The 243,793-nt window shown below is 38.7% G+C and overlaps 1 long non-coding RNA gene across 1 annotated transcript; it reads right to left on the bottom strand.

Moving 5' to 3' along the window:
- Nucleotides 1-2,447: 2,447 nt before the first annotated feature.
- Nucleotides 2,448-134,013, bottom strand: LOC116763802. The gene is made up of 3 exons (XR_004352622.1): nt 133,911-134,013; nt 21,942-22,070; nt 2,448-2,543 (listed from the first exon to the last, which is right to left on the bottom strand). It is a non-coding gene; the product is annotated as an uncharacterized LOC116763802 (long non-coding RNA).
- Between the last annotated feature and the right edge of the window lie 109,780 nt (nt 134,014-243,793).

The following is a 243,793-nucleotide window of genomic DNA, read 5'->3' as shown; positions in this document are numbered from 1 at the left end:
GTGTAGTTCCTTCTGGTCGGGAACTAGAACTAACTTTTTGACCTCTTTCCTTTCTTAATTATGTCATAAAGGAAAACCATAAAATTATTTCTAAAAGAAAAATACGTTAAGAGGTCAAAACTAAGCTTACTTCGTAGAAAACCTGTTAATTGTAGAAAATTTGGAAAATATAGATCTAGAAATAAAGGGAATAAAATTCACCCATGATCACTTAACCTAGAGATAAATGCTGTCATTTAATTTAGTGTGTGAACTAATGACCTTTTTCTTCCTAACGTTGTATATGCTATCCTACAAAGCATTATGATATTAAACGTAACTGTTAAAAATCTATTGTTTTGGGACTTCCCTGGTGGCGCAGTGGTTAAGAATCCGCCTGCCAATGCAGGGGACACGGGTTCAAGCCCTGGTCTGGGAAGATCCCATATGCTGTGGAGCAACTAAGCCCGTGTACCACAACTACTGAGCCTGCGCTCTAGAGCCCACGAGCCACAGCTATTGAGCCTGCGTGTCACAACTACTGCAGCCCACGTGCCTGGAGCCTGTGCTCCAGAACAAAAAGAAGCCACTGCAATGAGAAGCCCACACACCGCAACAAAGAGTAGCCCCCACTTGTTGCAACTAGAGAAAGCTTGTGCACAGCAATGAAGACACAACACAGCCAATAAATAAATAAATTTAAAAAAAAAAAAAAAAAAAAATCTATTGTTTTCCTCATTTAATATATTGTGATCATTTTTAATATGTGCATAATATTCTTTATCATGTATAAATATAACATCATATATTCAGTTAATCCCATAGGGATGGACATTAAAGCTATTTCCATTTTTTATAATAGTACATATCACTGGGATAATAATCTTTATATACATTTGTATTTCCTTAGGAAAAATCCTAGAAGAGAAATTGAAGGTCAGTGGATATTTTAAGATACTCAGTTAGTGTGTTTGCAAATGTCCTTCTGGAAACGTGGTGCCAATTTGTATTTTCACCATTATGAGCCAACACGGGTGTAGTTCCTTTTTGTATGCTTTGCCAGTTTTACAGGTTACAGGTAGTATATCATTGTTTTTCTAATTTGTATTCCTCTGGCACTTTCTTTTGAACGTCTCAGATTTCCTTTAAGGACCTTTCCAACAGGCTTAGATTCTGATGGAAGCAATAAAAGATAAGAATGTGTAGCAGCCAAAGGAACATGCAGTGGGAGACACTGGCATTTAAGACATTTGAGACTTGAGGGAACAATGACCTTGAATGCTTTTATAGAGCCTCAGGACACTTAGTGGGAAAGATTCACAGCCAAGAAAATCAGAGAGGAACTGTGCCTGGGGATACAGGTTGGGATAATTCTTAAATTTGATTATTCAACTCTAATAACTAAAACCCCACTGTGGTCAGAAAGACTAAACACAAGAATTCTGGTGATTTTTGCTTCTAAGCTGCCTCACAATAAGGCAAGATTGTAGCAGTGGGGAAAGCGATGACCTTTGAGAAGTCTTTCTGCACCTTGAGACTCAGATTTTATAACTGGTTTGTACACCCAGGTATAATCGTGTCATCTTGTGGTGTGCATAGCTGGGTGTGCATGTCTTCACAGATCTCATCCCTCCTTATTTTAACTGAGTGTGAAAGAGACAGGAGCCCGTGCTAGGAAAGACAGGGACAATTAAGAAATAGCTCTGCTTTGGGGAAGCAAGTTAATTTACTGAACCACTGATTTACACTGAAAAACAATTTGCCCAAAACAATTTGCCAAATGCCCAATTTGCAAAATTTGGGGGAATGTTTAAAAAGTTTTAGTTTCATCATCGTCCTGTGCTTTCCCTTGCCCCGTCTCAGAGGTCTGCCCAGGCTCCTTTGTTAGAGAGGCAGGGTCCAGTTCAGAGGCAGGAGCGAGGAGAGGCAGAGGTAGCGGCAGGAACTATACTAAAACTTATAAACAAAACCCTCATGAGTCAGGAAATTGGTCATTCATGAAGTTAATTTTAGTAAACTGGCTTTCAACAAATTGGCCCAGAGCCCTGCTTTAACACCTTCTTCTGGAAATAACTCCTTTTCCTTCTCCAGTCCAAAGCGGTACTTCACCTAGACCTTCAGATTGTACCATTCCCAAGTAAAACACCAACACTCACCACTTGCTATGGGACTTAAAGATTTAACTGTTAGCTGCCTAAATGTTAACGTGGAATCCTAGAGGATCTTTAATAATATTTAATAATACATTCAAAGTCCACAAGATCATGGTGATTTGGAAATAACTTCTCTCACCTATTCCAACCTGCCCTCTAGCTCCATCCATGGTCATAGGGCATTCATGAGCCCCATTTTTGGATAGAGAACACCCCCAATCTTCGACCTGCATACCCTTTCCTGCAGCCCCTTTACAGCCTTTCAAAAACAAATGAGTAAATAGCAATCACGGCTGTCTCCACTTACCTCTGCCCCTGGGTGAGTTACTAGGTGTTTGATCCACTGCTGGACAGAGGCCTTTGAAAGCTGGGAGATTGGCAAAGAGGGCGGGTCCCTCGAAGTGATCTGGCCTATAGAGCAGAGACAAAGGAATAAGCAGATATTTTGCACTAAGACGAGCTTCCTGCCAGTTTTCTCATGAATTTTCCCTAAAATAGAAGTGCATCTACTTTTCAGCCTGATTACATTTTAAAAGCCCTCTTCTACCATCATAGCCTTGATAGATGCTAGACTCTACGGAAGAGTAAAGATGACAGGGATGGTGAGAAGGGTGAATCTCAGATAAAAGCTGTCCCCACACACGTTGGGGCATAGCAAATATTGGTTACGCCCACATTTTTGCAGTGCAACATTATGGTCTCCGTATGGGAAATGTAAAGTTGGTTAAAGTTACAGTGTTCAGAGGCATAAAAATATATGTGTAAAAACTTCAATAAAAAGTGTTATGTGTAGGGTGCCAAAATGGTCATGAACTTGATTGGGATGCCAAGGATGTTGGCAGACGTGGCAGAAGAAGCAAGTGAGTTGCGTGCCAAAATGATTAAGGAAGATGGAAGAGTGAACTGAAAAAGTGTCAAGGGTGCATTAATGTATGGACTGAAGTGTAAAAGAGGAGACATAATTGACTAATGGATGCAGGACACTTTCATCTGTCATGTTGGAAATCTAGCAGGTGCCTATTTAAAGTCAACCCTATAGCATTCTAGAGCTGGGGATAATTTATCTGCAGGTTCAAACCAGATTTGCTCTGGACCAAGCATGAAAACATAGTAAATATGTAGCCTTTTATAGAATCTTATCGCTCTAGATACAGGTATAGGTAGATATTTGTGAATTGAGGCAGATAATAACATAATAAATAGAGAGTAAACTATTTGTGTTCTTTTTTCTTTTTTGATCCTCATTCTGTCCAACAGAAGGACCAATTTCACACTTTACAAAAGGCAGTGTCACCTCAGATCTATGAACCATTTTATTTCAAACACAACTTACTATGACAATTCTGTCTACTGCTTGGTTGGGAAAAGGCCTTTCCATATCTCACTCACTGCAGAACAATCCGATTTTCTTGTAATATCCATCTGGTCTTTATATCTATCTCTTAAAATCTTAGGGCTGTTAGAATCAGATCAGAAATAATCCATGTAGAATGGAGCTGAGATTCATGCCACTGACAACTAGAAAGAGAGAGAGAGAGAAGCTAATAGCATCACAGGGACAGAATGGACTCCCTTACAGACCTCTGGAAGTCTAGCACCTTATGTTTCCTGAACCATTCATTGCAAGGCTAACTCTGAGGTCCTGGAAGGCAGTCACCTTCAGCCTGAGCAGCAGGGCTCCTGACCGTCTCTGATATAGGCCACGTGGCTAGTCTCTCTGTGGAATCACCAGAATAGCTGGATTGGTTACACTCTGTCATTTCAGAACACCCACCTCAACCCTCACCCTGTTTATTTGTTGACACTAGGGATTCTTTTTTAATTATTATTATTTAAATTTTTTATTCAATTTATTTAAACTGAAAAAAAAAATTCACCCATTTGCCTCACTTCCCAACCTTCACTTTTGGCAACCACCAGTCTGTTCTCTGTACCTATTATGACCTTTGGTGTCTTTGCGTTTTTTTGTTTCTTTACTGTTTTAGATTCTACACATAAGAGAGATCATACAGTATTTGCCTTCGTCTGACTTATTTCACTTAGCATAATATAATACACTCTAGGTCCATCCATGTTGCCGCAAATGGCAAGATTTTTTAATGGTTGAATAATATTCCACTGTGTATATATATTTATATATATATATATATATATATATATATATAGCCCATATCTTCTTTATCCACTCATTTATCAATGAACACTCAGGTAGCTTCCATGTCTTGGAAGCAATGAACATGGGGGCATATATATCTTTTTCAGTTAGTGTTGTCATTTTCTTTAGGTAAATACCGAAAAGTGGAATTCGTGGATCTTATTGGAGTTCTATATATTTTTAATTTTTTGAAGATTCTCACTAATGTTTTCCATAGTGGTTGCACTAGTATGCGTTCCCACCAATAGTGCACAAGGGTTTCTTCTTCTCTACACCCTCTCCAACACTTGTCATTTCTTGTCTTTTTGATAACAGCCATTCTAACAGGTGTGAGGTGATATCCCATGGTGGTTTTGATTTGTATTTCTCTGATGATTAGTTATGTTGAGAATCCTTTTATGTACCTATTGGCCATCTGTATGTCTTCTTTGGACAAATGTCTATTCAGATCTTCTGCCCATTTTTTTAATCAGATTGTTTGGCGTTTTTTTGCTATTGAACTGTGTAAGATTTTTTTGTTTTGTTTTGTTTTTTAATATATTTGGGATATTAGTCCTAAATAGATATATGATTCACAATAATTTTCTCCCATTCATTAGTTGCCTTTTCATTTTGTTAATGGTTTCCTTTACTGTGCAGAAGCTCTATAGTTTGATGTACTTCCACTTGTTTATTTTTGCTTTTGTTGTTTTTGCTTTTGGTGTTAGATTCAAAAAATCATCACCAAGACCTGTGTCTAAGAGTTTACAACCTATGTTTTCTTCTAGAAGTTTTATGGTTTCAGGTCTTATGTTAAAGTCTTTAATCCATTTTGAGTAAATTTTTCTGTATGGTATAAAATACTGGTTCAGTTTCATTCTATTGCATGGGACTGTCCATTCTTCCCAACACCATTTATTGAAGAGACTGTCCTTTCCCCACTGTATATTCTTGTAATTTGTCATAAAATAATTGACCATATATGCATGGATTTATTTCTGGTCTCTCTATTCTGTTCCACTGATCTATGTGTCTGTTTTTATGCCAATACAATACTGTTTATAGTTACTATAGCTTTATAATATAGTTTGAAATCAGGGAGTGTGATGCCACCAGTTTTGCTCATCTTTCTCAAGACTGCCTTGGCTATTCAGGATCTTCTGTGGTTCCATAAAATTTTTAGGATTGTTTGTTCTAATTCTGTGAAAAACGCCATTGGAATTTTGATAGGAATTGCATTGAATCTGTAGATTTCCTTGGTTAGTATGGACATTTCAACAATATTAATTCTTCTAATCCATGAGCATGGAATCCTTCCATTTATTTGTGTCTTCTTCAATTTCTTTCATAAATGTTTTGTACTTTTCAATATACAGGTCTTTTATCTCTTTGGTTAAAGTTATTCTTAGGTATTTTATCTTTTTAATGCAATTGTAAATGGGATTGCTTTCTTAACTTTTCTGATAGTTTGTAATTGGTGTATAGAAACACAACAGATTTTTGTCTATTGATTTTGTATCCTATAACTTTACTGAATTTGCTTATTAATTCTAATAGTTTATTGATGGAGTCTTTAGAGTTTGCTATATATAATATCATGTCATCTGCAAATAGTGACAGTTTAACTTCTTCCTTTCCAATTTAGATGATTTTTCTTTTTCTTGCCTAATTGCTCTGGCTAGGGTTTCCAATACTATGTTGAATAAAAGTGGTGGGAGTAGACATCCTTGTCTTGTTCCTGATCTTAGAGGAAAAGCTTTCAGATTTTCACCATTGAGTATAATGTTAGCTATGGGCTTGTCATATATGGCTTTTATTATGTTGAGGTATGCTCTCTCTATACTCATTTTGTTGAGAGTTTTTATCATAGATATTGAATTTTGTCAAAAGCTTTTTCTGCATCTTTTCAGATGATCATATATTTTTATCCTTCATTTTGTTAATGTGGTGTGTCACACTGACTGATTTGTGGATGTTGAACTATCCTTGCATCCCCAGAATAAATCTCACTTGGTCATGTTGTATGATCCTTTTACTGTATTGTTGAATTCTCTTTGTTAACATTTTGTTGAGGAATTTTACATCTACGTTCATCAGGAATATTGAACCGTAATTTTCTTTTTATGTGGTATCTTTGTCTGGTTGGTATCAGGGTAACGCTGGCCTCGTAAAATGAGTTTGGAAGTTCTCCTTCCTATTTTATTTTTTGGAAGAGTTTGAGAAGAATTGTTATTAATTCTTCTTTGAATGTTTGGTAGAACTCACCAGTGAAGCCATTCTGTCCTGGACTTTTGTTTGTTAGGAGGTTTGTTTGTTTTTTAATTTTTAATTTTATTTTTGGCTGCGTTGGGTGTTCATTGCTGTGTGTGGGCTTTCTCTAGTTGCAGCAAGCAGGGGCTACTCTTCGTTGCAGTGTGCGGGCTTCTCATTGAGGTGGCTTCTCTTGTTGCAGGGCATGGGCTCTAGGCACATGGGCTCAGTAGTTGTGGCATGCAGACCCTAGAGCATGCAGGCTTCAGCAGTTGTGGTGCATGGGCTCAGTAGCTGTGGCTTGCAGGCTGTAGAGCACAGGCTCAGTAGCTGTGGCACATGGGCTTAGTTGCTCCGGGGCATGTGGGATCTTCATGGACCAGGGATCAAACCTGTGTCTCCTGCATTGGCAAGTAGATTCTTAACCACTGTGCCACCAGGGAAGTCCCTGTTGGGAGGTTTTTAATTACTGACTCAATCTCCTTACTAGTCATCATTCTGTTCAGATTTTCTATTTCATCATTATTCAGTCTTGGTAGCTTGTAGATTTCTAGGAAATTATCCATTTCTTCTAGGTTGTTTAATTTGTTGGAGTATAATTGTTCATAGCAGTCTCTTATGATCCTCTGTATTTTTCTGTGGTATCAGTTGTAATATCTTAATAACTCCTCTTTCATTTCTGATTTCTCAGGAATTATTTTTTTTAATAAATCTTTTTATTCTGGTTAGAAATAAAGCTTAAAAATGGTTGGGAATGGTGACATGTTGCTTTAAGCTCACACTTAGCTCTAGAGGTGGGTAACAGAACTTTGTCTAGGAGCAGACTTCCATACAGGAAAAACAGCTCATTTGAGGGAGGAGGAGAAGCTAGAGGTATCAAACACATTCAGCACTTGGACCAGGGCCTTTATAGTCTATGGCCAAACACCTTATACTTTCTAGGAATTCAATATAAGTATTAAACCCAAAACTACTAAAACTGGAATTATTTAACATTAATAATTTGACTCTTTAAATTTTTGGTGTGTGAAGGATTGCATCAGTCTGTATCTGCAAATCAAGTGTTTTTCTTTCAAATCAGGTGCCAATGTTTCCCATGGCACATGCCAGCCCTCCAGCAAGTTATGAGTTATGTGTCGAAACAAGAAGGATCATCTCATTATAGAATTATGGCATCATTGAGTAGGAAGGGAGCTTCAAGTTCCGCTAGTGCAGCCTCCAAGCTGATACAGGAATTCTCTTTACAACATCCCTATCAGGTGGCCATCAAGTGTCAACCTGTGTATTCATCCAGACCTGGGCTGTCCAAAACCTCGAGAAAAGCTATTATGCTCTCAATAGCCTCAATTGGAGGAAAAGTTTTTGTTATTTTGAATCAAAATATACCTTTGTATAACTTTGATTGCTTCCCCTCTAGCGACTCAGAAAACAGTGTGCTCCCTTCGACATCATTGCCAAGTCAGTCATAAAATAAAAAGAACGCTGGAGTAAGTTTCCAGAGTCCCAGATTTGCTCCTTAGCTTTGCTGCAAATCAAATGTGAAACCTGTGTTTAAATTCAATTACCCTTTTACTCTTGATTTATTTTTTTTCCTTCTTGATAAGTTTCTTTTTAAAAGATCTGTATCTGTACATTTCAAGTGGAAAAATTTTTTAGCAAATTAAAATATTTTATTTAAAATTGAGAGATAGGTTTAAATTTTACTTTTGTATTACGAAAATTTTCAAACATGTACACGACTTGATTTGTAATAGAATAATGAATGCCCTTGTAATCAATACCCAGCTGTAAATATACCAAGTTGTGATCAATGTTATTTCATCTTTATCCTCACCCAGTTTCCCTCTTTCCTGGATTTGTAACGAAGCAAATCCCAGGTATCATATAAAACTATCCATAATGATTCACAGTTTCTCTAAAATATAAGGACTGTGACTTTGTAACAACAAATAATTCCTAAATATCTTAAACTATACAGGCATTGCTCACATTTCTCCAACATGTGCATCCTCTCTCTCTCTCTCTCTCTCTCTGTCTCTCTCTCTCTGTCTCTCTCTTTCTGCTTGTTTGAATCAGGATGCAAATGAGAGCCTATCATTGCAACTGGTTAAGTCTCTTTTAATCTACAGATTCCCCTGTCCATCTAACTTTTATTTTTTCCTTAGAATTTTATTTCTTAAATAAAATAGGTTATATGTCATTAGTGTACAAATGACAGCATTGTGAATTTGTGCTCTTATATTTGTTTCTTTTTTTTCACCAGTGTATCTTTTTAGTAATGTAGAAGTGGAGTTTCTGGGTCAAAGGGTAAATGCATATGTAACTTAACAGAATATTGTCAAATATTGCAGTATTGCAAAATAGTGTCTCCATAGGTCTCATACCACTTTGCATTCCCACCATTCCTGAAAGGCATTAGTGATTTTGGAGGCTGCTAAAGCTCTAAAATTATAGAAAAAGTATTTGATGAGACCTCCCATGTTTCCATGAGTCTTCTCCTTTCCAGGCTAAATTTATTCTAGTTCTTGCACATTTGATAAATAGACCTGATGTGTCCTCAGCCATTAATAAAATTCTTAAACAGAAGTGGCTTAAGACACCTTGACAAGTACCAAGACACTTCCTTCCAGGATGACATTGGCTGGGCAACTTGAACTCATCAAAATGCCCATCTATCATTTCTCCACTCCGCTTTTATGAGATTGTATCCAATGCACAAAAAATTAAAATTCACTTGTTATCTGTGTCTTTCCCCTCAAAATGTAGTATATGAACTAAGACAGTGATCTCAGATTCCTTGAGCTTGTATCTTGTCTCCATCAACTGTGCTCCACTGGATCAGTTATTTAAACCTCTCTGCCTCTGTTTTATTGTTTGCTATATGGGGTTTTTTAAAGTACCTGTTGTGATGATTACAAAAGATAATACACGTAAGGGATTTAAAACAGCATCCAGCAAGTTGTAAGTCTTCCCAAAATGTTGGTTCTTAAAGAAAAGCTACTGGGCTTCCCCGGTGGTGCAGTGGTTGAGAGTCCCCCTGCCGATGCAGGGGACACGGGTTCGTGCCCCGGTCCAGGAAGATCCCACATGCCGCGGAGCGGCTGGGCCCGTGAGCCACGGCCGCTGAGCCTGCGCGTCCGGAGCCTGTGCTCCACAACGGGAGAGGCCACAACAGTGAGAGGCCCGTGTACGAAAAAAAAAAAAAAAAAAAAAAAAGAAAAGCTACTAATCTGATAACAAGGTCCAAAAAAATTACATAATTTAGCAAGAATTACTGTTATTGAATGTGCCCTGGAGGATTTTTCCTGGAATTTACACATGCTTATCTCTAGTCTCTGAAAACCATCTCTAGTCTCTGGAAATTTTATCAGTTAGGGTTAAGTTCACTGCATAAGAGATACTCCAAAATAACATAATCAAATAGAAGTGTGGTTTTTTTCCTGAAATAGAAGAAATCTAGAGGTAAACAGCTCAGAGTTAGGTATGATGGCTTCATGGAGCCATCAAGAATCCAGGTTTCAGCCTTTCTTCTTCACTATTCTGAGCATATAAGTTAGACTCTAAAAGGGCTTCATTACAGGATGGCAGTAGACAGAACAGCAAAGAGACAAAAGGACCACTCTTCCCAGCTAAGTGATCTCAGTCAACCCGGAAGTCACATTAATACCAGATCTTATATTTCACACTAGCACATTAATAACTGGCTGTTATAATTCATTGGTCAGAATATAGTCACATGGCCCTAGCAAGCTGTAAGACAGGCTGAGACGTGTATGCTTTTTTTTTGGCCGTGCCATGCATTATGAGGGATCTTAGTTCCCCAACCAAGGATCAAACCCATGCCCCCTGCAGTGGAAGTGTTGAGACTTAACCACTGGACCACCAGGGAAGTCCTCGTGTATGCCTTTCATGGGATGTATTACCCCCAGATGAAATCAGAGTTCCATTACCAAGGAAGAAAAGGAGACTAGCTGTTGGGGTGATCAACTAGGTGTCTCTGTCACAATATTTTTGCATCTTTTGATACCTCTCTTATTCTCCATGTTTCATTATGATTATCCACAGTGATGACGGGATCACATCAGCACCTTATTATAAGAACCTGGGATAAACCTTCTCCAAACTGCAGAACCAATGAAAGAAATGTGGTGACCCTAGCATTACAATAGGTGCTAAAGTTATGAAGATGAATAAAGTAGGGACACACTTCAGTCTTTTTGGAAAACACTTCCCCTTATAGGTCTGTAAAAATTGGTCTTCTTTATGCCCTGGTCCTTCCTTTTTCTAATCAAAATCCTTCTAAAAGTAGACAGTAAGCCTTCTCCTGCTGCACTAGTTTCTTTTGAGCAGTCTTTACTTTTTAAAGCCTCCAGTCATGGAACTGTACCTATTTTTCTCTGATAATTAAAAATCTGTATACTATATTATTCTCTATATTTTCCTCTTAGTTTATTTTGAACACTAAGATGACAGGATTACTTTTTCCCACATTCTTCACCATTTCACTTTATCTTGCGTTTCTTCCCAGTCACTCAAACTTAAGCCCATGATGGTAATTTTCTTTTTCTTTTTTCTGCCTGCTGAAAGTTGAGCCTCGTGACAAAGTCAGTTAACAATTCCTCAGAAGACCTGTGTTCATCAGAAAGAATCTTTCTCCCAATATTAAGATGATCACATTTTAAAATTCAGCCTTGAACATGGTTCTGTCACACCATCTACACTTATAAACAACAGGGGAAAAACCACCACCGTGTGCATGGGGTAAAGAAATCAGACCAGGTGATCATTATGTGATAACGTATGAACAATAGATGGTATAATGAACCAAAAATGAGCTCGGCAAAACTCCCAGTTACTTTCCATCAAATAATTTCTATGATCTGCTTTGCCTGTGAAAAGTAGAACGAACACATTATCCCACATTTACCTGGGGGTGGAGTTGCTGGCACAAATCCAAAGACTGGAACAGTAACTCTGTGCTTGGCTTTACACCTTTCCAAGGTCTTTGCCCTCTAGAGTGTATGTGTCTGTGGGAAGGAGCCCAAAAGCCTGATTATGCTTCATAGACTGGACCCGCATGTCCCTGAGTTTCCCAGCAAACATGCCTGGGAGCCCCTCTGAGAGCTGTAGAAGTTCAGCTCCTGGGAAGAGCAGATGAGTTCCTGGTTTCCAGTTAGATGGTGTGGAATGAGTACACAGACAAACTGCATGAGAACAGGTGGTGTATTTCCTGGCTACATTACCCTGTGCCATCCTGAGGCGGACCAGGGGAAGGAGCTGACCTTCAGAGGTCCAAGCTTGGCATGAGGCACAGTCAATATATGGGAGAGAAATCACACAGTTACAAAAGGGAAACCTGGGGCTTGTTCCTCACTCCACATCCTGCCCTCTACTGCACAGTGGGGCATGGCACCTGCTCAGCTTGGACCAGTCATCAGGCACTCTAAAGAGTTACAGCATGTGTCCCTAAATCTTCTGAAAATGAATCTATGTGTGAAACGAAATAACACAGCACCGGTCATGGCGAGCACAGAAGAACCATGACTGGAGTTTCATGAGTATTCTGGTCTGGATATCAGAAACACAAAATTGCCTACAACACCCCCCAGAAGGAAGGATCATTTTTTTCTCTGCCTCACTCTGGAGCTGGGACATCTCAGCTCATCTTCTCTAGCCCCTGCACTAGGATTTGTACCATCAGCTCCCGTGGCTCTCAGACCTTCAGACTCAGACCAAATTACACCACTGGTATAAGCCTAGGTATTGGCTTACAGATAGATAGAAGATCATGGGACTTCTTAACCTCCGTAATCATGTGAGCCAGTTCCTCATAAGAAATTAATTAATTAATTAATATATATTAAAGAGAACTAGCCCTCCCCCACTTACTGTCCATATGACCTCGGCAATTCACCTGATCTCTCTGAGCCTTAGTTTCCTCACTGATAAAATAAAGAAGTCAGATGATCTCAAAGCTTTTCCCACCTTTCAAACCTATGAGTTCTGAATGCTAAGGTCCTTGAACTCTCCCAAGTTCTTTACAGCCACCCCTATAACTCCTTGCAAACAAATATTAGCACAATTATAACCATTAGCGTTTCTATAATTTACATGCAATTCAAGTAAGCCAAGCACACTGGGCTTGGTGCCACTTACTGTAACCTATTGTCACCTATTACAGTTATCTCTGTCCATAAAGTTTCTGCCTTTCTCTCTAAAATCGACAACACCATGTATTTCAGAGCCACAGGGTAACAACCTGGATTTGAGAATGGAAGTGTACTGGAAGTCAACCAAGCAAGACCTGGATACTAGTTCAGCTCTGAAATTGTCTAAGGGCCTTTGGTTTCATCACTTAGGTCTTGTGTGCTTCATTCTTACCAGCTGAAAGTGGACATAACAAAACCTTCACTACCTACCTCATAGGATTGCTGTGAAGTGCTGAATCCTAGAAGCTGACCCACCAGACCAGACCTACACTCAATCACCTTCCACCAGGCACCACTGCCATAAGTTCACCCCAGACCAGAAAATCCCTTCATTCTTGTTAGGGAGGGCTGACATTACTGAAGGGTTAGAAATCCTATTCTTATCCCAGCTTACCTTTGCAGCTTAATCTCTTGCTGACTCTTAAGACACACTCTCTAGCCTATATATCTAGGAGATATAGATATATATATATATATATATATATATATAGCCTAACCTAGCACATAGTAGAAATTGCAAATTAGTAGTTTTATTATAACAGTGATCATGTTTAGCATTTTCACACCTTTGTTTATGTCATTTCTCCTCCTGAGTATCTTTTTCTTCAAAGCATAATTATAAACTTCTGTAGAAAAAAGTGAATGTTCTGACCTCTCGTGTTTACATATCTCTGATAAGCAGTTTCCAAACCTATGTTTATTGTGGTAAGTTTTGCACGTGATATTTTTTTTTACTATGCATATGCTCCTGGAGGTCACCAGACTGTGTCTGATATATTTTTAAATAGAGTCCCAATGCCAGCTAGCCTACAACACTTCTCATAGAGAAGTCAATAAATACTGAATACATAATTAATAAAGAGTTAATGAAAACAGACCCGTGAGCCCAGAAATCATTTCTTGGCTGTGTAGCTTGCTTGATTTTGCCTTGCCATTTGGCTTAAGAAGGGCAGAAAGGGTATTTTCAGACTTGCCTAAAGTGGGAGTCGCTATGTACCTGATGTCATTAAACCCGTGGCCCTGTCTGCCCCAGAGTCCGTTCCATTTCTGAGCATGTCTGTTGGGCTGAAAGCAAAAATCTTTATAATAGGACTAGACATTTTAATAGCCCCTGGGGAAATAAAAGCACTTCTTGAAGGTTATTTTTTTCTGAATAAAAGTAGTCTATGCATAGAACAGCTAGAAAATATGTAGTCATTACAAAAAAATATATTATTCTGTGCCCCTGAAATCATAATACTGCTAAGTGATGTTTATTGGATTTTCATCATATGCTGCATCATCAGAGGCACTGTCTCACTGAAGCTTCACGATAACTGTATTGTAGAAATCATTACTATTTGCATTTTACAAATAAGGAACTCGTGATAGAGAGATGGCAAGTCAGTTGTTCAAGGTTACACAACTACTTGGTCACGACCAGAGCTCTCTACCCGGACATAAACATTTGAAGAATTTCAAAACAAGATGACTTCCCTATTCTGAGACTCTTAACCTTTGGTCTCCAAGGTATCAGAATATGAAAATGGATAGGAGCTTTCATGGTCACGGTGCAGCCTCCATTCAATTAGCCTTGAACTTAGACGCTTCTCTTTCTCTCTTCCTCTCTGTGTCTCTCTCTCTCTTTGATTTTCTTTGGAAAAAAAAACTGAAAGTAAACTTGGTCTCCAATGGTTTTCATCAGTGGTCGCTACAGGGCTTTCCCAATGCTCAGGAAAAACAGGTCCTTGTGACCTTTTGCCAGGGATTCTCTGTGCATGACTCAGGCATCAGCAGCAGTCAAAGCCCAAGCACAAGGATGCCTATTGGCAGGTTGCACTGCCCCAGGGGGGAGCGGGGGCTCCTGGCTTGCCTGTACCTCTCTGCCAAATGCTTGAGGTGCAAGGTCCTTCATAGCACTTTCCTCCTCCAATATAGGCACCAAGAAGCCCGTCAGTAGAGCCTCCCACCCAATAAAGGAAGTTGAGAGGCAGCAGCTAATCAAGCCAGGTGCCGGAGAGCAGAGAGGGAGAGAGGACTGAGGTGGGAGAGGGAGCACGTAGGGTGCTACAGGGAGCTGGCCCCTTCTCCCCATTTGTAGTGCACTCTGTTATGAACAGGACGTACAGATGGGAATTCCTGTCAATGAAAAGGTCACACACATGGCACAGCAAACCTAACTAGACGCTGAATCTTCCGCAAAAGGACCTCAGTGTGACTGAGTGACCTTTAAACCATCACACCATGACAAACTGCTCCAATCTGGTTCAATCACCTAGCTTTCCCTAACGAGTGGAAAGTTGAATGCACTGTGTCTATTCTCCAAACAGCCCTGCAGGATCACTTACGTTACAACTGTTTCTTTTCTACTTTTACCTGACAGCTTCATCTGTTACTTAGCCATAAGTGATGCAGACTTTTGTGCATTTCATGCATTTTATAGATATTGGCATCGTTGGGCATTGTTTTGTTTGTGTATGCCTCTCTCCAGCATTTTTTTTCACTCCCTTTCTTAGGCTGATATTTCTTTCTTCTAATAACACAGGTGAGACACACAATATTGATCTGACTGCAACACAGAACCCTCCTGAAATACTGAGAGCCGATGACCTCGTACTGCACCATACAGTAAAAGTTAGGATAGCCTTAGCAAAAGGAGTCAGTCAACTGTTTTATAAGACAGGAAACTATAAAAAGAGTGTTCTTCAGATTCTTCTCTCACTATAATCCATTCAGGTCATATTTTATTGGGGCTTATTACTAAGTTAGAGAATGATAAGTGTGGAAACCGTGGAAACGTCTTATGGCCAAATTGATGTTGCTTCGAAACCCTAGTGACTCACGCTGCAGAACACTACACATTATCCATTAAGGTGCCTTTCTCGGACTTTTGTAGCAGGGCCTTTTACAAGCTCATTCTAGGTTCAAGTTCAGCCACAAGCTCACTGGGAGAGTGGGTGTGATCTCTGCTGTAAAAGGTACTGCAAGTCACTAGATTTTTTTCAGAATTAAGGAAAAGACACCACAAACTGCACATTATCCTTCATCGACTTTATTCAATTAAATACCTTGAGTTATAAGATATATTTAAATGTTCCTAAATGTTTAAGACATTTACAGTACTCTCTTTCTCTCTCTCTTTTAAACCCAATGATTCGCCTCCACTTTTTTAAACTTCAAATAAGAATATGCCTTGTCAATGTCATTATACCCATGAACATGTTAGATTTCATTATTCTACATATGAAAAAGAATAAATAAATTCCAGTGGGTCATTAAATTTTGTAAGTTCCCCAAACCTATAACAGATAAAGTCACACCCTACTTCAAAGAGTGTAAACAAAGCAAGTTAAAACAAGGATTCCCCGTTTATGTATAGTCCTGAAGGTTAAATCTATATCTTATCTAATTTATGAAATCAAAATAGAGCATTAAATAAACAAACTTTCAGGTTGTTGACATATAAATGATAGTTTTATAATTCTGATTATTATTTTTTGTCAGAATCAATGATGGAGGATTTTTGCAATATAAGTGAATAAGAGTAGGGATTTTCAAAATAAAGCATTAAATATTTATTGGCTGTGTACAAAGTACTTCTTAGTCAGGTGATGCCATCTTGCAGAGAGCTGAATATTTTCCAGGTTTGCTGGCAATATGTTTTAGAGAAGGGGAGAGAAAACAGCAGATCTCTGACTTTTCTTGGGACTAGACTCAACAGATTTTTAAACCAGGTACATTCAGCTACTTAGGTACATGGAAACTGCTCTCAAGCTTTACTGAATTGCTGGTTCATACACAGGAACTAAATTAGGTCTATAATTTCAGATGCCCTTTTTTAATGACTCATTTTTCTGTCAATAAAATTGACAACAGAGACCAGTACAGTTCCTTTGCCCACCTCTGAGCTGCCCTGTTGAGTCATGTGACACAGTCCAATGTTGCCAGATATAGGCTGTCACTTTCTACTGGCGTTTTCATGGAAATAAGATTAGAAAAATGGAGCCTGCACATGCCCAGGGAGGCTTTCAGCGGACATGAGGGATGGCATCAATCATTCACCAGAAGGTCTGAGATTTTCATTGATAGTGCAGACCGTATATGTGTAACTAAAGATGAAGTATGTTCTTTTCCTGGTAAAAGTCATCTCCTTTTGTGGGGGCTTCTTTACTGACGTCAGAACCCCCTAAAAGATTCAAATAGCTTATCTTCCTTCCCTTCCTGAGACTAGAGAAGAATTTCTAAGATGAAATAGGGAAGTTAGGTTTAACTATGAGTTGAAGTCACATAAAGAATTTGCAAAATGTGCTCATCACAGGGGAAAAACTCTAATGATCCTTTTTTTTTTTTTTTTTTTGGCGGTACGCGGGCCTCTCACTGTTGTGGCCTCTCCCGTTGCGGAGCACAGGCTCCAGACACACAGGCTCAGCGGCCATGGCTCACGGGCCTAGCCACTCCGCGGCATGTGGGATCTTCCCAGACCGGGGCATGAACCCGTGTCCCCTGCATCGGCAGGCAGACTCTCAACCACTGCGCCATCAGGGAAGCCCTAATGATCCTTTTATAATCATTTTCAAAGGAAAAAAATGGATAACCCTCAGCTTTATTCTGACATTTTCCCCCATTGATGCCAATCATTTATTGGCTAATGTAACCAGATAGACTGTACTCATGAATATTTTGACACTTAAAGACAAATAACAAAGGAACAAATGTATAAGCTTGCCAAAGAACATAGGGACATGCTGAATAAAAGTCACCTTGGTGTTAATACACGCCTCCACTTTAAGAAAAGTGAAGAGGCCCAGAGAAAACTATGAGAGTTGAAGTGTAAATGTGACAATTTATATAAGATGTAAATTATTAATACATTTTAAGCTTTGTTAAAATTTTTAATTAATGTAATTAAAATATAGAAGAATACTTTTAGAAATGATGCTGGTTGTTCAAGAAAAGAAATAAAATAAGAAAAATAAAATACTGAGATAACATTTTGCCTGAGTAAATTGGCAATGATTTTTTTTTTTACTTTAAATATAAGCATGGGAACACTGGCAATTCTCATTCTTTGTTGTTATGTATGTAAATTGCTAGAAATCCTATAAAGAACAATTTAGCTATATCCATCAAAATTACAGATGCACCCTACTGTTTTACCCAGAAAGTTCCAATTTTAGGAATTAATTCTACTGATATACTCCCACGCATGCAAAATGTCTTTGTGCAAAGATATTAATTGAAGTCCTGCTGGAAATAAAAATAACAAAAATTGGAAGCAACTGAAATGTGCATCAGTAGAGGGTAATTAAATATATATCTTTAACTTATAAATATGGACAATGAAATGTTATATGGCATCTAAGACAGATAAGGCAGACGATTATGTAAAAGTTCACATGGTACAAATATAATTACATAACCAAAATGCAGACTAATGTGTAATACATAATTCTATTTGTGCATATATGCTTATCAGTGCATAGATTAACCCTAGAGGTATACATAAGAAACCAACAAAAGTGGCTATATGGGAATAAAAATGGGGAAACTTCTAAATTTATATCATGCACAAGTGTTACCAAGAGGGAGGATAAAAAAGAACAGAAAAGGAAAGAAAAAAAGAAAAAAGATAATAAAATAACTCAAGAGAGAAAGAAATAACAAAATTAATTCTCTGTGTACAATTTAACATGGCTAATAAAGTGCTTACTACGTGAAAAGCAATAGGTCTAATTTGGTAATTATTCTCTCCATTTTTATAGGATTTTAGAGTTTGAAAGCCTTTTCCCAGAGTTGATGCCAAGAGATCTATATTGCAAAACTTGGACCCATGCTGACTCATTGCCTAATAGTAAGGAGTCATTTTTATCTTTTTATACTTTTATATCTGACTCTTTGTACAATGATTATAAGACTTTTACCTTCTTTTCAAATCAAATGTAATGCCAAAAAATAAATCACAGAACTGAAAATTTTTTTAGCAAACATGCACCACAGTTCTAAAAATTGTTTCCTTAGGACCCTTAGAGAAGGAGTAGAATATTTTCATGTTAATCCTTTCATTTCAAAGAATTATTTTCCTAAACCATTTCTTTGTCTTGTATTTTCTCTGATTTTCATCCACAAATTTTAGCTACTTCTGTTCTCACTTGAGTTTTTGTTGACAGACTTCAAAAATAGCATTTATTGGGATTCCCTGGTGGCGCAGTGGTTGAGAGTCCGCCTGCCGATGCAGGGGACACGGGTTCGTGCCCCGGTCCGGGAAGATCCCACATGCCGCAGAGCGGCTGGGCCCGTGGGCCATGGCCGCTGAGCCTGCGTGTCCGGAGCCTGTGCTCCGCAACGGGAGAGGCCACAACAGTGAGAGGCCTGCGTACCGCAAAAAAAAATATATAGCATTTATTTAGCTCCTTTTGCCAGTGCAGTGAGTTACTTAACTTTTTAACCATGCACAGTCTAATCCATGTAACTACAGTGTGCCTGCCTAGCCACTCCTTGGGTTCCCTGGAGATACTCTGTCTCCTTATAATCTCACCCTATTTTCCTTTCAGATTCCCACCAAGCCAGGTTCTCATTCAGACTGTTAGTTCTGCTAAGGCTAGGAGCGTTGTCAGCTCTAATTAGATTCTATTCCTCACTACAAGCCTATTGTGGAATGTGCTTCCATAATAAAATTTAGTCTGAAATAGACTGTGTGCTAAAGGTCAAGCTAAGATAGCCTTTGGCTTCCCCCTAGATTCTAAATTGATTTTCTAGTTCATGAATCTCCTCTTTTATATTTGTTTGCTGGATGGCACGACCTTAGTGGAAAAGAGTTCTGATAATCCACCCATTTAGCGCCATTGTTTCTGGTGGCTTTACTTGGGATGGGCTGGATTCTGGGAGTCTAAAATCCTTGCTGCCCTAAAATCAGGTAATCAAGGTCATTGTGTCTCGTTGTCAGAGCCTCCTCTGATACCTTTTCCCTTAATCATCTATGCAGACCCTTTCCCTTTGGTTAACATAGAGTTCTACTCTTGGGTTTGTCATTGACACATGTCTGTAACACTGGCATCACAGGGGAATGGGGCAGCTCTTCAGAATATTGATTTGCAAGAGAAAACTAGGATCCCAGTGAGTTCTCGGAGATTATAGTAGAAGTGACTCTCAATTAACAGGCTTTTAAGTACCTATTATGTAGACTCAAATAGCATATAGTGTAGTTGGGGAGATGAGTCATGGACTCATGATTAGGCTAGGGAAAGCAGTAAATGCCATGTGCCAAATAAATGGTACATAAATTAAAGTATCATGGGAGCCCATAATCAGATAGCAACCACCTCCAGCTGGGATAAGCTTGGAAGACTTTTTGGACAATTTCGATTGAGTTTTCAAAGATAGGAAGGATTTAGGCCATTGAAGTGAAGAGATACTACTGAAGGAGGAAAAGGCATAAATCAAAAACAAAGTATAAAATAGGTTTGGGATGCACTGAGCACACACATTGGCTGGAATGGAGGTGTCTCGCGTACGGAGGTCAGAAGGCTTGTCATACTCAGAGACCTCTTCTTTAGGAAACTGCCCAGCCCACAGCCTTCTGCTCAGGGAAGAAGCCCCAGCACCACGCCCTGCACCCCTGCCCCCGCCTTTATGTTTTAATTGCATGGATGGGCAATCACTGGTGAAACTGGACTTGGGCAAGTGACTCAGAAGCAGCCAAATCAATTAGCACAGTGATGTCCTGAAATGATAGCCTCTGTCCAGAAGAGATGAGAGTGCTTAGCTGAGTTATTTATACCAGCTGCCTTTGGATTTTTTTTTTTTTTTTTTTTGTCGGTACGCGGGCCTCTCACTGCTGTGGCCTCTCCCGTCGTGGAGCACAGGCTCCGGATGCGCAGGCTCAGCAGCCATGGCTCACGGGCCCAGCCACTCTGCGGCATGGGGGACCCTCCCGGACCGGGGCACGAACCCGCGTTCCCTGCATCGGAAGGCGGACTCCCAACCACTGTGCCACCAGGGAAGCCCTACGTTTGGAATTTGAAGACTGATCATATGACAGCAAAGGGAAACAAAGATGACATGACAGAGGGACCATACAGGATGATGACCCTTCATCCATTCTTCTTATATCTTTTTTTTTTTACATGTTTTAAATTGAGATATAGTTGATGTACACTCTCCTTATATCTTGAGTTTCTCTTTGCATCTACAAGGAGTATCCCAGGGCATCCATATTTGAGATGGGGAGGTTAAGGATTATGGGGCAAGGCCCTGGCCTTAACCATGGCCTTGGAATTTGCAGAAAGATCCATAATGCCTCAATTCCCCCACCCCTATGGCTGAAGAAAATGTGAAAGTGGGCTAACATGAGGGGAAGACGGAGGTAGGATGGAAGCCTTGCTGTCTTTCAACATATGAAGCTTCTTTCCAAGTTTACAAATTGCAGGATTTAATCTGTTCATAAATAGTATTACCTGGAGGTAGACATATCTCCATTTTCATTCAGAGAGAGAGTACAACCCCCAAATCTGGAACCTGAGTGCTTGGAATTGAACCCCACCTTCCCCAGTATCAGCTATATAACCTAGGGCAAGTTATTTTGTTTCTCTGTACCTCAGTTTCCACATCTGAAAACAATAAGGAGGAGGATAATAATCATATCTGCCTTATAAGGTTGTTATAAGAATTAAATAAAGTACATGGCACACAGCAGGAGCTATATAAACACTGTTATATAAACTTAGCATATTTTTATTTCCAAAGATTCTATGTAAGTTCAGTGGGTATTGTATGTCCCCCAGTGTAGGCCGCTATGGACTTAGGTAAAACACTTAGGATCATTTTCATAATGAATAAATGATATGATGGTATAAAGAGTCCTGTTTGGGTACCATCCTAGCATAATATAACAAAAAGATAAATTAAAAAACAGGGTTCTAGAATTTCTTTCTTCCCACAATACTGAGCAGCAGGGAGAGAAAACTATGGGACTTTGTGTGGAGAATAGGAGGCCCATACAGGGACACAGTTCCAGGTCATCACAGCACCCACTGCATCTTCTCTGTGTGCCCATACCTAAGGTTGTGCCATGCAGCATGTTTGAACTGAAGGAGAACATTGCAGGGGACTCCATGCTTTCTTTGCAAGGAGAATACAAGGGCCAGCAATACAGAGATTACATCAATGAGGCATTTTTAAAATCACTTGCTATTTGAAATTCTCTGAAACAAAACAAGAAGAAAAAAACAACAGCAATACCTAAAATGCACGCCTCAGCAAACTGACAATCACTGCCCTGGTACTGACTGTCCGGGTAATGGGAGACGGCAACGGGACGCTTGGAGCCCTGCAGCTCTGAGGTGGAGAGAAGGTTCTTTCACAGCAACTCTGGAGAGAAAGAGAATGAGAGAGCAGAAGACAGTGATCAGCAGATTTCCGATGATGGCTGCGAGAGACAAGATCTCAAATGCACCGGATTTTAATGCCAATCTGCTTTCCAGTCTCATCTAACACACTTGAGTCTCACATAGGTCTGTCTTTCTTTTCAGGCTCCCAGGGGGAATCGTTTCTGCCTTTAGATCCCTTTTAGCCTTCTTTTGTTCCCACACACCTAAGGTCTAGCAAAAGCCTTACTTCTTGAGCATTTGTCCCAGGTGTGCTCTCAAAACATCCATTGTCTCGATCTTAACATCGCAGATCAAAGCAAGATCTTTATTTCCTTGAATCTGCTCTATTTTAAAAACCTCCTTCCTCTTCTGGTTTCAATTGTCCACAGTCTATTCAAAACACTTGAAAAGACTTCATCTTCCCAAGCATCACTTTATCACAATATTGCCTTTTCTTAGAATCCTATAGTTGCTCTTTATTGCTTCCTGAATCCCATTAATATCAAAGACTAGGGGCTTCATTGCCTTCCAACTGCTGGACCTCCCATCCTCTCACATTTTATTCCAACCCTGACTGCCATGTTTTCTATTACTTTCCCATTCTGCTGCCAGCAGAGAGTTTTTTATCCTCCCTCTCATTCCTCATCACACATGTGACATCTTCCCTTTGAACACAACTGTCCTACTCTTTGCCCAACCATGTCTTGAAAAATCTTCAGTATGATGGCTTTCACTCAAAACTTATAGCTTTCCCAAACAGTAAATAATTTTTCTTCTTTCTTCCTCAATTCCTGAGAATTCCACCATTGTAAACACAGAGGAGGATGAAGACCATGATGGTTAACTTTGATGAAAAAAATAATAACAGCTTGTATATGGCTAGAATTTCGCAGTTTGCATAGCAATTTCACACAATCTTATATTGTTGCTGTTCCTGTTATTATTACTTAGTTAGCAGAAACGATGTCCAAAACTCTTTTCTTCCTCACATCTCTCTATATTTCACACAGTGCTTCATATACATGGAGTAAAAGAAAGCTAGAAGGATAGACTGAGTTTTCATTGCATAGTTTTAGAAAATAATTTCCCCATGATTCCTTCTGTTTTCTCGCTTTGCAAGCTGGGATGATAAATAATTTGCCACTCTCTTCCCTCTACCAGGGGAGCTTTGAGGATTAAGGGCAGAATTATGAAAATGATTCATCTTACAAAGTGACCAAGAGAAGAAGTGGAATTCAAGAGAATCATGGCCCAAAGGGTCACGATTTGGGAATCATGCCCCACCCGGCATATTCCTTCTGCCTCTTTCCTATATCCATTCCAGCTTTAAGAGTATGAAGTAGGCACAGCAAAGAAAAGCTATCCCAGAACTCTTGAGCTTTTATCCTAAAAATCAAGACACACACTGGCCACGAGTTAAGCTGGCCAGTAGATTTAGCAGAAATATATATTTCTGCCATAGTATCTAATTTTGGCATAGTATATAATTAACTGTGCACATAATTCAGACCCCTGAGGCAACTTCCAAATAAATGTTCGTCATTTCCACAGGCATTAACACCTATTACTTTGCGGAGAAAAGCTCCAAGAAAAGATAATCTTGGTTTTGCATCGCTAAATCAGCACTCTGAAATAAAATATTTGCTCTATTTCGGTATTTATTGAGAAATGTTTATATTCTGGGTATCTTTTTTTCTAAACTACTGATTTCTTCCTCTTAATTTTGCCAAGTATTTAACATGCAACACCGTGGGATGCCCCTTTTGGAGAACAGAACAACCTTGCAGAGCAGTCAATTAGTGCCACTCGGGGTATTTTTACAGCACTCTACCTTTTTTGTGCTTTATGCTTTTTCAGAAGCTACTTTTTATTTTAGGGCAATGAAACTAGACCCAAGGTATATTTAGACAACCATAATGAGGGTTTATCACAACTGGGGGAAAGTGAAGAAATGTAGTAGAGGAAAAAGGAGAGAAAAGGTAACCAACACAAAACGAGCACAGACACGGCACCTGATGTGATGCTAGGTATTTTACTTTAGTTATTTACACGGTTAACATTTTATTTTGAAATTTCTGAAAGAACAGTCCAATAAATACATATAATCTTCACTTATATTCATTGATTGCTAACATTTTGCCCGATTTGCATGCCATATCTGCACTATATATATATATATATATATATAGAGAGAGAGAGAGAGAGAGAGAGAGAAAGATATATATGTATATATAGGACATATATATGTTTTATATAATACATATATATGTAGAGAGACATATATTTATGAGAGAGAGAGAAACACATGTACACATACACATATTACCTGTGTGCATATATATGGCACATTTTAAAGTAAGTTGTACATAACACTTCACCTCTAAATACTTCAGCATGCATCTCTCAAAAAACAAGGATGCTCTTCCACAAAATCTCTGTATCATTATCACACTCTTTGGCCATATTAAGTTTGATCTCTTGGATATGTGTCAATTGTAAGATCACTTGTAATTTCTCAATTGTAAAGATACATTTTTCCTTACAATTCAAATGTAATATGGGGGGGAGGGCAGTGCTACTTTGAGAATATCACTTTCTTCAACAATGTTTCATCTGTTTTAAGCATCAACTGATGACCCTGAATTATAAAAATATGATTCCAATTTTACCAATGAAGAAACCAGGTTTTACCTTCTTTATATTAACTAGCTAACATGTAGCTGAGCCAGCCTTCAGACCTACCCAGGACTATAGATTCATAATCAGCTGCCCTCTGGGGTCATGCTGCCTCGTTAAGATCTTGGTATAATTGGCCCCAATTCCTATAACACAATTCAGAGAAAACGCATTGCCTTTTTTAAGATTCCTGTAACTTCTTCCGGGACTTTCACTGTCAGGGATACTCCAGCCTCCTGGCCCTGATGAATCGGAGCTTCCTGTTCCATGCTAACCCAAAGGCTGAGCCCAGTTTTAGTTTCTTTCCTTGATTTCTATATTAAAAGAGCTTCTGAGTGGGTAGTAGACTTTCGTGAAGAGATGTTAAAGGAAAAGATTTACTTTGCCTCTTCACCAAAAATCTAGAACTGAATATTAGACATTTCTATTCTAAAAGTCATTTGTCTCGTCTCCATGTCCCTAGCCTCACCCACCCCAGCTTCTCAGTATTCTTCTTGATGTGAACACAAAGATTAACTTCCTCTCATATTTTTATGGAGAATAATTCAGCACTCCCCAAGCCTTATAGTAAACTCCACTGTTCCTGCTTCCCTATGCGTATCCAGACTCAAAGATTTAAATTACACCTGATCAAAATGTGATCGAGCATTGAGCTTCCAATTCTTTCTCAGTCATCCTGAGGGGGACTGGAAGAGGTAGAAGGAGTGGAATTCTTGTTACACGATATCTTAGGAAAATCAACCAATTAGCCTAAGGCCTTAAAATAAAGTCAGAGCCTAGTTTATATGCCTTTGAGTTTCCATGGAGATAAAACATTAACTGGAATGGGCCACTGTGAGGATGGTAAGAGGCTGACAGTCTCAGTAAAAATGATACAAGTGTTGGGTTTCAGATTTACGGTAACTGGTTTGGGGCTATACATGGAGTTACTCTTTCCCACAGAAGAAAGTGGCCCTTACATGCATAAAAAGAATAAGAGAAAGGGGAATTTTCATAGAGATATAAAAGAGTAAATATAGATACTTGGGAAGCAATACCCAGCTAAATGAGTTATCTTCTGCCTTTCAAAGAATCAAGACAGGATCTTGTAAGAAGAGAGAAGCACCAAATGTCCCCAAGCCAGACGGAAACCTCCACCATGTCCTGTTAACATATGAGAAAAGAAAGATATTCAAGATGGTAGGAGAATTAGCAATAGTCGTCTTAATTTTGTAAATATTTTTAGAATGCTTTATGAGATTAATTTTTGTTTGTTTGCTTGTTTAACCACGAAGACTATAATACAGGAAAAAATACCAGAACTTTAGGCAACTTCTATGCATGTTTTAAACTTTGTACACACATCTATGGAGACTTTTGTGGGTGTTAAATATGAATACATTTTATTCAAATGATATTGCCAAAGTGTTCCCCCAAACAGGACCTGTTCCCAAAACAACCAACTTTCCCAAAGCGCCATTTACTCCAGCCTTTTCTTTTATACTGTCCAACCTTGGGTCATCAGTCTGTGAAGCATCCAGTTCATTTCACATACAACCTTTTACTGCTTTGACCTTGAGAGCACAATGTCAATGTCTATATTCTGTTTTGGAGTGGAAGAGACTACAAAAGATTTTGCAATAGGTTACCCCATCAGCTTGTCACAGGAGAACAAACACAACTTGCGGCAAGGGACAAGGTCCCTGGTTCTATCTGCACAGCTCTGAGAGATGCCACTTTGCGATGACGTCGCTTTGCTTCCCTGCAGCCTGTCCATACCCACTATCCACCTCCTCTCCCCTCCCAGTTCTCATATCTCTTTTTTGTCAACCATTGGCTGCTTCCTAGCTTTTTTTTTTTTTTTTTGTGGTACGCGGGCCTCTCACTGTTGTGGCCTCTTCGGTTGCGGAGCACAGGCTCCGGACGTGCAGGCTCAGCGGCCATGGCTCACGGGCCCAGCCGCTCCGCGGCACGTGGGATCTTCCCGGACCGGGGCACAAACCCGTGTCCCCTGCATCGGCAGGCGCACTCTCAACCATTGAGCCACCAGGGAAGCCCTGCTTCCTAGCTTTGAAAGAGTTTTCTGCTCTGCGGTCAGGCCTGTGCCAGAGTTAATAAAAGTTTCACCACTGCTGTGCCCCTCTGTTCACACCATCTCAGGAGAAATAACTCAGACAACAACTGTTCTGAAGAGGAAAATAAGAAAAGCCAAAGAGAATTAAACTAAACGTAAGGCACTTGTCTTTTGAAGATCTCCTCTCCTTTGCCAGGATCAGGATGAACTATTTCTTCCCACAGCACCCCTCCTCTTCTAATCATTGTTATCATCTCCTGTGGACAGACCTGCTTCGTTGTTTTCTATGTCTAGCTTCCAGAAACCATGTGGACTACAAAGAAATGGCAGAAAGAGCGTAGTGACAAAGTCCAGTCTCATCCAGAGGGATGACTCTGAAAGACTGAGGAGAAGATGTAAGAAAAGTGTCAGGAGTTTTTCTGAAGAGGAACTTCAGAAAAGGAAGTAAGAATAGGCAAAGGTGGCATAAAGCTGGGGAGATGCTGTTTGCTGCTGTTAACAAATTGAAATGGTTCCAGGAGTCACACGCAAGACATTTTTTGGTTCTTAAGGAAGGTTCTATTTTTTTTCTAGGAGTAGAAAATAAAAAAAATTATAAAAATTTTTCAAAAAAGTTCAAAGGAATCCATTAGCCTGATAAAAAGATCCAACCTCTTTTATACATTTAATTATCAAATTATAATTGCCCTGAAATAATAAACAGTAGTTCACAATTTTTTAATGCTTGGTATGAGCTAGGCATTATTTAAGTGACTTGTTTGGATTACTCCCATTTTATAGACGAGGAAACTAAAACTTAAACAAAACAATTTGCTCAAGTTTCCAAACTTGCATAATTAGTAAGTGGTGAACCTGTACAAACTACCGCAACTACTCAGGACTCCATACTTTGAAGCGGGATTAGCCAATACAGGAAAATGCCAAAAGGAAGATTCAGGACCATGGAGGATCAAGAGTTACACAGTCTTAATATTACCTATGGCTCTACCAGATCCTCCAAAATCAACTTCCGGTAAATTTCATCATAACTACTTTTAGGCAAATCAAATAAAAATGTCCAAAAAAAAAGACATCGAGGGCTTCCCTGGTGGCGCAGTGGTTGAGAGTCCGCCTGCTGTTGCAGGGAACGTGGGTTCATGCCCCGGTCCTGGAAGATCCCACATACCATGGAGCGGCTGGGCCAGTGAGTCATGGCCGCTGAGCCTGCACGTCCGGAGCCTGTGCCCCGCAACGGGAGAGGCCACAACAGTGAGAGGCCCGCGTACCGCAAAAACAAAACAAAACAAAACAACATCGAGAAAGGGAAGGAGAGTTTTACCAGTCCTAGGAAGCCAGAAGGCTAGCCAGCTATTCTCCCATAGCTGTGAATGCACTTGACCAAAAGAGATTCATCTGCGAGGTGGAAGAGGGGTGGACAGAGGGGCCAGGGGTAGCAGGAATAACTAAAGGTTGTTTGCTAGAGAGAGAGCACTGCAGACTTGCCAGATGGTGAAAATGCTTACTTTGAGGAGGTCCCATTTGAATGAGGTAAAAAGAGAAGTAGGAGCTCTAAGGACAGCAAAGCAAAGCTGCCTCTGTCTCCCTAGAGGAAAGGACATAGGGAACCCCTTGGTGCTGCCCATAGGTAGCAAAGAGTCTGCCATTATAACTGGAGCATTTCAGTAGAAATGCATATGGGCTCTTAAATGTTTCCAGATCCCTGCTTCATTTAAGCCTTCTAGGGTAAGTAAACACCAGCAACACTTTCCAGTCAAACTGGCAAACATTCTACCTTTCTGTTTGTTGACAGTCAACAGTTTGTCTTCGATATATCTGATGGATCAGTGTTGAGAAATGGGACCTTGGAGAATCAAGGCCTTTCGCCTTGCATTAATTCCTCTGCCTGGTCAATAAGAGAAATAACAGTGCACTGCTCAGAACCCTGCTGCAGATAAATTAGATAATGTCTATAGAGGATAATGAAGATTAAAATGGTGCATGTACCATTGTCATGAATAATGAACACATTAGCTATACATTGTTATCCCAAACATACATTTTGAAGCTTATCGACTACGAAACCGGTGACATTTTAGTAGATGTTGGTTCAACTTAAAAGGAGGCCGTTTTGAAAAATGATCGACTAGATTCAAATAAGACTTTTAAATAATTTTCATATTTCTATTAACTGTTCATTTAGGATCACATTGTACATGGTCACTCATTATCACTAGGCCATTCTAAGCTTTTCACAAAAGGATTTCAAATAGTACTAGGTTTTTTTTTTTTCCAACCCAGACAGTAATGACCCTTTTTTTTTTTTTTAACATCTTTATTGGAGTATAATTGCTTTACAATGGTGTGTTAGCTCCTGCTTTATAACAAAGTGAATCAGTTATACATATACATATTTTCCCATATCTCGTCCCTCTTGCATGTCCCTCCCTCCCACCCTCCCTATCCCACCCCCAATCTGATCTCCCTGTGCTATGCGGCTGCTTCCCACTAGCTATCTACCTTACGTTTGGTAGTGTATATATGTCCATGCCACTCTCTCGCTTTGTCACAGCTTACCCTTCCCCCTCCCCATATCCTCAAGTCCATGCTCTAGTAGGTCTGTGTCTTTATTCCTGTCTTACCCCTAGGTTCTTCACGACTTTTTTTTTTTCTTAGATTCCATATATATGTGTTAGCATATGGTATTTGTTTTTCTCTTTCTGACTTACTTCACTCTGTATGACAGACTCTAGGTCCAACCACCTCACTACAAATAACTCAATTTTGTTTCTTTTTATGGCTGAGTAATATTCCATTGTATATATGTGCCACTTCTTCTTTATCCATTCATCTGTTGATGGACACTTAGGTTGCTTCCATGTCCTGACTATTGTAAATAGAGCTGCAATGAACATTGTGGTACATGACTCTTTTTGAATTATGGTTTTCTCAGGGTCTATGCCCAGTAGTGGGATTGCTGGGTCATATGGTAGTTCTATTTGTAGTTTTTTAAGGCACCTCCATACTGTTCTCCATAGTGGCTGTATCAATTTACATTCCCACCAACAGTGCAAGAGTGTTTGTTCCCTTTTTTCCACACCCCCTCCAGCATTTATTGCTGGTAGATTTTTTGATGATGGCCATTCTGACCAGTGTGAGGTGATATCTCACTGTAGTTTTGATTTGCATTTCTCTAAAGATTAATGATGTTGAGCATTCTTTCATGTGTTTGTTGGCAATCTGTATATCTTCTTTGGAGAAATGTCTATTTAGGTCTTCGGCCCATTTTTGGATTGGGTTGTTTGTTTTTTTCTTATTGAGCTGCATGAGCTGCTTCTATGCTTTGGAGATTAATCCTTTGTCAGTTGCTTCATTTGCAAATATTTTCTCCCATTCTGAGGGTTGTCTTTTGGTCTTGTTTATGGTTTCCTTTGTTGTGCAAAAGCTTTTAAGTTTCATTAGGTCCCATTTGTTTATTTTTGTTTTTATTTCCATTTCTCTAGGAGGTATGACCCTTTCTTCTTAAAAATTTTTTCAGAAAATTGGAAAGCATATTAAGAAAAAGATAAATAAACCCTATCTATGAAGTTCTACCCACTCTTTGGACCTTGTAAGTCCTCCTACCACTGCCATTTACCCAGCCACTGGCATGACTCACCTGATGTGCTTCTCCCAAGTAAGCCTCACCAGCTGCTTGCCCCTCCATTTAACTGCCTAACCTACCCCAATTTAAATGCCTGGATCCATGATGAATCTCTTAAATTTTGCTTTGTGGTTATGTGATCAATCAGTCAATCTATGCTAGTGAATTCTAGAGTAACTAATACATAAGTAACAGCTTGCAATTTTTACCTGGGACCTCATCACATGATGGTTGTTCCTAAATCTCTGTGTACATAACAGAGGTTGCTGGAGATGTAACTGCCTCGGTATGTACTGACCCTGTGACCCGCTCAGTCCTCACTACTCCAGAGCATCCTCCGCGCTCACCTCCCTTCAGGCCTCTTCAGCTCTTTATTTATTGTGCGAACTGTAAATCTGTTGTGGCATGTCCCTTGGCACTTTCACTGGACGAGCTTCTTGACTAGAACAAATTTTAAACTAATGTCCTCTCTCTGGCTGCTAGTTGGGAATTTTATCATTCTGAGAGACAGAGCCACAGAGAGAGAGCCAGAAACAGAAGCTCCAGTGACTCATTTCTGAACAAAATCCTAAAATAAGCAAGCTTTCCAAATGTGCATAAAATTTCAACTGCATCTGTACGTCCTGCTTATCTCTGGTACAAGGAAGCTTATTTAAATTGCCTCCAGAACTTGCCCCTACCCTCCAATAATATGGACAGTGCCAGTGCAGGGTGGCAGGGCAGGGGTCCTTGCAGAGAAGGAGAGAGAATGTTTCGGAGGGCAAACTGGAGAATCCACCCCTTAGGCCCGGCTGCTGACCACTTGCAAATGCAGGGCTGAGTCTGGGGCATCAGAGGGGAAGGTGGGGGAATTAGGTGGCAATTAGTTACATGGGATTCATGGTGGAGCAAAAATCTTTTCCTAAAGAAAGTCTTTAGATGAAAAGGATAATTTTGGGAAGGAAGTTTTTTCATCCACAGTGTTAAACGAGCTTATTTAAGCAGAAATTCTTAACCTGGGCTCTATGGAACCCCTAAAAGTTCCTGAGGGTATTCTGCAATTCGATGCAGAATGATGTGCTATGTGTATTGCATGAGAATAATTCAAGACTACAACTCTGAAATATTTTCAGCCTCAAAGAATAATTCATGACCTCAAAACATTTATAAAACTGAATTATAAACTGTAAACGTAAAAGACCCAAAGAGAGACATTCTGAATTACTGCATGGAAATATTGTACCTAGGCAGTGATTTATTCAGGTATGGTAAATGATGACCAAAGTAAGTGAAAGATACTATTTACTTATCATTATTATTTTTTATATCACCTTTTTGTATGCACAAACCCAGTGAAAGTGGGATGCTTCATGGAGGACAGAGAGAAAACAACAGGATTAACAGTGCTCTGAGATCCAGGGATTCATGTAAACCTTCTAAGCTTCTTATTTCAACTCTAAGATAAGAATTCGATCTGATGACATTTCAAGTGAACTTTCCACTCTAAACTTCTATAGCAAAGCCTTTATCCATGCTATAATTTAAATATTTGTTCTCAAAGGTACAGTCAATACAAAACAAAATTTTAAAACAAAAACAAATACACGAGGAAAAATACGTAAATTTTGTGTTCTTTTAAAACCTCTCCCAAAATTAAGACACTTCCTTGTCAGAAACCACACTGGAATATCTACAGAATTTGTCCAAAAGCACAACTTTCTTATGATTTGGTGACAGTCATTGAAAAAAGAATTGTAGTTTGCGGGACTGCCTAATTTGTTGATAACTAAACACTAGCAGTTATTCTTAAACTTCAGCCTGCATCAGATTCACCTCAAGGGCTGATTGAAATAGATTTCTGGGTACCACCCCCAAAATTTCTGGTTCACTGTGTGGGTGTGGAGCCTGAGAACTCGCCTTTCTAACATGTTCCTGGATGATGCTGAAGCTCTTGCACCAAGAACGACAGTCTACCCTGCACTACCTGCCACCCTGCACAAACCTCCACCCTGCACAACCCTCCACCCTGAACTACCCTCCACCCTGCACAGCCCTCCATGCTGTACTACCTCTGCAACAGAAGGCTGTCTGAGCCAAGGAACATCCCATTTGATTGTCATAGAGGAAACAGACATGTCTTGTTTTTTATCTCTGAGAGCAGATATATAACGTTTAGAAATTCCTAACTCTCTCATGAAACCTTGCTCCCGACATCCACATATAGACTCATTCTCTGGTAACTCAGTAAGTTTCATTGACTTATCTGACTTCTGGGTGGCAGCAGCTCTAATCTCTCAGATTTCCCCAAAGAGAAAAAAAGAGCCATGTGCACATTTAAAAGAAAGGAAGAATGGAAGGAAGGAAGGAAGGAAGGAAGGAAGGAAGGAAGGAAGGAAGGGGAGAGAGAGAAAGAAAGAAAGAGAGAGAGAGAGAGAGAGAAGAGAGAGAGAGAAAGGGAGAGAGAGAGAAAGAAAGAAAGAAAGAGAGAAAGAGAGGAAGGAAGGGAGGGAGGGAGGGAGGGAGGGAGGGAGGGAGGGAGGAAGGAAGGAAGGAAGGAAGGAAGGAAAGACAGGGTTAATACCACTCACTGAGCCTTAGGCCTTGACCAGGTAATTGGATGCCTTGTCTTAGGAGGCATGAAATGAGTAGAGTCCATGCCTCCAGGGAATACTGAGAAGTAGACAACACATGCTTGGGTCATATCTGTGCCACTTATTCATTACAACTCATTTAAAATAAACTGGGATTTTTTTGGTTGTTGTCCTGAGCTTGAACTTAATATTTTCTTAATGTCTGTTATCTACTTCTGCCGAAAGTGCTACTTCTTCCAGGGAGGAACCGGAAGTACAGCAGATGAGCAAGGGAGACTAAAGACCGGACAGAGCCCGGGTCCTGCTACATTTTTGCTATGTGACCTTTCTGAGCTCCCATTTCCTGGTGGGTAAAGTGGGAACTACTTATATTGCCACGAGTCTTGGGAGAAAAATGTGCATTTTCTTTTCCTTTCAGTTCCCTATAGGTAGATCTTCATTCACCATGTGCTTCATCACCCACTTTCAAAGGTCCCAATACACATCAGAACTATTTGGATGACACTAACGCATAATATGTCAACTTTCAGAGATTATATAAACTCCACTATCTTACATATCTGTAAGTGACAACCATGATAATTTATATTCTTAGACACAATGCTAAAAGTCTTAATAAAACACCTGCTAAATTTTCAATCCGTAAGTATGGCAATATCACCTACCCAATTACCCTGTCGAGCCTACGATGTGTAAGGCATTAGGCTAGGCCCTATGGTGCAGGGGTCCCCTGACCAAGACCGTCAGCATCACCTGGGAACTCATTAAAAAGGTGGATTCTTGGGTCGCACGCTACAACTACTGAATCAAAAACTCTGGAACGGGGCCCAGCAATCTGTGTTTTAACAAGCCCTCCAAGTAATTTTGATGTTTGCTAAAGTTTGAGAATCACTGCCATAGGAGATTCAAGAAAGTATCAAACAATCTGATTGTAATGCATGCGAGATTAGACAAGAGTTCAAACAGCAACCACACAGAGCAGTACGTAGCAGCTGTGTGAGTGTGACAGAGCTTGGGAGTTCCATGGAGGGACAGGGCACTTCACATTGGAGCATTAACAGAGGCTTCACGGAGAGGGCGTAGTAGAGTGAGGACTAAAGAATTTTAAAATGCAGAGCGATGCGGAAGGCAAGACAAACTGCAGAAGCAGCCTGAAAAAAGCTTTGGAGGGAGGTTAATGATTAATTCAGAGAAGCTCTTGTGATGAACCAGGCGAAGCAAAAAGTTGCTACATTATGGAGAATTTGGAACACTGTGCTAGAAATGTACTCCCAAAGCAGTGGGAAACCACTGCAGGTTTTTGAGGAGGAAAGTTACTCAAGCTGACCTGTGTTTCAGAAAAAAAGCTCTGGGAGTGAGGTGAGGGATTTGGCATAGAAGAGTTTAGAGGCAGAGAATGATGTGTTATAGCCCTTTCGTGAGGGACTCTGAATTCTAATTTAAGATCCCCAATGTTGTTTAAAAACCACTGCATTAGAATAAAGACTGTTTTGTTTAAATGAGAAATGCTGTCATCTGATCACATTTTGATCCATACCATGCATTGTTTCATAGCTCTAACTCATTCGATTAATTTAATAAATGCTCATTTGAATGCTTTTTCTGTACTACAAAACAAATGAAATTCAGTAGTATGGTGTTTCTTTTCCCAAACCTTCTTGTTAAGCAAAAGGATGCTTTCAAGTCAGGGATCTTGTGCTTGTGCATCATCCTAGCTTCCTCTTTTCTGGGAAGATGACACAGCCTTCCTTGTTTATCAGCACATCCAGCATGTCTGTCGGTCCCTTCCACTTTTCACAAGATGGGTCCTGTTCAGAACTTCCCTACTGGGTACAGCAATCGTGTCTCTCAGGAAGTTCAGTCCATACATCACTGGCAGGTCAACCATGACCTCGCCTCTTCTTTGCTAAAACTGACCCGCTCCAACTCCCAGAAGTCATCCTTCAGCAGGGAAATATCTATGTGACTTGGTAGAACCAATCAACTTAGTGGAACTTGACGGATGGGTAGGACTTGGTGGGCATAGGGGAGGGAACACAGGTGTTTGAAACACGCTGGAAATTGCATTTTTTGTTTGTTTGTTTTTTAACCTGACTTCTTGTAAGCCGTAATGTTCAGTGTTTAGGTACTGATGACCCTGTTTTTAAATCTCAGCCAAACTACTTATTGTGAGATCTCCTGGGTTTCTTGTTTTCTCTCAGTTTATTCATATTCAAAATGGAGAAAATCCTTGGAGTTGTAGTGAGATATGATGGTTAGCACAGGAACTATTATTATCATTTTTTAATTGTTGCAAGCAAATTGAAGTTTGAGAAAAAGTATCACTTGATCATTAAATTAGTTAATAGTAGAGAAGACACACATCAGCTGTTATAATTCAGTGATGCATATTTTATTCTAGATATTTAAAAGGAGAATAGGGTGTATTTTGTTCAGGTAATACAAAGGAGAAAGGTTTTAAGTTTCTAGTCAAGGAGCTGAGGCACAGAATTCTTCTTAAACAGCAATATACACTAACTTTAGTTTTTATTGCTTATGTTTCTAGTATAGGGAATATAACACACCAAATTATGCAGAAAGTAGATTTTAGTTTACTCCTGTAAAATGAATGAGAAGCATAATTTGGCTCTAAAAATAAAGTTTTAAAATTGCTTTCAAATTAAATTTTACTCTGGAATCAGAGTACTTTAACCAACACTGGTTAAAGTTGTCACTGGGCTGCGGTGACAACTATTCCATTTCACATTGAAAGAGTTAGAGCATCAAAAGAGAAGGAAGTAGCTTGAATTCACATATCAAATGAGTGAAATCTCACAGAAGAACTAAAACTGATTCTTGAGGCAGAGGGAGAGATGATAGGCAGAGCACAGAGGATTCTGAGGGCAGTGAAAATACTCTATATGATATTATAATGATGGATACATGCCATTCTACATTTGTCCAAACCCACAGAAGGTACAGCACCAAGAGTGAACCCTAAGGGTAAACTATGGACTTTAGATAATTATGATGTGTCAATATATTTTTATCCTTGTTAAAAAATTGTACTATTCTGGTGAATGCTTTTGATAATGGAGGAGGCTATGCATGTGTGAGGGGCGAGGGTATCTGGAAAATCTCTGTACCTTCTTCTCAGTTTTATTGCAAACCTAAAACTGCTCTCAAAAAATAAAATTTGAAAAGAAACTGACTCTCTCTTTCCTTAGGATGGAGCTCGGGCTGACTGGGCCATAGGGATCCCTGAGGGTGGAGCAGAGACTTCCAGGAAATTCAATCACAGAAGGGAAAAGAGCAGAGAATTCTACAGGAAGTCAAAGCCTGTTGAAATAACCAAGATGAGGTTTTAGAATTATTCACTGAAGTGTAAGAATATGAATGCTCATACTAATCAGTAAGTTCCAACACAGTGTATTTCCAGCACATGGTGGGATAGGAAAGGATGAGAACCACAGAGAAGTACTCACTGTGAACTCAAAAGTGTACAAAACCACAAATCTATGGTATAAAACCCCCCTCTACTGTATAAAACATAATGGATCACAGCAGAATATCAAAGACATTTAAAAGATCTAGAGTGGGGCTTCCCTGGTGGCGCAGTGGTTGAGAGTCCGCCTGCCGATGCAGGGGACACGGGTTCGTGCCCCGGTCCGGGAGGATCCCACGTGCCGCGGAGCGGCTGGGCCCGTGAGCCATGGCCGCTGAGCCTGCGCGTCCGGAGCCTGTGCTCCGCAACGGGAGAGGCCACAACAGTGAGAGGCCCGCGTACCGCAAAAAAAAAAAAAAAAAAAAAAAAAAGATCTAGAGTGATTCCAGGCCCTTGAGACTAGACAACAACCCGATATGAACTCATATTAGACTAAAACATGTCTCATTAGAAGCAGGGGTGACCTATCATGGAATCAGAGAAAAGGGAGTCAATATTTAAAGCAAATACTGAAAAGTCAAGAGTGGGATTGGAGACCATAATACTTGAGGAGCATGAATACATATGGCTGTGTAACATTCACGACAATCATCAGTGGTGAGGTAAAAACTGAGAAGACCTACAGCTAGATTGATCAAAGGTTGAGATTCAGCTGGGCAGGTAAAATGGGAGGACAGGCAGGAAAGGACATTAAAAGAAAGTGACTAAAGTGATTTACAACGGGGGTCTAAGTTGGATGAGAGAGCAGTGAAAGTAGGAGGAGTTGATGGACAAAAAGCCAGGAATCGTGGAGGGACTCAAGAGTGATGATGCTGGAAAAACAGAACCCTATGGTTTTTTTTTTTTTTTTTTTTTTTTTTTGCGGTACGCGGACCTCTCACTGTTGTGGCCTCTCCCGTTGCGGAGCACAGGCTCCGGACGCGCAGGCTCAGCGGCCATGGCTCACGGGCCCAGCCACTCTGCAGCATGTGGGATCCTCCCGGACCGGGGCACAAACCCGTGTCCCCTGCACCGGCAGGCAGACTTCCAACCACTGTGCCACCAGGGAAGCCCAGAACCCTATGGTTTGAGAAGCATAGGGCCCTGTGATCGGAGAAGGGTCTTGCTGAGTATGGGATCATAAGAATGAGGCATTGAACTGAGGAAAGTTGAAAGTTATTGGATCTGGAAAGATGAAAAATTCAAGAGGCCAGGGTGTTGCATGAGGAATCCAAGTGAACCGGAAAAGTAACCCACGATGGAGTATAAGGCTGTAAGCTAGGTGCTTCCAAGAATGAGAGGGAGACCGAGGAATTTGGTAAAGGAGGTAAGGAGAGATGCGGATTTAGTTGGATGTTCCAAGTCGCCAAAGAGCAAGGATTTTTACATGATAGAGAAGGACTCATGCCTGAAAGTAGGCTTGAGAATGAGGAGTACGCTACCCAAGTTACTGGAGCCGGGGAATTGGGCCACCTCCATTTGGGGGAAACAAGGTCCTTAGGGAGAGTCAAACACCAGCTAAGGCAAGGTTGTGCAGGGAATGTTCAGTGAAGGGGCTGAGGGCAAGGGGAATTGTGGATATAGGATAAGAGTGGACACAGAAGAAAAGTGGGAGAGGGAGAGGAGAAGAGAAAAGTTGGGTATGTAATAGGAAGAAAAGCACAGAAGTGTTTGGGGATAAAAAGATGGGAGAAGACAGAGGAAAAGGAGCTTACACTTTGGATAGTCACAGAAGTAGCAGGGGCAGGAGGCAATTTTTACATCCAATCCCCAGTGAACGGAGGAGATACTGTCAAGGAGGGATGGGGAAAGCCTCCAGGGAAGGAGTAAATCATGACCTGTGTTGATAGGACTTTTAGGGAATTGGAGAGGTTGGGCTAGCTTTGTCCCAGGAGAGACATAAAAGGTGGGGTGGAGTGGGGAGAGTTAAAGTGGGGCAAGATACTTTTGCTACTGTCTGCCCTTAAATAACCCTGAGCGCAAAGACAAGGTAGCTGAATGCCTCCATCAAAGAAAGCTTAACCCCCTCTCCGTTTCCTCCTGGGTTTCACTACGCTCAGAACATTTCCTCATAGGAGTACACTACGAGCCACTTGGGTATAAAACAATACAGATCACAGAGCAGTGCAAGCAGCAAAAGAAGGAGGGAGTCTTACAATATGTCCACAATGGTGTAAATGTTTTAAAGTTGAGCTACCAGGGGGTCAGTGTATTGAATCCAGGGGGAAAAAAGTATAGTATGTTGTTGTAGCTCCCCATAAACCTACAAAGCAGCACCTCTTTGTGTAGTCTGCATTCCTTGGAAAAGATAGTGGTTCTTTTCTTATGTGCTTCTGTTCCTCTCCTTAAAGCAATATCTTACAAACTGCAGACTTTCTGAGAAGAGATAAGAGGATTTGGGATTGTCCCAAATGCAGTCTGTGCACACTCTTATCTGCTCTTATCTGCTCAGATTATCTGGCCTTCATTAACTATTAAATGCTAACCTTTCCTATTCAACAAGAGGAGACTAATTTTCACAGCCTGATGAGAGAGATGTGGAGGTCCCTCAAGACCACGTCTTTCACATTTCCGCCTTCTGGAAGATACGCCCCCAAAAACTTTATTAAACACTACTAACCATTCTCATGACTGTATCTGCCATTCTCTTAACCTGGAGCGAGTTAGCAAATTTGATGTTCTCTGCATCTGGAGCAATTGTGTCTACAGTGCTCAGGGAAGAGGGTGGAAATGGTCCTTGTAGCTACTCTGGCCCTTTGGCCGGCCCGGTTTGGCAAAGCCCTTCTGGATAACTCTCACTTTGCCCTGGGGGTGGCCGGGTGTCCTGAGCTGTGACTCAGTCCATTTTCTTTGGCATTTCACTTCTTTTCAGTTGTGTGTTTTCCTCTCCTAAGTCTTTGAACATGTAACATTTACAATTCCTGAAGCAAAATTAGATGACATCATCCGGAGAGTTAGATCTTTAGAAAAGTGTCAGTAAAGTGTTCCTTTACTTTCTAGTAATCTGCTTATAATTTTAATTTTTGCAGATTAAATTCTGAGACCCAGGGCTGACTTAATAATTTGTTGTCCCTTCAGACCGATGGTTTAAAAATATTTGTTCAATATGTACTAAGGAGAGGAGTTAGATGTGCTGTGGGGTGAGGCTGATTAGCAGGGGTGCTCCAGCTGTGCTGAGCTGATCTGAGTAATTCAGTCCTCATCCCAGATGAGCTTAACACTCCACAAATGTCTCCTTGCCCTTACCTGACCCACCATCCTCAGAATCAGGTTAGAGACTTTTTTATTGTAACCTGAGCATGACTCTTGGAAGTCTTTATTTTCATCCCCAGAGTCTTATCAAAGTAATTCTTGCAACTCCTTTCCCCTAGAGGAATTCTGGTAAATATGATTCCTTCTTATTCCCATTGATGTCTCTGCACCCAGTGACCTTTACCTCTCTTCATATATGGATGAGCTGCCTCATCCTTGGACTCAGCCTAGCTAATAACTAAGGTCCCAAAATATACATAAATGTACAACTTTGATGCTATGGCAGTGATAGAATAACAAGGGAATACTGTTATATGTGACAAAGTTATGGCCAAGATTGGAAACCAAACTAACAGAGATTTTAATAATTTTTTAAACTTTCTTTGTCATTTAATTTTTTAATGCTTAATTCCAATTTTGGAGGAATTCTGAAAATTTGCCAGACAATTAACTGAGAGGGATGTTTTTGACAAAGTGTATTTTGATTTCAGCAAAACACTGGGCAAAATTTTTGCTGTATTGTTAGATGAGATGGTTAAGGCTAGGTATAAACAAAAATATAATATATGGGTAATGTTTTTAATTTTTATTTTGGAAAATTTCATGCATATGCAAAAAATACAAGATGGTAGAAAAAGCCACTAAGTACCTGTCACTTAACTTAAACCATTTTCATCCCATAACTAATTTTGTTTCATCAGTTCCAGAACCTTCCCCACTATCACCAAGATGAAAAAACACCTCAAAAAGCTGAGAAAATAGATTAACCAAATAAGTCAGATAGAGAAAGACAAATATATATCAATTACTTGTGGAATCTAAAGAAGTGATACAAATGAACTTATTTACAAAACAGAAACAGACTCACAGACATAGAAAACAATCTTACGGTTACCAAAGGGGAAGAGGGAGAAGGATAAATTAGGAGCATTGGATTAACAGATACACACTACTATATATAAAATAGATAAACAACAAGGACCTACTGTACAGCACAGGGAACTATATTCAATATCTTGTAATAACCTATAATGGAAAAGAATCTGAAAAAGAGTTTATATATATATATATCTAAATCACTTTGCTGTACACCTGAAACTAACACAGCGTTGTAAATCAACTATATTTCAATTAAAAAATTTTTTTAAAGCTGAGAAAATACATTTGATATTAACAAGATAAAATACTATCAGTGTAAACAGAAATTTCTCCTTTGAGAATTTTTAAATGTGTGTCATTTAATTTAATTGATTTTAATTTTAAGGATAAAGAAAAAGTTTTAAAGAAATTTGGGAGAAAAAGCTCTGAGTGGGATAGCTCAATATAAACCAATTCCTTGAGAAAACTGCTAAACAAGTGGACACCATCTAAGCTAAGACAAAAAGTGGTTTCCAGATCAACTAGATGATCATGAACTCTTGTCTTATGGGCCCCCACTGAGATACTGTCTTTAACTCTGAACACCACATGTTAAGAAAGATAATGTACAAGCAAACCACATCCTGGGAGAGCTACAGAAAAGGTATCCAAAAGTCATAGGGGGAGCAGGTAAAGAAACTAGGCATGTGTCATTTGAATTAAAAATAATTAAGAAGTTAAAAGACAAGAAAATTGCCTTCAGTCACTGAATCATTGTCTGTGGAAAAAGGACTAGTTTTGCCCATTTAAAGATATGCTGAGTATCTTGTGACACTTTGCAGGCTTCTGTTGCTTTCATATGGTGACAAATTTTAGACTCTTTCATGTCTTTTACTTCAGTATAAGCTTAATACCAGGCATACTAAATACCATCTTTCAGATGCTTACCGTTCTCCAAATGACGAACAGATCAAATCTAAATGTGAAAAGTTCAGTCAGTATTGGGCACGGGAATGAAAAATTTAAACATCCCTAGCAACTGATGTCATAGGATTCTGCTAAGGTGGGATGAGAATCATTTTTAATAAGAATAAAAAAGAATAGATCCTGGAGACATTGCTCCACAAGTCAAACTTTCCAGAAAAGGACAGGCTATCAAGGAAGGGAGAAGGGAAGTGTGGTTCTTAACCACCACATTATCATGTCCAGAGCCTCGCACAGAGCTTGACAGATGTGTTCCATAAATGCTGGTTGAACTGACATGCACAGGGCCATACGCTGCATAAGGGAAAGATGCTGAGAAGACCCCGTAAAAGAAGACCCCCTGCTATTTTACTCCCATCCTCTCCAACGTCTGCAAGTGTCTGGGAGTTCAACTTTGGAACTCATCCCTTCACCTTTTGAATATGATCACAATCAAAATGCAAGTGCTTCTGGAACAAGTCATCACCCAGGCACAAAGTGGTCGCACAGTATGTAAGAAGGATGGGCTCAGAGTCTGCCCAGTTTGGGTTTAATTCCCACCTCTGCCCCTTAGCAGTTGTGTGGCACTGGACAAATCTCTTAATTTCTTTGCACTTCTTTTTTTATATGCAAAAAGCTGGATTTTTAAAAGGATTAACAATAAGCAGTGTTTAACTGTCACACATGCTCAAGTAAAGGCAGCTGATATTAGTACTATCTCTTATCTGAAAATTTTGAGAGAGAAAGAAAAGAAAGACCCTGAGGAAAGCAGGACCCAGGGAGGGGGCAGGAAGGCAGGACAACCAGAAGAGGAGGGAAAAGAAGCCCCTTCAGTTTGGGGCTGGGGCCAACAAGAGCCTTTGTGGAGGTCCCACCCCTGAGGCAGGTCACTCCACTTCCCTCCCGTGTTACCCGAGTCATTTCGTTATATGGCCACCCCTGCCCCCCCAAATTGCTTCCCTTCTCCATACACACCACTTGGTATAACCACACTTGTGGCAGAACCTCCCATGCTAAAATTGTGTATATACCTTTAAATCAGTACTGATTCTTTAAATAATGAGGGTTTCTTCCTGTGAGATATAAGGGAGTCAATGAGATAAGAGAACCAAAAAAAAAAAAAAAAAGTCAAAGAAAGAAGCCAAGACAGAACAGGACATATTTAACATCTATCACTTTTTAGAACAGAAAGTATAAAATGTGATTTCTAGATCTTACTGTGAGGTGAAACCAGATTCTTCAGGACAACTGAATGGTTTTCAAGCAGTCAGTGAATTAACTTCAGAAATTGTAACTATTCTTTTGGAAACAGAAGGAAAAAAAAACTTTAAAGGACAGCAAGAGGGGTATAAAATGTTCCAAACACTTTTCTATTATTGCTGTTAAATATCGAAATGGGGAATCAAAAAGGTTATCAAATCTCAGAAAGACTTCAGACTAGAATTGACTCTCACCTGTGTGGGTGTGGGCTGGAACTTGGTCAGCAGAGGAGTTCCCAGGTCCCCCTGATGACCAGCCTGGTGACACTCTGAGGGTAGTGAAACCAGTGATCTTCAAGCGCTTTCCAAAGAGTAATGAGACTCATAATGAGAAAAAAATGACCTCATCTATGTTTAAGCAGCTCCGATTTGCTTTGTCCCACTCACTGTGGGCAAGCTGATCTGGGGTCCTCCTGGGGCGGGAAAACAAGAGCTGTGTAATGGGCCGTCCACAGGGGGCTGCACCAACACCAGGCGAGCAGCCTACTTCAACACTACCCTGGTTGGATTGCTCCAGCTGTGGGCGAAAGAAATCCCTCCTAGGAGGCAGGGCAGGCTGTAGGCAGTGCCGGTGTGGTGACTGTGCTGCCTGTTCCCGATGCCAAATGGCTGGTGGTGTGAGCGCTGCGTCTCCTACCCTGCGGGCAAGGGGAGTACTCAGCCCACGTGATAACGCTGTAGCATCTCTGCTCTGAGCATGCGCTGTTGGGCTGGGATGCGTTTCCTCTGTACATTGACCATCAATCTAATGCTCAAACCATCTGATATGGCTGGACAAAGGTCAATTCCTCTGTACTCTGGCAGGCGCACAGTTACTTTATTTTCCTCATTCCTCCCGTTCAAGAACTCTGCAAGAACCCAGGTGGAGCATCACCGGATTGGTAACTGAAGTTACGGGTCCATATGCTGTTATAATATTCGATTTTATTTATAAGGTCTAATTTAAATACGAAAATGTGGACTATCAGATGAGGTCACATATTAATATTTTATTCCTTGGATTTATGACAAGAATATAGTCTGTAGGGAAAAGTACCAATTATTTTTTACAAAAAAAAAAATCCTGAGGTATTTCTAGGCTCTGTCCCTAATAACACTCTTTCTTTCTGAGCCTGCCACAGTTCCTCCTCCCTAACCTCCAAAAGAGACCCATCTGATCAGCTACTGGGTTTAGCGGGTAAAAATATCTAGCCCAGGGCTAGGCTGGGTTCCCACCTAAATCCACCAATTACCGGCTCTGGCACATTGGGCAATCTCCTGGTGTGCTGGATTTTTCACTGTCAAACAGGATTTCTATCAGTGTTGTGGAAAAAGAACCTAACCTAGCACTTGGAAATCTATTTCTTGGCCTGCCAGGCATAGGTCTGTCTGGCTCTTTGCTTTTTGCTGCGCACATTTGCAAACCTTGCTCTCTTTTCTCCAAGTTTCAACAGAAGTGTCATGTTCTCATGAGGCCTTCCCTGGCAACCTTCTGTAAATTGTAACACTCCCCCCCTCAGCGTTCTCTCTCCTCTTCTCTGCTTTATTTATCTCCTTAGTTCTTCTCGTCCTCTAACAAACAGAATGTTTCACTTACTTATTGTCTATAATCCTGACTAGAATGGAAGCCCTTTGAAGGTAGGGAGCTTTGTCAGTTCTTGCCTGGTTTGATCGCTTGCATTATCCATAGTGCAGACAACACACATAGCACTTTATAGTATTTGCTGAATGAGTGAATGAAAGGGTACCTGTAAGCTAGTCTTACTATTAGTGTCCTTTTTTCACTCATTGCCAAAAGCTCTGATGCGGCTACTTGTGTAATAGCTACAAAACACTTTCTTCTCCTGCTGAGTGATGAGAGGGTATTAGTTAACCATGCTCATGTAATGTTTGGCAGAAACTCCATTTTACCATGGACTCTCACACTCCCGGGAATGAGAACCTATGTCCTTGGTCATGTCTGCAGCAGGAAGAAGTCAGTTCACCTTTTTGTGCATATCGAGATACAACAAGTAGGAGCAGGCATTGTGTATATGTATGCATCTCAGGCAACTGATCCAGTAGAGCATTAATACTGCTTATAGAAGTATGCATGTAGCTAGGCTACGAGGCTGTGATGCCAGTTAACTGAGAGAAAGTAAAAGGCTTGATCAACTGAGCTTTGAATGTGGGCAGACTGCGAACAATGTGATTGGATTACATTGTGCAAAATCGTGGCTGCAGCAACAGCTGGTCACAGGACGGTGTCATGTATAAAACACTGTGAGTCCTGGAGTCCGTTATCAGCTTTGTCACTGATTGTCATAACTTTTGAGACGTTTGCCTGAGCTGGAGTCAGTAGTGAATGCATCTCTACTGATTCATCACAGCGCCCATCTCCATGAACACGGTGCCTTCCCTAAGGTGTATCCTGGCACACTGGACCATGACACTGTGTATGTAGTGGACACATTATGATTTGGATGAACAACTTGGAAAGGTAGGAAGAAAATCTTTACTCCAAGCAATATTGGCTTGGCATTTAAAAAATGTTTGTTGTAGAGATAATTTGGGAAATGTAGTGGTAGGGCTCTCCACGAGATGGCACTCATCGTCTTCCTTACCTTTTATTTAGTTTTGGACATATTCTTACAGAACAGGTATGTATATATGTGTGTGTGTACATATGCACATATATGCATGAATATGTGTATATATACATACATGCACACATTTATTCACATATGCATATATGTGTGTATTTATCTAACGTTTTGTAATTTACCTAGATCATTCACATTCTTGAAAAAAGTGTCATTTACTCTGGCCCCTTGGGGCCACTGGGACAGGGCACTTGTTGGCGGGTATAGAGAGGAAATCACTGCCTTTGTCCTCTTTATTTCCACTCCATGCTCTGCTTATGCCAAAGGATGAAAATGCAAAGCTGGCTTTGAGCCTAGGAATCTATGAACAGCAGGCAAGGATGAAGCACAAAACCATCTAGACAGAATAAACAAGAATGTAATGAGATAAGCTATTTATAGAGAGGCTACTATTAGGTTGTTAGGGGACTGAGCAGGCTGGTAATTTAAAAGCTGGACACTTTTTAGAAAAAACATTGAGGTTCCCTTCCCCACAGGAAGAACCTTGTTCCTGTTAGCATCTGAGGCCCAAGAGGAACTGTCTTTTCCTTTGTTGGTAAGTTCCAATATGAATTAAAATAAGACTCTTTTTACTTGATGTTCTCCTACTAACCACTGCAGTCCTGTGCTCTAGTTAGAATACTCCACCAGCAACAGACTGCACTGTGGATTTTGAGGTCAGAGACTCACAGTTACAGTCAGCGGGAGAATTAACTAGGGCTTAGGATTGTTATGAAAGAATTCTGTTTTCATTACATTAGCACTACGAGGGGGAAAAGATCAGGAATTCAGAATCTATAGAAAAGGTATCAAATCATCTCTGGGGGAAATACAAGTTTCTCAGCAACAGTGACATCAACACACATCAGCACACTGGAAATTCAACTCAAATTGACCTTGTGAGCACTCAAACCAAGTGGCCACTTGGGAGACAGAGGTGGAAAAGGCACTTATACCACTGTCTCATGCCACCTGCCTTAAATAATGCAGCCAGTCCCTTCTGCCTTTTCAGGAGCCTCTTCCCCACTAGGAGGAAGTTCTGCCCTTTCTAGTTACATGCATTACTTTTCCTCTGTGTAAATCCCTAACATCATGGCTTATATTTGTAAAACGCTTTGTTAATTTCAAAATACTTTGAAATCTAAGAATCTTCTTCATGCTTTTCAACCACAATGGTATGGAGATCAATACGTTCATCCTAATTTTACAGATAAGAATCCTGAATAGGGGAGGTGACTTGTCTAAGGTCACAAACTAGACAGAATCAAGGTCTAAAATGGGAAGAACTTGGTCCCCAGACCCACAGCCCACTCTGCCCTTTTGCCTGATCATGTAAAAAGCCTGAAATTGACACATCATAAGAACTAAAGGCTCCATTTTCTTCCCTTGCACATGCAGGAGTAGTGTAAATTAAAGCTGTCTTCCCAGTGCATATTTTACACGTGATGCTTTCCAGCCTTAAATATTATCTGCTATAACCTCCTCGAGGATAGAGCCATGACCTCAGAGAAAAGATACAGTATATTAAGTTTCTCCTAGTCCTAAAACTGGATTTTCATTAAGGCCACTGCCTGATTCTTTTTTAGTACTGCCTCAGGCATACTGGAGTGAGCTTATTTTCCTGGTTAGCAAGGACATCATTCAAAAGACAATTTGAATGTGGTCATTTAGGAGGTTTTTTTTTTCCAAAGCTACTGTTTGGATAACCTGCAGGGAAATCTTTAAAATACCCTGAAAATAAATGCCATTCCTAATCTGGCAGACACACAACACATATATATAGAACAGCAGATAATTCTGAGTGCATGTGTGTGCCTTTGTGTGTGTGTCTGTGTATGTCTGGAGGAAGAGGTGAAGGGTCCTTTGGGAAATAGCCTAGAAACTCTTATTAATTCATAAGCCAGTAAGTCAATTACCTATTTTCCATCCCTTCTGCAGTAGATTTAAGGAGTCTGAGGATATAGAGACAGACCAAGAAAAAAATCTAGAAGTCTGGTATAAATACTATTCAAAGAAACCTCTGAATTTGCCTTCTTCAAGTATTTGGTTCTGAGACACCCAGAAATGCTTGAGACATGTCAGACCATCAAGACATGGCTAACTCGACTCCATCAAGTTGCTTTCCACTTGCTGTGTGGGCAACCAAAATGTCACTGTGCGCACACACGTGTGCGTAGATATACAAAAGCCTCTCTCCCATTCTCATTCTGTGCACGTTTTCTCTGTCACATGCATGTTTAAGAGTATTTTTCTATTTGCATTTTTGTTGCTTCTTCTTTTTGAAAGGCCAATGGAAAAGGATGTAAAGGCAGCAGATTGCATAAAAAATCAATTTCACCAAATTGGCTTCAGTTTCCGTGTACGTGTACTTACGTGCATGCACACACAAACACACACGCATATTTACACACGTGAACTTCTTCCATCCCCCCTGTAGTAATCTAAATAATTAATAGCTGCTTTCTCTTAGGTCCTGTGAAAGAAGCATTCTTAGGCATTAGAATCGCCACCATTCTTCTGCCAAAATGCAACGAATTCCTCTTCAAAGCTGTGACCTTGTTGATTTTGCTCACTGCCAAATTTCACATCATGAAGAAAAAAAGCTTGATATTAAGAGTGATTAAATTTCAGGGAGAGCTGACAGAATGGTGTTCTTCAAAACTAAACTCTGCCAGTTTTGATGTCTCTAATTTATCCCAACAACCGTTTAGGTCTAAATGCCTCAATTTTTTTTTTTTTTTTTGCGGTACGCAGGCCTCTCACTGTTGTGGCCTCTCCCGTTGTGGAGCACAGGCTCCGGACGCGCAGGCTCAGCGGCCATGGCTCACGGGCCAGCCGCTCCGCGGCATGTGGGATCTTCCCGGACCGGGGCACGAACCCGCGTCCCCTGCATCGGCAGGCGGACTCCCAACCACTGCGCCACCAGGGAAGCCCTCTAAATGCCTCAATTTTAATCACATTAACAGTATATTACAAAGAGACTGAACACCCAAAGAACTCCAGTTGCAAAATGAACTTGGCTCTTCCACATCCTCTCTGTTTGTAATGGTCAAACAGCTGCTAGCAAAGGTCATTTGCTGGAGCCAACCCTTTGGTAACTTCTCTCTGACTCCCTCTGCTTAGCCAGAGGCCTGGACCTGGGCATTTGTCCAGATACCAGAGGGGAAGTAAACACACCTACCACCCACCCAAGCAATAGCAAATGTACTGAGCTCCTAGTGTCGGCACTTAGCTCATCTCGAGTACTCACATTTTTCTTGCATTTGACTGGTGCTACAGACAATTAGCTGTATGAACTTAACCGACATCAATTCATACCAAGCCAGAGCCCAGGTCTGAATGGCATCATGCTCTAACCAGAGAGGCAACAGCAGTGCCCCCAAGAAACTGTGTGCTCCGGCTGCCCCTCCTGGGTCCGGCGAGATGTTAATGTATTAGGCCGTCGATGGGGTCAATGTGGAGATTTGTTCACACCGAGCCTGAGCCCTTGCCACTGTGCCAATTCCTTCGGTACTGTACTCGCATAAAGCTTCAGGAAAGCGGAATATTTAACGCAGATATTTTATTTGAAGCCAAGTGCTTCCGTTCTCCAGGGTCTACTTTCTGTCACCAGCCTACATCCTAGGAAACAGAAGAAACATTGTTTGGCCCTGCACAAGGTATTTTAGAAATAAAGCAATGTCTGTCTGTAGGGGGAGGTGAATGCTGAAACTAAATAGCTACAGTGGTCTGCGGAGCAAACATAAATAAATGTACAGACTCTTTAAGACCTTAGCACAGAGAATACAGTCATGAGCTGTTCTGACAAGTCCAAAAAACGTCTCTGTCTCTCCTCTTTCCTATGATTTGGCACCTCCTTTACCCCATATTGATTTGGTCCTCATTTCCCTTGCAACAAAATTTGCCTTCTTATAAACATATCATATGATATTCTTTCCACAATGACTATTTCTAGCACATCCTCCTTCCTCCTAAATGATTTACAACTTTTTCTTTCCTACACTTTATTATTCCTCCTGAAAAACCAAAATCAAAAACAAAAATTTGACCAGCACAGCATAGAATATTGAATTTTCCCAGTTATCCAGGGAATGAAGACGAAGATGGTCATGGAGTTCTGTGCGGACGGCCACCTCTACAAGATGAATACTCCCAGAGCTCCTTTCAGCTTGAAGTCCTCATCTGTAAGTCTGTCTCATAACTGGATTGTTAATAACTGTTCCTCCCACATTTCCAGGTCCCTGTGGGTTGACGGGCTCCTTCCTACTGCTTCCAGTGAGTTTTCCCACATGATCAGCTACAGCTGAAAGCCAGGCGACTTCGAAGGGGAGATGCTGAATTCAGGCAACAGAATTGGGAGGAAGAAGGCCCATATCATTCTTGACACTTAAATCACACTTTATTTTTTAACATTGAAATTCTATCCAACGTTTCCTGGCTAGGCATTCCGTTCCATTTCAAGTGCTAAGCTCTTTCTCAAAGATAAATTCTAGATCACCTTATTCTCATCATCTTCACAAGGGTAAATGTTTCTGGTTGTAAAAGGGGCCATTTGAATAAAACATGTGTCTCCTTAGGTAAAACATATGTCCTCCCTATGGACTACATAGCAGGGTGCTATGTCCTTCTTCTGCTTTTTTCTCTCCTCTGGAGGAGTCATATTCTTTTGTTGGAAACCATGATTTTTTGAGAAATTAAAGCTGATTGAACTGTTTTCTCCTGATTATTAAGTGATCAGTACCCCAGATTTTCTGATTTTTTTTTCATTCACCACTATATAAATGAAATAACTTTCCTATAGTTTCAGAGTGCACACTCACTGAATGTGTTTAAATCAACCTTCACGTTGAGAAATCTCTCATTCCATCTCTGATGGAAGTGCTACGGTATTTCCATCAGAGCAGAGCAGTCCACCAACACCATGATGAACTCTTTGTCCTCTAGTTAGAAAAGACTGCTGACATTTGCACAGCATTCTACCTTTATCAAGGGCTTTCACACCCATGCCGGCATTTACAAGTTTGATATTATTAATATTTATACTTTATGGATGAGGACACCAAACATTCCCAAGTAGACACCTACTGATTGCTCAAGTCACATGACTTTACATTCAAGTAGACCTTGCTCTAGCTTGGGATACATACAGACCCCATTCGAAACTGGTAGATATGTCCATACTTTCTTAGTTGGAGTGCCCTGAGAGAGGAGTCCTAATGGATGAGAAGCAGCAACAGCACAATCTGCCTTCACAACTGGCCAAGCATACACGTGCGCTTAGAAGTAAGTTTTGATTAAATGGTGCTATAATGATTGGCCCCCAAATCTCTAACATTTATGATGATGAATCCTACACTGTGGTACACTAGTCTTTAAATTTTAAATTGAATTTGGGTAAAAGCAGTTACCATTCTTATTAAATTATTTTTGACAAAAACATTTTATAAACAAACAAGCATCTAAATAAATACTTGTTTTAACTTCTAATTTATGAATCATTTAAGAAATGCACACAATTCATGGCAATTTTTCCCCCTCTAGATGACTTTTATCTATACTTTTACATCTTCAAGAAAATTTTCAATAATTTATAACCACATTTTATAAAGTTGCTTTGCTGCTAGAGCCAACATAAATGTGTATGTGATTTATCGTCACAATATTTTATTTCTTTCTTTACCCATATGAGGTCTGGTTTCCCAAGAGGACTGTTCTACCATAAGTGGATAGTCTGATAATTCTATTGAAGTATACAAAAATATTAATATTTTTTCTAAAATAAGAGGACTGTTCTACCATAAGTGGATAGTCTGATAATTCTATTGAAGTATACAAAAATATTAATATTTTTTCTAAAAAAAATATTTTTTCTAAATAAAAAACAGTCCAAGAGGACTGTTCTACCATAAGTGGATAGTCTGATAATTCTATTGAAGTATACAAAAATATTAATATTTTTTCTAAAATAAAAAATAAATGTATTGAAGGCAGTTTTCAATGTACAGTTTGTTAGAGGTACACACAAGTGGTTTGTTCTCATCCTGAGAGGAGACCCAAAATATGGCCACCTGACTTGAAAAATAAATAAAAACTCCCACTGCTCTAAGGGGCCCCAATGCAGAAAGAAGTTTATACTCAATGCATTCAGCTAATCAACAGCATATCATTGATAGAAACATTCTTTGTATAGAGCCATCAAAATAATCCCATCGGCACAGAGTTGTGGGCATTAGAGCATCACCTGGATGAGCCACAGAAAGATGGCACCCCACACAGACCAGGGAGAGAAGGATGGCCGGGGCAGAACTGCAAAGAAAGTGGGGTGCGGCCTAAGCATTGCTCACTTCCCTCCCCTGCCACCCCTCCCATGAATACGCAGGGGTCCTGCATCCACATGCCGCCCATGCCCACCTCCTAAACATCATCCCGTTTCTGCTCTGATTCTCCTCTCTCCTTTAGATGGTAGTCCTGGAGGCAACTGCAGGCAATTTTCTGGCTCCTTAGAAAACAGTCTATGCGATGAAGCCCTCCAAGGGGTTCCTGATTGATCATGGGGTCAACTGATTCTTTGCCCCTGATCACAGATTCCCCATGAAATGCAGCGCTTTAGCCCAAAGTCTTAGCCCAAAGTGCTGACAGGGGTAGAGAGAGTTTTTGACTGATAACCTTGGTAGCTGTGGTGTAGCAAGAAAGCTCTAAAAGAATCTGGAGGTCTGGGTTCAAGACCTAGCTTACCATCAAGCAACTTTCCTCACTTTAGATCTAAAAGTCACTTGACCTGCCTGTGCCTTCATGTTTCCAGCTAAGAAATGAAGATTTAAAGGTTGTTTTGTGAGACAAAAAAGCAGACTGTCCATTATCTAGATTATTGCCAGTATTACAGGAGTTTAAAATCATTTTTGCAGCTCTCGTACATTTATTGTGCATGCCATAAATCAGCCACACTAGTATTGCTTTCATATATCAATGATATCAAATGTCCAAAGCAAATCAGAATAAATTAATTTTCACCTTTTTTTCTATTTCTTTCAAAAACAAAGATTCATATATAACTACTACTGTCAAATGTATGTTTTGCCCTTACAGTTTGGTCCTTGTTAAAGGACTAGGAAAATGCAGATGCATGCGAAGAGGAGCTTCTGTGTCCTGTGTCTCCCCACCCGCGCTGGTAGCCAGGGGCGGATGCAATGCACGGTGGATGCGGCAAAGCTTGCGCGCCAGGCAGCGGAGATTCCCCTGCGAGCTCTGCTGGCTCCCAGGCCTGTTTCTTCCCCAGCTGTGCAGTTCAAAACTGCTGACTCATGTTCTTGCTCCAAGCCTAATGACCATGAACACACTCTGATTTTCTTCTTCAGGCACATTTTCTTGGTAACCAGGCGGATGATGTGCTAATGCAAATTGGCAGACTTGAACTGAAACTACAAAAACTGGATCTGCCACGTGGAAGAACAAAGGACAAAAGAGACTTCAAGGCTGCCCTTTTGCATTGGGTTTCCATTTCTGTTGCAATGGCACACAGTAAGTGCTCAACAAAGATGGGGTATTGAGGCCTGTGGTGACCACTGGGATTTTAAAACATGATGAGCAGTCATTCTTTTTATTTAAAATAAATTTCCTTTGAGTCCTTTTAGTAACCTTGCTTTCAGAGACTCTCTGCTCATTTTTCTTTTTGTGTGGAGTAGCTCTGGGTCAGCAGCCTCTACTGAATTCAGTGAGGTAGAAAATTCAAAATTCGCCTTTTCTCAAAATCCATCTTGGCCACAACCTGGCCGCATCTTGCTTCTGAGTCATCCAGCAAAGGTTCATTGGAGGTCACCCTAGTTCCGTGGACTGATTTGGAGCTTTAATGTATAGCTGTTGAAATAAGGTTTAATCTCTTCTTGTCAGCTGGCTGTATGATACAATAATATTGTCCTGTGTTGCTACACAAGTGATTAAAGCACAAGAGCACAGCAAGTCCTGCTTTACTACAGCCGTCTCACAGGAAAGCACAGAAGATGCTGCAGAAAGAACGAGCCTCCTGCAACATACAGATATTCCCAGAAAGACAATTCCGAATCCAGCTTATTAGTGCCTGAGTTTTCATTGCACTGCTGAGTAGAATGCCAGGGCTGTGGGCTCCTGCTTTATTAAGGCTCTCTTCTATCTGACTGAGACTCACTTATTTTCTGACCATGGACTTGGAATTTACTGTAAAGTGAGTGAACTGATGTGAACCAATCGAAATTCTGCAAGCAAATTCAGCTCAGATTTGCAGTTGTTGTTTCTATTCTGAAATGAGCTTTTTCTTTATTATCCAGGAACTTGTCAGTTTGGTGAGTCAGGGTGAGTCTATTTTAACATGTTAAAATTAGTAATAAATAGTAAATAAATCACCTTAGGTAATTTCATGCCGAAAGCCAAACCTCCCGCTGATGAAAAGATGTTTGGTTTCAACTGGAAAGGTCACGTCTCCGTTACTCTGCTAAGCTGATTTTAAAAGTGATGTGGCGATAAGCATAGAAGAGGGTGGAGAAATTCCTTACAAAGCAAAATGAAGATGAGGACTTTTTCATCACAAAGGAGTAAGATTCAAAGCAAAGTCCTACAAAAGAGGTCATTTTAAGATACAGAGAATTAAAGGCTGGCTAAATGGGTTTAAGTTTTTTATTAACAGCTTATAAATGGTTGTTTTCTTAATCAGTTAAGCACCTAGAACAATCTTGAGGTGGTTATTACTACTCTATAATGAAAATACTAGAAATGAGAATTTTATTTTCTCTTCTGTACTGTAGAATGCCAAATCTTAATGTCATCCAAACTAAATGCCAACTTTATCTTTTGAAGTGATTCAGAGCCAACCGTCTAGCCATAAACCTATACTGTTTATAAGGATGGTCGTCAGATTAGTCCCAGAGCTCTCACTGGATAAAGATCCAGGAGGAAGCAGCCACAATCGCTCCCAGTCCCCAGGGCTGTCACTCAGTGGCACTGCGGGCAGTATCTGAAGGCCAATCACCATGAACCTGGAGTGTTCTGAGCACCATCCACAAGGAGTGTCCAGAGTGAAAGCGTCCAGACTGGAAGTTGAAAGGAGGAAGTTGTATTAGAGTTACCATCTCCACTATACAGATGAAAAAAGTGAGCAAATCGGTACCTCCTCCACATTCCAACAACCAGCTGAACTAGAATCCATCTTTTCTGCCCTTGTGCCTTAAGTTGGACATCCATCAGACCATGCCACTTCTTTTGGGGAAGGGAAAAGAAGAGATAGAAAACTGGATAAACAAGCACAAAAGCTGAATTTTGAGGTTAAAGAGAAAGCCAAGTTGACACAATAGGAGTAATTTTCCAATGATCTGTTGTTTGAAGATTGAGGAGTTCTTCCAGGGAAGAACCAAGAAATGAATTCCATTTAAAAAGTAATGTTTGACTCAGAGCAAGGATATTGAACAAAATTCTGAAAAGTTGATCCCGACATGTATTTCCTTCTTCTGGGTTAGGAAAGGAATTAAATTCCTTATTCTTCCCCACTAAATGAAAGGCTAATTCAGTCCTTCACAAGTGTGTTCTCATATCCCAAGTGGTTGAACAGCAACAGCTGATTAACATGGAAATGGTCAAACACCATGTGTTTCATAAAACAAAAAAATGACTAATAAAAGAAAAATGTCTTGGATTGAGATTTTGCTTGCTTTCAGACAGAATATGTGAGAAAAGAAAGAATAATAAAGGCCAAGATTAGGAAAAGATGGCAACAAGAGAGGACAGGGCAGACCTAGCCTTGGCCTAGGAGCACTGACCTCTCTGATCTTGCCCTTGACAATGGTCACCTTGAGATTCTCTGTGCCCAAGTCCAGTGAATATATTGTTCCCTGAAAGCTCTTGTTCCCATTAGAGTATTGGAGCTGTGGCCCAGCTCCATTCAGGAACCCCCAACCCAAGCCCAAGTTTTAAAAAAATGTAGAAATGTAACAACTGAAACTGCCCACTAGGTAAGGGTTACTAAAATTAACTCTGGGCAACTGACCAAGATGTGGGAAAGAGCAAGTACTTATTGAGCATTTTATTGAGCAAGTACTATATGTCAGTTATCATACCAGAAACTCTACCTGTTTTCTCACTGAATGTTAAGAAGCATGTAAGATCTGGAACTATCCCCATTTTACTAGAAACTGAGAATCAGGGAGGTTCAGTTCCTTCCTCAAGATCATACAGTTATAAGTGAAATGACTGGGATTCATTTCCAGGTGGGTTTTAATTTCCAACGAATAAAGACACAAGTAGAATTTCAGCACATATAGTACTGTATGCAAATATTTCAAAATGCATGATGACTAACTAACATCTTTGTTATGAAATTGTAATGGATTATCACAGGACAGAACTTAATAAGGCAAAATTTTCCATTAACATATCTGTAATTTTAAGTACAGTGAAATATCGACAAGTAATTATTCATGAGCAGAGTCAGAGAAGAGGAACACATCAGAATCACTTGAACAACCTGTTCAAGCATGTCTCCCATGCCTCTCCCCTCCCCAGCCCACTTCACTTCTCTTGGTCAATGTTATTGGGATAATGTGTTCTTATTTCTTAGAAATGCTGGGACAAGAAAGATGTGACACCACTTTGTAAATGTCCACACAAGCAAATGTTTCTATGCTTCTTCGTTATCCTTTATACTTCAAGTAAAGAAATTTCTAGATGAACACATTCTCAAGTTTTTTAGGTCATTATATGTTTTGGTAGTTAATTCATATCACATACAATTTTACATGTAACCAATATTCTCACAAAATATGAATATTTACATCTCTCATTTGCTTCACTGACATAGTCTGCATGTACACATATACTAACAGCATCACTGATGTCCTGATTAGATCAAAAATAGAGAAAATTAGTTCAACAGAAAATATCAAAATTCCTAAAGACAGTACAGGAAGTGATTTCAATGGATCTGGCTACTATCATCATCTATTCACTAATTTATTCATCTATTTACTACCAAGTACCTGCAACATGCCAAGTGGTTGGCTTTTACCAGCTAAAGTAGAATTTACCCCCTTATTGAGATAATAATTATTTACTTATGTTGGAGAAACCTCTTTCAGAACAAGGATGCACTAAATGATACTGAAGATGTTCTGAAATATTAGAGTAACTGTTGTTTTACTCTTGAGTGACTCTGTTTATTGGAAATAAAGCATTCATGCTTTTCAGGTGACACTTTCCAGATGTCAGCAATTAGTAATAATTATTAATAATTATTTAAGTCACTATCACTTATCTTGCTATGTAGGCTGAAATTTGAATGATATTGGGTTGTTTAAACTCTAATGAAAACATGGACCAAGCGTAAATGGCCCTTATGTTTGGAGTCTAAATGGGCCCTTTAGACTCCAAACACCTTAATGGTGCTTTTTTGGGAAATTCATAGTAAAACTCATCTGTAGGTGAATCTATACCAGTAGCCTGCACTACCCAACCCAGGACACCAGAAGAATGAGAAGGCACCTGGGAATGGGAATCTTAAGGCCTGCATCCAAATCTCAGTTTGCAAGTTTTGGAACCATAAAGAAGTCACTCATCTCTCTAAGTTACAGCTACTTCATCTGTAGAGAAAACAATGGCTTTGCCCATATCATTGGGATATTATAAAGATCAAATAATCTAGGGTTTGTGAAAATGTTGCAGAAACAGTAAAATGATATATTAATATAAAATATTAATTTTGTGAAAATGCTTTAGGAACATTAAAATGAAATATTAATATAAAGTATTAGTTTTGCTATTAGACCTTAAAATTTTATTTTTGATTTTATAATCATATTTAGGTTTATTTAATATAATCTACTTGCTCATTATAAACAATCTACAAGATTCAGAGAGGAAGTAATCTTGTATAAAGGCAAGAACTCAAGGCTGGAATTGTCTGAAATTGAATCTCAGTTAGAGAATTTATTGGCCAAGATCCCTTGGCCATGTTGCTTCTCTGAACCTGTTACTTCATCCATAAAGCATACATAACAATACCTACTTATGTTAAAGGATAGAATGCAAAGCATGTGGTTCAGTTGCTTACAACATAGATTCAATTAATGAGAATTACTTGTAATACTACAAAGTTATAATAGTCTTTGTTCTCTTCACTAACCATAGTTATGAATGCCCATATGACTCAAGGATTGTATCATATTCTTCTAGTTTTGTGGTCTCTTTATTTTGCTTTTCTCATCCCCTTCCAGAAGCAGAGGATTTGCAACTACCGTAACTGTTAGGTGATTAACAAGTTAGTGTTACAGTTATTTTTTGTGCTAGAGTTTATATGCCACTGAGATACCTGAACAGTGAGTCTGGTTTGAAAGATAAAGCAAGGAGAGGGTCACGCATGGTGGGAGACATGTTCTTGTCAAGGTGACTCTTATCAAGGTTACAGCCTTACTTTTTTGTATTTTCTTTTTCTTGAAATGAGTATTTTGAAAATATTATCCCACCTGGAAGAATCTGGTAATTAGTAAAAGGAAGGCCTGTCTGAGAAATAAAATGCTGCTGCAAAGAATCTGACTTAGTATCATGACTTTTAATCATTTTTAATATAGAATTTTATAGCTCATCAAGGGGTAAGCCAGTCTATCATAAGAAGTTGTCTTTTTGTTCATTTTAGAAATGTCCCTGCTGTTATTGTGTGTATGCTTTTGAAAACTCAACACAGTTTAAATGAAAGAGGGCTGATGCTCTGTTCTCTTCCTCCTCCTCCTGTCCAAGTTCATTGTCTTTTCCCTAAAAGTCCCTCTCACAGTTTTACCAATTCCTTCCTGCAACCCATATTAATGAGTGTCATAGCTTAGAACAATCATATTTTCATATTAAATTTATAGTTCAGCTAATGTGATGGGATGATCTGCATGCCAGAATCTCTTAGTTTCTTGTCCTTTCCTTTACACAACTGCAGACTGGAACCAAATGCTCAGTCAAATATCTTTCTTATGTAACTAACTGGAGGTGAGTGTTTTCCGGTTGCTCTTTTCTCTTTCACCATTATTCTCTGTCTCCCTCTGTATTTATAGAACCAGCTTTAATTATAATTTACCAGGGTGCTGAGGGCACATCAGTGATTCTCCAGATGGCTCAAACCAACCCGTGAGAGTACATTTCATTTCACATTTGATCTTAGAATAGCCAAAATGTTCCTAGCAAGCACTGACTAAGCAGTTGACCTGTCTATTTGCAGTTAGTTTCCATTTACCTGCCTTCTGATCACAAATACTAATATTCCTTGATATTATGGGCCTCCTACACATCTCTCTATATTTTCCCCTTTTAGGCTTTCCTTTATGCTTAAGCTGTGGATCAACAGGAGGGAAGCCTTCAGTTTAATATATATATACATATTTCATTATTTAAACAAGCTTTTCTTTCCAACATATGTTACAGCTTCTGTAATGAAGGTCTTAAACTTAATGTCAAAGAGTGCTGGGTATTTATTCTAAAAGCATTTCTGAGAAAGTGAAAAGCATATCTATAAACAAATGAAGAAAAAAGAAAGATGGGGAAGAGAAAGGTATTATGTTTTACATGTTCTTCCATTTCCTCTGAACAAATTCCCTGCTGAAGTGTTTAAAATAGTTATATAATACCAATTAGACTACTATAACCAAGAACTCATCCCATCAGTACAGATTCTGCATTTCTTTAATTCCAAAATAATAGCAAATAAGTGCTCCAGAATGATCCTAAGAAAATAAGGCAGTGATGGTAAAGTGTTTATTAGAAATGGTAATTTGTGTATATATACATATATGTGTACATATATATTATATATATATTATATGTATACATTGTAGGGAGCAGTACAGGATAAAAGATTCTCATCCCATTGCCTTTTCTGGTCTAAAACCAACTAAATAAAACAGAATAATATATTATTATAGGTGAAAATATTCTTTCTAAGTTTATTTGAACTCTCAAAATTTTTTTATTAGGCCAAATTAGAACTATGGAAATGGAAATACTATGACAATTCTAACAGAATTTAAGAATGTTAGGATGTTTATGTTCATTTGTAAGTAAACATAAAAGTTTTAGTTTTCAATACTATTCTGAGTATTCATGGTAATTCTACTCTACCATTTACTCACTTAGTTTTTCACCTGACTGCCTCCTGTGTCCAGCACTATGAATGTGTCTTGGGGGTAGGAGTAGGTAAGAGGAAAATTAAAGGAATGTTGAGAAAATTTCAGACAGAGAGTATCAAATGAATGGGGAGATGAAGCAACCTGCTTCATATGGTGATTATCTTAGTTACTTCCTGGCATAAGAAGAGGGTCACAGTTGATGTAGATGGGGAAACAGAATGTAGATGGCTTTCTATGCCATACTCCGGAACTTGGATTTTTGTCCCTTTTCGGTAGGTAAATGGGAAAAATGATATAATTTGAGTGGGTGAGTATCATCACATATTATTGAATTTCCTTAGATATTCACAATAGCTGCAGTGTGAAGGGTGTCATGAGAGGGTGTGAAACTACAGACAAATACATATTAGGAGACCATAGCCATAGTCAAAGATGAGAAGGGCCTGAATTAAGACTAGAAATGTAGTAATTTAAAAAGGTATAATTTACAAGACTTAGAGATGATTAAATACCAGAATTGAAAGAAAGATACAAGTCTAGGGTGACTCGGCTTTTTGGCTTGAACAGCTTGGTGAATTTCCAAAATGAGGACTGCAGGAGGAAAAGTAGGTTTGTGGAAGATGATGAGGTCATTTTGGGACATGTTGTGAAACACGTCTCAGAGGCAGATAGTTGAGACTCATAAGTCTTAAGCTCAGGAAGGAGAAGCCTAAGATGGATAAAAAGATTTGTTTGTCAGATCTGAGAGTCATCAGCATAGGTGACTATTGAAACCCAGAGAGTTAGAGCTTGCCCAGAGAGCCTCACTGGATGAAAAGGTCCCAATAGCAGAGCCCTGGAGAACACAAATACTTAAACCATTATTAGAAGAAGAGAAATTAAAAAAGAAAGATTTTTTAAATAGGAAAGAGGACTACGAGAAGAGAGTCATGATTCAGAAGGGAAGGGAAAAAACAATTTCAAAATTAAATAAGATGAGGACTGAATGATAACACTGTCTTTGCCCATAATTATGTCATTGGTAACTTTGCCAGAGCTAATTAGTATAGTAGATTGCAGAGGCTATGACCAGTAAAATTTAATATGCACCAATTTTATCAATAGATCAAGTCATCACTTCTAAAAATTATACAGAAATAAGTTATTCAAAAGAATAGTTCATTTAAAAATGAAAAAGTGTTTGCATATGCAACATTAAAAATTGATTTAGAAATTACATTTTCTAGAAGAAAATTCCTTCACTTTAAAAAAAATTCTGATTAATTATATTTGGGGAATATGAAGCCCCACCTTTGGCCATCATGGATCAACTGATGCAGGACTAGTTCTCCTGCTGTACACAACTAGAAAGCTAAACAAAATATATAAAATAATGTTTTCAGACATTGGACAGTAGGCAACGTAAGGCAGTGTCTCTAAGGGAAGGAAAACAAGAAAAAGGTAAGTCCTGTGATGACCTAGGCTTTCTGGCAATGGCAGAGGCAGAGGCAGCAAGACGAATCCTAATCAGAGAAGATTTGTAGAAGTTGAGGTGTTTGGAGTGGCAGGACAGAATAATGGAGAGAAGGGAGTACACATAGCACGAGCTCGAGAAAACTGCACAGGGCTATCCTTGAGACTTTGGTGTACTACAAAATTGTCCATGCCTTGGGACACTTTGCAAGGTTACAAGATAACTACCAGGGAACTATAAAGTCAACAACTATTGGAGCTTGCACAGAACTGGACTACATTTAAGTTTCAACCAATCAGAGTGAAGAGAGTTCAATGCATACTCTGAATATTCAGTAGAGATCAGAGAAAGGCCATGACAGACGATAAGGCCTAACCTCACCGGACAGTAAAAGATGCTCTAGACCAGCCCAAACTAAGCTTAAAAACAAACATTGAAAAGATCTAGCCAATTCCCAAGTAAGTAGATTTCTGACCAAAACAAACTCAATACTCTTTAAAGGAAGACAATAAAATCCAGAGTGTCAACAATTAAACATTCAAAATGTCCAGCATCTGATTAAAAAACTACTAGATATGCAAAGAAGCAGGGAAACATGACCCATAACTATAAGAAAAATCAATTAATAGAAATAGGCCCAGAAATTACTGAGGTAATGGGATCAGTAGACAAGGTCTTCAACGGTTTTATAAATGCATTCAAGGATTTAAAGGAGGAACAAAATGAGAAGAGAAATTGAAACTATTAAAACAATCAAATGGAATTTCTTGCATTGAAAAACCCAGTAAGTGAAATTGAAAATTCACTGGATAAACTTAAAATCAGATTAGATACTGCAGAAGATCACTGAACTTAAAAGCAGAACAATAGTTAGACTTTAAATAGAAACACATTGAGATTTATACCAATAACTTTGATACTTTAGACGAAATGAAATTCCTTGAGAAACCTAAACTGCCAAAGCTGACATAAGAAAATCCAAATTGTTCTGTCGATTAAAAAAATTAAAGAAATTGAAACCTCAATTTAAAACCTTCTCACAAAAACAGAAAAATGTAGGTATGGATGGCTTCACAAAATTTTACCCAATCGTACATATGTTTTTTAAGAAAATAGAATAGGCAACACTTCTCAACAATTACAAGACAGTAAGAATCATTTCAACACAGACTTACACCAGTTCTTAAGAAGAGGAGATCTTGGGAATTCCCTGGTGGTCCAGTGGTTAGGACTCTGTGCTTCCACTGTAGGGGGCACGGGTTGATCCCTGGTCAGGAACTAAGATCCTGCATGCTCCGTGGTGTGGCAGGGGTGGGGTGCAGGGGTGGAGGAAGAAGATATCTTTTCTGGATATTATGATGAGGAATAGCGCTATAGAGAACCTGAGAGTTAAACCTATATTTAAAGGATTTCAATAGGTGGGGAAAGAGTCATTCTAACTTGGGGGAATGACATAATATGATATGAAGCAAGGAAGCATATGTGCGTGGAACAGTTAGTACAATATGACGATATCATCTGGGTTCATTTCAGAGACTTTTAGGGCTGGGCTTAAAACATAGATGATGTCATAACCATGGACCAACTTCAGTTCCAAGTGAGAGAGTTTGGATTTTATTCCATAAGTATTTGCTAAGTCAATGAAAGTTTCTGAGCATGAGAGTGGCACAGTCAAATAGAAAGTCTGAAATCTTGATCTCATAAAAGCTATTTGGACTGGAGGGAAGAAAGTTCAGTGACAGAGAAAATAGAAGAAATCCTGCAATGGCTTGGTATGGTTCTTTGGGAGTGGAAAGAAAGACACAGTGCCCAGAGGAACCTCAGGGTAGATTCAATGGACAGTAGCCACAAAACTAATCACATTTTCTAAATATTAAGATTAAAAATATATAAGCTACTGCAGACTATACTTTCTAAGCTCAGACAGAACCTCAAATGGGGTGGAATTTTACTAGTAAAACCTTACCTATATGAGAAGATAAATATTATTTCCATTTATGTTATGTTCTTGGTCTTAGAAATATAAGTTCCATTTATGCCAAGCTTCATGAAAATTATATTTTAGGGAAGAGTCATGAAGCTCTCTCCCACAATGTTTAAACATGAAGCTAGTTTCAAGTAAATTTATAATGGGAAGCAACTGACTTATATACACTGTACGTTCACCAGATTTTAATTGATTCTAGGGAGTCTGATGATTTGAAAATGATCAAGGCTGATTAAGTCAGATATATTTGATGTCATCCCTAGTTTTATTTTTTTTGCTCTCAACATGGAATATGACTAATGCATTTTTCTCTCCTCAATTAACCAAAGTTCATGTACACAAATCTCTGAGGTAGCTTCTAATCCCCTGTGTTTCTCTAGTGAATGTTGTCTAGGACAAAGGCAGACAAGAATTTGATATGTTGTCATTTAGCAGCAGTAAATAAACCACAGTAGAGAAAGCAGCAATTAACATTGTGAATCTGCTAATACCACAAGTGATATAAAAGAAGTTTTATGACAATCAGTCTGGAGAAAAACTCGCTATTTCCATGTTAGTTTTCTTCAAACAAAAATCAAAACAAACAAAAAGTGCTTAATAAATAAATCGTTAAGACATGCAGGACTTTTTGAATATTTTAAGAGTTTGTTCGTTTGGCTGTATATAGAGAACATTCACTCGCCCATTTGTCCGTTTATTCACCAAGCATATGTTGAACATTGCTCTCTCTTGGACACTGCAGTGGTTTGAAGTGAGTGAGATCCAGAGTCCGCCACAAAGGGAAGAACAACATGTACTCATATGACTCCAAAAAATTACTATAGGCAATACTACAAGCAAAAGCTTCCCTTAAAACATTTCTCTTTGCTTGCAAACAATGATTCTCAAACATCGTGGAAACGAAAGACTGCAGAAAATCCTAAAGTTTCTGTTTTACTATTCATATCAAGCCTTATAAATTTTAAATATTTTCCCTGCCTGGTGCAAACGTCCTCTCCTTAAGAATTAAAATTGCACAAAGCTAGTGAGCATTTACTGTCTGACAGATAAGATTGTGGTAAGACCTGCCCCTTCCCTGGAAAAACTCACAGTTAATTGTTGGACACCTCCTATTTGCATTGGAGCCCTTGGAAGCCAAGTGGGGAGGGTTATGAAAGTACCAGATGCTTAGCCTGAGGCAGGAGAGGGAATGGCCAATGGACATCCCACAAGGAGTTCTCAGTGCGGAGAGGGAGGTAGACATGTCACACAGGATTATACATCACACGGCACGTGTTCTAAGAGAGATGTGTGCGGGAGTCAAAGAAGGTTCATAGGAAGACTGAATGACTTTACCGGGGTGGGGAGTGAGGTCAGAGAAAAGATATGTCTGAGGAGACAGCGCCTAAAGAACAGGTGGATCACCAGGCAGCAAAGGGGTTATAGTTGATTTCCAAAGTGTTCAAAAGGGTAAAATGCTCCAAGCATTTTAAATAAGGAATAAAACATTTTATTTTACTATTAAAGATAAAATATTTCAAGAAATTATCCAAATAACAGACTCTTTTCTGCCATGAGTTTGAATTGATAACAGACCACCCACAAGGCACCAAGAGTAATGAGAAACGGGGGGAGAGGACCTCTCTGCAGGAGAGAGCAATTAATGAGCTCCTGTCAGGCAGTACTGTTTTTTGCTTACATCTTTTCATTGAGTTTTCAAAACAACGCTGTCTGGTATTTTGCCCATTTACAGATGAGAAAACAGAGAACATATCTGTCATCAGTAAGAGGTAAATCTAAAATCTGAATCCAGAGAAGTTTGTTTCCAAAGTTCATGCTCTTTATTAGAGGGCACCGTTTGCTTCATTCACCCTGACCTTTTCACTCGAACCTCTTCAGGAAATACAGATATGAAAGTTCCATCAAGGACCTAAAAGAGCTTCCTGTACCAATGCCCAGCAAACCCTTGCTCAGTGTTAGACAGTGGAACATTGGGAGAAAAGAGTCATGAGATTACCAAGTCTCTCTTCCCCCTGCATTCTCTTGGTCTTGGTAAGAGTTGGAGCAAGGTGTTCCTTTTGCTGCTGTATGTCTTCAGCTCTGGAGATCTGGATAAGGATCAGAGAACCAGGGAGGACAAAGGAAAAGGGGCTACTTAGGACTCGGGTATGCATAAGGCTTTAAGAGAAAGGGGAAAAGATCCTGGGGTTTCTATATTGCCCAACTGAGTTCTCTAGGGCAGAAGGTAAAGAAAGTCTCAAAGCAAATGCCCCAGGTAGGAGAAAGTCTGAATTTACTGGTATTAGCACCTAAGCACAACTGTAGTTGGCTGGATAAAGCACAGGTCTCATAGAGCTGAGGGTTCCATGGTGTACATCATCAGAGGTAGGGACTGTTGCAGCAGCAGAGACACATGCAGCCAGTCTTCCCAATCCTTCCTAGCATCCTAAAGAGAACTAGAATAATGGAAAGTTCAGGTCTTTGGAAAGGAGACCTACCCAGCTGGAACATCAGAAGGGAGAAGGAAAAGTGTGCATCGGAACCAGTACTGAGCAGAGATCCAAAGAAGTGGTAAATGTCAAGGAAATTCATGAGAGTGATGCCCATCTGCCCATCCCTAGTTAAGGGTAGATTGCTTTCATTCCCTCTGATCTGGGCTCTTACTCTCCTTTCTCCAGCATTCTCCTCCCTCTCCTCTTAACCAGGACCAGGATTCTGCTCTGAAGTCTTCAACAGCTTCTTTTTGCTTACACAATGAGCCAGGCTCTACAATGTGGCACATTCAGTATGCTCTACAGTGCGGCACAACTTCTTTTTCCTGACGGGTCTTCTACTCTTACTACAGGAACTCTCCACCACATTAAATTTCTATGTATCCCATTCCTAAACAATTTTTCTCCTATCCCACCCTCATGTTTTTTCTCTCTGTATTACCTCTATGCAAATGCCTCTCTTTTATTTCCCACTCTCTTTTTCTCTCTGAACCTTATTCACGGTATGGAGCACACAAAAGTTGTCCCATGGAACCTGCAGTGGGGTTACACATTATGTCTTATCTCCTGTATATTTTGTAAACTCTCGAAGGCCAATAAAATATCCATATAACCCATTATTCCAGGGCATAATTCCTTGTACATAGTAGGCAGTTAATATGTAACTCATAAACGAAAATATTAGAAAGAAATAATGACTAGATTAACTAAGTGAGCTGAAAGGGTCATTTGCCAGCATCTAGCCCAATGCCTTCCTTTTAGCGATGAGAAACTGAATCCCAAGGAAGTTAATGATCTCGATCTGCACAATAACTAGTTGAGCCACAGCCAGGACCAAGAGTAATAGCTACCCTCATTTGATTACCTACCATGTATCAGACTCAGCTATAAGACTTTACCTGTTTTGACTTTTTCAAACTTTTAACAATAATATGAGGTACTTAATAGCTCATTTGATAGGAAAATAGAGTCACACAAACACTGAGTAATACATGCCAATCAAATAGCTTTGTAAATAGCAGAATAAAGATTTGACCACACAGACTTATTCCATAGTACTGGTATTTAACCATGACTCCACTCAATTGAACCTCTGTTAATCTAGCCCCCATTCTTCTATGCCATTCCATCTCCATTTGTTAGCTCAGTAGGGCATAAAGATATTGCCTGACCCAGGTTCTTGCTATAAAAGGAAAGGCTTGGAAAAATCACACCCATATAGGCATTCACTGGTATCACTGATAAAGCTAATTAAAACATGAGGTTGGACGAGGGGTAAGAGTAATCTTCCTCCCCACAGATACACCAGAAATACATCTACACGTGGAACAACTCCTACAGAACACCTACTGAACGCTGGCAGAAGACCTCAGACCTCCCCAAAGGCAAGATACTCCCCACGTACCTGGGTAGGGCAAAAGAAAAAGAATAAACAGAGACAAAAGGATAGGGACGGGACCTGCACCAGTGGGAGTGAACTGTGAAGGAGGAAAGGTTTCCACACACTAGGAAGCCCCGTTGCAGGCAGGGACTGTGGGTGGCAGAGGGGGAAAGCTTCGGAGCCCCGGAGAAGAGCACAGCAACAGGGGTGCAGAGGGCAAAGCGGAGAGATTCCCGCACAGAGGATCAGGGCCGACCGGCACTCACCAGCCCGAGAGGCTTGTCTGCTACCCCGCCGGGGCGGGCAGGGCTGGGAGCTGACGCTCGGGCTTCGGGCTTCGGTAGGATCCCAGGGGGAGGACTGGGGTTGGAGGCATGAACACAGCCTGAAGGGGTTAGTGCACCACGGCTAGCCAAGCGGGAATCCAGGAAAAGGTCTGGACCTGCCGAAGAGGCAAGCGACTTTCTCTTCCCTCTTTGTTTCCTGGTGCGTGAGGAGAGAGGTTTAAGAGCGCTGCATAAAGGAGCTCCAGAGACAGGAGCGAGCAGCGGCTAAAAGCGCGGACCCCAGAGACGGGCATGAGACGCTAAGGCTGCTGCTGCCGCCACCAAGGGGCCTGTGTGCGAGCACAGGTCACTATCCACACCCCGTTTCCGGGGAGCCTGTGCAGCCCGCCACTTCCAGGTTCCCGGGATGCAGGGACAACTTCCCCAGGAGAGTGCACGGCGGGCCTCAGGCTGGTGCAACGTCACGCCAGCCTCTGCCGCCACAGGCCCGCCCCGCACTCCGTACCCCTCCCTCCCCCCGGCCTGAGTGAGCCAGAGCCCCCGAATCACCTGTTCCTTTAACCCCGTCCTGTCTGAGCGAAGAACAGACGCCCTCCGCCGAACTACACACAGAGGCGGGGCCAAATCCAAACCTGAGCCCCGGGAGCTGTGCGAACAAAGAAGAGAAAGGGAAATCCCTCCCAGCAGCCTCAGAAGCAGCGGATTACAGCTCCACAATCAACTTGATGTACCCTGCATCTGTGGAATACATGAATAGACAAGGAATCATCCCAAATTAAGGAGGTGGACTTTGAGAGCAAGATTTATGATTTTATCGCCTTTTCCTCTTTTTGTGAGTGTACATGTATGCTTCTGTAGCAGAGTTTGTCTGTATAGCTTTGTTTCCACCATTTTTCCTAGGGTTCTATCTGTCCATTTTTTTGTTTTTCTTTTTCTTTTCTTTAAAAAAATTTTTTTCTTAATAATTATTTTTTTATTTTAATAACTTTATTTTATTTTACCTTCTTTCTTTCTTTCTTTCCTTCGCTCCTTCCTTCTTTCATTTCTTCCTCCCTCCCTCCCTCCTATCTATTTTTTCTTTCCTTCCTTCCTTCTTTCTTTCTTTCTTTTTCTTTCATTTTCTCACATTTATTCTGAGCCGTGTGGATGAAAGGCTCTTGGTGCTACAGCCAGGAGTCAGTGCTGTGCCTCTGAGGTGAGAGAGCCAACTTCAGTCCACTGGTCCACAAGAGACCTCACAGCTCCACATAATATCAAACGGTGAAAATCTCCCAGAGATCTCTATCTCAACACCAGCACCCAGCTTCACTCAACGACCAGCAAGCTACAGTGCTGGACACCCTATGCCAAACAACTAGCAAGACAGGAACACAACCCCACCCATTAGCAGGGAGGCTACCTAAAATAATAATAAGTCCACAGACGCCCCAAAACACACCACCAGACGTGGACATGCCCACCAGAAAGACAAGATCCAGCCTCAACCACCAGAACACAGGCACTAGTTCCCTCCACCAGGAAGGCTACACAACCCACTGAACCAACTTTAGCCACTGGGGACAGACACCAAAAACAACGGTAACTACGAACCTGCAACCTGCAAAAACGAGACCCCAAACACAGTAAGATAAGCAAAATGAGAAGACAGAAAAACACACAGCAGATGAAGGAGCAAGATAAAAACCCACCAGACCTAACAAATGAAGAGGAAATGGGCAGTCTACCGGAAAAAGAATTCACAATAATGATAGTAAAGATGATCCAAAATCTTGGAAATAGAATAGACAAAATGCAAGAAACATTTAACAACGACCTGGAAGAACTGAAGATGAAACAAACAATGATGGACAACACAATAAATGAAATTAAAAATACTCTAGATGGGATCAGTAGCAGAGTAACAGAGGCAGAAGAACGGATAAGTGACCTGGAAGATAAACTAGTGGAAATAACTACGGCAGAGCAGAATAAAGAAAACAGAATGAAAAGAACTTAGGACAGTCTCAGAGAACTCTGGGACAACATTAAACGTACCAACATTCGAATTATAGGGGTCCCAGAAGAAGAAGAGAAAAAGAAAGGAACTGAGAAAATATTTGAAGAGATTATAGTTGAAAACTTCCCTAATATGGGAAAGGAAATAGTTAATCAAGTCCAGGAAGCACAGAGAGTCCCATACAGGATGAATCCAAGGAGAAACACGCCAAGACACATATTACTCAAACTGTCAAAAATTAAATACAAAGAAAACATATTAAAAGCAGCAAGGGAAAAACAACAAATAACACACAAGGGAATCCCCATAAGGTTAACTGGTGATCTTTCAGCAGAAACTCTGCAAGCCAGAAGGGACTGGCAGAACATATTTAAAGTGATGCAGGAGAAAAACCTGCAACCAAGATTACTCTACCAAGCAAGGATCTCATTCAGATTTGATGGAGAAATTAAAACCTTCACAGAAAGCAAAAGCTGAGAGAGCTCAGCACCACCAAACCAGCTTTACAACAAATGCTAAAGGAACTTCTCTGGGCAAGAAACACAAGAGGAGGAAAAGACCTACAATAACGAACCCAAAACAATTAAGAAAATGGGAATAGGGACATACATATCGATAATTACCTTAAATGTAAATGGATCAAATGCTCCCACCAAAAGACACAGACTGGATGAAAGGATACAAAAACAAGACCCATATATATGCTGTCTACAAGAGACCCACTTCAGACCTAGAGACACATACAGACTGAAAGTAAGGGGATGGAAAAAGATATTCCATGCAAATGGAAACCAAAAGTAAGCTGGAGTAGCAATTCTTATATCAGGCAAAATAGACTTTAAAATAAAGACTATTATAAGAGACAAAGAAGGACACTACATATGATCAAGGGATCGATCCAAGAAGATATAACAATTGGAAATATTCATCCACCCAACACAGGAGTACCTCAATACATAAGGCAAATACTAACAGCCATAAAACGGGAAATTGACAGTAACACATTCATAGTAGGGGACTTTAACACCCCACTTTCACCAATGAACAGATCATCCAAAATGAAAATAAATAAGGAAACACAAGCTTTAAATGATACATTAGACAAGATGGACTTAATTGATATTTATAGGACATTCCATCCAAAAACAACAGAATACACATTTTTCTCATGTGCTCATGGAACATTCTCCAGGATAGATCATATCTTGGATCACAAATCAAGCCTTGGTAAATTTAAGAAAATTGAAATTGTATCAAGTATCTTTTCCGATCACAACACTATGAGACTAGATATCAATAACAGGAAAAGATCTGTAAAAAATACAAACACATGGAGGCTATACAACACACTACTTAATAACGAAGTGATCACTGAACAAATCAAAGAGGAAATCAAAAAATACCTAGAAACAAATGACAATGGAGACACGACGACCAAAAACCTATGGGATGCAGCAAAAGCAGTTCTAAGAGGGAAGTTTATAGCAATACAATCCTATCTTAAGAAACAGGAAACATCTCTAATGAACAACCTAACCTTGCACTTAAGGCAATTAGAGAAAGAAGAACAAAAAGAACCCCAAAGTTAGCAGAAGGAAAGAAATCATAAACATCAGATCAGAAATAAATGAAAAAGAAATGAAGGAAACGATAGCAAAGATCAACAAAACTAACAGCTGGCTCTTTGAGAAAATAAACAAAATTGATAAACCATTAGCCAGACTCATCAAGAAGAAAAGGGAGAAGACTCAAATCAATAGAATTAGAAACGAAAAAGGAAAAGTCACAACTGAGACTGCAGAAATAAAAAATATCATGAGAGATTACTACAAGCAACTCTATGCCAAAGAAATGGACAACCTGGAAGAAATGGACAAATTCTTAGAAATGCACAACTTGCCAAGACTGAATCAGGAAGAAACAGAAAATATGATCAGACCAATCAAAAGCACTGAAATTGAAACTGTGATAAAAATCTTCCAACAAACAAAAGCCCAGGACCAGATGGCTTCACAGACGAACTCTATCAAACATTTAGAGAAGAGCTAAAACCTATCCTTCTAAAACTCTTCCAAAACGTAACAGAGGGAGGAACACTCCCAAACTCATTCTACGAGGCCACCATCACCCTGATACCAAAATCAGACAAGGATTTCACAAAGAAAGAAAACTACAGGCCAATATCACTGATGAACATAGATGCATAAATCCTCAACAAAATACTAGCAAACAGAATCCAACAGCACAATAAAAGGATCATACACCATGATCAAGTGGGGTTTATTCCAGGAATGCAAGGATTCTTTAATATACGCAAATCAATCAACGTGGTACACCATATTAACAAATTGAAGGAGAAAAACCATATGATCATCTCAATAGATGCAGAGAGAGCTTTCAACAAAATTCAACACCCATTTATGATAAAAACCCTGCAGAAAGTAGGCATAGAGGGAAATTTCCTCAACATAATAAAGGCCATACATGACAAACCCACAGCCAACATCGTCCTCAATGGTGAAAAACTGAAAGCATTTCCACTAAGATCAGGAACAAGACAAGGTTGCCCACTCTCACCACTCTTATTCAACATAGTTTTGGAAGTTTTAGCCACAGCAATCAGAGAACAAAAGGAAATAAAAGGAATCCAAACCGGAAAAGAAGAAGTAAAGCTGTCACTGTTTGCAGATGACATGATACTATACATAGAGAATCCTAAAGATGCTACCAGAAAACTACTAGAGCTAATCAATGAATTTGGTAAAGTAGCAGGATACAAAATTAATGCACAGAAATCTCTGGCATTCCTACACACTAATGATGAAAAATCTGAAAGTGAAATCAAGAAAATACTCCCACTTACGACTGCAACAAAAAGAATAAAATATCTAGGAATAAACCTACCTAAGGAGACAAAAGACCTGTATGCAGAAAATTATAAGACACTGATGAAAGAAATTAAAGATGATACAAATAGAAGGAGAGATATACCATGTTCTTGGATTGGAAGAATCAACATTGTGAAAATGACTCTGCTACCCAAAGCAACCTATACATTCGATGCAATCCCTATCAAACTACCACTGGCATTTTTCACAGAACTAGAAGAAAAGCTTTCACAATTTGTATGGAAACACAAAAGACCCCGAATAGCCAAAGCAATCTTAAGAACGAAAAATGGAGCTGGAGGAATCCGGCTCCCTGACTTCAGACTATACTACAAAGCTACAGTAATCAAGACAGTATGGTAATGGCACAAAAACAGAAAGATCAATGGAACAGGATAGAAAGCTCAGAGATAAACCCACGTACATACGGTCACCTTATCTTTGATAAAGGAGGCAGGAATGTACACTGGAGAAAGGACAGCCTCTTCAATAAGTGGTGCTGGGAAAACTGGACAGGTACATGTAAAAGTATGAGATTAAATCACTCCCTAACACCATACACAAAAATAAGCTCAAAATGGATTAAAGACCAGAAACGATCAAACTATCAAACTCTTAGAGGAAAACATAGGCAGAACACTCTGTGACATAAATCACAGCATGATCCTTTTTGACCCACCTCCTAGAGAAATGGAAATAAAAACAAAAATAAACAAATGGGACCTAATGAAGCTTCAAAGCTTTTGCACAGCAAAGGAAACCATAAACAAGACCAAAAGACAACCCTCAGAATGGGAGAAAATATTTGCAAATGAAGCAACTGACAAAGGATTAATCTCCAAAATTTATTAGCAGCTCATGCAGCTTAATAACAAAAAAACAAACAACCCAATCCAAAAATGGGCCGAAGACCTAAATAGACATTTCTCCAAAGAAGATATACAGACTGCCAACAAACACATGAAAGAATGCTCAACATCATTAATCATTAGAGAAATGCAAATCAAAACTACAATGAGATATCATCTCACACCAGTCAAAATGGCGATCATCAGAAAATCTAGAAACAATAAATGCTGGAGAGGGTGTGGAGAAAGGGAACACTCTTGCACTGCTGGTGGGAATGTGAATTGGTACAGCCACTATGGAGAACAGTATGGAGGTTCCTTAAAAACTACAAATAGAACTACCATACGACCCAGCAATCCCACTACTGGGCATATACCCCAAGAAAACCATAACTCAAAAAGAGTCATGTACCAAAATGTTCATTGCAGCTCTATTTACAATAGCCTGGAGATGGAAACAACCTAAGTGTCCATCATCTGCTGAATGGATAAAGAAGATGTGGCACATATATACAATTGAATATTACTCAGCCATAAAAAGAAACGAAATTGAGCTATTTGTAATGAGGTAGATGGACCTAGAGTCTGTCATACAGAGTGAAGTAAGTCAGAAAGAGAAAGACAAATACTGTATGCTAACACATATATATGGAATTTAAGAAAAAAAAATGTCATGAAGAACCTAGGGGTAAGACAGGAATAAAGACACAGACCTACTAGAGCATGGACTTGAGGATATGGGGAGGGGGAAGGGTAAGCTGTGACAAAGCGAGAGAGTGGCATGGACATATATACACTACCAAACGTAAGGTAGATAGCTAGTGGGAAGCAGCCGCATAGCACAGGGAGATCAGCTCGGTGCTTTGTGACCGCCTGGAGGGGTGGGATAAGGAGGGTGGGAGGGAGACACAAGAGGGAAGACATATGGGAACATATGTATATGTATAACTGATTCACTTTGTTATAAAGCAGAAACTAACATACCATTGTAAAGCAGTTATACTCAAATAAAGATGTAAAAACAAACAAAAAAACAGGAGGTTAGTTCAATCTAACAAGTAATGTGATTCCAGGTGAGAAATGAAGAATAGACCTTACTTAACAAATTCAGTCTTTTAGTCTCTGCTATTTAGTCTTCCTCACAGTAGGTAATACACAGATGCATCCTTTGCCAGGACATGACCTGTGCTATTTTATTGTTATCTACATGAAAGGGAAAACAAATTATACTATATTGGTAGTGCCTGTGGAGGTGTTGGGGGTTATGTTTTTGTTGTTGATGATAATGGTGGTGGTAACAATATCTCAATTCCAATTTTTTTTCTGTGTATGAGTATGGTTATTTTCTAGAGCTTCAGAAACTAAAGCCCGTCTCAAGCAAGACAATTTTGAATTGTTTTATGCTTAGTCTTCCCTGCTAATTAGATTGCAGTTTATAATTTATTATAGTGTTCCTTTTTCTCATTTACTGTATTTTTGTGTGAGCCATTTCCATATTAGAATTTTGCAACTTTCTCAAGGAAATATAAACCTTGCCTTTCTGTTAATTATAAGAGCAACTGTGACCACAAGATAATTCCGGAAAGGCAATTATGCAGTGTTTCAATTTCCTCCAGATTTGTACACTTGTAGTTAAAATCCACAAGTCTTGGAGGTTATCCTATCCAGACCCCAACTCATTGGGAAAATCCTCTTCACAGCATCTTCTTTAGATGGCAGCCTCTGCTATCCCAGTGCAGCTCAAGAGATTCTCTAAAAATACAAACTTGCTCCTGTTTCTCCACTTACAGCCCTTCTGTGTTTTCCCGTCCACCATCCTTAACCTGGCTTACCTCTTCATGCTTGGACCCTTTCCACCCTCCAGCTGCATCCTGCACCACCTCAGGTCTTAGCAATCAACACACCACCATGCTGTAATTTTTGCAATTGAAAATCTAGGGAAAAAAATTCAATACTTCTTCCTCATGACCATCCCTCAAATATTTAACTGCAGCTATTGGGTATTACCAAGTTTTCTATTTTCCAGGTTAATTTCTCTGAGTCTGGCCATTCTTCAATCATTATGACCTAATTTGTCCATGTCATATGATTGCAGAGTCATTATATAAATTATCCTCAGAAACTGATAGAAAGTACAGGAGGTTCCTCAGACTTTCTCTTTCTTTTTCTTTTTTAAGTTTTCTAACAGGGAAAATGTCTGTTCTGGGGTCATATATGTGATTTCAAGGCTTAATACACTTTCAAAAAGAATTATAAGAATATTTTTGGATGAAAAAGAGCTAACATGGATTCACCAAGAATATGTAAATCTGATTAAACTGAATCCAATATTTTGATATGGTCTGTTCTGTTCAGAGAACAATGAACTTTTACTTTCCTTATTCTGGGCACTAAGCTTTATTTATTCAAAACTAAATTTCATAAGCCTTTTCATCATCCACATCCACTCAATTTGCACTGGCCAATTAAAATCTTACATTAATTTTCATTACTTTAAAGTTCCCCAAATTCGTACTTTGCATTTATTGTTTTAAACATAGATGTGGTAATATATATTCATTTCTGTTGCATCACATCTCATTAATTTTAACTCATTATTTTACCCTATTGAGGTGTTCATCTTTTGAAATCCCATGTTTATATCATTCAAAATTTGAATGAGTTGGCTGTCTTTGCCATCATTCAAGTTATGGATAAAAAAGGTAAAAAACATATACTTAGCAGGTACCTGGAAACCTTGGGCCCAGGAGCCAATTCTTGCTAGGGACACAGGCCCGGGCAGCCATGGGAAGCTAAGGATACAGCATTACATTTAGTCTTCATGCCTCCATAGGCTCCTCTTGGCTGTGACAATTTTGCATACTTTCCTCACTTTTGATGACCTGGACGATGTTGAGGAGTACTGCCCTGCTCTACAGCCTCATAGTCTTCAGCTTCAGTTGGCAGAAAGGAAAAGAGACAGTGGAGCAGCCACTTCAGATTCATAAAAACCACAGCTTAGAGCTGTGTGGGTGACAGGGTCTTGGTGCTCTGGCCGGCTGTCAGACCAGAGCCTGTGAGGTGGGAGACCCAAGTTCGGGACATTGGTCCACCAGAGACCTCCCAGCCCTACATAATATCAATCTGCGAGAGCTCTCCCAGAGACCTCCATATCAACCCTAACACCCAGCTCCACACAACGACCAGCAAGCTCCAGTGCTGGACACCCTATGCCAAACAATTAGCAAGACAGGAACACAACACCACCCATTAGCAGAGAGGCTGCCTAAAATCAAAATAAGTCCACAGACACCCCAAAACACACCACCGGACGTGGTCCTGCCCACCAGAAAGACAAGATCCATGCTCATCCACCAGAACACAGGCACCAGTCCCCTCTGCCAGAAAGCCTGCACAACCTACTGAACCAACCTCACCTACTGGGGGCAGACACCAAAAACAACGGGAGCTACAAACCTGCAGCCTGTGAAAAGGAGACCCCAAACACAGTAAGTTAAGCAAAATAAGAAGACAGAGAAATATGCAGCAGATGAAGGAGCAAAGTAAAAACCCATAAGAACAAACAAATGAAGAGGATTTAGGCAGTCTACCTGAAAAAGAACTCAGAGTAATGAGAGTAAAGATGATCTAAAATCTTGGAAATAGAATACAGAAAATGCAAGAAACATTTAACAAGGAACTAGAAGAACTAAAGAGCAAACAAACAAGGTTGAACAACACAATAAATGAAATCTAAATTTCGCTAAAAGGAATCAATAGCAGAATAACTGAGGCTGAAGAATGAATAAGTGACCTGGCAGATAAAAGAGTGGAAATAACTACCACAGAGCAAAATAAAGAAAAAAGAATAAAAAGAATCGAGAACAGTCTCAGAGACCTCTGGGACATTAAACACACGAACATTTGAATTATAGGGGTCCCAGAAGAAGAGGAGAAAAAGAAATGGACTAAGAAAATATTTGAAGAGATTGTAGTTGAAAACGTCCCTAATATGGGAAAGGAAACAGTCAATCAAGTCCAGGAAGTGCAGAGAGTCCCATACAGGATAAATCCAAGGAGAAACACTCCAAGAAATATATTAATCAAAGGATAAAAATTAAATACAAAGAAAAAATATTAAAAGCAGCAAGGGAGAGCAACAAATAATATACAAGGGAATCCCCATAAGGTTAACAGCTGATCTTTCTGCAGAAATTCTGCAAGCCAGAAGGGAGCAGCAGGACATATTTAAAGTGATGAAAGGGAAAAAACTGAAACCAAGATTACTCTACCCACCAAGGACCTCATTCAGATGCAATGGAGAAATGAAAACATTTACAGACAAGCAAACGCTACGAGAATTCAGCATCACCAAACCAGCTTTACAACAAATGCTAAAGGAACTTCTCTAGGCAGGAAACATAAGAGAAGGAAAAACCTACAATAACAAACAAAAAACAATTAAGAAAATGGGAATAGGAACATACATATCGATAATCACCTTAAATGTAAATGGATTAAAAACTCCAACCAAAAGCACAGACTGGCTGAACGGATACAAAAACAAGACCTGTATATATACTGTCTATAAGAGACCCACTTCAGACATAGGGACACATACAGACTGAAAATGAGGGGATGGAAAAAGATATTCCATGCAAATGGAAATCAAAAGAAAGCTAGAGTGGCAATTCTCATAACAGACAAAATAGACTTTAAAATAAAGACTCTTACAAGAGACAAGGACACTACATAATGATCAACGGATCAATCCAAGAAGAAGATAAAACAATTGTAAATATTTATGCACCCAACATAGGAGCACCTCACTACATAAGGCAAATGCTAAAAAGAGGAAATCAACAGTAACACAATTAGAGTAGGGAACTTCAACACCCCACTTTCACCAATGGACAGATCATCCGAAATGAAAATAAATAAGGAAACACAAGCTTTACACGACACATTAAACAATATAAACTTAACTGATATTTATAGGACATTCCATCCAAAAACAAAAGAATACACTTTCTTCTCAAGTGCTCATGGAACATTCTCCAGGATAGATCATATCTTGGGTCACAAATCAAGTCTTGGTAAATTTAAGAAAACTGAAATTGGATCAAGTATCTTTTCCGACCACAACACTATGAGACTAGATATCAATTACAGGAAAAAAGCTGTAAAAACTACAAACAAATGTAGGGTAAACAATACACTAGTTAATAACCAACAGATCACAGAAGAAATCAAAGAGGAAATCAAAAAATACCTGGAAACAAATGACAATGAAAACATGACGACCCAAAACCTATGGGATGCAGCAAAAGCAGTTCTAAGAGGGAAGCTTATAGCAATGCAATCCTACCTCAAGAAACAAGAAACATCTCAAATAAATAACCTAATTTTACACCTAAAGCTATTAGAGAAAGAAGAACAAAAACCCCCAAAAGTTAGCAGAAGGAAAGAAATCATAAAGATCAGATCAGAAATAAATGAAAAAGAAATGAAGGAAACAATAGCAAAGATCAATAAAACTAAAAGCTGGTTCTTTGCAAAGATAAACAAAATTGATAAACCATTAGCCAGACTCATCAAGAAGAAAAGGGAGAAGACTCAAATCAACAGAATTAGAAACGAAAACAGAGAAGTAACAACTGACACTGCAGAAATACAAAGGATCATGAGAGATTACTACAAGCAACTACATGTCAATACAATGGACAACCTGGGAGAAATGGAAAACTTCTTACAAAGCACAACCTTCTGAGACTGAACCAAGATGAAGTAGAAAATATAAACAGACCAATCACAAGCACTGACACTGAAACTGTGATTAAAAATCTTCCAATAAACAAAAGCCCAGGACCACATGGATTCACAGGCGAATTCTATCAAACATTTAGAGAAGAGCTAACACCTATCCTTCTCAAACTCTTCCAAAATGTAACAGAGGGAGGAACACTCCCAAAATCATTCTACGAGGCCACCATCACCCTGATACCAAAGCCAGACAAAGATGTCACAAGAAAAGAAAACTACAGACCAATATCACTGATGAACACAGATGCAAATATCCTCAACAAAATACTAGCAAACAGAATCCAACAGCACATTAAAAGGATCACACACCATGATCAAGTGGGGTTTGTCCCAGGAATGCAAGGATTCTTCAGTATACTCAAATCAATCAACGTGATACACCATATTAACAAATTGAAGGAGAAAAACCATATGATCATCTCAATAGATGCAGAGAAAGCTTTGGACAAAATTCAACACCCATTTATGATAAAAACCCTGCAGGAAGTAGGCATAGAGGGAAATTTCCTCAACATAATAAAGGCCATACATGACAAACCCACAGCCAACATCGTCCTCAATGGTGAAAAACTGAAAGCATTTCCACTAAGATCAGGAACAAGACAAGGTTGCCCACTCTCACCACTCTTATTCAACATAGTTTTGGAAGTTTTAGCCACAGCAATCAGAGAACAAAAGGAAATAAAAGGAATCCAAACTGGAAAAGAAGAAGTAAAGCTGTCACTGTTTGCAGATGACATGATACTACAGAGAATCCTAAAGATGCTACCAAAAAACTACTAGAGCTAATCAATGAATTTGGTAAAGTAGCAGGATACAAATTTAATGTACAGAAATCTCTTGCATTCCTATACGCTAGTGATGAAAAATCTGAAAGAGAATTTAAGGACACACCCCCATTTACCATTGCAACAAAAAGAATAAAACACCTAAGAATAAACCTACCTAAGGAGACAAAAGACCTGTATGCAAAAAACTATAAGACACTGACGAAAGAAATTAAAGATGATACAAACAGATAGAGAGATATACCATGTTCTTGGATTGGAAGAATCAACATTGCGTAAATGACCATACTACCCAAAGCAATCTACAGATTCAATGTGATCCCTATCAAACTACCAATGCATTTTCCACAGAACTAGAACAAAAATTTCACAATTTGCATGGAAACACAAAAAACTCCGAATAGCCAAAGCAATCTTGAGAAAGAAAAATGAAGTTGGAGGAATCAGGCTCTCTGACTTCAGACTATACTACAAAGCTACAGTAATCAAGACAGTATGGTACTGGCACAAAAACAGAACTATAGATGAATGGAACAGGATAGAAAGCCCAGAGATATACCCATGCACATATGATCACCTTATCTTTGATAAAGGAAGCAAGAATATACAGTGGAGAAAAGACAGCCTCTTCAAAAAATGGTGCTGGGATAACTGGACAGCTACATGTAAAAGAATGAAATTAGAACACTCCCTAACACCATACACAAACATAAACTCAAAATGGATTAAATACCTAAATGTAATGCCATACCCTATAAAACTCTTAGAGGAAAACATAGGCAGAACACTCTATGACGTAAATCACAGCAAGATCCTTTTTGACCCACCTCCTGGCGAAATGGAAATAAAAACAAAAATAAGCAAATGGGGCCTAATGAAACTTAAAAGCTTTTGTACAGCAAAGGAAACCATAAACTAGGTGAAAAGGCAACCCTCAGAATGGGAGAAAATATTTGCAAACGAAGCAACTGACAAAGGATTAATCTCCAAAATATACAAGTAGCTCATGCAGCTCAATATCAAAAAAACAAACAACCCAATCCAAAAATGGGCCGAAGACCTAAATAGACATTTCTCCAAAGAAGATATACATATTGCCAACAAACACATGAAAGGATGTTCAACATCACTCATCAGTAGAGAAATGCAAATCAAATTACAGTGAGGTATCAACTCACATGGGTCAGAATGGTCATCATCAAAAAATCTACAAATAATAAATGCTGGAGGGGGTGTGGAGAAAAGGGAACACTCCTACACTGTTGGTGGAAATGTACATTGATATAGCCACTATGGAGAACAGTATGGAGGTTCCTTAAAAAACTAAAAATAGAACTACCATATGACCCAGTAATTCCACTACTGAGCATATACCCTGAGAAAACCATAATTCAAAAAGAGTCATGTACCAAAATGTTCATTGCAGCTCTATTTACAATAGCCAGGACATGGAAGCAACCTAAGTGTCCGTCAACAGATGAATGGATAAAGAAGATGTGGCACATATATACAACTGAATATTACTCAGCCATAAAATGAAGCGAAATTGAGTTATTTGTCATGAGGTGGATGTACCCAGAGTCTGTCATGCAGAGTGAAGTAAGTCAGAAAGAGAAAAACAAATACCACATGCTAACACATATATATGAAATCTAAAACAAAACGAAATGGTTCTGAAGAACCTAGGGGCAGGACAGGAATAAAGCAGCAGGCATAGAGAATGGACTTAAGGATACGGGGAGCGGGAAGGGTAAGCTGGGACGAAGTGAGACAGTGGCATTAACATATATACACTACTAAATGTATAACAGCTAGTGGGAGGCTGCACATAGCACAGGGAGATCAGCTCAGTGCTTTGTGACCACCTAGAGGGGTGGGATAGGGAGGGTGGGAGGGAGGCGCGAGAGGGAGGGGATACGGCGTTATAAATATACGTATAGCTGATTAGCTTTGTTATACAGCAGAAACTAACATAATAATGTAAAGCAATTATACTCCAATAAAGATGTTAAGAAAACAACACCACATAGTTTGAGGGCAGCTGATATATATTTAAAGTCACATTTCATTATCTCATTCATGAAGAAATTTAGAGGCTGTAACAAATATTCTGTAGTCAAGAGTATCAAATCACTTTACATATTCTTGGTGAATCCATGTTAGCTCTTTGTGATCCAAAAATATCCTTATAATCCTTTTTGAAAGTGTAATAAGCATTGAAATCACATATATAACCCCAGAACAGACATTTTCCCTGTTAGAAAAGTTAAAAAAGAGAAAGGAAGAAAAAGTCTGAGGAACCTCCTCTACTTTCTATCAGTCTTTGAAGATAATTTATATAATGACTCTGCAATCACATCAGCAACTTCTTCATTATGAGAGAAATATGATGTAATCATCTCCTTACCCAGATTGTTATTTGATATTTTTCTTAACCACAGTGACTCTGGTCTTCCTAATGTGAAAATTATTCCTCTTAATAGAGAAGATGGAAGTAAAACAGGAATTAGATATCTAAAGTCTAAATTGGTTCTAATGTAAGTTTACCCATATTTTCTCAAATCACACTAAATGAGAGTTGAAGAATGCTCAAAATTATTGTTCAAAAAAACCATTATTTTTCTAAGTCAGTCCCCTCCAGCAGAATTTCAGCAAGCCATACCCTGTCTTCCATCAGCTCCAAATTCCCCCAAACTCATTAAAGAAGGCCCTATGAGTTTTCCATGAGCTTCTGAATGTGTGGATGGATGAATTCCTTGATTTTGAGTGGGCAAGGGTGATCCTTTGCCAGGGCCATTCCTGCTTTCATGTCGTTCCTTCTCCTCTGTTGCCCCTATTCATGATGCCCCAGTCCCTGCGTGCCCCCCCAAAGCCTTCTGCTCCCCTGCCATGGGCTGCGGGTTCACAGCCCAGGTCACCATGCTTTCTCCTGCTCCTGATACGGGCTACTCTAATGTCACTTGCTGCTTCCTTGCCTTGTCTCCTTGACACAAACAAGTCACTTTGCTCAAGTGGAGGAACGCCTTTCACTCACAACAAGCTGTGCGTGAGTGTGCTGTGACTTCCTCCTCTTTCTGAGGTTCTAACATAAATCTCTGCAAGTGAAGGTGATGACAATCTGAGTAGTATACACCCAGGCATACTCCAAACTCTCCCTCCCTTCTGACAAAGACTCTTTTTTTTTTTTTTTTGGCAGCACTCTGCCGGATCTAAACTCTCTACTGCATTGGGCCCAGGATGATCCAAGATAATCTCTCTACTGCATTGGGCCCAGGATGATCCAAGATAATCTCCCTACCTAAAGGCCACCTGGTTACCAAACTTAATTCTATCTGCAACTTTAATTCCCTTGCCACGTAACTTACGAGGCCACTCCACCTGCTATCCAGTGGACCACATCTATCCATAGGAAATACCCATGCCTTGCTTGCTCTGACAAACAGAGTGCTGGCTGATACCTGTGCAGACACATTAATGCACTACCACAGGCCATTTCAGCTTTCTTGGACATGACCAGGAAGTAAGCTCTATTAACATTCAACTTGAAGGAATACATTTCTGAGTGGTCCTCTCCACAGCACCCAACTTGGAGTGCTATTATATCTCTCCTTCTTCCTCTTGGAAATAATGACCTTGTAGATGGTCTCTCCAATCTCTGACCCTTTCTTATGATCCCTGGCCATGGCTGGTGAGTCCAAGTCACAAAACCATTTCTGTAACATTTTCTGTGTAAATCCTGCATAAGGAGATCTATCTTAAGGCTGTTTCAGTATTTAAAATTTATTTTATTGGCACCTTGGTAGAAATTTTATTTTTAATACCCTGTTACATGGTCTCTTCAACTGTTTAGTATTATAAATGATACTGCAGTGGATGTTCTTGTACTTACATAATTTCATAAATATTCAAGATGTTAGATATGTCTAAGAAGTGGAATTAATGGCTAAAGGGTCCTCATTTTGACTTTTAATGGATATTGCTAAATTGATGTTTATATTGCTTTATATTCCTACATACAGATATATACTAATTTACACTTCTAGAAGCAGACAATTGAGGGAGACTGTTTTTCCACACTACTACCAACAGGACATGATGTATACCTTTCATGCTTTGTCTATTGCATTGATGATAAATTTTTTTTATTGCATTTCTCTTCTGATTAGAAATGGATATGCTATGATCGTGAGCTATTTGCAATCATAGGTGTTTCCTACGTGTTTTTATGTTTTAGAATGTAGAACGTTCTGAATCCAAGTAGCATGAAGCCAAAGTGTGGGTGCGACTAATATTGAGAATCTTCCCGAGGGAAAGAATTAGGGATGTGAGGCAACAAGATTCAGTAACCAGAGCCGTGAAGCCCCAGACTCTGTTGACACTTCCTGATCCTTAGAGATTCTACTTTGACCATGTACAGCTTGAAGAGTGATAGTCGTGAAGCTCTCATGACTTTAGTGCTGTCTCTTTCTCTCTTAGTGGAGGATACAGAAGCAGAGGCTCCATTCAAGACATGTAGAAGTCTCTCTTTGATTGGGGCTCAATTTGATAAAGGGAGAGTTAATATTACACAATCCTGAATTAAGAAGGAATATTCTTAAGAATGCTGACATATAAGCAATGCTTAAAATGTGCAGAGACTCCTAATTACAAGTTTGTTATATTTAAGTGTCCAAAATGGATGAGAAAGATATACTAAAATAATAGTTTAGCCTGTTTTCAATCTAAAAACATTAAGGAGTCTATAAATATCAAACTAATATTGACGCCTTCATACAAAACCTTAAAGTTTGTGTTCTTTCTCGAGTTGGATAAAATGACTATATAATGCTCTCTGTTATTTCAGATGAACATTGACATTCAGTGCCCTTTCGTGTGGGATCGTACACAATTCAAGTTCTATATTGAGCATATAATTTATGTCCAATGACATGCTCTCTTGAACTGGTGAAGGAAAAAGAAAAGACATCTTCAATTCCTCCCCTGTGAAAAATATAGGGCTAGGAAATGAGAATGCAGACTTCAGGTATTTTGATCTATTTAGAGAATCCTCAGTTCTGAATAATCCAATGAAGTTTTGTGACAGTATTTAATGGTGATTAAATGTTGGATCGAGAAATAGCCCAAAGATAGAATAATTTACCATGTTTGAATAAAACTTTTATTTTAAAGGCTCTTCCCCAACCAGCATAACCACTTTGCTCAGATGATCTTTCCCACCCTCTTATTGGATTAGCACTGCCTTCAAAATAGTACAGGTCACAGGTCGTCCTCACTTTGACTGGTAGCGCAGGGCCATAGAAATGACCATGCAAGCTGAGACTACACAAAGTGATCCTAATAATCGGTGGGAAAAATTACAATTGTTCCATGACTTTTAAAAATGTTTGTCAAAACTGTAAAAACTCTCTTACCATAGTTCATAAATGTATAGGGAAATGTAAAAGAGAATAAAAGTAATATTTACTTAGTACATTGTAATTTAAAATATCAGAAACCTTGACGTTGTTAAGATCACCTTCACTAAGTTTTCACTAAGTTCCTCTGGCTGCCCATCCTTAGTTGCTCAAACGGGCCAGTGTAAACATTCCCCACATCCAGCTATTTCTTCTATAGCTCCATTTATGTTCATTCAATATGCTATCCCTTGTCTCTCTGTAGCATTTTCATCTTTCTGTTCATTATCCATTTGTGTAAAATGTCATGTGGGTCTATCACTGGGACATAAGGAAGCAGCACAACTACAGGCTTTGCTGTCTGTTATGTGAACTGAATAACAGATGTGCAGTGATCAATCTGACAAATTTTGAAAGAAGTGATATGATTGGTTACTGATCTTGACAGGCATCTGTTATTGACATAGTGATTGTGGACTGAAGAGCAAGCAGGAAGTTTGCACTGATGTACTTGCTCAGTTAACATGCCATGGTAACTGAACTTCATGTACAAGGGAACTGTGCAAAGCAAGGACTGACTTGAAATGTTGTATTTATTTCTTTATTCCTAAGGTCTGTCTTTTGTTAGCAATCAAAAAGCTCCTTTTTCTAAGTGTAGTTTAAGAAAATGGCAGGAAAAAAGTGAACAAAATACTAAGATCTGATGAAAGATCATTCCTATGTACATCTCTACATTTTACTTTATCAGATGACTTATGTAATATTGACTATGCCAGGCATTTTCTAAAAGCTTTACAAACATCATCCCTTTCAGCCATCTGAACAATAATGAGGTAGTTACTATTATTTTCCTTCTCTTAAAAATGAGAAAAAAAGAAGATAAGTGATATGCCTAAGACTACACAGCTTGTCAACGGCAGAGCAAGATTCAAACCTAAGCAGTCTGGCTTTGGAGGCTGTGTTTTCAACCACTGAACAATGCTGCCTCGTGTCATCAGCCTATGTTGCTAATTCTGCAAAGTAACACATTATCAGGTCATTGCTCTTCCCAGTAGAGTTAGGCCTTTCTCATTTATTGTTGTAGTTTATGACTATAAATACAAAATTCAGTACATAAAGCTGACATTATTTACAACAGAGATTACTAAGGCTCCACAGAGCTTAGGGGAGACATTGTGCCATTTTTTTTTTTTAGAGGAGCCATGAGTGCAAAGGGAATGATTTGGAAGAAAGGGGATGTAGCTGGTGACATCTCAGGAATCAACTAGATCAGAAGGTCAGAAGGTTGAAGTTCTGATCATGAATTTCTACATGATGGTAGGAAGAAACACCAGGGATCATGGAATGAATAAATTACTTAATCCATTTCTACCCAGATTACAAGGGTCACCTTAGGGAAATATTCAAGCCAACTTTACTGAAATTTAAATGGCATAGATTTTACTTTGCTTAGCAAACAACCATCCACCTCTCCAACCACTAAGCCTGAAAATTATAAAAGTAAATTTTAATGAACCTGACAAACATTGAGAAGAAAAATAACTCTATAAAGTAAGCACAACTGATACAGCACTGCAAGTTCAAAAATATTATCCCACTTCTCTTGTTTAATGTCTGTTTGGAGAATACTAGTAATCAGATAACTTAATCTGCTTCATTGGCATTGTGGTTAAAGATTAAAGTGGCTGTTTATTTTTAAATCTTTTTGTGTTTCATTGCCACTTCCTGAATGTCTGCTTGGTGCCTAGCAACTGCCAACCATCCAATTTTCAGTGCTATCCTTTTCTCTCTTTGGCAAATAAAAAGAAAAAACCAAAAGCTTATGCAGGTTGTTACTAAAAATAACTTATTTCATAAAACAATATAAATGACCTAGAATAAGCCATTCATGAATACAAGGTCACGGTAAAAAGCACAAGTACAGTAGAAGGTCTATGTCTCATGGACTTTTTCTTTCCAGTTTCCAAGTCCAGTTCCACTAGCTGTGAGAATATTTTTATTATCTATACAATAGATCTTCAGGTCCTGAGTGATTTCACCTAAAAGGAGGAAGAAAGGAGAGGATCCATATTGAAGAAAAATTAGCAAACTTGTGTGCAGGTATGGGGGAGCACAGTGAAAAGCATATGAACTGGAGAGAAGAGACAGGCTTATGTCCCAGGCAAGGGAACTAATCACTGAAGACAGCAGTTTCCCTTAAGAAGAGAGAATCGAGCTATATGATCTCTAAATTCACTTTAGGCTCAAAATTTGAGTAATACTACAAGAGTACTTTAATTATTTCAAGGTCATCCAATAAATTGTAACATTCATTAGTTCACGCCACTCAGTGCTGAAACGCCTCCATTGGCTTTCCACCTCTCTTAGAATAAAATCCAAATTCTTTACCATGGCCTAGAGTCCTGAGTGATCTCTCTCGCCCCAACCTCTTCTCCATTCACACCACCATCTGTTCACATGCCTGGTTCAGTTTCTCACACTTGCTAAGCTTATGTCTGTCACAAGACTTTTGCCCTTCCTTTTCCTTAAACATCCTATGATCCACATCCAAGCTTATCAAGACTGCCACCTCCTTGTCCTTCAGATCTAAGCCCAAATGTTACCTTCTCCTTTTCATAGTGGCTTTCCTTGTTCAGCTGACCTAAAGGAGATTTCTTCCCCAGTTAATCTCTATCATCTACCTTGTTTTAGCTTTCTCTATAGTACTTAACACAACTTTCAATTATCTTATTCATTCGCTTGCTCTTTACTTTCTCTGTACAAGAGCATAAACTATGGGAGCACAGGGATCTTACCCATCTTATTGTCCCATGTATCCGCTGGAACAGTGCCTCGCAAAGAGCAGGCACTAAGTAAGTATTTTGAGAATAAATTAATGATCATATACAATTTACTGATGCACCACCAATGCCAAAGCACAATGCTAAATATGCTCTTTTTTTAAAAAAAAAAAAGTGAAAGCAGGTTTATTTAGAGAAGTACACATTCCATAGATAGAATCAGTCCATCTCCGAAGGCAAGAGTGGCCTCCAGGTGCAGGGGTGGTTAGTATTTATGGGCTGGGTAATTTCATAGGCTAATAAGTGGGAGGATTATTCCAACTATTTGGGGGAAGGGGCGGGGATTTCCAGCAATTGGGCCACTGCCACTTTTTGGCCTTTTATGGTCGGCCTTGGAACTGCCATGGAGCCTGTGGGTGTGTCATTTAGCATGTGCTAATGTAGTACAATGAGTGTATAATGAGGCTCAATATGTTCTTAGTGTAAAAGAGTGACCTTGATCACCTTCTTATAAAGGTGTCAGCATGAATTATTATGTGTTCTGTATTTATACAGAATGAATTTATTAATCATTAATTAATTAATATTATTTATTAATAATGAACTATTTGTTAATAAATATTATTTATAATTATTAATAAAATGTTTATTAATAAATGTGATATTTATTAATAATTAATTAATAAACTCCCATAGTTTATGCTCTTGTACAGAAGAAAGTAGATAAAGAGCAAGTGAATGAATAAGATCATTGCAAGTTGTGTTAAGTACTATATAGTTAAAAAAAGGTAGATTTATTAATTATTTATTATGTGTTCTGTATTTATTTAAAGTAGCACTAAACTACAGTGCTAGTTTCCTAGCACTGCTATAACAAACTACCATAAATGTGTTGGGTTAAAACACCACAGTTATTACGTTATAGGTCTGGGGGTCAGAAGTCTAACATGAGTCTCATGGGGCTGAAATCAAGGTATTGGCAGGGCTGCATCCATTCTGAAGATTCTAAAGAATAATCTATTACCTTGCCCTTTCCAGCTTGCAGAGGCTGCCTGCATTCCTTGACTCATGGCCCCTTCCAGCTTCAAAGCCATCAATGGCCAGCTAAGTCTTTACCATGCTAATTCACTCTGACACTGATTCTCCTGCCTCCTTTTTTCACTTACAGGGAACCCTGCGATTCTATTAGGCCTACTTGGATAATTCCAGAATAATTCATCTAAAAATCCTTAAGTTAATCACACCTGCAAAGTCCCTTCTGCCACATAACGTGATATATTTACAGGTTCCTGGAATTAGGACATTGACATCTTTGGGGGGCTATTATTCTGCCTGCCACCTTGTCATTTGGCCTGAATCTGGAAACAAATCACCCTTGTCTTTGGTAATCCTGTGGAAACCTCTTATCTTTCAAACATGTGCTACATGGTTGCATTCTGGAGAGGAATTCCCCATAAATAATTGTATCTCTCATTTTCCCACCTCTGGGTGTGTGGCCTGAGGGAGTAACACTAACTTTGCACAAATTGAGCAAAGGGTTTAGACTGCTATCTCCTATGCATATAAACAGCCTAAAAATTAGCTGACTTAGCAGATGATGACATCTCTGGGCAGGCTAAAAATCCATTTCTGTTGCTGGCAGAAGGTAATTATAAGAAGAGAAAACACATTCCATTCTTATCACCAAAATAAGAAAGACAACACCACTGTATATTGTAAGAAGACAAAATTCAGTGAGAGTCAAGCAAATTGCATCATTATTAGAAGGATCTACCCTAAGCCTGGGAGATGGGGAGAGAGGAGCAGGACAATGGACTCCAGAATCGGCGCTGACGAAGGCGATTCTCCTCATTTGCCTAGGATAAGTCAGCCTGTACAATTAAGCAAACCCAGGGGCCTAACACATTAACTTGCCATTGATATATTCTCTCTGCCTTGGCACAGCTAGTGTTTCTGGCATTATTTATGAAGGCAGTCTTGCTATATTTGCACAGCATGTGGCACTGTTCATAGCAGGCTACTGATTATTGTCAATGAAAAATGCCCCAGAAGCTCCTAACCCTTTGTGCTTATGCCTAATAACTAAACCAGCAATAGCTGCTTCTCTGTGTTCTGATTAAAATTACAGCACAGCCGGGCTTCCCTGGTGGCACAGTGGTTGAGAGTCCGCCTGCCAATGCAGGGGACATGGGTTCGTGCCCCGGTCCGGGAAGATCCCACATGCTGCGGAGCGGCTGGGCCCGTGAACCACGGTCGCTGAGCCTGCGCATCCAGAGCCTGTGCTCCGCAACGGGAGAGGCCACAGCAGTGAGAGGCCTGCGTACCGGAAAAAAAAAAAAAAAAAAAAAAATTACAGCACAGCCACAAATAAACTACCAGCGGCAGGATCCTTTTGGCATCAGTGACCACCACTGCCAAGTTACAAGTTCATATTTTTCCCTGTTATACTATAAACAGTGGTCATGGCTAAGACCTTTTTAAAAGGTGATGAAACCTAAATACGGATATCAGAATTTTCTGAAATCACATATGGCTTGAATTAACCCAGGCCAAAATATGTATCAGGCCTTGCTTGGGAATTTACCCATGAGGGATGTGGAGAATAACTGCAGAGAGGTGGGAATTCCCACACAGTCATTCTTCTAAATTATTAAAAACTGCATGGAAATTTATCTTCTAACATTCAGAGACTTCCTTCTGCCAGCCCACCTTGTCAGAGAGCTTCAGAAGAGGCCTGTGGACCCCAAAATTTGCCCTTCATGGCTCAGTCTGATAAAGAGAAAAATCCCTCAGAGATTTCCCCTTTACCTCTTCCCAAAGGCCACGTAGAAACACTTTACCAAATTTATAGGAAAACTGGTTCTCCTTTGGCTAAAATACCATGAGGGTAATCTCTATGCCTGATGCCTCGTTTAAGGGTCTCTAACGAATATATTCCAAGTTCGTGCAAGAAGCAAGCATTCAGAAAGACATATTAACCTCTTCTATGAGATCACTAAAGGCACTGCTTAATTTATGACTCATGACTTACGAAGACAGTACAAAGTGCCACAGACACTAGAGAGGGAGGTAGAGCCAGGGCCCTGGACAGAGTGGTCCTGTTTGTCAACTGTAGTGATGAGGGACGTCGCCACTAAAGGGCTCAGGACTGCCCACGCCTCCCCTGGACTTTCTCTGGCCTCCTCATATGACCAGGGCATGTTAGTTTCCTGAGATGCCAAAACAGATGACCACAGCCTGGGTGACTTTAAACACCAGACATTTATCCTCTCACAGTTCTAGAGGCCAGAAGTCTAAATTCAAGGTGTCAGAGGGCCGTGCTCCCTCTGAAAGCTCTAGAAGCAGTTCCTTCCTTTGTCTCCCTTAGTTTCTGGTGGCTCCAGGCATTCCTTGGCTTATGGCTGGAAAACGTCAGTCTCTGTCTCCATCTTAACATGGCCTTCTTCCTTGTGTGCCTCTGTATCCAAATCTCCCTCTCCTTTCAGTTGTGAAGTCACCAGTCTGATGATTGCATCATTGAGACCCTTACCTAATTACATCTGTGAAAACCCTATTTCCAAATAAGGCCGCATTGTGAGGTTCCAGGTGGACAATCTTCCAGAGTCTGGTTCCTCTGCCTGGGTTAGGCTACTGTGAGAAGAATTTGCATTCTCCTGGCTCCCAAATATTCCTTATCCTGCAGCCGCCCTGGTCCTCTGGTCCTCGCAGGAGGTGCGCCTCTCCTGCTCTGAGGCCCTGCTCTGTCTCAGGCTTTCTCCCAAAGGAATTCCCCAACCGAGCTGGCTCCATTCCATCCCCCACCTTCTCTGGGGAGACAAGATGGGCCTCTGTCTCCGAGGTTCTCTTCTTCCCCCTGGAAGACTTTGCAATCTGCCACTCAGCACTCAGGCAACCTGAAGGAACTCAACTTTATTTAAAATACACTTTTCTTTTTCTCTATAAAGGTGATGCAGCCTTGTTATGAGATTATTTTTTTTAAAAATAATCAGAATATTAAAAAGAGAAAAATCGTCACTGATATCACCCATAGAGACAACCACTTACTGTTTAGATGAATCCCCAACAATCTTTCTCTATGAGATATGTTACACTTTTCAAAAGAGTTAGGACAAGACTGCATGTTTTGTTTCCCACCCCTTTGAATCTCAGATGCCCAGAACTGAATGAACTCATAAATTTAATTTTATGATATAATAAACACCCATGAAAACAACACTCAAGTATTAGAATTTCTTTTCAGCTTGCTCTTTTCACATTATCTGTCCTAATTATTTCCTCATGTCATTAATAATCTCTAAAACACAATTTTAATGGCTGCTTATTATTTCATGTTGTATGTGCACTGCAATTAATTTAAATCACCCTACATTATGGACATAGAGACCAAGTCCAATTTTAATAAAATAATAATAAAGCAATGTATAACTTTATTTATAAATCTTGAATATCTCTGATGTTACATCAAAATACATTTCTTAATCAAAAGATAAAGATGTTTTTGATACATAAAACTAAACCTCTAGCTTATAACAATTTATAATTTCACCATCTGGTTCATTACTCTCTTCAAACACTATTAACTGTGTCAACTTTGACTAACTCAAAAGACAATGTTATAGCATTCTCATTCGCATTTCTTTGATTACTAGGGAAGTTAGAGATTCTTATCATATATTTATGAATCATTATACTTCTTTTGTAATGGCCTCTTCAAATTCTTTACCTATTTTTTCTATTGGGATATTTATCTTTTCAATAACTCACTTGTTCATTCAACAAATTTTTATTGTGTGTCAACTACGTGCCAGACAGTTGGCTGGATCGAGGGAAGAGAATGTTGGGGGCGAGCGTGGGGATGAATGTGTGTGTTGGTTTCTGCCTTCATGGAAAATTACGTTCATTTTCTCATAAATTTATAAAATCTCTTTATGTATTAAGGCCATTAACACTTTGTCATGTGTCACTAACATTTTTACTAATTCATCATTTTCACATATGGTAAGTATTATATTATGGAAGTTCGTGAGAGATTATTTGTAACTGGGGAGGCGGAGGAAGGAAGGAGTTTATTTTTTGAAAGAACCTTCTCACCAAAAATGTCTAGCTATCACTCTTCTCATTCTCTTGTGTTTTCACTCTTCGTTTAAGTTTTCCATTTGGACTTTATTTTGATATATGACATGAGCTTTTAGAACCTTTTTCTTTTCCAAATGGTAATTAATTATCCCAGTATCATGTTTTAATGATCTGCCATTTTCTCATTGTTTAGAAGTTCATGTTTACCATACATAATATTTTATAAACATCCAATCTATTTCTAAGTTTTCTGTTCCATTCCATTGTTCTGTCTATTCTTAGGCCAAGGTCACAGTGTGCATTATTCAAGCTTTATAACATGTTTAGTATAGGACAGTGCAAATTATAGCATTTTTTACAAAATTTAAAACTCTCTTCTTTTTCCTCATCCAGGATAGCTTTATTACAAACACCAAATATATGAACAAAAACCTCCCACGGAGACTTTGGAATTGTCATAATTTCCCTTTAGACTGTAAACTATATAAAGTTTCATTCACCTTTATTCTCAGTTGCTAAGTAATTCTTCCTAATTATCTTTTACTCCACAGTCCCTTAATATACCTGACCCTAATGCCCCATCTCATAGGACCACACTAAACAGAACTGTCAACGCAGGTCATCTATTTAAAACTCGGTCTCATAGACCAGGAGAGTTGTAGCACCAAAGGAAAGTTGCTTAGACATTAAAAGGAAAAAAGACAGTTTCAAATGCAAATTGAATTAGCAATGTAAGTTAATAAATCAAGAAAAATAAAAATTCACTTAACCTTTCCTTTGTATTGATTTATATAGTACAAGCATTTTGAAAATGAAAGTATTTTAGATATTTTATGATTATTAAAAGATTTGTTGGCTAGCCTGGACCAATAGAGCATTGCTCTAGAGAACAGACCAAAATAGAAATTCCCTAACATTCTTATTTATAATAAACTCTAAGAGCTGCACTGGGTTCAGATAGCCATCTGCCAGAGCTTTTCCCTAAGAACACCTATGCAAGCTTTAGTTCTTTCTGAACCTTCTACTTGTCCCACATTGTTCTTGTCCCTGGCTGTCTGACCTGCAACATCTGTGCATATACAAGGAAGATGATATACATGCTTACAAAAGTACAAGTTTTAGTACAGGATCACAAGCAAATGTATGTATCGTTTCCATGAGTTTTGGAAAAAGAAATTAAACAATGAACTCGCTTACATTTTCCAGAGAAAGTTCTGGAAAATCAGCGGATACCAAACTATTTATTTTCTATAAAACTTGATAAAACTGAATAATTAGGGTGCTACATTTATTCAGGTATAAGCAATAACAGCTTGCTTAAAACTTTTTCAGTCCATTCCAAATAACACAACTCATTCACCCTTTTCTCTCTAGGCACCTAAAAATAGGTCAAATTTCTTATTCAAAAGTCCAAAGAAACTTACCTATATATGTTGTTATGCTCTATTCAAGAACTGGGTTGAAGCAAACCAGGTACCTCTTGGATAAAGCATTCAAACTAATTCCAATGGAAAATAAAGGGCCACATAATTCTGCTGTGAGATATAGGATGAAGGACCAGCCATGAAAAGAGGCAAACACTCACTCACAAGCCCTTCTGTGTGATGTGTATGGTTTCATATGTATTGATCTCAACCTTACTCCTTCTTTTTTTTTTCCTTTGGACATCTTTATTGGAGTATAATTACTTCACAATGTTGTGTTAGATACACTTTGTGTATCACAAAGTGAATCAGCTATACGTATACATATATCCCCATATCCCCTCCCTCTTGCGTCTCCCTCCCTCCCACCCTATCCCACCCCTCTAGGTGGTCACAAAGCACTGAGCTGATCTCCCTGTGCGATGCAGCTGCTTCCCACTAGCTAGCTATTTTACATTTTCAACCTTACTCCCTCTTAAGTGGTTAGTTTCTCAATCCCAGCACCTCCGCCCCTCTGGTGTTGAGCATGAAACTCAGACTTTGAAAGGTGCACTGCAAGTGTTGAAGGACTACCCCCAGTTTCTTTATATATTTCCTTGGCAGCTCTTATGTAGCACCAGGAAACAGTCCCATCTCAGAAAAATCATCACTAGGGATTCTTCCAGGGGTCTCAGGACTTGAACATGCCCCTCATGTGTTGTTGAGGGGTGCTTTGCAAACAGTGTTGCTGAAAATATCTGTGTAAGAACTGAAGTTCTTACTCACCCACAGAATCACAGCGTTCAAGACCAAAAAAGCTGCCTCAACCATGCAGGCATCAGACTGAGGCTATAAACATGCAATGGTCACTGGACCCTTAATTCCAAATAGGTCCTCTTCACAATTCTCTTTTCCACAACTTTTGAAATGTCTTATCTTTCCCAATTTCAAGTGACAATCACTCTATAACTGGCTATAATTTAATTTATATGTAAATTAATATTTTCATTTTCATTTATGTTTCAATTGAGGCTGAAAAAAGTCACTATGTCTGGTTTATTGAAAGCTAAAAGATTGAGTGTCTTCTTATGTAAACTAAAGATAGAATTCTAAATTATATTTATACTTTACAATTTAGTAAGCTGATTATATTAAATTGGACTTGTGACATTTTCTAAAATGTCCGGAGTTTTCTTACTCAGCACATTTTTAGTTCACATTTCTTATTAAGAGCTCGTGAACTTACTGTATCACATTTTCTTTTTTCTGATCCCACACTGAAGTCATAGTCATCACATATTTCTTGGCAATTCCAGGAGTTATCTGCTCCTTTCAAGACAGCCTTGTTGAATGCAAACTTTACTTGGACTTCATGGAATCACTTATTTCTTGTGATATTTCTGTAATATCACACCAGAGGAATGAGAATGTTCTATGGCAAAGATCTAGGGAAATAAAATGTTCTATGGCAAAGATCTAGGGAAATAAAATGTTCTATGGCAAAGATCTAGGGAAATAAAATGTTCTATGGCAAAGATCTAGGGAAATAAAATGTTCTATGGCAAAGATCTAGGGAAATAAAATGTTCTATGGCAAAGATCTAGTAAAAGTTCTTACTTTCCCAAGATCTTTGTCACAGAACATTCTCATTCCGCTGGTGCGATATTACAGTAGAAGTTGACAAAACTTCAGTGACATAGAGACTCCAACGTACAGGGTCATGCAATTAAAATTATGTATAACACTGACTAATTAAACAAATGCTCAGGAACACATAATTTAGTATCCTTTTTATGCACTGACAATTCAAAATAGATGACTTGAGTTTAATGTTACTTATAAGCAGTTAAGGTTTTTAAAACTTTTAAAATAAATAAAAATATACCCAGAAATTTAGATAGGTCTTATAAACAATAATAACTAGCATTTATACAGTTTTTGATGTGCCGAACACTTTATCGGTCCATTTAATCTTTACAACAACTCGAAATTAGATACACTCGGCCCTCGGTATTTGCAGAATCAGTGGAGATGGAGGACTGACAGTGCTGCCATTTTATAAGGGATTTGAGTATTCGCTGATTTGGGTATCCGTGGAGAATCCTGGAACTAATCCCCTGCAGATACCAAAAGACAACTTTACTATTATCATCACTTTCACAGATGAAGCAGCTAAGGTACAGGAAGGTGAAGTAACTTGCCCAAAGTCACATAACTCCAGAGGCAGAGTCCAGATCCTGACTCCAAACTCATGTTTTTAACCGGAATGCAATACTACCCTTAAAACTTATTCCCAGGCAGTTTCCATTCAAGTATTACCCAAGAGCCTGACCTTGCTAAAAGTCTATTATCAGATGAGTTATGGACTAATTCACATAGCTATGCAGGATGGAATCCACAGTCATGCAATAACATCCAAAGCTCCATCTTGGCCCAAAAATAACTGCCATGCAGGTCCTAAGTTACAAATGCAGGATTTAGCATATAAAAATATAAGAGGCCCAAGTAAATTTGAATTTTAGGTAAACACAACTTTTTTAACATAGGTATGTTCAGGCCTCTGATATGGTTTTCTGTTCCTATATCCCCCTCTTCCCCAGCCAACCAGCTGCCCTGTGATAGCAACTCCTCCAGCCCAGTGCCTAAGCCATGTGACTTAATGGACTGAATTACAGGACAGCCCCCCGTCCAAAAGGTTTAATCCATCTCTTTATATTTCAACTGAAGCCTGAGTCGCAGAAGGTAGGGTATTTGGATGCCAAAGCATCAGCAAAAATTGTCACAAATTCTGAAATGTCATTCTCACTCTCACCATTCTCCTGGTCCCCGGTTCTCAGTGCAGTGAAACATTCAGCACTTCACATTGAGAAGAATGTGTTTCTGATTCTATCACTTTCTGGATATTCAGTTTCAGTCATAAAACGTAAAGAGCAGATGGACATGGTCTTTGAACATCTGAGGACAGAATTTGGTCCTGGATGCTATGTATCTGATAGTCTTAAAGCCTACACTGGGGATCAGGCCAAAATGCATGATTTCATGTAAAATTAATTACCAGGTGAGCTTCTCATTACTGAGTTCACAGTGGCCTTGAAAAATATTGTCCCTCGAGGTATGCCAAGTCAAAATCACGCAAAGTGCTATTTAATTGATGCATTGAACTTAAAAGCAGCCAACTCCATCATATTAGCCCTGTGTTGGTCACATCAGCAACTACTCAACAAATAACTTGTTGACTGATTGACTGAAGGGATATTGGAAAGGTACTGGGTGACTCTTTCTGCTGTATGACAAGATGTCCTTTGCAAGGATGAACCCAGCAGGGCAACAGAAAGCAATTGTGGAAGCTGCTGAAAATTATTCATGAGAGCCAAAAAAGAAGAGAAACACATTATCTGCATTCTGCGCTGGTTGTATAAGCACTGGAAATGGAGTTATCACAGCAGCAAGGACAGAGAAAATTGCACTGGATTGAGAGGAGGCTTGGATTTTGGTCCTCTGCCAATAACCCTATTGGAGGCCACGGACAAGTTCATTTACATTCTCTCTGAAGTTCAGTTAAACATTTTCTAAGGTCACTTCTATTCTTTAATTTTATAATTTTTCTTCTGACTCAGGTTTATATGTATTTAAGCATCAAGAAATTTCAGCTTTCTGTCTCTTCTCAAGTATTGATTTGCTGCTTTCACTCCTCAACTTTCTAAGCAGATCCCATACTTGAAAAATGTCAATTTCTTATGAATATCCCTACTTCTAATTGAGTTCAGCTAGCTAGATTAATCAGTATAGACCTAGAGCTGTCATACAATCAATCCTTCTTATAGGCATTCATTCTTTTAGTTCAGTGGATGCTGAAATTCTAGTCAATAAATATTTAATATTTATTAAGAACCGCCTACATGTTATGCACTGAACCAGGTACTGGTGAGAAGGTCTGTTCTCTCAAACAGCTTATAGTCTTGGTAGAGAAATAGAAACGCAAACAGAATTTCATCAAATTGTGGTACATTCTGTAACAGAAGTGTTTACAAAGAGCCGTGGTAGGCTAGAGGGAAGGTGACCATCTCCTATCTGAATCAATCAGAGAACTTGTTCACAGAGCAGGGACAATTTGAGCTGAACCTTGAAAGATGAGGTTGTCAGACAGAAGAGCTAAAAGAGGCATTCCAGGCAGAAAACACAAGATTATTCTGCAATGATTCACACAACTGATAAAGGCTTGAGGGGAAAGGGAGTTGGAGAAGCCAAAGAGGCCATGTTGATAGCTAAAAAGTCTCAGAATGAAGAGAGAAATGAAGAATCAAAGTAAAAAAAATCATAAAAATATATTAAAATAAGTATGTATGTTTGTAGGGCAAAGCTTGAGGGGAGATTAAGAATATGAACCCCTGCCTTAGAGAAAATCTCACTAACCAGCACAGAGAACAACAGGATCTTTTACAAGCCAGTCTTTAGAGCAAGACATTTGGTTGTAGCATCAACCAATGATTCTGTATTGAGTTTCTCATTTTGCATAACAGTGGGTCTTCACAAGGCTTACTTCTTGACCCCCAAACTAAAGCTACCCTTCCTTCCCCAGCAATACTCTCCATCATGTGACCCCATCAATTACACCTTGTAAGTGCATCGTCTATAACCTGTTTATTTGCTTTGGACATGAAAAAAATATGGTTCCTTCCACAGATGCTATCATTTGAGCTTGTGTTTCTCTTCTCCAGTAAAGAATTAATCACGTGTATGCTCCAAACCTGGCAGTGCCTAGAGCAGTGTTTGGCATATCAAAGCCAAAAATCCCATATTAACATCTTGGAGCAGGAACCACATTTTCTCCTTATATGCACTAACCATCACAACATCTCAATTACCCAGGGGCCTTGTGACCCTTTGATAAATAGCGGCAAAATTTATTTCTTATTTGTATTACTCTTTGTATTTTAAAAATCCCTGAAGGATATGGCTCCTAAATCCTAATGAAACCTGTTTCCCCTCTCTACTAGAATGAGTTAAGGTGCTGGAATAGAAACAGATGGGGAAAAAAAGATATAATTAGGAATCAGCAGAACAGTGGCTTTCCTACTTGCATTGCATGGTTCCTTTCATTGAGTATAATGTATGAGCTTCAGTATAATATGTAATATGGTCATCAATTTTAATTTTGCCAGTCTTTCGTTTGACTATTGCTGCCATTCCCATCTGAATCTTCAAAGGGCACTGTCAGGATGATTATCACAGCCACCAGATCTTTCTCCTATAATATCACTGAATCTGATCAACTTATTTTCTTTGCAACTTGGGATCACAGGTAGAAAGATATTGCACTCATTCTGATAATCATCTTTCTCCAAAAGCACAAATTTTAAAAGCGGTGATTACAGACCACATATTCTGTATATAACACATTTAATATAATAATTAATAATATGAATACAACCCATTTTAGACAGATTCTATTCCACATTGAAATGGCTATAGCACATGGGATTGAATACCCCTGCCTCTACTCAGTTAAAGCAGAGTTTACATCTCAATTGAGGACATAAGAAAAGAAAGCATTCTCAAACTTGGCCATTTCACCAAAAAGATCTCTCTGATATTTAAATGTTTCACCTTAAAATAACTGTCCCAAGTGCATATGAAAGCTAAGAGTCTCCTTCTTTCCTCTAATGTTGTGTTTTGCACATTTTTACTGTACACAAGCCAAGTTTACGGAGAAATCAGTAGTTAGTGCTAGAATTCATGAAAAAAATGTTATTCCAGTAGATGTTTTAGTTCAAGGGAGATGCTTTTAACGCAAGTTTATATGGGCAGATTTGCTGAATTACCAACTTCAGCGGATGTTTACAGTCTCAGAGTTCACCTGAAATTCCCCAAGAAGTAAAAGGCAAGGCATTTTTTTATTAGGTTGGTGGTTATTTCCTTTTCTCTAAAATCTGAAGAAATTCACTTAGTGTCTGATTATTACTTTATCATCTGATGGATGTGCTTGCCCTGGGATAATAAAATATACAAGCGTCTTCCCCAGTTATACAAATGAAGTTATGAAGGAAAACTACGCAAACTGTGAGTTCTTGGTTTCCTACAGTAAAGTCAAAGCTTAATAGACAAAATTTCTATTTTGGCATCCTTGGTGGCTTAAATCCATGTCACTCATTATTTTCAAATTATTGTTTGAATTATTGTTGAATTATTGCTTTCTCACGTAATTAATAAAGGCTCCCATAAAATAAACATACATATTTGCATTATCTGTGCCTCTGAGATGAATTTATTATTGGAATTTACTGCATTTAATGGAAGTACAAAATCATCACCTAAATTCATAGTTTTGTGAATATAACTGACAATATATGCTATACAGTTCAATTCTTTTTAAACACTTTCAGACTCACACACATGCATACACCATGAGATTATAAATAATGGCATTTTGCATGGTAGGCAATTACTTTCTGAATAATCTGTGTCCATTAATATTCTCATAAGTTATTGTGTTTACAAACAAATGAAGACTAGCATAACTGCAATACTCACAACAATGAGTTAACAGCATGAGTCCCCAACTGACAGGTAAGACAGTAAGAAAGAATACTTATTCTTATTCACCACTGTACCCAATGCCTAGAACAGTGCCTGATTTAAAAAACATTTGTTTTAAAAAATGAATAAATAAATCCTCTATAAATATTAAGTGGAAAATAATTTTCTCCTTTTGAAACTCTTTTGTAGTAAAGCGATGTAGGGGAGGATATATTTTGGTTTAAAAGAAAACAAATTTGACTTACACATATTTGACACAGAAACAGTAGCCAGGTGGGCAGGATTTTAAGGTGAATATTTCCCCTTTACAGGAGAATCTATAATTACCTAAATGTTGAAAAATCACAGCGATTTACAGTTGCTGGAAAACCTTACATGCAGCAAGTTGTGGTAACCAAGGAGACCAGTGTGGATGGGCTGTCACAAAGGGCACAGTAATTCAGGTAAGCATACTGAACTCAAACTGTCTTTGGAACATGTGTCTGAGGGTGACACACTTACCTGCTCATATCTAAGGACCGCAGTCATCTCTCTGGTTGAAGACACTTGGTCTAACGTATCAGCTTGTGGAGAAAAGAATGCAATGTGCCTGGTTCATGGGAAAACATAGTTTTCCATGAAGTGTTAATTCTTGGCCAGCTCTGCACCAGATGCATTGTATGCTAACACCCCCATTTTCTCTCTTATGCTGAAAATGTCTGAGTTCTACAACTTTCCTTTTGTGTGTGATGAGTATGAAAACAGGGTGATGGAAACATGTGACACATTCATTCTAACAAAACAACTTCCTAGCTAAGTAACTCTTGACATAAAACAAGGAATTTGATTTTTCTATTTATCCTGCTCACCCTCAGCCTGGCCTAAGTCCAAAAGTCTAAGTAAGGTTGACTCTTTTGGTCCAGGGTAACTCTCTAATCCCCAGCCCCTACCCTTTTCTCAGACCTGCTCCAAGGCTGTTACTGGAGGTTTTATTGTGCTAATAAGAAGTTCTGGATGGATAGGGTCCACCTTTCAGATTTTTTAATGAAATCAGAAGATGTCTGCTCGTGGACTCAAAAACTTTTGTTTCATAACTGCTACAGAATCCCACTACATCTTGGAACCTAAAGATAGGTGTATGGGGAAAAAAGGAAGATAATGATAAAAAGGAATATTAAAGTGGGAAAAAAAGTCAGAGAGTTCACACTTCAGGGGTTTTTCCATCCTCCCGCTATTTTTACTTGCTAACTCTGCCATCTCTTTACAGATGTTGTCTGGCTCTCTGCCAGGGCCATTTACACCATGCTGGTCACACTGTCAACTCTGGCTCCACTTTCCCTTCCCAGTACTGCCGGAAAGGTGTCACTGGAAAAAGCTGAAATACTGTATGTGAAAGTCAAAAATGAAAGAACTAAGTGGGACATCTAGCCTAGGGGACGGAAGGCTAAAGAGAAGGTGTGTAATGGTATTCAGACAGGTACAAGGTGCCTGCTGTCTCTGTGGAACTATGTCTTCAATTAAGAATGAACTTAACAGAAACCTGAAGATGTCACCAATTGGAGGGACTTTAGAATTTATCCAGCCCAACATCCTCACTTTAAAGTAAAGACATTTATGGTTGAGATATAACCCTTAGAGGCTAAAAAACTGAACTTGACAATCCACATCTATCCTGCAAAGGAGACTGATGTAGTGAGGGCATGGTCAGACTAATACTTTATAAGTGTGTTTTCTATTATGCAGGATGATTTCAGGTGGTACAAAGGCAGAAGTGTATTTTAATAGTTATGTATTTACTTCTCCCATATATACTTTAAAAAATAGAATCAGCACGGCAATTCAGTAATATATAAATTTCCTGTAAGTGAAAATAAACAAATCCTATGATGTGACAAAGAGAAATTGTTCTCTGGGAAATGTGGCCTAGTATTTGTCCTTGATCTTCACTCCACCGTCCCTGCCACCTCCTTAGCATTGGAATGGGGCTGAGGTGGAGGAAACTGGAGCTTCTTTGAGAGACCAACAATGAGGAAGATTTTCCTAACAACAGAGGTCTTTATTTTTAAGGGCAATTGGGTTACTCACTGAGGTTATGGGAATTCCTCTAGATGTATCCCTGGAAATGATTAAATCCAGCCGTCCTTGAAACTATGAGACATTTGATGAAGTCTTCACATGTTTCGATCCATAAGTGTCTGTTATTATTGAGAAAATGTGAAAAGTGATAATACGGCCAAAAAGTAACAATACATTTAATATCTAACGTGTATCATGCGGCAGACAGATGAGGTGTAAGTTAAAACCTCATATTAGATAATCCTAATTTCCTATCACAATTTTGGAGGCTGGTAGCAGTAAAATACGAAAGAAATAAACAGACTGAGAAAAAAATCTAGGTTTGGGAAAGAGATTTTCATCATTATTATTTCTATAAACTATATGGACTAACATTCCCCCTAAATCAATCCAAGTGTTAAATGACAGTATTTCAACATTGAGCTTCAGCCTCTTTGTAGTTAAAATGGGTGAAGAATAGGTGCACCAGAGTTAGGTCTTGTTTCTTTTAGCAAAGCTAAGCTTGATCTAGATACAGCCTGTTGTGGCACTTATGAAGACGTGGTCCTGTAAGAAAGTCAGCACAAAATGACTGCTTCCTACTGCTGAGCGTGGAAAGGAATCTGGTAGTAGCTTTGGACCACTCCGTTTTAGGGTAGCTGAATGTCTGTACCACATTCTCCAACTGATCTTCGGTGCAATGGTGTCATTGTACCTAAGATTCCTGCTCATGAATTCTCTACTCACTCAAGTTAAAGGAATCAATATTGAAAGAAAAATAGCATTTGGTTGTTGATTTTCATAAATGACTCTAGGACTTTGAGTTTTGCAGGCCTGAGAGACTTGTGACAAACTCAGGAGATCTCCAGCTACTCTCAGAATATGATCAGAATCCAAAAGTTTCTGCTTAGTCACTTCTCAAGAACAGCAGTTGCCTTCTAAGATTTATTCCAAGTCTCCTGGCAGAGGATACACTGCTATGCTTTTTTTAAATTAGTTTTAGGCCACTAAATATAATTTATACCAACGCTCTCAGGCGAATTACTCCTGGAAAACTTTCCCATTACCAAGACAATGTGTCAACTGACTTCTAGAGTAATAACACAATTGACCTGTCAAAACACACCTTGAATCTATAGAAAATATGTTATGCTATTAATGATTTATATTTAACTGACTTTCCCATTACTAGCTACCGCCCTCTTTATTAATGTGAGACATAGGACAACTCAGGATCCTATGAAGTTAATAAAGGGCTTTATTTACATCTTTTGAGAAGGGATGCCAGGGGCTTCTTCTAAGATCAAAACTTTCAGTAGAGTTAGCATAACAGATTCTTGGATATGCAGTGGAAAAAATTATAAGTGAAAATAAGGATTCCGGAGTTAACCTGTAGCAACAAATTACACACACACACACACACAACACACACACAAACACATATGTTTATTATTAGGCAAAAGTCATCAATAAAATGTTGTGATCATGCAAATTATAAAGACAAAACCAGAGACATGGTTAAGTACATACTTTTCTCATTTTTCTTTGTACAATAGTCTCTAATTTGCAACAATAGTAATAAGTCAGGCTAATCGGTTTTCTTACCAAAATAATAAACATTGATTGAAGAATTTTGTTTGTGACTCGTTGTGCCTGCTTTTAAGCATTTTGAAAAGCAACATGCTTTTTGCAAAGTCATCACTTGATCCAGACGTTAAGCGGATTCTCTAGGTTAGATCATCTAGCCATGTAATTGAAACTTGTTTTACTTTACGATTCAGCTCATCATGTTTCTTTTCTACTATCTTTGATTTCTTTGACTTGATGCCAGTTGACATAATTATCAACATTGACTTCAACTGTGTATTTGGATTTTTTCTGTTGGGATCTCACCTCCACACAAATCCTAAATACTGGAAGGCCCCAGTATTTAATCCTTTGATTCTGTGGCTTTAAATACCTACTCTGCACTGTTGACTGGCAGATTTTTATGTCCAGCCCAGCCCTCTCCCTTGAAACACAGACCTATGTGCAATTGCCCACTTCACATCTTCGCCTAGGCATGCATTAGGCATCACAAACTTAATATGACTAAAACAAGTGGCCAATCTTCATCGTCCTGCTCTGCCCAATGTCTTCTCCATCTCAGTTCATAGCAACTCCACCCTTCCAAAGTCTTTGCCCCAAATCAGTGGCTTCATCTTTGAATTCTCTCTTTCTCTCACACCCCACATTCAAACCATAAGCAAATCCTATTCATTCTACCTTCAAAATAGTTTCAGAACCTGGGAACTTTTCACCACAAATACTGCTACCAAGCTAGTTCAAGCCTCCATTACCTCTTGCTTGGATTTTTGGGATAGTCTCCTGTATGGTTCTTCCTTTAATCCTTACGTCTTGTAGTTTATTCTCACTATACAATAGCCAGACTGATCCTTTTGTAAGTCATACCATGCTCTTCTCTGCCTCAAATGCTCTAATGGTTTTCCATGTCATTCGAAGTAATAGCCAAAATCCCGATGGAACCCACAGGGTTATCCCCGTCCTGCCCCCAACAGCTCTGACCTATTTCCTTCTACTCTTACTCTTGCTGGAATCCAGGTATCTGGGTTGTGAAGAAAGAGAGGACAGAAGAATGAACCACAATGATAGACAAAGAGTTTAGATTCCATGGAGGGTTTTTTTCCCGCAGTAAGGCTTCTGCATGGCTCATTTATGATGACAGGGAGAAGTCTGGTTATAAAGAAAGCAGCACAGCTCCTGGCCATAGCAACTGTGCACTCGTTGCGTCCTCCCAGGACAAAGGTTGGGTCTCTTTCATCTTTTGCATTGTGAATGCTAATGCAGTACCTAATATATAGCAAGAAGATTAAAAATATTTGATATGTCATAAATTGCTAGAGAACACATAGCTCTTTCAATAATTTTGGCTAAGTCTTTTGGAAAATATCATGAAGGGTATCTTTAACAGTTAACGGTATGCCATACCCGATATCGATTACTTTCATGCTAGTTAGGGACGGGTTCACCAACATGGCAACACCCCTAACACTGTTAGCCTACCAGTTCCTAGGTTCCCCTGTTAATGATCAAGACACAAAATGCCAAGTTGTGTGAGCAGTTGAGAGACCCCATTTCTAGGCTTCATTTTAAGGGCTTCTGAATGAGGAACTTTTTCATCAAGGCCCTCATTCGTGCAGAACCTATTCTCTACGTCTTTGAATTTATAAGGAGTTTCTTGGTCAAACTTTCTAAGCCTGAATATCTATATCTTATCAGTAAAATTTCCCAGAATTTGTTTCCTGTATCCTACTGACCCAAAAGAGAACTCCTTTTCTACATATTAAAAACATCATTTGCATGAATAACTGTTCCTTTAATTTCTGGGACATGAAGTTCTGCCGGCTTACTAACTAGAAACTTCTCCTGAGGCATTTCAAATGTTGAATTGAGAAGCACATTAGGGAGCTTCAGCATGAAATTTCATATCCAATATGATGCAGCATCAAGTCGCCTAAGAACTAATACTAATGGAATAGTATTTGGAAAGGTGATGCAGTTCTGAAGTAGCATAAGCATCTATACTTTTATCAGAGTATAAAAATCTCTATAAATGTCAACCTTCAACCATGACTGAATGGCAATGGTCAATGGGACATCTACAATATTTCAACAGCTTCAGAAAATGTCTCAGTCCTAGTTCAAGTGTGGACTGGATGTAAAGATTTTATGATGACACATATTTAGGCCCTAAAGACTGAAGAAACATATGTTTTGTTTTCCTTATTTTTCACATGCTACTCATTTATTTTCCTCCAGGTCAAATAAATGAACAACCGAAATCAAAATGACTCATCAAACTTTTCAAAAAGCCTTCAAAGTAGCCAGTTTTATCACAGTGTTTATCCATAGCATTATCCCCTCTGTTTCTAATACTTTTCCACCTTGTTCAGAGAATTCCTACTTATTCTTCAAGGATTACTTCAGGTGTCAATCACCCTCCTACCTCCTCTGAGGAACCCGTCCCTTCCCCACTCACCACCACAACCTTCACTAGGGAATCGTTTTCTCTTTCCCCTCTGATCTTACAGCAACTCTCGTATTTATTCTGTCCATATCTTTCCAACTAGACTGTGATCATCTGGATGCCAGAGACCATTTTTTCTAACCTTCAAATTCTCAGTGCAAAGCAAATAAAGTGTTAAACAACATTTGGGATTTTAAGGAATGAAAGCAACCAACATCGTAATGTCTTTAGATCAGTTAAACAAAGCTTCCCTTTTATAGACTCTATGCTCTGCAGTCTTGAATCTCAAATATCACTGCGACCTGAGCAACAGTCAGAATGTCTCTGCCAGTGAGCATGTCACGCTCAGTGTGCATTTTCTGGCATCTGGGCTGATCTTCTTGGCCAGAATTCACTTCATGTGGATTGAGGACAGCATTTATAGGAGAAGCTGCCCTATCAACTTCAGTAACAAAGAACATTGATCTTTCCTAAAAGTGGGATCACACCACCTATTCTCACACAGATTCCCTCTAGCAGAATCCCATCCTCCTTGAGACGTGTTGGACTGTAGAGAACAGAAAGCGTCATCCGTAGCTCTTTCCCACCCACTTTTCTGTAACAAAATTACCTTAAACCAACTTATCCCGTAGTCCCTGCTGTCCTCAAACCAAAGCAACTCTCAAGGTGACAGAAGACTTGATCCACCACCATGCTCCCAGCACACAGAAACTCTAGACTATTCCTTTACGTAAGCATTGACCACAAAAGGACAAACCAAGTAAAAGGATGGCACTGACTTGAAAAGGAGAGAAAATTAGTTTAACTGGTACAGACACTAACTTCACTACTCAAGAGCATTATTTCATTTCAACGAATAAATATGTGCAGCAATATGCTTCCTTGACTTGTTATTCCTGCTCCATCTGAAGCACTTGGAAGAGGCAGGCAAATATTTTGGCGCTGGGAGGGAGCGGCAGCAGTGGCTTTAAAAGTCCTAGAGCAAGTAGGTGAGCAGGAGACAAAGAGGGCGTCTTTGGGCCACGTTTCAAAGTACAGCTTCATTTTGTTGATGTGGCTGTTGTTTTATGTTGTAATTCTATTAGAAATGCTGGGAAGGGGAATACTGGATTTTTCTGGGGTCCTCGCATGCTAATAATCATTCACCACTGACACTTGAACAATTTAATGCATTGGAAAATAAATCTGTGTTTCAAATCCTCTACACTGTGGAACTTTGTGTTCCCAGCTTGTTCTATTTTTGCCGTTGGACCATTTCGTTTTGAAGACACACTTGGGGAAGATGACAGCATTAATTTAGCTAACAATATTCACTTTGTTTTCATTAGTTGTTTTGTAGTTTTATATTTTGATGATTGATCTGATAAATGTATAATACCCAGAGGGTGCCTCTGTTTGTATTAATAACAGCATCTCATTCACACTTCATCAATGATAGAACAGCTCAGCTTCACTGTCAAAGGAGTATGAATCAGAAATGTTCATGAGAGGCGGAATACTTTTAATGCAGATGGAAATTATAGGGAGGGTGGGATGAGGTGGGTAGGGAGGAAGAGTATAATCTGAAGTACAAGACACTGTGTAGGGGCAGCAGACACGGGTTCTCTAAACAACTGACTTGGGCAAGTCAATTAAACCATCTAAACCTCAGTATTTTCCTTTTCAAAATGGGTATGGGCAAGTTACACTAGAAAAAATTCATGATTCTATAATTGTATACTTATATACGTTGAGTTTATAATTGTATCAACACTATTAATTGAGCGACGATGACCCTTGTGATCCCCTAACAGAAAACTTTAGAAAGAAGAAATGATGGTGTAAATAATTTTTGGAAGTCAATAAATTATAATAACCATTTATTGGATGCTTATGTGACAGGCATTATGCTTTCTTATGCATGTTATATTATTTTATCACCACTACCATATTGTTCTATGGGTACTTCATCCTTATCTTAAAAATCTAAAAATCTAGCCTCAAAGGGTTTATGTAACCTGCCCAGTCACATAGCTAGAACCAAAATTCATATCCAGAACTCTCAGACTTCTAAGCCTGAGCATTTAACTATATCGCCTCTGAGTTAAATTCTATAGCAGCCATATTTATGAAGTTTCATCTTCCAAGTGTACACTGCAATTACAAGTGTCCATATCTGTGTCACAGAAATGCACACCATTTCGTTGAGTCCATAATATAGAGATATGTTCTACTACACCACATTACACAATTGGTAGAGCAGGGGGAGATAAAGGTAGCCTTAGAAATAAATACTTTGGAAAACATTCTAAGAAAGAAACGATAAGTACTTGAATTTATTTTATTATTTGTTTATGTATGCTGTCTCAGAATGTCTACATCCAGGAAAATGCATGTGTACTTCCATTATTATCCTCAACACATTAGATGAAATCATCTTTACATGCGCATTTCCCTCACTAGACTTAATATTTCTGAAAATAAGAGCCCAAGCCTTATTTATCTTTAAATTCCCAGCATGTAACCCAATGTTATACAAATACAGAACAGTAAACATCAGCTATACATAATTTAATGAATAAGCATTTCCCCAAAACCAATTTATCCTGAAAATTTCCCATGCTACCCCTTCCTTTGTGTATCTCTGAAAGAAGAAAAAAAGTAAAAAAGAAATGTCTAATTCTACTAGAGTAGAAAAGAGAAAAAGAAACTGAATATTTAAAACATGGTTAAGCATCCATGGGAAGGAGAAAATAGTGCTATCAGAATGAGACTAAACCTTACCAAAAGGAAGGTAGTCTGAAAACTATTTTTTTAAATGTGTATGTTCCTTATCTGATATAATTTATAGGAAAAAATTTAATAGTGTTTTCTACAAGATGGTTTATAATGACTTCAAGTACTTATCAACTCTACCAAAAGGGAGTTTGAAAAGTGGGCCATTAAGATCCAGATGACCGATGGGGAACTGAACCCATTAGCAGCTGAGGGAGCATGGCCTTAGAAGACACCAACAAAGCAATTTGGTCTTAAAATATGATGTGAAAACTTAAAGGTGTGAAAAGAGACCAGAAGTAAGAGCTCTGCTGTCATAGCAGGATCTCTGTCCTTGGTCATCTTAGGGGCAGGTAGCCTATCTTGCTCTCATTCTCCCCATCCTCCTTATTTATCAGTATCCTAGAGTAAATAATATCCCAGCATAATTAAGTATATGGAAAATGAATCTATAGTCACCCCAGGTTACATTTCTCATATATTTAGAGAACATGTCTACATCAGTGGCCATGAGTCATATCAAACAAATGACCATTTCTCCTTAACCATGCTCCTAAAATTATGTACAAAAATAGCTACCTAAATCTCCACTGAGTCCTTCTATTGTCTTTGAATGCTGATTCAGAAGGACTATTTGGTGTTTAAAAACTTCAATGCCTTCTTTTCTAGTCTTTTTCTTATTGTTTTGCATGGGAGAATATAGAAATCTAAGTCATACTGCCAGGGACTCACATTAGCATAAATATTTCTTTTTTCTATGCAATTTAAAGGTGAACTCTATGATGAAGAAAAAAGAATGCAATCAGTCGTCTTTTGCACAATGGGAATAATCCTGTGTAATCAATAATAATTTTGCATAAAAGTGTTTAATTTTAAGTGATCGTGATAACATTAAGTGGTACCATCTTTGTATTTCTCCTGCTTTCATTAAATTGCTCCTTTAGCTGTGTCACTACACAGACAGGAGTACATTGATAGGTACCTGAGCTTGTAGAAATCAATGAAAAAAACTCACTGTGGTTCTTTCTAGTTTCTCCCTGCCCTAGATCCTCTCTCTTCCCTTTGCTGCCTTTCTCTGTGCCCCAGGAGACTGATCCCTACCTACTGCATCAGCCAGGATCCCTTCCAGCTGTTCCCCGCAGGGGCAGCCAATGGGAGGCACTCCTCACAAGAGATTGAAGGAGAAGAGGGAGTAAGAAGGTTGGGAAAATGTTTCCGTCTCCCTCTCTGCTCCCCCATAACCCCAGCTCCTGCCTGGTAGCCCCTCCTCATTTCTCAAGCTCTCTCTGATTCCAGAAACACCACTGTCTCCCCATTTCCCTTTAGACCAGGGTGTGGTCTTGGCTTCCTGCTGTTGCTTGTCTCGGTGTCTAATACCCTTTCTGTTCTCTGACCCAGTAAGCCAGTTCTGCATTAAACTCTCTTTATTGGAGTGGATTCTGTTTCCAACTAGGCCTTGACTGATCAAACTGTGAACTTAAAAGTAGATCAACTTAAACTTTTCCCATTCCAATCCCTTAACTCTCTTGAAATATCTATGAAAATAATGACCCTTCTCTTTGTGTAATTGAGACTGGGATGAACCAGTTCAACAGTAACGTAGCCAGAAGGGATCTTTAATCCTGGTAATCAGGAAGCTTACTGATGTCCGCAAATTTTTACACTGGACAACCACTTCTCCTTGCCCCCGCTCTGGAGTCACCATTCTTGCCAACAGCAATGGGACACCATATGCCCTTTTACTGCAATGAGAACAGAGAAGGACAGAGCAATACTCGGAGGTCAGAGAGCAGTGCTGGAGTGATAACACCTTGGAATCTGAGACAAAACAAAAACTCTATAATTTGCTGCAAATTAGTTTGTGCCAAAGGTTCCAAGAACTTTTGGGATGTTGCAGCAAATTCTTACTGAGCTGAGGGAAGGCAATTCATAGCCTTTATTTACCCCACAGATAAAGCAATTACTTATGGGGTGCTGCCTCAGATCCCACTGGGGGTGACACAAACTAAATATATGTTATATGTACCATTTAGCCTGTCTGAAATCTAGAAGTTCTGAATTCAAAAACTTAGATAAGCCTAAGGGTTTTGGATAATGACTGTGAACCTGTAATGGCTCTTCGTGGGGATTCAATGAGATGCTGCATGAGAGGACCATCACAGAGTGGGCCACCTGGTGACACTCACTGGAAAACAGGCTTTCCCAGAATCCTAGAAACTCAGAAGCAGAGATTCCATTCCAGGCCCAGACACTGCTTGCTCCCTGGTGGACGATGAGACCTTGCAGACACCGAGTTGGATTATAGAGGCAAAGAGGTTACATAAGTCCTTCCAGAAAATGATGTAAACCCTGAATATTAAAGGGCAGTGTCACGGCAAGAATGAAGATGTATCCTCTTTGTGTGGACAGTGCCTCAGGCAGCTATAGGCTCCTGTTAGTTTTGGGGGGAAGCCAAGGAAGCTATGCTGACATATGCTGTGTCTGCTCCTATCCTGTGTGGCCACCTCCCTTCTGATTAGGTTTGCATCCCTGGCTAATTAAATTAGGAACTTAATCTAACCGTGCAGTAGTGCAGTATGTGCGTTGGGAGTGGGTCTCTTCCTATCAGTTGCAACCTGGCTGAAGCGCTGCAGTGCTCAATAAATATTGCTTATTAATGTCATCTTAATCATGATTGTTTCCTAACTGGCAGCAGGCATTTTTCAAAATTGAAGCTTTCTTAGAAATCAGTTGATTTACAGCATAATCTTTGAGCAATTGCAGATGCAGAGACTAAAATTTCACTGTAATTTTGACTAAAAGCTTGATTGAAGAAAGCGAAAACGTCATCCCAGCCTGGGGTGGGATGGGAACTATATCAGCAGAACATATATGATGAAGAGACATCTAGACTGGACCATAACGGAGACAATTCCTTTAATGGTACATGACTAGGGATTTTACCAATTTCCAATAAGAATCAGAAGTTAATTTCAAAGCCTGAATTATATTCTTCAGAGTTACTTATTTTTAATTATGCTTAAATTAACTTGCAAGAACAGTACAGAGTTTTTATTTCACAGGATAGGTTTAGTCATTCTCATTTTTTTTTTTTTTTTTTTTTGCCTACACATTGTCTTCAGAGTTTTAGATGATTAATCTTATTGGGGACCCCATCTGTAACTTCAATCAGAATTCTGGTGCTCAGAATGGGCAAAGCAGATTAGAGCCACTCTCAATGGTAGCCTCGTATCTGGGGGAATCACCTGTGAAGATGACCCAATAAATGGATACAAACACCCCTCAGACTTGCTGATGTTAAGGAGGAGTTTGTGTACTTACCAGGATCATCTGACAAGATGGGCAATGGGGTAAAACACGTGACTCACTCTGCCTCAGTTTCATTTATAAAATTAGGGAGTTGCACTAGAATATTTTTTCAAATTTTTTCTTTCCGCAGAACTCTTTCCTTATATTATTTTTTAAAGTAGGAAGCCCAAAATATGACATAAAAATAGAGGCATACTGTTTGAAGCAGGAGTTGAGGTGCCAAGTCAAAACTTAAATACTAACGATTTTCATATGTATTTGCCTGGGGTTTTTACATTTGGTCTTCTGTATAATTCTTTAAGATGGTGGTTCAGATGTCATTATGTCATTCCTCTTCTGTGCAAGCAGGAAGCACATCAAGAGTTAAGTAACTTGTTCATAACCACACAAGTGACACCATGACTTGAACTCAGGTCTCCTGATTTAGAATAAATATGCAGAGGTCATTTGCAATAACTTTCCTTAGCCATCAGAAAGTCTCAATTCTAGTCATTGTCATTTCTCTGTTACTAGTTCCTAGTTCTAACTAGATAGATACCTGGTGGATGCTCTAGAGGTCTGACTGTAACCTTCCTTAAAGCAGTTCACCTGGCATTTCCAGGTAGTGTGGTCAATGTTGTTACCTGTAGAAGTGCAGCCTAGCTTATTCTGGAGCATCAATCTACAGTTAGAGAACTTCTAGTTCTGGTATGTTTGACAGTCCGTAAGGGGAAGCTTTGAGCACCTAATCCTATTAAGCATATTGTGTTTTATAGATGTGGGGGAGTTGGAGGGGAGGGAAAGAAATAGAAAAAAAAAACACAATTAGGTAGTGCATCTTATTTGTAATTTGCTATTTTCTTTACTCTCAGTTCATCTCTTGGAGCTGAACCAACAATCTGCCTCCTTCCAAACAAGTTTATTTAGTCAGCATAACCAGTGCCTTGTATAATAACCAGACATTGTGCCTTGTATAATAAATTCTCTGCTCAAAATGATCCTAATAATGCAGTCTTTTCAGCTTTGAGGGAGGAAAATTAGCCTTAGTTAGAAAAGGCATTTCTATAATTCACTTTCAATCATTTCAGTGTCAGTAACTACATATATGTACATAAATCAATTTTGGATCAGACCTTAAGTGGGATCATTGGGAAAGAATATCAGGACAATGAAATAACAGAATAAACAGAACCACAGCCCATATGGTATGACTCTTTCACTTCTCTCTTCTTTACTTTTTGAACCCAGTGTTTTTCCCTATCAATGAATACTAAAATAGCATTATTAAAAGAGATTATTGACCTAACCATCCAAACCAATGGCCCTTTCTTCAGTTCTTGCTTGCTGTCTTTGAATTCCACATAGCATCTGACTCTAGTAATCATCTTCTCCTTAAAATGCTCTCCTTCTTTGAGTTTGTGGATATGAAGCTATTACATTTTTCACCTTTCTGAAAGTCCTGAGTTTTTCTTCACTTGCTCCCAATGTTAAGTTTTTTCTTCTTTTTCTCTTTATTTACCTTCTATCATATCTATCATATCTAGTTTCCAGCTTCAAATATCATTATAGGGAAGGCCTCCAAATACTAATAATTGTAAATTTCCTAGTGGAAAGAAATGAAACAATGGGAAGAAGAGACACAGGCAGTGACTAATCCACATACTGCTAGTCACTCACTGGAAAGAGAATCCATGTGTTTCCTGGAAAAGGGATAGACTAGATTTACAACTTATGAGCTGTTCAAATTTTTACCCTTGTTTATAAAGCTAATAGTGATCCCCTTCTGCTTTTGGAGTTTGGGCAAGTTTCCTCTTTACATAAACTTTGCCTCTTTGTTTCTCCTTACTAATACATAGTTATGGGATTTTGAATATTGACTCATTTCTTTCATGTCATGCTACATCGAAATAGACCATGCACAAAGCAAACTTAAGCAAGAGAACTTACAAAAACTAAATATGAACCCATATGAAAAATTTTTAAATGAAATTGTTTTGGTAGTTTTATGGATATCCTTCCCAAATCTTTACTTGCATAAAGATTTTTCTTTTTATATAAATTGAAACATCCATGGTAATTTTAAGGGAGAGAGTACTGAAAGGAACATAGGTCCTTGAGTCAAGTCACAGGTTCATATAGAGGTTTCACAACTTTCTAGTTCAACTTCAATTTCTTTATTTCTGAAACAGAATTATTACAAATGCCTGTTATGATTCTTAGGAGGATTAAAGGTAATGATGTAAAATGCCTATAACATAGTAGATTCTTATAAATAGTAGTTACTCTTATAGTATACCACCTCCATAGTGGAGAAGGAGGACCAGGAGGCTAAAATAAATCTAAATGAAATGAAGGAAATCAGACTGTGATTCAACTAAAATCAAGAAGTCAAGTTGAAAACAGATCAAGATATCCTGAACTATACTTTTATTCAGTATTCATAACAAGTATAATTACAACTATTATTTAAGTTTTCTTATTTGTGTAATAAGGGAAAGAGCTAAACAATATGGCAACATCCAATACAGTTAAAAGCTCTGGTATATGTGACAAGAAAAGTTAAGAATTTAAGGGCTGCCTGGGTGGTTTGTTGCTCTGTGCAAGGTTGTCAAATAGGTTTTTGTATACTTGCATTATCGGATTATTTGATTTCAGACTTATGGTGTATGCTATTAGCCTATGAAATATTGAAAAGAATTTAAAGGCTGGATGAGCACAGGACGGTTAACAGAACCTAACCAATGAACCTATCTTATCAAGTTTAGATGCAGGAAGGGAGGGGTCAGGTGCTCTGTATCTGCCATCCCTGGTAGTCTGTGGGTATTAGATTGCATTTGCATAGCTGTATAGGTAGGTTATTTTTTTTCAAATGTCTCTGAAACAAACTTTGATATAAATGCTTTGTGCCCCAACAAGCCTTAGTAGACTCAGATCTTCATGCGGTGAAAAGATGTTTCCCCTGCTTCAGAAATCAATCACTGCAAACAGCAGAGGGAACTTAAACTGCCTCAGATTGGTGTCAAGCTTAAAGAAAAGAGAAAAAAACACCTTGCTCCATGAGGATGAACAGCAAAATCCTAGCAACTGACCTTTGACTGAGTGGTTATAGGAAAATGCTCTATTTGCTCCCCGAGCCAACTGAATCACAATGCTCATTGTACCCTGGAAAAATATCAACTTCAGATAGAAAAATATGGAATAACTGAACAGAATGTTCGATCAATTAATGGCTTCCTTTTAACCACATCTTTAGCAGGACAGGCCTAAAAGAGTAGGCCTATGACAAGAGCTACAAAACAGCTAACCTATCTTAGATTGTTCCTAGAAGGTCTTGGGTACATCTCCTAGAAAGTGAACAAAGAAATCATGATACTATTTAATCAGTTTTCAATTACCCAGAAGTTGGTAATCTTATTTGTGGATGGTTCATATCTCTATTCTCCTTCTGCTCTCTCTGGCTGAATGCCTTTTGGCTATGACAGTGTCCATGTGCACTTCCATGACAGAGGGGCAGGGAGAGATGTCAGCAAGCGTACAAACTGAGAGACCCATAAAAGTGAGAGAATAGCAAGCACTGTGGCTAAACGAGGCTTATGTATTAACTGCAGATCTAAAAATTCCATGCTTTTCCTAAAATCATACTATGATGTCCTACCAGCTCAGGGCTTTATATTACCAGCATTCAATAAATATTAGTACAAAGAAAGTACAGAACAGTGATAAGAGTCCAGGGCATAGAGTTGGGTTACCTGTGTTCACATCCCATCTCTAAACTTAAAGTTGAATGACTTATTTACTTGACGTCTCTGTGCCTTAGTTTCCTTATTTGAAAAACAGCAACGTGATAGATTGCATTGTTATCAAAATATGGGTTGAAGGGGCAAAGTCTGGAGATGAGAATGTACCAAGGGAGACAGATTAATTAAATTTCTGCCATTTTCACAGCTCCCAACGAACAGCAACAAGGGCAGCTATCTGTGGTGGAAAAAACATACACACTTTCCCAAACAGAAAGTCCACAGACCATGTGACATTCTTCCCAAGCACCCTTTCACTGATGTGATTAGTTCACCATGAAGAAGGTGAATCTGTAATTGATGTATATGCTCCTTGGGAGGAAATAAACAACAAGTCGGTCAATAGAAGCATCAAAGAAGAAATTTTAAAATACCTTGAGACAAATGAAAATGAAAAAATAACTTCCCAAAACCTATGGAAAGCAACAAAAGCAGTTCTAAGAGGACAGCTCATAGCAATATAGGCCTACCTCAAGAAAAAAGAAAAATCTTAGATAAACAATCTAACTTTACACCTAAATAACTAGAAAAAGAAGGATAAGCAAAGCCCAAAGTTAGTAGAAGGAAGAAAATAATAAGGATCCAAGATGAAACAGAGAGTAAAACAAACAAACAAACAAAAAACAATAAAAATGATCAATGAACATAAGAGCTAGTTCACTGAACAGATAAAGAAAATTGATAAACCTTTAGCAAGACTCATCAGGGAAGAGTTTTGGCCAAATAAATAAAATCAGAAATGAATAAGGAGAAATATAACTGATATCACAGAAATACGAAGAATCATGAGACTACTGTGAACAAATATATAGCAATAAATTGGACAACCTAAAAGAAATAGATAAATTCCTAGAAACCTATCATCTTCCAAGACCAATTACTAGTAAGGAGATTGAATCAGTAACCAAAAAAGTCTCAACAAACAAAAGTCCAGGACTAAATGGCTTTACTGGTGAATTCTACCAAACATTCAAAGAAGAATTAATAACAATCTTCTCAAACTTTTCCAAAATAGAAAAGGAAGGAGCACTTCCAAACTCATTTTACGATGTCAGCATTACCCTGATACCAATCAGACAAAGACATCACAAAGAAAGAAAATGATAGGCCAATATTCCTGATGAACATAGATGCAAAAATCCTCAACAAAATACTAGCAAACTGACTCCAACAATACATTAAAAGATCATACACTATGACCAAGTGGGGTTTATTCTGGGGACGCTAGGATGGTACAACATCTACAAATCAGTCAATGTGATAACACCATATTAACAAAATGAAGGATAAAAATTACATAATCATCTCAAAAGATGCAGAAAAAACATTAGACAAAATTCAATATCTTCTTATGATAAAAACTCTCAACAAAATGGGCATAGAGAGTACATACCTCAACATATTAAAGGTCACATAAGACAAGCCCACAGCTAACATCATACTTAATAGTGAAAAGCTGAAAAGCTTTTCCTCTAATATCGAGAACAAGACAACTATGCCCACTCCCACCACTTTTATTCAACACAGTATTGGGAGTGTTAGACACAGAAATCTTAGAAGAAAAATAAATAAAAGTATCCAAATTGGAAAGGAAGAATAAAACTGTCACTGTTTTCAGAATACCTGATTCTATACAGAGAAAACTAAAGATGGCACCAAAAAAATGTTAGGACTAATAAATTAATTCAGTAAATTTGCAGGATACAAAATTAATATACAGAAATCTGTAGTATTTCTATATACTAAAAATGAACTACCAAAAAGAGAAATTAAGAAAATAATCTGATTTACAATTTCATCAAAAAGTATAAAATATCTAGGAATAAATTTAACCAAGAGGTGAAAGATCTATATTCTGAAAACTATAATACACTGATGAAAGAAACTGAAGGCAACACAAACAACTGAAATGATATATTGTGCTCATGGATTGGAAGAATTAATATTGTTAAAGTACCCATATTCCTCAAAGCAATCTACAGATTAAATGTAATCCCTATCAAAATACCCATGGCATTTTTCACAGAACTAGAATAAAGAATCCTAAAATTTATATGGACCACAAAAGACCACAGATAGCCAAAGAAGCCTTGAGAAAGAAGAACAAAGCTAGAAGTATCATGCACCCTGATTTCAAACTATACTACAAAAGCTATAGTAATCAAACAGTATGATACTGGTACATAAACAGACATGTAGATCAATGGAACAGAACAGAGCCGAGAAGTATACCTAAGCTTATATGGTCAATTAACCTATGACAATGGAGAAAAGAACATACAACAGAGAAAAGACAGTCTCTGCAATAAACGATGTTGGGAGAACTGGACGGCTACAATCAAAAGAATGAAACTAGACCATTTTCTTACACTGTATATAAGAATAAATTCAAAATTGACTAAAGACTTAAATGTAGGATGTAGAACCATAAAACTCCTAGAAGAAAACATGGGCAGTACGCTCTTTGACATTGGTCTTTGCAATATTTTTTGGATCTGTCTCCTCAGACAAGGGAAACAGAAGCAAAAATGAACAAAGAACTACATCGAAATAAAAAGGTTTTGCACACTGAAAGAAACCATCAACAAAATGAAAAGATAGTCTACTGAATGGGGGAATATTTACAAATGATATGTTTGATAAGGGATTAATATCCAAAATATATAAAAACTCATACAACTCGACATCAAAAAAACCCAAACAGTCCAATTTAAAAATGGGCAGAGGACCTGAATAGACATTTTTCCAAAGAAGACACACAGATGGCCAACAGGCACATGAAAAGATGCTCAACATCACTAATCATGAAGGAAATGCAAATCAAAACCACAAAGAGATATCATCTCACACCTATTAAGGTGGCTACTATCAAAAAGACAAGGAATAACAAGTGTTCGCAAGTATGTGGAGAAAAATGAACCTTAGTGCACTGTTGGTGGGAATGTAAATTGATACAGTCACTCTAGAACCGGTATGAAGTTTCCTCAAGAAATTAAAAATAGAACTACTAAATGATCCAGCAATTCCACTTTTGGGTATTTATTCAAAGAAATGAAAGCACTAATTCAAATATATATATACTCTCCAATGTTCATAGCAGCATTATGTAAAATAGCCAAGATATGGAAACAACTTGTGTCCACTGGTAGATGAATAACTAAAGAAGATATGGTATATTCATACACTGGAATATTACTCATAAAAAGAATGAAGTCTTGCCATTTGCAACAACATGGGTGGACCCAGAGAGTATTATGCTGAGTCAAATAAATCAGACAGAGAAAGACAAATGATCTATGCTACCACTTATACGTAGAAGCCTAAACAAACAAACAAACAAAAAACTAATGATCAAATCAGAAGCTGACTTAATAGATATAGAGAACAAGCTGGTGGTTGCCAGAGGGCAAGTGGATGTGGAAGATGGGAGAAATAAGTGAATGGGGATTATGAGGTACAAACTTCCAGTTATAAAATAAATAAGTCACAGCCATGTACTGTACAGCATAGTAAATACAGTCAATAATATTGTAATAACAATAATATTTTAATAACTTTGTATGGCAACAGATGGTAAGTAGACTCACTGTGGTGATCATTTTGTAATGTATAAAATTATTGAATCAATATGTTGTCATACATCTGAAACTAACATAATATTGTAAGTCCATTACATGTCAATTAAAAAAACACACATAAAGAAAGCAGGAAGAAATTAATAAAAATAAAGAATAAGATGGTGAATTACAAATAGAAAAACCATAGATTTAACTAGTAAACATAAGGATGAAGAATGTGAGAATGATAACGTGACTCACCATATTCTGAGGTTCTCTTGAAAAAGGCCTGAAATATTTTTCCTCCTCAAATCTCCAAAATTTTCCTCTATCCCATTTTTATAAAACATCAAATTTTGCTTAGAAATAACATAACATGCTCCTAAAATGTATTCTTATTTCTAAAATGGATAAAGCGCTATCTCTTAGAATTCAGCTCAGCCAAATTAATGTCACCAGACTCATACTAGATAAAGAGGACTGGCATTCAAACTGGAGGAGGTCACTGTTCTCCTGTAGCTCATCTAGTAGGGAAGACAGACCTATACAGAGAAATGCAGTTTTAGGGTAGTCAGCATGTGGTAATGGAGTTAAATAAACAATAATAATAATTCATTGCTTTTTTTTCCTTATTGCAGAAGGACAGTCTACTCTGTTCAAGACAATTTATTGTACAACAAGCTTTAGCAGGGAAAAACAAAAAGTGAAGTGATGTGATTTGAGTGACAGTTGTGTATTAATATTCTAAAACCTATGACAAATCGTTTAATCTCCTTGTGCCTCAGCTCCCTCATCTAAGAAACCAGGAGAATGACTGTACTCACAGTACTGAGCTCACAGCGTGCAAGGTTCAAATGAGATAATGTTCCTGAAAACCCTTTTAAATGTGCTATGTGCAAAAGTTATTTTCATTGACGCCATTAGCATCAAAGTGTAAATGATTGTGAATTTCACACTTTTCTTCCACTTGCTCTTGAAAACCATCTTCAGTCACCACTTTTTGAAGTCAAGACTTTCTTAAATGAATAGTGTACAAAGGATCCTGATTCACAAATTTAATGGTTGCACTCCTTCATCTTAAAGCCATAGTCATACCCCAAATTAGCTAAGATCAGTGTGTGGTCCAGAGTCTAGAGTTCTTTGTAGCCTAAATATTGAGACTCTTTAGGATATGTTGCGTTTACTCTTTTAGACTCTATTCATTATTTAGACATTCTTATTAATCATGTAATTACAATGTAATTATAATTACAAGACAATAGAAGTTCTCCAAACTGACCTCAGGTTAACAGATTCTGCTTACCCACAGCTCTCTGCTACAGGATGAACGCTCACACGAATACACCTTTTGAATGTTGACATTCTGTTCCTATCTTTGAGTGATATGCTTACTATGAGTTGATGTCTATTCCTAAACCCTACAGGTGGATTTTACTGGTAACTCAAAGTATGTAATTAAATTTACTATTAAATAAACTAAAAATGTTAAGTGGGAGAAATTGAATTGTTTCCATCAATTTGAGGTTGAATGGTTTAGAAAGATTCAGAAATAGGCAAAAATTCACTATCAAATGAGTTGCGGACAAGACAATTATATAAGGTTAAGGGGAAAGAAGATAAAAAATCTAAAGGGATTCTGACATTGGTATTGTGTCAGAAGTATCTAACTTCTTATTCTACTTTCAAGAATATGGAAATTTAGGGTCATACCTTATGATTAATGTAATAAAATAAATCAGAACTTTTATCAATGGACACAAAGAATAGAGTCTAAATGGTCAAAGAATAGGCCTGAGCACTATCTCAAAAGATTGTTGAATGAATGTACACTTCATGTCTTAAAATTTAACATTTTCAATGTATATAGGAGTCATTTTTATGATGCTTTGTTTTGACTTTTTAAAATAAACTAACCAAGTATGCATTATTAAAATATTAATATTACTTTGGGGACTTCCCTGGTGGCGCAGTCGTTGGGAGTCCGCCTGCCAGTGCAGGGGACATGGGTTTGAGCCCTGGTCCAGGAAGATCCCACATGCCGCGGAGCAACTAAGTCTGTGCGCCACAACTACTGAGCCTGCATGCCACAACTACTGAAGCCTGCATGCCTAGAGCCCATGCTCCGCAACAGAAGCCACTGCAATGAGAAGCCTGTGCACTGCAACGAAGAGTAGCCCCCGCTCACCGCAACTAGAGAAAGCCTGTGCACAGCAATGAAGACCCAACGCAGACAAAAATAAATTAATTTTAAAAATTAAAAAAATAAAATATTAGTTTGTAAACTGAAATTATTTCAAAATGAGAACATATAAGAACATACATGATTATTTTAAAATTCCATTAAATGAATAAATATGAACTAATTCCCAATTCAGTCTCAGGTAAAATAATAGACTCTGTAAGGAACAGAAAGACAAATAAAGCTAAGCACCCACTTTCAAGGCTCTGAAAACTCACAGACTTCTTACATGTGGGAAAGTTCTCAGATACCTATGTACCCACTGTAGAACTGAAAACAGAGAAGAACAAAGAGCATTTTTGTCTACTATTCAATCCTGTAAGGGTTAAAATTGCAACCTGCTGCAGTCCTGACCAGCAGTGCACTCTGAGAGGAAATTAAGGTAACAATATGAGGCACTCTGTGCTTTGGACAAGCAGCCCCCTTAGATAGATGCATATCTCTGGAAGGATTTTTTTTTTTTATTTTGTGGTACGCGAGCCTCTCACTGTTGTGGCCTCTCCCGTTGCGGAGCACAGGCTCCGGATGCGCAGGCTCAGCGGCCATGGCTCATGGGCCCAGCCGCTCTGCGGCATGTGGGATCCTCCCGGACCGGGGCACGAACCCATGTCCCCTGCATCGGCAGGCCGACTCTCAACCACTGCACCACCAGGGAAGCCCTCTGGAAGGATTTTAATGAACCCAGATTCTTGCATCTTCTCCTACATAGAAAAGCACTAGGATCATTAACCTGAGATATCTCTTCTTGACTAGCAGTAATCTTTCACCAAGATATATACTTGAGAGCACAGGTTCTCTAGCCAAAAAATCACATATAAACTGGCTTCTCCCCCTACCTCTTCAGAACAACTTCCTCAGAGCTACTGAGTGACTGTCTCCCAGGCTCTAGTCCTCAGTAAGGCCCCGAATAAAACTTAACTCACAACTCTTGCATTTTTCCTTCAGTCAATACCCTTCAAGTTGTGCAGATCACAACTGGCATAACCATTTAGAGCGGTTATAATGTGGTCAAAATGAAATGCACCCTTGGTTTTGGTGAACCAATCAGACCCAAGCACTGAAATAGCTGATGTTTTACAGTCCGTTTTCTATGTCAGCCACATTAACTACTTTTATTGATAGGAATTGTCACTACATTCCTACCACCATCTAGGTAGGGACTAGTAGAAAATAAAATGATTAATAAGATCTCTGAATTATTTGCAAAGTGCAATGGAAGGTCTTTGAAGGATTTTAAGGTTAATGACATGATCCAATTTACATTTTAAACCCTCTCAGATTAGAAGAAGAAAGGGTTAGAATGGAGAGAAAAAAGAAAACCAGAAATGATGTCAATATGTTCTGTTATCTCCAGGTTTCTGAAATTGTTTTATCATGTTTAAGGTGTGGTGAGCACATCTCAACTTCCTTATCTCAGATTCTAAGCTCCTTGATATCAGTAATCACAAATCTCACTGCTTGAAAACATATGACTAGAATTTTTTCAAATTATCTTTATTTATAAGTTTGTCCTAGGGGCTTCCCTGGTGGCCCAGTGGTTGAGAGTCTGCCTGCCGATGCAGGGGACACAGGTTCATGCCCTGGTCCGGGAAGATCCCACCTGCCGCGGAGCGGCTGGGCCCGTGAGCCACGGCCGCTGAGCCTGCGCGTCCGGAGCCTGCGCTCCGCAATGGGAGAGGCCACAACAGTGAGAGGCCCGTGTACCGCAAAAAAAAAAAAAAAGTTTGTCCTGAAATTCCTATACACAGTAAAGAATGTGGCAGAAATTCTAATAACTTGGCTTCCAAATGGCATCTCGCCACCTCTTGCACCCAGAAGCGGCATAAGTCCTTCCTCACTTTGGCTCAGAATATATGGCCACTGCACTCAGGTAACCTAACACACAATAAGTTTAACTCATCACATATTTTGAAAACTACTTTCTCAGCTAACTTTTGAAAATGTGAGAAGACGAAAAAAATGATGTCAGTTCTTTATCATTTTCAGCTACTTCCCTAAAACTAGATAAATTTGGTCTTTTTTGGGGGGCTCATCAGCCAATTTTCAAGGCAATTTGAGTTCACTTTTTGTGAAAGAGTCTTCAGGAAAATATTCTATCAAGGGCTTTGGGACAATCAAGATAAATGACACTCCTACATTTTGCTCATACTAATCGCCCCTTTATGAATCTGCCCAAAAGCATGAATTCCTCTCTCCCAGGCTGCTCTTTATACAATCCTAATGCTGCTGCCTTCTGAGTCCTCTCTGCTTCATGCATTATCACTTCATTCTCTGTCTTGTTCCACTACTGAGCTGCATCTCCCCCTAAGATTCTATTCTCAGAGTGGTTCTGCTTGGGATTTTGGCTACTAGAAATTAAAATTTTGAAGGAATGAAATAACTGATCTTTTAGGTAACCCTCCTCACTGTCATCTCCCAGAGGTTGATATTTTTCTATTTCTTCACTTAAAATTTAGATAATCTGTAAAAAACTATATACAATGGATTTGGGGAAATTTGAGTCTACCCATCGGAATACCTTCTGTTTGTTGTCAATATTTGTTTTTCCTTTTCTTTTTAATTTTTTTTATTGGAGTATAATTGCTTTACAATGTTGTGTTAGTTTCTGCTGTACAATTAAGTCAGTCAGCTATATGTATACATATATCTCCTCCCTCTTTGGTCCTCCCTCCCAACCCTTCTTCCCAGCCATCTAGCTCATCACAGAGCACCGAGCTGAGCTTCCTGTGTTTTACAGCATGTTCCCACTAGCTATCTATTTTATTCACTGTAGTGTATATATGTCATTCCTAATCTCCCAATTTGTCCCACCCTCTCTCTTTCCCACCCTGTGTCCACATGTCCGTTTTCTATGTCTGTCTCTACTCCTGCCCTGCAAATAGGTTCATCTGTACCATTTTATTAGAGTCCACATATATGCATTAATATACAATATTTGTTTTTCTTTTTCTGGCTTACTTCACTCTGTATGACAGACTCTAGGTCCATCCACATCTCCACAAATGACCCAATTTTGTTCCTTTTTATGGCCGAGTAATATTCCATTGTATATATGTGCCACATCTTCTTTATCCATTCATCTGTCGTTGGACATTTAGGTTGTTTCCATGTCCTGTCTATTGTAAATAGTGCTGCAATGAACATTGGGGTACATGTGTCCTTTTGAATTATGGTTTTCTCAGGGTATATGCCCAATAGTGGGATTTCTAGGTCATATGGTAGTTCTATTTTTAGTTTTTTGAGGAACCTCCACAGTGTTCTCCGCAGTGACTGTATCAATTTATATTCTTACCAACAGTGCAAGAGGGTTACCTTTTCTCCACACCCTCTCCAGCATTTATAGTTTGTACATTTTTTGATGATGGCCATTCTGACCAGTGTGAGGTGATACTTCATTGTAGTTTTGATTTGCATTTCTCTAATAATTAGTGAAGTTGAGCATCCTTTCATGTGCCCCTTGGCCATTTGTATGTTCTCCTTGGAGAGATGTCTACTTAGGTCTTCCACCATTTTTGGATTGGGTTGTTTGTTTCTTTGATATTGAGCTCCATGAGCTGTTTGTATATTTTGGAGATTAATCTTTTGGCTGTTGCTTCATTTGCAAATATTTTCTCCCATCCTGAGGGTTGTCTTTTTGTCTTGTTTATGGTTTCCTTTGCTGTTGAAAAGCTGTTAAGTTTAATTAGGTCCTGTTTGTTTATTTTGTCTTTATTTTCATTAATCTAGGAGGTGGGTCAGAAAAGATCTTGCTGTGGTTTATGTCAAAGAGTGTTTTTCCTATGTTTTCCTCTAAGAGTTTTATAGTGTCCAGTCTTAATTTAGGTCTTTAATCCATTTTGAATGTATTTCTGTGTATGGTGTTAAGGAGTGTTCTAATTTCATTCTTGTACATGTAGCTGTCCAGTTTTCCCAGCACCACATACTGAAGAGGCTGTCTTTTCTCCACTGAATGTTCTTGCCTCCTTTGTGTATTCTTGCCTCCTTTGTCATAAATTAGGTGACCATATGTGCGTGGGTTTATCTCTGGGCTTTCTATCCTGTGCCATTGATCAATATTTTCGAAAACTCACACAGAGTTGTGAAAGAAAGGAAATACTAGACTGCAATTATTGCATGGTGAAACTATCAAAGAATAGGTTTTTAAACTTTCTCTAAACTAGGCTGGAATAGGAAGAAATCACAAATGAGATTAAACATTTTGGTTGATAACTCAATGTGAGTGATGTGTGGGAAAAATACTAGGTTGGGAGCCGAGCTTTGGTTTTTCCACCTTTTTGTAGCTGTTAGAACTTAAGATAATGAGGGTTTGTTGTAAAAATATATATGGAAAAAAGAACTAAGGGAATCTTTGCTAACCCAGTAACAGATATATTCTGGATCTCAAAGGAGAAGAACAGAGTTTGAGAATTAGAAGATGGTTTAAGATCCAAAGTCATTTTACTACCAACATTAACTTGTTCTTTAGTTAGACAATCTCTTGCCAATATTGTAACTCAGCTCCCCTCTCTAGCTCTACTGCTAGATATCTTTCAGTTTCTGCTTACTCATGATACCTGTACTTTGAACTTGAATGTATTCACAATCTCTACATACTCAGTTTCTCTTGACCCCTGCCAGCTTATCATCTCTGATACCTGACTTCTGTATCTTTTCCAGTATCAGCCTTCATCACCAACTGGAACACTCTTTGTATTTCGCACTCAAATTCTCCAAGGAAGAGAATCTGATTGAGTGTTCTTTAGTCATCATTTTGTTTGGGTAGAGTTCTCATGCCAGATTTCTCATGGGCTGCTACTAGCCGATAGATAGATCCATAATACAGATGTCTGTTTCCCAGCCCTGACCTAATCAGCTGCTGCTGGTGGGACACAATCATGTGGTAATTTTCTGTACTGTGTTATTCGTGAAGACATCTATCAGTACCTAGTGCTATACACGGGGGACTAGACTTCCTCTCCAGTGAACTTGGTTTCATCCAGGTTCCATTTCCATACCTATAACAGGAAAAGTTGGATGACATGTCCATTAAAGTCCTTTCAAATTCTAAGGTACTATGAGTGCACCTTTTGTATTTGTCCTCATTCTTTCTTTCTTTAGAAAAAATTTTTTTTAGTTACTACTGTGACGTTAGGTATTATTCTAGATGTTGAAGAAATAGCAGTGACTGAGGTAGACCAAGTGTATAACAAGATTCTGGCAGTAAGAAAACTTTACCCCAGATCAGATGGTACCAATTAAGTGGTTTTAATGAAGGAGCTGCTTAGATATGTTAAGAAATGTTTCAGAACTAGATAAGGAGAGTTGAGGCACCCCAAGGCCAGCAAGAGTGAGAAGCTACCACCACATCTAAAGTTGGATGGGTGAGCAGGACATAATGGTAAACCAATGAGACTTTGAGACATGGAAAAACTATAATACAAGGGATACAGATGCTGCCCAAAGACAAGGAAATTGCAGGAAAAGGCTCCTCAATCTCTCTCTCTTCTCACCCTCTAGTTTACCAGGGCTTTCCATTGGCCAAATCTAACTGAAAGTATGAGAGCAAACGCTTTAAGGTGATATAGTCTTCAGTCTCTGAAAGCACACTGCAGCTCCAAGAAAATGGGAAATGGATAGGAGGGTATCAAATGGAAAATAATTGGGGCATAAACCTTACAATCAAGTGGAGTAAACAGATTAAAAACTTCAACTAAAATAAATACAGGGGCTTCCCTGGTGGCACAGTGGTTGAGAGTCCGCCTGCCGATGCAGGGGACACGGGTTCGTGCCCCGGTTCAGGAGGATTCCACATGCCGCGGAGTGGCTGGGCCCGTGAGCCATGGCCGCTGAGCCTGCGTGTCTGGAGCCTGTGCTCCGCAACGGGAGGGGCCACAACAGTGAGAGGTCCGTGTACCGCAAAAAAAATAAAATAAAATAAATAAAGTAAAATAAATACAAAATAAAACAATAAAATTTGATTTTAAAAAAGGAACAAAGGAGGTAAAAGAAGATAGAAAGTGATTTTCAAGGAGGAAGGGATTATTTTAGAATAATGGAAAAAATAGTACATGTTGACAATTTTTGTCATTTTAATAAGTGTACTTGCCTTGGACTTTTTTATTTTGGAATATCTGATATGTGAAAGGAATGTATGTGACATATACAAGTTATGAACATAAAAGAAAAGCAAAAACCCATGAACAACCACCAATTAAAAAAGAAAATATCCAAACCATTGACACTTCTTTGTTCTCCATCATCCTTTTCTCCTTTCTCATTCTTCATCAATAAAACTCAGTAACCTGAGTTTGTGAGTTTATTACTAAATTCCATTCCATTATGGTTTACTACAGGATACTGAATATAGTTTCCTATGCTATAGAGTAGGACCTTGTTGTTTATCCATTCTATATATAATAGTTTGCATCTGCTAACCCCAAACTCCCAATCCAACCCTCCCCTTCCTCTCCTCTCCCTTGGCAACCACAAGTCTGTCCTCTATGTCTGTGGATCTGTTTCTTTCATAGATAAGTTCATTTGTGTCATACTTTAGGTTCCACATATAGGTGATATCCTATGGTATTTGCCTTTCTCTTTCTGACTTACTTGTAGTAGTATGATAATCTCTAGGTCCATCCAGGTAGCTGCAAATGGCATTATTTCATTTTTTATGGCTGAGTAATATTCCATTGTATGTATGTATGTATGTATGTGTATATATATATATATATATATATATATATATATATATATATATATACACACCACATCTTCTTTACCCATTCATCTGCCGATGGACATTTAGGTTGTTTCCACGTCTTGGCTGTTGTAAATAGTGCTGCTATGAACATAGGGATGTATGTATCTATTCGAATTACAGTTTTGTCTGGATATATGCCGAGGAATGGGATTGCTGCATCATATGGCAACTCTATTTTTAGTTTTTTGAGGAATCTCCATACTATTCTCCGTAGTGGCTGCACCAATTTATATTCCCACTAACAGTGTAGGAGGGTTTCCTTTTCTCCACAACCTCTCCAGTTTAATCACACTTTTTTTTTTTTTTTTTTTTTGCAGTACACGGGCCACTCACTGTTGTGGCCTCTCCTGTTGCGAAGCACAGGCTCCGGACGCACAGGCTCAGCGGCCACAGCTCACGGGCCCAGCTGCTCTGCAGCATGTGGGATCTTCTCGGACCGGGGCATGAACCCATGTGCCCTGCATTGGCAGGCAGACTCTCAACCATTGCGCCCTAATCACACTTTTTTTTTTTTTTTTTTTTTGCGGTACGCGGGCCTCTCACCGCTGTGGCCTCTCCCATCGCGGAGCACAGGCTCCGGACGCGCAGGCCCAGCGGCCACGGCCCACGGGCCCAGCCGCTCCGCGGCATGCGGGATCCTCCCGGACAGGGGCACGAACCCGCGTCCCCTGCATCGGCAGGCAGACTCCCAACCATTGCGCCAGCAGGGAAGCCCCTAATCATACTTTTTAATACATGTTAGTTTTGCTTATTTTTTGAAATTTATAAAATTGAAATCTTAAATTCATTCTTTTCAGTCTTGTTTTTACCCCTTAATAATACTTTTTAATTCACCCTTGGTGATACACATTGTTGTAGTTCAACTTCACTGTTGAAAAGATATTTCATTACACACTATTGTATAATTTGTTCATCCATTTTCCTAAGGACATTTTGTTATTGCCAATTTGTTGCTGTTATGATACTGGTGCAAATATTCTTCTATCTCTTTTTTGGATACATAAACAACTATTTCTTTGTGGTATATAAGGCATACAGGAATAGAACTGGTGTATTATGGACAATGTGCATGTTAAGCTTTATAAAATAGTACCAACTTGTTTTTCCTACTGGTTGTATCTTTGTACACTCTCACCAGCAACGTTCAAGAGTTTCCCTTGATTCATGTATTCTCTGTCATTATGCTATGGGTTAAATGTTTGTATCTCCCCAAAAATTCATATGTTGAAATCCTAGTCCCCAAAATGATGCTTACAAGCAGTCCTGAGTTATGATTCTAGACAACATCTCCATGATGAGCATATGAGATGGAACACTTGGCCTAACAGTTACTAAGACTTACTAGAAGGTCATTATAATACAAACAGTATAATATTAATACAAAAATAGACAAATTGACCTACAGACCAGGATGGCTGTAAGACAGACTCGTATCTCAGAATTTACGGCATAATAAAGGTGGTACCACAAGTCAGACTGTTTAGTGAACGATGATAGGAAAGCTGCTCATTATGGAAAAAAATCCAAACCTATTATCACCTACAAGAATGGAATCCACGTATATTAAAGAAATAAGCCAAAAGAAACCAAGGCAGAAGATAATGTGCCCTAGGGTTAGGGAAGAACTTAAAATTCCAAAAGCATCATTAATAGTTTTAATCACATCAAATTAAGAATTTCTGTGAATCAAGTTAACATAAAGCTGTTGCAGAGAGATGATATTTGCCAGGAATAAAACCACAAGGAAATTATTATCTAAATATACAAGAAACTCATGCATATGAAAAAAGCATAAGAATCTCAAATTTTAAAAATGAGTAAAGGATATCTGAGCCAATTCAGAGCCAAAGAAACCCAATATATAACAGGGGCCGAAAATCATTGGTAATCAGAGGAACACACTTTAAAACAAAAAAAGAGAAAACTGTTTAGACCCATCATACTCTAAATACAGAGGGCTGAGTGAAAAAAATAAGGAACCCAATACTATCTATGCAAATTACAACTCATGAAATAATTCATGGCTTACACTAATACTTTAGAAAAGAAGAATATAAACCAAATATACATTGGGGAATTGGGAGTGAGGAGTGGACCAGAGGCCTTGCAAAGAGCAATGATCACCAGATGCCCAGAACTGCAGAGGATTACTAAGGAACCCTTGGCTCATTAACCAAAGCAAAACCATAGCGCACAGGTGAAATCATACTATGTCATCTTAAATTCCCAATTCCATCGTGGGAGTCCTACCCACAGGACACCCAGCTCAGGAGTCCACCATCAGCTAAGCTCTTTGCTTCCCTGGGAATATCCTGTTCCCCAACAGTCCTAATCATCCTTCTATAGGCTGAGGATAAAATGACTCTTTATCTAGTTTTCCAAATATTTATATTTCTATGGTAATATAGCACTAGAATAAAAAAGTGATTTTTTTTTTTTTTCCCTGGTACACGGGCCTCTCACTGTTGTGGCCTCTCCCATTGTGGAGCACAGGCTCCGGACGCGCAGGCTCAGAGGCCATGGCTCACGGGCCCAGCCGCTCTGCGGCATGTGGGATCTTCCCGGACCAGGGCACGAACCCATGTCCCCTGCATCAGCAGGTGGACTCCCAACCACTGCGCCACCAGAGAAGCCCTGTTTTTTTTTTAATAATTGAAATTTTAACCAAAACTTTTTTGTCTCATTTTCTTGTATCTTTGTATTCCCACCCATTCATTCAGTAGAAGTCATTGCCTCAGGGAAGGGATAATACGGCAGAGAAAATCTTTTTGGTGTTAAAAGCATCACTATGAAGTTTGTAACCCCCAAGCCATAAAACATTATCTCTGGAAAATCAGATAAAGAGCCAAGCCAGCTTGTCCTCAGACTACATAAAAGTGGTCATGACTGCGGGGAACAAGAGCAGCCACGGCAGAATCCAAGTTAAATGATGGTGGGTTCCTAAGCTGTTTCCATCAGAACGGTCTCTGCAGACGGAACTGGGAATCCCAGATCAGACAGAACTGGGCCCCTAGCCCCAGGGCAGTGCCTGGAACCAGCAAGATTCCTGTGTCCTGTCCCTCAGCCTAGCTCCCCAGCATGGCACCAGGACAGGCCTGAGGCCACGTAACAGAGTATCTTGCAATAATGCAGGAAGGGCTTTGCGCCTGAGAGCAGAGCAGAGACAGCCGCTCTGAAAGTCATTTGTAAGATCGTAGTAGATGCAACCAGGGGCCCAAAGTCAAAATGGGAATAGAGACCCCTCCTTTGAGTCTACGTAGATGAAGAATGATTTCAAGGAAAGGTCTTCTCCATCCCTCAAGTCTCTGCCTTCGCTCTTAGACACCACCCCACAGAAAGGAAGAGGCACTCCACTAAACACATGGGCTCTCAATGTGGGACTATCTCGCTCCCCAGCAGACATTTGGCAATACCTGGAGACATGTTTTGTGGTCACAAGTGGGGGGTGCTGCTGGAATCTGATAGGCAGAGGTCAGAGATGCTGCTGAACATTCTACGGTGCACAAAATGGCACCCCCCAAACAAAGAATCACCCAGCCCCAAACGTCAGCAAGGTCAAGGTTGAGAAACACTTCCCTAAACTGAGATTAGGTTTTGACGACTTGGCACGGTAAGAGATTTATAATTTTAACATAAATGCTCATTTGTTTTAAATAAAGAAAATTACACCTAGTTCGTGGGCTGAAATGTGGAACCACTTGCTCATGCTCCGGAATATATCCTTTCTCTAATATAAAATAATCAACAATTATCGGTTTTGCATTTAATGAAAAGGTTTTGCGGGGGGAAGAAAAGTTGAAGTAGCTTTAAAGTAAGACAAAGCGCCTCACTCACAAGGAGGAAAAAGAATTGGTGACATGAGGACAGATGCTGGAAGCTTACGACAATATCTGAAGCAAATGAGAGAAGCAAAGGGGCGGGTCGCAGGTGGGGAGTGGGGTGGGGGGTTAGGGTTAGGGGAGAAGAAAAGTACGTGCAGGGAAGTCATCCCTGGATGGAGGAACATTCAGAGGGGAACAAGTGGCTCCTAACTTAGGACGATGGGGACCATGAGCATTTTTCAGAGAGGTGAGGTGGGTTTTCTTCCAGACTCTCCAGCGAAAGTTTACTAAGAAGGTAGCCTGAGAACCTCAGATCACTAACATCCCAAGGAAGAATAGCAGCAAAGGGAAAAATTGAAAAGGCTTTCAAAAATAGCATAGGTGAGGGCTTCCCTGGTGGCGCAGTGGTTGAGAGTCCGCCTGCTGATGCAGGGAACGCGGGTTCGTGCCCCGGTCCGGGAAGATCCCACATGCCGCGGAGCGGCAGGGCCCGTGAGCCATGGCTGCTGAGCCTGCGCGTCCAGAGCCTGTGCTCTGCAACGGGAGAGGCCACAGCAGTGAGAGGCCCACGTACCGCATAAAAAAAAAAAAAAAGCGTAGGTGAAAGCAAAAGCCAGAAACAATGAAGAGAGGAAAAGGGGGAAAAGAGAAGAAAAGGAGGAAGGGAGAGGAGAGAGGTACAGGGGAAGGGAGGGAGAGAGAGAGATCTAGAAACAATTGCAATGAGTAATAAAGTAAACCAGTCTTATGTTAACGACATGCCAGTGTTCCATTTTTATGCAAAAGCAAATAACTGTGAAGTATCCCCAACATAAACACTGATTAAAAGAGATTAAATGTCTCGGGATGAAATGTCATAATATTACACAGTGTCAGTTTGTGGTGTTCTCAAAATGTTAATGACCTCCAGCTTCAGCTGCTTCCATTACCAGCTATCTCAAGGGAGAACAGCCTCAGCTGCAGGGTTGCCAGGAGGAGCTCAGAGCCTTGTCCCATCTCCTCCCCATTAACAGATAAAATTTCACTGAAAATGATTCGGTGACATTTGGCCATAATTCAGAAGGGACCACATTTTTTAAAAAGAATTTTTCTTTTATCAGAAAGTACTTGAGTTTATCTTACCATTTCAATAATGCTCCAGACCTCATTCAGTCAGTCTTCAGTACTCTTTGGAATAACAGCTTTCTATTCTCTAACAGTGACATTTCCCCAGCAATGGTAGCATCTGCAGAAAATTTAGGAAGTGAGAGTTCATCATTTTACAAACTAATTCTGGAAAAAAGCGTGGGTCAGGATGAATTTATCACTATTTCACCAGGACTGATCCCAGAATTCTTCATAAAGTGTTAGTGTACTCTGAGTGGCCACGCCCCCTCATTTACTTTAATAAAAATCATTAGTACTTCGGGTCTCCACAATTATTTTTGCCTCCAAGCCAAATAAAATAGGCTAACACCCTGTGGTCACTTTATGAATCAGTCATTCTCTCCCACCTATTCTACTGACCCAGTTTCTCTCACACAGCCAGGACACGTGCCATCTAACTGGCTACACTTTTGAACGCATGAACCTCAATGGGTATGTATCTGTTGCCTAGTAATATCTACGCTTTCTGCAGTACATAAGTGCATTCAGACATTTATGGTTGGTGCAACTCTGCATTTATTCAACAAATGCTCATTGAGTTTTTATTAAGCACAAGCTCTCTAATTAGTCCCTTCCCTCAATAAATTTCTTAACATCTGGAGTGGGGTCGGGGTGACAGAAAGAACAATATGGGGCAGGATAGATATGTGCCACTTCTAGGGTCCAGTTACAGTGCTCAGTAACTAACACAAGGAAGTCTTTTAGCTGGAGACTTCAGGAGAAACCTCAGCGCAGGTGGGTTATACAAAATGGACCTCGTAAATTTTGACAGAATGTTGACTGAGATGAACTGAATAAAACATTCTATCTGCCCTGTCTGAATACAGTAGCCTATAGCCACATATGGCTATTTAAATTAAAGTTAAGTAAACCGAAATAAAATTTAAATTTCAGTCACACTAGCTTCAAGTGCTCAATAACCACATGTGGCTAGTGGTGACCATAGTGGACAGTGTAGAAGAATATTTCCATCACTGCAAAAAAATTCATTGGACAGCTCTGTTCTAAGTCGAAGAAACGGGATAATTACGAGAAACCACAAGTGTTTTATGGATGTCTGGAGACCAGCAAACACCCCCCATTTGCTGGTGAATCATCCTTGTGAACGTGCTCCTTCCTATGCTCCATCACAGCCATCACTCCATTGCAAGGTAGAAAGCCATCCACACAAGAAAACTACAAAATTCATAAATACAAGCAAACTACAAGCTCCCTTTTGAATCTGTTTAAAGGATTGACCAGGATTGGGGATCACAGACAGTTCTTGATCTCTTTCCACCTTGAAAGCACAACCAATGTCCTACTCAGTTATTTTGGCCAGTCATTCCCAGGTATGAATTAATGGGGGCTTACTGTGTTCTGTGTTGATGATTCATCACCATAGGCCAGTGAAGCAGAGTAAGTATCAGAAGCAGTGAACATTACTGGTTGGAACAGTACAGTGGATGGGGCTTAGATCTACTCACAGGAAGGGAAAATAAGGCTTTTGATGAGAAAAGACAATACCCGGTAGTATAGGCAGTCTTTCCACCCCTGCAATCTTTCCACTGCTGATGTTTCCTGTCATTTTTACATGAGGACCCAACCTTTACCTTACACTATCTCGGGCATTTTATGTAACTTAACTCAGGCAATTTTCAGATGTCAGTCTCTACAGGATGTGCTGTGTATTTTAAAGAAATTTTACAATATATTTCCATTCACAGCATTTTAAGATGTAGGCTTCTATGACATGTAATAAAGAGAAATCTCTTCCCTGGTGGGAAGTGATCAAGATACCCTCTTCAGGTTCTAATAGTGAACGACCATATTTAAAAGGTGTGCACGTTCTGTGAACGTTAAAAAAAAAAAAAAAAAAAAAAAAGACTGAAAGTTGAGATCCTAAAGGTCAAAAGTAGAGAATGGAGAGAACGTAAAATTTTATTCTATTTTTTCCATAATCAGAAAATAAAGTTTTATGTAAGTCCCTTTGATTTGCTAAATAAACATATTTGTGGATAGGAAATTCAAGAGACCTTTGGCATTTGAAGAAATCAACTGTCTCAGTATTCAACTGTATCAATCACACAATGACACTTGGTTTTCACCAAGCCACAAGGGGTCCAGATCACCTGGCAAAGATGAAGTGAAAATGTACACTGTGAACAATAACAGGCTACTTGATCATGAGGATCCCATGCATTATCCCAGAGCAGACTAGCTTTGTCGAAGCCACAAGGATTTCAATACTCTCCTGGTGAGAAGACCTTTCCATTCTATAAATTCATTCTTTTAAAAAAAGTGATCTTACCCTAAACCTGTGGACTTTAAACCTTCTTTTTAAAGTAGACAGATGTCCAATATGGAAATCAGACAGAAGATCCTATAGGTGGTAGGGAGAAACAGGGCCCTTTGAGTTTTCTCTTTCTATTCCCTACATAATTCCAGAGATGCCAGTGAGCAAGGTTTGAAAACCACTGTATCAAATTATTTCCATCACTGGCTGCCAAGTATGACACCCCCTGGAGTTGTACAGCATAGCAGGCCTGCCCAAAAGGCCAGAGACAGCAATTAATTATAAGAACCAGGATGTTTTTGTATCTTCCAGAGTCTCCTATAAAAATGCAAATGTTCCTGGGGAGAAAGATCTTAAGCAATCATGGGGAATTATTTTATCAATTCAATTTGCAGCTTGGAAACTTCAGTGACAGCAAAGCCCTGTAGGATTGGGCACAGATAAAGGAACTGAAACAGATGTAACCAAGGAAAAATGTCTTTTATTTCCTGAGGTTGTACAGGACCCACCTAACAGGCTATCGATCGTTTTTAAATAAAGAAAATTATAAAATGGCCAACATTTGAATGTATCTTCATTGCCAGATACTTTTCCAAGTCTCAATCTATGTTTTAGCTCATTTTATGTATTCCTTTATACATTAACTCATATATGTATGCCTTACAACAACATGATGAAAGTACAATTTTATACCCATATTACAGATGAGGCAACTGAGGCACAGAAGAGTTAAGGTCACACAGCTAATAAGAGGCAGAGCCAAAATTCAAATCTGCACAGTCTGACTCTAGGGCCTGTGATAACCTCACACAATGGTTCATCTTCCAGAGGTGCACAATTATTTCAGTTCACCCCAGCACTTCTAAAGGGTGGCCCCCTCTGAACTTTAACTCTCTGACCTCTGTGATTCTCTTGATTTTGGCTAATTACCCCAGAGAAAACAAGAAGGATGAATTTCCAGCAAGCTATGAGCTTATTGAGATGGGAATTATCTTCTAGTTTTGCACCCAATCTAACCAGTTGAATAAGGATTTCACTCAATTGAGGCCTGGTGTTTTCAGGTCTGCCATGCACTGCAGCAAGTGTTGTGATGCTCAGCTCAGGAAAATGACACATATAGAGTTTGACTGAATATCATCTTCTAGATCTGAACTGTGAAAACTGGTGACCCTAGGAGTTTGGCCTTTGCCCATATCATTAAAGCATCCATATTTTCTTCTAGGAGTTTCATGGTTTCAAGCCTTATGTTCAAGCATTTAATCCATGTTGAGTTGATTTTTGTGAGTGATGTAAGATAAAAGTTCAATGACACTCTTTTGAACATGGCTATCCAGTTTTCCCAGCACTGTTTATTAAAGAGAGTATCCTTTCCCCATATTCTTGGCTCCTTTGCTGAAAATTAACTGACCATATAGGCATCAGTTTATTTCTGGGCTCTTTATTCTACCCCATTGATCTATGTGTCTTTATGCCAATACCATACTGTTTTGAGTACTACAGCTTTGTAATACAGTTTGGAATCAGGAAGTGTGATGCCTCCAGCTTTATCCTTTTTCAAGATTGCACTGGTTATTTGGGATCTTTTGTGGTTCCATACACATTTTAGGATTTTCTTTTCTAATTCTGTGATAAATGCCATTGGAATTTTGACAGGGATAGCATTGTATCTGTAGATCATTTTGGGTAGTCTGGATATTTTAACAATATTAATTCTTCCAACCCATGAACACAGAATATCTCCACTTATCTGTGTCCTCTTCAATTTCTTTCATCCATGTCTTATTGTTTTCAGTATACCTCCTTGGTTAAATTTATTACTAAGTATTTTATTCTTTTTGATGCTATTTTAAATGAGATTGTTTTCTTAATTTTTATTTCTGAAACTCTTTTGCTGGTGTACTATATAGCACAGGAAACTATATTCAATATCCTGTGATAAGCCATAACAGAAAAGAATATGAAAAAGAGTGTATATATAGGTATAACTGAATCACTTTGCTGTACAGCAGAAATTAACACAACGTTGGGAATCAACTATACTTCAATAAAATAAAATTTTTTAAAATGCAACTAATTTTTGTATGCTGATTTTGTATCCTTCTACTTTACTAAAATCATTTCTTAGTTTTAACATTATTTTTGGTGGAGAGAAGACTCAATATTTGAAAGATAATTTTCCCCCAACTAACATAGATTCAGTGTAATCCAATCAAATGCTCATCAGGCTTTTTTTTTTTTTAATTGACAATCTGATTATAAAATTTATGTAGACTAGACAAAACAATTTGGGAAAAGATAACAAAGTTGGAGGACATACTCCATTGATTTCAAGATTTACTTTACTACCTTAGCAACCAAAACAGCATGATACAGTGTACAAATAGACATTCAGGTCGATGGAAGCAAATAGAGAATTTAGATATAAACTCACACTTATACGGTCAATTGATTTCAACAATGGCACCAAGGTAATTCAGTTGGGAAACAATACTCTTTTCAACAAATGGTACTTGAACAATTGAACACCCAAGGTCAAAACAAAATAAATGTACTCCACCTTTACTTCACCCCATATATAAAATATAACTAAAAGTACATTATACACCTACAAATTTAGAGCTAATACGACAAAACTTCTAGGAGGAAATATAGAAGAAAATCTTTGTGACCTTGAATAAGGCCAAATTTCTTAAATAGGACACGAAAAACACCCCCAAAACTGATAAATTAAACTTCATTTTAAAAATTTGCTTTTCAAAGACATTTTTAAGAAAATTAAAAAGCAATCCAAAGACTAGAAGAAAATATTTGTAAAACATAGATCTATAAAAAGACTTGTGTCCATAATATATAAAGAACTCTTACAACTTAATAAAGAAAACGCTTTTTAAAATGAGTAAGAGATTTGAATAGAAAGCTCAACCAAGAAGATATATAGATGATAAATAAGCACAAGAAAAGACGTGCAACGTGATTAACCATTAGCAAATGCAACTTAAAAACACAGTGAGATACTACACACCCTCTAGAACTGCCAAAATTACCAAGTGTCTGAAAGAATGTGAGGCAACTCAAACTCTCATACATTATACATGGGAACACACTTTAGAAAACAGTTATACTCTTATATACTTTTATACTCTTATAAAGATAAATATACACTACTCTATGACCCAGCAATTTCTCTTTTATATATTTACCCAAAAAAAAGAAAGCATATGTCCACACAAAGATGTGATTCAAATGCTCATAGCAACTTCCTTTATAATAGCTCAAAATGTAAATAATCTAAATATCCATCAACCGATGCAAGGATAAACAAAATGTGATTATTATCCTAAAGGAGAACACAATAAAAAAGGAACAAGGTATAGATGTATGCAACAATATGGAATATTCTCAAAAGTATGACATTAAGAAATACAAAGAGGGGCTTCCCTGGTGGCACAGTGGTTGAGAGTCCGCCTGCCGATGCAGGGGACACGGGTTCGTGCCCCAGTCCGGGAAGATCCCACGTGCCGTGGAGCGGCTGGGCCCGTGAGCCGTGGCCGCTGAGCCTGCGCGTCCGGAGCCTGTGCTCCGCAGCGGGAGAGGCCACAACAGTGAGAGATCCGCGTACCACAAAAAAAAAAGAAAAAATGAAATACAAAGACTGTACACTCTATGAATTCATTTTTTAGTAAATTCTAGAAAAAGCAAAATTGTAATGATACTAAGAAAATCAGTGGTTGCCTGGGACCAGAAGGTTAGGAAAGGGACAGCTTCCTGCAAAAGGACAGCTGGAAATTTTGGTGTGATAGAAATGTTCTGTATAATGATTTGGTGGGTTGTGAAACTGTATGAAATTGTCAAAATTCATCAAATTGGAAATGAGCTTCGTGAATTTTATTGTATGTAAGTCAATGAAGCTGACCGAAAAATGAAAGGAAGAAGATCTATCAAGGAGTTATATACTTTCCAGAAATAGAAAATAAGAAATGGAGAAAAATTAAATGTCTTTAATGAAAAAGAGAGATGCTTTCAAAGATATTTTGTTTTGTATAATGGTGTGTGTATTAGTCAGGGTTCCAGAGAAACAGAATGAACAGTGGGTATAGAGTGAGAAAGATAAACAGATTTATTTTAAGGAACTGGGTCACGGAATTATAGAGACTGGCAAGTCCAAAATCTGCAGGGTAGGCCAGAAGAATGGAACCCAGAGAAGAGCTGCAGTTCAAATCTGAAGGCAGTCTGCTGGCAGAATTCCCTCTTCTAGTGAAGTTAGTTTTTTCTATTAAGGCCTTCAATTGATTGGATGAGGCCCACCCTCATTATGAAGGGTAATACACATTTTACTCAATATCTACTCGTTTAAATCTTATCTCCGTTAAAAAATACCTTCACAGAAACATTTATTTATTTTAACATCTTTATTGGAGTATAATTGCTTTACAATGGTGTGTTAGTTTCTGCTTTATAACAAAGTGAATCAGATATATATATATATATATATATATATATATATATATCTCCCAATATCTCCTCCCTCTTGTGTCTCCTTCCCACCCTCCCTATCCCACCCTTCTAGGTGGTCACAAAGCACCGAGCTGATCTCCCTGTGCTATGTGGCTGCTTCCCACTAGCTATCTATTTTACATTTGGTAGTGTATATATGTCAATGCTACTCTCTCACTTCATCCCAGCTTACCCTTCCCATTCCCAGTGTCCTCAAGTCCACTCTCTATGTCTGTATCTTTATTCCTGTCCTGCCCCTAGGTTCTTCAGAACCTTTTTTTTTTTTTTTTTTTTAGATTCCACATATATGTGTTAGCATACGGTATTTGTTTCTATCTTTCTGACTTATTTCACTCTGTATGACAGACACTAGGTCCATCCACCTCACTACAAATAACTCAATTTTGTTTCTTTTTATGGCTAAGTAATATTCCATTGTATATATGTGCCACATCTTCTTTATCCACTCATCTGTCAATGGACACTTAGGTTGCTTCCATGTCCTGGCTATTGTAAACAGAGCTGCAATGAACATTGTGGTACATGACTCTTTTTGAATTATGGTTTTCTCAGGGTATAATCCCAGTAGTGGGATTGCTGGGTCGTATGGAAGTTCTATTTTTAGTTTTTTAAGGCACCTCCATACTGTTCTCCATAGTGGCTGTATCAATTTACATTCCCACCAACAGTGCAAGAGGGTTCCCTTTTCTCCCCACCCTCTCCAGCATTTGTTTCTAGATTTTTTGGAGCTACATAGAAAGAGTCATTTAGTTAGGTACCATTAGCATTTGCCCTTATGGAGAAAGATGGAAGAAATTGCTTAGGTATTACCTTTGCCCTCCCACTAGCTGACCTTGGAGACAGCAAGCTCAGCATCGTGGGTCTCCATCTATAAAATTAGTATAATATCTACTTCACACAAGTGTTAGGGGAAAGATACATTAATAAGCATCTAAGCAACTGGAGATTTGCATCAAATATATTGCTACCCGTGCCTTTGTGCTATGCACTCCAAAGCCCATCAGCAAGGCCTACTTATGATATAGCCCCATTGCCCTTCATCCCAGGTCCAACTCCAGTCTCCAACTTCCTTTTTCGCCTGCCAAGGAGGACTTTGTACTCCCACTTCAAAAAGTGCTTCCAGACAGACAAGAGGCAAAAGGAACTAGGTGCCTTCCACTCCTTCAACACCATCTCTTAAAGGTGAATGATGTCTAAGAAATCTCAGAAAGCCTTAGCACAATGGTTCATATGTAGACAAAGATTTCTCTTTCCTGATGGATTTACACAAGAATCTGTTCCAAAGCAGAATATTGACAGCCAACTGGAAATGAGCGTGGAGCCAAATGTTAACAATATCTGGCCCACCCTGCATTTTTGGACTTGCCAGTCTCCACAATCCCGTGAGCCAATTCCTTAAAATAAATCTACTTCTCTTTCTCACTCTATACCCACTATTCGTTCTGTTTCTCTGGAACCCTAATACACACACCATTATACAAAACAAAATATCTTTGAAAGCATCTCTTTTTTTCATTGAAGACACTTAATTTTTCTCCATTTCTTATTGTTATTATGTTAACAATATCACTGATAATCTATTACCTGTTTTAGTGAGTGCTTGTTCAAGGCCATAAACATTGCCATTTAATCCTTACACCAACTCAGCAAGGTAGATAATTTTTAGTCCTACTTTACAGATAAAAAATTAGAGTTACCATATGATCCAGCAATCCCACCCCTGGGCATATATCCGGGAAAGATGAAAACTCTAATTTGGAAAGATACAAGCACCCCAATATTCACTGCAGCACTATTTACAATAGCCAAGATATGGAAGCAACCAAAGTGTTCATCAGCAGATGAATGGATAAAGAAGATGTGGCACATTTATACAATGGAATACTACTCAGCCATACAAAGAATGAAATAAGGCCAATTTGCAGCAACATGGATGGACCTAGAGATTATCATACTAAGTGAAGTAAGTCAGACTGAGAAAGACAAGTATCATATGATATCCATTATATGTGGAATCTAAAAAAATGATACAAATGAACTTAATTACAAAACAGAAATAGACTCAAAACAAACAGAAACAAATTTCTGGTTACCAAAGGGGAAAGCAGGGGAGGGAGGAATAAATTAGGAATTTGAGATTAACAGATATACACTCCTATCTATAAAATAAATAAACAACAAAGACCTACTGTATAGCACAGGAAACTATATTCAATATCTTGTAATAACCTATAATGGAAAAGAATCTGAAAAAGAATATATATGTATGTGTGTGTGTGTGTATGTAAAACTGAATCACTGCTGTACATCTGAAACTAACACATTATAAATCAACTATACTTCAATTAAAAAAAGAAATTACTTAGAACTCAAAGAAGTTAAATAATTTGGTTACAGCTGTTAGAATCAGGATTTGAACCAATGTGAAGGAAAAGGACCCTAAAAATTTATTCATCCTTTAGGACACTGCACACAGAATAAAAGGGTTAATACAAACTTCTCAAAATTGCCACTGGGAACCAGCTGTACAAGAGGAAGAAGAGAGAAGCTGTAAATTCTTCATCCTGAGGTCACAAGCCCATGTCAAGGCCCTTAGTGGAGAGGACTGAAGGGAAGGCAGAAAGGGTGCATGCGCTGAGACATAGGGGTGCCTGCTCTTCCCTCCTGGCACCCCAACTCCCAGAAGACTTATACTTGACAAACTGCTTTCATTTCCTGCCCCACCCTTCCAACTTAATACCATTATTAATAGGTACATCTTTCATGCAAAGCTTTCTTTTGGAAATGGATGGGAAGTAGGTAGGTGGGTGAGGCAGCAAGGAGAAAACACACTAAGAAGAAAAGGTGGTAGGTGGGTGGATGAAGGTCACTGGAGAAAAAAAGAAACCAGAAATATATTCATCCTTGCTTGGAAAATATGACTAAGTAAAATAAGTGTGATCATTTGAGGCAGTCAGTCAGTCTGACCTTTATAAAAAGAGCTCGATGATTTTACTTTTCTCCCACTCCAAGTCATTTTAAAGCAATCCATAAGGTTTCACTCCTATCAGAGGGTAGTGATTTGCTGTTGTAGAGCTGTTACCTACAAAAAAGATTTTCAGATGGGTCAGCTCATACTCTCCCACTTTCTTTAAAGTATAAGGGTGATGGACTCCAAAGAAAAACCAAGTGCTTATTCTTGTGTGACTCTTCTTGGATATAGCATAAACGGACAAGCCAGGGGAAAACATCTTAAGGCAAAACTTGATAGGAACAGAATAACCTGCTTCATCTTTTTTGACCGTCTCAGCATTTTATTTCCTGATGAACTCCAGGGCTAAAGGGTAGAGAGATGCCACAGTGGGCTAGACGGGGCAGTAGGCCAAAGTAACTCCTCAGCAGTGACCCAGACTGAGTGAAGAAAGGGTGGGTAATCTCATTTCCTCATGGAATGAGAAGATTCTTTCAAGCAGCATAAGAAAAAATGACCAGTTATGAGGGAAAAAAGAAAAAAATGGAAGTGGATAGCTGTTCATCTTAAAAGGTTTTCAAGTCTGATGACAGGATATTTTGATCTTCACCAGGTGCAAAGTTTTAGGAGATTCCAGCTCCTTAATGCAGAACCTTAAGGCTCGTCCTGAAGGAACCCATATTAGTTTCCTAGGGCTGCTAAAACAAAGTAACACAAACTGGGTGGCTTAAAAGGTCAGAAATGTATTGCCTCACAGTCTGGAGGCCAGAAGTCTGAATCAAGCTGGCATCAGAACCGTGCTCCCTCTGAAGCCGGTGGGGGAAAATCCTTCCTTGTTTCTTCCTAGATTCTGGAAGAAGCCATCAATCCTTAGCATCCCTCACCTGTAGCTGCCTCAATCCAGTCTCTACCTCTGTCATCACATGGTGTTCTCCCTGTGTGTTTCTGACATCACGTGGCATTTTCCTATTTTTATAAAGACAGCAATCATGTTGGATTGGGGCTCACCCTAATGACCTCATCTTAACTCAGTTACATCAACAAAGAACTCATTTCCAAACTAAGTCACACTCCCTGGGGGTTAAGCTTCAGCATACCTTTCTGGGGAACTCCAGCAGTTCATGTCCACATCTTACATGCATTCATTCACTCTCCAAGTACAAAACACCTGTGCTATGCCTGCTGACCCGTCCAGAAGCAGCTCCACAGAAGCAGGGTAGGTGTGGAGTGGGAGGCAGATAGGGGTGTTCAGGACAGAGAGGCTGGATAAAATTCCAGCAGGGGTGGCAAGAGTCAGGTAAGTGACAGAATGAAACCGAGAAACGTTCGCAATTTTGTGTAACACCTTACTAGAGTACAAAAAAGAAAAGAGAGTAAGTTCAAGTGTCACGTTCCCAGTAGGGGCCAATGAGATGAGGTCTGTAAAACACAGCAGAACGATCACTTTCTCTCACATTTAGTGCCAAAGTATATAGTTTTAAGGCAAGTTTACAACATATTCTATCTAATTTTTCTATTAAAATTAAGTTGTGCATATATACTCATGAAATCTTTTCCAAAATTTTTAAACATTGTATTTCAGAATAACTGGGCCAGGAAAGTAAGTTACCTAAATAAAGGCACTAAACTATTTGAAAATAGATCTTTTTGGTTTTTTTCAAAGATATATATTCATTAAAATTAGCTTAATACATATTGTCTCTTAGGAATATGACTGGCTCAAGTGATGCAGATTCTACTTCCACTTCAAATATATGTAGAAATGCTTGGTAAATATAACATTTTTTAAATAAAAAACTAATCTTAAAGGAAATGCTAAGTTCATAAATTAAAGAGTAAATATAAGTGTTGGTGCCTCTGCCCCTGGGAGGAAAAGAGTCCACCAGACCCCAATATGGATCTTGACAGCAAAAGGTTAGGTTTTCAACACCTAGTTTTATTCAGGGATATGAGAGCTGGAAATAAAGCACTTAAATAAAGCCAGGACCCTGATAGAGCCATCTTTTCCACGAAAAAAGTGTCTACAAGTAACAAGGAAGCCTGTAGTCTGTTCAAAACACTGGATAGGGAAAAGTTGTTTTCCAAGAGAAATTAAAATTGCATACCTAATGAGGTGTGAGATCTAAATGTGCACTATCCAATTGGCACAAACACTCAAGCTGGGAAAAGAGCTTTAAAAAGAAAAGCACATGGAAACTAGTGATTCTCACAGAAGTAAATGGACAAACAACAAAAAGATACAGGTACCTTATAAAGAATCCAGATCACATACAACTTCCACAGATAAGTAAGTGTGAACATGAGCTAAACCTAAGAAATTTTAAATCATTAAAGAAAATAAATCACTATGAGAAAGTCAACAAATAAAAGAGGATAATCAGCATGCTATTTAAAACTTTCAAATAGTATAAGAAGACTCCAAAATAAGTGTAAGTAGTAAAAAAAAAAAAATAAGACTATGAAATAAAGCACTAAGAAAATTAATGACACTATTTTAAAAGGCAGATTAGTAAAAGAATCAATCATCTTTCTAGAAATTAAAAAGACATTGTTACTAAAAGCTAAAATGCAGAGAATGAGTAAAACAGTACATGAAAAATAGTTTGGAAAAAATTACCCAGAGCTGTAAAAAAAAAAAAAAATTGTGAATACAAGGTTAAAACATAAAGAGAATAAATTGAGAAAGTCCAACATACTTCCAATAGGAGTTTCAGAAAGAATAAAAGAGAAAATGGTGGCAACAGAGAAGTTTAAGAATAATAGTGGAGGATTTTCCAGAACAGAAAATCAGTCCACAATTTAAGCAAATAAAGTTAATTCTGAGCAGGAATAAAAAATAAATGTGCACCGAGTCACATCAGGATGAAATTTCAGAATACAATATCAAAGAGAAAAATCTGAAGAGCAACTTGGAGAAACAGAGATTACCTATAAAAGAATAACAATTAAAAGGATTGTAGATTCCCGTCAGCAAAAATAGAGGCCAGAAGACAATGAAAAAACGTCAGTCTATAATTTTATATAAGCTAAGTAATTATTCAAATATAAGTTTTCAAACAAAAATAGAGAAGCAAAAGACAAAACAAAAACAAAACATGATAAATGGAAGAGATAAACTAAGATCATCAAAATGAATCCAAATCAGTAATTACAAGAAATATAAAATATTAATCTCAAATGTAAGAAAGAAGAAATTCTAGGATAGGATTAAAAATAAAAATTATTTGCTATTTACACAAAACATACTTAATACTCAAATATATAGAAGTATTACATTTAATAAATAGGAAAAGATAAACCAAGACAATACCAAAGGAATAAAACCAGTGGTGGCAATATTAATATCAGGCAATAGAAGTTTTAGGCAAGATTCATGTTAGAGATCAAGAAAATCATTACTTTTAATGACATAGGGACAGTTCCTCAGGAAGATGATCCAGAATGTACCTCATAATATTGCTTTAAAATACAGGACAAAAATGGACAGAAATTCATAAAGAAATATCCCTGATAATGGTGAATAAAATACTCTCAAATACAATTCATATAAGAATAAAACTTTTATAGATGTGAAACCTAGTTAAGGTCTAAGACAAATTATCTCCAGTCTTCTTAGTTACATGACACATAAGCCTATGAAACCACAGTTTAAAAAATCTTGCTCTGTCACAGATGATACATTTTTAAATAATGAAGTTTAAATATAGTTAAGCTTCTTATGTTAAACAACTTTTTAAAAAGCAATAATCCTTTTTGACATAGTGCCTTTGTGTGTATAAAAAAACTTTCATAAACATTGATGCTCAGAAAAAGTAGGTCACAAAGTCACACAGAATATTAATAACTAAGAATAAGCCTAGGGCTCTTAACTGTAAAAAACAGTGTTCTTTACATGCTGCCAAACTGCCTCTCAAGCATCTTAAAGGATTCGATGGAAAATATAACCATTGATCCATTTATTTCATCCAGTATTTACTGGTGTGTATACTGTCTAAAAAGTGCTTATGATGATGAATCAGATACACACAGACCATGCACAGTACCTTAAACATTGATTTCCCAGTCTTTCCATTTGTGGGTTTCCTCCATCTTTCTCACTGCTCCCTCTTGGTCCCCATTGTAGGCTACTCTTTCCCTGCCCAACCTTTACCTCATCTCCAGGATTCCACTCTGCCGTGTCGCATTCTAGGTTTTCTGTACCCTCTGACTGGGCCATCTCATCATTACATTTCCCTCAAATATCAAGCACTGGTTAAGCTAATGACTCTCAAACACATAACTCCAGTCTAGATCTCTGTTTTAAACCCAAGGACAGGTATCCATTTCATACTGGATACCCCTATCTACATACACTCACTAGTTACTCAACTTCCTCATCAGCTGAGGGGTTACTAAAGTAGATTTTGTGGCTCTGCTTCTTGGATCTCTACAAATTTATTCTCATTTACTATTCTTTCCCCAATATTGCCTTGTCTAAACTTCATCAACACCACTAAAGGCACTGCCCTTCAAAATGGACTTGTCACCGTCAGAGCAAAAGGATGACCTTAGCCACTAGTTCACTAGAACATACAAGTTACTACATATAAACTTCTTTGCCTTACCTACTGTCCTCTCCCAGTTCCTCACTATTACACCCATTGGCTTTCGTTCCCTCCTGACTCCTGTTGCAGAAGAAGAGCTTTTTTTGCTTACAGAGATAGTCTAGTAAGGCCGATGGGGGTGTCAGCAAGATACTCCTCACAACTTCAAGTTTGCGTGCTGAGAACGAAACTGGGAGAAGTGTAATGAATGAGATTAGCCATATGTACAAGAAATGTCCCTTAGTAATGAGTGGCTAAAGTGTTTCAGGAACATCCAGGCTCAGTGCCCTCAGCGTCCTCAGAAAATCATTAGCTTATCTAGGCTTGCAGTTAATCAACCGAATCATAAAGACATGAGATTTGGAGACAGGCAGGTAGTTTAAATTCCAGCTAAACTACTTCTACTGTAATTTTGTTCAACCTATTTAACTTTTCTATGCCTCAGTTTTCTCATATATAAAATAAGGTTAGTGGTACTTCACATAATTATGAAGATTAGCTGAGTAAATTTATACATAGCCTGTACACAGTATGCACCAATAAGGAGTTATGGAGACTGGAATTATAGCTGTAGAAATAGTATTAATTGTGGTAGAAATTCTTTGCCATTTTTTGTTTTCATGTGTAAGTAAGAATTAGCATGAAGCATGAAAAAGATGTCAAAGGGCAGTTATGACCTGTACTGTAAAGCTGTCCCCAACAGGTCTAGGTCTAAATGAGCTAGTTCTCTTTCTCTCCTTTCTTCTTTTTAAATTACATGCCAATGACTCATTTATTTTATAACTGGAAGTTTGTACCTTTGACCTTCTTAGCTCATTCTGCCCACCCCCCACCTCTGGCAACCAACCACCAATCTGTTCTTTGTATCTATGAGTTTGTTTTTTGTTTGTTTTGTTTATTTGTCTTTTATATTCCACATAAGAGTGAGATCATATGGTGTTTGTTTTTCTCTGTCTGACTTAGTTCACTTAGTATAATGCCCTCAAGTTCCATCTATGTTGTCACAAATGGCAAGAGTCCATTCTTTTCTATGTTGAATAGTATACCATTGTATAGATATACCACAACTTCTTTATCTGCTCATCCATCAATGGACACTTAAGGTTGTTTTCATTAGCCTGTTCTCCTGATACATACATTCTTACATTTTTCTTTCAGCTACCATAACTCAATAGCCATTAAAATCATCCAATTAACTATTTTTATTCTGATTCTGTGCTCATCAACTAACCTGCTGTTTGTAACTTGACTTCCTAGGTAACCTTCTTATCTAGAGAAAATACACTGAATATCCCACAGAAATAGTCCAGTCCTTGTGACATGTATATGTTCTATTATAAAACACTGGCATTCTGGATTTCCCCCTATTTCTTGTGAGTTGATGTGGTAGAGTTCATCCCTGAGAGACTGGTTATCTGTGAGCAAATTGACATCGTGACATAAGAAATCCCTGGAGACAGGTATCCCTTGGAGATATTGCAGGTTTTGTTCCAGACCACCACAAAAAAGCAAATATCACAATAAAGCAAGTCACATGAATTTTCTGGTTTCCCAATGCATAGAAAAGTTATGTTTACACTATACTGCAGCTTAAGTGTGCAACAGCACTATGTCTTAAAAAAATACGTATAAAAAATATTTCATTGCTAAAAAATTTAACCATCATCTGAGAACATATAATAATGCAAAAGTTTGAAATATTGCAGAATTACCAAAATGTGACACCAACACACGAAATGAGCAAGTGCTGTTGGAAAAATGGCACCGATACACTTGCTTGATGTAGGGTTGCCACAAACCTTCAATTTCTAAAAAAAAAAAACACAGTACCTGTGAAGTGCAGTCAAGCAAAGTGCAATAAAACAAGGTACACCTGTATTTGGTCTTTGCCCTCTCCCTCTCTGTTTCCTGGCACACAGCTCCGAAAACCCTATGTATCTCTGAAATGATGTGTCTTTTTGTATGTTAGTGAGATGACTAGTGGCTGGGGGCGTCTGGAGCGACCCTAGGGATGGAGAGATGGTTGCCAAGGGCATCAACCAAGTGATTAGAAGGTTGAAATTTTCAGCCCCACCTGCTGACCTCCTGGGAGAGAGAGAGAGAGGCTGGAAATTGAGTTCAATCGCCAATGGCCAATGATTTAATCAAACATGCCTATGTATTAAAGTCTCTGTAAAAATCCTAACCAATGGGTTCAGAGAACTTTTCCATTGGTGAACACACAGAGATGCTGGGAGGATGGTGCTCTCAGAGAGGGCATGGAAGCCTTCCCCCATTCCTGGCCCTATGCATCTTTTCTTGTATCTGGTTGTTCCTAAATTGTATCTTTTTATAATAATCTGGTAAATAAACTGTTTTCCTGAGTTCTGTGAGTCATTCTAGCAAATTATGGAACCCAAGGAGTTCCATGTGGGAACCTCCATATATACCCAGTCTGTTAAGAGTCCAGGTGACAAGCTGGACTTGTGACTGGCATCTGAAGTGGTAAGGAGGCCGAGGCAGTCTTGTGGGACTGAGCCCATAACTTGCAGGATCTGACACTAACTCCAGGTAGATATTCTCAGAACTGAATTGAATTTTAAGTCACCTAGCTGGTGTCAGGAATATTAGTCAGTGTGGAAAAAATACAAAACAAAAAACCAAAACAAACACAAATAACCCTATACAGACCTAATCAAAGTTCTCCCTCTAAATGGATGATAATCTGACCATAACTTAACCTTACTGAAGTGATGCCCAAAGTGTCTGACCAGCATTACTCATGCCAAATTCATGTCCTCATCTTTCACTTTCAATGAAATTCCCCCTTAGTCTTGGGATACCATCCCCATTTAGTTTCTTCCAAGATTTTCTCCCTTTTCTTTTGTGAAATTGTTCTTTCTGTTTCCTCCATCTTCCCACAAACATATCTAAGTTTCCTCTATTCTAGATATTCTCTCATTTACTAGTTTTCTCAAACTGCTATTTTTTTAATTTACATTTTTAGCAAATCTTCTTTAAAAAGTAATTTAAGATAAATATGGCTGATTAAACACACACTGACACAACACCCTCTCTCCTCAAAATATATAAAATTATAAAAATATTTTTTAAAGTAAAAGTAGCTACTTGAGCTCCATAGCCAAAAACAGAAAACTTCAGGTTCCATAAACAAAGGAATATTCCACAGAGGTAAGAAAAAGATAAAACAAAAAATCTCATGAAAGCTGGGACCACACATGGGCTATGAGGTTTGGGGAACTGACTAAAACAGAAGGCCCGGGAACTAAGTCTTGCACTGCACAAATGGTAGGAGGCTGAAACCTACATGAAGATCAAACCCCAGGGAGAAAAATGGAGCAACAATTAGAAAATATAAGAAGCACTCCAATGCTTTAAATGACAATTGATAGACATATAAGTAAGAAAGTCTCTCTATGAAAAAACAAATATGAAAGGAATTAAAAAAATATATGTTTAAACTTTTCAAAGACAGATTATCACTTATGAAATAAAATAGACAATAAAATTATCTCTATACTAATAACCAAATAAATAAAATATAGTAACCAAACTTTTCCCTTCCTCTGAGCACCCCATAGTCTACATAGCCCCCATCAAGAATTCTGGTTCAGAAAAATGTAATGGACAAGCCTTCAAGAGACAGAGAATCCCAATCTTATATTAGCTGTTCCAGAGATATAAAAAATAATAAAAATCATTAAACTTGTTTTACTAGGCCAATGAGTCCAGATATTAAAACTCTCAGATCATGAGAGTTGGCCAAATTTTACTTATGAAATATACATTAATAGCCAAAAACAAAAAAACATTTGCAGTTCAAACCCAATAGGTTATAATAAAAATATGTTCACAAACATGTGCTTTTTATCCTTCCTTGGAAAACAAGAGTGACTAAGCAGTAAGAAAAATTGATCAACAAAATTTACCCTATCAACAGATTAAGGGAAAAAGTCATCTTACCACATAAATGTATTTTTAGAGCTCAATATCACTGATGAACATAGATGCAAAATTCCTCAACAAAATACTAGCAAACAGAATCCAACAGCACATTAAAAGGATTATACACCATGATCAAGTGGGGTTCATCCCAGGAATGCAAGGATTCTTCAATATACGCAAATCAATGTGATACACCATATTAACAAATTGAAGGAGAAAAACCATATGATCATCTCAATTCATGAAGAAAAAGCTTTCGACAAAATTCAACACCCATTTATGATAAAAACCCTCCAGAAAGCAGGCATAGAGGGAACTTATCTCAACATAATAAAGGCCATATATGACAAACCCACAGCCAACATCATTCTCAATGGTGAGAAACTGAAAACATTTCCACTAAGATCAGGAACAAGACAAGGTGGCCCACTCTCACCACTATTATTCAACATAGTTTTGGAAGTTTTAGCCACAGCAATCAGAGAAGAAAAAGAAATAAAAGGAATCCAAATCGGAAAAGAAGAAGTAAAGCTGTCACTGTTTGCAGATGACATGATACTATACATAGAGAATCCTAAAGACCAGAAAACTACCAGAAAACTACTAGAGCTAATCAACGAATTTGGTAAAGTATCAGGATACAAAATGAATGCACAGAAATCTCTAGCATTCCTATACACTAATGATGAAAAATCTGAAAGAGAAATTAAGGAAACACTCCCATTTACCACTGCAACAAAAAGAATAAAATACCTAGGAATAAATCTACCTAAGGAGACAAAAGGCCTCTTTGCAGAAAACTATAAGACACTGATGAAAGAAATTAAAGAGGATACAAACAGATGGAGAGATATACTATGTTCTTGGATTGGAAGAATCAACATTGTGAAAATGACTATACTACCCAAAGCAATCTACAGATTCAATACAATCCCTATCAAACTACCACTGGCATTTTTCACAGAACTAGAACAAAAAATGTCACAATTTGTGGGCTTCCCTGGTGGCACAGTGGTTGAGAGTCCACCTGCCGATGCGGGGGACACAGGTTCTTGCCCTGGTCTGGGAGAATCCCACATGCCACGGAGCAGCTGGGCCCGTGAGCCATGGCCGCTGAGCCTGCGCATCCAGAGCCTGTGCTCCACAGCGGGAGAGGCCACAACAGTGGGAGGCCCGCATACCACAAAAAAAAAAATTCACAACTTGTATGGAAACATGAAAGACCCCGAATAGCCAAACCGATCTTGAGAAAGAATAACAGAGCTGAAGCAATCAGGCTCCTAGACTTCAGACTAATTACAAAGCTACAGTAATCAAGACAGTATGGTACTGGCACAAAAACAGAAATATAGATCAACGGAACAGGATACAAAGCCCAGAGATAAACCCACGCACATATGGTCACCTTATCTTTGATAAAGGAGGCAAGAAGGGAGAAAAGACAGCCTCTTCAATAAGTGGTGCTGGGAAAACTGGACAGCTACATGTAAAAGAATGCAATTAGAACACCCCCTAACACCATACACAAAAATAAACTCAAAATGGATGAAAGACCTAAATTTAAGGCCAGACACTGTCAAACTCTTAGAGGAAAACATAGGCAGAACACTCTATGACATAAATCACAAGATCCTTTTTGACCCACCTCCTAGAGAAATGGAAATAAAAACAAAAATAAACAAATGGGACCTAATGAAACTTAAAAGCTTTTGCACAGCAAAGGAAACCATAAACAAGATGAAAAGACAACCCTCAGAATGGGAGAAAATATTTGCTAATGAAGCAACTGACAAAGAATTGATCTCCAAAATTTACAAGCAGCTCATGCAGCTCAATATCAAAAGAAACAAACAACCCAATCCAAAAATGGGTAGAAGATCTAAATAGACTTTTCTCCAAGGGAGATATACAGATTGACAACAAACACATGAAAGAATGCTCAACATCACTAATCATTAGAGAAATGCAAATCAAAACTACACTGAGATATCATCTCACACCAGTCAGAATGGCAATCATCAAAAAATCTACAAACAATAAATGCTGGAGAGGGTGTGGTGAAAAGGGAAACCTCTTGCACTGTGGGTAGGAATGTGAATTGATACAGCCACTATGGAGAACAGTATGGAGTTTCCTTAAAAAACTAAAAATAGAACTACCATCCAACCCAGCAATCCTACTACTGGGCATATACCCTGAGAAAACCATAACTCAAAAAGAGTCATGTACCACAATTTTCATTGCAGCTCTATTTACAATAGCCAGGACATGGAAGCAACCTACGTGTCCGTCGACAGATGAGTGGATAAAGAAGATGTGGCACATATATGCAATGGAATATTACTCAGCCATAAAAAGAAACAAAATTGAGTTATTTGTAGTGAGGTGGATGGACCTAGAGTCTGTCATACAGAGTGAAGTCAGAAAGAGAAAAACAAATACTGTATGCTAACACATATATATGGAATCTAACCGAAAAAAATGGTTCTGAAGAACCTAGGGGCAGGACAGAAATAAAGACGCAGACATAAAGAATGGAACTGAGGATACGGGGAAGGGGAAGGGTAAGCTGGGACGAAGTGAGAGAGTGGCATGGACTTATATACACTTCCAAATGTAAAACAGATAGCTAGTGGGAAACAGCTGCATAGCACAGGGAAATCAGCTGGGTGCTCTGTGACCACCTAGAGGGGTTGGGATAGGGAGGGTGGGAGGGAGATGCAAGAGAGAGGAGATATGGGGACATATGTATATGTTTAGCTGATTCACTTTGTTATAAAGCGGAAACTAACACCATTGTAAAACAATTATACTCCAATAAAGATGTTAAAAAAAAAAAAGCCCAAAAGCATATGCTAAAACTCAATATTCATTTCTGGTTTTAAAAAAGCTGTTAACTTATAATTAGAAGAAAACTGTCTTAACTGGAGAAAATATATTTACAAATATCTTTATAGCAGACATTATGCTTAAAGAAGTTGTGAAAACATTCCCTTTAAAGTCAACCGTAACAAAAAAAAAAGACTGCATTATCACTTCTGCTATGCAGTATTGTACTGGATGTTCAAGTCAATTCAATAATACAGTAAAAAAGAAATAAATAGAAAGACTGAAGTGTCAGAAATAAATCCCCCCCATTTCTTTCAGGTTGCATGATCACCTACATAGAAATTCAACCTAAGTACATTAGACGATCGGATTTTACAAAATGCGTAAGAGCATTCAACAAGCTTGCTGAATATATAAAAGACATACAAATGCTAGAATGCTGCTTGGGTCATGATCACAAATGGATGAGGTCACTGTGTGAGGGAAAAGAGCATCACCAATGGACACCCATTCGTCTGCTTCCTTTTTCCTCCGTATGCTGAGATTGATCATCTAGCTGTCCCAAAATTTAGATCTGTGCAGAGGAAACAGGAGAGATTATCACTGGCCTCCACTGTAAGCTGCATGTTCCAAAAGAGTCTCATCAGAACTGAACACAAGAAGCACTGGCCGTAACCCAACTAATAAATGACATCCTGCTTCCTGTTTATTCCTTTGGGAATGCCCAAACCAAAATTTGGTTGGGGGGTGGTGGAGGTTGTTTTTTGTTTGAGAGTTTTTCGTTTGTTCATTTTTGCTTCATTAATATAGTTCTAGAGCATCAAACTATCACCTTGAATGCTTATGCACACTAACTTGCTTTTGTGCATTCTCAAAATGCATTTTTGTTCATGCTGTTTCCTCAATTAGGAATGATTTCTCCTTTCCCCAATCAAAAGTTTATTCTTCATAAAAAATCTGCTCAAATGCATTCTCTTATGAAGCTTCCAGATACTTCCCAGTTAGCGTCACCCCTATGTTTATACGTGTCTGTTCCTATGTCTGTTTATGCATCACTGTGGGGCATCAAGCATTGCATAGGGAAGTAGCCTAACAATATCTGTGGACTACTTTGAAGTTGATCCTAGTGTTGTCCAATAGCATTTTCTCCAATAAATGGAAATGTTATAATATCAGCATTCTCCAGAACTGAAGCCACCATCTGGATATGGCTAATAAGCACTTGAAATGTGGCTGGTATGACTGAAGAAATGAGTTTAAAATTTTATTTTATTTTAATAAATTCAAATGTAAATAGTGGAACTTGAAAAGCTTTCTGTGACAGATAATGAAAATTATGTAGACTAATATGACATACTATTTGCCTTAGCTGACAAATAACTGAAATCAAACTCCTTTCCAACTTTAGTTATCATCTTACTTGCTGCTCTTTATAGATGGTCTCTGCAGTTGGAATGGACTTCATTAAGAAGAGAAAATTTAGTGCTGGTTTTAAAGGAATAGTAACCCTTCAACAGTCAGTGTTAGAAATACTCCAGGCATGAGAAATGGGGATCACAGAAGTATGGAGGTGAAACTGTCTTTTACTGGAAAAAATTAGTTTACTTGAGGACAGATTGTGGAAGGTATAGGCTAAGACTTGTACTTTCTCTTGAAGATTATATCCCATCTACCTACCTCTAATATCCTACTCAAGGATAGAGTTCCAGTATTTTGTCTGTTTCTCTCCAGTATCATCAATTATTCCCTCTATGTTTATTTATGGATTCCCAGCACAACATAATGAAGCTGTTATTTCCCCCATCAAAAAAGGGGAGAAAATGCACTTCTTTTGGCTCGTTTTCCCCAGCAGCGTTCATCTTGTTTCACCTCGTTTATCTCTTCCACTTCTCTATGGTCCAGCATTATGACTGATGTTCATCAACCGATTGGCAGTATTTGACACAAGTTGTTTAGAGTGGATATTAGTATCTTTAGTCAGGATTCAGGATTCAACAACACTCAAGGAGACACAGGCTACAGGGCTTCTGGGACACCATCCTATCTTGCTTTTCCTCCATCTATCTGGCAGCTCCTTCTCAGTCTCCATTATAAATAACAGTCAACTCATCCACAGAGGTTAATAACTTATCAAAAGATCACAATTAATAATTGAAAGACCTGGACACCAAACTCCATTGTATCTGACTTCTAAGTCAGTGCTGATTACAGTAATGTTAAATACTTTTATAGGCTGTGGGACAGAGAAGGTCCCAGAAAGAGTTATTTCCCACTTGAATGTGCCCCAGGGAAGGGAAAACACAGAGATTAGAGAAAGATTGCATCTTAGACATAGTTGCTTCATCTAAAAACTCTCATTTGATGTACTCACGCACTGTGTGAGATTTCCTAGATCACCAAATTAATAATAGCATGTGGTCCATCCTGGAACACAAAAACTTTACAATTATGGTCACTAGCAACTGATGTAGTCCACAGCTTCAGAAAGAAAAAGCCAGGGAGGGGGTGGATTAATTTAATTCATAAAATTAATTTAATCAGGTAAATGCATACTTGTACTATGGAATCATTATGTTCTCGTGGTTGTTTCTTCCTGGGCATACACAGACTCACAATTACCATATGAATTACTGCACGAGAATCTAATCCTAACAACTTGTATTTGTTTAGTGTTGTTTGCTTTGCAAAATCTTTATATTTATTACCTCACTTAATGTAAGTGGAAATGGACTAAATTGATAAGAAGTACAATATTTGCAGCTTGCTTGAAAATCAGAAAAATTTTAATTAATGTAGTGTATTGGCTCCACACCTGCGCCCTACAACCTGCCAAATGATTGCCCTCCAGGTGCACTTCAAGGTGTTGATCATTAATCTGTGTAGTCTAAGAATCTCAGAGTCTGGTGACCTTATGGATGTTTTTTTTCCTATACACTGGTGAAAACTTCTAGAATTGAATATAGTGAATTATAAAACAGTGTTTCTTCTGTAAAGGTAGTAGAACTCTGAAATCTTTCTCTTCTGGTCCAAACCACACAAATAAGCTAGCAGCCTAGGGCATTAGGCAAAGTCCATCTGTTTAGTCAGGCATTTATCCAAAAGGAGAAAAAGATTTTATTTTCTCTTGCATGGATTTTTTTTTAATTTAAATATACCTAGTAAAGGAAACTGAAACTGAGCCATGACGGCTATACTTGAATGTGCTGAGAATAATGCCTCTTCTCAGTGTTTTATTCCTAAATCTTCTCATACTCCACCTAACCACCTTCATGTAACCAAATATTTATATTTGCCACTAGATATTGAGATTAATATGCTCACATTATTTCTCTCTTAAGATTTTACAGTGAAGGGGCAAGTTTTCTGTTAGATCCTTTAGCTCTGCGCTCATAGGTACCTGTTCAACAAATGCCTTCCCCACTGTACTGTAAGCTCCAAGAGTGCCAGGGCTGATCTGCTCCCCACTGTACACTGGCATCCAGGATGGTACCTTGACAAATAACAGTTTCTTTTCGCACAAGAAGTTTGCTCATTACTCAATATCGAATGTACAGTTAAGTCAATCCTTCTGTCAAAAACATTCTAAATGTGTAGATAAATACGAAATGCCACAACTAAGGTTCTTCAGATTTCCAATTCTGATTTCCTGACTGATATGAAGATGGAGTGCAAAGCAGCATATCACAATACCAAGTCTCACTCATGACTTGAAAAGTCTGAATGCATGATGTGTTGTGTGATCCAACCGTGATGGAAAATGAGGATGGATTCACCTTAAATGGAGAGCAGTATTTACCTACAATAACAAGCAGGGCATGGGCAGTATTTTTTCGGAAGTAGAGTTGTTATAAATTTGAAACAACAACGATGTAAGTCATCACTAGATGCCAACCAAAAAATCAGAGGGCACAAAACCTCTAATACAGCAACATGGTGTGTACAACTGAGGCAGATAAACTCTACTTGTACTGAAAGCTCACCCCCATCTCTGCACAGGGAAACTGACAATACAGGAAGGAATGGAGGGAAAGCGAAAGGAAGGGAGAAAGAGAGAAAAGGAGGGAGGGAAGGAGGAAGATAGTGAGGGAGGGAGGCCACTTAAAACAAATTTACCTTAGATTCTTCTTGCATTGACTAGAACATAATGACTAATGCATTTCACAAAAGAATGCACTTTTTGCTAACACAAATGCTTAGCTGACAATAACATGTAGAATTAGCTCAGACCTATCTTGTAAATGCAGTAAGATTCAGTGATATCCAAAGGGCAAATATGAAGGATTCGGGAACTGTTGTCCAGCAGTTCATTAGCATGAGAGACCTAAATGGCTCTTGGGAAGGAACCTACCCTCAGGCTAAAGAAGAGCAGCAATTTCATATACAGCATCTAACTAATATTCAGATGTGCCCTCAGCCCCAGAGCCCATGAACCTGCCCCAAGTCTACTATAAATGGCTGTGACTAAACTAAAGTCACTTTAGAACAGCTTTTGACTTCCTTCCAGCTGCAGCTCTGGAATCCACAAATAATGGAAGCTACAGTTTTGGCAACAGCAAGAGGCACATTTGCAGAAGTTTTCCAGAACCATCTCCACCATCATGGTACCAACACTCGAGCAAGAGACTGCTCTTCAATATTCTGACACCACCTACAGGATTCTCTGGAGGGGAACTGAAGGTTCTACAAGAGTAGGGAAAGGTGAAATCAGAGAAACACTGACTCTACAAATTGTACACCTCTTAACTCTTAACCTGTGTGATCTGGTGAAAAACAAAATGCACACACTCTTGAAACAAATAAACAATTTTAAAGCTTCCAAAAGGCCAATGCAAAAATATTCTTATTTATATGTTAAATGTTTCTGGTTTTCATCTTCTGAGTCAGTGCCAAGAGAAAATCATGCACATATCACATAGGACTATAAAATGAACCACAAATAAGACTTGTCAGACAGCAAGTGGTTCAGCTATGGACTAGCTTCACACATTACCTCTCTAACATACACAGCAGCTGCACTGCAAAGAGCACGTTCTGACTGAAATCTTAAATAAGTGGAAAATGATAAAATCACAACTAGGATTAACTCAATAAACAGTCTCAGTCTTCAGTATATTAAAAAAAACACACACTAGTAAACTCTTTATATCATGAATGCCCAAGACTTTCATATAATTTTTTGAATGGACTTATTATTCCAGACTAGAAAAGTCAAGACTAAGATAAGCTCCAGAATATTATACATTTGGTTTACATAAATAGAAGTATCTCAAAACTCAAGCCTAATACCTGATAAAAGGATAATGGAGTTGAAGAGCTGATCTTCCTATACTGGATCTCTGAATTGCTCAAATTCACTCTCCAAGTTTGTGTAGACCATACATTAGTAACTTCAGAAAACTCAGAATTCAACTAATCTCATGCAGACACAGCATACTAGAAGGCCCCAACAAACGTTTTAAAAGTCTAATTGTTTCTTTTAAGCCTTTTTCCATTGATTTCAGTAAGTTAAGTAACATTACCAGAATCTGGCTTTGAAATTAGACAGATTTGAGCTTGGTTTCCAGTTCTACCAATTACTAACTGTAGTCCTTAGAAAAGTTATCAGCCTCTTTGAGCAAGGTGACTGACCTTGTAATGATGACTACTAATGCCCCACAGAGTTTTATAAAGATAAAGGAAATAATGTGTGTATCACACCTAGCACAGTACCTGGTACACAACACACACATAACTGGTAGACATTACTGTTACTTCGATTTATGCTATTACATCGAGTACTTTTACTGTTGCTATTACTTAATACCACTACTACTATTATGACTATTACTACTACTACTAAGGGACAAAGGATGAGCACTGGAAACTCTGGATGTGAGAGCAATAAGTAGAGTTCATTTGCTTTCAACTCTGGAAGTCCAAGAATAAAAGTGATGACTGTAAAATTTCTGGATATTAAATCATCCCTAATACATTTTTCTCTATAGAGAGGATTATGGAATTAACATTAGCTTGGCATGCTTGCAGAATAATTAATTAAAACACAGAGGGAATCCCCTCTCTTTAGCCATCTTATACTTTGGAAAGCCCACCCAAAATATGCTGGAATACAAGAACAGCTTCAAATAACATTGGATATCTTTTTAGGATTTTAAGTATCTAGTGATTGGCAATCAGAAATGACAAAATAAAATAAACATACCAACGGTATTTTTTTAAGCAGAGGGCATACTGAGGAAGCCCACAGAATGTTGCAGATACTTAGGCTTGTACTAAGGAGACCGCTAGTGACATGCAAGACAAGGTCTCTAATGTCAAGGAACTTACAACATATTATTACAGATAAAGCAAGGGTAACCACCCAAATCATCACAGCTTGTAAAGGCTACAGGTTAGCTAAAGATGTGATCGGTGAAGAGTGAAACAGTCACATAACATTTCATGAAAGTGGTCAGAGATGCTTGAACTGAGCCCTGAGACGGGTAGCAGAGAGCAAAAGTAAGAGCTTTCAGGCAAGAGCTTTATCATAAACCAAGTCATGGAAAAAAGACTGAGGTTTATATATTTGCAGGAACACTGGGATCACTGGTTTGCAAAGCATTTTGCCAAGTGGTGAGACCTAAAATTGTATATAAATCAGCAAGCTGGTAACTTGAGAAAATCTGTTTAGGGCAAATTAGTCTACATCAAAATGCCACATGATTTGTGGATGGTAAAGACTGCAGACAAGAAAAATTTGTAAGAGGCCGTAATAATCCATAAAGACTGTAATAACGAGGACAGAGGGTTTGGGCGGGGTGATTACACAGGAATAAAAGGGAAGAAGCAATATGAGAAAGAGTCTAAGGGAAGATGGGCAGGACTATTAATTGACTGGCTATGGAGATATGTGCCTAATGAGGGAAAAAAGTGAGTCCAAGGTTAAGCCTGGATGCTTGAAAAGAACCATGAGACCCAACAGAAATGGAGTCCAGATAAAAATTATACCAGACGGGTTGAGATAAGACTGTGCCTGTGAGGCGGAGCTGTAGATTTGGGCACCACCAGCCTTGAGGCGTGTGGGACCCATCAGAGCAGAAGGCATCCAGAGAGTTGGAGGACAAGGACTTGATCTTGGAGATGCTCATAACCAGAAGACAGTAAGTGACAGGAGCCAATGGTGAGGGGACTTTAGGAAGTAGGGGAAGTGTCTTTAAGAATTTCTCAGAAACCATCGCTATGAAACAAGCTCTACATGTCTTCTGAATTACATATATGATGATAATGGTAAGCTGGGATTTAAGCAAAAAATTTTTATAATGTGTCCCTATGTTCCAGACACAGTCTAGGCAATGGGGACAGAGATAAAGCCAATGAATTGGAAATGAGGACCTCAGTCTCTGCCTCCTACCCATTCAGAGCCACTGATGCTCAATGACCACCCAGCCTCACTCAGTTCCAGAGAGAATCCAGACCAATGCAATTAGGAGCAGGAAGGCAAGACCCAGAATCAACCTTGCTACAGGAAAGCTGAAACCTGATATTTCAAAGCTGGTACCTAGAATATCCACAGTCAGTACTTTCCCCCCGTCTCCAACGTTTATCCCCATTTTATACTTTGATCGTAACCAAAACTGTTCCCCCTGAGGACAATGCAACTTGGATTACTCCTAAACTTCTCTGAACTCAACCTCGCAAGAAAGGAGTCATCACCACTGAATTAGGCCCATCCTTTTCTAGATTCCTTAACTTCCCTACATGTAGCCACTCAGAGGAATTTTTAACGGATACTATTTTAAGAGGGATCTGAGAGTGGTAAAATTATGCTAAAATGTCTCCAATTTCACATATATCTCAAGAAAAATATTCACTAACAATCTCAAAATAATCTTCACCCTTTCAATGAAAAGGGTAGCCTCAGCTTTAACTTTCTAATTGAAAACTGAGCAAGGCAGAAGGACTCTCCACCTCTAGGGAGGTCCCCAGACATCGGAGTCAGTGAACTCCCGGCAAGACAGCCCTACTAGAATTACATTTGTCCTCCAGCGGTGGTTTGTTTCTGTTTATCAGGGCCTACAGTCTTCTGCCCCTTAGTAGTAATTGCTCTTTTTTGGTTCCGTGCACTCTTTTACAAAACTGAAATTGGAAAAGAAACGTATAAGAAGACATCCAAAAGACAAAAGAAAAAAGAAAACTTAAATAGTCCCAGAGCATCAAAAACAAAACAAGAAAAATTCTTTGCCTAGATTAGTCAGGATTTAGCCTTGCATTAAGAGCCAAGACATTCCCTCAAGCTGCAAATCAGAATGCAAAATTCAAATTCCATTTACTTAATCAGCAGCTTATAATATTATAACAGCAATGAATCTAGTTTCCAAAGACTAAGGAAGTAAGATATAAGGGCAATGACTTATAGTTACAGTTCTGTCTACAAATCATTGATTTATTCACTAAATGGGTTTCTTTCTTCTGATTTTTAGACCTAGTCTGGATTCAAAAGAGATTCAGTTCAATAAATATTTGTGCAGTACTAGATACGTGAAGATGAAAAAGGCTCCATAGCCCTAACCTCCAGGAGTTCTAATTATGAAGTAGTTCAAAATCTTATCTAATCAGGGACCAAGGTTGGCAGGAATTGAGACTGAAACAGCAGAGAGGAATGTCGGGGTCAAGGATGTGAACTCTATTCTGTGTGCTTGGAGGAAGGGGTAGACATGGAACTAAAATTAAGCTGGAGCGTAATGCGAACCAATCTGCATTTTAGACAGATCGCTATGGTGATGATGGGCTGGAGGGAGGCCAGTTGGGAGCAGGGAGAATGAGAGGGCCCAGAACTGCAGCCACAGCAGTGGCAAAACAAAAACAGGGCTGCTCGGAGAGACAGACGATGCGTAGAATCTGATTGGATCTGGGTTGAGAGGAGAGAGGAATCTATCTCCTCTGAGAGTTCTGTCATGCTGCCCACCACATTCCCAACAATGAGAGTCCTGTAGGAGGGAGGCAAACATCTTGCTGCTTCCTTATCTGGCCAGCTATATATTCTAAGTCCTAATGGCCGCAAGTGTTCTTCAAGGTGAACTGGGATGATCCAGTCTGATCTTCACGTTTGTTATTGTTGAATTTACTCTCACTTTTTCTTCACCATGCCTGATGCAATGGAAATGACACAAAGCTAGGGAAGTCTGGTGGTCTTGGGATTTTAATACTGTTTTTTTTGATAATGAGCAATGTGACCTTGGGCAAATCACTTACCTTCTCTAAATCCCATATTGTCTATAGTTGGGGATTACCTCAGCTATAAATAAAATTCCTTCTAGACACATCTCTTATTCATGCCAAGTAATTCTGTTCTAGTCTATCCACCAGTTACTAGTATACAAAGAAAATACTGATTAACCCCCAAAGCAGTTCAGATAGGTTATATACTAAGAGACTTCTTGGAGAAAAGTCCCTGAAGCACAACAAAAAAGAAACTATAGACTTCTCTGAATTAAAACAAAGACATCAAGAAAGCAAGACAAGTCAATGGGATTTGATTGCTGGAAAAGTGCTGATCGTGAATTAGATATCTAAGTTCTTTAAGAAAATCACCCAATGAGTTTAACTGTCTGGGACTGAAAACTAAGAAGAGGTGTGTGCCACTCCTGAACCAGTAAATCTCTATTCCCTAGTTGCTGAGTTAACTTCTAATTCTCACTGGCCATCTTGCAAATGGATTATTTTTTAGTGAAATAAAAAATTGCTCTTTATTTTTTCACTTGTTTTTGCTGTTGTTGTTTTTGTCTAGTAGCCTTCTCTCCCTGTGAGAACAGCATCTCCCCATTCTTTTGGGGACCTGCCTCATCAGCCACTCTAGGTTCATGGTCTGGGAGCCTCTGTCTTACTCTGTAATCTTGACTCCCTTGTTACGGCAATTTGGCCGTTCTTTGGGTTTCTGACCTAACCTGACCACTGCTCTTCTTTAAGATTTTTTCCTGTGGAACCGAGAGGTAGAATCCTTTCCTTCCTGATGCTAAAACTGGAAAGATACAGCCTTCAAGCTGTCAGTGGGAGAAGATGTTCTGCTGAGAAAAAAAAAAAGGGGATGAGAGATGGAAAGAAAAAGGGTTCAAACGTCAGTACTTAAGACCCCTGGAATTGCTCCTTGCCTTGTCAAAATTTCTTCTTTTGATTCTTAAGCCTAGATTTCCTGCCAAAATTAGTTCAAGTTGGATTTCTATATCTTGCAACCAAAGAGGTTCCGACTGATGTAGTAATTTTCACCGTAAGGAAGAAATATGGAAAGGAATGGTTTAGGTCACGTAATGATCATGACTGGAAAAATAATTTAAGTGCTCAAATACTAGTGGCATATTAGTTATATCATCTTTAAGTATGTTGAACAATTTTATATATATATATATATCCTCTTTACAGTACTTGCTGAGCCAAACAAACACAAAAGTGGTCCTTGACAATAAACAATTATAATTTATAAGGTTTTGGTTTTGTTGTTATTGTTGTCACCAAAATGCAAAAACGTTTGAGTCATTTGCAAGAACTTTGTGAATTTCCTTTTTAGATGCTGTTGATCTTCAGTAAAATAGGTAGGAAAGAAAAATCCATGAGATGTGTAAAGCTGGATGCCTACATAGATTATAGCCTCACAGGACATTGTTAGGGACAATGTGGCACAGGACATGTACCTACCCATCACTGAAGGTCATCTGGACCATGCCAAGGGAAAGCAATAGAGCTACACTGAAATGGCTGGTCTGTCCATCATTCAAGTTGATTCTGGGAACAAAAGAAATTAAAATCATTTTCCACCTAAGGAAAAAATACGCTCAAACAGCTGGGAAAAAAAGATAAGGGGAATAAAAATGAAAATTACTACAAATCACTTTTCATGAGAGTCACATGCTAAACTTGAACAGCTGGGCCTTAAAAGGCTTGGGACATAGTCAACAAACGAGTGTTAAATTCATTACGTTCTCACTTCTGCTCTGTGGTAAGCCAGTTTGACAAAGATCATCTTCACAAATTGTTTTATTATCAGATCAAGTATGTAAATTGAGGGAAAGTGAGTTCCCAAGAAGATAGGAAAGATAAAAGAAAAATTGTCTTAAGAAAAGTGGAAAAACAGATTCACGGACAAAGAACTTTAAAGCAAGATTCTTAATCTTTTTGTTCCATAGATCCCTTTGGCAATTTTGTGAATCCTATGGGCCCCTTCTCTGTCTCAATAAAGAGTATCACCATTTCCCCAATTTTCTAAGTCAAATATTCAGAATCCCTTATTTCCCTTAACCACAAACTCAAACATAAGCTGTCAACAAATTCTGTTAGCTCTACCTGCCCCCCTCCAATGCCTTCACCCTAGTCAAACTTACCTGATCTAAGTTACTACAAAGTCCTACTAACTATACTGCATCTACCCAACCCCTGTCCCATACTCCAATCTATATATGGCAGAAAGAAACTATTCTTTAAAACTTCTGATCATGTTAGCTCATTCCCTGCGTAAAACACCCCAGTGACTTCACAGTTTAATTTGAATAAAACCAAAATATCTTACTATGGTCTACAAGACCCTACATGATCTGAACTCTGAACCAATGATATAATAATGAAGGCTAACATCTGTTGAGGACTTATATATCCCAGGCCCTGGTCTAATTGTTTTTTATTGTTTTACATCTTTCAGTAATTCCATGAGTTGTGTATTCTTATTTACACCTACTTTAAAGACCTACTTTAAGAACTCAAGGCACAGATAAGTTAGGTAATTTGTGCAAAGCCAAATAAATAATAAATGCCAGGTCTGTTATTTACACCGAGACACTAGAGGCTAGGTTCAAAAAAAGAGTCCTGAGTCTGGATTCTTCAACACTATAATACCATTTTACTTCTCACCTCCTCCCCTTCCCCTGCCTCTTCTAACACTGTGCTCCAACCCTGCGTCTTTCTGTTCTTTGAATATACTGAGCTAGTTCCCACACTCAAGGATTTGCATATGCTGTTCCCTTCTCTGGAATATTCCTCCCTCAGCTCTCCATGTGGTTGACTCTTCATTACTCAGGACTCAGCTTATTATAGGTACTGAAAGTGGCTTATCCAAATCTAGCCCCTCTTTTGTCCCTAATTAATTAGTTTTTTAACCTTCTTTGGTCATTCTTATACTTAAGAAAAATGCCCCAAACTCAAGTTCCAGGGGCTGAATCTTAATTTAAAAAAAAAAAAAAAAAAAAAAAAGCTAAGTCTTAGGCTCTAGGCCAGTCAGAGGAATTGCATTTCCTATGCAGGTGACACAATTTTGGCCAATAAGATGTAATGTGTAGTCTGCTGGGAACAGAGAGCTTCTTGCTGATAAAAAATAGACTTAAGGGAAGAAACTGTCCCTTTTTACTTAAAGACTTTGCCTAAGGTGTGTAAGGATGGAATGCCTAGAAGTGATGCAACCATCTCGCAAGCAAGACAGTAGGTATAGTCCACATACTGAGATAGATAGGCATGTAAGAACTGATGTTCTCTTACACCCACTGGCCTCTGACTAACTAATCCTAGAGCCCTGCTACCTGAAGACATCTTTTTTACGTAAGATAACAATGTCTTCTATTCTTTAAACTATTTCATGTTCAGTTTTATGTCACTCATAGCTGAAAGCATTCTGGCTGATCCACAGTTAGTCACCTCTCCAGAGAGGACTTCCCAGACCATCTTACAAAAGTTATTCTCCCCCAGTCACTCTCTATCACATTCCCATGTTTATTTTTCTTCATAGTACCTAACATCTGAAAGTATCTTCTTTATTTACCATTTGCCTTCTTCCCTCAACTGTAAATTCCCCAAGAAAAAGAACTACCTCCACTTTTGTCCATTGCTAAATCTCTATTTCACAGAATACTGTCACACTCTTTCTCTTAAAATCTATGTGACTCCAGAAAAATGTGTTAATATCTCTGTGTCTTAGTTGGATTATAAAGATCAAATTCATTAATTCATGGAAAGTGCTTTAAAAAGGGCCTGACACACAGTTAATGCTCAATAGCTTAGTTACTATTATTGCTATTCTTATATAGGCACTAAATAAATATTAGTTGAATGACTGAGAATATAAAAAACTGAGTCACAAAGATGTGATGTATTCACCCTCTCACTTGGAACATGATACTAGGAGGACTTGTCTTTCTCAAAAGAAACAGATTTTTAAGAGGAGAAGTGGAGTAGGGCTAAAGGTCAAGAACATTAACCTCTGCATAGAAATCTTCATTTCCTGAAGAGAGAACACTGAGTAGCAATGAAAATAATGGTGGCCATTTTTGGAGCACCCATCATGGTGCAGGAATTAGACGTGAATAAGACAGGTGAGGTTCCTGTCTTTATCAGCAGTGAAAGAGACTTCAACCATCCATGAACAGACCACACATTTTATTTGGCTAAAAGCCAACTATGTAACAGGCGCTTGAATATCATTAATGAAATTTAATCTCTAAAACAACAAGGAAACAATGGGAGGAAATGACCACTTCGGACCTAGTTCTGACAACAAGAGTTGATTGGTAAAGTCAAAGTAAAGTGAACTTTAAAAGAAAGTGACCATGTTATCCTGAATTTTATTTTTCCAAGGACAGCAACAATTGTACACTCCATGTGAATGTCTTCAAAATGTTTAGAGAAAAGATATGCATTATTCATGGCATGATACTCCTAAAGAGATTATGACTCAAAAGTGTTATGATGTTCTCAGAAATGCAATTTTGAGTGTAATTGAAAATGATAAAATAAGGAGAAAAGTAGAAAGAAAAATGTAGCTACAGATATTTTTAAAAGAAAAAAGTACAGTTGAAAAGTATCCGTATCTATCTTACTCTCCATCTTGATAAATGCAGTGCCAATGTAGCAAATAGTCAAAAAGAATTGTCAAATGAATGAATAAATGAATGAACAAATGAACATTGAATATGAGAGTGGTAGGGCCAGACAGACTCATATCAGAAAGATTAAGGTCTCAAATGAGCTGAGATTTGAGAAAAAATTAAAATACCAAAGTAACTTATGGTTTTATTTGGAACAAGAAAAGGCCATAAGTTTGAGCTAATGATATAATAATGATACATTTTTCAACCTCCAAAACTCAGACTAAACACTATTAGGGAGAAACTGAACCCCAAAAAGACTTTCTTGGTCAACACCTAAATGAATGTATATCTCCTGATAATGATGAATTTCAAACCACATTATGAAAAAAATTTGCAATTGAGATCTTTGGGTACTAAGAGCAGTATTAGAAGATTAGGACTAGATGAAAGAACCCAAATAGTGAATTCCAAAATTTGAAGAGAGGTGAGCTGTGGTTGATTCCTGGTGCATTCTGAGTGACTGATCAAAAAAGCAAATACTACCACATTTCCTCCTTGGATACCACTATTAACCTTACAGACCACTCTTAACCCTGGTAGATCATCTGGGCTTACACAAGAGGGTTTATATTGCTCATGATTTGATCAGAATGTTTTTCAGACAGTCTGGAATAATAAGGTTCAGATACTAGTTTAATTTGGTGAATTAGTCACTGGCTACGGTGATGTACCCTTATATCCTAGCAGTCAGTTGACTCCCCTGGTCACCTCAGCCAATGACTATGACACCATTCCCCCCACCTACATCTTATATCTCTGTCCTGGTTTATTTTTCTCTCCCAAACACTTATCACTCTTTAAGGTACTTTATATTATTTATCTCATATATTTTCTGTCTTCTCCACTTAAATTTAAGTTCCCTGAGGATAAGTATTTTAATCCATTGTATTCACTGCTTTATGCTCAGTATCGAGCAGGAGGCCCTGAGTGTTCAGTGAATATTTTCTTAACTGAATGAATAAATGAATGACCCTTGAAATATTGTGTCTTAAGTATAAAAATGAAGAAGGATATAGGCCCACTGAGTATTTTTGAGGGGGGCGTCAACTGAAGAACTTCCAAGCATGTCGCACAAAGAATGGGAAAATAAAATGAAGAGAAGGATGGAAGTTGGTTTGACTGGTAGAAAGCTTCAAGTATCTCAGGACTCTATTATGAAAAGGGATTATCCTATTCTGTTTTTATTTCTAAATGCTCAACTGGTATAAATAAATGATTGTTACAGGCACATTTCAACTCTATTTTACATAGTCCAAGCTTTCCAGTGATGTCCCAGTTGCCACTGAGGGGGCACATTTCTCCTCCTTGAAGGTTTGAAATGAATGAAAAATTCATGGGGATGATGGTCAGACTAGAGAATCTTAAGATTGTGACAGACTATGATATGTTTATTCTGTGAAGGAAATCATACAGCTTCCTTGTACTGAATGTATCATTTGGACAAATGGACACAGAGAATATATTTACAAATAAGCATAGGAATTAAACTCAATAGTTTGCAAATATAAACCTGATTTAGTAATCTTCCCAGCTTTCTGAATCAGTTGAAAAAGTTTTAAGACCTATAAGTGCTCCACTATATGAAAAAAATTCCCAATTTCTCTCTTAATTTTTTGATACTAATCTTCCGTGCCCCCTCCTTCCTCTCCTTTGTTCTCACCATACACACACACTCTCAAATTTTAATCACTATAAAGATTACTGACTCATATTTCTAGAATTCCCTCAATCTTTTCCCAGATTTAACTTAAAAACAGAGGCTAAATGGTGCTGCTGGAACATCTCCTCTTGATATACAAAAAAAATTTTGCAGATTTGAAAAAGAGTAGTACCCTAACTTCCTTTCAAAAGCTGAAATTCCATGCTACCACCCTTTCAGTCAATAGAAAAAGACCCACATGTGTCCTGAAGTAAACTCTTGTGTCTCAAGGGAGGAGACCACAAGGATTCTTTACATCTTCCCACAGGACCAAGTATAATACCTCAATTAAGTAACTGGTACTCAAAATAAATGTTGACTGTCAAATACATAGTTTTCTGAAAACCTGGCAGAAGGTGCTTTAAAAGAATTTGTCTCTATCCTAGCTTCCTCACTTTTGAAGGTTCCAAAGGACTTTTATAAAGGGACATAAAAGATAATTTAAATAAACCAATATATTAATAATCATGCTTCGAATGGATCTCATGGGATTAGAACTGTACTACTTCATTTAGATTGCTTTTAATAGATGTGACTTTTCTAATTTTCTTGATTACAGTTTCATAGGTAACACATTCATCAGCTGTAGTCATCTTTTTCCGTTCAGATCTAGATAAAATTGGACTAATTCCCACTCCACGTCCTATTGAAAGTTTAATGCAAGCCTTAAGAAGAAGGTAAGGTGGGGAATGTGTTTTTGGGATGAGGAGGGTAGGTTCTCATGCTACCTCCAAACTCATCTGCCTCCAAACTCTTACTTCTGCTAGATTAGCTCAGTGTATGGTTCATCTCACAGTCTCCACAAACTGCCAAGTTCTACACAATACCTTCCATGTGAGTAATTCAGCCCCTTTATCTCCACCAAAAAGCAAGAAGGAAACAAACAAAAAGAGGTGTTGAGATATCCTTTTATGTAAAGCAGACTTCACAGAAGTTTTTAGAACAGAGGGAGTTTATATCATGAGAACACACACACACATACCTCAAAACTGAATATTAGACATCTCTCTTCTTCAAATGTCCCTTTCCACTAAGTGGGTCCCAGCTCCTAAAAAGTTCTATAGGTCTCCCCTCCTTGTTTTCCATCACCTACAAATTCCTTCTTATTTCTTAAACAGAGCAGTATGGCAATGTTAACATTTTTTAGAAATTCAGCAAAGAAATATTAATCATCTTTCATATTTCCTTTTCTTGCATCCCCTATAACTAAACTGTCCCCAAATCTATTTTTGTTCTTCAGAAGTCATTCCAAATGAACTTCTTTTCTTTCCTGCTATCTGTCCTCTAGTCCAAATCCACAAAGCCACCACAGCTTTCTATCTGCCCTCCTACATTTTACTACCTGACCAAACACATGAAAATATATTTGCTCATATTCCATTCTTACTTTAAAACGTGCTGGCAATTCCTAACTTCCCACCCAAGGTGTAAAAGGCCTCTTATACCTAGACCAGCTCTGTATTTTTCCAAGTTAATTTCCTAACACAGACCTCACAACTCACACAAAGTATCACCACTGCCCATACTATCTTGCCTTCATTCTTGACGTATTCACATTCTATGGCACTTCCCTATCTCTCCTTTGTTTACTCAAATCCTACCCATGTCTGAAGATCCCCCTCCCAATCCCATTCCCATTTTACAGATTTCAAGCCTAAACTTCCTTCTCACTTTATCATACAATTGTTCAGATAGCAACACACAGTTAAGAAACCAACTTTTCAAGTATTTTTGTTTATTTTCTTGTATGTTTGTTTCCTAAATTTGACTTGAATTCATAGGAATAGGGGAGACTCTATTTTATGTGTTATTGTGTCCTATCACAGAGTCAAGGCTAAGTCTGGACATACAAAAATGGTTTTGGTTTATTGAACCAGATAACAGCTAAGAACTTAGCTAAGAATTTAGGGAATGGCCACCACTTACTCATTGTGAGCTATCAAGGCAAATTTTAAAATTACTCTAGGGTTATGTTTGTAAATGTGAGTGATGGGGTCACCACGAAGATTAAGTGATATAAGGCATATAAAGCATTGAGCATAATGTCTTTGGCATTTTAGCCTGACCATTTTTAAGGATCAAGTGGAAAGAGCATTTGAAGTCATCTACACCAACACCTCCATTTCACAAATAAGAATATTAAGTTCCAGAGAGATTAATTAAACTGAAAGACTAGATCCTTCTAGGAGAAACAGCTGGTGACCTTCCCGAGGTACTATTGGCTTGGGGCTGACAAATGACCCAAACTCCTGACTCTTAGCCCATTGCTCTTTCTGCAACATTCCAGTGCCACCAGAAGTAATTTGGAAGTTGAGAAACCTTCAAGTGATTGACAAAAATTCTACAGCAGAGGTTGTACTTGGTGTATTATGAAAGATTCTAGAGAATGGCTTTTAAGATGGCTTTAGATCATTCTGAAAACAAATTAATTTAAAAATCAATAAAGAATTAAAAGATGTTATCTGTAATTCTAAACAGTAAGAGGACAAGATTGAATCACTTTTCTCCCTTAGAATAAAACAAAATGGATTTTAATATTTATCCTCTCAATGTTCTTATACCTCCAAAATACCATCATAAGTTTTAAAAGTATGTGTGTATGTGTGTTCATGCTCTAACAAACCAACACAAGTGTGTGCACATGTGCTTGTTGAGTGGGGAAGAGAAATCTACATCACCTGTTGGATTGGTTTCTACACTGACATCCTGACTCTTGATAACCCCAGAACTGAAGAGGCTCCACAAAGAAACTGGGTAAATCCAGGCAGAATGTCAATTAGAGGACATTCTGCCTGGAGCTCCCTGCAGCTCACCTCTTATCTAGAAGAATTTCAGAGACAGTGGGTGACTTCAAGAGGCTATCAGCGTGCCACTTCTCCTATGGCACAATCTGTAATGGTTAAGTCCCACCAGTCAGTGCATGGTGGGGGTTTGCTGTCTACATCCAGCTGTATCACCCATGTCATCTCGAGCCAGTCCTCTTTTTCCCCACGTACACACATGCCTCCTCACACACACATATACATGCACATACCTAGAAACCTTAGGGATATCCACTTCACCTGTAGAAACCGAACGCAAGTTGCTAGAGAAGAGTCTCACTGGGAGACTGACTCACTTCTTGGGAATTCCAGAGGATTAGAAACAAAACAAAGCCTGTATCTTCTATGCTCAGACCTCAAAGGAAATTTTAGAAACCAACCAGCATTTACCAAATATTTTCTATGTTCCATCTACTCTTCTAGGGAATCTAGCATGGACAATAATGTTTACTTCTGTCATATTAACAACTCTATGTCCATCTGCTACCATGGGACCCAGTAGATGCTCAAAAAATACTTGGCAAATGAATTCCAAATGAACTTGTCCAAAGTCCCACAGTGAATGGCAAAACCAGAAATCAAACTAAGACAGGGCTGTCTCCAAAGAACATAGTCTTAAGCCACTAAATTATACCACATAAATCCTACACTATACGTCCCATGGGAGTCTATAACCTTCTTGTTATGGACTGAATATTTGTGTCCCCTGCTCAAAGAAATATATTGTACCATAACCTCCCAGTTGGCTATATTTGGAGATGGGGCCCCCAAGCATTTAATTAAGGTTAAATGAGCTCAGAAGGATGGGGCCCTGATGCAATGGGATTAGTGTCCTTAAAGAAAAGATCTCAGAGAGCTCTCTCTCTCTCCCTGCATGCATGCACTGAGGAAAGGCCACATGAGGACATAGCAAGAAAGCAGCCATCTGAAAGTCAGAAAGAGAATCTTCACCAGAAACCAGATCAGCTGAAACCTTGATCTTGGACTTCTAGTCTCTAGAACTGTGAGAAAATAAATTTGTTGTTTAACCATCCAGTCTGGAGCATTTTATTTTAGCAACCTCAGTAGACTAATACACTTCTGATATCTAAAATTCTCCAGCTCTAAGCTTTATGTGACTCTTACGTCCTGATTTTTCTTGTGCACAACAGAGTGTATGCCACAAGGAAAACAAATGTATGTCATATGAAAAGTACAGGAAACAAAAGACCATCCCCCATATTAATACATAACTGTGTGCAGAACCCCAGCATATTCAAAGAAAAGAAAACTATGCTTTTTTTCTGTCAAGTTCTACTCATACCGCCTCTCACCCCCCACCCCAGCTGAAACTTTAAATGGGAAGGAGAGGCGGGTAGATCGTGACAAAATATTCCGTGTTATTATACATTCAAAATAGTTATTAAAAATATATTGATGGAGGAACGATTCATAATTTGGGTAAGAGTAAGCTAAATATCAAAGTAGCAAAATCTTTTTACCCCAAGCATTCTTCTTGATTTCTACTTTTTTACATAGCAGACAGCAGAATCTACAAAGAAATATTTATAACCACAGAGCAGAGTGTGGAGTTGAACCAGAGCCCAGAGCCCTGTGACAATCCTGCAGGCTCCCTCTCTGGAACTTAGGAACATTGGACAGCTCCAGAATCCATCCAGGACTCCTGAGCAGTACCCACAGCTGCTCTAACGGCCAGAGTAGGAAAACATGATGAGGTCAGATTCCTCTGAGAGCCTTTCAGAATGGCCTCCACTCCAGTAAAAATATTTGAAGGTCATATAAAATAATTCGGCACTCTTGTGGAAAGATTGCTTGTGGTCTGCTGGTGTGAGCCACTGCACAGCCTGTTCCATGGATATTAGACTCCAAATTATTCACCACAATGTCCCCAAGGCCTTATTTACAGTAGAAACTCAGTAGAGTATACTTTCCTGCATCAATAACACAATACTAATTAGACAAACATAGACAAGAAATCTGTACTTGCCTAGAAAACTGTTCTTAGTATTGAAGAACATGACGGTCTGAAATTAGGATCTAACTGAAATGTTTCATCAGGCAGACCTAGTTTTGCTATAAAAAAAAAGCTACCTCCCACATATATCTGAAACTTATTTATTCCTCCCCCAAATTGCTGGCTGGCCATAATAGAGTCATCACTGTAATAGAGAATGGATCTTGCTCAAAGACATCCTCCTGAAGCATATTCACTAAATGGTCACAAAACTGTGGAATGTTAGAGATGCAGACTGATAGATAATCATTCAGTTCAACTCTTTCATTTCAGAGCTGAGAAAACTGAAGTCCAGAGAGTTCAAATAATTTACCAAAAGTCACCCAGGTAAGTGCATCCTGTTTTTCCAATAATTTCCTATTTTCATACAACTCTATCTCTGCCTGCCTCCTCTCTCTTCTCTGGCCTTAGCCCCAGTTGTAGACTACAAAGGAGGTGACATACCCAGCCAGCTATCTTCCTGTGGGCAGATACTCACCGGAAAACGGGCACTTGGTGCCTTGGCAGAGAAATGCTAAAGCAGGAGCAGAGAAGTGGCCACCATCTGGACGGTGTGATGCTTGGTGCCAAATGGGCCCCAGCCATGGGGAAGGAGGAGAAAGGAAGGGTGTCACCCGACTATTTATTTTCATTTATTTTCACTTAGAGGGGATTTGTTAGTAACCACGCTGTTTGAGAGGAAGCTGTTGTAGGTGGTTCTGAAGGCTGACAAATGTGTAGGCAAGGATGAAACAAGGTGAGGAGCAGCCAAACAATTTGCAAATGATTTGTGAGCCACAAATCATCGGTGGTATCTGATTCTCTGTATGAATGAAAGGATGCATTTTTGAAGGGTAAAACAATGTGTATGCATTTCCCTACTGATTCCCCTCTCCCTTTTTAGAAAGGTAGTAAGCACAAGAATTTCTCTGACAGTACCTAGAAAAAAACAACCTTTTATGTAACATAACCCATCGACTTTTCTCTCTTCTTCCTAAATTTTAATCATTTTAACATTTTCCTATGCTACAGCCCTGTGTCCCACCTGTGCAAACCACCTTGATATACATAATGGTTTTCAGTGGTCAATTAGTAGCACCAAAGTTACTGCAGAGATGAGCATAAAAAAGAATGAAAAGAGGGCTTCCCTGGTGGCGCAGTGGTTGGGAGTCCGCCTGCCGATGCAGGGGACACGGGTTCGTGCCCCGGTCTGGGAGGATCCCGCGTGCCGCGGAGCGGCTGGGCCCGTGAGCCATGGCCGCTGAGCCTGCGCGTCCGGAGCCTGTCCTCCGCAACGGGAGAGGCCACAACAGTGAGAGGCCCGCGTAACGCATAAAAAAAAAAAAAAAAAAAAAGAATGAAAAGAATTGAGTACAGTCGCAGAGAACTCTGGGACAACATTAAATGCACCAACATTCAAATTATAGGTGTCCCAGAAGAAGAGAAGAAGAAAGGGATTGAGAAAATATTTGAAGAGATTATAGTTGAAAATTTCCCTAATATGGGAAAGGAAATAGTTAATCAAGTCCAGGAAGTACAGAGAGTTCCATATCAGGAGAAATATGCCAAGACACATATCAAGCAAACTATGAAAAATTAAATACAAAGAAAAAATATTAAAAGCAGCAAGGGAAAAATAACACACAAGGGAATCCCCATAAGGTTAACAGTTGATCTTTCAGCAGAAGCTCTGCAAGCCAGAAGGGAGTGGCAGGACCTATTTAAAGCGATGAAGGAGAAAAATCTACAACCAAGATTACTCTACCCAGCAAGGATCTCATTCAGATTTGATGGAGAAATTAAAACCTTTACAAACAAGCAAAAGCTGACAGAATTCAGCAACACCAAACCAGCTTTACAACAAATGCTAAAGGATCTTCTCTAGGCAAGAAACACAAGAGAAGGAAAAGACCTACAATAACAAACCCAAAACAATTAAGAAAATGGTAATAGGAACATACATATCGATAATTACCTTAAATGCAAATGGATTAAATGCTCCAACCAAAAGACATAGACTGGCTGAATGGATACAAAAACAAGACCCGTATATACGCTGTCTACAAAAGACCCACTTCAGACCTAGGGACACATACAGATTGAAAGTGATGGGATGGAAAAAGATATTCCATGCAAATGGCAATCTAAAGAATGCTGGAGTAGCAATTCTCACATCAGACAAAATGGACGTTAAAATAAAGACTATTACAAGAGATAAAGAAGGACACTACATAATGATCAACGTATCGATCCAAGAAGAAGATATAACAATTGTAAATATTTATGCAGCCAACATAGGAGCACCTCAATACATAAGGAACATACTAACAGCCATAAAAGGGGAAATCGACAGTAACACAATCATAGTAGGGGGCTTTAACACCCCACTTTCACCAAAGGACAGATCATCCAAAATGAAAATAAATAAGGAAACACAAACTTTAAATGATACATTAAACAAGATGGACTTAATTGATATTTATAGGACATTCCATACAAAAACAACAGAATACACATTCTTCTCAAGTGCTCATGGAACATTCTCCAGGATAGATCATATCTTGGGTCACAAATCAAGCCTTGGTAAATTTAAGAAAACTGAAATTGTATCAAGTATATTTTCCGACCACAACGCTATGAGACTAGATATCAATTACAGGAAAAAAATCTGTAAAAACTACAAACACATGTAGGGTGAACAATACACTACTTAATAACCAACAGATCACTGAAGAAATCAAAGAGGAAATCAAAAAATACCTGGAAACATATGACAATGAAAACATGACGACCCAGAACCTATGGGATGCAGTAAAAGCAGTTCTAAGAGGGAAGCTTATAGCAATGCAATCCTACCTCAAGAAACAAGAAACATCTCAAATAAACAACCTAATTTTACACCTAAAGTAATCAGAGAAAGAAGAACACAAAACCACCAAAAGTTAGCAGAAGGAAAGAAATCATAAAGATCATATCAGAAATAAATGAAAAAGAAATGAAGGAAATGATAGCAAAGATCAATAAGACTAAAAGCTGGTTCTTTGAGAAGATAAACAAAATTGATAAACCATTAGCCAGACTCATCAAGAAAAAAAGGGAGAAGACTCAAATCAATAGAATTAGAAATGAAAAAGGAGAAGTAACAACTGACACTGCAGAAATACAAAAGATCATGAGAAATTACTACAAGCAACTCTATGCCAATAAAATGGACAACATGGAAGAAAGGGACACATTCTTAGAAATGGAGAACCTTCCAACACTGAACCAGGAAGAAATAGAAAATATGAACAGACCAATCACAAGCACTGAAACTGAAACTGTGATTAAAAATCTTCCAATAAACAAAAGCCCAAGACCAGAAGGCTTCACAGGCGAATTCTAACAAACATTTACAGAAGAGCTAACACTTATCCTTCTCAAACTCTTCCAAACTATAGCAGAGGGAGGATCACTCCCAAACTCATTCTATGAGGCCACCAGCACCCTGATACCAAAACCAGACAAAGAAGTCAAAACGAAAGAAAACTACAGGCCAATATCAGTGATGAACATAGATGCAAAAATCCTCAACAAAATACTAGCAAACAGAATCCAACAGCACATTAAAAGTATCATACACCATGATCAAGTGGTGTTTATCCCTGGAAAGCAAGGATTCTTCAGTATACACAAATCAATCAATGTGATACACCATATTAACAAACTGAAGGAGAAAAGCCTTATGATCATCTCAATAGATGCAGAGAAAGCTTTTGACAAAATTCAACACTCATTTATGATAAAAACCCTCCAGAAAGCAGGCATAGAGGGAAATTTTCTCAACATAATAAAGGCCATATATGACAAACCCATAGCCAACATCGTCCTCAATGGTGAAAAACTGAAACCATTTCCACTAAGATCAGGAACAAGACAAGGTTGCCCACTCTCACTACCATTATTCAACATAGTTTTGGAAGTTTTAGCCACAGCAATCAGAGAAGAAAAAGAAATAAAAGGAATCCAAATCGGAAAAGAAGAAGTAAAGCTGTCACAGTTTGCAGATGACATGATACTATACATAGAGAATCCTAAAGATGCTACCAGAAAACTACTAGAGCTAATCAGTGAATTTGGTGAAGTATCAGGATACAAAATTAATGCACAGAAATCTCTGGCATTCCTATACACTAATGATGAAAAATCTGAAAGTGAAATTAAGAAAACACTCCCATTTACCACTGAAACAAAAAGAATAAAATATCTAGGAATAAACCTACCTAAGGAGACGAAAGACCTGTATGCAGAAAATAATAAGACACTGATGAAAGAAATTAAAGATGATACAAACAGATGGAGAGATACACCGAGTTCTTGGATTGGAAGGATCAACATTGTGAAAATGACTACTACCCAAAGCAATCTACAGATTCAATGTAATCCCTATCAAACTACCACTGGCATTTTTCACAGAACTAGAACAAAAAATTTCACAATTTGTATGGAAACACAAAAAACCCTGAATAGCCATAACAACCTTGAGAAAGAAAAATGGAGCTGGAGGAATCAGGCTCCCTGACATCAGACTATACTACAAAGCTACAGTAATCAAGACAATTTGGTACTGGCACAAAAACAGAAATACAGATCAGTGGAACAGGATAGAAAGCCCAGAGATAAACCCACACACATATGATCACCTTATCTTTGATAAAGGAGGCAAGAATATACAGTGGAGGAAAGACAGCCCCCTCAATAAGTGGTGCTGGGAAAACTGGACAGGTACATGTAAATGTATGAAATTAGAACACTCTCTAACACCATACACAAAAATAAACTCAAAATGGATTAAAGACCTAAATGTAATGCCAGATAGTACCAAACTCTTAGAGGAGACCATAGGCAGAACACTCTATGACATAAATCACAGCAAGATCCTTTTTGACCCACCTGCTAGAGAAATTGAAATAAAAACAAAAATAAACAAATGGGACCTAATGAAACTTAAAAGCTTTTGCACAGCAAAGGAAACCATAAACAAGACCAAAAGACAGCCCTCAGAATGGGAGAAAATATTTGCAAATGTAGCAACTGACAAAGGATTAATCTCCAAAATGTACAAGCAGCTCATGAAGCTCAACATCAAAAGAATAAACAACCCAATCCAAAAATGGGCCGAAGACCTAAACAGACATTTCTCCAAAGAAGATATACAGATCGCCAACAAATACATGAAAGAATGCTCAACATCATTAATCATTAGAGAAATGCAAATCAAAACTACAGTGAGATAGCATCTCACTCTGCTCAGAATGGCCATCAACAAAAAATCCACAAACAATAAATGCTGGAGAGGGTGTGGAGAAAAGGGAACCCTCTTGCACTGTGGGTGGGAATGTAAATTGATACAGCCACTATGGAGAACAGAATGGATGTTCCTTAAAAAATTAAAAATAGAACTACCATATCACCCAGCAATCCCATTACTGGGCATATACCCTGAGAAAATCATAATTCAAAAAGATTCATGTACCAAAATGTTCATTGCTGCTCTATTTACAATAGCCAGGACATGGAAGCAACTTAAGTGTCCAATAACAGATGAATGGATAAAGAAGATGTGGCACATTATACAATGGAATATTACTCAGCCATAAAAAGGAACGAAATTGAGCTATTCGTAATGAGGTAGATGGACCTAGAGTCTGTCATACAGAGTGAAGTAAGTCAGAAAGAGAAAGACGAATACTGTATGCTAACACATATATATATGGAATTTAAGAAAAAAAAATGTCATGAAGTACCTAGGGGTAAGACAGGAATAAAGACACAGACCTACTAGAGAATGGACTTGAGGATATGGGGAGGGGGAAGGGTAAGCTGTGACAAAGTGAGAGAGTGGCATGGACATATATACACTACCAAACGTAAAACAGATAGCTAGTGGGAAGCAGCCGCATAGCACAGGGAGATCAACTCAGTGCTTTGTGACCACCTAGAGGGGTGGGATAGGGACGGTGGGAGGGAGGGAGACGCAAGAGGGAAGAGATATGGGAACATATGTATATGTATAACTGATTCACTTTGTTATAAAGCAGGAACTAACCCACCATTGTAAAGCAATTATACTCCAATAAAGATGTAAAAAAAAGAAATGAAATTGAGTTATTTGTAGTGAGGTGGATGGACCTAGAGTCTGTCATACAGAGTGAAGTAAGTCAGAAAGAGAAAAACAAATACCGTATGCTAACACATATATATGGAATCTAAGAAAAAATTTAAAGAAAGGTCATCAAGAACCTAGGGGCAAGACGGGAATAAAGACACAGACCTACTAGAGAATGGACTTGAGGATATGGGGAGGGGGTAGGGTAAGCTGTGACAAAGTGAGAGAGTGGCATGGACATATATACACTACCAGATGTAAAATAGATGGCTAGTGGGAAGCAGCCGCATAGCACAGGGAGATCAGCTCAGTGCTTTGTGACCACCTAGAGGGGTGGGATAGGGAGGGTGGGAGGGAGGGAGATGCAAGAGGGAAGAGATATGGGAACATATGTATATGTATAACTGATTCACTTTGTTATAAAGCAGAAACTAACACACCACTGTAAAGCAATTATACTCCAATAAAGATGTTAAAAAAAAAAAAGTTACTGCAGAGGTTTTCCTTTAGCAATCTTGGTTTCCTATGTACACACCGCTTTTGGCAATAGATTTCAAGTAATGTGTATCTTAATTATTGTAGTCCATGTTAATTATGAAGAGAGTTGGAGTGAATTACACCACATTGAGAGCATGGGTGCATTCAAGTGTTTTCCCCACATTAAGAGTCATATTGAATTTTCAATCATATATCCACAAAACATCATCTCCATTTTTTTGCATTCTAGAGTTTGCAGAGCACATACGCATACATGGTACCATGTTAATTTCGATGGTAATAATCTGATGTTGGCAATTATCCCTGCTTTACAGAAATACTAAAAAGCTTAACAGACAGAACTCAGCCCCTGAGAAGCATTGTGGCGTGAGGATCCAGAACTCACACTGGAATCACATGTACCCATATTTGGATCTCAAAATCTCCTGTGGCCCAGGACAATTTAGTGACTATCTCCAAGTTTCAATGGTAGCAAATCCTGCCTCTAAGACTCATGTGCATTCAAATAAGGTAATAATAGGAAGATCCTTGGTGTTGGAGGCACCTGTCTATTTCTTTTCCCTTCTCAACTAACTCCAGGTCTCATGCTTTTCTATTATACAATGATACCTTCCCTTTCCTCTCTTTTTTGATGTCTTTACGATCAGTGAGACACTTTCTGAGATATTTGTATATGATTAGGAGAACAAAACCTTTAACCATGGAACACAGCCAGGAGGAATAACAGAGATAAGAGAAAAAAATATTATGCTTCAAACTTGAACTAACCAGCCCAATCAACACTATTATTAATGGAATAAAATTGGGATTAGACATAAATTTTTAATGTACATCTATCTCCCAAACTTAATATGGTCATTTTATTTTTTAAATATCTTTAATCCATCACCATAAATAACCAGAAGTTAATGTTTCTTTTTTCTGTTTTACAGTGATTTAAATTCATATTTAGTAAAAAGTAGGCCATTCATAACCAAAATGCTGAAGTGTAATAAACTTCTTCTGCAATGATTTTTATTTTATTTGTTGCTGCAGTAATATGCAATCTAATGACAAAGCCAAAAAAGAGAAACAAATGCATTTGGTGCAGCTGATCCATTCAAAGTCTGTTCAAGCTAGAATGATGGCCTCAAGGCAAAATCCTCAGTACTTGGAGTATCCTTTTGCTTCATCAGGATTCAACCTTTGTGAACTAAAGTCTGATGACTTTAATAGTTAATTTTTCAGTCAAGGAGAAGGCACTGCATCCCTGCTAATAGGAATCCATTTGTTATAGTGTGCCTCTCTTTGAATACAACTAAGGGTGGATGAGCACCTAATTTCATTACTCTGCAGCAGACCATAAATTCTACTCACAAACTGTAGGCAGAAAGATTTCCTCCTCATTAGGAAAGGGGTGCTTCTGCCCGCTCTTCATGTTTCCTTCCATACAGAGGGTGCTACGTTAATGCAACTCTCCTAGGCTCTCTTCTCCACTTCACTCCTCCCTTTCAAGGAAGTAGGAATAATTCAGTCCTATTAATCTTGAAGGGCAAATTTGGAAGCATAGTCCAGGCCTACTCCTCCCATTTTTTTCTTCAAGAAATGACAGTCTCGGGGCTTCCCTGGTGGCGCAGTGGTTGAGAGTCCGCCTGCTGATGCAGGGGACACGGGTTCGTGCCCCGGTCCAGGAGGATCCCACGTGCCGCAGAGTGGCTGGGCCCGTGAGCCATGGCCACTGAGCCTGTGCGTCCGGAGCCTGTGCTCCGCAACGGGAGAGGCCACAGCAGTGAGAGGCCCGCGTACCGCAAAAAAAAAAAAAAAAAAAGAAAAAGAAATGACAGTCTCCAGTAGCCTGTAATCTGGTAACCCAAGGCACCAGGTACAAAGGATACCGTTTCACAGCTCTGAAAAGCATGTGATGCATCTTGATAGAATTACCAAAAGCTGGCAATCAACCATGAGATTGTAACTTTTTTTTTTTTTTTTTTTTTTTTTTTTACTGTATAGCACAGGAATTTATATTCATTATCTTGTAATAACCTATAATGGAATATAATATGAAAAAACACTGGATCATTTTGCTTTACAAGTGAAATTAGCAAAACATTGTAAATCGACTATACTTCAGTTTTTTAAAAAGTCCATGTTCACTGAAGCCTTTCCTTGTGTAAAATAATGTCATTTTCCTCTGGCTGTTTTATAGGTTTTTTTTTTTTTTTTTTTTTTTTAAAAATCTTTATTGGGGTATAATTGCTTTACAATGGTGTGTTAGTTTCTGCTTTATAACAAAGTGAATCAGCTATACATATACATAGATTGTAACTTTTTAACCAAAGTTTACATTTATCTTTATGGCTATAATAGAGTTAATATCTAACTTTTGAAGGGATAGAAACACTCAATATTTAATATGTCTTCTTATATATTTCATTCATTGAATAAAGCCTACTACTCCAACTCCAAAATGATAGAAAATAAACCACTAATTAAACCATATTTAATTTTTAAAGCATATTCACAATCTAATCTAGTTGCCCATGTCAAATATAATTTTATATATTTTACAATTTATATTATTTTTTATATAAATACATATTTATGTAATCTATATTATATAATTAGATTTGATATGATATATAGAGAAATATACATATAGGTAAAGAGAAAGAGATAAAAATTTGGTCTATTAAAGTTGAATTTCCAAACTCATGAATAGGGATACTTTTTTCCTATTCTAACTGCCCAGGTAATGTTTAGTATAGGATAAGAGAATTTAAAAATCAGCTATAAGAAATGTGGTTTATCAGTCATCATTTAGAAATTTTTGAAAATATGTATTAGGATAAACTTCCAAATAAATATTTACAAATCAAAGGAATTGAGCCACTTGAGAAACCATTTCACCCTCCTCGTGCCTAATGATACCCCAAATATCCCAGGCACGTGGGTATTAAGAAGTACATTAAGTCCAGGAAATGAGGTTATGCAAGAATAGGCCAGAAATGTTCTCTTGTGTTCTTCACGGGTGGCAGGTGGTTATTTCCCTTCCTAGCCCTGGAATGTCGTCCTAAAACCAGGTTGTCTGGGAAGCCGCTGCAAAACTGCCTCAGCCTTAGGCCGCTAGGCTCTGTCCAGCCTGCTCTTTTCCAGATCAAGTAAGCTCTGCACACTTGTTTAACTTTTCTTCACAAGCTCACTTTCCCTAACCTTTCAGGATCTTTTAGGACATGTGTGATACTTCATTTACCTTTCCTCAATGTCCCTTCAGAATTCCAATTCAAAGCTCCATTTAATTTGACAGCCTTTCCCCCATTTATGCCAAAAATGTGCAACTTCACATCAGCCAGAAAGAAGGAAAATCAAGGTCTCTCCCTTACTTTGGGAATATGTACAGTTATGAGGTATATCGTGTTAATAAAGAACACAATAAAGGGGTGATTAGCATATATCTGAACACATTGCAAAGAAATTAAGGAAAATGCCATTAATTCAGACCTTATTTTGTCAGAAACTTTGGTTGGTTTATATCCTAACATAAATTTACCTTTATACTATTTACATATACACTTTAAAGCCTATTGACAGGTTCAGTAGGAATGTTGACATCAAAGTAATTGAGGAAATCAGGTGCTTTAGGTATCATTAAGAGACTACAAAGATTTGTCTACTTTTACTTGGTGCATGTTTTAAGTGACTGTAGTCCATGTGTTGTATAATGCCTGCTATATGGCCTTCCTAAATATATTTGTATAGTTAGGTTATATTTTCTATGAATATTATTTCAGAATAAAAAGGTAGTCATCAAAATATTTGCTACAAAATAGGGCCTGAGGATTGATCTAGTTGAGACCCACTGCCCTACAGGGCTAGACCCCAAGATCTCTCAGCCTTCATTTCCCACCAGTCTTCTGGCTCAGCCCAGACCTTCTGCTTTCCTTGCTGCTTCTCAGACACATCATGTCTGTTTCTGCCTCAGGACACTGGCACTTGTTATGCCATTGCCTAGAACACTTTTCCCAAGGTATCCACCTGGTTCACCCCCTTCATTTGGGTCTCTGCACAAAGGTTACCTTATCAGAAAGGCTATCAATGACCTTCTTATGAAACAGTTCTATCAACTCACACACTTTGACAATCCGCAAACCATATCCCCTTACTCTTCCTGTTACGAACGGAATGTTTGAGTCCCCTCAAATTTACACATTGAAGCACTAACCCCCAGTGTGGCTGTATTTGGAGATGGGGCCTCTAAGGAAGGAAGTATGATAAAATGAGGTCACAGGTGTGGGGAACTGGATCTGACAGGAGTAGTGTCCCTATAAGAAGAGATACCAGAGAGCCCCCTCTCTTTCTGTGCAGGCACAGAAGAAAGGCCATGTAAACACACAGCGATACGGTGACCGCCTACAAGCCAAAAGAGGAATGAAACCACCCTAGCTAGCACTTTGATCTTGGACATCTCTGCCTTCAGAACTGTGAGAAATAAATCTGTTCTTTAAGCCACCAGTCTGTGGCATTTTATTATGGCAGCCTGAACAGACAAATACACCATCCTATATTCATGAAGGTAAATGAAGGCAATGAAGAAAAATGTGTCTTCAAATATGCTAATAAAATATACCTTCATTACACTTATCATGACCTATCATTGCATTTCTGCCTTTGGTGTGTCTCCCATCTAGAAAGGAAAGAACGTTAAGAACAAGGCCTTTGTCTTGTTCATCACTGAATCCACAATAGTGTAGGTATTTGCTGGACAAACAAATGTTAAGGAATGAATTTTAAAGTAATATTAATTCTATTGTCTGTGATTTTATTATCTCTTCCTCTAGTTTGTCAGAAATGGCAAGATCTTTCCAAAACAGAAGTCAGAAAAAAATGTATTCTATGCCTTTTCTGGCTTGTAGTGATGAGACACAGCAAGAATATGAAACCTACTTCTCTGGTGTCCAAAATAGAGCATGCCATCACCACCTGTGATATTAAAGTGAGGAAGAAACAAGGCAAAAAAAGAGCAAAAGGAAAGCATGGACATTTCATAAGCAAACAGGGATGCCATTGCAATCTAAATTTATATTGATAATGATATACTATGCTACATAGCATGAGAAATAAGAAGACAAAAACATACCGTTTCTTGTTATTTTGGAGGGATGAGCAGTTACATTTGCTCTTACAGTTGTCAAATGTGTTCTTCTCGTATTATGTGGCTCCATAATGACCACTAGAAACTGGGGGCTGACAGTTCTATTGATAGACTTGAGCAACACACTGCAGGCTGTCATGTTTCTCATTTACATCTTAGACTCTAATCTGTTTTTCTTTCCTTCATGAAATCAATTCTGTAGCAATTAAATAACCAGCACACAAGGCCTTTTAATATCCCAAGTCTTTATCTCTATATAGCTCAGGAAAGGAAAGGTAATTAGAACTGACGTACTATAGCTGGTGAAGGGAGACAAGTTAGACAAATCAGTACTTCATCATTACTCTAAGAAGGTATCACTATATCTGCTTCATTCTTGATTCAATCTTCCTCGGTAACATACTGTTGAGCCTTTTATTTGATCCCTGGAGAACACAGACTCTAAAATGGGTATCATTATCTGGGATTTTGCTTCATTTTCTGTGCATTTAAGGCATCACCGAAATAGAGTTTGTTTTTAGCTGTGGGATGATACCATCACATGCACACAGCCCTAGATGAAGTAGGCTTTGAAAGATATGAAAAGGCTCAAGGAAAATGGCTTTTCCAAATTCTCATCCATTTGAGTGTTTTGAGCTGAGCCCTGTAGGTTGAGAATTTCTTGCCTAAGCAATTTAAGGAAAAAATGATAAGAAAATGCCACAAGATCCAGACAAATTTTATTGGTCTTTCCCTTTGAAAATTTTGTTTACTACTTCATACCCATAGCTTGCATATATGAGGCAATTATGCCAGGGTCTAAAAAACATGGAATTTAGCTTCAAAAGATCCAATTCCTGTTTTGCCTCTTACTAGCTACTACTAGTCATTAAAATCCCTGACCCTCGATTTTCCCATTTGTATAATGGGAATAAAAAGACCAGTCTTTGACTATAAGATGCACATTTTTTCCATGTTAGTAACTGAAACTGATATGCATCTTACAATGTATGGTTGCTTTCAATAATCCACGTTAGTGTTTTGGACCAACCTATTGCTTAGAGCCACCCTGGATTCCAGAAATAATAGGGCTGAGCCACTGCTAAGCTGAGGACATGGTCGTGATCCTGTCACCACCTCCTCAGCTCATCTCTCTGGCTGTATTCACACTGTCCCTTTGTTCCAACCCCTCTGTCTGCTGAACCCAAGTTTGGAAGCGTCTAGACTGAAAACTCAGGGATTTAATGTGGGGCAAGCATAGCACAGAGCCAGGTAGATTTCCTTGATTTTTTCCTAGTTCTATTACCTGTTATGGTAATGCCCCTATTACAGACACTTCAAGTCAAAAGTCATGGAGAGAATACTCGGTGAACTCATCTGGGGCTCAGGGAAAGACTCAAAGTACATTTACAATAAGCCTAAAATAAAATTTCTAGGTGATTAAAAAACACTTTGTCATGGTCAAGTAGCACAATTTTTTGCTTTCACAGTGGAACATATTAAAAAGGACTTTTATAATCTATGGTATGTTAGATTCAATGAAACAGCACCAACAGCAGGGTTAGATGAGAAAATATAGGTAAAAGTGCTTTGTAAATGGCAAAAAACATTTTACAAATGAAAAAATATGATAAGATTTGGTCAGGAATCAGCTGAAGATAAGGAAGACCACTCTAGGTATTTTAAGCAGAAAGGAATTTGTCAAGGTTCCTACAAAATCATTGGGAGGGCAGAAGAGGAGGCTCGAGACTGTGCCTTTGAGAACGACTCTCAGAACCATACTCTTAACACTGGACAATCAAGACATTTGCTGCCTCTGCAACAGTCAGAATGCTGGGAAATCAGGAAGTCACCTCTGCAACTGGTAGCTCCAAAAATATTGTCTTAAATACAATCCAGAGATTAGGAGACTACCCTGGAATTGTTCACTCCAGAGCCAGCCACATACCAAATAAACAGATGCCTCGTATCCCATGACCTGCTTGCTTCTCCACAAATACAAAACTAATGACAAGTAACAGGGACCTGTGTTAACACACTCGCAGAAACACCCACTGATTCTGTGACCATGCTTGACAGCAAGAAACAGGAGAAGCAACAGAAAGACAACCTCAGATTCGCTTCTTCCCCCTTGTATTTCCTGGTAGTAAGTCTAACTAGTGAAACCTAAATCACACCTAGAACCTTGGCTGAAAATAAGTTTAAACTGTAGTTTTTAGTTCTCCAGCATCTGGATAGAAGGTGTGTGAGGGTGAGGAAGGAATAAATGTAAAGGGACAATTCAGAGGATGTAGGGAGTAGTAGAAGACTATGTCTCCCTCCCACCCTTAAGATGAGAAGAGCTACCAATAATAGTCATTAAAATCCATCCAATAACTGAGATGTAAAAAATCAAAATGACTTAAATTCCAAAAAGTGACAACCCTTCTCAGGAGAAAAGTGATCATTGGTTGTTTTAATTCTGGCAGAGCAGTGAGAGGAGGAATCCACATCGATGGGGTAAGGAGAAACCTGCCAAATTCAAACAAACTGTTAACAGCCACATGTGAGCTAACGCAACGGACTAGAATCTTGGGGAACTCCAGTCACAGAGCAAATCTACACTCACTTTCCAAAACTTACCCAGGAGCTTCACTGATGTATAAGGTGGCATACCAAAGCCTGGGGATAGGAAAAGAGGGTTGGAAGAAATCCCTCTGTTGCACTCCAGTCCTGCTGGCTCCTAGTTCAACCAGAAGCCCACTACAGGCTATTAGTCAGGAGCACTAAGAGTAATCTCTCCAAGGCACTCCAGAGCTTTACCAAGTGCATTCCAGAGGCCCTTCAAAGTCTGGAGGCAGAGCATCAGAGTGGAGAGATTTCCAAAGGAACATAAAGCTAGGTGACTACAGAGGAAAAAAGATTCCCCATTGACTTATAAGTCCTAAGAGAATACATGGAAAATTTAGAGAAATGCTCAGTCTAGAGTTTAAAGTTTATCTGTCTAGGGTAGTACATAAATGACAGTGGCAAGGTATGTTTTAAAATTTTATATACAACATATATATAATAGAAACATTCATCATGGTAACCATCAATTGGTAGAGGTCTACATCGCATATGGATTCAGAAAACATTATTCCTAGGTGGATATTTGGTACAGGGGCTTTACAAGAGGCTTTAAACTCACTCTAGAATCAACATGGAGAAAAATAGACTCATACAGCCCAGCAACAACTTGCTAAGGCTTTCTGAACACCAAGCTCCACCACCAGCATCCACTCCAGTATCTGAATGTGATATTTACTCAACAATCATCTATTGAGACACTACTAGGTGCAAAGCAGAGTGTGAGATACTTCCAAAACATCATGCAAAAAGGAACAGGGTATTTGTTGTTCTGGCTCAAGGAAATTACTCTGCCTCTTAATATACTATGATTGAGAATTCCACACTCTAGGAAAAAACAATGAAGTGAATAATAGTGTGTTCACCCAACACTATCTAGAAAAGATTCCTCAATGATCTTTTCTCAGAGCCAAGAGGAAAATATCTCAATATGGTGCCTTCTACTGGATGTCTCCTTGGGTGTTTCAAGTGGGTAAAAATAAGTCAACCATTAGTAATATGCCATGATCATTAGCACCTCTGTGCCTCTTCAAATACCATTTCTACTGCCTTTCTGGGTGAGGGCCCTCCTCTTGGTTCGCAGACAGCTGCCTTCTCACTGTTACCTTATATGGTGGAAAGAGAAATGGTATATCTCTTCACTGCCTTCACTGCCTTATAAGGGCACTAATCCCATCCTGGGAGCACCATGCTCATGACCTCACCTTAACCTAATGACCTGCCAAAGGCCCCACCTCCAAGTACCATCACACTGGGGTTTAGGGCTTTTACATCCTAATTTGGGGGGATATGAACATTCAGTCCATAGCATATATGAAACATATTTATTAGTTGTGGGGACCAAGAAGGAGTCTAGGAAGCCAAAGAAGCTTGGGAATGTAGTAAGATCATGACTGATGCTGTTCACAGCCACAGAAAAGCAGTTCTGGGAAGAAAATGAAAGGTTCAACCTTCTAGCTGTTGCATTTTTTCATTTCTATGTGAAACATCCATGTGCTAATATCTTGCAGGCAGCTAGAAATAATGTTCTGAAATTCAGGTGACAGGACTATATTGGAGATACAGTTTTGAATGACTGAGTTGGCGACACGAGCGTAGGTGAGAACTTTGTGCTCAAGGTTGGAACCTAAGGAACGTTTATGGGGCAAGGCAAGTAAAGTTGCCAATGAAAGGGACTGAGGAGTGACTGGAATAAGAAATAACCAGAACAAAATGGTGCCATAGAAACCACGAGAAAAAGGTGCCAAGTGCTGCAGAATAATCAAGACCAATAAAGACTGAGAAGTGTTTAGTGCATTGGCTACTAGATGGTATCAAAAGAATGTCACCACCCTCCTCCCAGGGTCTAGGAAGTAGGGAAGTACAGAGAGAAAGAAGAGGCTTGTCAGAGAATTATTCTATAATCGTTAAAAAGACTGATGGTTCTAATGGTTCTAGCTTTAAATCCCGGTTCAGTCATTCGTTTTCGATGTGACCAAATTAATTTTTCTAGATAGCAGTTTCCCATCTGTAAAATGGAAATTACACTAATTACATATGTCTATTATGAAGCATTCATAAAATGATAGATAGTAAAGTGCTTAATACATAGCAAATATTTAATAATCAATATAAATTATTGATTATTTGCGGCTTTATAAGAAGACAGGATTATACCTACTGGTGGGCACAAGATGAAGAGAAAAACATTGTTTATTGTTTGTTTGTTTTTTGGCTGCGTTAGGTCTTCGTTGCTGTGCACAGGCTTTCTCTAGTTGCAGTAAGCGGGCGCTACTCTTCGTTGTGGCCCGCGGGTTTCTCATTGTGGTGGCTTCTCTTGTAACGAAGCACAGGCTCTAGGGCGCTCAGGCTTCAGTAGTTGTGGCGTGCAGGCTCAGTAGTTGTGGCACACGGGCTTAGTTGCTCTGCGGCATGTGGGATCTTCCCAGACCAAGGATTGAACCTGTGTCCCCTGCATTAGCAGGCGGTTTCTTAACCACTGTGCCACCAGGGAAGTCCCAAAACATTGGCTTTAATTTTGGAAATTGAGCATGTTTATAGACTACAGACGATGTTTGTAGATATAGAGCTTGTAATTGATCAAATACAGTCCTGGAGGATGTAAAAGAATGAAATATAAGATTTAGATGACAAATTAGAATTGCCTTTTAAAGAATTAAGTCTACAAGTGTGTACATATGAGAGGGATACGGGGTGGCAGTAGAATCAAAAAGAGAAAAAGGATAATGGAAGATGAGGAAGTTCTCATCTAGTTAGTAAAATTATGGGGAAAGTCAGGTTAACACTTCCCAAGGGACCAATCTATAGGAGGTATTAAAATGTCACTGGAGAAAATTATTTTTACCTTAACGTCTCTCAAAGGGAGTCTGCAGTATTTTATATGACAGGGAGGCAAATTTGACTGCTCCTTGAGGTAGGAAAAGTTAGACAACCTTCCTACAGCCAGCAAGGCTCATGCATAAGTGATCACAACAGAAGATGACTAAACTACTTTCTAAGAAGGGAGGCTCTGATGACCTGCAGAGCAGCTGCTCTGCCGAGTGGGGTGTGCAAGTCTGAGTCCATAGGGAATTGCGTGGAAAACCAGAGGGAAGCTGAGCTAGACGCTAGCCCCTCCCTCTTCTTTAACCACTGTCTAAACAACACTGGTTTGAAAGCCTCCAAGTCATCAGCCTGCATGGGGTGCTCAAATCTTGACCTCTGTTAGGAATGGAAATTATCTAGTGAGGATCCAGGTGATAGGGAGGAGGTTAGGGTATTTGAAGAGAGTGGTGGAGGTGATGACAGATTCTGTGACAAATGTGAAGCCAATAGGTAGGGAAGATAGAAACCGTGCAAGAGGCTGATAGAATGAGAGGAAGATAGAAACCGTGCAAGAGGCTGATAGAATGAGAGAAAGAGGAAAGATCAAGTGACTAGAATTCTCTAGGAGGTCATCTATACTTCCCTACCTTTTCTTTTATGTCTTCCATTTTGCCAATTCTTTCTGCTGACTTTCTTTGAAACTCTGCCTTTCTTCCTTCCCTCTCTCTCCCCTCCCCACTCTGCCTCACCTTTGGCCTTTATCTTAGCTCAATAGGCCCCTGGTAGCACTGCTTCACTGAGCTCTGTAGGTCAACGCTGGCTTACTTGATCTTATTGGCAGGATCGTATGCTTCTCGTTAAGGCGGGAAAAAAGGGGATGGTACATAAATCCCAATTTCTATGACCAAAAAATGGAGTCTAAGGTATTCAGCTATGCTTCCCTTTCCACACATACACAAATTTTCTCTTATATTTTGCTTCAGAGAACTACAGTCAGTCCCTCTCAGCCCCTTCAATCCATCCAGTACAAAAGGATTCAGACAGATTGCTTTAAATATGCATATTCAAGCCAGAGTATTAACTTCAAAATAAGACATTTCCCAGGAATAATGACTGTTGTAGTTAATGACCTGTAGACAGTTTGGTCCATCAACTCCTCCTAGCTGGTTAATACTCCCTGAGGAACTGCCTGGTGTCTCTATCATTATTAACTAATCAGTCCAGCTTTCCTGGATGCTTGTGTTTCTGTGACATCACACCTCCAAAAGCTGTGTTTGGTTATCCACTAACCAAATACTGTTTAATTTCTGCTCCCTCTAGACCAGTACTGAGTGATGTTCTAGTTTACTTTCACATATTAACTCCAGGGGAAAAAATGGAATAAAACTACATCTTAAAATGCAACTTCCTGTGTCTCCCACAAGAGGGAAGACATATGGGAACATATGTATATGTATAGCTGATTCACTTTGTTATAAAGCAGAAACTAACACACCATTGTAAAGCAATTATACCCCAATAAAGATGTTTTAAAAAAAAAAAAAAATGCAACTTCCTACACAATGCAGGCTTTCTAAGGTAACTATCTACTAGCTCTGGGATACTAAATAAGTTAATTAATCTCTTTTGAGCTTCATCGCCTCATATCTAAACTGAGGATAATAATAGCAGCTGCTATCATAGGAATCTCCTAGGAATTAAAAGACAAAGCAGAGAAAGCATATTGGACAGTGTATGATAAATAGTAAGTATTCAGTAAGTGGTAACTGTTGTTTATTATTTTCTTTGCTACAAAAGCAGAGGGCACATGGCATGGATATAGAAAATTCTGCACCATTTACACCTCAATCCCAATATTTTGGGCTCTTTTTTTAAAAAAAAATCTGAAAGAGATTTATACAGCACTCATGGCTTCTTAGTTCTGATTGGGAATATAGAAGGAAAGGAAGGAAAATCAGGGCAGATTTCTTTTCTCACACAGTAATTCATTGAATGTATTGAATAAAAGTGCTTAGCCAGCTGTGAGTTTTATGGCCTCTATTACAATAATGATACTAAAAGTGATGGCATTCCATTTGATTATGACCTTTAAAAACTTGCTTTTATGTATTATCCCATGTTGTTATCCAAACCACATTTGGACATAAGTAGGTAAGATATTATTACCCCATTTAACAGGAAAAGGAAAGCGAAACCAAGACTTGACTTAACATAAGCTCGGACTTCAGTGATTAATGCTCGATCAGCACTGTCTCATGACCTTGTGCTCATTTCACTTCTATAAGTGGTCCACAAGCCACCCAGAGCTTCCCAGAAAAGCAAGCCAGTGGGAACTCTCTGAACTCCCAGCCCCATCTGCATACTAAAATGCACTGAAAGTGAAGGACAAAAGAAAACAGAGTGAGGATGTACAAAACTTTATACCAAACAATTGCTCTTTTCTTCTTCATCAAAAGCCATCAAATGTGGCCACTGGAAGTGGTAAGTGACCCACAAGAGAAATCGTGTGGTCAGGTCAGGGTTCTGATGTTCCTTCAGACACCAATGTGTGCACTCAGACCAAAGAATTAAAACTGCCTGGGGTTGAGTTTGAGGCTGCAAGCCCAGTGGGAAGGGGCAGCAAGGAAGCTGGCTGGCTGGGTGCCTCTATGCCAGCTCAAGGCAGAGCTTCCACCGATGGGTCCCACTGAGGCAACCATGGCCCCAGGGTTGGAATGCAGCCTTGGGAATAACAGTGCCCTTTGGAGTTGGAGAGTTGTCATCTCTGCAGATCCTCCCCATATCCCTCTTCCGTCTGTCTTTTATGCCATCTCACTTTGCCTCCCTAAAATCAGGTAGAAGAAATAACAGCCTAGAAACTGAAAAGTAAGATCAAACATGCCTCATTGAAAGTGATCTGTTATGTGAACCATTATAAGTCAATGGTCTGAACATTTTTTTTTAATTTTCAAAATCTTATTATGCCCTTTAATAGGGTTCTTTTGTGGATAAAAATGATTCAGTGCTTTTATTTTTTTATTTTTATTTTTTCAGTGCTTTTAAGTACAAGATCCTTGCTGCTTATAAATGCTAGCTGGAATCACACAAAGGTAGGAAATTATGAATGTGAAAGTAATAGACTACTGATGGAACCACAGAGCTGTATATTTTTTTAAATCCTAGGAACAAAAATATACAGCTCCCTGTTATAAATAAAATCACAATTATTCTCCTTTAGATTATCATTTCAACATTTTTAAAGCAATATATTGAAGGAAAACACATTATAAAAATTTTCTATGTGTTAACAACTTAAAATAGTGGCATTATTAGTTTCACTGAAATGTTTGAATATAGCCTTTTATTTAGAATTTACTCCATATCTAAATATCAGGTAGGGTCACAAAAGAATTATTTAATAGCAACAGACTTGATTCCCATTTCAGTTTCTACATGAAACTCCTGACAACTTGAAATTATCAGTATAACTGAAATGGGAAAATGAGGTTCGGTCCCAATAATGGCAGGATAATCGTGTCGCATGAAATTTCAAAAAGTAAAAAACATATAATATATTACTGTAAATCTCTAGAAAATTGGGATCTAACTAACTTGCTTTAGAAAGAAAGGAAACCTCAGGAAGATGTGCTGCCATGAGGACTTCTGTATTGCTTATCAAATTGACTTCATAGTTAGCCTTGCCGTGCTAAACTTGCCCTTCACTGAGAAACACCTGCCCAGGAACAAGCCCATTTCCGACAAAGCTGATGCAGCTGTCTGATGTACAGAGGCACTCATAAGGATTCCAGAAGCAGGAGTACTGTTTATGCAGTATACTGGCAGAAAGGAACATTTCATTTAGATGCTCAGATCACATAATGAGATTTACCAAAAAGCAATGGTGGCACCAGAAACTGTCAAGATCAAAACAAAGCAGGGCTTCCCTGGTGGCGCAGTGGCTGAGAGTCCGCCTGCCGATGCAGGGGACACGGGTTCGTGCCCCGGCCCGGGAAGATCCCACATGCCGCGGAGTGGCTGTGCCCGTGAGCCATGGCCGCTAAGCCTGCGCTTCCGGAGCCTGTGCTCCGCAACGGGAGAGGCCACAGCAGTGAGAGGCCCGCGTACCGCAGTAAACAAAAAAACAAAAAAAAACAAAAACAAAAACAAAGCAATGTGGAGTTCATTTTACATCAAGGCAAGCCATCACCGCACAGCAAGAGGTCCATAAAAACAGACCAGTTATACATAGGAACATACGAATTTCCATGATGGGTCAGTCTTATGGCGCATCAAACTCAGCCTTTTCCGTCTAATAATATGTCGACTGATAATCCATGTGAGAAAACTGTTTGCTTCTCTATAATTAAGATAAAAAGATTGTGTATTCACTACTCTAACAGTGGCTTTATTCAACTGGCACGGGACCTGTATTTTTTGTTTTGTTTTTTTTAATCAGAGTATAGCCAAAGAAATGATATTAGAGGAATGTGTGGTCTGGTCCACACAACAGTGATGAAAATAAGCCACAGCTGTTCCGGATTTTGGCCCTATTCAACTGAATTGACCATCTTCCTTTGGAGCACAGCACCAACTATCTCTCTAGGGCATGAAATTTAGTACCTTTAGCCTACTTCTTTTTTTGAATTACTGAATTTTATTTTATTTATTTTTTATACAGCAGGTTCTTATTAGCTATCTATTTTATACATATTAGTGTATATATGACAATCCCAATCTCCCAGTTCATCCCACCACCACCCCCCTCCCCGCCACTTTCCCCCCTTAGTGTCCATTCGTTTGTTCTCTACATCTGTGTCTCTATTTCTGCCTTGCAAACTGATTCAATACCATTAACCTGCTTTTTAAAAAAAAAAAAATCATTAAACTCCAAGTTCCCTATATAACACTATGGATTGCACAGAATTTATATTCCAGGCTTAGATGAAGAAACAGGCATTTCTTCTTGTTGAAGATGAAAGGAGTGCATCTTTTCTCTCTATGGCAATATAGCAGTCATAAGAGTTGCTTTTCCTGGCAACTGTGAGAAGATGCCAACTTGTGGGCCAACCTTTGTGAAGTTAGTCCTGCTTATTCCTAATCCATGCCGGGAAGCCCCTGAAACAAAGAGATGGAAGCTTTCTAAATGGAGACTGTATCCTGACTAGCAGAAAGCACGCTGGCAGAGTCAAAGGGCAGATGCTGCATCTTATCTGCTCTCTGCTCTCTAAAGGAGTGACTTATCATTTATGTGAGACACCGATTAACTCCCTACCCAGAAACGTAAGTGAACCAGAACTGCAAAAACATAGAGACACATTGTTTAGTGGACATCTGAAGGCATTAACCTTTACAAAAAGGAAAAAAAAAAAACAAAGAAGAAAGGAAGAAAAGCTTTCTTCACTGTTAAAGGCCTGGAAAATTGTCAGAGGAATTTACTCGTGGCAAGTTAGTCACTTTGAAAAGAGAGTCCTTTCTCAAATTAGGCTAAATACCACCTCTCTGGGGCCATTTATACTTCATCTTCACCATGACTAAGACCATGACTTTGATTCTGGCTGTGAAAATTTTGCTTAAAATCTAATGCAGAAAATACGAATGGGCACAACAGTATGGGATTTATACTAAAGTTTAATGCCTTGAACAAAAACTCTGGGCCCACGCAGGGAGAGAAAGTCCCACTTGGCCATTATTTGTAACAAGAAGGAAGTAATAAGAAGAAAGGCCAGAAGGATGGGAAGAATGGGAGAGAGAGCAAGTCAAAAGAGCAATATCCCCAAATCTAGAATAAATACTAGAATAAGAACAAAATCAAAAGTAAAGATAATTTTAATTCAAAAACTTTATACCAAAGAGTCACATTCAACGATTGCCTTTATTCATCTTAGTCAGCCCCAGGCCTTTCTCACCTGAAGCTCCTTGAAGATTTAAGCCTTAGTACCTTAAGGCATCCTAGGGTATGTAATGAGAGGATTAATTTTTCTCCCAGCATTTGGAATACTAGTTACATATCACCCGTGGGAGAACCAAGAAAATAGTGACTCAAGTAATTCTCTCTCTCTCTCCTCTCTCCCTCACCTTTATTACAATCAACCTAAACCTAAATAAGCCACACTTTCTCTCAATGCCATGACTTGGAATCCCCTCTATCCCTATCCCTCCTCCCCTTTAATTAAGGTTTCATCTCCTGGAACCTTTCCTTACCCCTCCCAGGCTGTTTTAGGTGCGTTCTTGCACCTACCGTAGTGCCCTCTCCTTACTTCTATTTTTAGCACTCATCATTACATTGTCATGAACTGTGTAGTGTCTCTTTCTCCCCTTCCTTGAGCTCAGGAAAAGCAGCTTAGTTTTGCAATTCCCAATGACTGATTTGGTTCTCAAATAAGAGGTGTCTATTAAGTGTCTACTGTCTGAGTTAAAACAATTTTATCTATACCATCAGTCTAAACACATGTTAATGGAAGCAAAAACTATAATCTTGTTTAATATTCCAAATATTTAATTATCTTTATAATCTGTCAAAATGGCTGTCAAATTCTATTCTGCAGAATCTCGGGATTCCTTGGAAGGATTTGTGGTCTTCTACATGTATTTGATAAGTAAATATTGAATAAATGAATGACTGAACAAATGAACAAATGAATTAAATATATAGAAGGATATGTGAAAATTAGTAGATTGGATCCTAGGTATTTCAAATCCTTTTTTATTTTATTTTATTATTTTTTTTTTTTTTGCGGTACATGGGACTCTCACTGTTGTAGCCTATCCCATTTCGGAGCACAGGCTCCGGACACGCAGCCTCAACAGCCATGGCTCACGGGCCCAGCTACTCTGCGGCATGTGGGATCTTCCCAGACCAGGGCACGAACCCGTGTCCCCTGCATCGGCAGGCGGACTGTCAACCAGTGCACCACCAAGGAAGCCCTCAAATCCTTTTTTTAAAAAATGTGAGAGAATAAACAAATAAAACATCTTTGCTTCATATTTTTGGCAGTTTAATTGCTTTGTATTTTTTAATTACAAATTTATAATTTTTATAAATTTTTATCTTATAAGACTTTAAGGTCCTTTTATCTTGGACCACGTCATGGATTATTTGATATCCCCAGAATTCTAAGCACAAGGATCCTCAGAGAACAAGTGCTTGATAAACTCATTAATAGCAGCAGTAAATGGAAATTAATATAAATTATTTTTTATAAATGATATTTTGAATTGCTTTACATGTTAAGAGTATTTTGCATCTAATCTATTCTCAAATAATACTTGCTATTTTGATCATCACAACTCCCACCACATCTAGAAAATACAGTAAGTTAATTATGATACGGAATTTTTAAATTATGTTTCCAATGCATTGTACTTTCTAAAATTCTCCAGTTATTTTTTTTAAATAAAGGGGATAAAAATGACATAAAAAGTAATGAGAAAATAATAAGGAAGGCAAAATGGCCTACAGTGGGCAACACTTCAAATGTCAGGTTAAGGAAATTTTTCTTAATTTGATAGGAAGTGAGGGAGCTTTTTAAAAAAGCTTTTAAACAAAGTTTTGCATAAAATATATGCTTACATTCAAGAGAACCAGGAAAGTTCATAAAAGAACTACATTTCACCTAAAATCCTTAAGAGTATCAGTTGGCTCTACAGAAATCATGTCACAGCTTCATCGTTAGGAACACAGATCTAGAACCAGGCCATCTGAGTTCAGGTCCCAGCAAACCGTCTTACTAGCTAGGTAACCGTGGGAAGTCACATAAACTTGGTGCCACTGTAGTTTCCCCATCTCTAAGATGGAGGTAGAAATAAAACCTGCCTCATAGGATTATTGTGAAAATTAACTGAGGTAATACATGTAAAACACCTACCAGTGACTAGCACAGAATAAATGCATGTAAATGTTAGTAATTAATGTAGCTGTAGGGACTGGTATCTGGAAACTATTTTTATATCAAATAGAGGATTAAATTCAGAGGAAATGAAGATTTCATGGTAGGAGTTTCACTGTTACTTTTCCCCAAATGTTCATTTCTCACTTCCTGTCCCCAGAAAGGCTGTCTCTTCTATGAGCCAGGAAAACTTGAGAGAATGAAAATTGGAATGGAAAGTTTTATTTAATGAATTCCAACCAAAAATTATTTACAAGCATTCAGAAAGAGAAGAAATATGGGAAATCAAAAACAAAAGAACAAAAATCAAAATAGAAGAGCTGCCCACGGGACTGGAAGGTTCTGCATAAAAAGAGAAATCTATCAAAGTCCACCTCCCTTCTGTTGAACCCTCCCCGTGTGTGCTCTTGGGCCAGCATCCATATACAGAGCATCCGTCTGGAAGTGTGCACTTCACAACCCAGCACCGAGACCAGATGGCACAGCATGGAGACTTCATTCCTGAGTGCAAATGATTTTGTAAATCAGAAGACAAAACCTTCCGAGTGAACACGGTTTCCTAACAGGATTACACAAACCCGGGGATCTGACCCACAGGTTAAAAAAGTCTCCAAAAAGCTGCTGCCTCAGTGTGCCCACTATATGGATGGTCTTATTCGCAGAAACCACCAGAGAATCATTAGAGATGATAGTTCTAGATTAAGGAAGAGAATGTAGGGCTTCCCTGGTGGCGCAGTGGCTGAAAGTCTGCCTGCCAATGCAGGGGACATGGGTTCGTGCCCCGGTCCGGGAAGATCCCACATGACGCGGAGCGGCTGGGCCCGTGGGCCATGGCCACTGAGCCTGCACGTCTGGAGCCTGTGCTCCGCAGTGGGAGAGGCCACAACAGTGAGAGGCCCGCGTACCACAAAAAAAAAAAAAAAAAAAAAAAAGAAAAGAAAGAAAGAATGTAGCCAGGAAATGGAGAGCACATATAGAAATGGTGATGGCATAGCATCTGACCCCATGCTGCAAAGCCCTGGATGAAGGAATTCTTTCATTAAGAAAATATTTACTGAGAGTTTATCATATGGCACACAGTTTATCTAGGTAGCAAGCAGAGGTAAACAGACAACCTCTGCATTCATTGCACCTACATTCTAGATGAGGGAAGATACAATCCCAAGGCAAATAAGTAAATTATCATATATCACATGAGGAAAAATCTGAAGATTAAGGGGAAATGAAAAACATAGTACCGCCATGTTGGAAGATAGTCTGGTGGTTTCTTACAAAACTAAACGTACCCTTATCATACGATCCAGAAGTCATGCTCCTTGGTATTTACCCAAAGGAGTTGCAAACTTATACCCACACAAAACCCAGCACATGGATGTTCATAGCACCTTTATTCATAATTGAGAAAACTGGTAAGCAACCAAGATGTCGTTTAGTAAATAGGTAAGTAAACCGTAGTTCATCCAGACAATGGAATATTATCCAGCACTAAAAAAAAATAAGCTCTCAAGCCATGAAAAAACAGGGAGGAAATTTAATGCATATTGCTAAGTTAAAGATGATAATTTGAAAAAGCTACATACTGTATGATTCCAACTACATGACATTCTAGAAAAGGCAAAACTATGGAGACAGTAAAAAATATCAGTAGTTGCCAGGGATTGGAGGAGAAGGAATTAATAGGTGGAGTGAATGAACGTGAACTATAGATTTGGGGTAATTATGATGTGCCAGTGTAGGTTCAACAATTGTAACAAATGTACCAGTCTGGTGGAGGATGTTGATAATGGGGGAGGTGAGGTATGAGTGGGGGTTAGGGGTTTATGGGAAATCTCTGTACCTTCTTCTTCATTTTGCTGTGAGCATAAAACTGCTTTTAAAAATTGTCTTTAAGAAAGATTAAGGGGCTTCCCTGGTGGTGCAGTGGTTGAGAATCTGCCTGCCAATGCAGGGGACACAGGTTCAAGCCCTGGTCCGGGAAGATCCCACGTGCCACAGAGCAACTAAGCCCATGTGCCACAACTACTGAGCCCGCGCTCTAGGGCCCGCGAGCCACAACTACTGAGCCTGCACGCCTAGAGCCCGTGCTCTGCAACAAGAGAAGCCACCGCAATGAGAAGCCCACGCACCACAACGAAGAGTGGCCCCCGCTCGCCACAACTAGAGAAAGCCCACACGCAGCAGCAAAGACCCAATGCAGCCAAGTATAAAAATAAATTAAATAAATTTATTTTAAAAAAGAAGAATCTTATTTTAAAAAAAAGATTAAGGGGGGCTGTAAATGTAAAAATCACCAATGCATCCTCAGTCATCAGTGTATAGAGCTGAGACCACCTGGTGGGTTCATAAAGCTACAGCAAAGAGAAGGTTCCAGTAAGGAGGAAGAGAAATCAGGAGAGTATGCATCTCAAAGCTGAGCAAAAAGTTTTTTGAGGAGGGATCATGTGTTATTCACATCTGTGCCAGAGTGGCTGGCCAGGTACACAGTATTCCATGTTTACTGGATGACTCGATTTATTAATTTCACAAACCCATAAGCTTCTTCAAAATCCCCTTGCCCACCAAACACTAAAAGGCTTGGAATACAGTTTTAATTAATGGTAGTTGGAACACCTTTTGGGCATCCCAAATCTATAGCCCAAAAAAAGGGCAAAAGTTTAGACTTCTAAGAGTTTTAAACATCCAAATCAGGACACCTATCAATACTATCTACTTTAGTGATCTGTTCGCTACATTCTGTCCTGACTTTTCTTGAATAGCTATAATAATCAAGCTAATTGAGTATTTACTACATACCATGCACTCTGATATGCACTTTATAAGGATTTTTTCATTTAACCTCACTCCCCCAAACATGAGTTTGAAATTACTCTTATCCACATTTTACAGATAATATTGAAATAAAGAGGACATAATTTAGATGAGATCAAAAAGCTACTAACAAATGGAACCGCAGTTCTAACCCAGGGAGTCAGGTTCCAGGAATACTACTAAAAGCACTACTTGAAAACAACCTTAGTCAAGAAGGCATAGGAAAGAAAGTATCTGACAGAGCCTAGTGCTCAAAAAGAAATAAAATATAGCCCCAATCAATCAATCAACTCCTCGAAAAGCTTTGCACTTAAACATAATGGATCGTGTCAGTAAGTGGAATATAGGTGACTGTATTAGCTGTAAAATCCTCTCTACATCTTAAACGAAATGATACTGTGTAGACATTAGAAACTTGTTGAGCTAAGAAGGCAAATGTCTTAATTGATAAAATGTTAAGAAATATTGCAGTTAATGGGGAATCTCCTTACCGGTTTTTGTAGCGGCTGAATCAATTTACATTCCCACCAACAATGTATGAGGGTTCCCTTTTCTCCATGTCCTCTCCAACACTTGTCATTTCTTGCTTTTTTTGATAACAGCCATTCTAAGGGGCATGATGTAGTATCTCATTGTGCTTTTGATTTGCATTTCCCCTAATAATTAGTGATGTTGAACATCTTTTCACGTGCCTGTTGGCCATCTGTATGTCTTCTGTGGAAAAACTGTCTATTTGGATCCTCTGCTCATTTTTTTAACCAGGTTGTTTGTTTTTGTGTTGTTGTGGAGTTGTATGAGTTCTTTAAAGGGGACAGCAGCAGGTTCAAAGACAGCATTCTTACTTGGGGTGTTGCTGGCAGACAGGTAGACACTGGCAAAGAAGCCAAGTCAAAGCAGGTCAGGTGCTTATACGGGCTGGCCTGGAGCCTCCATTGTTGGAACCATCACTATGCCCAACACACACCTGGTAACGGAACACTGTGTCACAGGCAGGGAGATATCCAAGAAGAGAGAAATAGGGCACACATGCTGCACGAACTTCAGTTGCCCAAAACTTTGAAAGACAATGCTTGTAAACGGGAAGTGAACAAGTGTACTCAGGAAACCAGATCAATGAGAGATAAACTACTGTGAAGTCTTTCTGTATTTTGACCATCTGTGACAGGAGAAACCGGTGTAGGCAATGTTTTCTTAACAGGAGAACCAGCTTGCCCCAGGGAGACATCCAGAGAAATGTTCCATTTGAACCAGTATGTTCTGTCCTAATTAAAAGATGTTTCCAGCAAATCTCTTTACCTTACTTCTCATGTAAATAATAAAACCCAGGAGAACTGCCTGTTTTCTTCCTCTTTTCAAGCAAAGACTACTTGTAACTGCTAAGCCTGTCTCCTTTCAACTGTCAAATAGAATTAAGTTTTATTTAGCACCTTACAGCATACAAACCACTTTCACAGACATTGGGATGTTTCCTCCCAATAACGTCAGAAGTTATTTCTAGTTCCACTTTCTAGGTTAAAAAACTGGTGTCCTAGTTCATCTACCTTGGACCAGGACTCAGAGCAAACTTCACTTTGTCGAAGATAACCCTCTACCTCTTGGATAACTCTGGTCAAGTAAAAATCATCATAATTTAAAATTTTGAGCCAGTTTTTTTGTCAATATAGGAAAAGCAGCTGATTAAATAGTTCTCTCCACAGGTTTAAGCACGGCTATATAGGAACCTCCATGAAGCAAATCATGAAGAAGACAGAAAAGAAAGATTGGAGATAAAACCTGACAAACCTACAAAGAACCAGGGCAGAAAAAAAACAAATTGGGAGCTAAGAAACACAGGAACAAACCTTCTCAACATGAATTTGATTTGGCAGGGGGCCTCTGACCCTTTCAGATCCAATCTCTAAAGCTTTGCTTTGTATTTTTCCACTTTACTGCCTGCTCACTACTGGCCCATCTGAGTGAGTCCCCGGTGCTTGATTTTAGTGATTTACCTAAAATTGGCAATAAAAGGTGTTTACGTGCTATGTCGTTTACAATATAAGGAACAGTCGATTATTAGAATTACTAGAGAAGAGAGTTCTGATTGCTGGAGCAGAAAGGTGAGGAATCCCTGTAGAGAGCTGCCATTTGCAACCACCCAGGCCAATGGAGCACAATTTGAGGTGAGAAAAGGGGTGGGGGAGTGTTACCATGAACCTCTTGAGAAAAGTAGCACTTAATTTGAGTTGTCAGTGAAAAATCATGAGTGATTTTTACCACAATAAAACAACTCAAAATTGGAATAAACCTGCACAAATTCCAAGTTACATCCATGAAACAGAATCAGACCATAACTTTTCCAGAGAGAACTGAAGAATACACAACTGGACTTTCAAGTCTTAAAATTCCATCAGTACTTTGAAAATGTAGCAGAACCTACTGAACCTCAGAGAGACAGCTGGGGCAGGGCGGAGCCAGGGAGCTGCCATGATTAATTCTTTAGTAAGTAGAGAATTCTACCTGAGGTCATGCTGAATGTTAAACAATGAATTCATGTTCACAGAAAAATGTGGCAAAAGTTAGCAATGGTAGATGAATTAGGGACTTTTTTAAAAGTTGGATATATGTGTCTCAATATAATCACTAATTAGAAGGTAAATGGTGATATCAATAAGATTTCAAAATCACAATGCAATACTTAAGTCAAGAGCTGACAGGTCTATGAGTTGTTCAAAAAAACCATTATCTAATTTGAAAACAAGCTATGGCAACAGAAATAAAAATACTAATAGAAACATCATACTTTTGTTCTTAAAATGCAATTTTCCTAATAATTTTGAAAATTTTTTCATCAGAAAATAACTAACTACTACAGAAGTGAAGCAGTCAGAAGTCCATAGGCCCAGCTTCTTTATACTTGGCAGGAATCCCACCTATGTTCCCTCCAAGACTCCTATAACCCTCATCTTGGCAGCTATCTAATTGTTTGAATTATTTCTTTTTTTTTAAAAGATATATATGCCCTGCTTTGCTTAGAACACTCTCAGTATCTAAGGGCAGGAGTCATATTTTCCAAAGGATCTAGCAAAGTAATATAAATGCGGGTCTTTGTTTGAAAAATGGGTTGACTAGTAGATCTAATTGCCTTTTTGGTTTTTATAAACCACGAGAAAATGAAATTCAGATTATAAAGGAAGCAGAAGCTTTTGGATTTAGGTTGAAACATTCCTAAATCAAGATGATGTTTTTTTATCCCAAATCTGCATGTCAGAATGACATTCTGATCTATGACCTATAATTAGACATACTTGGAGAAACCAAAGTATGCTATGACTGCTTTTGCCATTCTTACTCATTTTCCCTAAAATATATTAAACTAGTTTTCTAATTTATCATGATGGTTATTGAGATCAATGTGATTTGTAACAGTTTCAAAGGTTCGAGTGTGTTAGGATCACAGTTCATTTACTTTTCAAGCATTTATTGAGCCCCTGTTCCCTGTGTGGAAGCCTTGAGAGAACTACTGTCTGCATAGCAGTTCAGAGTTTGCAAAACCCTTCTCCACACATTTTCTCTTTTGACCCTCAGGGCAACCCTGAAAGGTACGTAGGGCAGGTATCATCGGTGACCTTTTACAGGGTAGAGAAATAAAAAGAACCTATAAACAACGGAATGAGTATCCAAATCTAAGTCATCAGAACTTTTCCCATTTCATCTCTGGAAGTTTCATTTTTAAATAAATCCTTAGGATTCCAGGTGACTGAGTTCTAAGAATTCTAGGAATTTAAGATTTTAGTGTTATTACATCACAAATGTTTTGATTTGATATTCAACAGCAACGTTACCACTTAATGACAGCTCACTTAGTACTTCTCAGGCCTTTTGTGCAGCTGTTTGACAACACCGCTTCATCACTTTCCCTGAGCTGTCAAACATCCTGAAAACCTGTCTCTTGCCATGTACATGCATGAATGGTTGAATAGAGTCTGTGTACAAAAGCAGCTAAATAATGAAACGTGGCATACACAGAAGGCCAAAGATAACCAAACCAAATTAGACTGCATTGTTTGCAGACTGGTGACTCTGTTAATTTTAGTAGTTTTCCAACATAAATGTACAATGTAAAGGTCATTATGAACGGGAATCACACTCAGCAATCCCAGGTCACTCGACAAACTGGTCTGTTTGCATTCCTCAAAAATGACAGCTACATGAATGTTCTGAGTCTAGGGTGGAGTCAGTGTCTGAAAGATGGACAAGAAGGAGATTGACGTGACAGAACATGTGAAGCTGGAGTGGATATTAACCCCCCAAATTCTAGTTTTCTTTTAGTGTCCTAGAACTAAAGGATAATGGTTGCTGGTTCACTCCTACATACACAACATGCAAGTTCTTCCTTGCATGGTCCTCTCAAAGGCTCAAGAAATGCGGGATTCCTTCAGTGGGCTTTGGATTTCAATTCCAGCACGAAATTGTGACAGGTTTAGAACTATTATTTTTAATATTATATGACTCCTATTAAAAATGATGATTAATCATCCCATCTTCCTTGCTAGGGATTACTTTTCAATGTTGACAGTTTCTACATACATTTTTATTTTAAGGTATCTAGCAAGTATTTGACACTTCTGATTTTCCCTTGCCATCCTCCAAATAGCACAGTTTGACTATATCAGATATGTAATATATTCAAAAGCATCTAATACGTTTTACTTGCAGCAGCTTACCACAATACTACAATATTTTTCTCTATGTTTTTTATCTTTTGACTTACATTTAGGGTAGGCTCATTTATTGCTGAAGCAGCAAGTCAGCTCCTAGCTCCACTGAAAATAAAATTAACGTGGCACTTTACTAAGACAGCGAATCATTAAAATGTGCTGCCATGAAGACAAACTCAATAGTGCTTATATTAAGTAAATAGCCAAATTACATAAAATACCTGTAATACCAAAAACATGTTAAGCTCAGTTTTCTCCACCAAGGCTCAGGAGGTGAGGGCTGATATACTTTGGACACTCAGGGAGCTGAACACTTTAGCAGATCAATGACCAGAAGAGGAGTTGCCCCATAACTACACAAGCACAGGCTTGATGGCATGACGCCAGTGAGCAAACTGGGAGGTCTGGCTGGACCTGAGTGTTCTTGAGGTCATCCTCCCTCTGAACTCTCATAATTATTCACCTTCACTCTCTTAAGGCACACTGGCTTTCCACCTCCCACTGGAGTGATTGGTAAACACATTTTGGTCTCTTATTAGATATTAGGAGCCTTCAAAGCAGGACCCATGAATGATTCACGTCTGCATCCCCACACCAAGCCCAATGTTTTGCCCCAGTATGCGATCAGTAGATACTTCTTAGCCAATTGAAGCCTCACATAAAGGTCTTGGATCTCCTCCTCCAGGGCCTCTCCTGGGTGCTCATTTTGTCTATGGGAAGTGGGAAGAATGGAGCAACTCTGGAGTTATACGCCATTTGCAAGAACCCTTTTTAATGGAAGACGCACTACCGTTAGATAAAGGTAAGCTGGGTCTACCTTTGTCCATTCTCGACTTCCCCTTTCTCTTATGAGGAGAGAGTGAGGATAACAAGTTCTCTTCTCCTGAGATCTGGGTTACTCTCTAACATCAAGAAAGCCAAGGCTGAGGCGTCCCGGGACTTCTGGGAACTCCACCTGCGGCCCGGGAGGGCTAAGAAAGGTCAGACCCACTTGCCTACCGCCCTCTACAGGGTCCTCACAGCTCACAAGACCAACTGAGAAACCCCATCATAGATCTAGGGGAAGGCGGCGGAAGAGTAGGACGTGGAGATCACCATCCTCCCCACAGATACATCAGAAATACATCTACATGTGGAACAACTCCTACAGAACACCTATTGAACGTTGGCAGAAGACCTCAGACCTCCCAAAAGGCTGAGCCATGTGGATGAAAGGCTCTTGGTGCTGCAGCCAGGAGTCAGTGCTGTGGCTCTGAGGTAGGAGAGCCAACTTCAGGATACTGGTCCACAAGAGACCTCCCAGCTCCACGTATTATCAAACAGCAAAAATCTCCCAGAGATCTCCATCTCAACACCAACACCCAGCTTCACTCAACGATCAGCAAGCTACAGTGCTGGACACCCGATGCCAAACAACTAGCAAGACAGGAACACAACCCCACCCATTAGCAGAGAGGCTGCCTAAAATCATAATAAGTCCACAGACACCCCAAAACACACCACCAGACGTGGACCTGCCCACCAGAGAGACAAGATCCAGCCTCATCCACCAGAACACAGGCACTAGTCCCCTCCACCAGGAAGCCTACACAACCCACTGAACCAACTTTAACCACTGGGGACAGACACCAGAAACAACAGGAACTATGAATCTGCAGCCTGCAAAAAGGAGACCCCAAACACAGTAAGATAAGCAAAATGAGAAGACAGAAAAACACACAGCAGATGAAGGAGCAAGATAAAAACCTACCAGAACTAACAAATGAAGAGGAAATAGGCAGTCTACCTGAAAAAGAATTCAGAATAATGATAGTAAAGATGATCCAAAATCTCGGAAATAGAATAGAAAAAATGCAAGAAACATTTAACAAGGACCTGGAAGAACTACAGAGGAAACAAGCAACGATGAATAACACAATAAATGAAATTAAAAATACTCTAGAAGGGATCAAAGGCACAATAACTGAGGCAGAAGAACAGATAAGTGACCTGGAAGATAAAATAGTGGAAATAACTACTGCAGAGCAGAATAAAGAAAAAAGAAAGAAAAGAACTGAGGACAATCTCAGAGACCTCTGGGACAACATTAAATGCACAAACATTCAACTTCTAGGGGTTCCAGAAGAAGAGAGAAAGAAAGGGACTGAGAAAATATTTGAACAGATTATAGTTGAAAACTTCCCTAATATGGGAAAGGAAATAGTTAAGTCCAGGAAGCACAGAGGGTCCCATACAGGATAAATCCAGGAGAAAAATGCCAAGACACATATTAATCAAACTGTCAAAAGTTAAATAAAAATAAGACATATTAAGAGCAGCAAGGGAAAAACAACAAATAACACACAAGGGAATCCCTATAAGGTTAAGAGCTAATCTTTCAGCAGAAACTCTGTAAGCCAGAAGGGACTGGCAGGACGTATTGAAAGTGATGAAGGAGAAAAACCTACAACCAAGATTACTCTACCCAGCAAGGATCTCATTAAGATTTGATGGAGAAATTAAAACCTTTACAAACAAGCAAAAGCTGAGAGAGTTCAGCACCACAAAACCAGCTTTACAACAAATGCTAAAGGATCTTCTCTAGGCAAGAAACACAAGAGAAGGAAAAGACCTACAATAACGAACCCAAAACAATTAAGAAAATGGGAATAGGAACATACATATCGATAATTACCTTAAATGTAAATGCTCCCACCACAAGACACAGACTGGCTGAATGGATACAAAAACAAGACCCATATATATGCTGTCTACAAGAGACCCACTTCAGACGTAGTGAAACATACAGACTGAACGTGAGGGGATGGAAAAAGATATTCAATGCAGGGCTTCCCTGGTGGTGCAGTGGTTGAGAGTCCGCCTGCCAATGCAGGGAACACGGGTTCGTGCCTCGGTCCGGGAAGATACCACATGCCACGGAGCAGCTGGGCCTGTGAGCTATGGCCACTAAGCCTGCGCATCCAGAGCCTGTGCTCCGCAACGGGAGAGGCCACAACAGTGAGAGGCTTGCATACGGCAAAAAAAAAAAAAAAAAAAGATATTCCATGCAAATGGAAGCCAAAAGTAAGCTGGAGAAGCAATTCTCATATCAGAAAACATAGACTTTAAAATAAAGACTATTACAAGAGACAAAGAATGACACTACATAATGATCAAGGGATTGATCCAAGAAGAAGATATAACAATTGTAAATATTTATGCACCCAACATAGGAGCACCTCAATACATAAGGCAAATACTAACAGCCATAAAAGGGGAGATCGACAGTAACACATTCATAGTACGGGACTTTAACACCCCACTTTCACCAATGGACAGATCATCCAAAATGAAAATAAATAAGGAAACACAAGCTTTAAATGATACATTAAACAAGATGGACTTAATTGATATTTATAGGACATTCCATCCAAAAACAACAGAATACACATTTTTCTCAAGTGCTCATGGAACATTCTCCAGGATAGAGCATATCTTGGGTCACAAATCAAGCCTTGGTAAATTTAAGAAAACTGAAATTGTATCAAGTATCTTTTCCAACCACAATGCTATGAGACTAGATATCAGTTACAGGAAAAGATCTGTAAAAAGTACAAACACATGGAGGCTAAACAATACACTACTTAATAACAAAGTGATCACTGAAGAAATCAAAGAGAAAATTTAAAAATACCTAGAAACAAATGACAATGGAGACACGATAACCCAAAACCTATGGGATGCAGCTAAAGCAGTTCTAAGAGGGGAGTTTATAGCACTACAATCCTACCTTAAGAAACAGGAAATATCTCGAATAAACAACCTAACATTGCACCTAAAGCAATTAGAGAAAGAAGAACAAAAAAAACCCCAAAGTTAGCAGAAGGCAAGAAATCATAACAATCAGATCAGAAATAAATGAAAAAGAAATGAAGGAAACGATAGCAAAGATCAATAAGACTAAAAGCTGGTTCTTTGAGAAGATAAACAAAAGAGATAAACCATTAGCCAGACTCATCAAGAAAAAAAGGGAGAAGACTCAAATCAATAGAATTACAAATGAAATAGGAGAAGTAACAACTGACACTGCAGAAATACAAAGGATCATGAGAGATTACTACAAGCAACTCTATGCCAATAAAATGGACAATCTGGAAGAAATGGACAAATTCTTAGAAATGCACAACCTGCCAAGACTGAATCAGGAAGAAATAGAAAATATGAACAGACCAATCACAAGCACTGAAATTGAAACTGTGATTAAAAATCTTCCAACAAAAAAAAGCCCAGGACCAGATGGCTTCACAGGCGAATTCTATCAAACATTTAGAGAAGAGCTAACACCTATCCTTCTCAAACTCTTCCAAAATATAGCAGAGGAAGGAACACTCCCAAACTCATTCCACGAGGCCACCATCACCCTGATACCAAAACCAGACAAGGATGTCACAAAGAAAGAAAACTACAGACCAATATCACTGATGAACATAGATGCAAAAATCCTCAACAAAATACTAGCAAACAGAATCCAACAGCACATTAAAAGGATCATACACCATGACCAAGTGGGATTTATTCCAGGAAAGCAAGGATTCTTCAATATACACATATCAGTCAACGTGATACACCATATTAACAAAGTGAAGGAGAAAAACCACATGATCATCTCAATAGATGCAGAGAAAGCTTTCGACAAAATTCAACACCCATTTATGATAACAACCCTGCAGAAAGTAGTCATAGAGGGAACTTTCCTCAACATAATAAAGGCCATATATGACAAACCCAGAGCCAACATCATCCTCAATGGTGAAAAACTGAAAGCATTTCCACTAAGATCAGGAACAAGACAAGGTTGCTCTTATTCAACATAGTTTTGGAAGTTTTTAGCCACAGCAATCAGAGAAGAAAAGGAAATAAAAGGAATCCAAACCGGAAAAGAAGAAGTAAAGCTGTCACTGTTTGCAGATGACATGATACTATACACAGAGAATCCTAATGATGCTACCAGAAAACTACTAGAGCTAATCAATGAACTTGGTAAAGTATCAGGATACAAAATTAATGCACAGAAATCTCTAGCATTCCTATACACTAATGATGAAAAATCTGAAAGTGATATTAAGAAAACACTCCCATTTACCATTGCAACAAAAAGAATAAAATATCTAGGAATAAAGCTACCTAAGGAGACAAAAGACCTGTATGCAGAAAATTATAAGACACTGATAAAAGAAATTAATGATGATACAAATAGATGGAGAGATATACCATGTTCTTGGATTGGAAGAATCAACATTGTGAAAATGACTCTACTACCCAAAGCAATCTACAGATTCAATGTAATCCCTATCAAACTACCACTGGCATTTTTCACAGAAGAAAAATTTCACAATTTGTATGGGAACACAAAAGACCCCGAATAGCCAAAGCAATCTTGAGAAAGAAAAATGGAGCTGGAGGAATCAGGCTCCCTGACTTCAGACTATAATACAAAGCTACAGTAATCAAGATGGAACAGGATAGAAAACCCAGAGATAAACCCACACACATATGGTCACCTTATCTTTGATAAAGGAGGCAGGAATGTACAGTGGAGAAAGGACAGCCTCTTCAATAAGTGGTGCTGGGAAAACTGGACAGGTACATGTAAAAGTATGAGACTGGATCACTCCCTAACACCATACACAAAAATAAGCTCAAAATGGATTAAAGACCTAAATGTAAGGCCAGAAACTATCAAACTCTTAGAGGAAAACATAGGCAGAACACTCTATGACATAAATCACAAGAAGATCCTTTTTGACCCACTTCCTAGAGAAATGGAAATAAAAACAAAAATAAACAAACGGGACCTAATGAAACTTAAAGGCTTTTGCACAGCAAAGGAAACCATAAACAAGACCAAAAGACAACCCTCAGAGTGGGCAAATGAAGCAACTGACAAAGGATTAATCTCCAAAATGTACAAGCAGCTCATGAAGCTCAACATCAAAAGAATAAACAACCGAATCCAAAAATGGGCAGAAGACCTAAATAGACATTTCTCCAAAGACATACAGACTGCCAGCAAACACATGAAAGAATGCTCAACATCATTAATCATTAGAGAAATGCAAATCAAAACTACATTGAGATATCATCTCACACCAGTCAGAATGGCAATCATCAAAAAATCTACAAACAATAAATGCTGGAGAGGGTATGGAGAAAAGGGAACACTCTTGCACTGCTGGTGGGAATGTGAATTGGTACAGCCACTATGGAGAACAGTATGGAGGTTCCTGAAAAAACTACAAATAGAACTACCATATGACCCAGCAATCCCACTACTGGGCATATACCCTGAGAAAACCATAATTCAAAAAGAGTCATGTACCAAAATGTTCATTGCAGCTCTATTTACAATAGTCCGGAGATGGAAACAACCTATGTGTCCATCATCGGATGAATGGATAAAGAAGATGTGGCACATATATACAATGGAATATTACTCAGCCATAAAAAGAAATGAAACTGAGCTATTTGTAATGAGGTGGATGGACCTAGAGTCTGTCATACAGAGTGAAGTAAGTCAGAAAGAGAAAGACGAATACTGTATGCTAAAACATATATATGGAATTTAAAAAAAAAAAAATGTCATGAAGAGCCTAGGGGTAAGACAGGAATAAAGACACAGACCTACTAGAGAATGGACTTGAGGATATGAGGACGGGGAAGGGCAAGCTGTGACAAAGTGAGAGAGTGGCATGGACATATATACACTACCAAACGTAAAACAGGTAGCTAGTGGGAAGCATCTGCATAGCACAGGGAGATCAACTTGGTGCTTTGTGACCACCTAGAGGGTTGGGATAGGGTGGGTGGGAGGGAGGGAGACGCAAGAGGGAAGAGATATGGGAACATATGTGTATGTATAACTGATTCACTTTGTTATAAAGCAGAAACTAACCCACCATTGTAAAGCAATTATACTCCAATAAAGATGTAAAAAAGAAAGAAAGCCAGGAACACTGAGTGAACAAATAAAGATGCTTACATGTTTCCCAGAAGAGTTAAATTATTAGTAGTGACTTAGACAATATTAAGTGCAGAGCTCATTTCATTTCTATTATGAATCTACTGAAAAGAGAGTTTCATATTTTATCCATGTTGTTTCCTCATAATCATAGACACAGAGGGCCAAATTCTGGGCTTTAATGCACACTCACAGTTGCTATTAAATTAATCAGGAGCTGTGTTCATGCATTTAACAAATGCATTTGCTACCATGGAATATTTGTTGACCTGATTCTACATTTCTACATGTCTTAAATCTTATTCAAGGAGTACAAATGGTTCCGATATTATTTTTAAAAAATACAAAGTAAGGGAAACTAAAAAGCTAAGCCCATGGTCAAGTATTTTAAAAACAAATTTATAGCTCAGTCACAGGCTAAACTGGATCTCTCTTTTGTTTTGTATTCTCCTTAGATCCTAGGTAATGTTCCTTAAATAATCCCATTAAGAACATAGGACTTGCTGAGTCTTCTAGAAAAACTCACTCTAGTTAGTAATAGCAAGCACTTCTTCCGCCACACATCTATTTGACAGATATTGTTCATCAGCCTTTTCAGCTGAACGGTTCACTTAGAATCTTTCTCATCACTTTACTCCAAGAAACCACTATTTAAAAGTTTATCTTGGATTTAAGACAAAACCCATTTTCCACCTTTGATCAAGACCAGTTCACAGACTCTTTTTTGAATCAGAAACACTTGTGGAAATTCAAGAAAATTATGAACCCTCTACCGAGAAAAATGTACATAGGCAAAAAACTATTTTCCTACTATTTCAGGTAGTTTTTGGTACTCCCAAAGTTTATCTATGAATCTTCTTGACTAATCTATCCATTGACTCATGGGAATAACTTCTACCCTAGATCAGCATTTTCAGAGAAAATTCAGGAAATATTAGAAAGTCTGCATCATGACAACAGTACTTGATTTCTCACTTTTGTCCTCAAATTCCTCTTCTCCTTCCCTCTTCCTCCTCACCCCCAAATAAATATATTTGCCTCAACATCTAAGATTACAGCAGTTTCTTTCTCTCTAAGTGGTGAGTAGCCAAAGAATGAGTCAAATCTTTCTAAAGTAGGTAGGCGTATCTTAGGCTTGATATTCTCTGAGGCACCTCCCTCAGAGTGTCATCAGGCGTGGAGAAAACTACGTGGGTGGACAACATAGCATGTTTGTGACCTTAGGCTAACAATTGTAAATGACCAGGTAAATACCTCTCATGGATATCAAAGATCTTATTTTTCATTGTTGTTGTTTAAAATGCTATTTAACTTTGTTTCTTTCAAAATGCAAAGTGAGTGTTATCCTAGATTCAGATTTATCATTTAAAAGTATCACAAGTGCACTAAGAAAATTCAACTGTTTCCATCTTGAGACTTTCGTAAGACCTCGGACCTTGTCCTTGATACAGAGGTGCTAATTAATACATTGGTAATTTACAGGCTAAAAGGCAAGCTGAGAGTCTATAGATAAGCAGTTTGTATTAGTGTTATACTATTAGAATGTAAACTCTGCCTAAGTGGTTCAATCAAATATTAGTGCTAATTTCTAGACCATATTGTTTCCTCTCTATTAACTTTCACATGGCATGCAATACTAAGTTTTTAGGTTCATATTTAAAAATCTCAACACTGTTGTTCATGAGGTGTCCTAGAAAATATTCAGCCATCGATTATATATTCTAGTTTCCTTTTTTTGTTGTTGTTATTTTTCTTTCTCCTTCCTCATTCCCATTCTTTTTTTTGAAAATTCTCTGTTCTTAGAAGATTATCTCTCTTTTCATATGGCTTTTCACCAAAGCAATACAAATGGTACTGTGACAGGACGAAATTCACAATAATTACTGAGATTTCTCTCTGATCCCCAATAAGTTTCTTGTGGCCTCTTCTACCCCTTGAAAATGCTCTTCCACCCTAGTCTCTCACAGGGCATCCCTTTGCCACAAAGAAAGAAGGACACAAAAGAATCCAGAGTTTCTGAAATCCAGAGATGTTTTCAAATAAATTAGTTTCTAGATAGGTTTTTAAACAATCCCAATGGAGAACACAGTCTTGAAAGCCAAAGTATACGTGATCTGAAAGAGATTTTTTTCATATTTCCTTTCTTCTTTTTTTTTTTTTTGAGAGTGAGAAAGGAGGGTTTATTGAATTATAAATATTTGGCTTTGAAAATCCAGGAACAAAAACTAAATTACCAGGCTAAAGGCTATACAATAGAGTTGAAAACAAAGTAGAAAAATTTAAGAGCCATTTCCCAGTCCAAAATGAGATAAAATTGGGAGGACATAGCATAAGGATAGACATACAGACTAATGGAATAGAATGAAGGGTCCAGAAATAAACCCATACAATTGATGGCCAATTGATATTTGACAAGGGTGCCAATTCCATTAGAAAAAACAAAAAACTGTCTCTTCAAGAAATGATGCAAGGACAAATAAATTTTCACTTGCAAAAGAATAAAGTTGGACCTCTACTTCATACCATATACAAGTTGAATTGGATCAATGACTAAATACAAAAGCTAAAATAACACAACTTGTAAAAGAAAACACAGGTGTAAATCTTACGACCTTGGACTTGGCAAAATATTCTTAGATACAATACCAGAAGTACAAGCAACAACAACAAAAATAGATAAACTGAACTCCATCAAAATTAAAAGAACATTTGTGCATCAAAGGACATTATCAAGAAAGTGAAAAAACCACCAACAGAATGGGAGAATATATTTTAAATCATATATCTGATAAGGATTTGATATCCAGAATATATTTTTTAAACTACTAAAACTCAACCAGAAAGAAGATAAACAACGCAGTTAAAAAATGGGCAAAGGACTAAAGTCAACATTTCTCCAAAGAAGGTATACAAATGACCAATAAGCACATGAAAAGATTTTCAACATCTTCAGTCATTAAGGAAATGAAATCAAAGCTACAAAGGGTTATCACTTTATATCTACTAGGATGGCTATAATGAAAAATAAAACGGGGAGTTCCCTGGTGGTCTAGTAGTTAGGATTCGGTGCTTTCACTGCTGCGGCCCAGGTTCAGTCCATGGTCAGGGAACTGAGATCCCGCAAGCCTCACAGCATGGCCAAAATAAAAAATAACTTAAAAATTAAAAAACATAAAACAAGTGTCAGCGAAGATGCAGAGATATCAAAACCATCATACACTGGTGAAGCTTCTGTGAAAAACAGTTTGGCAGTTCCTCAAAAAGCTAAACATAGAGTTATAGTCACCGTAAAACCCACCAATTCCACTCATAGGTATATGAATTGAAAATAGAGACTCAAAGAGATACTTGTTTGCCCATATTCATTGCAGCATTATTCACAGTAGCCAAAAGGTGGAAACAATGCAAACGTGCGTCAATAGAAGAATGGATAAATGAAATGTGGTATATATGGACAATGAAATATTATTCAGGAATAAAAATGGATGAAGTTCTGTTACATGCTATATCATGGATGAATCTTGAAAACATTATGCTTAGTGAAATAAGCCAGACACAAAGGGATAAATATTGTTTGATTCCACTTATACAAAATATCAAGAATAGGCAAATTCATAGGGACAGAAAATAGACCAGGAAAGTTGCCAGGAACTGGGGGAAGGGAGCCAGGGCTTAACTGGGACTCATTTCCAACTTGACCCTTGACAACTGGGACTCAGACCCGGTACCCTGACTCTGCAGAGAGGAAGGCACTGGGTGGGAGGACCAGGGGAAACATGGGCTACCTTCCTAAAAAGGCTGCTGTTCCTCTCTTCTTTCCCCAATTCAGAGAAGTTCTCCCTACCTTCATGTCTGAGCCATCCAGGAAAAATATCACATCAAAGGAAACCCTTCAGGAAAATAGTGCTTCTAGCTGAAGAAGGTAAGAACTTCACTCAATAGCCAGGTTCCTCATATGATACTAAAGCCGGGGTCAGAAGATGATTACACAACTATGCACTGCCTCATGGGTGAGTACACATGTGGAGAAAACAGATTCTGGACAGGTAGCCCAATGCCATTTTCTTGATAAAATAATGATTAGAATGGATTAAAGGTGAGTGCTCTTTGCAGGGTGAAAAACAATTCGCATGGAGTTAAATGTGGAGAAATAAAATTCTGTGAAAATCAAACATTTTCTTTTCATCATTTTGCTGATTGCCCTACAACCTCTTACCCACTGAATCTCTTGGCAACTTGTTCCCTCAGTGGACAGACAGAGCTGAGAACATGAGTCAACTGGGTTTATAAATAGATTTTGGAACTCTAGCAAAAACAACAGTTTTGAAAGCCAAGGTGTTCTTGATTTGCAAGGATCAAGCTTTTATTCTTAAAAAAAAAAAAAAAAAAAAGAGTAAGTTTCTTAAGTGCCAAAAGCTTGGCTTCAAACATAAAGAGCCCAAATCCTGAAGGACCCATAAACAGAGATCGAAAGGAGAGCTGCCTCTTCAGTTTTTCCAACCTCCCAGAGGGAAAAGATTTCTGGGCTAGTGGAGGAGAATATTCAGAAATGGAGAGGAAAGAAATTGTCAGCTAACTCTTGCACAGTTCTCTGAGAAAGAGGGCCACGCCCTCCCAGCCCCCCATACAAGCGCTGAGCCTAGGATGTGAAAACAACAGAAAAGCCTGTTAAATTTGTTGGCATCCCAGGACAGAGAAGAAGATACATGCCTCCCTGCCCAAAGTATAGCCTGGAGAGGCTTCAGACTTCATGAAGGAGAATGGCACCACAACAGTCAAATGGCCTCTGCTGACTAAGCCATCTAGACAAATGAGCCTACAAGCAGGCTGGCAAAGTCATGGGCACCTAGGATGTTTAAGGAAAACAGGTCCAGAGCCCTCAGAGAGGAAGTAGGTAAGGTTGAGAGTGGGTCTTGCAGTTTGAGAGAGGCAACTTCAGAGCACTTGAACCTGGAATTCAGGAACTGTAAATATCAGGAGCAGATGCCAAAAACCAACAAGGACCATATGACATGGGCCAAGGTACACAGAGCATGCTTGTGGAGCAGACACCCCCTCTTCTCCAGTGCTATAGTCCTACTGTAAACCTCCTGGAACTTAAACACAATCCAGTAAGGAGAAGCAAGAAAACCCCTCACTCGACTGAGTATATGATCAGAATAGTCACATTACTTTCACCAAGTTTGCCTGATGGGAACAAATCTCGTTTTCTGCTACCTAATGGAAATGGTTCATGAAAAGAACTGAAATTTTATGAAAAAGTTAAGTAACAAATTTGAACTTGTATTTCACAAATTCAGGTTTTTTGCCTGTGAAATTTCACCAACGACATGTGATTTCAAATCCCAATTATATTTCGGTCCTGGGCTTACTCTCAGATTACTTTGTTCAGCATTTTGTATATTCCCACACTTGTAATTATACTCGTCATCTCTTGGCTTTACTTCCCCAAATATTCCTCTAAACATAACCATCTTGTGGTGATTTCACTCATTAAACTTTATGATATTGCTCCAAACTAAGAGTTCTCCAATGCTTTGCAATTGAGGGTTAGAATTTTTTTGAGTAAAGATGCAGCAAGATATCTGAACAAATATGCTTTGTGGATAGGCAAAATAGAGGGCAAGGGAACAGCTGGACTACTCTTCCCCAGGCAAACTTAAGGAGAGGATTAACCATGTTTCTTTTTTTGTTATTTTTTAAACCTTGCTGTAGTGCTTAGCACAATAAAATCGCACATTATAGATGCTCAATTTATAGCTATGTGTGGAATTGGATTGAAAGAAATAGAATTTAAATAAATTGATACAAATATGGCCTTTCACTGTTTTCTGTACTTTGTCATACAGATAGTACTTGCAGATAATTTACCTTCCCCAAGCTCATCAAATGAGTAAATGGCTAAGTCCAGAAATGTGGGGAGATAAGCTTGAATAAATGTTAATCATAACCGTGTGTTGCAGGGGGGGCCTTGCTTGACTCATAATAATCTGTAAATGTCTTCTATATTCTAACTGTAGGATATGTTCTTTGCTCAGGCCTTGATCCCCTCAATTCTTGCTGAGTCTCCTGAGATGTTGTTAACCCTCAGGCATGGTCGTTGTAGAAGGTAAAAAGAACACAGCCTTTGGAACCCCTGTGTTCAAGTCCTGCTTCACTACTAGGATGACCTCCAGAAAGTTACTCAAACTCTTCGAGCTTTGGGTTCATTATTTATAAAGCAGGAATAATATTACCACCTCATTAGGTTGCTGTAGATATCAAACTAGATTAAAAAAATTTTAATGCTTAGCGCTTTCATCTGTAAAGTGCACAGCAGGGAAGACATTCAGGAGCTGGGAGCTGTTGAAGACATTATTATGGAAGAATACAAGGATTAGGTGCTGTTCTTTGAAAGTCTCAGGGATGAAGGTTTTCCTAGTCTACCCTTTCCTGAATATTTGCTGTGAAACAAAGGCAATTTTTTCCTCCATATATATTGTATTATATTATATATATATGTATCTATACATACTATATACTATAGCTAAAAGTGATGGATTCATATTCCAAATAATTATCTAGGTATCGCCAATGTTATTCAGAAATCATTATTCATCGTATCATCACCAGGCAAAGTCATTCACCCGGCACACCTCGGTCTGGCTCTGTGTGCCGTGCAAACAGATGGATCCCTGTCCTCCAGTGGCTTCAAATGAAAACTGCTCAACACCATACTATTGCACACACAAACAGCTGAATAAACAGCGAATGAAGAAAACAATTTAAAACCTAAATAAGTAGGAAGCACATTTAGCCACGTGTTAGCAACATTCAGCAAAGGGAGATAATCTTCTAAAAAGGTCACCTTATAGGACACAAAACATCTTAATGTCCCCTTAGCTGGTTAAGAAAATATACAAGGAACAAAACGTGTGGTTTGACTCTACTGAATTCCCTTTAATCCTTATATTTCAGTTCCGAATACATTATGGGCATTCAAGAAACACAAAGAAATATTAAAGAGTCAGGCATACTGCTATATCGCTAATCATTTGGGAATGCATATTGGTTTTTGTATCTTTTTTCTGCGAAAATGTTGAAAACTATGTAAAGCATTATACCAATATATGCTTCTGTATGCTTCTTTGCATACAGATCTCGGAGGTTGGCCTCATTTCTTAAATGTGGCAGCTACATAACGGCAAAGAATCTGTATAAAAAGTGAAACTTATTCAGTCTTCCAGATGTTCTTGTTACATGACACCAAACAATGGAGTGATTGACTGATTAACTGAACCTCCCGTTTGTATTTGAATTTTGGGCATTGTATATCACAGATTTAAATTTAATCTAATAGTTGTAACATCAGCATTGCCATGAATTTGAACCTGTCCATATACACTGAAATAGTAGTATGTGTCGACGTCACCATCTGGTTAGATGCTTGTTGAGAGCACAAAGATCACGATCTACTGAAAAGCTGCGTTTTTCTTATTTTCTGAATAAATTGGTATGTCTCTTTTGGTTCATATCTTCACCATTTATCAGGCAATCCAAACAGAAACTGATTCATCTTAGTCACCTTTCTCCCACATGCCCTGTAGTAGTTTGGGGTTCCATTTTACGATTCTGTACACACTGTCCTATTTTTAAGATCTCACGATCAGCCCTTGCTTTGGGTTTGTAGCATTTAAAAGTAGACTCTGCAGTCAGACCAACAGGTTCAAACCTGATTCCACCACCTATTTTCTATGGAGCCTGTATAATTTTTTCATCTATAAAATGTGGTTAATAATAGGACCTACCTCTTAGCACTGTCTTAAGTAGTTAATATGCGTCAAACCCTTAGAATGTACCCTGCACAAAGTAAATACCACGCAAGTATTAGCCTTCAAATTCTCCTCTTTTGTTTTCATCCTCCTCCCAAATTCAGTTATCTTTCCAAAATAAATCCGATCATGCCTCCCAGCTTGGAGACCTGTGAAGGCTCCTTCTGTCTATAAATAACGCCATTCAAGCCTTTCACCTCTTTGCCTGACAGTAACATTCCAGCCTCTTCCAGCACACTCCCTGTGCTGCAGCCACAGCAGACTTTGCCATACTTTACATACCCATGTATTTCTGGTCTCCTAGCTTTGCTCACGTTATTTCCTTTAATTAAAATATGCTATCTTATCCTTTACTTAGTTCTAGTCTATGCTTCCTTCAAGACCCAGATCAAATGGCAAGTTCTTCATGAAATCTTCCCTGAAACAACCTAAGCAGAAAGAATCATTCACATGTGAGCTCTTCCATGGGATTTTCCTCATACACTAGCGTAGGACTCAACACATTATAAGTTATTATCATTACCTGCTTATGAAAATGTTTTCACCCTTAGGTTTTTGTTCCTTGAAGACAAAGACGATGTCTTTTTTTTTTTGGGGGGGGGGGTATGCGGGCCTCTCACTGTTGTGGCCTCTTCCGTTGCAGAGCACAGGCTCCGGACGCACAGGCTCAGCGACCATGGCTCACGGGCCCAGCCGCTCCGCGGCACGTGGGATCTTCCCAGACCGGGACACGAACCCGTGTCCCCCGCATCGGCAGGCGGACTCTCAACCACTGCGCCACCAGGGAAGCCCAAAGACGATGTCTTAATCGTCTTTATATCGGGATAGTCTAACATAGTTCCTGACAAATTCTAGGAGCGGAATAAGTGAGTGGGCATTTGTTGAGTGAAAAATAATCTCTCATCAGAAACTTCACTTCTCTCTTTCACAAGATTCAAGTTGAATTCTAATTCCTCAGAAAAACCCTTCCCATCTGCCTCAGTTCAAATGACTTCCCCCACTTTGAACTTCTCCACTATTTATTCTGTCATTCATCTGACATGTATAATATATTGCAGTGAGAATTCAATTGCTTTTTTTCATGTATCTGTAACTCAGATGTCAGCTAGAGCCTCTCTACGCATTAAGATCTATCTAAGTGTGTTTCAAACCCCATTCCCGCCAGTCTTTGACACACCACAAGATTCTAGTGAATTTCTGGGGGGCTTTGATGTTCTTAGTCATCTCTGGCTCTGAACCCGTTCTTGGGTGCCCTTTGTTCAGCGTGTGGATCATCTTTCTCTCCTGTACTTGCTATTCCTATTCTACCCTTGGTCAATCCAGAAGTAGAAGTCAGCCCCTTTCCCTGATGTCTGTAAGATGAAACCACCCAATGATAAGCAGATAAACCCTACTCACATAAGATTTTGTGTAGATGACAGATTTAAGCAAAAGTTTGAAATTTATATCACAATTAGAGAAATATCTAGTTGGTTGCTGTTTGACACCATACTCATTCAGAAATGTATGTGTGTGTGTGTGTATAAATATTCAACAGTCATTACTGAATCACTGGGGAGACCGAGCAGGGGTCTACAGCACAACAATCCAACAAAGGCCACACAATTAATATTAAAACCTGGGGATTCATATTGCAGGTTTCCCTGGCCATTTGACTCCAGGTAGCACTTCACTTCATTGGTTTCTCTCTTTCTCCTTTCATCTACCCACTTCTGTCACCCTCAGTTCCTCCCCCATCCTTCTGGCACATCTTCAAGAAACTCTCATTTTTTTCATTCTGTTTGATAGAACAATTCAATTCCCTTCAGTCCTCACTCTCAAAGTCTGCATCAGGCTACATCTGCATATGCAAATCCATCAAGATGCTCCACCAAAAAAATGGTTCATCATATTGATGGAATTTATTCTCCTTAGAAAACTTGTGCTTTAACTCAAGATTTGTTTTTCCTCCTAATATATGTATGCTTTATTCTGCTAGTCCTTGAGGACTGAGTTAACCTATACTACACTTTGATCCCTCAAAATATAATATCTTTAAAATCGTTCCTTCATCCATTCAATAAATATTTATTGAGCAGTTGCTATGTACAAGGTATTATAAAGTAAGCAATCACCACTCTTACTCTCAAGATGCTCCTAAGAGGAGGGAGTGCACACGTGAACAAAGGATAACAACGCACTGTGGAAAGTGGTGTGAGACTGACACGCAGACTCGCTTCTGTAGGTGCCAGAAAGCTAAGCCTCTTCGCAGTTCTCAACTTTGCCTCCACGCCAACATTTCTGAAGCCTTTCTAGTCTCCAAACAAGATCAATAACTCTCTACAGCAGAGATTCTTACTCTCCGTGGGAGAACTCCCATTTCCCCTTGAAGAATGGAGCAGAACAGAAGTGGGGTGGAACGTGGGGTTTTCAAAAAGACCTGTAAACATCAGTGATTCTGATAAACCTGCTCAGGGAGTGTGCCCTTTGAGAATCACTGGTGTAAAATTTTAAAGATACAATTAAATTAGAACTCAATTTTTCAAAAAGGCATTCATTCCATAAAATGAAGTACACTGGACATAGTTGTCTAAGTGCCAGCAACTAGTTAATGTAACTGCATAACAATCCCTGTGCCATTTGCTTAACTCACTAGCAGCAGAAAGGCATAACTAACTGCAGGTCTGTTTGTAATGGCAGTATAATGAGGTCTCCGGGGCCCTGAGCTGAAAATGACTTGAGATTTCTCTTTGAGAATATCCTTTAGTGGCTGTGAACTGGGTTTGCTTTATGCAATGCTCAGAAGGAGAAGAAAAAAGATCATTTATAGCGATTTTTTTTTCCAAGTGGGAGTACAGTCTCAGCTATTTTTAGATCATTATTCTAAATCCCAAACACTGTCTTATTATGCTTTTTTCAAATAGAACAAGGCGTATGTTGAAATTTATTTGTTAAATCTTTTCTCAAAAATCACCAGCAATAAGCATATATTCTCCAGAGAACAATTTGCTTTCAGATTGAAATCACCTGATAAAACCATCCAGCTCAGTGAAGCAGAAGTTTGTTTCCTTCTAGATCATGCAGATCAATGCAGAGATGAGAGAGGTAATCACAATTCAAACCCAGACTACCTTCTGACCGTTAAAAGAGGAAACAAGATACAAATAGAAAAGAGGAGGAAATTTTTCTTTGAAAGAATCTGGCAGATCTTATGCAACTCAAGGATGCTTATCTGATGACCACTCAGGCCCTCTGCTCAGTTACCTACATGCGCTGAAGAAGAACAAGCACCAAGTTAAACTTCTTAGAACATATATTTATTGACAGTTACTAACTTACGCACGCTCATTATCATATAGCCAAAAGGAATACTTACATTTTATTACAAATATTAATAATTGCTTTAAAGTATGCAGCCCCCTGGGCTACATTATACATGGATACTGAAGTGAAGAATTGAAACAATTTTCTGAGCAGCCTAGACCACTAAAGGACTTTTATCTGCTATACCCAGCAGAAAGGAGAAGGACAAAAATGGGTGGGGGGGGGGGGGGATTGTTATCTTGCTGTTCCCTCTGCCTGGAAAGTTCTTCCTTCCAGAAATATGCATGAGTCGCTTCCTCAAATCTTTTCCCACATGTCACCTTCTCAGTGAGGCCCTCCCCAGTAAGGGAAATGGTAATCCTCCCCTGCCTCCACTCTAGGAGCCTTCCATGATTTGTTTCTCTCCATAGCTCTTACAACTTCAAAGAAGCTGAAAAATGTACTTATTTATTTTGTTTGTTGTCTCTTTCTGTCCAATAGAGTGTAAGCTCCAGAAAGGCAGAGATTTCAGTTTCTTTCATTTTTCTGCTCTATCTGCAGGACCCCAGTTCATCATAGGTTCAAAAATTATGTGAAGAATAAGTAAGTGTGCACCAAATGTAAAATTGAAAGCTAGTGGGAAGCAGCCACATAGCACAGGGAGAACAGCTCAGTGCTTTGTGACCACCTAGAAGGACAGGATAGGGAGGGTGGGAAGGAGATGCAAGAGGGAGGAGATATGGGGATATATGTATATGTGTAGCTGATTCACTTTGTGATACAGCAGAAACTAACACACCCTTGTAAAGCAATTATACTCCAATAAAGATGTTAAAAAGTAAGTGTACAAACTGAATGATGGGTGCCCCTTAATAGACAGAGGTCTGTCACTGTGAGGCCTGGTAGGGCTCAATTCTATGGACTTTTTCTGACTCCCTTCTGCACCCAAAAGTTTAACTACCCTATGTCTAATTACCCTTATCCATTAATTCCTATGAACTGCCCTATAGAGCACCTACCTTGACACTATACATGCTAATGCAGTAGATGAGGTTTTCAGAGAAAGTTGGCAGAGTGAAACTATCACAGATTCTCCCTCACTACCGCTAAAAAATTTATAAACTTTAAGTAAAACAGGATGTAAAAAAGTAAACCAGTAGCCATCAAACATAAGAAGAGACACAGATTTCTGCTTACTTTGTGAAAAGGCTAAGCTGAAAAGAAAAGGAGAGAGGGAGAAAGAGATTATTCCAGGAACTAGTATGGTGACTAATAGTGAATGAAAATGAGAGAGAAGGCAAAATCATATGCGTATAAAGAATACTCACAACGCAGGAAGAAGACAATAGGTGTAGAAAGTCCAAAGAAATGTAAAAATCTACAAGCGTCTCCTCAGAATCAGAAAGAAATCTCCAGAGCTCACTATTTTGTGTCTTGTTTTTTTCAGGCTGAGAACAAAGCTGCAGAGAGAAGCCAGGCTATTCAGTGACCTAGGGCTAATTATATCCAACAAAATATATGTATCTAGCAAAACAGAAGACCAAAAACAAAGAAAATATGAACACAGAGACATAAAGAAGCTCCTCTGAAGGTGCAAGAAGCCCAGGGTGAAGAAGCCGCAAAGAACCCCAGGTAGTGCCACCTTTTCCCAGCAGAACAGGAGGTTGGAGGTCCAGCCTCAAGTCTCGCCGTATTTCTGGTAGGAGGAATATTTGGGAAGAAGGAGGTAAAGGAGAGAAGGTGCAGCCTGTCGCTATGCAAAGATCAGTGTCCACGATCCACCCTAAGTTGGGTACCCCCCCGGCCTTGGACATGTCATCACAAGGTTGTAGTAAACTCTGGGCAGAGCTTTAAATCAAACTGGGGAGTGAAAGCAGAGACCAGGTTCACAACACATTCCTTTCCACGACCCAAATGTGCTGTCCTCCTTTCCCCTGTCTCTCCCAAAACAGAAAATGAACAAAACACATTACACAGGCCCCATGACACCCTCTAAAACACCTAAACAGGTTTCAGATATGATGGGAAATAAGATATCTCAGAAGCGGAAGGTCTTGTAATACTAATGACAGCTAACATTTATTGCTTACTGTGAGGCAGGCACTAGGCACTTTATATGTATTAACCCATTGAATCCAACAACAGCCCAATAAGATAGGTGCTATTATTGGTACACAATTCATATTCAAAACTTCCGGAGCCAAATATGTCTTGAAATTTGTCTTTTTGTCAATAAGGGAATAAGGTATAAGTGCCCTATAAGACATAAAATTCACAGATCTTAGAGAAGCACATTGTATTCAAACATGTAAATATTTTGCAGTGAAATATATGAATAGTCACACTAAGTTGGAAAAATAAATTGTGCAAATAGCTCATATCAATTCAAATCAGGCCAAGTTTTGCCACCCAAATGAGTTTGAGTCAAACCTATGAAAACATAGGGTTTTCAGAGCATTTTGGATTTTGGATTCGTGGGCTTGCAGTCGTAGCCTCTGCACAGATGAGGAAGCTAAAACAGAGCAAGGTTCAGATCTTCAGTTCTCACAGGTCAAACAGGTAGAAAGTAATGGAATCTAGATACCAAAGCAGATTCCAGAGTCTAAAAGTTCACCTCCCGATTGACAGTTACCAGTGTGCATTCATTCACTCAGCAAATATTTATTAAGCAACTAAAACTATAAATTACAGGAACGAGAGACATACCAATGAACAAGATAGACACAGTCCCCCCTTATGGTGCTCACAGTTTAGTGAGGACAATAAACAAATATGTAGTGTGCCCAGTGGTGGTAAGTGCTAAGGGTTCCCCAGTGATTACATTTCAGACCTAATCCTTCTTTGCCCCTGATATAATTATCAGTAACCCACTTTGCCTTTGGTAATAGGGATGAGACATCATGGCCTGTCACTTCAGCGCCTTGGAGAACCTAAAATGGCCAGGGGGCATTCTCTCTAATTTAGTAAAACCTAGTAGAAGGACCCCTCCCTTAGCCAACCGGACTCCCAACTTACCAAGACCAAGCCTGCAAAAACGAGAACCAGAAATTCTAGATTATTAGATATAATAAAAAGAAGGGTCACTCACTGCTCCACTTCTTGGTCCCCAGATTGTATATTCTGGCTATGGGGTAATGGTACAAACATTATGAATATGAAGTATATGCTACTTTCTGTAGGGCAGCACTGAAACATCACAGAGCATTGTCTTCAGGCTGAACTCATAACTCAGCATTTAGTAGGCCCTTCCACTGTTCGGTCAAGCTGTTTTTAAATCATGAGGAAGTGGGAAGACCCCGTGATTGAATTCCATGGGCCTGAGCTCATTGCCATACTTCTTTCACTATGAAATGAGTTTCTTGGTTGAAGACGATGTGGTAAGGAACACAATGGTATTTTGTGGGTCCCTCAATGGTAGATGGTCGTGCCGACATAAGAAATGTGGGAAGGGAAGGCAAATCTGTAACCAGAATGTGAATCCTGTAAGGATAGTTTCCCCCACCAAAATGGTAGGAAACCAACATATTCAACTTCCCATTGAATGGTTAACTGGTCCCCCCTAGGAATCGAGCCATATTGGGGACCAAGTGTCAGTCTGTGCTGTATATAGGATGGACACTCGGCAAAGCAGTAGTCAGATTAGCGTTGGTAAGGGAGAGCCTGTGTTTTTTAGCCTATGCATAACTTCCATCCCTGATGCCATACCCACTTTGTCAATGAGCCTTTTGAGCAAGCATCATGGTGGCTGGTAAAAAAGGGTGACATCTATAGTACAGGTCATCTTGCCACCTTATTACTAAGAGAATAAGCATTTATCTTCCCTAGACTTTCTTGTCATCACCCTTCCAATCCTTTCTTTCTAAGACCTTGATCGGTCATCTATCTTGTTAGCAAGCCCATGACCCAATGCAGATCCATACTTCAGGCCACCTTTCTTTCTGAGGAGAGCAGACCACCATATGTACTGTTGAAAGTTCTATCCATTAGGAAGCTCCCCTTCAGCTCTGACCATAGACACTTTTAAGTAGGTCTGTAAAAATATTTTAGCTCTCCTCTACCAGCTGGTGCCTGTTTACACCAACATGTAAACCAGACTTTCGATTTTTCCTCTTCTGCTAATTGGTCATAGGCAACACCCCATGAGGCCGTATATGTGAGCTGAAGGAAAGGCGGGGGAAGATGATGATACCATGTGAATCTGAGCAACCATTTAATCAGACTTACTTATGCCCTCTGGAACTGCTCAAACCCAGATCCATTTTAAGTAATGATGGATTGCTGCCATGCAATTTCTGATATGGTAGGTCAGAAAACACCCAGACCATGATAAGTTTCTCAGGTCTTATTGCTACTTGGTATCTCATGGTCAGTATTCCATTTTTTTGAGGATCCTACATCAAAACAGGAACTGGTTCTCACAGAGAGAATTTCAACAGCGTAAAAGGTGATAACCTTAAAATCCTATGGTGTGAGAGCCAATCCACAGTGATCTTCCTATTGATGCTTACTGAAGGCCATATACACATCAACAATCACTAGGTCCAAATGGTAAGGCAGCTTCCAACACAGCTTGAACTTTCTATAGAGCTCTCCTTAGGTCTCCACTCAAAAACAGCAGTCTTATGAGCAAGCCAGTAAATGAATCAGAGTAACATACTGAAAGGTAGTACATAGTGCCTCTAAATCCAAAGAGTCCCACCAAAAATTATTTTGTTGTCTGCAGTTCAAGGTCTAATAATTTGCCTTTCACTTTAGAAGGAATATCCGGTTAGACTTCAAACCACTGGAATTCTAGCAACATTCAGATCCTTGAATTTTCACAGGGTTTATCTTCCACCCACAGACATGCTAAGGTGTTTATGTCATTTGCTATTTTTTGCTCACCAGATCTGATTATCAGAATGTCATCAATGTAATTGGTTCATGTAATGTTCTATGGGACATCAAGATGATCAAAGTGCCTCTAGTACATTACAATAGAAAGTAAATGAGTTAACACAGTCCATTAGAAGTATACTCTAGGCCTTCCCATAGAAATTAAAATTGCTTCTGCTTTTACTATTGGATATAGGAATTTTTTCTGATAGGTCTGTAGCTGCAAACCAAGGGCAGGAACTGTGCTGATTTGCTCCAGGAAATAGACCACATCTGAATAGCAACTACAAAGGCATCACTACTGAAGCTTATGACAACCCACTGTCATTCTTCAAGATCCACCTAGCTTTTGGACCAACCACACAAGTAAGTGGAAATGTGGCCCTAGTCTCCACAATTACTCCAAAGGAGATGGCACTGCTCTTGGTACGCTATTTTGGCCTGGTGAGGGTAGTTGGAGTGGGGAGGAAAACTAAGTTAAATAATATGATGAAAATGCAATCAGCCAAATTTGAAATAAGAAAAATTCTACAAGACTAATGACCCAGTTTCTTCACCAAATATCATGAAAAGTAGGGAGAAGAAACTGTTACAGATAAAAGAGGCATGAGATATATCAACTAAGTACAAGTATAGAATTCAGTTAGGTACTGATTCAAACAAATCACCAAAGAAACCAGTTTTTTTATACAATTAAGGAAATTCAAACATGGACTGTGTAACAGATCATTTTAAAGAATTATTGTTAATTGTTTATATGTGATAAAGACATGATGCTACATTAAAAAGAAGAAGTATTTACCTATTGGAGGTATATAGTCAAGATGATGTGATGCCTGGGATCTTTTAGAAATCTCCAAGGGATGGGGGGAAAGTGTTAATGTGGTTAGGCAAAATAATAGAAGCAAAGTATTGATACCTGTTGAACCTAGAGGATGAGTGCATGGGGTTCATTATCACCATTCTATTTCTATAAGTGTTTGAAATTTTTTCAAGATAGTAAGTTGTTAAAAAATGACTCCATCTATCTATGCTCCATAAGTCCCTACACTGACTGGTAGGTCACAATGGCATACTGGGTACTTAGTGACCAGCCTCAACCCAGGGTCAGTATTTTATAACATATGAATGGTCTGAAAAATCTCCTTTTCCCTATGTACAGTCACCCTATAAATGGCCTGTGGGAAATGCTTAGAGAACGATTTTACAGTACACACTGGTGACTATGTTACTTCCCATAAGATACTTCTTACAGGAACCCAGCTTCCCTTCAGTCATCCCACCACCTGGCCTCTGCCTAACCAGGATCTCATTATTCCCATTAAAATTGGGATCCCAATTCAATGGTGGTGATTCCAACCAACATTTCCAGGTTATGGAGCAGAAATCAGCAAACTTTCTCTGTAAAGGGACAGAGAGTGAACAGTTACAGCTGTGAGAGCCAGTCTGCCATGACTACCCATCTGGTAGCACCAAAGTCCCATTAACAAATAGGCATGGCGGTGTTCCAATAAAGCTTTATTTACAGACACTGATATTTGAATTTTATATAATTTTTATGTAACATAAAATATTATTTTTTTCAACCATTTAGAAATATAAAAATCATTCTCAGTTTGCATACCATACAAAAACAGGTAGTGGGCCTCAAGCCAAAAGTTGCCAATCCCTAGTCTAAACCCTTAGAATTCATTCTCTTACGTACTCCTTAGAGTCCAGCACATCTAAAATAAGTGAAAAGCACTTGCAGTTCCTTTGATCTATTTACTGTCTCCCCCTGGAAGTGAATTTACAGTTCTCTCCTGTGCCATGCCGTGATTTAACTCTACTTTTGAGCATAGAAGCCTTCTGGGTGCTAGAAGGATAGGCATTCCCCAGCAAGGCAATTGCCTCAGGGAGTATCACTGAAAGGTCTCAGTGAAAGAAAAGGGTGATTTCATGCAAGAGGAGAGGAGGTACTATCTGCAGTAGCAAAGGAGGCTCAGGGTGATTTGGAGGTTCAACTTGTGCCTGCACAAATATCCTTTTCTGAAGTCTCAGAAGATCCTTCCTTCCCAATCAATGTTCTAACCTTAGCACAAGAGACTTTCAAAGGTTGCATACTTGGGCTTCCCTGGTGGCACAGTAGTTGAGAGTCCGCCTGCCGATGCAGGGGACACGGGTTCGTGCCCCAGTCCGGGAAGATCCCACATGCCGCGGAGCAGCTGGGCCCGTGAGCCATGGCCGCTGAGCCTGCGCTCCGCAACGGGAGAGGCCACAACAGTGAGAGGCCCGCGAACCTCAAAAAAAAAAAAAAAAAAAAGGTTGCATACTTAACTAGAGTTGTAATTCTGCAACTGAGCAATTTGATTTTAGGTCTGATCCTTATTCATGACTCCCCTGCAGCTACAGGCAATTAGGGATTCCCTTAAGGCCTCTAAAGGTCCTTTATGGACATTTCTGGTTCTCCACTTTTGCCTTGAATTGAAGGTAAAGCAATATACTTGTTTTTACACAAGCTCTCCAGCACAGACAGAAGCAGGTTATGCTCCCTGCAATGTCTGTCATCATCATTGTCATAATATCAGGGAGTACAACAGGCTGATGATCTTCCAAACCCTTGCCCTCGATGGTTCTCCATCTTATATCACTGTGAGAATAACTGGAGTGATCATTAATGTCACAGCATGTCACCTATTGCTTATGTCCTGTGTACCCAGGCATGGAGGTCATCCATGAATTTGCTTACTATATTAGCAACCCAGTCTAAGAATTCTATCACTGGGGCCATTCCTGGTCCTACAGACTATATCAGTCAGGATCCTGGCAGGCAACATGGTTCACCCCAGATATTTCAAATGAAGAGACTGGAATAAAGGAACTACTTAGAAAGGTAGTCAGGGTTAAGGGAACAACAAGATCTGGTGAAAAACCTGGAGAAAAGAGCAGTGGCTTACCATTACTGCCCTCACGACTGGAAAGGAGAGGAGAGTGTCTGGTGAGAGTTGGAGCTGGGGAGGAGTGGCCACCTTCAGAGACTGTCCTCACAAGTGGTGCAGAGGGAGAAAGCAAGAAAAAAATACCCACTCCCACCACCATCTGATTTCCTGCAAGCCTAAACTTCCACTGGCCTAATGCAGCTGGAAACCAGCCAGCCAGGGGGCCCAAATGATGCAGAGACCAGAGGTCAGCATCCTGGGGTACAGAAAGAGGCAGAGCAGACCCAGAGTGGATCTGGGGCAGGTATGCAGAGATGCCAACAAATGGAATAAACAGTACATATAGGTGGCCTTCTTTTAAGGATAAGGAAACGTGAGCACAGTTACTTGCTCAAGGTCACATACGGAGTGGCAAAGCTAGAATTCAAACTTAGGAAGACCTTCATAGGGATCTTCATACAGAACTTAAACTCTCAGCAACTGCACTATGCAACCTCAGACAGATACTACCAAACACTGGGGAATTTAAAAATGAAAACTCACCATCTTCTTGAAAAAAAGGAAATGCTTTTTTCAGAAAAGAAAAATATGAGATGACTAGAGAATCCATGACAAAGGGATTAGTAGTGAGCAATAAATAAATGTATGGGAAATGGTTACGGAGGAAAATGCTATGAATATTATCAATTTAACAAAGTAATACAAAAAAAACGTGGAGTTCGTGGCAGAAGGTTGTTTAAGGATCCTAATATCGTCATCTTTTCTTTGTGGGCAATCAACAGTGACAAAGTTGATGAGTAAGAAACAAAATTATTTTGTTTTTGAGTATAAATACAATCATATTTTTCAAGCCTTGTATATCTCTTTTTATTTTTGTCCCCCTAATTTATCAAGGGTCAAAAAAGGTGACTTAATGTTACCATCACTATATTTCTGTCCATTTGTGAACACTTCTGTCCATTTCTGTCCAAATGTGTTTCTGTTACACTTCCTGTTTTTCATGCTCAATATATCCTGATGTTGGAGTAAAGGAAAATTCAAAGAAAATGTGAGCACTAAGAAAAGTATTTTTATCTGCAATGTTTATAAGGAAGTTCAGCATTCCAGAGAACTAGGTTTCTTAAATAAAGGATGTAGCCAATATTTAAAGGATTAAACATAAAGCTATAGTTTATCCGTTCATTATTCCCATTGGTGGTAAAAGGCCATTTTCCCTCACATGACTTTCCTGAAAGAATTGCTGCACAGAAGACCTAAACAGACACTTCTCCAAAGAAGATATACAGATTGCCAACAAACACATGAAAGAATGCTCAAGATCACTAATAACTAGAGAAATGCAAATCAGAACTACAGTGAGGTATCACCTCACACCAGTCAGAATGGCCATCATCAAAAAATCTACAAACAATAAATGCTGGAGAGGGTGTGGAGAAAAGGGAACACTCCTGCACTGCTGGTGGGAATGTGAACTGGTACAGCCACTACGGAGAACAGTATGGAGGTTCCTTAAAAAACTACAAATAGAACTACCATATGACCCAGCAATCCCACTACTGGGCATATACCCTGAGAAAACCATAATTCAAAAAGAGTCATGTACCAAAATGTTCATTGCACCTCTATTTACAATAGCCCAGAGATGGAAACAACCTAAGTGCCCATCATCGAATGAATGGATAAAGAAGATGTGGCACATATATACAATGGAATATTACTCAGCCATAAAAAGAAATGAAATTGAGCTATTTGTAATGAGGTGGATAGACCTAGAGTCTGTCATACAGAGTGAAGTAAGTCAGAAAGAGAAAGACAAATACCGTATGCTAACGCATATATATGGAATTTAAGAAAAAAAATGTCATGAAGAACCTAGGGGTAAGACAGGAATAAAGACACAGACCTACTGGAGAATGGACTTGAGCATATGGGGAGGGGGAAGGGTGAGCTGTGACAAAGCGAGAGAGAGGCATAGACGTATATACACTACCAAACGTAAGGTAGATAGCTAGTGGGAAGCATCTGCATAGCACAGGGAGATCAACTCAGTGCTTTGTGACCGCCTGGAGGGGTGGGATAGGGAGGGTGGGAGGGAGGGAGACACAAAAGGGAAGAAATATGGGAACATGTGTATATGTATAACTGATTGACTTTGTTATAAAGCAGAAACTAACACACCATTGTAAAGCAATTATACCCCAATAAAGATGTTAAAAACAAACAAACAAACAAAAAAAACAAAAAGAGTCATGTACCACAATGTTCATTGCAGCACTATATACAATAGCCAGGACATGGAAGCAACCTAAGTGTCCACTGACAGATGAATGGATAAAGAAGATGTGGCACATATATATAATGGAATATTACTCAGCCATAAAAAGAAATGAAATTGAGTTATTTGTAGTGAGGTGGATGGACCTAGAGTCTGTCATACAGAGTGAAGTAAGTCAGAAAGAGAAAAACAAATACCATATGCTAACACACATATATATAATCTAAAAAAAAAAAAATGGTTCTGAAGAACCTGGGGGCAGGACAGGAATAAAGGTGCAGACATAGAGAATGGACTTGAGGACACGGGAAGGGGAAGGGGAAGGGGAAGCTGGGAAGAAGTGAGAGAGTGGCATGGACATATATACACTACCAAATGTAAAATAGATAGCTAGTGGGAAGCAGCCGCATAGCACGGGGAGATCAGCTCAGTGCTTTGTGACCACCTAGAGGGGTGGGATAGGGAGGGTGGGAGGGAGACACAAGAGGGAGGAGATATGGGGATATATGTATGTGTATAGCTGATTTACTTTGTTATAAAGCAGAAACTAACACACCATTGTAAAGCAATTATACTCCAATAAACATGTTAAAATAAATAAAAATTTTAAAAGAAATTTCATTAAAAAAAAAGAAGAAGAACTGCAGCATATCTTCAGATATCAGAGATAACACTGCTCTCCCCTAGAGTCAGCAACTTTTACAGGAAACAGTCTCGAGGCTTTATTTCTGGAGGAGACTCAAGAATTCTGGTTTTGTTTTGTTTTGCTTTTTGGTTTTGTGAGGATGTGTGCATGTGGCTTATCTCTGATGGAAGGTTTTTTTCCTCGGATGGTGCTGGCCATCCAAGGAAAACCATCTCACTGTGGTGGCCTGGTCAAGCATCACTTTTGGTTTTTCATTTTGGTATTTATTGCATAGAGTTTAAAATAGTCACACCCACTTGTGGATTTTTACTCTTCATATTATTCTTAAAGTACACTTCCTTGTCTCTTTTAACACTTTTATCTTCATGGGCTGATGTTCATGTCAAAACTTCATCTTTTTTTGATTAGCATTTACTTCCTATTTCTTTGTGTGCTTTTTTAACCTTTGTGAATTACTTTCTTTTGAATGTGTCCTTTCTTTAGATCACTTAGTTTGATTTTTCATCCAACCTGAAAACCAATTTGTGACTGCTGACTTTATACTATTTACATGTATTGATGTAATAGATAAATTTGGTCTTAATTTTGTCATGATATTTTCTACTTTCTAATTATGTTTCCTTTGCTTTCTTTGGTTCTTGTCTGTGGTACATGCTTAATGGTGAAAAAGTAGAAGCATTATCACTAAAATCAGGAGCAAGAGAAGTATCCCAACACCACCGCTACTATTTAATTTTATGTAACATTATTTCCTGGAGATAACTAGTCAATGTAGTGAGGGAAGAGCAAGAAATAAAAGCTAAATATATAAGACAGAGGAGGAAATTTTTTCAATATTTTCAGATAGCATTATAAAAAATCCTGGAAAATCCAAGAGAACCAACTGAAATAGATTAGAAACAATTAGAGAACTTAATAATGTGCCTAGTTACAAAATCAATGTATAATAGATCCATTGTTTGTCTAAAGGCAAAGAAAAAAGGAGAATATATAATAAGAGAAAGGATGCTAGTAATAACAGCAATCAAAAAGAGAAAATAACTAGGAATCAATTAACAAGAACTACAGAAGACCTATATAAGAAAAACAATAAAATGCTACTGAGGAACATAAAAAAGACTTAAATTCATCGAAATACAGCTCTTGTTCTTGGATGGAAGGTGCATTATTGTAAAAATATCAATTATCCCTAAATTGATCTAAAAATTCCATGCAAATTTAAATTCAATTAAAAGTTTTTGAAACTTTATAAAATATTAAAATTAATTATAAAATAATATTAAAGTTAAAATTAAATGTAAACATTCCAGAAAATTCTTACAAACTAGCCCATTAAAACGCATCATAGAGCTTTAATGCTAAGTTAATTAGGTACTGTTTTACAAATAGAGCATAACACAGAGTTCAGTAAAAGACCCAAGTACATGGCGAATAGTACATATAAAAAGGTTACATTTCTAATCAATAAATGGTATTGGTACAATTTGAAAATTTGTCTTTTGGAAAATAATTAAAAGCTGGACCCCAACATTTATGCTGTATTACTTCCAAATAGTTCAAAACTTTAAAAAATTTAACAGCCAAAAAAAAAAAAAATGAAGCTGCATTTTTGCCATATAGGAAATTTGTATTATAATTTCCTTTTCTAACCTTTGGGTAGGTTAAAAGTAAATTTTTAAAGTTTCCAGATAAATTTTTAAAGCTATCTTTCCTATTTCTAATCTGATTACAATATGTTTAGAGATTCTAGTCTCTGTGATATCAATTTTTTAAACTTTGTAGAAATTCCTTTATACTGTATCTTGATTCACAGTCAGTTTTTGTGAATGTTCAATGTACATTCACTGAAAGGACTGTATGTTCTTTAAAACTGGGTGCAAGATTTTATGTATGTATGCCTACACTCATGTATATGAATCAACCTTGTCAACTGTGTTGGTCAGATTTTTTAATCCTCATTAATTTTTGTCATGCTTTGTTTCCAACTGAGGTTATGTATAAATAATCTCGTATAATTGTACATTTGTCAATATTCCCTTTTATTAATTTATTTTTTGTATGAAATGCTTACAGCAGCTTCATTTATAATAGCCCAAATCTGGAAACAACTCAAATGTTCATCAACAGACAAATATACTGTGGTACAGCCATCAATGATATACCATTCAGGAGTAAACAATAACAAACTATTGATACTAAAAAAAAAAAAAAATCGAATGACTCTCAAAAACATGTTGAGCAAAAAAAAAAAAAAATATATATATATATATAAAAACAAGAGAATAAATACTGTATAATCCCATTTATATAAAATTCAAGATTAGGAAAACAATCTATGGCGATAGAAATCAAAATAGCAGTTGCCTACAGGGTGAGGAGAGTAGGAATTGACTGGAAGGGAGCACACGGGGACTCTGGGGAGTAATGGACATGTTCTGTATCTTGATTGGGATGTTGGTTATAAGAGTCTCTACATTGGTCCAAACTCAGCATCTCCTTTTCAATCAATTTGTACTTTACGTTGCCCAAGGCTGTGTTGTTAGATATATACAGGTTTGTAATTCTACCTTCTTGGTGGAATGTTCATTTTTTTATCATTTTGAGTCATTCTCTTTAACTATTAATTGATTTGCCTTAAATTCTGTGGGGTTTTTTTCCTGGTATTATTGCAATACCAGCTTTCTTTAGGTTGGCAGTTTCATGATTTATCTCTTTTTATATAGTTCTGCTTCAGGTATATCTCATAAACAGCAAATAGCTGACCTCTAAAAAATTCATTCTAGTAAACTCCATATTTTAACAGAAGACTATGGTCTATTTGAATGTATTATAAATACCAATGTATTTGAACTTACATGTATCATTTTATTTTGTGTTTTCTATGTATCACCCTTTTTTCCTTGTTTTTTATCTTCTTTCCTGCCTTCCATTGCATGTGTAATATTTTTAGTTCCTTATTTTTCTTGTTACTATAGAAGCTATGAACCATCTTTATCTTAATTGCTAACCATTAAATTTTATTCTGCATACTTATACATTTTCTAAACAAAATCAACAATTATTTAGTGTTTCCATTTTTCTTCTTGACTATTCCTTGGTTACCCAGAGAAAACCAAAGCATTCAGCATCATCTTTTTAAGTTTTAGTTTTATTCTTTTTAAAAATAGTTATTTTTATATTAAATAGTTAAGTCAATGAACATATTTTCATCACTTTCCATGCTCATTGTTTTCTATTGCCCATGCATAACTTCTGGGTTCACTTTTCTTTAACACAAACTTTTGCTAATTTTTTGTTGGGTCATTGGCAGAATAAACACTCTTAGTCTTTGCATGTCTGAAATGTTTGTATTTGCTCCTCCCTCACCCACCAGAGGAGAGAGCCTAGTTGTGTTTCTCCACATTTAACTGAGTGCATTTGGCTGCCTATACGCCATAGGAGATTAATCCCCACTGGGAACAGGAGAGCAGTCGGCCTGTGCTTCCACCCTGTCCCCACTTTAGTTTGTGCCAATTCTGCTGGATGGCGATATCCATCTTGTTTATAAACCCAGCTATGTGTCTTTGCTTTCCCCTCTTATGTATTATCTTTCATTGCAGTGCATTTGGTGAAGAGGGGGTGTTTGAAATGGATTCACTCTTTCCCCCATTTCAAACTCTTGTTTTTCCTAAAAAGTTATTTATTCTGAAGTTTTTATCTGTTTGTTAGACTATAAATTCTGAATAGGCTGAGAAAATCAAACATTTCTCTTCTGACATTGACACCAATTTTTTCCCCAGTAAACTCTCATTATGGTAATCAATAATTAGTCTATTAATATCATTATGTTAATTAATAAATAATGTATTGTGTAAATCAAGCTTGTTATCCTTTTTTTTATTATTAAACGTAAGTTCAGTCAAGGTTTATGGAAGTTTAGACAGTGAGCTATTTAATTCTGACTAGGATTAGAGAAGGTTTTACAGATTAAGGGACGTTCGATCTGTGTCCTAATAGATGAACAGGAGTTTGTCATACTAACGAATGATGTGAAGGCTCAAAGCAAAAACCAGGGGTCACAAACTGGCCCACAGAGACAATTTGTCTCGCAAAATGGTTTTAAAACGTGAGCCAATAATTTTTTTGTTCTGTTTTGTTAACATACCAAAAGAATTTCTGTATTGCAGGGCATCTTAATGTCTTAATATGTCAATATGCTTGTCAATCTCCCAGGGAGAGGTAAGGGTAGAGTACGTAGCCCTTCCCAAAGTCTTTTGATCATCAAGTCCTTGTTTTGTGACACATCTGGTAGGACTAGTGTTCCATGGAATCTACTTTGGGAAACACTTATCTAGGCACAGGCCCTTGAAAACCTTCATGAACAAGAGATGTCAGTAAAAATTAGGATTTCTAGTATCTGATGGGGAAAAAAAGTAAAAGTTTTGGCAAAAGGGGCCCAGCCCTCCAGTCCTCCCATAGGGCTGGAGCTGAGTAGTTCTGCCTCTTTTTAACAGGGGTCATCATCATCTTCTACCTGGTTGTCTTCTCTTCTTTGTATCACCTGCTTGTGATATAAGGCTTGTGCGAGGCCCCTGCCAAAAGTCTTGGGGACTTCAAAGGTGCACAATACATTTAGAAAAGATTTGAAAATGGGAGAGTGATATGATACGATCTTTGTTTTCATAAAGCAACTCTGGAGATGAAGGGCCCTGGGTGGGCAGGGAGCAGAGGGGATGATTTGAAAGCAGAGAAAACAATTAGGAAGGTACTGCAATAGTTGAGGAGAAAGATGACAAAGTGCAAACCTAATCAGTAACAGCAGGACTGCAGAGGAGGGCACAGAATCAGAGAATTTTTACAAGCAGAATCAAAAAGACTTGGAAGTGGATGGAATGCCAGTTGTGAGGGAAAATGTGTCAAAGACAATTCAAATATTTCTAGCTTTGGGGACACTGTGTTGCTATCAACTAAGACATGGAACTCGAAAGTAAAAGTTTTGGTGAAAAAATAATTGTGGGTTTCTTGGTGACCTCTTTGGATCAGAGGCTGGATCTTAGTTACCTTTGTGTCCCCATCTTCTAACACATCCCCTGAAAGGGATTCAATAAATAAATGCTGAATTGAACTCAGTTAAGCTTATTGATTCTTAGTTGTTTGTGGGAAGGTCATCCAGGTGGAAATGCCCAGAAGTCAATGTGTCATTTTAGAGCTCAAGAGAAAGGTTAAAGCTGAAAATAAATCTGAGTGTTGTCAGCATCTTTACTTTCTTGACTGATTTCCGAGTTGTATTTTATTAAGGCATACTTATTGATAGTCTATCTTGGTTAAAAATTTATGACTTTGTTTGTGATGCCACATGTGCTTAATATATTGTAATAATGAGATATTGATATTTTCCACCATCTCTTCTCCTGTGCCTTTAGCAGTATATATAGACCATGAGGAAATTTTTTTCACCAAAAGATATTTCTGATAGACTCTAAAATGACAACAAATCTAACTTCTTATAGAGTCATCAGACAATGTGAAAGGAATTTAAGTGGTTCAAGTACATATAAATCAACTCTAACTTGACTAAAGTTTCAAGTTGAAAATAATTTCAGGAAAAAACAATCAGAATGATGTAAGCATTCATGCTCAGGTTTTGGCACCACCACCACCACCACCAAAAGAATGATATAAGCAATGTTCTAAACAAACACTGATAGTTCACTCAAAGGTAGTGTCTACATAATATACATTTTTAAAATCAAATAGTCATTGTTTAAATTGTTGAGTTAGTTTTTAGCTTACATTTACTATGTTCATGTAAAAAAGAAATATGGTATCCACTGTTACGTATGCCATGCACAACCTCTTCTGGGTTTATCCTTTGTTTTATCCTTGAAAGCACGTAAGTAGGTTTTTAAAAAATGGGAAAGGGTACACAGTTTTTTCACAGTTTCCTGTGGTCTTCATCTTCTTTCACAGTTTCCTGTGGTACTTGGTGATTCAGCACTTAAAAGACCTCCTGGGATGCAGATCTCATAACTCTACCATGTTCCCTGCCTGGAGACACAATAGTTTTGTCACCTTGGTGACCACTCCAGAGGAGGTGAACGCTACCCAGAGTAGAGCACAAAAACACTTAGGATGACATAGAAGAGAAGCTGGAATTCAAAAAGGAGTGTTCTCTTCTATTTCCTATCTTTTTCCCTCCTTTTACGTTTCATTGACAAAACTAAAGAACACCAAAAAAAAAAGTGGAATATGATTTCCCCATGCACCTGTCACCCAGCTACAAAACCCTTCAACTCAAGGCTCTGCTTCTTTCATCTATTCACCATCTGCTTCTTCCCTTCCCCACAACAATGAGAATATTTCAAGGCAACTATTTGCTATGATATTATTTCATTCATAAATATTTCAGTACACATCTAAAAATGACGAGCTCTTTTTTAAACATAATCAAAACGTCGTTATTTTCTTGCCCCCCAAAGAAAGTAATATTCTCTAATGTCATCAAATATCCAGACTGTGTTTGAATTTCTCTTATCATGTGTTTGTTTTTACCACTGGGTTCATTTGGAAATGGATCCAAACAGGATGCACAGGTCTTGCATTTGTCTGATAGGTTCTTTATCTCTTTTAATTGATGAATTCCTCCTCCCTCATTTTTCTACTGGCAATTCATTTGTTAAAGAAACCAGATCATTTATTCCTCAGATTTGCTGACTGCCTTTCTATCACGTCATTTGACATGTTCCTGTAGATTGCAGTTAGACGTAGAAGCATGATTTAATTCAGTTTCAAATTTTTGGTAGAGTGTCTGTAGACGTACATCATACTCAGTTGTCCCTCTTTTAGTGACATCAGTGGCCATCAATAATCAAATCAATGCCTAGATCCACTGTTTCATGAGAGGTTTAGAATATGATGATATTTTATCGTTCCTCTGTCATCTGTTAGCTGACAAACTTCTATGGACAGAAATCTTTCTTCATTGACTCTATAGCTATCCTGAAGACAGCTCATACAGGAAATACAAGTAAATGCTTCATTCTTTCCTCTTAC

The sequence above is a fragment of the Phocoena sinus genome, chromosome 12 (genome assembly GCF_008692025.1).
Source record: "Phocoena sinus isolate mPhoSin1 chromosome 12, mPhoSin1.pri, whole genome shotgun sequence".
Taxonomy (NCBI): Eukaryota; Metazoa; Chordata; class Mammalia; order Artiodactyla; family Phocoenidae; genus Phocoena; species Phocoena sinus.
The sequence above is the reverse complement of the archived record's forward strand: the minus strand, read 5'-3'. Positions and strand labels throughout refer to the sequence as shown.